A 288,358-nucleotide genomic window follows, 5' to 3' on the forward strand; every position below is an offset into this window, starting at 1 on the left:
CATTACCAACTGAGCCTGAGTTGGGGACCAACAGGCTGCTTTGGAGCCTGCTGTTCACTCATAGCTAGTTTAAATGCCATTAGCTCACAAAAAAGGAATATTTGGAGTCACTGGAACAAAACCTACTGCTATGATTAGTACTGTTACTGCAGTAATATTCAACCACAGTTCTTTTATAGCACTTAAAAGAACTTTGATACAAAGATCTAAAAAAAGCCAAATCATGACCAAAAGGTAAGAGGTAGACAATGAAAAATCAGCTAGCAGTGGGACTACTGTAATTTTATTATTCTTCCAATACACAAACTTAGTTAGACATTTTTTCACTTAAATTAAGCATGTTTATTTTTCCATTCCTGGGGCAATAGAGGAGATAATGATATGAAATGACTGAAGGGTGAAGATGGGTGAAGACAGAAGAGATTTTAGATAACCAGCAAAACTTTGCATGTCAGAGTTAAGTAAGCAATGAGGTTTCTCACAGGTATTTCCATTTTTATACAGCAGGGGCTCTGGTGGAGGCCTGAGAGAACAGGGAGGAGAGGGAGCAGATGAAGCTATAATTTACAGCCTTCATGATATATCTACATTGTTCTTGAATACCAGAAGAGCTGAGAAACTTTCACTGGGCAGCCAAAATCCCTCCTTCAAGCAACTCCCTCTGTTTCCCACTGGTGCTTGGAAACAGGAGGACTTGAGCCCTGGTGCTCTTTGCTAGTCACCGCAGCCTGTGTCTGATCTTTTCCAATTACTTCTGTGTTACAGTTAGTATTGAATTTATTGTGCTAAGAAACTGTTTGGCTACAGATATGAAATTAATAATGAAATGATTAGGAGAGACATTATTTCGTTTCCTTCAAAGTATCCAAAGTATTAGAATGAATGTTAGTTTAGTATTTGAGAAGAAAGGCCACGATTTTATATTAAATGGAGAGTGGCAATTAAAGAACTAGCTGCCACCACTAGCACTACCTGACCTCTACAGTCTTACATGGAGATTGTGAGCTAGCTGGCATCACACCTAGCGAGCTTACATGGTAGAAGAGCTTTGTGACAAAACTGTCATTAGCCCTGCACAAACTCAGGCATGCATATTTTCAAGAATGAGAGTGGTCCAACAACCCCAGCTGTCTCAACATGTCTTCACAGGGGAGATGCTCAAGCCCACTAATCATCTTCATGTCCCTCTGCACTCTTTTCAGTATGTCCACGTCCTTCTTATGATAGGAGTCCCAGAGCGGGATGCAGCACTGCAAGTGGGATCTCATGAGATCAGAGTTATGGAGCAGAATCCCCTCCCTTGACCTGCTGGCCACATTGCTTTTGATGCAGCCCAGGACATGGTTGACTCTCTGGGATGCCAGTGTACATTGCTGGGTCATGTTGAGTTTTTCGTGTACCAACTCCCTCAAGTCCATCTCTACAGGGGGCTGCTCTCAGTCCACTTATTGTCCAGACTGTATCTATGTTTGGAATTGCCTCAACTCAGGTGCAGGACCTTGCACTTGGCCTTATTGAACTTAGTAAGATTCACACAGGCCCACTTCTCAAGGTTGTCAAGGTCCCTCTGGGTGGCATCTATTCTTTCTAGAGTATCCAACAGCTTGGTGTTATCAGCAGACTTGATGAGGGTACGCTCAATCTGACTGTCCATGTTGCTGACAAAGATGTTAAATAATACTCATCGCAGTATGGATCTCTGAGGGTCCCAAGTCATCACTGTTTTCTCCCTGGGCATCAGGTCATTGGCTACAACTCTCTGAGTGCAGCCACTTCTTTATCCACTGAGCATTCCACCCATTAAATCCATGTCTCTCCAGTGTAGGAGATAGTGGTAATGTGGGACAGTATCAAATGCTTTGCACAAGGCAAGAGAGATTATGTCAGTCATTCTTCCCCCATCCATAAATGCTGTAACCCCTTAATAGAAGGCCACCAAACTGGGCAGGCATGATTTGCACTTCACAAAGCCATGTTAGTTGTCACCAATCACCTCCCTGTCCTCCATATGCCCCAGCATAGTTTCCAGGAGGATCTGCTTCACAGTCTTGCCAGGCACCGAGGTGAGAATGACTGGCCTATAGTTCCCCAAGTCTTCATTTTTTATCCTTTTTAAAAATGGGGGTTATGAATGCCTTTTCCAGTCATTGGGAACTTTACCAGTTCAAGTGAAGGAGTATCTCATTTAACCATTACTAATCTCCTTGTTTGGCCTGATAGCACCATCATTTTCTCTTGGGACTGCCAGTTTATTTGTAACTCAGCAAGATCCATCTGTCTTGCGTAAAGAAAGCTAAAGTAGATTGTGGGTTTTTCTCACTCATTAAGTATACCTAGTAAAACTCCTTTCATTGCTGGATACCTAGTATTCTAGAATTGTCCTTGAAGTATTTATAGTGATCTTCAATTCTACTCAAAATTTACAGTATCATAATTATCCAAAGTGTTCACAGCACAACACACCATTAGAGCTGTTATTGCTACTTCATGCAACCATTCCCAAACAATACAAAATATAGGAAAGAATTACCTGTAACAGTAACCCACACTAGATACAGGCATGTCTGAAGAAGTGAGTTTTATAAAGTGCAAAAATACTCAACAGGTATCTAGACAATCGATATTTAAGGCCCAAATAATTCACATGGATTAAGTTTCACATATAAGACGTGATAACACTTCTAAGCTTTGTTACAAGGGACCTAAAGGTAAAGTGATAGTTTTCTTGTGCATTTAATATACTGAGACAGGCACAATTTTTAAAGTATAATCTATAGAATAAGGAATAGTTAAATTTGACACTACTTGCAATCTGTTTGTTTAGCTAAAATCTGTTCTGTCATATCTGTTTATCGTGATTTATTGTTACCTCTTCAAAGAGCAGTGATGAAGATACTGAAACTGTCCACTATTCTAATGGCTAAGTCACCAAAGATACAGTATAGTAAATGAAGACGTGATCTTAGAACATACTCATAGATAACAGGAATTTTAGGAATTTCCATAGCGTTTTGGAGGATGTATGTATAAAAACTACAATCTAAAACTCCTTTGAGAAATTAACTAGTAGCTTTTTCATTAGTGCAAATTATTCCTAACTACGCAATGATTGTAATCTGCTAGATGAAACCTGCTTGGACCTTCATTAAAAGTACTGCATCGCACATACCAGCTGAAATAATTCAAACCTTTCACAGATCATGCTTGCAGTAAGTGGAAAAAATGTACATTTTTATCTGTCTTTTGCACGGGGCATGAAGATTTAGAAAATCAAGGTAAAACACATAAGGACAAATTAAATTCCTGACAAAAATTAATGAATTAATTGCAGGGGAGGGTGAGAAGTATGGCTAAGGTTGTAATACACTATGCTTTCTAGTACGTGTAACTTCAAGCTAAAGGAATTTTCATTAAGAGTAAATGTTATTTTTCCTCTCTGCTATATTTCCTCTTCTTTCTTTCCCCCGCAGTTTATGTTATGATCTCCACTCATGATGATGTTAAAGAAGAGGTAAGAAACTTCTATGGATAGGAAACTCTATCCCTTTACCTGAAGTGATTGTAGTAGCAGTAGTAGTAGTAGTAGTTGTAGTAGTAGTATTAGAAGTAGCAAAACGTTAGTTATAGTGGGATATAAGGAGAAAAAAATTAAGTAAGACATTAGACTTTATATTAATGCAGTTAACGTAGGCAACTAAAATGGAAATCTCATGGGACTGTTGCCTTCTGCCCATCCTTGCTGCTCCCCTGTGATATCAGCATAAAATTTCTCTGAAGTTTTTCAGCTTGATGGTCTTGATTTTACATTACTGCATGATTTTGATCTTATATTCCTATCATATAGAAAATTCTCACAGAAGGAAGGTAAATCAATCTGATATTAAGGAATATCACCCTTGGTTCAGATATTTCTCGTTATGAAATCAAGGCATTTCATTTACACATTTAAAATTGATTTTTGGCAAGGCATCAGTTCTACAGAGGAGTCTTGGCTATTGAACAACAGTGAATAAAGGATTCCACACATTTTCCCATCTGCTTTTCTAATTGTTAAAATAAAAATAACAACTCTGAATGGGAATGAAGTGTTATTTCATACAACAGTGGTCCTTGCAACAAACATTTTTGGTGTTGTTAATTTAAAATTTCTTGATCTGAAATCTCCCTCAGTGCTAATGACATCTTGCAAACTTTATTTTCTTCAGATTGGTCTTCAGTAATAGAGGTGCTAATTGACAGAAGCTTAAACATGTCCTGTGCCTTTGTATTATCACAGTGTAACAGAGGTGATTGGGCCATGTTCCCAGAAGATCCTGTTGTTAGCTGATGAGCAGTGGTACCAGGTCCCTCTTCCTCCTGGCAGAAGAACAAACAGAGATGCAGAATACCCTCTGTGTTCTTCTCCTAAATTGCTGCCAGTGTTTAGATTAACAGCTGCAAGGCCATTACTTCAGGATTCTTAGTTCACAGCAATTACACACTTAACAAATAGCCAAGCAACATCTGGAAATGAAAATAAGTATTATCTACAGGCTATCCAAGTAAATTAAAAATCAACTAAATAAACTGAAGATAGTATGCCAATAGCCTCAAAGCATTGTCTTGACCAGTAACCTTGGCCTCTTGATACTTTTCTAGTAACTAGTAGATGTATCAAGATTAAATGGGTATGAGAAGTTCCTTCTCAAAATTGTGCAACTCTTGGTGTATGCACCAAAATCAAAGCTTTTATCTCCTGGGCTGGAAGGAATGTCAGCTATATAACTACTCATCTTCTTAATGTTCAGTGAAATCAATGCTGGCTGAAAGAGGCAGGTGCCCTGGCTCTGAGGCATTCATAAGAGAAGTTAAAACACAGAATGATTTAAAAAGGTAGTTAAAATAATCTAAAAACAGTGCTCAGTAGCTGTGAGAATGAACATGGAACTGTAGTTCATGAGCATCAATTTTCCTTTCACTGAGGCTGACTATAGGAAAAAGTAAACAAAGCTGTATAGTTTTCATTATTGTCCCCACCTTCTATTCTTAATGAGGCCAGACAGAGATTGGGGATGGGGTGTGTAGTACCTCAAGGTCTTACAGTCAGGTGAACGGCTAAATGGCACTTTGAGGATACATATATCAACTGTGCACCTCCACGGTCCATTAAATACTTGGCTTATTCTCAGAGCTGCTTTCAAGCACCACATATTGTCACCTATTGCTGGGTCCTTATTATAAGTGTCTTTCTTGGTTATTTTAGAAATTACAGAATGAGAAAGGTATCAGGAGACTTGAGCCCAAAGGCACTGCACATGTAACCAGCAGAGTGAAATCAAATACCATTCTGTGCATATTTTTGCTCACCACAACCACAAAAAAAAAATTTCCTTGCATTTTGCCCTTTCCATGGAAAAAGAAGTCTTCAAAGATTTTGTTTGGCTAACTTTGTACAGCATATTACATGGAAATATATGTGCTAATCAGCCTCCCTGAGTTTTTTAGGCATATTGGAGAAAAGACTAGAAATTAGGATTTCTGAAGAAGGCCATATGGATATGTATAAAAGCAGAAGATGATGTATGTTCTGTGTTAACATTCAGAAAAGCTGATTTTACTGTGATATCCATGACTCCCAGGGCAGCACTAACTTTTTACTCACAGCCAAAACTACTTATTTTAATGTTAGTGTTTGGTTTGTGGCCTGCCATGTGAAAAAAATGAACCACAGTTACTCAGCAGAGTCAAACTTGAGGATGACAGTCAGAGAAGCCTCCTTGCTATACTTACTCACGACCTCAGAAATAAAGCAAATAGCAAATTCTTCATATGAAATAAATCACCATTCAGACGTGTCATAAATTTGTGCCATGATTATTCTTCAACTTATATGACTGATTTTTCAGAATTTTTTATACCACATTCATTCTTTCAGTTAATCAGATTCATTAATCTCCCTTTTAAAATAAAGACAATGGATTGATCACAGCCATCATATATGCTGTACAACTTCATGTTGAGAGATGAAGTGGAAGTAATCTCTAGTAATAAATAGATGATCTGCATATTTATTTCATCAGAGCAATAATGAAAGAAAAAACTGTCAACCTGATTGTCATCTGCAAAGATGTACTTCATGTACCTCAGCACTGAAAATTATGAAAATAGACATATTTACATTAGCACTACCTTCAGTCCAAGCATGAATTATAGAGTATTTTACTGTTGTGAACAAGATGCTCTGAAGCAAAGCATAGCTTATTTAAATGGTATCATTTAAAATGATACCATTCATCACAACTGGGGGAAAAAAAAAAGAAATAAACAGCTTGTGCTGACAAACACTGTCAGTTCTGTGTTCTGTCTTCTCCTGCCTTGTGCACTTTGGTAACATGATGTAAAAGCCACATTCTTGCATGTTCATATTTTGTTCAAGTACCATCTGCCAGGAACTGGGAAGAGCTGACTGGGTGCCTGCAAATGCAGCTTCTGCAGAGAAGCTTCTCCATTGACTGCAGGAAAGGCAGCTCCACCTACTGACACTTCTGTCTGTCTGCTTTTTAAAGAGTGGAGGAATTACTCAGTAGCAGCATCTAGTCTCATTTCCCAGTGGAAATACAGTTCCCAAAAAACACTGAGAAGGTATTTCTAAGCTTTAAAGATAGTAGTCCACATTAGGGTATATTTTATCTCTTAAGATGTCTGAGTCATCCTGTAAATTTAGTTTCTTAAAACATGACTTTCTAATAGTACAAGATCTTACAAAACCAGTACATTAGGACATTTAAAATGAGACACCAATTTGACTTTAACTGTGATCTGTCCTGACACAGCATAAGGCTATCTGTTCACTTTTGATCCAGGCATATTTTTCTGTGTTGCAGGTGCTCAAATATTTATTGTTGTAACCTCAATCATATTGTGTCTTTCAAAGGAGTTTTTGAGAAACAGCAACCTTTTGTCACCTTTGTTTCTGATGCAACATTACTGCACTTGGTACATCAGGGGTTTTTTTTCGAGACAATACCTAATGCACACTCAACTCCACTGAAAGAAAATACACTCAACTTGGACAGAATCAGTATCACAACTTGTGAGCAAAACTTGGTCTTGACCTCACAAAGACTGTTTCTGCCTGCTTCAGTGCAAGTCAGAGAAACTGAAAGCACACCTCTCAAGTAGCCACACGTGGAAAGGATGAAAATATCTGTTGTGCCATGAAGAGCCTAGGCTGACTGCTGTAATGAGATGTTTGGGTGGAACTGAGAGTGAATGGAGCTTGATCTGAATGCTAATGTAGTTGTAAGGAGGCCTGACCTGATTTCTACTGATTGAGTGGATGGGAAATGAACTTACACAATCTTTATTCTGCTTTTTCCGGGGATGGTAGGGCAGAGGGATACTGGTATTGATATCAAATACACATCCATCCCCAATTCTTAAAAAAAAAAAAAAAAAAAAAAAAGAATTTTTGTACGACACACTTGTGCCCCCAGATTTCATAGAATTTTGAATAGTTTGACTTAAGTCACTGACTTAAAAAAGGTAAACTTCTAAGTCAAAACAAGCTTGCCTTGCTGATTTTTATTGCCTGTGTACTCCCTTTAACTAATTCAGTCTTTCTTTTCAGAGTTTGATTCAAAGGTGAAAATTGGCTTATCCAGCATTAGTGATAAATCCTATATTGGTCAGTCCTGTAACATATCCAGTAGATGGCTAATTAACCAAAAGCAATTCGTAGTCACATATTGATCACAACTTGAAAGAAAACCTTTGTTGCTACAGTGAAGACCTGCAAAGGCAGAAACAAGAGAGTATCTCAGTGCCAGATATTGTGATGTAAGTATTAGAGTACTTGACTGTAAAAAGTAGTATGGAGTGTTTTCCAATAGGATAGTGCCCAGTTCCATGTAGAAAAAAAGTTTTCAGACTGAATCTATATATAGATATCAAAATTGCAAACTGCTCTATAGCTTGAGGACAGGTGCCTGAGAGCTTCACTAGCAGCAGGAAATGTTACTAAATGAGCATTTTCAGTCAATATCTGAAAAATGACAGAGATATGACACAGAAACTGACATTTCTCAAATATGAAAAAATGCTGATTTGCCTACATGTAGTGTTTCAGTTGAAGTCCTAATTTTAACAGTGAAGAGGTAAATGTGCCCGCACTTCTACCAGAGAGGTATCACAACCATTGTCAGGTTAGCCTGCAAATGGTCCAACTAAGCTGCTATTGAAAGCAAGGTTTGGAAGAGAACTCCTGTTTCTGAACCTCAGAGGCATAGGTTGTTGCCTCTCCAGAGGCACTGAGCTTGAGCTGAAATAAACCAACTCTGCCTCAGAACCTAGGGTCCTAACTACTCTTTAACACAAGACTCCACTCACCATGGCTGATATTTCTTTGCTGAATAGCTTTATGTGCCTTAATTCATTATTATGTTGGAATACAACTCAGTAAGTGCTCAGCACAAGAGGAACTCATTATGGCCCAAGGTCAGAAGTGTTTCAACAATATAAAATTAACGCCTAGTATTTCTCTGTTACCATTTGTTATGCAGATGTAGTTCCATCTCTTTTCAAAGAAAAATTACACATGTTGTAAGTGTAAACCTTTGACAGCTCCCAGAGGCAAAACAATTTGGTCCGTTGTTTGTTAGGTGATTAAACCCAATCACGTTGAAATTCCTCTGTAATGAAGTTGTATCACCATACAATAAATGTATTCAATTGATTAACTGAGTTAAAGCCTCCATTTTCAGAGGAATAAGACAACACTGGCTCTTTTCAATTTTTTAAAACAGTTTCACAGATGCAAGGCTGATGTTCGGAATAATTCCAGAAGGGATTCAAATCAAGAAACAAGGGAATAAATGAGGGTGCTAGAAAGGAAGATTAGACAGACAGATTATGCAAAATGATGTAAAAACATGGAGTTAGAGGTGAAAAAAAATTCACTCCTCCACAGAGAAGTCATCTGTGTAAAATCCGCAAACACTACTGCTCACAACAAAATAAGATTTTTGTGTGTTTTATTAATATTTTTCACCAAGGCTTACCAAATTGTGTCACTAGTTTTTGATCAAAATAGACAACTCTCCTGCAGCTCTCTAAAAATTTCCTATTATGTGAATAAAGGATAGGAATAGTAGCACATGCTTTCTGAGACACACTAATCTGTGAAAAATGAATGCCTTCATATTTCTTTCTTATTCAGTTTCTGCCTCATATCTCTTCCAGTTCTTTATCCCTGTCCTCTCTTGTGCAATCTCACTGTTCTATTTCCTCTTCTGTCTTGTGAACTTGAATTTTGCTGTTGGCTTATGTTCTGTTTTTATTAAATCACAGTATGATATAGCTTTAGTTACTGTAGGTCCACTAAGCCCCAGAAGATACTTGCCCAAAAGAAAATGTGGACTCATTGCTAGGAACTGTAATGAAAATGAGGGCAGTAGTCTATTGTCCACAGCAGTTTGATTTAATAACTTCAAAAAGGCTCAGGAAAGTACAGCATTGCATTAATAATTGTTGAAAAATTTTTGAAATTGTTGGGAATTTTACATGGGAAAATAATGAAGACTAAAAAACTCTTAAGTAAGTTTACCTTGTGTGAGTACCTTGTCAAGAAAAAGAGAGTGTAAAAATTATTTCTGCATAGGTTTGTAAAAATCCATTGTCTTCTGCTCTCTCTTTCTCTCTCCCTTCCAGAAGACATAGGATTTTATGGTTTTAATGTTTACATCTACTTTTCCAGGCCTCAGTTTCTTGAGGATCTTTAAACTACAAACAACATGAAAATAGTTTGTTAGTCTGTAATCATATATGAAATATGTGATAAAGAATCATATTTTAAAGTGTTTAGGCACTCTAAAGTGTGTAGTTTATCACTCGTTAAATTTTTAATTGATTTTGTGTTTTGTTTCCCCATTTTATTTTTTTTCCATTTTGTCATGAACGATTGTTGGTTGTTGCCATGGTAATTCTATTTTTTTTTTTTTTTACTGTTATTGCAGCTTTTCAGAAGAGAAGTCCTTCTTTATACACATTTCAATTCCTGTAGAAAAAAATGACTGCTATTCAGGTCTATAATGTGGCACAATCTTCAACACAGTGTTATGCCTAGATCCCCAAATTCTTGCTGTGACTGACCCTTGTATATACTTTCTGAATGAAATCTGAGATAAGACATTTCTAATCTATCCACACAAGTAAGAAATATCTTTCAGGGCTTGGCACCATCCTAATTTTCAACTCTAATTATGTCAACACTCTTTTATCTCTGGGCAAAGCAAAATGTTTCCACTTACATCTCCTCAGCATGCAAACAGACTTTTACTAAACTGTGCCCTGCCACACTCTGAAAATTTCTCTTTCACCAACCATAAAATATTATTTTCATTTTTATGCTCCTTCCAGTCTTACCTCCCATGTTTTAATTCTTTACCCTCAGGATTTCAGTTCCTTTCTCTAATCTGTCCCTAGCAGTAGTTTTAATTATACATACAAATAAACATTTTCACATACTTTCTTATGCTCAGAAAGAACTTCCAGTAATTATCTAAGTATCTAAGGCTAAATAATCTCCATTGCAAATGTAATGATAAAAGTAAGAACATCTTCAAAAACCTCTGTAGAATTGTTCTTTGTCATTCATGGTTTTAAAAATGAAACTAAATGTGATTATTTATATTTTGGTGTCACTTTAGGCATCAAGTAGCCAAAGGGAAACAACGTCTCATGTTGTGCTGGTGTCCACATTTTGCAATCTATTGTGTTTAGTCAAGCACAAATATTATAGCTTTGTATGATATATACACAAACAAACATACATATGTAGATATTTCTACTAATAATGGTGGGTATAAGTATATATCTAAAATATATGCACTCTCTATATATTTAATTTTTTAAGTTCTAACTTAGGTACATATTGAATCTTTTTTATCCAAGGAGAGGAACAATATAGGAGAAAAGTAATAATTTTTTAAAAACTTTTCTGTAAAACCACAAAGAATAGAGCCGGATTCCCAAACAGAAGAGTCTAGAAGTTTCCTGAAAAGATGTGATAACTGCAGCAGTATATTGCACCAGAGGTTATGCAGATAGCTTTGGCAATAGGCAACATTTTTTTCTTCATTCGTTGTCTCAAGTGGAACAAAACCAGGGGATTCTCAAGACAGCTCCATAGACAGAAGACCAAAGCAACACAGAAACCAGTTCTCTGTTTCTTCATTGAACCACACATTTGCTTGCCTGTAAACCCATCAACAAAGATTTATGTTTGCTTTTCTCCTTATCCTTATCAGACTGGTACAGCTTCATGTCAGAGAACTGCCTACCTGGCTTTCATACTCTCAGTTCTTGCCCTTCATTAGCATTACCTCTCTAGCACCACAGAAACAAAATGGTAGCTCGTGAGCAGCCCGTGAGGGTAAGTGTGGTTAACTTCCCTGCGTGCGTTAGCTCAGTGAGAAAATTCAAGAGTCATTTGTCATTTCCCACTCTGAGAGCACAGAGCATGACAAATCTCTTTTTGAGGCATCTTGAGGTTTTGCTGCACTGTAACTCCTCTAGCCTTGTTATCTTCTATTTGTGCTGCAGAAACACTCTGTGGCCAGTTATTGTATGACTGGTTTAGAATAGGAAATGATGAAGCTTTAACACCATTAGTCCCCTTATTGTTGAATATGTTACAATCATTCTTTTTAAATTCACAAAAGTTAACAAAGGGCTTTTCTAAATAGAGCTTGAATGTCTTAAAAATAAATCTGAGGCTTTAATGGTCTGTAATTATCTTGTCTATTATCTCATCTGCCACTTAATCTTTCATGCTTTTTTCTGATCTTTTAACTATATGGAGGGGTTGCCATTTTTAAAAAACATATATCTTAAAAAAAATTCTGGGTATTTTTGATTTTTATTTTTTTTGCTTCTGAAGCTTCATAAAATTCACTTGAGGGAAATTATTTTGAGTCTTCACACAGAGATCACTGGCTATTTTAAACTTGAAAATGGTACCCAATTTTGTTATTGCATTAGAGTTCCTGAATTTAAGGCAAAAAAATTGTTCAACTTGCCACAAGCACAAAATGATAATTATGTTACTTTCCTGTATTAAGTTGTATACATGAGTTTTCTGCCAAGACATAGCAGCATTAAAGTGACTTTTGAAGACAGTTTTGTAGGGGTGAATTTCTAGATTTTTCTGAGGACTAAAGACATGAACAAGCCCTGAGTTCCACACAGGATGAGATACATTGGTTCAACAATGTTGACTTCGAGCCAACACTCAAAGAGTTGTAATTTGGTTCATTCTCCATTTTAGTGCATTTTTCACCCATATTTTAAAGTAGGTAATCTTAATAAGTGATAACTTCATCACAGCTATTATTAGAAATGTAAGTAGTTGGTTCTTGCCTTATTTTGACAGGTTAACTCTGCACAACCTCATACATAGTGAGGTAGTAGAGGGAAAAATGTTACCTTCTGCTTCTGTTTTCTTCAGGATACTGAAGGCTAGAGATGGCGATTAGATGTATAGACATCTTATTCAACAATTTCCCAGTCTAAGACCATCACCAAAGTAAAAAGTTTTGTCTCATTTTTAAATGGAATTTTGTGCATTTTGCTAGGCTGGGGACAGGGAGGGATCCCTCCCTGGCCTGCTTGGCGGCATTCCCCTTTCAGAGCACCCCAGGAGGCTGTTGGCTTTTTGGCTAACAGGGCACACTGGCAGTGCTGTTTGCATGTTGGTGTCCCCAGGACCTCCAGGTCCTTTCCTGCAGATCTGAGATGGATCCCACAGGAACACGACAAAGGGACCTCTCTGGCTGTGGAGAGCCTCTGCCAGCAGGACTGGGGCGACCCTCGTGGGATGTTGGGCAAGAATCTATGGAGCTGCTCAGACTCTACGAGAGGGGGTTGGTGCAGAGGTTGTGCAAAGGTTCAAGGCTGGTGCTGGTGTGTCTGGGGAAAGGATTAAAAGCAAGGGACTGGGAAGGGCTCAGCAAGAATGGGGGAGACGGGACAGAGTCATGGCAAAAATATGCTTTGTTTGCATTGCAATCTGCTCCTTGACTGGCTCCCGAAGGCCCAGGATGCTCAGGGTTTAGAGCTTTGCTCTCTGACAAAGACCAAGCCGAGGTGTGCAGATCATTCCCTGGCAGTGTCTTCTGTGAAGCCTGTCCCCAGAACACCAGGATAGCTTATCTTGCATTCCTGCCATGGCCATGGGATTTGGGGCTGGAGGAGCCAGGCTGCTGCTGTAGAGAAGTGGCAGAGGAAGGCTCAGAGGGCTGTGAGAGGTGGATGACTGGAGCCATTCAGGTGTAGAGGTACCAGCAGGGAGAGGGCTGTCAGCATGGCCTGTGTCCATGGACCTGGCTTTGCTTCAGGTCAGGTGGCCTGGCTCATGGCCACAGGGCTTGGACAACCATGCTCTGGTGCTTGGAGGGGCAAGGCTGGGAGAGTGTGGGCCAAAGGGGCTCTGTTGCAGCATTTATATTAAAGTAGTTCACGGTACACTCTAGACATTTCCCTCTTTTGTTTTCCTATGCTGTTGAAACACTTCTAAAAAGCACTGCCTGCAGTGGTTTTCTTTGGTTTTGAGAGAAATATGCTCCAGAAAGCTTCTGATCTATATTCAGTGTCCACAAAGTCTATAATCTTCCAGCACCAGCACAACAAATTGGAGAACCTCAGCCAGCAACTAAGTTCCATATAGCTGCTTGCCACCCCCACCCCCCTGGGGAGGAGAATTGGAGAGAAAAGGATAAACCTTGTGGGGTAAGAGAAGAACACTTTAATAATTTTAACAATAACAATAACAATGCTACTATGACTAATAATAAGAACAGCAATTAGTGGATTCATGTGCAGTGTACCAAGTGGTTTTGAAAGATGCACGCTCTGGAAAGATTCTGGATGTTCATTCACGTTGCATGAAGGCCATAAGCTGCGCTCTCAGCAAGTCCAAGTGGATGACAGGTCCATCAGCAGGGCTGGCTTAGCATCCCCCTGCAGTCTATGGGGCAGAGGTGTCGGAGTTCCTTGGAGCCCTCCTTTAGTCCCTCTCTGCCGGCCCCCTTCTCCCAGCAGTGGGATTGTTGTTGGGCCGTGGGCGCAGGTGGTAGCGCCACTGTGGGGATCTGCTGCGCACCCTCTGTCTGGCTGTGGGACTCTGCTGGCGGGAGGATGAGGCAACCACGTACTCCTGGTAGTCGTCGTCCGCTCTCACCGTGTGCAGGATGCGGCTGAAGTGCTGCCGGCAGAGCGGGCACACGGCATGCACGGCAGCCCACTGCTGGATGCAGCTGAAGCAGAAGGTGTGCAGGCAGGGAATGATGTGGGCTGTGTCGTCCATGTTGTCCAGGCAGATGGGGCACAGGCCTTCTGCCGTTGTCTCCCACTGCCTCTGGCTCGTGCCGGCCGTCATGGCTGAGCCGCTCTCCTGCAGAGCCTCTTCTGCTCCGGGTGCCATGTTCTGCCAAGACACGTGCACAGTGCCTGAGCTTCTCTGGCGCTAGGAACGGAACAGCAGAGAAGGCCCCAGAGAGTGGGGAGAGAGGGGAGACAAAGGCCTCCCACAGGGTCTCCTTGCAGGCCCAAAAGTGACCGCCAGCCCCACAGCTGCCTTCCACGTGTGCCTGCCCCTCCGCTGCCCCAGGCACACTGCCCCCCTTCCAGGACAACCCCCCCACTTGGCACTGCCCCCCAGACAGCCAGCTGGACTCAGGCTGGCACAGGGTACCTGCAGGAGGCAGTCAGGGAAGGAGGAGCTGTCTGGGAGCCCTCAGTGGTGCTCTCCTCAAGCTGAGGTGCTGGGACAGCCCCGTGCAGGACCTGCAGCCCCCATACAGGCCACGTCTCTGCACAGCGGCAGCACTGCCAGCGCAGGGCCACAGTCCTGCTGGAGGTCACACACTGCGTGTGGCGCTTGCAGGAGGCCAGGGCCAAATGTGCCGACTGCAGGAGCCTGTGGCACCCCGGCTGTTGCCTAGTGAGGACAGCGAACACCCCAGAGGGGGAAAGCCCCTGTTTCATGGCATGTCGGTCACTTTTGGTGGCCTTAAACCCCCCAGTTTAACCTTAGGCTTGTCAGGCCCTGTGGTGAGAGTCTGGTGCCCCTGCACCTTCTCCAGGCTGAACTGTCTCAGCTCTCACAGCTTTTCCTCATGGGAGAGAGATTCCAGTTCCCTCACCATGTTTGTGGTCCTTCCCTGGGCTCTGTCCAGTAGCTCCTCATCTCTCTTGGACTGGAGAGCCCAGAGCAGGCACAGCGCTCCAGGTGAGGCCTGGTGAGGCCAAGGGCAGGGACACACAGCTGGCCCATGTCCCACCCGGTGTCTCCCAGCCACCCCGGGGCCTTCTCTGCCAGGCCGCTGCCTGCCCAGCTGCCCCACGTGTTGGTGCACGGGGTTATCCCTCCCCAGTTGCAGCGTTCAGCATTTTCTTTTTCTGAACTGTGTGAGGTTCCTTTTTGGCATATTTCTGCAGCCATTTAAATTAAATTATTAAAAGAAAATAGTCGTTTTGGAAAATGCTAGTAATTAGGCAATAGTAAGAATGTCTAGATTAAAAGGTACAATAAGGTGGGGAAATACTATCTTTTCCTTTAAGGGAGACCAGAGAAGAAAAAGAATGGAGAGTTATATTTTCATTCTTCTCAAGGGCAAAATGGTGGTGGGGGATTGGGATCTAGTTGTATTCTCTGCAGGGTAAAACAAAGCAATTGTACTGGTATGTCACTGCTCTCTTTTACACTACTCCTGACTTTGAGAGGCTTTTGCCACCTTACCTTTGGCCTTCAGAAGGTAGAGACATCTCTAAATTGGACACTGGACCTCCTGCACAAGTATCTTTCTTGGACTGCTACTTCTTTTGCTGACCTGAAACAGGAGAACAGTTAATTACAGCCAAGATGCCTTTGGCTCTTTTGTTATGGGATTGACAGAAACTTACTGAGCTCTGCAGTCTTTTAGAAAAAAGAGGCAGGGACGGGATCTTAGTCAGTCACAACATGTATGTTGTACCAGCTGCCTGTTCTAAATATAACATAAATATAACCTAAATATAATATTGATGCTTCAGAGCTTTTTGGACTTTTAACTTCTGTAGATTTTAGAAGTAGTTGTGTAGTGAATGTAGATTTTAATGTAGCTGTTTTATATCCCTTATCCTGTAGCATAATGTTTACAGATAACCAACCCTATTATCCCATTCCATATCAATCCCTCTAAATTCTGTAAGCGTGTTTAGTCTTCTTTTCAAGGTAGAATTGTAGAAAAGCCTGGATCAGAAGATATCACACAGACACAGTGACCTTCAAGACCAGAACTTTGGAGAAGCTCCAAGGACTGTACGTGCCACGAAGAAGATGAAGATGAGGAAGAAGGGGTCCCAAAGACCCCAAACCCAAAGGGGTGTGTTGGGGGGTAGAATTGAGCAGAACCGAGGGTGGACAAATCTGGGATTTGATGGACCTTATCATAAAATCATAGAACCACTGTCTGGGGAGCGCGTGTCATGCCATATTCCTCTGGCCTCAGGCCTAACTAAAGGACCTGCTCTCTTTATCTTATCTTATGTACTAAATTGGCCTGGAGTTTTTTTCTCCATGATCTCTTAAGTCAACAATATAAATAAAACCTGCAGTTTGGATGACATTTGTTTTAAATCCAGTAGTAACTAGCTCTTCAGTAAACAAAACCCAGTTTTGCCCTGTGTTCTGCATGTAAGAGCTAGCACTCCAGACAGACAACTGAGAAGGTATTCTGCAGTGAGGATCACCCTGCTCTAGCTGGGACTGAAAGATGCACATAGGAAGGGCCATGCGTAGGAAAGCTGTTAAGAAAGACAACAAAAATATTTCCGCTTTCAGACTACATTCAGTCAACCCTCATAACAGTAAGTTATCAACTAATATATTTAATATAGATAAATATAGACAAGTATATAGATATTTATAGATAGATACATCAATAAATATATAGATATACTGGTAGTGCAACCTTTGATGAGTGAGACTGTCTTCACTAAGACAATTGTGCATTTTTTGTTAAGAAGCAGCACCAGAATTTGACCATCTAAATGTAAATCCTATTTGAGACAAGGCATTTTTAACCTACTACCTAAATGGTGATAAAAGCAGCCTGTGTCCTGTGTCCTGCAGGACTTTACACTGAGACAGCAAATTTGTATTAGGTCGTTTAAAATTAAAGCACATCTTTTGCAATAAATATTTGATGTTAAGGATGGTAGAACTGCAGGTAGTACACAGCACAACTGTAGCTTGTTGACAATAATAAAAAAAGGGAAGGGTTTGGGTTTTTTTCTCAGAGACATTTACATTTTTCATCAAAGTCTGCAATCTGGAACTTGGGGGTTGGTGGATTGTGGGTTCTTTTCTTTTGTTGCTGTTGTTGTTGGCTGGTTGGCTTGTGGGGTTTTTGTTTGTTTGCTTGTTTTAGGTTTTTTTGTTGGATTGATTTGGGTTGGGTTTTTACCTAAAAGCTAAGCCATGATACTTTTTCACTGATAAAGATTTTTAACGGCAGGTTCAAATAAGATGTTTAGCCCCACCCATCAGATGTACCTTCAATCTTGAGATCCTCCCATTCTTTTATGATTCTTTTGCTTGATACTTTTGCAGCTGCAATTTATACAAATTAATATTGATAAATGCAATGTACATCACTGACAGATTATACCTATAGCATCAGAGTAATTCTGTAGTCTATATCCTGTAGTGGATTCTCAAACTAATCTAACAATCTACCATATATTTTTAGGTTTCAAATTCACGAAAAAAGACCCCTGACTGACAGCAACTGACCTTTTTAAAGCATTGTTATACATACCGGCTTAAGGCTGAACTCAGATCTTTTTCTAAATAATATAATAATAGAATTATAGAATGTTAAGGGTTGGAAGGGACCTTAAAGATCATCTAGTCCCAACCACCCCTTGCCCTGGGCAGGTACAGCTCCCACTACACCAGGTTGCTCAAGGCCTTGTATAACCTACAAAATAAGTATCTATCTGGAATAGTGTTCTGCGTCTCTGGAATGTTTTTGCTTCAGAAAAAAATCTCTTCAAATTTCAATGTTCATTTCTGAAAAACATTGAGATAATGTATAGAAGTCACTGACTTAATATTTGGCATGCATTACATAAGAACACATATTCTATGATCTCTCACTGAAGGATATAATAACAATGTCCTAGAGAACTACAAGACCTACTATTATCTGTATTCTAAGAATGCATGTGAGTATTCAGGTGCCTTCTGCATAAGCAGTGACCTCATAATAGGAAACTGTATTGCTCTGCACATGCAAATGTACTGATCAGTTTGGAATGACTTGCAGCTGACTTTTCATTTTGTCCTGGAGCTGCAAGCAGAATGTTGCAGTTGACAATAAGGCAATCACCTTATCACAGTATCTCAAAATTCATTAAGTTGCACTGGTTGTCTGGTCAAAAACTTGTCATTTAGGCAGTACATAAAAAAATTCCAAATACTTTAAGAAGAGCATGAAAGAGAGCTGGCTTTAAAAAGAGGGATAGAAACGGAAAACCCATGAAGTACTTTTGAGTACTACAAACAGCAACTGAAACACACCACTAATTCTTGTAGTTTTGCAATAGTAATTTCTTATCCTTTTAAAGTAGTCTGTACAAGTTTCAATCAAGAGGGGAAAGTGCAGTCAATAATGAGGGGGAAAAGAGTCGTAAATCAGAATGAAGTATAACACAGTAGTGACAAGGAATCTTTCTCACTTTGTGAGTTTAAAGGATATTCAATGATGCAAGGGGATTAATCATAAATTGTACTTACTGTTTGATATGGTTTGAAGCTGGCTCCCTGCCAAGTCTCCAAACCTTACCACAAGAAGTCCCCTCCCCCAAAAACCTCAGGGAGAAGAGGGAGAAAAAACAACCAAGAAAACCCGAAACGAGAGAGAGACAGCTAAAGTGATAGATATAAATATATTTACACTTATATTACAATTATATACAATTGAAATATATACGATTTCACAAGGGAAAGGGAAGGGGAAAGGGAAAAGGAACAAAACCAAAATAAAATGTATATATATATATATATATATTTATATATATATATATCTCCCAATTAGTAGCCCAATATCTATCCACTAAAAGAGTTAGCAAAGAAATATCTCACTACTCTCCTTGGGACAACCGAGAGTCGCTCTGGAACGATCGCCAGCAACCTCCGCCTCCCAAGGTCAACAAGGCCTCACCAGGCCTTGCTCCCCAACACGGCAGACTCAACACCAGGGAACCTGCACCTCCAAGCCGCCGGAAGGAAAGAGAGCGAAGGCCTCTCCTCCTTTCTTCTTATAGTCTGGCTTCTGGCTTACATAAAAATCATAGGGAATACTGGGTAAATCTGGGCCCTTCCTTGGCTACAAACTGGTCACCAAGGAAGGCCTAGCCCAAACCACCATACTGTTTTAAGATGTTTGAAAAACAGTTTGTAATAGTAGAATGCATTGAAAGTAAACATATTTCTGCTGGGGATTTCAGCTCAAATGCCACAATATTGTATTACTGTATGTAAGACAGCATGTTAAAATAAATGCACACAAAAATGAATCTGCCTGGTCTGCTTTTATTTTTCAAATTGAACAAAAAAGAAAAAGAGCCATCAAAAGTGATTCAAATAAAAGGTATTTTTAATAGAAATTTTTACAAAAGATTTTTAAAAACATGGGTTTTAGTCTGAAAGTGTTCCTTTCAGTTTGTAAGATCAGGCAACGAAACTTCTTATACCTATACCTCCTTAAAAGTATCAGCCCAAATCACACTGCCCTCAATTGTGGCAATTTGTAAGATAATTAGATTTACATTTGCAAAAATAATGTTTTTTCCACTTTTGATTCTCCAGAAGTTTCAGAGAAAGGAATCTTTTATATGATTGAAATATTACATTTTACTTTTTTCACCAAGAAGAGCACACTATAAAAGAAATTGAGACAACACTATTGTTCTTTTCACAGTGGGCTACAGAAAAAAACCTGAAACTGATCTATACAAGTCATATGAAGTGATACAAATAGTTTGTATCTTAGACACATTTAATTCAATAAACCTACTGTCAAGTTGCAACAGAAAAACTATAACTGTAAGAGAGGCCTGGCATCTATTATTGGTAATTGCTGCCTTATTGAGCAATCAGATTATATTAATTCCTGTTGCTAGAAGCATGAAATTGTTTCTCAGAGAAGTTGAAAACAGTATTTAGTGTTTATAAATAATGAACAGTGTGTATAAAAGTCAAATCACAGTGTATTTGGTGCATGAAAAAAATGTATGTGTGGACAGATACAAATATAAAAAATATGTGCTTATTGTTAAAGATTGCCCAGTCTTCAGGGCCTTATTTCATGGCATTGGGCTGCAGTGCTTATCTAATTTAAATGTGGAGAAATATTTTGTGAGGACAGTAATGATGCCTGGTTGGATCTCTCTGTTTTTTTCCTATGTATGTATCTGTAAGTATTTTACGTTTTTCCTATTCGTAGAGAAAACCTGCAAAGATCTGTATCTTCATGGATTTTGTTGTCATCCTCAGGTGACTCAGTACCTATCCATGTAAATTAATTATGCAGACAACATATTCTCAGTGTCCATCTCTATCCTAAACCACCTACCAGATGATAATACAGTTCTAGTGTTTAGACTGAAGAGGTACTTTCCTGAGGCCCTTATTTTCCCCTTTCATTATGTCAGCACCACTGCTAGCTATTAGGTCAGTGCTTTCAGTTGCGTAATGTACTGATTCAGAATGAAAAAAACAACCATTAAATACCACAAGAGGTTTCCTCACCCCCCCCTATTATATTATTGATTTGTTTGGGAGAACATTGGTAGAGTTTCCTTGCAACACTTTTACACATAGGGTTGGATCACATGAAACTATAACCTAAAATGTCAAGTGACAGCCCAAGACATGTATATAACATCAGAGGTTATCTTTGATGTTCCCTCACAGCTGAAGGACACAGCTGAAGGTTAATCAAAGTTGGCAGATTAGCCTGATGGAGAAAAGTTGATTTTGTGTTTGTGGCTGGCTTTACTGTTAATTTTTGGTGTCAATGTTTTCTGAATCTGAAACCATTTTTGTCTAGGATAGAGACAAAAATGCTGTGTTTTAATAAGTTTTGGCAGAAATATGAGATTTTTTGTTCCTGAGAGCTGCCCTCCTTTAACCGGTGAACACCTAGAAGAAAGGTGCAAGGCAAGCCTCACTTCCTCAAGAAATGTGGGAAACTCATGCTTTGACACACCTTTCTACAGTTCAGCAGTTAGAAGGGAATATGCTTTTGCACATCCCTTTCAGGGATGCTCTCTTTCCCAGTTCTGCCTGCATTCCTTCTCCTGAAAAGAGCTGCTGGGTGGGAGATAACAACACCTTCCATGCTTTTTGCAGCATCTGCTGGAGCTGCAAGCGATCCTTCACCTTTCCCAGGTCCTGCTTTCCTAAACAAATTGATTAATTCCATGATTTTCCAATAAAGACTTAGTTTTCTCTAATATTACTGAAATTTCTGGTGAGAAATAAATTTGTCTGGCTTTGTTAGACTGGAATCTAATACAACGGAGAAGAGAGAGACAGGGAATTTAAACCATATATGAAACTCAGAATTGCCTGGAAAGATGCCGTTGACATATTATGAAATTGTTCAGTCCCTTTAACGGTATGAATATTATTGATAAAATATATAACTGGTAAATGAAAATCTTATGTCTAAACTCTGGTGATTGAGTGCTTCCCTTTTTATTCTCTTGCAAAAATAGTCCTTTTCTTCAGCTTTAAGTTTGCAGCTATCTTGTCTCTTCTACATATGTGCTAGATTTCATTGCAAAAAAAACATGAATGGTTGAGAAATGTCTATGTCTGGACTGTATTGTACATAAAATACTTGAGTTTGGGACTCACTGGAAATGAAATATGTTGCTTACCTATAATAAGTTATTTATTTTAGCTGTAAGACAGACATACTTTTTACTTAGGTTAGATGCTTTCAACTTTATATGCATTTCCTTGATGAAATAACAGTTGCATACAATTAATTCTCAGATTTCAGCTTCTTTCTTTAAAATAAACCAAACCAAAAAGTATCATTTCAGTCATAGTTTAAAAAACTCCAAATGGGTACACCTTTCTTTACTACAGCCTATGCAGAACAGTTTGCAAGGCAACAACCTACATCATGCTGTCCTTTTAAAGAGGAGTTTATATTCCATATTTAGTCATTGTAGAAATTGGTATATTTAAGGAAAAAGAGATAAATAATTCTATAACTCTACATCTCGTTTAACTATTGTGCAAGGAATGCACAGTCACTGAACCTGTTTGATGAAGGACTTGCCATCATTAATATATGACTCCAAAAGGAAGAATGTAACACAAGCTTAACACAGAAAGAGCTGGGGTGGACAGGGACAGCAGGAATGTGCTCAGTGCCCTAACCAATATCTCACAGTGTCTGGATTCACAAAGCTCCTTGTGATTGCTGTACTATTTAAAATTCCTCTTCTCTGAGTCATAATAGAAATAGGGTATTTTTACAGTAAAACAATTTTCATCTGATAGCTTGACCCTTTTTTTTTATTTTATTTTTTTTTAACAGGGATGCAGGAAGTTCATTAGCTTAAAGCTGTTTAAGATAGCGTAATATCTTGTATATCTCTCAGGTTTGGTGCTAGTCCAGCTGCAGAAGAGCTGTTTTCTTCGGCATGTCATAAAAGGACGTGTCCTTTTCTTACTGCTTTTTCTTTGTTTTTTCATGATAGTAATAATTGAACTGTTCTTCCAAGTATGTCTTGACTTATAATTTAAATGCAGTGCTTAGTTTATTCACCAGGGGTCATCAAAGGTCTGGATTTTCTTTGTCTGCTGAGGTGAACTGAAAAGATGACATTTCAGCTTCCTTCAGGATTTGACATTTGGAAAAGTTCATGTACCCTCTTACAGCCCTGTTGCTCAGTCTGTGATAACTACAGAATGCATTCTGAAGACTTATTCCAACTATTTAAGACCACGGTGGTTGCTTTGGCAGACAACTTAGTCCAAGAGCAATTTTTTATCACTATTATTTCTCGGTTAGCGAATATTTTAAATGAAACTATTAGCAAATGCAAGAGCCATAACAGCTATTTGTCCCTTGCAGATATTTGTAAAAAAAAATAAATGGGATAAAGTACCAAAACTTGCATTAGGTACAAATCTGGTCTTGCTCTAGGTTCTGAACTGTTTTTACAGCAGAAAAAAATCACTTTTCAGATCTGCCTGCATTATAACCTCTCACAAAGACAGTAGCAATGAAGAAAGCAGATCTGCATTTTCCTAATGAAACACTTCTAGTAACTACTTTTTCAGCATCAGGTGAAATCCATACTGCTGGGGACAAAAGATGCAGTGTAATGTCAGTGTGATTCATGTTATTGGTAGGCTTGGGTCACTAAAGCACTGTATGAAGTACATTTTGTCCTGGACAAAACTCGTTGGTTCTGAATTATCAAATGTACTCTCCATCAACTTCAAAGACTTGGACACAGACTGAAAACAGTTTAACTCGTGTTGCCAGGCACTTTGGGATCTACTTCCTAATCCAAGCTAGGCAAGAGAGTCAGTGAGAGGTAAGTGTTGTGTGGCAGCAGCAGAACCAGAAGCTTCAGTCTGAGTGCTTTTCTGGCCCTATTTCTGCTAGTGAATGATGGCAGCTCCCTACCCCAGGAGTCTATGGTACAGAAAATTATTTCTAAAAGGCTGAGATAGTCAGATAGTATAATTAAAGGATGATATTAGCTTGTCAGGCAGATAAATGATCCTGACAGATCACTGTTCAGACAATAAAAAAAAAATGTCCTGGCATTACTCTGTCATGGCTAAAAGTTGGAGGTAACTTACTAGCTGCTCCAAATTTTGTCATTGCTTCCTGTTGTAAGTGTATATCCTCACTTCCATTAGACTAAATACCAAACCTGTGTCACATGGATTATTCTCTTTCCACAGGACCTCTAAATTCTCTGTAAGGCATACCTTTCTCCTGAGACATCAGCTACCTTCAAAATTTCCCCACACCTAAAGCATTCACAAGCAGTAAATCATTATTTCCTATGGTTTCTGTTTCATGTTGGCATTATTCTGTATCTTGAAACAGATGCACTCATATTAAAATTCATCCTATAAGGAGAATTTTTTTCTATAGAATTTCAGTTTCTAAAGACAAATTGGGTTCATCCTGTCAGTGAATCACTGGAGTACTGATTCATTTTCTCTTCTTTGCCCTATTTTAAGTGCATCTGCAAGAGTTATAATTATTGGTACCTATGTCACATTTGTTTAAAACTGGCCAATGGCATTCAAAAACGTTCAAGTGAGACCTGACTGACAGAAACATTTAAAAATAGCTAAGTTAGAAAAGTAAACCATTACTTTCAGAAACATTCCCCAGGAAGGAGACATCTAACACAGGTACACCATTGCCTGAGAGACAATTTTTACACTTATCTTTTTTGCACTTTTGTGCTCTTATTTGTAACACATTCATAACAATTATCATATAAATGCTTGCCAGCACTTCAGGTTTCTTAGGTCCTTATCTAGCTCTTTATATATATTTTTGTCTACATGTATCACTAAAATCTTCAAATGCTTTTATGATAAGGAGCTTGACAGGAGAAATTATTAAAATAGTAAAGTAAGAGAGCCATGTGCAAAAGCATACTTAAAATACAGAAAAAACCAACAAAAATATTCCTTTTTAACACAGTTTTCATATGTCCTGTATGTTCCATAAGTTCCCTTATGGACTTTTTTAAAGTCTCAAAATGATGACATACTCCTATGTCTGATTTACCAAGATGGTCACAATGGGCTTAAGGTAACCAGACAGAAAACCTACATACTTTGGCTGAGATTAATGGAGCAATATTGATTTAACCAGCTGATTAACCATTCCTATTTCAATAAAGGATTTGTAGGTTTGTTTAATTAATAATATTAAGTGCTTGCTTTTAAAAAGCATCAATTTAATGGGTGAGGCCAAGAGTAAGAGAACTGAAGTAGGATACAGCAGCGAGTGAAATGTCAACACAATACTTGGTACATTTGTTTTTTGAGACCAGTTTCAATACGTTTTGCAATGGATTTTACTTGGTTGGAAAATCAATGAAAGATAATTTAAATTAAAAACTAGAGGTTGTCTGATTATAATTTCATTTGTAATCTTATGAAATAAGTGTGTCATGAAGATATAAGCAGGAAAGCGTTCAGGAAATACAGTCTCTGTGACTGAGTGGCTGTCATGAAATACACTCAATGTGTAAAAGAACATGTTAATAATTTCCAGTTTTTCCCATCTGCTCCGATCTTTACCTATGCAGAATTTCCCTCTTATGCTGTATAAATATATATGTTTATGGCAACTATATATGTGGTAGCAATACAGCCTCTTGTTCCCAAATAGGAAAACACTAATTAAGGTACTTCTAAGGCTTTTAATTGCGCAGAGTTTGTTGTCACCTTCTTTGATGCTGTTGATAGACAATGGCATCTTTGTAAGCTTAAGTGTTTTCCACAGTAACCCTGAGATAAAACTAGTGGAATACTACAAAACCACACCCAGGAAAAAATTGCCAGCAACCTCTTGCCTGGTTTTATCTCACAGATCTCAGAATAGTTACTTGGCAACACTGAGGAAATAGCTCAAGTGGTGTCAATACTCCTTATACACTTGTCAAGCCATTCTACCTCTTGAGGAATAATGGCAGCAAACAGATACCTGAAGACTCTGCCAGTTTAACTTTTTATAAGCAGGCCTTGCTCAGCTCAGCTATGAAAAGTCACTGATTAAGAATATAGGAGTTTTTCAACTTTCACTTGTGAAAGTTGGGGATAAGCAGAAGGCTACAAGCTATTGGTGCATCTGTACTCAGCTCAGATCTCACCCTTCGTCATTTTATACAATAAGAACTTCTACAGATAAGGAGCAGATATAGAGGCATGCCAAGCTGCAGCATCAGGCTCACCAAGTGTCAGTCTCCAGCAAAACCGAAGCTGTATTGCATCGTTTAACAGATATGTCTGTCAAACTTGGGTTATGCTGTCTGACTCCTTCTGTTGGACCTAAGAAAGCTTAAATTAAATTCTTTTGCATACACACTGTGAAAAAACATTTCTAAGAATAAGAAATATAGCGAATGACAAAACCCCCCTCTTTCTCTGAGCCTAGCTACACCATGTTCTTGATAGTAACTTTCAACGAAATATTCCCTTCTCACCTCCTTTTATATTGAGTTCAGTGATGAATGCAGCTAATAGAAAGAAATTTCTTTTGGCAAAGGGAGAATTTCAATTACTCTTTGGAACCATCTTTGAGACAACTAACTTGGAAAAACAAATTCGATCTCTGTCCTAGGACAGACTCAAGGCAACATATAACTATGTATGTATAGACATTTACAAAATATTCCCATTCACAAACACACAGGTAATCTAGGTTTTGGCTGTGGTGGTGGTATGTGTGTGTGTTTGCTATTTTGTTGTGAGGCTTTTTGTTTCCTGACAGGCAAGCAGTTTGTCTTTACTTGTCTTTCATTTGTGAAACTGTAAAAGAGTTGAATGTAGCACACTGGTGCACTATCATGTTATCTGTGAAATTGTAACAATGGAATATGTTGCAGACTCCATTATATCTGGAGTGTAATAATACTTAAGTTGACATTTTGAACTATGAGAAGACTTCTTACAAGTTGAGTAAGGCTTATGTCCTTTCATGAATGTGTGTACTAGTATGTAGTTCTCTGTGCACTCCCCAGAGTAAAAAACATTTCTGTGCTGGAGAAGGGAAGAACAGTGGAAAGAAAATTATGAGAGTAACAGTGAATAATACTTGCTATGATTCTATGACTCCTTCTGATTAAGTAAGTGTTAAACCGTATCTTGCCATGCCTTACAGAAGAGCAATATTACAATTGAAACTGCTCTGCAGAAAGAACAATGCTATTGTTTAGATGCTTTCGTTTATTTGTTCTGTTTAATAAAGATTTCTTAGTTGAAGCTCCATTTAGAAAGCAAACAGTATATTGCTTTTAAGACGTTTTTGTCCTTGATTGTCTTTACAGAACTGGCTTGAAGTTATTGAACTTCACTTTTCATACATGTGTGGGTTTCATTTTTGGTTTTGTGGTGGTTTCTTTTTCTGTTTGTTGGGTTTTTGGTTTCTGTTTGGGGTCTTGTATGTTTTTGTTTGGGGTTTTTGTTCATTGTTCTTGGTTTTGGTTTTCTTTTCTTTAACTGCGGGAAAAAAAAATTACCATAATTTGAAGTAAACAGCATAAACCCAGTCTTTAAATTAATTGCTGCAATTGTGTGCAAATGCATATAAAAAGATGGGGGGGGGGGGGGGTTTCTTTGGACAAGTGTGGAAGCCACATTAAACAAAAGAGTAAGTTTACTTTTTAGAAGTAATTAACTCAGTAGACTATTACCCTGAAAATGGTTGGATTATATGAGGAAAAGATAAATATACCAAAGCCAAACTTTTTGAAATAGTAGGAGGGCAAAACAGATAACATTAATTCTCAGAAGCAAGCAATAGCCCTAGAAAGTACAATAGCACAAAAGAGTGAGTAGTCATCATACTACTTCCCATGCACATTCTTTGCTGACTCTTAAGCAAAAAACCTCTAGGTTTTGGATTGTTTCAGCTTTTTTTCTCCTGTGTTATTTGTAGAAAAACTATAATATTCTCTGAAGTACTTGCGCAAATCTGTAACTTTGGCTTGAGAGTTTCTTCTCAAGTTTTAAAGAAAGAGGCGAGTTTTAAAGAAAGAGGAAGAATGAGAAGATTTTTAGTGTTCTGAATATGGATTCTGCCATCTATTTTTGCATGTCCTTTACTTGAAGTGTATTATAGTTTGCTTCATTAAATGTTACGCAGTACTGGAATTTCTTCAGCCGACTGCTAATACCTGGCTAACATGCAGCAGCATATTTTCACATGTATCATATATCCTTGACATCCCTTCCAAATAGCTTTTAAAATAAGATGTTGAACTCTGACAAATCAAAAGGTTTCAAAATGTTTTTAAAAGTAATTTTCTGAGGCATTTGCTTTCAAAAGCATTTAGACACCTATCTACTTCTTGAGTTAGCTTCCAAGCAGAAATCCGTTTAGAATTGAAGATTAGTAGTTTATTAATTAAGTTGTAATTTAAGATAGTTATTGCAGTTGCTATATTTCCAACTTGTGCTGTTTGCTTTGACTGACAGTTTACTGTTAAGGTATGGCAACTGTATTTCTTTGCTATTTGGTAGCACTTCAATTAGAATCTCCTGGAGTTTCCATTAGATTTGCTTTGGGGTTTTTTTATAAACAATTATCAGTTCTGCTGTTTGCAGCATTTTAGAGTCCTTTGTTATTTGCCTAATAGCTGTTGGAGGCTATATTTTAAAAAATGTTTTTCCTAATTTGCTGTTATTATGCCAAACTCTGTCTCAACAAGTTTTTCATCACAAATCCAATGTCAAAAGTGAGAAGTGAGAGACTGGAAGTTTGATCCCAAAATTACACTAAAGGTCATTGTGCTTCCTTTAAAAGTATTTGCTGCACCTGTATGTAAAGCCCTGACACTGTTAATTCATTTTGACATCATGTAATAACATTTCAAGTTGTTCCAGGGATATGATGCTCAGAAATTTGCCAAAGGCTGTCAAATGCTTTCTTCAAACCCAAATGTCTATGGTGAAAGATTTTTGCTGTTCAGTGCTTTCTGTTATAGATACTGCTAGGATTAAAGTGTTCTGGATAAAAGACTAGCCAGCCACTTCACCTTAGCCACTTCCATTACTCTGCTTTAAAAGGTTTACTTGGTGCTATACTTAACGGAAATGAGTGATTTTCCTGTTCTTCTTGTCAAAAGCTCTCAATGCTTCCCTAATCTCGATCTTCAGCTTCAGCTTCCACAGATTTTAACTTTCTCTTTTTTCTTCTTTGTAACTGGAAGCATTGCACTTGTTTGTTCTGGATGTTTAAATTCTTTTACAAAAGGATCATAGGTTGCTAGGGTGTTTGTTGGTTGGTGGGGTTTTTTTTTGTTTTGGTTTGTTTTGTTGGGGTTTTTTGTTTGTTTGTTTTTTACATTGAGCATTTGCAATTACTTGAAGAATCTGTTTGTTGTTTTCTTGCTTAAGGTTTTTCCAGACTTCCCTGTTGTGGTAAATAGCACAAGCTTGCCCACTAAGAACTTGCTAAGCAGAATTTTACAACTTCATAGGCAAAACTTTCAGTAATCTCTTCAAAACCCTGTGAATATGATGCACTGGTCTATGATACACAAATGTGCCTCCTGGAGACGTTCCATTCAGCAAATAAAGAGGAGAGAAAAGTTAGTAAAAAATTAAAATTTATGTAATTGATGCAATGGAAGAAAAATATTAGAAACTTGAGCCTTTAAAAAATGAGATAAAAGAGGAACACTTTTTAGCTGGTCATCAATTCAAAACCAGGATTCAAGCTTGTAAAGTTGTTCAGTGGAAGGAAGCTGCCCACTTGTCTGGAAATGGTCATACATTTTTATTTCATGGAAGAGGAAGGAGCATCACAGTATGCTCCTTCTGTAATTCACATAAAAAACTGCAACAGGTCCTGTCACCTTTATCAGTGTGTGTTAGCCATATTCTTTGCTTCTCCATCCAGAAGAAATTGCACCTGTGTTTTCTGTCACCACTGCCTGCTTTCAGCTCACCCAACCAGAAAAGTCCCAACTTTGACATCTGTTTCTGATTGCACATCATCTTTCCTGCTGCCTTTTGGGTGTCCTGCAACCCAGAGCACTTCTCAAATCAAATCAAATAAACCAAAGTTTTTATTCTATATTTTAATAACACTATATTTCTAGGATACAGAATTGCAATTAATAATTCTGAATACCTATGCATCTTGAATATGGTCTGATTTGGGGGTCCTGATGAAATCTATCTGCCATGGGTTGTGCATTTCAGGGATTGGGCCAGGGAAGACCTTGAGATGTGGTATCTGCCTGCCACTGGTCACTTGATACCCTGGGGTTGACCCAGGGCCAAGCACAGTTTCAGTGACAGCAAGTAGGTCCACCCTGGACTCTTCTCTGATGGAGTTGTCCAGGGCCCTATCTGAGGTGCTCTGCAGCAGCTGGAAGAACACATTACCAAGAATCACAATGTTTGAAAGGCTTTGGGGGCCTGTTGGAGTTCTGATGATATCAGAGCAAACCTGCACCAAGTGAGCTGGTGGTTCCTTTTTTAAAGGAAAAACTAGACATTTCCCATGTTCAACAAAATGGTAGAAACACCTCTAGCCACACAGCTTTCAGGTAGCTTGTATTCCTCCTGAAGTGCTTCACACACTAAACTGTGATGTACACCACTGTGTTTTGGCATCTAAACCATAGATCAAACCAAGGCATAAAATCATACCAGAAAAACACTTTCAACAAATTGTAAATAAGTCTTGCATGAATTGATGAAGTTTTATTGCTTTCTCATGTTTTTCTTCTTTGTGTAAAGTCAACCACCACAAAAAATGCCAGTATGGGGATTAGTAAACCGCTTCTTGATTAACCACTGATGTACTGTAACCTTCTGGCATCAGGTAAAATAATCTACATATCAAAGACTGAAGAAAAATTTTATTTAATACTTAGATGTATTCCAGTACTAAGTTGTGTAGGGATTTTAAATCTTAGCATTACTGGTTTCTCATTTTGGTTTTTTTTGTGATGTTTCCTCAAAAGTGGGGACTTTGTTGCTTTATAAATGACCTTCTTTTTCTTCCCGAATAAAAATATTGTCCTCTTCCAAAAAGGAAATTGAGCAGTCTGGTATAGTAAGGACAAGTCACAAAGAACAGGTGTTAAAAGGTTTAAGAGAAGAGTGAAAGAACATAGTATAAAAGTATTTGATCCAAAGATCCATTATTGCACAAATTCTCTGTGATTTCAACAGTCTTGTTCTTCTATTGGAAACTGTGAATATGGAAAGGAATTAAGATTTGGCTTTTGCACAAAAACCAAATCAGGAAAAATCAGTTAAGAAAATAGTGAAATGATATAAATAAATTCAAGTGCTTTAAATTACTAAACATTAAAACATCGTAGATAGTGTCAGAAATAAGAGTAGAAAGAAACCATTATTAGTGAAAGGCCATTGCAGTTAAACTAGACCAAGTTTAGGGGAGGATTTAGTCTTGGAGATTAGTCAGCATGAGTTATGCTTACAGATCAATGGTAGTAAAGTACCTCAGAAGTTTCTGTGAGGCTTTTGCAATTTTAATGATATCCTTCATGGTTGAGAAGAATATATTAAGTGTTCTTAGTCAACACTTGCAAAAATGTGCTCATAAATAGTTATAACTGTTCAAACACTACTACAAAGAAGAAAAATAATAGGCTTTATTGTTTTGAGATAATAGGATAAATTAAAAATCCATCATTTCTTGCAAGTCTTTGAGTGGGGTCCGAATGCTTAATGAAAAACTGAAATCTGGACCCAGTTTTACTACAGTTGATTGTGACTCAAAACAGCCAGAAATTCCAAGAAAGAAAACGTAGTTTACCCATCCCTTGTCATACTGGAGATTTTTATCTTTACAGTCTCTTCCACTTGCAGCCATCCTACAAATACATACAGCCAGTTTGCACTGCTTGCAGTATAAACTGTACAAGAATATGGCTGGAACCAAATCTAAACAACACTTAGAAAAAGCAATGCGTTAAATACTACTTCAAGATGCATATTCATCAGCATCTATGGCTCTTTCTAAAGAGATTTTGGCACAATGAGAACTCATCAGATTTGACATCTGCATTTTGAAATACTTTAGTTTACAGTTAATGGATAGTAGACAAAGATGAAAGATGCACAGTGCAAATAGGTTCCCTCAGCATTTCCAAGAGAATTACTTAGACATAATGGCATTACTATCATAAAGTGATCACAAACATGGGATTAACAGTTAACCATGAAGGATATGAGTCATAAAGCTTTCCTCTGGTGCTTATTTCAGAGGCTGTTTTCTATTGGTATAACATTTGAGAAGAAATATAAGGTAAGAGATTTCTATCTAAGGATCTATTAAAAACAAACAAACAAACACAACAATAAAACAACAAAAAAAGTACCAGTAAGAAAGGTCTTTGTTTCTGAGAAGGAATTGTTAAAAGTTTTGCTATGTGTTCTCACCCGAATTTAGGAACACTTCAGTACAGATTTCACTGTAGTTTCACTGTGGAAATAAGATCATTTTATCCACTATCCATCTCACTTTTTAAGACTCCTAAGCAACAAATTTCTCACTTCATTCACTTTTAGGTCACCTTATGCTGCCACATGTCCCTATTTGTCCAGCTTTGCTTTTGGAAAGTAAAGATTGTGACATTGATGACAAATTTCTATGTATCTGCTTGCAAATAGTTTGAAGTTTCTTTATCCCCTATCTTGCTACCCCGAACATCATAGAGAAGATTCTCAGAACAAAATATAACTACTGCCAGCTGTCTTAAAGACTAAAATTCATTTAAATGTTTTTACAGTAGAGTGTTCTTTTGAATCCTTAGAGTCAGGGCTCCAAGCGAGTGGATCTGCACACACTTCCCAGCACAGTCACTTTCTGAGCCTTAATGCTTGATTCTGACATTGCTAACAGTGGTTTCTGTCAAGCTAGTTCCAGGGACTGCAGAGAAACTGCTGTATAATTATAACTGCCTTCATTACACAAGTACGTACATGACCGGTACATCAGCTTCACAAAGAAAGGAAAAAAATCCTGTGAGCTCATCTTAAGATATCTCCTGAAATTTTAAGGTACTTTCCCTTGTATTGAAAACTGATCTTTTGATCTATCAGTACAAATAGGCACCATATTAATTTGCCAAATCTTTTTATAGTGCAACCTTTCAAACATCAGTAAGCACACAACACATTTCTCCAACACATTTCTGCAAGCATTCCACATCTTCCCAATGAAAGCATAAAATAAATTCCATGGAAAGAAAGTGACACCACTTCAAAATTAGAGTAACTTAGCTCAAAACCAGAACTATCAAACACCGAGAAATGAAGTCAAACCATTGTCAAGCAGTAGGACTGAGGACTGAGAAGGTCAGCATATTTAGAAAGATCACATACCAGCTGGATGAGGCACATCAGCAGTCATAGGAGTGGTGGCACAATTTCTTGGAATCCTATGACTCAGCAAGGTTATTTATGTTGGTATAAGATTGTATTTTTTAACAATTTGTATATTTTTACTTGTCTTGTGCTACTGTTGCATGTGTTATCAGGGCTGTTGTGAAACAAAGAGAGGCCTTATCCTCTGTTTTGTTGATGTGCACACAATTTTTCATGGGTTTATGTAAATTAATAAAATCTACATTGAATAGTTGAACAAACAGATGCTTGCAGCTGCTCTGCTGCTGGAAACATGCCTCTTGCTAATTTCACTTTTTGCTTTCAGAATGGTATTAAAGTAACTCAGTGACCAGCATCAACTTACAGGGAACTTTTCTTCTTTGTTATGGATGCTTTAAAGTTGTTTTATAGAACAAAGAGACCCTGGAGTTCAAAAACACCTGAAGAGACTCTTCCTGACATTCTTGAGAGTATTCTAGAAGCCCATGACCGCAAGGGAACAGGCAGGTATGGGGCCTGGATCCCTCAGCAAATGCAGAGCCTAAGCAGAACCCACTGTTATTTTTATCAGTGCTCTCCTCTTGCTGCAGGCACATGCATGGGATAAAGCCTCATGGTTGTTTCACTCAACTATTGCATTTTAGGTAGCAGGTCTTACTGTTTCAACATGTTATTCCATAACAAAATTTACTTACTTTTGCTGAACAGGAGTTATGCTCATCAGCATCCCTGAGTTTTCCTCGGCTTCTAACCTTGTGGTACCACAAGTAAATCACAGAAGATGGCTTTGTTACTTCTAGAGCTGCTTAATGGTGACAACCTTATAGAAAGGCAGTGAGTCCAGAAGGTAATCTGGGCAATGTGTCCTTCCAGTGTATCTTCACTTAGAAAATGCAGACCCACAAAGGGGGTCATCTTTGCTCTGAATCAAGTCTGGGGCATAACTTGATCCTGCTTTTCAATTTTTTTTGCAAGATATGGTATGCATATATCACAATTATACTATGCAAGTAATTCATTAAGAATGCGACCTCTCAGAGAAATGTAGTATCCTTTTTCACTCTTTTGTTGTTTCTGGAGTGTCTTTGCACCCCATTAGATTTTGTTACTGCAAAAGATGCATGTTTGGAATTCCCAGGTACGATTTCCAGGATTAATTACTGGAGGCTGGACGGAGACTCGGCGAAGCAAAGAACCTCTTGATTCTTGCATATAAAATACAACCCTATATCAAGAAGACTTTACACACTTAGGCAGGCTAAATGATGTACAAACAGGTGACACACTTATTAGCTGCCTTTTTTCATCAAGTTTTCCATCACCTTTGTTGAGAAGTAAAAAGCGTATTTCTGGAGTTCATGAAATGTTGTACAGAAAACATATGTTATCCCAGACGTCTGGGTGAACTATTAACATGCCATCATGTCAGGTGCTCTTTGTCCCCTTTTTCTCTCACCCACTTCTGATAATTAGTTGAAACTCAGCATTCAAGAATACTTCCTTTGTTAAATGCCTGTGGAATGAGGCAAGGCTACAGGATTAATTCCAAGATTTTAAAGACCCACACATAGTTTAGAAGAAGCAGCTCTGAGAAGAAGCAGATTTTTTTACTTTTTCTCTCCTTTCCACCAAAAACCAAGTATATGAAATTTAGATGAGCTCTCAGTGTGGCTCTTACTAGGCTTGATTTGGTATTCATGTTCATTACATACTTTCTCACTATAGATTTTAGGAGAATCACTCCTTGTTCACTTCAGTGCAAACAGGGCCTGAATTAATGTTGACATTTCTATGTCACTCTTTTACAGACTTTTCTTCTATACCCCACTCCAACAAAAAACTGGAAGAGAGGATGATGGAGGTTCTTCTTGATTTGGGGTGAGATTTTCTCTACTTTCCATATAGAGTGGCCTTGACAAATGACTCTCAGGGTATTCAGTAACTGCCACAGAAATATCAAGGAAGACTACATACCTGGTATAAAAAAAAAAATGCAGGAGAAATAAAAGAATAGGAACTAGTGAATGCAAAATTCTCCTTTGTGGTATAGTTTGTGCAGTTGGCTATGTCAGAGAAGAGCGGATGTAAGCCAAAACGGTAGTAGATGGCAACTTGCTATTAACAGGTACATATAGTAAAGTGCCATTGAGAACCTGCTCAAGGGTTTACATGGATTTGGAATAAGGCTCTCAAGTGAAGCAAGCATAAAGGTAAGACAAAGTTAGAAGGTAAAACCCCACCACTGGGAGGTTTTCCAGATTATAAGCAACCTAAGTCTTCCAGTAAGTAGTGGTTTCTATTTCTGATGATGTTTGTGATGGCTTGACCTAGACTGAAAATATGTAATTGATAGTCCTACAAGTATTACTGGCAACTACAATTCCAAATTAAGGTTAATGGTGCAGTCTCATCTTGTTTAGGACACAGCCTTGAGATCTTTGAAAGAAAAAAGCTTTTATCAGCTCCTCTGTGTCCCTGCCATGTCTCTGTACATATATACCTCATACAGTTTAGAGGTATACTGTATTATGTTGTACTATAACTGCTCTTATTCTTTCCTTTTCACGTCATGTTTCCTTCAGTGATCTGTTTCCTGAACATATTTCTGACTTCTTTTTTGCTTTTGAACCCAAAATTCAATTAAAATTTAGACTTGAGTATGATTCTCAAGCAAGACATACAACTTAGGGCAACATTCAGTTACCCTACTTACCTTTTTCTGCAAACAAATAGGGGTAAGTTTACCCTCATTTACATTTGAGCAGCCCTAAAATGAGTAAAATGTTTAGTGTTCTTTGTCAGGAAGATTTTCTGAACAACAGAAGAGAAAAGATAGTAAAGAAAAGAGAACAGCAGAAGAGAAAAAGTACTTTCCCCCTCTCCTTTCTTAGTATTGATTCTATAAAAGAATATCCTAAAGCCATGTTAGACTACCCAGTGGGAATTAATTTGATGCAATCTGTTGCATTCATTGGGAAAAAAAACCCAAATACTATGTTTCTGCTTCAGTTTTTCTCTAGTACAAGTGGACAGAATTACATCCAGCACCTTTGGTGTTGTGCAGTAACCAAGCCCAGTGTGAAACGCAGCTGGCCATCCTGCTTGAGGATCCTTCCTGGGGTGGGACTCTCAGGCAGCAAAGAGCCACCAAAGTCACTGATCTTTGCAGAAAGAATGTTTGGGAGATACACAGGCTGTGGTCAGCCCTCGGCCACAGTGGTCTCCAGTTGCTTCAGTAAACCTTTTGCCATCAGAGTGCTCCAGTTTGCATGACCAGCAGACCCAAGAGTGGTGATCCCTTGGTCCAAAGGAGCATGAAGATCACTTTTAGTTACCATTTCCCTTAAGGTTCTTATTTCTCTGCTGACACTGTTCATTGTATTCAATGACTTGACCAGCAGTCTTGCAAAAGGCCATAATTCATACAGTGAAAGTAACAACTACATCAGTAAGGCATGAAAACCTCATCAGACCAAACAGTATGGCTTCAGCTGTTCCTGTATCATAAATGTCCTGTTGGAGGTCACATAGTGACGTAAAAAGAAGGACAACGGGATTGGCATGATCAATTCTTTTAGTCCTTTGAGCCATCGAGCGTAGCCTCATTGATTGTCATGTTGGGGTTAGGGATCAAAGAAGAAAGTTTAAAGTAAAAGTAATGAAGCTACTGTTACATTAGTTCCTTTTAGCTAAATACAAGCAACTGCCTCCACCTTTATTCAAAGTAGGTTTGCTCAGCAAAACCTACTGTGTACAGCAAGCAGTTTCAATGAAGAAGGCCCACCGACATGAAAAGCCCAACAGCCAGCAAAAATTCTGCACCTAACAGTCTCTACAGTGAAACAGGCTCTTGAATAATTGAGACACACAACTGCAAGAAGTAAAAAAAAAGTATAGCAACAAGTAAGAGTACCACAGTGGATTTGAGTGCCATTCTTTCCTTTCCTATTCAACTTTTAAGCAACATTTCCATTAATTAGGTAAACTTACCCTACTATACGCATTGGTTCAGCTTCGGCTTGAGTAATTCTGATTGAGTAAATCTGCACAATTCTGTTTTGTTCAGATTGCATTTTAGCAGGTTCCCTAAAATTAAACATTTGAATACAGTTTCTATTCTGTACATATCTAGTTGACAAAACTGCTACCCTATTCAATGCTTTTGTGGACTGTCCTAACAAAGTCACAAAAGAGAAAACTGGCATTGGAACTCTACAACATTCTCTGGCTTCTACAGAAGGGTTGGCAAAAAATGCGGCCTCCTTAGATTTTAAACTTCCAGAGTAAAAACTTCAATTTTTTGAGAAATATTCTGATTCCTCATTGGTTCGAAAGTCAAATTGATCATGAATAAATGTTTAGTGCAATAATGGTTCCATCTAACACTATTGCCACTTCTTTGATGTATAAGCTGGTCCAGTTAAACTGCTTTAACTTTTCTCACTCAGTACTACTAATTTAACTTCCATTAAAGCAAAGTATCCTTCCTCTTCCTCCAGCCCAAGATAGGTACAGCTTAATTACAACTGTGTGCTATGCTAAGTGATGGGTTAACAGGTGAAATCACAGTGCTGCCAGTCTAGTTGTGATTGTAAATATATCAGCCACAGTTGCAGCAGCAACTTTGGGGTTTGTTTTTCCAACAGATTTAAGCTGGAATTTTCAGGAAATGAGGCCAGGTCACCCTGCTTTTCATGAGCTTAATCAACCTCACTGTGTCCATTCCTGGAATAGCTGAAGCTGTCTGATTTACATGCAGCCAAGCTTGGAATGTGCCCACTGACTGGCAGGTTCAAATACATTTTTGGTCAAAAGGGAAAGATTTATTATATTGAGGAAATGGTTATATTTTCTTCTGTCTACCTAGATTTACTTGTAATGCTTTATTCTGTGCACCTAGTTGCAACCATGCATAAGGTTTGCATTTTCTAGTTATAATTATAACAAAGGCATGTTGGAACTTTTAACTAGACACATAGAAAGGCATTCTTTGTTACAGTTCACTGAATTAACCCATCTCATTCGTGAATCATTAATGATACTGACTGCTGGGTAAATTTACTTTGGTTGTAAATCTATAAATGGCATGGGAAGATGTGCTAGAATGATTTTTCATACTTAGCTTTTAAATGAGAATATTATAGTTTCAAGGAAGGTAGAGAAAAGATACACAGTAACCTTAAAAAGTTAACAGTTTTCATTCTGTAAGATTAATTCTACCATTCTGTTTCTTGTGGTTGTTTATTGCAGCGAGTGAGTATATACAGACCTACAGAAGTCGTCCACTTTAAGACTGTCCATTATGGGAGAGACTTTTTAAAACTGCTTCTTGAGGCAGCTTATTTACAGTGGATAACAGACACAGTTTAAAAATCAGGTAATTCAAAACACATGTGATGTTATTTGGAGTTATAAAGTGATCCAAGGTAGGAAACAGCCAGTCTGAATATGAAGAGGCATTTTCCTGAGAATCACAGCTGAGGAAAATGGACAGTTGTGTTTTCATTTAGACATCCTCACTCTTAACTTCAAATACAAGGTGTCATGTAATTAGTATAATTAGGATATACGAATAGATTAATATTCAGAATGGAATAATTATGTTTATTATTTTCTTCTCTTATTGAAGGACGTAGGTATATATCACGATTTATTGAAATATTTTCCATTAGGACAGAGCTGGTATAAATTCAGGAATACATTGTGGCTTTAGCACAGCTGCACGGGAGAATTCCTCTAACTAAATACATGCAAAAATTTTAATCTTGTGAGACTTTCTTATGTTTCAAAATTTTTTTTCCCCCTAAAATAGGAAATCCCAAACACAAACACTTTATCAAGGAAAAATTCAGACAACCTTCATGCAGAAATTATGTTCTTCAGGGGAATATACCTGTCACATAACTTTTTTACTACATTTCACTCTTTTGCTATAGGATAGTTTGCTGGACATCATGAAAAAGTGGTATACCTCAGGTACACAGAAAAAAGCACATGGTTTTGAAGTATTTTGAACCATGTTACTCTCCATTGCATAGGGAACTTGTAGACTTCTCATTTGAAGGGCTCTCTCTCTCCATCAAAAAACAAAAACAGAATTCTGAAACACTTCAATTCAGCAACTCTCAGTTCTTTATGGTTGCTTGCAGGATTCACTAACAATATTTGCTAAACCATGGGGCAAGTTTCCTACAGGAACTAAGATGCAGTGCAAATAAGATCACACTGGGCAAAGTTTATTTTTAGTAAAGCTCTACAAAGCTCACATGTACACCTGCCAGTGACCGTGGCCTTAACAGTTTTTATCTGCTCATGGTTGACCCAGAGCCAGCCACGCTAATTTCACAGTAAAATCAGCTAGGACCATTATTTTCAAAGGTCTGTTTGCAATGCTAACACAGCATTCCTCTGAGCTTAGTTAATTTATTAATTTGTGTTTTCTCCTTAGATTTCTAGTCCAATTCATGCATATGGTAGAAGGTAACCTCTTATTTCCTAAGCATGTTGGATTCTTAGGATGTGTTTTGGACAATATGGACATAAACATGCATCAACTTCTGTCTCTGTCTTTTGTTTGTATTTTGTCTAATGCAGAGTTTAAAAAAATGTTCTTTTTCATACATTAAATGCTCTGAAATAGTGTAATTGTTTCAGTATGTTAGAAACAATAACCAGACAAAAAAGCAAAATGCCTTTACATGTTTTACTGTTGAACCACATGAAAAAAGAAACCAATTAAAAATCAAAAATGATCACAACACAAAAATGTAATTAAATTTTCTTCTTTTATTTGTGTCTCCACCCAGGCTGTAAACACCCACTGAGGCATTCATTTATCTGTATCTCTATCTCTAGCCTCACTATAACAATAATTAAATCCAGACTTAAAAATCTAACCCAAGAGTTTTTTAGAACAAATCTCTGAGGGTTTTTTCCCCCTGTTTCTGTTTCTAACTATACGAACTATGCAAACACTAGTAGTTTTTTGGTGAAGGACAATGACTGGAGCAGTCTTCTTTAAAGGTATGTCTCAACAAGATATTCTACAGGTAATATAACGGAGTTACAGTTTTCAGATTTTATTTTGTACCATCCACATACACATTTCACTTTACTTTTTACATAAAACAGAACTTTATCAAACAGGACAAAAATAACTTATGATTGTATGAAAAGTAACTGTAAAAAAATCACAAAATTATACATACTAGTAGACCAAAAAGTGTAACTAATTCTTTTGATTTTTTTTTTCATGACATGCAACAGGTATTTCCTTAGAGCAACTATCAGCCAGATATACAGTATGGCAAATTAAGATCATATATGTATGTGTAAGTGTGTATAAATATGTAGATTACTCTGTAAGGTTTAGGAAAAACATAATCCCACTTTCTCTCCTTACCAAAGTGCTTTGTGTAAAAAATATTACACAAGATGCTGCTTTCTGTACAGAATAAAAGGAATTTTTTCTTCTTAAATATAAGCCCCCTCAGCTAATTTTAAATGGTAATTTTCGTTCGCTTTACCTGCTTCTAGAAAATATATATTAGAAAAACCCAAACCAACAAAACAAACCAACAACAAAATTCCATACAAAGAACAAAAAAGTGCTGTTTAAAAAAGTCTGCTATAAAATTACACAAGGAAAACAGGGAATAAACAGTTAAAATATAATTTTTATAGTCATTCACACCTCTTCAAAGAAAGCTGAAAACAAAATACAATATGACAGATTGACAGATGGTTTTAGCACTGCAATACTTCAGCACCTGGTATTATTAAACCATAATGCTTATATGTTTGTGTGTATATATACACAGAAAGGGAGATCCAAATAAACACATACACTCATACACTCCCACATGTACATATGCACTTTCAAACTGTATTTTAAACTCCAGTGTAGATCCATTTCTAATGCAGATATAAATAGATCATTGAGTCTGAAAACAAGTGAATTCTATAAAAGAATTATTGTAAATAATTTCATGCTAATATTGTTTCATGTCCATAGTCTAAAATAACTTCATCTTCTAGATATGAATCCCTTTAGAAAGTTAACAATCCAGCAAGTAGAATAACAACATAAAAATCACTAAGGCACAAGTATTTGAAGATAACTCAGTAACTGGCATTACTTTATTTTCCCAAGCACCTTTTTCATTGTAACATGTGACAAACACAATTCCCTAATTAAATATCTAAAATACTTGAGATAAAATCATTCTTTTTTATACAATTGCCTTCAGTGATTAAGGTGATGCCCTGAAATTCAGACCGGTTTCAAAGAGAATAATGAAATAATTGTGACGAATCCTCTCTGTCTCCGAAGGAGAAGTAAACATAGGCATACCTTTTTACAGACTGGTAGCCCACTCCCGTGTGCTTGATGTAACTATACCCTAATTCCTTCTTTTTAGGATTAAGGTTCATGGAAAGCTGTGAATATATATATATTATATATGTGTGAAATAATGAATTAACAACTTGTAGAAGTTTCCTTTTTTAAATGTAACTGATGAAGCCCCAAATTATTAATGCCCTTTTTGAATTCTGTATCCCCGCTTTTCCTTTGGTCAGGAAGTTTCAAAATGTAAAATCCCCCACTCTGCTGAACAGCTTGTACATTCGGATACTAGAAAAATATTTCAAAAGGTTTAAAAGTCAGGGTATTACAGATTTGAAGACAGCAACAATATTTCAGTTTTGTGCACAGCAATGGACAAATTCTGAACAACAATGTGGTTAAAAGAACCTTGAAGGATTTGTATGTACAAAGTATGTATGTACACATGTATGTACACACATACGTCCACACTGAGCCTGATTCTGCTCTTGCTGACTTTGGTGGAACAAAACACAGTCCCACACATTTGAAATTGAAGTGTTCAGTGTGACTAATTATTCCTGCTGAATCAACTTAAGCTTGTGCAGTGAATGCATAATGGGCTTTAAGACAGCACAAAATTAAAGCTTAATTAAAAAGTGAAACTTGTGGTCAATGCAGTGGGCCAGATCATACACTAATGCAAAAGGACTGTGTATGTATAACTGTAAGGGATGCCTGATGTCATTTAACCAAATACAAACCACATATTATAACATGTGGACCTATTATTGCAAGCTGGAGCAGGGGGACACCTTCACCTGTGATGTGAGAAGCAGAATAAAAGGGGGAAGAACTTAGCACAGAGTTATCTGTATTTTAGTCACACTACTTCTTATTGTACTTCATTTATGTGCATGGTTTATCCATATATTCTACACATTAATTGGATGAAAATCTCTCCATTAAACATTTAAGCACATACGCCTGCACATAAGAATATATTTAATGAATAAAAACCTCAAAAGATTGCCAGTGTTTATAAACATCTGGACATAAATTCATCTATTCAACATAATAGCAAATCATGAATCTGAGCGAAATGCACTGAAAAACTCAAAAAATTTTTGCAGAAAAGAGTTTGTATAAACATTTTTTTTTATGTTCATCTTTCCAGAAGAGTGATTTCAGAAGCATAGTTGTGGTCTAGCCTGTAAGAACAAACTGAATTTCTGTCCTTACTATATCAGGTCATGAGAACGTTAAGATGCACACTACACGGTTAAGAAGTCTACAAAATAGATGAACAGGGACTAATCACCTAAAAACTCAGTTCTGCATAATGTAAGAGTTGTTTACAAGGTATACAGGATCACAGTGATGCCATGTCTTCACTGCAAAATACTGGATTTAACTCATAATCTTGGTACCTCTCATGAAGGGCAACCACATTTGCTTTCATCCAGGACAAAATTCAAGGACTAGAGCCTGACATCGAGTAGAAAAATCAAACCCACCAAACCAGTTCAGGTTTACCTCTAAGTAACCACAGGGAACACAGCACACTTAAGAGTAGTTCTTGCTGAAAATGTGTTATAGAAAATATCAGGGCAATAAAAATTTAATTGAATCAATACAAATTGTTTTTAAAAAAAATCTGTAGAATTTAAGGTAGAATCTTTCCTACACAGTATTTTAAACCTCCCTACAGAACACTATAGCATGTACAGCAATAAAGCTCTACAATATAATTAAAAAGCAACAGAAAGTTAAAATGTACTTATTCTTATCTGGCATCTGTGCTAAATAGAGACAAAGTCTATGTAAATTCTCATGTGTTTAACCCTTCTTATTCATGCTTAAAGCATTGGGTTGGAATGAATATTGGAAAACCAGCAATAGCCATATTGTATGGCTTAAAATACAGAGGGAAGGAAGAGACACATAACTCGAGGCCTATAAGAAATCCAGTGCCAATGATCTTTGACTCCAAAAAGAAGCCACATCACCATGTCCAATGGGGAGTGCAAACTTATATGTCTAATTTCTCTCCCTTCTGGATACTGGTGTGTGTTTAACTTCAGAAGCATCACATGCAAACAGGTTGTGCAAAAAGTTGTATGCCTTTGAAATGGTTTGTAGTATGCTCTAGTTTTACTTCTTTTCCTCTTTTGAAAAACATATTTTCTAAAGCTTTGTTCTTCAGTAAGTGCACCCATTCAGCTTGAAAGGATTGCAGCTAACAAGCAGTTTTCTTATTTGGTCTCTGAATTCCCTTTGAGAAATTGCAAAGAAGAAATAATAAAAAAATAGAGTTGCTGTGCCACAGATGAGAAGAAAAGAAACAACTGCTAAGGTTTTGGCAAAGCCTGCTTTCTCCAAACATTCCCCTTCTCAGTTGGAGCTTGATTAAATGAAGAATGCTCAGTGATTGCTTTTTTCCTCTCCATTATGTATGTATATCCAGTCATATCCCCATACATACGTGGTAGTTTCATGGAGAGAAACATTTTGTGGAGAAATACAAGAAGGGCAAGTTGAAATGGAATGAAGTTCTTGTAACTAGATTTATATTACTTTAGCCTTCAGTGTACACGGAAGAAAGCTGACTAGAACGACGATCCACTGCATTTACTTGTAGGAAACTGCTGTCCTCTGGCATGCTGCAAGCTGAATCACCAAAGATACCTATGGACCCTGCTGGAAAGTCATACACTAGGGAAAACAAAACAAAAACCAGTTAATTAACTAGGATAGCTATATCATGGAATATGCCCTAATACTTATACATAGATCTGGAAATGGTTTTAAATCAAATACACAAACAAAACAAACAAGTCAACATATGTTTGAAATTAATTACATAACTTACTGCTTACCAAGGGAGGAATTTTCAGTTCTGTCAGAATTGAGTCTGATGTATAGCAGATTTCATCACAACTAATGCTTCTCCATATAATGGGTGTTAAAACTGTGATAATTTTAAAAATAAACTTCATGCTTACTTAACAAATTTCATCATACTGAACTCATGATAAAAGACAATAAAATATCGTAGAATAAACTGCTGTAAAGCAGACCCTGGCACAGAAATTACTACCTTCTACAAGTAATGATAGTAAACACGAGAGTAACTGTTTGCATAAAAACTGCCATCTTTTGGATAACAGGTTTACATACTGTGAGATGCCTCTTTGAAATTACAGGTGCATTGGCTTTGCAATGCACTACTGAAGGACCAAGGATGTAAAAGGGATTTCAAAAAACAATAAATGTTAAGTGAATTCATCCTGTGTGGAAGGACAGTAAAAGACTTGGTGCTTAGTTGTGCTTAGGTCTTAAGATTAGGCTCGCTGTCTTGTACTGATCCTTGCACAGAGGGAACTTTCTCCTTTCCAGAGCAGCATACAAGCCCCGGAGGCATTTTTCATCTGGACAGAGACTAAGTGCACACAGAAAGCACACACCCAGGCAGTCCTTGTCATGGAAATGTGAAAAAATTAAATTCAAGACTGATAAAACCCAAACATACACAAAGCAAAATCAGTGGTTTGAATCATCTCAGGTCCCTGCCACAACACATGCAGTGAAGTGGAGTGGCTGCACAAATATCACACAGGGCTCAATGGACTGCATTTCAAAGCAAATACACAAGCTAGAGAGTGTTTGACCCCCACAGGTTAGAACCTTGAGAAGCCCTCAACAGAGTACAGTTTACACACAAGCCAGTTGTTGCTGTCACCTATGGTGACTGCCTGCCTCCCCATGCCAACCACTCCACAAAGGTCTGAAAACCATCTCTTTTTGAGTCAAAGAGTCAAGTCTGTCATGAGACATCCCAGTCACATACACTCACATAGCTCAAGCAGCTCAATGTTCACAAACTGTACACAGTCATCCACGAAGTCACCAGCTGTCATTTACCTGTGATACCAGAATGACCTGAAAAAGTTCGATGGAAAAGGCCCAGCCCTGCCTGGCCCGCTGATGTGGGAGCTAAGCAGTCTTCAAAAGGAGGAACCATATTGGAAGAAACACCATGTTGTACATTCTTCTGAGCATCAGCATGATGTGGAGGGCAGAAAGTCTGAAGCTGACCATAAAAACCTAGAACAAGGAGAAAAAGGCCATCAGTAAAAGACCTGGACAGAGATCCAAAGGATAGTATTTGGAACTGTGGCTGAGAGAATGATAAAAACCTCAACTGCCATAACACCAGGTCTTCAATAATTTTACACGTAGTGTTGATATGAAGCTCCCTAAAACTTCCTCCATTTGCTACCGATTTCAAACACAATCTGATTCATCTTCTGATATCCTGATTCCAAGCATGACTTGTGAGAGGCATTGACTGTCTAGAAGTTGAAATTTTTCAGGAAATTTCTCCCTGTACTCTGCAATCCTGCTGTCTGAACTGGTTCTCTCCAGAGATCACAGTGGGCATCTGCCTGAAAAATCTAAGAAAATGCTTAATTCAAAATAAGGGAAGATTACCCAAGCAAAGTCTGAGTAACACTTGAGAGTCTGTCACTGATGCCAAGACAACCGGCTGATAGTGGGGACATACGCAGAGACTCTGAAGGGCTGCTAGATGATGATGGGGCCTGCTTTTTGCATGTACAGGGTGAGAGCCTAACCCACTCATCAGCAGCAATAAGTCCACAGGGAAGAGAACCAAGACCACTGTGTCACATGGCAGAAAAATCTCCACTAGGGTTTTTTTTCTAAAAGTTTTTTGTTCCTGAAGTGATATTTCAGAGAGGCATATAAGCACTGAGCAAATTCACACTGAAGTCCATGCCAAAGTATGTATTTATATAACAAAAATCACTCTTCTTTGTAGGAGAGGAACACATATGCAGTCTAAGGAGGCACAGACAGATACTCTGCAGTAGGTTGGTCAAAAGATTTTCTCATGGAAGCAAGGTCTTTTCTCCTGCCTAAAGAACTGCTGTCTAAGCTTTGGAGATCTTGTTCAGTCTGAAAGAAGGCTTTTATATGTAGAAGATCATTGGGATGCATTTATTTCTGTTTTCTATACTATGGTCTTAAGAGTAAATGTCAGAAATAAAACCACAAATCAGTATTAGAATATCTGTATTCTTTTCTTGTAAGAAAAACTGTGAATCAAGCTCCTCTCTCCCAGTGCTGTGTCTCCTTGTTCTCACCACTCTCTTTCTCTGCATAAAGGAAAAACACAGATGGTAAAACCATCAAGGTGTTACAAAGAAGTTGTAGGCCTTGACAGTCCAAAAATAGGCCCAGGAGCAATAGACTCTCTGAAGATTTTATTAGCAAACAACTTACTGCCTAAAGGCTGGTGTGCTATTCTCTTGCTATTCTCTTATGTTGAGGTAAGTCATACCTAAAAGCCACTGTCAGAAAAACAGCCCCCTAACTCTGAAAGCTTTTTAAGGAATTTCCTATGACATTACTGTCACCAGAAAAAGCTGTTGTGTACGGCTGTATCCTCTAGCCAGTCTATTTAATCAATATCCATATTACCATGTCATTCCAGATGAAATTCCTTCTGGCATAGAAAGATCAATAAGATGAAATAGCAAAAAAACATTCCCTAACCCATCAACATCAGGGGAAAAAGAAGGAAAAGGGGGGAAAAGAAAACACATTTTAATGCATTTTTTATATAAAAGAAAAAAGAGAAGAGAGGAGAAAGGAGAGAGGAGAGAGAGGAGAGAAGCCCAAAGAAAAATAAAAAGTAGAAGCATGGCTCCTCTTCCACAGCAGGCAAAATATGAAGACTCTTTGTGTGAGACTCTGTGCTCATTCCCAGAGAGGCTGAACACTCACAGATTTCATTGTCTTTTGCAAGAGTTGCCCTAGCTGTAAGATGATGGTTTCAATCCTTTTTTTTTTTCTTTTAAAGTTTAACTACAGCAAAACCGAGTCAGACTGTTGGGAATTTACAAGTCATCAATCCTTAAATATTCAGTCTTGATATTTAAGAATCAACTGTAGTAAAATAATAGAAAATTAAAGAAAAAACAATAGCCATCCAAAACTTAATTTTGAAGCTACATTAGCTACATGAAGCTATTGACAGGTTTTGCCTTCTTTAAACATGTTTTCAAATTAAACTTTTTTTCTCAACCAGCAATAAGATGCAAGGTGCAAGTTTATTGCTGAGTCAGACTAGTTACCAGAAACAACCATTTCAATTTATATGTGAGTGGTCTGAAGTAGCTGGCAAGATGACACATGCTGAAGTGTCCTTTCACATTACTCTGTGCTCATTCTCTATTTATGCCTCTCACAGCATCCTGTTATCAGTGTAGAACAATCTGCCAGTAACTTTGACTGCAAGGTCAAATCTTGCAGAAAAAATACTGACCTTGGCGTTGAACTATTGTTGAGTCACATTCTCTCTATTTGGTCATTTCCTGCTTAAGTAAAAAATATTGTCCAGCAAAGATTTGACCCAGCAGTACATTAAACTCTAAACAGCGGAAAGCACCAGGAAGTGCACAAAGCATTTATATTGGCTAGAAAATTCCCAAAAAAATTTTTATTATGGAAAGAGAGCACAGAAAAGTAATGCAACTTTCCTAGAGACATGTTCTTTTCATAATTCGGTGTCAATTACCCATCTTATAAAACAGAGAGCTATAAACAAGAAAAAAAGTATATGTAGTTCTCCTCTCCTCAGTTATTTAGCACTATTCTAAATGTTTTTGTGTGCATCTACAGTGAATCAAGTGGAAGGGTAGAGGTCTTAGAACTGGAGCCCAACATGAAAGCAAAATCTCCTAACTTGGTGTCAGGAGCTCTTTCCTTTATTCACACAGTGCCATGCCCAAGATAATCTCCAATACAGCTCAGTGTAGGATAACATGAAATCACATGCAATTCAGGCCCTAGACCCTGATCATACTTAGCCCATCATTCAAAATTATCTGCTAGAGAACTACCTGTAGTATAAGTTTTCTGCGTTTTCATGAAGCACTGGAAAAATAAAAAAAAAGGCAAACAGTTTGGCTAATAAAGTTCCAGCAGCTGAACATTTCTTCTCAGTACTGCAACTCTGGATTGTATAAGCTGGTCTCCTATTAAACTGTTTAAAACATACACATGCACAGGGTTATGTCAACTGCGTTTCTTTGAATCAGTTACACTACAGCCAAGATCCATGATGTCAAGATACAGAGCAAACAGTTTTTCTTCTGACATGATGGTGTTATTTCCTTAGGAAAGTGAAGTATTTTTAAATATGATAAAATAGCTGTATGCTGCAAGAATTGCCTCTAAAAGCAAGAAGCTCTTGTTCTTTATCATACAAAGAGCTTTGTCCTGACAGGTGTTGAACATCTGAAAAGTCCAGGTGGAGAGCCCATCTCAAATTCACACCTGAAACTGTGGTCTATATAAGTTTGGGATAGAGTCCTTCTCCCATTGAACTGATGTGGACAAAGATTTCCTTGCAGATACGTAATGAAAGACTGCCACAGTTATCATTTCCATAAGGTAGGAAGTTTCTAATGGATATCCATTCCCTCCTCAGTCATCTCTCTGCCTGGCACAACAGAGTATTTTCGCAAGAAAATCATTACAATTGCCATTAAGAAATATACATCAGGAGTGAGTAGCCACTACTGCTACGGTATGTAAAAATGCCAGGTGTCTTTGGCCTGAAATACTTCAAAATAGTGTTCCTCTGCAGTATATTTTTACATGTTCACCAGGCGAACTACACAATACCAAGTAATCATCTGGTACCATCTGGCTGCTAGGAACAAAAGGAAAAGAGAGTAAGAGAGAGATATGAGTCACATACTGTACTAACAGACTGATTTCCAAATGTGAAAAGCTGTTTCCATTTATTGAAATTTGATTTTTTTTTAATTCAAAGATAACTATTACTAGTAGAACTATCTGTATAGATACACTAGTGTCACTAACTCGTATCAGCTAACATTTTTTTTAAATAAATGGTAACTTTTTTTTAATGAATACCTTGTATGATTTTTTAATTTTTTTCCATTATTCAGCCAGCTCTGAAAATCAGTCTGAAGAGAAAGCTGTAACCCTTTAATAAGATGAATAACAATTACCTAAGGTAAGAATTTTAAGGAAGTCTGAAGCCAGAGTCCTGGAGGCTACTTCCCAGAGTCTTTCAAAAGCAAAGGTGCCTTAAAAATATCAGTGCCAGCCTCTGAAGCACCTAATTTGAAGTCCTGCAACAGTGACAAACAACTAATGTCAGCAATGAAGATTCTTCCTTCTTACCCTGGATGTGGAGGGTATTTGGTTGAAAAAAAGGGCTTTCTGCTGGCTGGTATGTCTTTAGAGGCAGTCCTGCAGGCTGTTGAAGCTGGGGAGGTTGTGGAGTCTGTCTCTGCAACATGGGATGTGGAACAGACATTCTTTGGTGGCTGATGTGGTGAGGAGAAGGAGCTGGAGCAACAAACCTAAGAGTTCAAAACCACAAAACTGTAAAATCTTCAATACATAAGAGCTAAAGATTGTTTCTACTTTATTTAGTTCACTATCATAGTTAGCTATTTGCATAGATACAGACTTGATGTAAGAGTGTACACCCCAAATAAGAGATGATATATTTTTATATCATGACATATCATTAGATTTGACAACTGTGAAATTAACAGGCTAAACTGACCCTTATTATGGGAAACTCCTTTTAATCCACTCCTTCTGTGTCTAAGTCTTAATGGGAGGAGATGCCTCATGGGGGACCTAATTTCTTAGGCATTGCCAGCTGTTCATTTTAAGGTTTTATATCAATCAATTTTATCTATCAATAAGTAGCTGTCCTTCCTGAAGGACAATCTGAAGGCAATATAATGTAAATAGAGACAAGTGTTAAATTGCTTCCAGAGTCTGACCAGATCAAAATGTTGATCTGGATTCAAAGTATAAACTTGAAAGCCTCACAGAGCAGAAGAACTCTTGAAAATAAACCTGGTGGTGGAGCTGCCACATAGGTTCAGTGGTATGTTTTGCACAGCTCTGTCACTACTGGCACTACAAAGATACACACTACTTTCAAAGGTTTTAAACAAGAGTTTTATGGACTTTACTTTTTTCATGGGCTTTTCTTCTACATTTCCTTAAAACTGCATACCTCAAAGTACACTACAGATAGGTGCTATGATAATTTTTGTGGACAGAAAACCACCCACTAAACCAATGGGATCTGATTAGTTAATGAAAGCTCAGCCTGGGCTCAGGAATGGCTCTGGGTCACTTTCTCATCCATGAGAGGAGAGATGGAAAGGCCAACAAAAAGAGCCAGGATATTTCTGCAAGATGGTGAAACTGATGCAGTATTCCTGTCACAGATCAGCCTCTCCACTGCTAAAAGCAAGCTGCAAGTCTGCTGAGAGAGTATCCATCTATCCTTTCCTGTGTGCTCAGCAGCTGCTGGTAGAAGGGATTAGAACTTGCAGTTAACACAGTCTACCAGCATCTTAAAATGTGGATCTGGTCCTTCTTATCCTGAGACTAAACCTCAACACACAATAAGACTTTAAGCTAGCAAAAAAGTATGATTTTCCTGAATAAATATAAGGAAGCTTTTATTACATCCTGAATACAAGAGAAGGTGTAACTGCAGTAGTGGCACTACAAATCACCTCTGGACAGGGTAATTGTATAGGTTATAACTGCATTTAAATCCAAGTCACCTGAGATCTTTTATGCTGCAGCTCAGAATCTGCATCTGCCACACATTATCTGTTTCATTTCAACTTCATCTGAAAGCTATTTACTGTTAGTCCATAATCTGTATGTGGAGTGTACCAAGGGTCAAGATGAACTGTGGATGATTTTCTACCTACTCAGTTTTCTTTGGGAATCACATTTTTATGCATTTTAGATGGCATTTCAATGGTCTTGGTGCTGAGGGGATATTAACTTCATAAACACATGTTCAGATATGCTATACAGATGGAGGAGATAAAGATGTCACTACTGAATTCGAGTCTTTAATGTGTCAAGTATTTAATTGTTCCAGATAACTGATGCAGAGCAGACTTAAAGACAATACTAAGGAGGAAGGGAACAAAGCATGCATGTGTTTCACCATCACACTAGAGAATAACTTTTTTAAAAAGAGAAATCAGTAGTGATATTGTGATAATAAGATCAGAGACTTAAAAAGCACTGCAACTACCTGGTTATATGTCTCCTGAGTAATGACTGTAGTTAGTCTTTTGTATAGCACTCACAGAGAAAGACTGTTAGCTGCTGCTAGAGATGAAAAGCAATGCACAGACAGTCTTTAATACTATTAATTATTTTAAAAATCTTGGTATATAATCCTCTGTGTTTTCAAAATTAATCTGTGAAAATTAATATCTGAAAAATGGTTTTAACTAGCACCCACCAACAGGGCAAAAATCCTTTTCAAAACTCAAAGGGAAAAGTACAGTTTAAGAGATTTCACATTTGATTTAACATTCAAAAGAACCCTCCCAATAATAATGAACTATATTGTATAGTCAGACAGGGCTCCATTTTAATAGACATTAGTAGTCTCTATAATGATCTATGTATCATTTCATGAATCCCAGGCTTACTCATATGCATGTCCATACTTATCTACCTTTTCTTTCCTTCTGCTTAACAAAAGAAAAACTTGTATTTGTCTCAGTTCAGTATGTTACTGGGGGAACTGCAAATTTAATTCTGTTCCTGAGGCAATCAGGACCAACTTGTAACCACTTGGAAATTACTATCAAGAACTGTGGCCAAGCCTAGGAGTCGATGCACTCAGGAACCAGCCATATTTGCAGAAAGTTGCCCTTCCCCGTGCTTGATGGGTATGAAATCAGAGCAGGAATATTTCTGGAGCCATTAAGAAGCCTCTTCCTTTCCAATAGTAGCTGGGAAAAGGTGTCCTCCTGGGGAATGACTAGATTTAGTAGTAAGCAAGATAGATGACAAAGTTACCAAAGCTTACCTCTTTTGACGAGATTAGTTAAAATGACACAAATAAAAGGGATTTTTTAATGACCAGTACTCATTGTGGGTACATGAAAAAAAAAAAAGATTTTACTACATTTTTTTTACTGGATCTGGCCCAATGATATCTCTACTCTTTAGCATTAGTCACTTATATGTGCCATTTGCTCTCTAACAAAAAAAATTTGCTTGTCTTAGCAGACAATCCTCTGAGGTGTCCCATGCCTGGAAAGAAGCTACTGTGCCTATTTCAAAACCATATTGTTAAGGTCCTTAACCAAAGACTTTCTTTGAAGCAGCCCCTTGTATGCCACATACAAAGGACTTTTTAATATCTGAAGGTTGGATGCCTCAGCTCCTTGGTTAGAACTACTCAGAGGCTTTTGCTTCTGGAAGTCTGGCTTGGAGCTAGTTGCAGAACTTATTATAGCATTACAGTGCTGCTAAACTGAACAGTTCAGCCCTAAGATCTTCTTTTTGGCCTTACACAGTCTCTAGAAATTCCTGTGAAGCCAGGATGCACCACACTTTAGGGACACACTGCTAGCCCTGGTAAAAATAATCTGGAACACCAAGTCCCTGAAAAATTTTGTTCTGGTCTCACATCAGTAAACAGGTTACTTCTTGCTCAAAAGAAAGATGCATATATTGAACAATTCAATAAATAATAGAAAAATAATGTAAAAATAATAATTTCAAGCATTTAATACCATCAACTTTGGGCACTGAGCTGCACGTGTTAACTATGCCATATAAACCCATTATTTTTTATTTGAGTTCTAATGAGATTTCAGCTTTCTTGTATGCTTATGTCTTCTTATATTACAAAAATGAATGAAAAGGAAGTGAAGTACATGTTCTCTTCTTCTTCATTTAATAAATGAAGTTATTTCTTGGATCCAAACTCTCTGACTTGCATTCTGTGTACACAAAGTTTCGTACACAGAATGAATGCAGTGTACGATGTGTCCCATATTTCATTCACTTTCTCACATTAATAAGGCTTAATCAAGTCCACACTCTCTCTCCTACCACCTAGGAGAGAAAGGTACAAATGAAATCCTCCAATTATTTCTCTATCCCATGGTACCCAGGGAGGTAGGGAAAGTGTGTATCTCCTTCCACTTCTGTCCAAAAAGTGGCACATGACTGACCCCCAGGGTCATCAAAGCACCAGGGCAGTTTGGGTTGGCTTCAGTCCAACAAATACAGCCTTCTGCCAGGGCAAGTGCTGGTCAGCCAGTCCTAGCTCTGGAGTGACCCCAGACATGCCACAGTGTCAGGAACCACACAGTGGAATAGTTTGAAGCTGGAAGCACAGAAGAATAGTTTGGGTTGGAAGGGACCTTCAAAGCATGTGGGGGAACAAATCCCTTATTTGCCCCCCTAAATCCTGCAGTCCTCTCAACAAAGAAATGGGAATAAACAGAGTGATTTACACCTTTCAAAGACACCATCTCCAGCACTTTCTATATGGAAGGTTTGTTCAGTTCACATTTTCACAGCTGTTGTTACATTCATGAAGCAGTGTAAACGACAACCTACTCGCAGGCCCCCTAGGAGAGTGTACTGTATTAGATTAGAGATGCAGGTTCTGAATTTGTATTTAAGCACTGCCCCTAATTTGTACTATATATTCTGAAACCAAACTAACACTGCTATAATACTTTTTCTTTTCTCAATTTAAATTGCCAATTGTCACACTACCTCAATGAAGACATTGGCACCTTTTTTCTTAAACCAAAGTAACTTCACATATGGGAGTTAGCCTTTTTAGAGAAACTGTATACAGTTAGCACATGAGACAGGAGTGTATCATGCTGGCTTTTAACTGTTCTGTAGAGTACTGTATTATCTTGAGGTCTGTAATGCATTCAATGAATTGAATCAATGAAGTCACACTTTAAATGCGTCTGCTATGGTTCTACACCAGTAGAACCTCGGAAATGGGCTGACGACAAGATCACTGTCTTTCATAATGACATTTATACCTGTAATAGTAAAACACTGATCTGTCCCTGTCACCTTGTGCTCTAGCAGTTGTTGGGTACAGATGTTGGACAGGTCATGCACTGGAGAGGAAACTGTACTGGGAAAGCAAAGCCTCTGTGTCAGGAGACAGAGCATGGGCAGCCTCAGAGGGTCTGCACAGAGGTTAAGAGCCAGGGCAAGGCAAAAAGACCAGGACCATGTGGTCAAGAGTGGAGAAGAAGGACTAAACTAGTAGCTGAGCTCCAGTGATCATGAGGCAGCAAGTTTTATGTCTGACTGATGTACAAAAAGCTCAACAACTTCCAGCCACTCCCAAACTGGCTGAATTCATGTGAAGTCTGAAATAGAAGAGTACTTTCACCTGCTGTCAATTCCCTGAGCCATCATGTTCTTCCACCTTCCTGACACAAGGCAGAGTGAGTACTGCTTTCATCCAAAAAAATTATGCTCATTTACTGGTAATTGAAACCTAGTGAATGTTCTTTTCAGGTTTATAATTAGAGACTGTACTCTTCAAATTACTGGCATTTCTGTCACTCAAGGAAATTAAAGACTTTGAAATACAGTAATGAAATACAGCAATTTATCATTTAGAGAACTGAAAAATAAGGATATTTACAAAATAATGTTTAAGTATCCATAAACATATGGTAAGAACTCAGTATTATGTGTGATGGTGTTATCTTCCTGACTTTTCCACTGAAAACTTATTTCCTTAGGCCTCTTCAATCTTGTGATCTGCTCAACTTGTGTTTCAATGAACTACAGATTTCCACATCAGTAATACCATACACTACCTAGATAATTGGCAAGATTGCTGAAAATAATTTAGGGGATGTCTAAACATGAAATCAAAACACTTCCAAGCAATCTGCTTTTATACCACTGCAGTATCTAAAATCATGGAAACAGCAATACCTGAGCAGCATATAATAAAACATACATAACTAGAATAAAATAAATCCTGGCTATAAATCAAACTCTTAAACTAGTGAAATAAAAATTCGTTCATTAGCTATTTGTCTTAATAAAACACCAATTAAAAAAAAAAGCCAAATTCCTGAAGGAATACTTATACTGAGAGAATATTGACAGAATATGACTTTCCTCCCACAGGTAAACAGAAACATGGGGTCCCCATTCTGTAAGGTATGGTTGGGGTCCTCTGAGATTCAGTGTCCCAGTCACTATCACTTTCCTTGCTTGGGCCATCTGTGACGATCCAGAGGGGACTGGAGGAAGTCTCTGAAATGGAGATGGATGGAAAGCCTCCCTGCCCAGGCTAGAATAACATTGCCCCTTTTATCTCTCCTTCCCTGATAAACCCACACCCTCAGCAGTTGTTAGGTGGGGGCTGCCACCAGTGACTCTGTACACCAGTAATTCAGTTTCCGCCCCTCCTGGAAGCTCTGAAGGCACTCCTGCCTCAGGCTCAGTATTGGAAAAACTGGGACTGGTCTTACCTCTCTGAGACCGCAGCTGAGAGAAGAGGTATCTGGGGGGGAGGATGGAGAGGACTACCCTGTGCATTATGTCCTGGGGAGTGGTGGCTGCTGGGTTGGGACAAGGACACTGCCCCAGTTGCAGTAGCACTTGGATTGGTCTGTGTGCTGGAGATCTGGGCTGCTGAAAGTAAAAGGAGAGAAATAACCCTCATCATGCAGGCAATAATACTGATAACTGAGCAAACACCAACAGGTAAGAGCTCCTGTAAAGCTGCAGTGACAATTCTTAGCAACTAACTGTTCTTTCTCAAGCGTTGTTTTCTGTTCAAAGGGAAGAAGAAAAACCCACATGAAAATAATATTCTTTGCTGCTTCCAAATGACACTTTCATACACCCAGGCATGTCATAATTGTGTTCCTGGTCTTGGAATTTTCATCTAAGTAAGGCTGCAAGTCTTCTATATATTCCTGTTGCAGAAGAGGTGTCAAATGCTTCCTAAAATATGTATTTTTAGAGCTGGTGAGTAGAAAGCACAGTTTCCGAAAATGTGAAATACTTTCTACATTATCCTCTCCGCTGTAAAAATCCTAAATTTCTTGAAGAGTAATATTGCTATTATCGCCCCAGACTCCTCAGTATTACATACAAAAATTTCAAACCATCATTAACAGTTTAATAATTTTCTATAAGGTTTTCTTGTACACTTTCTAATAAAGAAAGTTTCTAGATGACTAAACAAAAAGCAATACAGGACTTTGTTCAAATGTCCTAGGTAGTTGGTCCCTCATTCTTTAATCTTGTTTTCAGAAGTTGTTTAAATCAGAAAAATTTAAATCTCTGCATATCTGAAAACCCAGTTACCCAACTATTTTTACTGACATCTGTGTCAGGTAGCTCATGCTGAATGGCAGCCAAATACATGATCTTGAATATTTTATGAACCCAGAGAACGAATTAGATATGCTGTCTACAAGATAAAAATGATCTCTCACTGTTTGGCTGTCGTATCTTCCAGTCTCTTGCAAAAAAAGTATTGTTTAGGTTTAGTTTACAGAATAAAATTCTACTATAAAAATTACATTATGTTAGTGAATATATTGGAGCTAATGATTCAAATTTTTTGACAAAATCCTAGAATTTAAACCAGTTCCCCGAGGGTGCTGTCACTGGTAAAACATCTTTCTAGGCTAAAATATCTGCATACATGCTGCAATCCTAGCAGAAGAAACACTACTTTAGGAGTAACCCCACCACACACCAGTCTTGAAGAAAATTATTTTGTAGGTCACAATTTTGAATTTTGCTACATAAGATCAAAAGGTCAAAAAGTTCACCTCATCATCCAAGTCCTCAGCCTATTTTTGGAAAGGCTCTATTAGTCCTTACAAGCCTGCCTTTGTGACACACTGGTTATTCACCAGGCTAAGGCAAAGTTAAGGAAAGGCTCAGGAGCCTATGCTGTAGCCTTATTAATGAGCAGTCCCAGACACATTTCAGCTGGTAGAAATGACAGATGGTGTACGATGACACACAGGAAATCACTTTGTGAGTAAAAACATCTGCAGAGGTAATGCCAAAGTTTAGGTCATGAGAAGTTGTCATGAGCCACATTTGCAGGCAAAGCTGGTGGAGTGGAGGCTGACCTTGGCACTAGCCTCTACTGTTTGCTACTTTGTATACAGACCAGACCATCCTAATCACAACTTAAGTGACAACAGACATCTGACAGTAGAACCTTAACTGAGGTACAGAGGATGCAGATCCCACAGGAGATGAGACACGACCTCAGACAACAGAGTAACTCACAAAGATCCAGCTGAGGAAGAACCTCCCCACTAAAATAGGAGAATGTGTTTTTGCCACTTTTGCTCATGCACCCCAAAAGCCACTTTCTTCATGCCCGTCTCTCACAGGAACATCAAGACAAATGCAGAGGGAAAAACAGAGGAATGAACTTTCAAATTTCTTATTTTATGTTTACATGCAGCACAGAAGAAAATACTGAAAAACCAAATATGCATTCTGACAGAGTAAGCAGAGAGAATATTTAACATATCAGTAGACCACAAAGGAAGATCCTTGACTGTCAAAATAAAAACAGAGACTACTTAAATTATTCCTTGCAAAAATAGGGTAACTTGCATTTTACCATGAGAAAAACTTATTAAACTCTGTGAGAATATACAATGACTTAGTTTCACAGTACTGTAATTATATCTTTAGATCACATCCCGGCCTTTTAATGCATTTTCTTCTCTTTCAGTGGATAGCTCTTTCTAAAGTTTTGTCTCATCATGATGAAAGGAACTATAAACGGTGCAAAAAGCTGTCTTGCTTACACATTAATCCATCAGTAAATGTTCTCTTCTTTACAATGTGAACCCAAACATTGCATGGATTTTTGGAGAAGCTCTAAGATGTCTCAAAATGGAAATTATAAACTCAGAAGTAAAACTGGTGAATAAAACGACAAGTCTAAGGGGAAATAAGCTATCCTTCTTAAACTCAGATAGATAATAATATTAACACTATTCAACTCCTTGTAATGTGTGTATGATCCTATCTGGGACTACAGCACATTCACCAGGAGTTCTAGATACTTACACAATACTTAAATTCACCCCAAAGGGTGACAACAGAGATCCTCTTTGTTGTTGGTAACCCTACATCACTGCCTCTTTTGCATCCATTCCCTATGCATCAAATACAATTTCATTTTTCATGGTTAGGACCATTCATGTGTCTGTTCTTCCTTTTAATTCCTTTTGATTTTTCTTACGGTAATGAGCTGTAGCTACTTTCCAAGGCTGTCAGCCTCCCCAAACAGACTGCCTTTTTTCTCAGACATCTCTTAGGGAGCTCACTCACTGGGACAATTGTTTTAATAAAATTCTTTTATTTTTCCTGTACGTGTCCTCTATCCTTTACCTGCCTGTTGTACCTACCTACTTTCTTAGATACATACTCCATAGGAATCAGATGTTTTCTTATTATGTGCACAGAGCACCTAGCTTAGTACTATTACAGTGGGGAAAAAAAACCACAAAGAAAAGTATTACTTAAGCAAAGCACAACTTACATCATAGGCATAAAAGTAGCTGGGTCAAAGTTTCACAATACAGCATAAGACATTATTTAAAAAACAGAATTCAAGTAAGTTCTGTAACTTTACAGATGCAACTTTTAAATTCCAACTTGCAAAGAAAGTCATGCACTTGCCAAACTTAAGTAATATAATTTGCTTGGTCTTGAGCAGAGCTGAGTATGACATTCAGTAACTATTCATATATGAATTACACATTCTGGTTTATGCTTAAATATGAAATGGTCAAGTTTTAAACAAACAGCACAGTAAAAGTATTTTTTTGTACTTATGATTGTTTCAGCTTTACGGATTTTAGATTGCTCTATAAACAGTAAGTTCATACGATTACACAGTAGAAAAAACTATCATCCATCTGTTCTTATTATGAATTAATTGCTCACATCTTCATTCTGTGAACTGAATAAGCCCAGAAGCCTATGTATTTCTGAAAATTAAAACCCAGATGCTATCACTTTATTTAGCCTTACAAGAGTCTATATGCTTGCTTTAGATCTTTAAATACAATCTTGTGTTAGTTTTAAGCAAAGGATCTGTCATGCTATATCACTGTATTAGTAAGATTATACCTTAGTAAGTTCAGATATCTTTTAAGACTACAAGATAAGAAAAAATATTTATGGAGAGTTAACTCTAAGTAACTTAGTAATTGTAAGTAATTGTAACTAAGTAATTGTTGCATTTCATTTAAATGTAGCTGTGTTTGTAGATTTTGTACTTCAAGATTACTGAAACTGTACAGTTGTCACTGCAGGCACTGTACTATGTAAGTAAAAAGGGACTTGCTTCCAAATGTCTACTTTTGACATTTCTTACATATTTCTAATAGTTTGCTTTCAAACATTTATTCTGTAGACTTCTTCAGAAAGGAAAAGAAACCTCATACCTTTGCCTTAAATGTGCATCAATGATAAACAAAGTCCCCTTCAAGTCAGAAAAGTTTGATTTGACATCACTGGAAGAATGGAAATCTGTTCCTGTTTCCACTTGAAAAGTAGCAGAGACACATTTCAGATAATATGCTGTCTCAAACAGTATCCAGTAAAATTTACATATCTTATTTTTCAGAAGTCTCAAAGTTTTTTGTTATATTTTGTTATACACAAAAAAAAATTGTTTTCAGAGAATTTTGAAGGGTAGCTTCTGTAAGGCAGCACACTTAAGCTTTTCTATATTTTACTTTCCTCTCCTTGGGTCATGAATAATTTTCATGTTGCCATTTCAATTAAATAATTCCCTGCCTGGTGGAATTATCTCATTTATTCACAGAGTATATTATTATGTAGCAGCCCTGATGAGTAGTTAATGAAACAACTCATTTCAATGGATTGGATGGTTGTCAAAATGGAGTGACATGTATTCACCTATACCTGACATTATACCTACCCTCAGTTAACTGATGTGAAACAACACAAGTGAATAAAACTACAAGAAATTTCCAAGTTATAGATAGCTGTGAACACAAGTAAGGGAAAGCAGATTACTACTTACACAGAAATTCATGCTGATAAGAATAAGTTGATTAATACTATAAAAATTGCCACACAATAGGAAGCAGTGCCAAGTAAGAAAGGAGTAAAATAAATTATTATATCAAACAATGTCCATAGTTAGTAGTGCTGTAAACATCAAGTACATAAGACAAGGCAGGAATGAGACTACAAAATGTAATGTCACAGTCTCAGAAGCTGCCTGTGGGACATCACGACTGCAGACAACTGCCAGCTAAGGGCTGGCTGGAGGCAGCAGCTTAATTCAGCTTGTAACGAGCAGCAGTTTGTTCAAGCTTAGATTTGGATTGACCAAGCTGCTGGAGTTTGACATTCAATCAGAGTCTGGAAGCTAGACTGGTAAAAGAAATGAGTGCTCAACAGGTTGCTGTGGAAATCTCCTGTGAGAATGTCCTCAGTTTCCGAAAATCTGGTCTCGGCTCATGTGACACAATGTCCCATCCCACCTTCTATTCTGTCTAGGGACTTGAAAGGAAAAGGAAAAGCTGAGTCTTTATTATCTCTCAGTTTTGCACATTACCCTGGGCAATGCCATTAAACAATTTTCTTAAATCTCAACATTCCTCACTACCCAACCCCCTCTCAACATACAACATAACTATAACTACAACCAACAACATATTCCCAGAAATTTCCTGGCCAAAATTGCATCTCTAAAATCTGAAATTTCTTTACGCTTTCAAGTAACAGATGCCACACTCACCTCATACTCTGAATAAGGCATTTAAAAGTTAACAATGTACAAGTAATGCCAACTATTTAATAAATTAGAATACAGTCACAGCTTTAAATTTCCTAATTTTTGTCATATAAACCTGCATCATCACCAGCCAGTGTGTAACTCACAACAGCCTTGACAAAAACATAAAATAGAATGGATAGCTTTACAAGCCTCTCAATAAAATAAAGCTATTTATTGAAGTGGCCACTTCATATAATGGAATTTTCATCATTGCACATAACATTAATGCAGCCAATTCATTCACTTCCTGCATCTGGTTCTCACTTTCAAGTTGGACTGATATAAGATGTAATGCATTCTGTCTGCAAGTTAAAAACAGATGTCTTCACGACTACTAAAATACTCCATTAAAATGTTAACACCCTGTCCATGCTGTCTTGAGCTTTGAGTTTTTTATTACTCATAGTTTACCAACTGTTTCATATTTAGTTGAAATGTGAACAACAATTGTACATTCAGGCAGGTGTGACAAAGTTAGTTATTTTAATATGGAAATCTCAGATATTTAACTGAAACAATAAAATAGGACTACATTTATAGTATAAATGTGTTTATTGGCATATTTATAGTCATTAATATGTAAGCTCATAACACAGCATTTAAGTTCATTAATGTAAATCAATTGGAAAACTGATATGTGATCTATGAATAAGGAAGAGGGAAAATATTGTAATTTTAAATGAAGCTTAACATGTTCTTGATGTCTACAAGAAAGAGAGCAGTAAATTGGTAGCAGAAGTCAAATATCGCTCTGCGTTGCAGTAGGTCTTTTCATGGATATGATTTGGCCTGCCTCCCTCCAAAAATCATATAAAAATATGTTCAAAATCTATATTTTTATATTACTTTGCAGATTCTATTCTTCTTATGAGACAGATATGGATTTCAGAGTACATCCTACTCTGCAAAATCATCCTTAATCTTAAGGGAGCAATTATATAGCAGCTTTTCATATGTCTTTTTCTATACCTGGGTAAATATTATGAACAGGCCCTGTGGAGTATCCCATGGAATTATCTGCAGCATCATGCGGTGATAGGGCTGGCTGGAGGGTCTGGATCGCAAGGCAGTCATTCAGGATGTCCTGGCCAAGCTCTGAGCTTGACTGCAACTGAAACATAAGAGATAAAAAACCCAGAAATTATAACATAGGCAAAAACCAGGAAATAATCATAAAAATCCTCAAGACAGTGAAAAATCATAATGAAGAAATGTTGAGAGATTAGAGAAAGAACCACAATCAGAAATCTTCTCTTTTAAATCCTGATTAACATCATCCCTTATTATAGCAGGCATTTTTTGAATCTGAGGAAGAAAATACTTCCAGATGCTTAACAAAACTGTACTCAGGACAAGGGCTATAAAAAATATTTACATGCTCATTTAATGCCCTGGCTTACTGCAGGACCAGAAAAGCAAAGGTGCTCATGGCACTGGAAACGAAGGACTGGGAATGAGCAGCCAGGAGGGCTAATATTCAAGACAGTCAGGATGAAAGTGGGACGGACCACTTTATATGGACCAAAGTTGTCTGAGACACCATTGTTAAACTGACTAGGACTATATTTGTTTTACGTTACAGCTGAACTGATCTGACCACGAGTGCTGTGTCACTGCCACTAATCCCAGCTGCATGCATGGCCACTTGCCTGGTACCTGTTCCATCAACAGCAAGTCTGTTTATCTGGCTGATCCAGCAGAAAATTCACTCTGAAAACAATTAATAAACAAGTTCATAAGAAGAATTTTCCTTTGGATGAAACTGGATGAACAGTCTCACTCCAAGGCTACAATAAAATACAGTAAAAAAAATAAAAATTCACCAAACTAAAATAAGAAAAGGGAGGAAGCCTGCTGCAGCACCCTAACTCAAGGCTGTCTTAGCTGTAATGCCAAACTGCATGTTGAGGTTTATGGCAGATGGATGCTGCTCCAGGCTGCTGGCACTGATGCAGGTCCCAGCTTCATTCCTGATGTTACTGTTTTATATAACAAAAATTTGCCTGTTCATTACAGCCATCATGGGTCACAGACTGGTGTATTCACTTAAAAGCATCAATAAAGGAGGGTGTGAGCTTATATGCATGTTGGACACTGCAGTGGCTGAGATGCCCATAAATATCCTGTCCTGTCCCCCATGCTGGTGCAGAGAAAGTTCATGCAGCATGACAGACAGAAACCTGACCTGGTGCAGTAAGATTTGCTGCACTTGTGTATCAGAGTCCCAAGAAGCTAATGTCACAGATGCAATTGTGTTGTTGCCATGAGAGATGAGCAGGTAACAGTAACTAGAACATAACCTAGAACCTCTAAAAAACTCCTAGGGTGGGCAAGAGGAACAAGAAAGAGAAATTTCTGTCCATCCTATACTCAGAAATTAATCACAGAATGGTTTGAGTTGGAAGGCACCTTAAAGATCATCTCATTCCACCCTCTCTGCCACAGGCAGGGACACCTTCCACTAGACCAGGTTTCTTGGAGTCCCATCCAACCTGGCCTTGAACACTTCCAGGGATGGGACAGATTAAGACATGGGATTATTCTGAATACAACTGTAAAAAGACCCATTACTGTGCCACAAGATGCTGATAAACATTGAAATTACTTTTGATAATATGCACTAGTATAAAACTGTTGCAACAGAGCAGAGAGTTGGTCTTACCCATCATAAGCACCTGATACAAGGTAACTGTAGGTAAGAGATATTACACAGCCTGTGATACTAATGCACAGACTATGCATGTTGTAGATTATTCCTTCTCCTAAAAATTTAGTGAGTCATTATTAAGCCCCAAGGTACACTACCTTTGTGAGGTATATCTGTATTCTAGAACTGTATTGAGGAGAGCAGGGCGAGGAAGAGGGAGAAAAGGAGAAATACCCTGAAAAAAAGCTTTTTCTTTATTATCCGTATTTACAAACTGCTATAAGTAGGAATGGTTCTTCCGGTGCAGCATGTATCATTGTCTGGTATCACACACTAATTATGCTGGGTTTGCTGCTCTCACTAGTAACATGGCTTTTTCATAAAATTAAATGGTTGTGAAATTAAATGTCAAATACCTCCTAATTCAAATTCTTATCAGTTACATTATTAATAAACATTATGTGACCTTAAATGTCCACAGAATTTAATATGAAAATAATGATGAAAAAATTTGACTTCTATAGAAATCGCATAGAATACAAATTCACAGAGGTTGCCTGTATAAAGTTGTTTATTTGTGCACTTTTTTTGCAAAAAACGGATCGATTTTCTGTATCAGATAGCACACTCATATGGATAAAACAGTGCACAAAACAGGGAGAGCTAACTATTTAAATATTAGCTACAAGAATTAAGTAATTCTTGTACAATAAAATAGGCAAACACCTATTTTACTAATTTTTCTATTTTACACTGTTCGGGAGTTTTGTTTTGCATTCACAAATCCTTTGATATTTAGAACAAATCTATCACGAGAACCTGATAGATTTTCTGGCTTGACAAATTTTCTGGCTTGACCAATAGGGAATGCTTATAAAGACAAAGAAATGCCAGGATTATCAACAGAAAAACAAAAACAAAGAAAGAAACACTATGAGACAGCTGTGACCTGATTTCTGAAGACAGTTCTTATTTCATGTATCGGCTATTGTTGATTGATAATTACAACCATAAGGGCTAGAAATATGTATTTTATAATTTAACATATGCACAAAGAATATAAGTGTATGTATTACAATATCTAAGGTTATGCTATTTTCTATGGCACCATATCTGCCAGAGACAGATGGGCTTCATCTATCTTGCAAGGGCAGAAGGACTCTAGCCTGTAAGCTGTCGGGGCTGACCAGGAGGGCTCTAAACTAGGTTTGAAGGGGGAAGCGGTTGAAACCAGGCTCTCCAGAGATGAGCCTGAGGGTGGAAAGCCAGAGTTAGAAGTGAAATGAGCAGCACAGCTGAAGTGCATGTACACCGATGCATGCAGCATGGGTAACAAACAAGAGGAGCTGTAAGCCATAGTGCAGCAGAAAAGCTACAATGTAGTTGCCATCACAGAAACATGGTGGGAGAGGTGGAGGGGTGGCTCTATGTGTTAGAGCTGCTGGAAGGCAGGAGGGTTCTGCAGAGGGACCTGGACAAGCTGGAGAGATGATCTGATTCCAAAGGGATGAGGTTCAACAAGGCCAGGTGCTGGGTCTTGCTCTTTGGCCACAACAACCCCCTGCAGCCCTACAGGCTGGGCACAGAGTGGCTGGAGAGCAGCCAGGCAGAAAGGGACCTGGGAGTTTGGATTGCCAAGAAGCTGAACATGAGCCAGCAGTGTGCCCAAGTGGCCAAGAAGGCCAATGGCATCCTGGCCTGGATCAGGAACAGTGTGGCCAGCAGGACCAGGGAAGTGATTCTTGCCCTGTACTCAGCGCTGGTGAGGCCACACCTTGAGTACTGTGTCCAGTTCTGGGCCTCTCAGTTCAGGAAGGATATTGAGCTGCTGGAGCAGGTCCAGAGAAGAGCAACCAGGTTGGTGAAGGGACTCAAGCAGAAGTCCTATGAGGAGAGGCTGAGGGAGCTGGGGTTGTTTAGCCTGGAGAAGAGGAGGCTCAGGGGAGACCTCATCACTCTCTACAACTCCCTGAAAGGAGGTTGTAGCCAGGTGGAGGTCAGTCTCTTTTCCCAGGCAACCAGCAGCAGGACAAGAGGGTACGGCCTAAAGCTCTGCCAGGGGAAGTTTAGGTTGGATTTTAGGAAGAAATGTTTTACAGAGATAGTAATCAGACCTTGGAATGGGCTGCCCAGGGAGGTGGTGGATTCACTGTCCTTGGACATTTTTAAGATAAGACTGGATGTGGCACTTAGTGCACTAATAACCATGGAGGCTGGATCAAGGGTTAGTCTTGATGATCTCGCAGGTCTTTTCCATCTCAGTTCATTCTATGATTCGATGATTCTATATATATATAATATGTAACTTTAGAATGACAAGATACGTATTTAACTTACATACGATGAAATCTCCTGAGCAAGAGGTGGGTATTACATTGACTTGTGCAACTGCTAATTCAAATTGCCACTAAAAATACTACCACGGACGTTCTATAAGCCCTATCCAGGTAAGAGATGCTGGGAATAACTTTACTGTTCCCTACTGTAGAGTATGCATATGAGTAGCTCTTTAAGAGTAATTACTGTCATACCACTGGAAAAAGCAGAAAGCAAGAGAAGAGCCATTCTCTACTGCTTAGTAGGGCAGGACCAGAAACGGGTAAGCTTCCTTTAGCAGAACCAACCATTAAATTACAGCTGCTTCCCAAACTAGGCACAACTTCTGGAAAACTCCATTTCCCACCTCCATTTCCCACCTCCATTTCCCTGTTTTGTCTTGATAGAGACAGTAACCATGCTTTGGTTGCTGCGTCCTGTTTCCTCTGCCATTTAAAGCTCATCCTCTGCCCAATGTTCTTCCGGATTTTTCCTCTGTACTATTAACAGGGGTGTCATAAGCTGTGGCCTTTTTGGAACAAAACAGATGGCAAAACACAGACTCTGGTTCAAATAGATCTGATCAAGGCATTTATTTTTCCTGTAAAGACATTCAGGGTAAAAAACCACTCTCAGTCAAATATTTTTTCATATTTCACAAAAGCGTTTTAACTGAAGCCAATGTTTTGCATTTTGACAAATGCAGGGAAATCAGTGTAATGTGAAGAAAACACTGAATAGACAATGAAGAGATAGATGATTTTACAAATAAGCAAAACCCATTCACTGCAATCACAGAATTTTATCTTCAGTTAAAAAAGTTATGAAGGAGAAATAATAATTGACCAGATCTAACTGATGCAGTCTGTTTCTTGCTTTAACACCAATGCATTTTTTTTCCAAACTAGACTGTAGACTTATCATCCAACTGCAAAAGACCGATGATGCTCTGACTTCTGCATACATCACATCCCAGCACAAATCTCCTGCCATTGCAGCTGCAATATCTCATAGCTCCATGATCACCTTGCTTCCCTCACGATCACTGAGCCAAGCACCAGCTACAAGCATGCTGGGACTGAAAACCTGGCAATCCGTTTTTAAGAACTGTGAGGTTAGAGAGTTACCTTGCTGAATGGTGAAATCAATAAGTGACAATTTTGCCATGCTGAGTGCAGACATTTTTTGTGTGCTGTAATGTAGCCTAAATTTATGGCTGACCAAAGTGCACATTAACAATCAACTGCTCAGCTAACTTAAAACTTCCCTGTATGAAATATGGGTTCTAAGTAACAGATTTTCAATTTTAATAGCTCAGTTTTACGGTAAACTTGTGAAGATTTGTATTTCTATGCTGGAAATAAAAAGAGACATTTCCACTATCACAATGTGGCAGTTTTTTCTAATAAACAAAACAAATCACTGTCAGCCATGGTTTACAACTGTTTTATTTCTTTGACAACCAACTAATGTTTATCACCTTTCAGAACAATGGATGGAAATTCTACTCCTTTAAGTTTTACATATGAATAAATAATTACCCAAGATTAAACAAAATAAGCAGAAGTAATTAGAAGGAAGTAAGATTATACAGTCTTCGGTTTTCAAACCTTTTTGACAGCAGACAATTAAACAGAGTTAATAAAAAGTGTCCCAATTCTTGCCTCTGGAAACTACAGACATTTTGGGGCAAAGAACCAATGCAGACAGAAGAGATTCCTTGATAACTATTGTTTTCAGGGAGTCATCTGTGCAGGATTTCTAGACAGAAATGTTAAGTGTCTACCACAGCTTTCAGACATGTGTGTGCTATTTTTCTCTGCTTTTACATTCTGTCTCAATTAAATGTTTGGCCAGGAAAACACAATAAAAATCAAATTAGACTACCCTACATGAACAGTAGGGCTGTTACGTTCTACGCAAGAATAGTTATTTTGCTCCTCATAAAGTTTTATTAACAACATTTGAGTTCAATACAAAAATGGCTTCTATCTTCAAGTCTCAGCACAGATCAGGATAACACACCAAAAGTGTTTTTCAGCATCTTGCATTAAAAATCAAAAGGATCTGGAAGCTAGACAATCAGCTAACTTTGGCAAATTTCAAGACAAGAAGAAATTTTGATTTTGAAGCAATACTACAAAAGGAAAACACTGTTACATTAAGATTGATAACACTAAAATTAATTCTACTTTTATTATATATAGAACCGGTAGTTTTCTTTTGATTGGTATTATTCTAATTTGAGTACTTTTTTGGGTTATATCATCACTAAAATGATACAGGACACCAAGAACATTACTTTAACAGGAAAAATTCCAGGTGGGACAGATCTTAAAGGAAACCTTGAATAAAAAAATCAAACTGAGAATCTTACTTTAAAGAAGGAAAGTATAGTTTGAGTGAGATGTATTGTAAGTTGTCCTTTTCTGAGATAAAAAAAGTTAGTTTGGTCATAGTTTTGTTGAAAATTGATTATAATTTTGCTCTACTTGATTATAATTTTGCTCTACAGAACTAGAAAGCATCCATACAGATGTTTGCATGATCACACACACACACACGCACACACACCACCCCACACACCACCTCTCTTCCTGTCCCATATCAGATTGTATCAAATCTGAAAATACTCAACTATCTTAACAGAAATATTATCTGCATTACACCTAGGATCCTTTCTATTTCATAATTATTTTTTTTCGCAGTTCCGAAGAGGCTTGTAGCTGGTTTTGGTGTGAACAGCAACCTAATAGCTGAGTTGTGCCATTCAAAAACCAGGAAAAAAATCACTCTTTTGTGACAGACTGATCTGGGGATATAGCTAGTATATGATACTGCTAAACATCAGTTTTCCCAGGTAAATGCAGCCTGACAAAGAAACGACTTGTACTGAATAACTTGCTTTCACTTTCTGAAAATACATCTGTTTGGCAAATTTTCACTTCTTGAGCAGAAAAATGTGTAAAATAAACATGTACTTATCCAACTGGAGCTTCATTTAGCACAAATGTAGTTTTCTCCCTGTCATGGATTACAAAAAAATTGCTAAGTAAACTTGTCGATAATATCAGCAATTGTTACAGAAACAACGATTTTCAGATTTCACATTTATTTTTTTTTAAATTCTGCAGCATCCTTTGTATAATACTGGCCTTGACTTTAAATATTTGATTTTGTGTCTATCACACTGAAATTTTATTTCATGCATGTACCAGCTCATACGTGAAAATACTCCTCCATTCAAAATACCTTGATTAGAGCCTAAGATTAAAAGTGGAAAAACACTACAGCTCCCCTAATAAGAGATCAAAATTATTAGCCTTCAGGCATAGGATTTTTACCCTTGCAAAGATTCCTCAGGTCATCCCTGTACGTTTTCATTCACTGTCTTTGAGTTCTGTGCTTAGTGTGCTTCAATGGCAGGATGATGATGCGAAGTGTTGGCTAGGCTGGCACTACTAACTTTCAGTTTCTACTGCCTTCTATTTATTGTGGGGCATTTCTGTGTCAGGCTGGATTTTTTTTTGTTGTTGTTAAAGCCATAATTCAGCTTACAGAGCAGTCTCACAAACAGTTGTGCCAGCAGATGGGGCAGAGCTCTGCAGCACAGGGAGGAAACAAATGGGCAGATGAAGGCCCTCATCATATGGGCCAGTACATCATTGCTTCAGGAGTGAGACTGAGGACTCCACAATCAGTATCTACCAATGCAGCTGCCAACACCTGTCTCCAGCAGTGTGAAATCTGCATAGCAACAACACATGGAGAGAAGATCCCAGCTTGGAACAGGAATACTCAATGAGGACAGTATTAAAGACTTGGGAAGGGTATCTGTGCTGCTATTAGGGTGGTTAACTGCAACCTCTTAGGCATCCTGTACAGAGCTGCAATCTTGCTTGCTCACACACTGATGATGCTTGAGTAGCATAATGGACATTTAAAGCCCAGACTGAAGTGTGACATGGTAATGAGAATCACGGAGTTATAGAATCATAGAATCATTTAGATTGGAAAACACCAGTAAGATCATCAAGTCCCAGTGTAAACCCAGTACTGCCAAGTCCAACACTACACCATGACCCTAAGCACATATGCGGGTCTTTTAAATCCCTTGTTACTCAACCACTTCCCTGGGCAGCCTGTTTCAATGCCTGACCACCCTTTCAGCAAAGAGATTTGTCCTAATATCGAACCTCAACTTGCCATGGTGAAACTTGAGGCCATTTCCTGTCATCCTGTCACTTTTCACTTGGGAGAACAGACCAACCTCCACGTAGCTATAACTGGCTTTCAGGTAGGAGGCCTCCTTTTCATCCTCCTTTTCTCCAGGCTAAACAATCCCAGCTAATTCAGATGTTCCTCACAGGACTTACTTTCCAGACCCTTCACCAGGTACGTTGCCCTTCTCTGGACACTCTCCTGGAGTGAGTGGCCCAGAACTGGACACAGGATTTGAAGTACAACCTCAGCAGTGCCGAGTACAGAGTCACAATTACTGCCCTGGCCCTGTTGGCCACACTATTGCTTATCCAGGCCAGCATGTCACTGGCCTTCTTGGCCACCTGAGCACACTGCTGAATCATGTTCAGCTGCTGTGAACCAGCGCCCCCAGGTCCTTTTACATCGGGCAGCTTTCTAGCCACTCAGCACTTGACCTTGTTGAACCTCACACCACTGGCCTTGGCCCATCAATCCAGCCTGCACAGATCCCTCTGCAGAGTATTCTTACCCTTCAGCCAACCAACACTCCCACTAACTTGGTGTCATCTGTAAACTGAGGATGCACTCAAGCCCCTTGTCCAGACAATTGATAAAGATACTAAGTAGAGCTGGCCATAGTGAGCCCTGGGGAACACTACTGGGTGTTCCATTCACTGCCACTCTCTGGGCCTGGCCATACAGCCAGTTTTTTACCCAGGGAACAATGTGCCCATCTGAGCCATGAGTAGCCAATTTCTCCAGGAGAGTGCTGTGGGAAACAGTGTCAAGGGGTTTACTAAAGTCCAGGCAGACATCATCCACAGCTTTTCCTTCATCCAGTAACCAGGTCACCCTGTCATAGAAGGAGATCAAGTTGGTCAAGCAGGCCTTTCACTAAACCCTAGTGGCTGGGCCTGATTCCCTGTTCGTCCTGTACATGCTATATGATAGCATTCAGGATGACCTGCTCCCTGATCTTCCCCAGCACCCAAGCTCAGGCTGATAGTCCTATAGTTCCCTGGATCCTCCTTCCAGCCTTTCTTACACATGGGAGTCACATTTGCCAATTTCTATTCAACTGGGACCTCCCTGGTTAGCCAGGACTGCCAGTAAATGATGTAAAGTTGCTTGCTGGACTCTTTTGTCAGCTGCCTCAGTATCCCCAGGGAGATCTCATCTGTTCCTATAGACTTGTGAGTCTCTAAGTGGTGCAGCATGTCAGTGACCATTTCCCCCTGGATTGTGGAGGCTTCATTCTGCTCCCCATCCCTGTCTTCCTGCTCAGGGTGCTGGGCTCTCACAGAACAACTGGTCTGACAGTGAAAGACTGAGGCAAAGGCAGCATTAAGCACCTCAGCCTTTTCCTTACCTTTTGTCACTGTGTTTCTCCCTGGCATTCAATAAAGATTGGAGAGTCTCCTTAGCCCTCCATTTGTTACTAATGTCTTTATAAAAACATCTTTCATTATCTTTTATGGCAGTGGTCAGATTAAGTTCTAGTTGGGCTTTGGCCCTTCTAATTTTCACGCTGCATAACCTCACAATATCCTTGTAGTCTTCCTGCGTTGTCTATCCCTACTTCCAAAGGCCAGAAACTCCCATTTATTTCCCAAGTTCCAGACAAAGCTCTTTGTTCAGCCAGGATGGTCTTCTTCTCCACTCTCTCCTCATTCATCACATGGGGATGGTGTGCTCCTGTGGCTTTAGGATTTCCTTCCTGAAGAATGTCCAGCCTTCCTGGAGCCCTTTTCACTTCAGGACCGCCTCCCAAGTGACTTTCTCAACCAGGCTTCTAAAGAAAGAAAGATTCTTGCTCTCTCAACCCATGTTCATGGTAGGGAAGTGAAGACACAGAAACAGAGAAAAGGATATTGTTTAATATTAGAAAAGGACCTGAAGAATATGAAATGCTATGATCATGCACTGACAGCTGTTTACAGAATTTTGAGACAATTCAGACTTTTTTTTTTTTTTGCCATATGTGTACATGTAAGCAGGGTGACAGCATGTATGCCTTCTGGTGCACGTTTCAACACATCACCCTGCCAAAGCTCACAGGAGTATGAGCCCAAGACAGAAAGCAAGTGCAGAGAGGAATTGGGGTATGAAACAGCAAATGTTTTTTACCAGTAAGTAAAATGCACTAACAATCTCCTTGCTGTAACAACTGCCACAGCTGTCAGAGCACCATGAAAACCATTGCAGGTTTTTGATGTTTCCTTCTCCCTGGCGAAGAGTTCTAAATGTGGTGATGGTAAAGCATATCCCCCACGATGGAGCTTGAGGGGCCTGCCTTGTGCATCCCATCACAGTGCACATCACTGCCATTGCAGCAGCTGCCAGGGGACAGGGGGTGTCAGCTACATCCAGTCCTCCATTGTTTTCATGGTCTGTTTTCCTGTTTCTCACAGGCCACACTCAAAAGAACTGGTCATTCCTAGTCTCAAAAGTTTTCCAACAAATTGTATGATTAAATTCCTTAAACACTACTGCCCATTCCTAATCCCTTTTTGCCAACATCCCTTTCACAAAAAATTGATGAACGCCATGGTGGCTGATTTATATTTCATTCTGAAAACAGGAAAGGATTAAAGTTGGGGATTAAAACACTTACCCTTTACTGCATTTTTTTCTGCAGAATATTTTCTTAGTTGCCATAGGCACTGCTCACTGACCCTTAGCCCCTGAATCCACTTCTTTTTGTATTAATGACATCTCTCAAGTGGACTCCATAGAGAACAAATGAAGGAAAATATCCTTATTTTCAACTGCTCTCAAAGCAAGAAAATAAGATTTGCTTCTCTTTCAACCCATTCTCTCCCTCTTGCAGTTTAAATAGTGAACTATGTGTTTGAGTAAGAGCAAGGAAAAACTGGAAGAGGCAGAAGCAACTGAGTTCATACTGTAGGCTATTTGCTCACCATGAGGCAGATGCTCTCAAACAGAGCAGTTTCTCCAGATTAATACAGTCACATAATAGACAATGTTACTGGTAACTAGCTTAAACGCCTGAATAACCTGCTGAAACACCAATGATGTAATGCGCTAACCCGCCTTGGCTCCCTCTTTCCTCATCAATTAAATACTGAGTTAGAAAAAAAAAAATTCTTTCCTGTAAGAAACATAATAAGCATCGTGTCACAAAAAAAGTCTAGTTCAAATACTATGAAAGAAAGTAAATGAAAGGAAAAACTGGAAATACATTGTGAAACTACATAAACCAATGATACTAGCTAAAAAAAAAATCCCCAGACATTGTTTTCTATTCATGTTGTTCACTAAATCTAAAGGCTGGTGTAAAATTTTGTTTTTTCCAAACTCTTTAAACAGATAGCTTCATCAACTGTGTGGTAAAATCAACATGTAGTCACAATAAAAAGTCTCTATTGTAGAACTGTAAAGCAATGTAAACAATGAGCAATCAAGATGTGTGCAGTAGATGTATGTAAGAAGCAAAATCTCTGTATTATTTTGCCAGGGGAATAATATATTTGCTGACATAGTCCACAAAACAGAAAGGCAGACAATCTCTCAAAACTTTATAGAAAATTCCATGGTAACCTGTAATGAAAACACTTGTATGTCTGAGTTCCAGAGAATACTGTTCAACAGAGCAATATCACGTCTTTAAGGACTTATGGTTTTTCCAGTTTCTTTTTTTCATTGTAAGATGGACAGGTTTATATATCACACCTACAGGCTAGGCAGAGAAGTGATTGAGAGCAACCCCGAGGAGGAGTTGGTGATGGTTGATGAAAAACTCAGCATGAGTCAGCAATGTGTGCTCACAGCCCAGAAAGCCAGAAATCCTGGGCTACATCAAAAGGAGCATGGCCTTTTGCTCCTTCAAAAGGAGGGGATTCTCCCTCTCTGCCCTTGTGAGACCCTGCCTGGAGTACTGCATACAGTTCTGGTGCCCCCAACAGTAGAAGGACATGGAACTGTTGGATCAAGTCCAGAGGAGGATCACGAAGTTCACCTCCACTATCAAGACAGGCAGAGACAGTTGGAGCTGTTCACCCTGGAAAAGAGAAGGTTGCATGGAAGCCTCATAGCAGCCTTCAGGGAAGCCAGAGAGGGACTCTTCATCAGGAACTGTAGTGATAGGACAAGGGGGACTCATTTCAAACTGAAAGAGTATAGGTTTAAATTAGCTGTTAGGAATAAATTCTTTACTGTGAGGGTGGTAGAGGCACTAAAACAGACTGCCCAGAGAAGTTGTGGATGCTCCAACCCTGGCAGTGTTCAAGGCCAGGCTGGTAGGGGCTTTGAGGAGCCTAGATGTTCTAGATGAGGTCTAGATGTTCTTTAAGGTCTCTTCCAACCCAAAACACTTTGTGATTCTACGATTCCATATAAAGTTGTCATAGTTTGACTTGTCCAGCACCCCCCAGGGGCTGGAAATGGTTAATCCCAAGTGAGTTTCTGATGCAGAGCCAAAGCTGCAATACACCTCTGCAAAATTAGCATATTACACAAATCGGAAAAGAAGACTGGATTACGCAGCTGGAAGGAGAGGCAGCCATGCCCTAAAAGGTCACATGTTAGAGAGTAGGGCCGGGGGCCTTTGCCCCCTGGTCCTTGCTGGGGGGCCAGGAGCAGCACAGCAGCTGAGTGGAGCCCCCTCTGAGGCTGGTGATTGAGGGGAACTCTGAAAGAATCGGGAAGACCCCTGCATTACATCTTTTTCCCCCTCGCAGTGAGGGAGGGGGGAAAAGAGCTCAGCAGAGACAGTTTTGGGGTAAGACTAAATTAAATCCCCAGAATTCTTTGACCTCCTTGGGAAGGAGGGGTGGACTTCCAAACTTGAAGGGAGTCCCGAAATGCAGCAGCAGCTAGAGAGAGAGAGATGAGAGCCTGGAGGCATCCTGCGAGCAGGAGGGACAGACCGAGGAATGCGGGGGAAGTGTGTGTGTGTCCCCCCCCCCACTGCCATGTTTACAGTCAAAACAGAGCAGAAGAGATCTGCTAGAACGTTTTCAGGGTAAGAACTGAACTGAAAGCCCCTAAAGCGTTCTGACCTGGGGAACTTGATCCCCCCAGAGAAAGGGACTTTCATGGAGTGCCTGCACTCTGTGATAAAACCGTGGTGAGGTGAGCTTGTCCCTGCCCACAGTCCATGGGTGAGACCTTCGGTTGGAACCAAAGGGCAAAGTAGGGGTGAGAGAGAGACCCCTGCATTCTAATGAAGAGAGAGAAATATTTTCCAGCTATGATGAATTGGAACTGCTGCCTTGAAGAGGAGAGAATGTGCTGCCCTGAAAGTGAAAAAGACTTCTCCTTCTTTCCTTCTGGACTTCTACTGGGGGGAAAGGAGGGATGATCGACATAAATACATTGTTTTACCATAGGAGAGATAGTTAGGATTGTTGTATATATATGTATTATAGTATTTATTGTGGTAGTAATCAATTTTGATATAATTCCCCCATGCTGGTAGTTGTGCATGTCTGAAAACTTCTCTCACTCTGGAGAAAAATTATGGGAGGCTTGAAAATTGGGGGCTTTTTGGGAGTCAAACTACGTCAACATTATACAAAACAGGGCTTTATGAGAGAATAAGTGAACTGTTAGAAAAGAAATATAAAATTACTAGGCTTCAGAAGAAATCAGTTATTGAAATCTGCCTCTAAAGGTGGAGATTTCATATCTCCTTTTTGATAATATAGGGATTGCACAGTGGGAGAAGAGCAATGCCTGTAGGATCTTTACTAGCAAGGTGGCTTCTTGTAAAGCCCTCTCAGTTCAGGTGGGAACCCTTGTCAAAGTCAGCACAGGCCACTCTGCAAGGCAATGACAGGAATGGTTTTGGCCAGATGGTCTATATCCTTATCCCATTATTTTCAACATGCTCCACACCTAGTGTGGACTGCTCTGCTCTACAACTAGCATCTCCTAATCAGAAGTGGGAGTGGATATGGCTGAGGTGTCATACTGCCTGCTTCATTTCAGCAGTACAGTCTATCAGTGTTTTTCTCATTGTAATCAGGAAAAGTATTCTGAAAACCTCCTGCCATTGCTAGATGATTTGTTTTTGAAAGAGCAATATATGCAATGTGGAAGAAATCATGCACAAATACCACTAGGATTAGAGAAATCCTGGTTGCCTTCTGTCCTTTATTCCCCAACAGCAACACCTGAAAAAACCTCTTTCCAGCCAGATATCACAGGAACAAATATTAGAAGGATTTCTTCAAATATTGGAATCTGTCTTCATTGGGATAAGGTTATAACAACTCCCCAGAAGTGACTTGTTCAGCCATCATTTTACAATTGACCAATCTGTATCAAAAAGGAAGATTATTAGGCAGAAATAAATCTCAAAGTCTGTGCACATATCCCTTATCTCCTGAGGTCTCACAATCCCCTTCATTCCTCAGTGATTTGGTAGATGTACCACATAAATTACAATTAAAAAACCTCCATCAAATCTAGACAACTTTCAGAAACATTCTATGGACTGACTTTTCCGAAGTTATGCATCCATGATATTTGCTTTCTGGCAGAGACAGTACAAAGATTTTATCCCAGAAAAATAGACACAATTGCTGTGTTAGAGTAAGACTAAGTACTGACCTAGGAGTATTACTGATGATGTTATGCATCTGCTGAGGCGTTAAGCCATTTGGACAGATGAATCCCTGCATGGTTTCCTAAAGACCCATTTGAATGAGCTAAGATAATGCAGGTTTCCAGGACAGAGAGCTTTCAGATGGAATCGTCAGGTAATCATTCAACATCTCAAAACTTGTCTCAAATCTTGTTGTTCAAATTAGTTATGGATAAGACATATTACATGGTTATTCATAACTAATTTAAACAATAAGATCAAAGATACGGTCTGGTCACTATTAAAACTGCTAAAGAATCAAAGGCTGATCAGCTGAAGGAGGAAATTATTTGGTATAAACTATCCTTCAATACAAGGTCCAGACTAAGACTTTTGCAATCCCTTTAGCTGGTATTGTTCACCTGAACTGCTGAAATTATCTTTTCCTTTTTTTTTTTTATAAAGATGCACCTAACTGGTTGTATCCTTATCTATTACACTTTAATTAAATGGAAACAATCTTTAAGTCTTCATGTTTGTTTTTTTTTGCAGGATGCTCTGTCTTAAAGAACTATTAGACATGACAACAGTTGTTCACTATTATAATTATGGATAAAATTTAAACTCTGTCTAAAAGTATAGACATTGCATTGTTCAGATCATAGGTCAATATTACTGAACTGACCTTGTCCTCACCAAACAGTTGTACTAAAACTGAGCAATCTTTTGTCCTTTCTGTATTATCTCTCACCTGTTTGAAAATGCACTTTTTTAAAAGAAAAAACCTTTAAAAAATGCATTAGACATTTCAGATATTCATGATAAGATCTACACAAAGCCAGCGGAGAACCCATTCCATTCTATTCACTGTGGGACTTGCACTGCAATACTTGAAAGTGAACTAAATATTTTCTTTAGATTTACAAATACGAACTTCTTCAGCATGACTGCTAGAGAAATAGCAAATTATTTTCATGGTATACCTGTACAGAAAAGAGAATGTTCTTATAGAAGGCTAAGTGCTAGCTCACACAAAAACGGATCTTCAAGAAGAGCATAATGGTGGTATTCACTTTCTGTACTGATTTCAAGTCACTGGATCTCTCTTACAAAAAAGGCTGAGAGAGCTTGGTCTGTTCAGCCTTGAGAAGAGACAACTGAGAGGGGACATCAACAATGCCTATAAATATCTCAAGAGAAGGTGTCAAGAGGATGTAGTCAGGCTCTTCTTAGTAGTGCCAGGCAATAGGACAAAAGGCAGTGAGCAGAAAGTGGTGCACAGGAAGTTCCACCTGAATGTGAGGAAGAGCTTATTTACTGCGTGGGTGACTGAGCACTACAATAGATTGCCCAGAGAGGTTGTGGAGTCTCCCTCCCTCAAAATATTCCAGAACCATCTGGACAGAAACCTGCACAATGTGGTCTAGGATGACCCTGCTAAAGAAGGGAGGTTGGACCAGATTATCCACTTTGGTCCCTTTCAACCTGACCCATCCTGTGATTCTGTGATATCTAGAAGTGCGGGCTCCAGATTTTGTTGATATATTTTATAATTTCATTTTCACTGACTTCAGTAAAAAGGCTTACAAACTAAAAGAGCTACGGATTCTTATTTTTGTGTACAGTATCATCAGTTCACAGATGAAAGACATTTGCTGTTTACTGAAAACAAAGAGTGTAACCAACTGAAAATAAGCTTACTTGTTTAGTCAACTTACAAAAAAATCTTGTAAGTTTGTTGTCCTTTCAAAGTTTAAATGAGGACAAGATTAGGAAGAGAACAGGTTTCAGAAGTAATTGTAGTCCAGGGACATGTTGTACATTAGCATTCTTCTCAGCATCACTTTAAGCTCTCATTTTGGGTAGTATCCAGTTTTCTGTCAGTGACTTCCCTGATTAGAAGGAGCTCCATCCATCTTCCTCATGGGAAGATGAAATACTGGCAGAACCAGCAATTTTTCCTTTTTAAATTAAGATAATAAGCACTGCTTTTTACCCCACCGAAATATTTTAAAAGTACAGACTGAATATTATGATGCATAGAGATTATACCTAAAATGTATAAAAAACCATTTTCAGCATGTTCCCAGGTATTTGCATAATATTTGTGTACATGTTTGCCCTCATCTTTATGAAGAATTTTGCAAATTGGACAAAGACGATTAAAGCAGACATGGCTGTCTTTACTCACTCATGGCTCTGTTTTCCTCTGAAGAGTAAAAGAAAGTTTATTGTACTATCGACTAAAATGTTTTCATTAAGTATATTTGTGCTGTGATCTTCTTGTTCGACAGAATTTCATGCCAATACCTGGAGAGATGCACAGTTAAATGTATTTAATGTATGGTTGGAGGCTGGGAGTCGGGAGGAGAAGGGAAACAGCGGCTGCATTACAGGATTTGCAGAAAAGGTATTTTGCCTTATTTGGTAAATCATAGATACATATCAACAAATGTTTCTTAAAATAATTCAGAGATGGAAATTTACCTATATTCCATGGCATAATCTGGCTCCATTTTAGAGAGCCAAGGAAAGGGTCAAAGGACAGATCTAAAAAATCTGGGACGAAGACTCAATTAAAACATTAGCACAGTAAGTAGCTGATTCCACTGTTATGAACATACTTCATCCTGCTCTTTAAGACTATGTAACATCAAAGACACATTTGCAGGTACAGTCTTGGAGAGCCAGTAACTTAAGACGCCACAATATTGTCACCTGGTATGTAGGGGGAGGTTAAAAGGAGGATTAAAAGCAGTCAGGCACAATATATTAAAGGAAGCCATGACTAATGGGGTGTGACAGCAAAGGATTTCATTCTTTTCAACAGAACAGATCCCTAGGGCTGGAAGTATTAGTCTACTGTGCCTTTAACACCTTGAAATTTTTATGGTTATTTTTGATGAATTCAGATTTTTGTAAATACCTTTTTGACACTAAACCAATTTTCACATTTAATTAAATCCACACGTAACCTTAATTCTGCATTAAGAGGTTTGTTGTTCTTATTTTTTATTATTATTACCACCAGGAAATATTTCAAATACCAAAGCATAATGTTAGTAATTATAACCTCTCGAAGGTCCAGAAACTAGCTAGGTTGTACCTTGCTAACATTATGCAAACTTTGTCTGTGCTTTAAGTATCTTGCTTGACAGATGCCACAATTTTTCTTTTCTTTTTGTGGAGGTTTGGCTTATTTCCCCTTCCATATTAGCTCAGGTCATCAATAAGCATAAACAAATCCTTATCAAAGAGGGATGAAAAAATGGGGGATAAGTTTAGAATGAGCCCACAGAGAGTCAAGTGAGGAGTAAAAAGGGTCAAGTTTAAACTGTCTGGCACATAGAGGGAAAGAAAACCTAGCAAAATCAAATAGTGAATGAAATGCAAGAAGGAAAATCTGACACAGGAGTGAAATATAGCAAAATGAGAGAGGGGATAACACATTATTTTGCCTTCAATGACAGTAACGATACAGTGGAGTTAAATACCTGAATTCAGGTCCATTATGCCAGTTTTAGTTGAGGCATCACACAAATTTCTCAGAATGAATTGAGCTGATTAGCATTTAATTTACAAGCTTTTAAAAGATGGTGTCTGGGTGGCTGAGTTGCCCTCTGGGACAGGCAGAACAAGGCTTGCAAATCTCCTTTGGCAGACCAGCCTCCAGGCAGCATGCACAGGAACAAGGGAGCCAAAGAACTACTCATTAAGGTGAAAATGAACGCTTATTTACTTCATCTCTGATACAGGTGTGGGCATTCATAAGTTTAAAGGAAATTTCTCATGAATACTACAGGTCAGCTCCTCAGACACTGACATGTTGCTTCAACAAACCACTGAATCAAAACTTACTCTTCCTATTTGCATACTGCAGCTTTAAATACTGCCACTCAGTGCTTCCAGTGCTGTGTGAAGCACTTTTCTGGCTACTTACTACGAATGGCTGTCCAATTAATTCTAAAACTTCTAAATTATAACTTGTTCAACATAGTGTTGACATTTCAAAGGTGTATCTATCCCTAAATCAGTTCATGCATGTTGCCCTTTTATCAGGACCAGGTTCCTTTAAACAAAAAGCTTAGACTTTTACGTTTAATGATCTAAACAATCCAATGAAATAGTGCCAGTAATTAACTGGAGCTAAAATGAAAAATGCTCAAAAAAAGAAAATCATTCCCTTAGGTCACAACTTAGCTTTTCAGAGATATACTTAAACATGTAAACAGTTCTTGATTCATGGACTTGATATCCACAGGGAACTGATATTGTGAAATGGCTTGGTATTGCAAGTGTCTGGCATATGAAAATAAAATTCAGAGTTTAATCTCACGTACTGCCTCAAAATCCATCCTTCCATCTGAGACTGGTCAGTATTTTTTAATACTGTGTATTTATCGAGTGACAGAATTTAAAACCGAAAATTTCTGTTTGCAAAAATTACTTTTATTTGCCTCGTTATGCATGGCTAGTGATTAACCATCACATCAGAAAACATAAAGCATTAGAACAGGTGGACTCATTAAGTCAAAGATGAAATCAGCTGTATACAAACTGAGTCTACTACTTCCTATTAACATTTTTCCTAATGAACAGCCTGAAATCAGCACAAGTACTTGAAGACACATTGAAACATCTAATGTTATAACAGTGACTTTTCCATGTAAGCTCTACACCAGTTAAGACAGTAGGAAATTTACCTTTTTCCTGACTTGCTGATCTTTAGAAGAATGGGCTTTCACATGCTTTCTCAGGGAACTTGGATCTGTGTATCGCTTAGTACATCCTGGAATCTGACACGCATAAGGTTTCTAAGTCAAAAAGAAAAAGGACAAAGCCCCTGTTAAATCACAGATTATTTTAACACAAGGGAATCCCTTTTGAGCCTTGGGATGCTGCAAACCGCATTACTACAGAACACAAACGTACATTATTACAAGCAGAATGCTTAGTAATTTGTTAGAAAGGGAAAGCATGAAATTAAGGCTTTTAAGGCAGACAAACCAAAGGAAAGCTTTCATTATGGCACCTTTCATTGTTACCTTTTTTTTTTTTTGTAATCAGTACAATGAATATTGCTAGATATACTCACAATTCTTCCACCCTCAGAGCAATCTTTGACTTAATCAGAAATTACAGTCTTTAGTGAACCAGGAAAAGAAACTGAAGTAAATGCCCAGAAAGACTTTTTAGGATTACAGAAGGATCTGCTTTAGAAAAAGAGAACAAGAAAAAGTGTTAGTTTGCTATATTAGAAAGAAAGCAAGCAAAAACCAAACCAAGCATTGAATACTGTAGTTTCAAAAGTATTAAATACACAAAAATACACATTCTAATGGGAAGTACAAGACCAACTCCTTCAGCTCACATTTTCTAATATGTCACCTTAGAAAATCAGGTCCAACTGTTTCCTGAAATTAGCTATTTTGCAATTTAGTAATTTATGTTTCACAAAGCATTTCCAAAACCACTTTGTATAAATGATTAACTTGGCAGCCATAGTATTGACTATTCAAAATGGATAATTTATTTTTTAACAGGCGTTTAAGGGCATTCAAATCGCATTGTTGTAATTCTATTTCTGGACTCCTGCCCCCTGGGAAAAGGCTTGTCTCTGACAAAACATGATCTTTTGTTATGAAACAAAAGGTTTTAAACAAATCTCAGCTGTGACTCAAATTTACAAGCAACAATTTGTTGGCATAAAAATTTTTAGATTTGCAAAATTACTTTTCCTCTCTTGACTTTCTGGTACATGCACCAGTCTTAGCTTTTTGTCAAAGAAGAGCAGTTATTATCGCAGATTGTTTCAATTTCCCTAAAGATCAGCTAAGTGGGAGAAAGTTACTGCCTCTACCTGCAGCAAAGACCACAGACCTGTAGCCTTTTTATCAACTAGTTTGACCCATCTTCTTCCACACTTACATTACTGGATCACTTCTGAAACAGCTTCAACAGCCTCATTAGACACTCCACCCTCCTGTCTCTAAGGTTATGGGCTACCTGCTCTCACCAAGCTCTAGGAAAGGACCACATGGTCTAATGCACAGGGGACTGCAAGGGGAATGCTGTATCCTTACAGTCTCCAAGTGTGTCCTTTGGTGCTTGGCACGGTCACTGGAGTTGCTGAACGCTTTCTGGCAGCCAGGGTGTTGGCAAAGGTACGGCTTTTCACCTGTATGGCTCCTTAAGTGAATCTTGAGATTTTCTAGTCTGGAAAAGGCTTTCTTGCAACCCTTAAACTAGAAAAGAGAAAGAAATTATTTCAACGGAAGGCACACACAGCAAACACCAAACAGGAGCGTGAAAGGACATGCAGAGACCTCCAGCCTGCCACAGCTGGGTACCTCTCAAGAGCTGAGGAAAGCCTGGCTTCTCAGAGTGGCTGTTGTTGCAGTGTTCAAACTACTTAGGTTGTAAGAATGCATGTATCCTCCCTGCACACGGCTGAATTAGGGAAGCACGTCCTACATTTTACAGATGGGACATTGAGACCCAAAGAGACCAGTCAGCTGAGAGCACAGCTCCTATTTGGGAAACACAGAGCCAGTTGATTCTCCTTCTCATAGCTCACAGAAAGCAAAGGAGCCATCATGAGGTTCCCAAGTCCTCTACTAACTAATCTTATCTTAGCTCTGGGCTTCTTTAGATACTAGCAACTAAGCCAAAAGAGGTATCTCTCAGTACCAACCCCACCTTTGCAACAGCAAAGACACACTACACACAGATTTCACAGATTATTCTGAGTTGGAAGGGTGCAACACAGATTATCAAGTCCAACTCTTAAGTGAAAGGTCCATACGGGGATGAAACCCACAACCTTGGTGTTATTAGCACCATACTCTGACCACCTGAGCTAATCTCAGGGTCACATGCAGAAAAATGTCAGTCTGCTCTGCCTTGCTAATGACGATGTAAAAAGTAAAATGATTTCTGAAATATGTCTTTACCTTTCTGCCATGAGTAAATGTATGAGGTACTAAAAATAATGTAAGCCCGTCAAAATAAGATGTAAACCTTATGGGTAACCAATAACCACGTGGCACAGTACTTCTATACCTAATCAAGTACTGCACCTGTGGAGAAATCTAAGTTTATAGGAACAGAAAACCAGTTCTTCATCTATCATGTTCCCAATAGTATATTTTATCCTAAGGGAAACTAAAAAACATCGTTCTATTTAACACCAGCATTTTTATACACACTTGATTTCAATTATATTTAAATATTTATGAATATCAGAGGTATAGGCTTCCTAAAATTCTATCAGTCAGGATCAGTTAATCTTATTAGTTTCAGCTGCTGCATATTCTACTGTGAAACACCTAAAGCATCTGCTGCATGACATGCTAGACTGAGGTTCTTGTATACTTGCAAAATCAATAATGCAGTACAGAGATGTCAAAATTTCTAAAGCTAAGAAATTATCAATTTCCATCATTTCACTACACATTAACTTCACTCACTGAAAAGAAACAGACTGTTTTAATGTCAGAATAACACAAATAAATTTACATTATAAGTTTATAATATATTATTCAGTGTGTAAGTTTACAAAAGCAGAGGTAGGAAAACACTGACATAATTCTGATCATAAGTAATAGCACGGCTTTCTTATAAATCTGTAACATACTTTAAAAAAGGAAAAAAAGGATATAAAGTTTTTATCCTTTAATTTTAAGCACATCTGTATTTTGATCAATGCAAGACAGAGTTACAAGTTTAAAGAATAAAGTATAAACCACATTACCTATAAAATAGCAATATTAAAATTGAGCTTAAGTAATTAAAGCTTGAGAAATAGGATAAACCACCCCTGCTCTACCATAATTGCAAATTATCTTTCCCACACATCCATTTCAGAAAATGCATCAACCTAGGAAGCTTTTTATTTATATTCCATCCCTATATCCAAAGCAAACCTACCATACTTTTCAGATTATCCAATTTTGATCACTGAACATCAATTTATGCTTGTACAAACAGTGTTGCCCTTATGTTTATGAAGCTTTAGCATGCATACATAAAATTGTTGCAAGTGTAAAAATATTTTTAATTTTAGTGATATATTATTAGAAAATGTTCCAGGATAAATAAAATAAAAAATATAGATATCTCTTACAATTGCCTGGATCAAAATACCACATTTTTCTAGGAAAAAGTAAGGAGTTGATGGAGAAAGCATAAAAGCATGAGAGCTAAAAACTGATATAACAAATGAATCATAAGATCATGGAATCATAGAATGGTTTGGGTCAGAAGAGACCTTAAATAGAATCTATTTTCAACTCCCCTGCCATGGGCAGGAATACCTTCTACTAGTCTAGGTTGCTCAGAGCCCCATCTAGCATCTCCTTGAACGCTTCCAGACACAGTTGTGGGGAAGCCACAACTCCTCTGGGCAACCTGCTCCAATGCCTCACTACTCTTTCAGTTTTAAACTTTCAAAAAGCAAAATAATTCAAGACCACTTATGTTAAAATTAGAAAGAAACCTACTGATTAGCCTATCTTATGGAGACAAGTTATTATTTTGTAATAACTTCATAAAAGAACAACCTTCCATTCTAATGACTGTAACTATGCTGTATATAAGTATGAGACAAACTGTAGGATCTCAAGCAACCATGAATTTCAATTTCAGACCAATGAAAATGATTTGTTTATTTCACAGGTTATTAAACTCCGAATCTTCAAGTACGCAAACAAACTTAAACAGGTGTAAATGATTGTTTATGAGATGGTAAAATTAGTATTGATTTTTAAGGGGCAAAAACGTTTAACTAAGCAGAACTGGGGAATGTTACAAATTTAAGAATTGTTATTTCTAAACACTCCTGCATTGCTGAGCATAACCCGGAAGGAGAAAAGAAACTCGGAAGTTCTCTCTTCTCTCCACAGCCCTTAACTAATGTGTAGCATATTTACAAGGCTATATATAGTTGTGTACTGTTGAAAAGGTCGTTGTAGCTAAACACAGACTCTGCAAGCCTGTATTATTAGAAAGACCATCTTTACTCAACAGTTAACAAATGTTTACTCTATAAACTAAATTTCTTGAGGCCTTGGAATCTCCAATGCTTAAGATAAAAGGAATGAAAAGATACTCTTTTCAACAACACAGAATATACATTCTGTCCCAATAAACAGATTTCAATGAAAGTATTCCAGACAAGACACAACTACTCAAGAGGGAAAAAGGTCAGGTAGTTGGTAGTTGTATTTTGAAATGAAACTCATCACAGTTTTCTAAGTTATTAACTGCTGTTGAAGAGGAGGATGTAACACCTTTATTACAGCTAGTCTCTTAAGTATATGGCATACATTTAGCATTCTGAATCTGTTTAACACTCCTAAATATATCCCAGACTAGAACAGATTTTTTGCAAGTATTATGTGTAATGTTTTCCTAAACTGCAATACAGAAATCAAGTCACTGAGCTATTACTTTTACTGCTGCATGCAAATTGAAACCATTAAGTAGCTCATATATAAAATTTCCTCTCTGTACTTCCTAAACTTGGGATCTCTTTTTATAAAGATAATTGTCAAAAGTAAGAAATAATATATTTACAGTGATAGGTAAAGCATGTCAACAGAAAGCAAAAGCAGTGCTATGACTTTAAAACACTAATTTTCTCATTAATGTCCTGTTCATCTTTGTATACACAGAGATAGTGTTCATCATACCAGGCAATCCATCCTGTAAAATGACAATTACATAGGTTTATAGAAAATAACCTGTGCAACATGCAAAGTCCTACTGGATGCACCATGACTTCTGAGCCCTGCCTGGAATTAGACAGCAACCTTCTCTATGAAATACATTTAGACCCTTACAGTGCATGAACAGCTTGGTAATACCTGTGTGAATACTTTATCATTAGTAGCAGATATTCAGCGGCCAAGTGATTAAGAAATTAGCTAGTTTTCACTGTAAAAGGTTGATCACCAGTGTAATTAGGACTGAAAACCTTGTTCTGGGAAACAACATCTGTCTGAGCTCTTATCCATTCACTGAAAAGTATCTAGTCTTGATTCTAAAAGTCAATGACAGGCAGCTTAGCTTGTTCTTAATCTAACTATAGCTTATGATATTAAAAATCTTCACATATTCCTACCTACATCTGTTTTGCTTCAGCACCCAAAAAGTGTATTTTCTTTTGTCATTTTTCTGGTATATTAATGTGATAAGTAATCTAAAGGTAACTTCTGATTCTAGGTATTTGCTGTTATCAAGTCATTTAACTTTCTCCCAAATAATTTATACATACCAAAATTGTTTGCTTTCTCACTATAAACAGTGCCTTCTCAGACCTACTTCGAAATTGGTTTCAAAACCAAAAGAAATAGAATTAGATACTCTTAGAAATATTAACAACTGAGCACTATTTGGTTTTATCTTCATGTTTAATCCAATATACAGCATAATGTTACTATCCTCAAGTTTAGGTTTTTAATATCTTTTTTTATCTGAATCAGTTATACACAGTGATCCTCAAATATTTTTAAGAATCACTGCATGTGGGAAAGGATCATAGTTTATTTTTTTAAGTGTGAATGATAAGCATTTCCCTACTCCATTGTCATGTGTGGGGAAATATTTATGGGATATTATGATAAATACATTTCATTACGTGTTCCTCACCTGGTCTCTCTCTCGACTTACTGGGAGAGGGGTGTATTTTTCCTTTCTGAATTTGACTTTGCTAAATATTAGCCTGCCTATAACTGTTAAATTGCATCAGCTGGCGTTCTCTATAACAAGAGCTAGCAAGTGACCACAAAAAATTTCAATAACAAACCTATATACAGTGACAAAATAATGTCAGTGACAAAATACATTTTTGGCTCTTTAATACAACTGAATACATGCCTCAGGTAAGAAGCAGAAGAGAATGAGAGCCCCTTCAAAGGCTGTGAATAGGGAAATGAATGCATGAGCTTAATCCGAATGATCTCCTGAAGTCACCTGTGACATATGCTTGATTGAAAGGTGAAGAACTCTCCAAATCTTTCCCAATCTGGCCTGAGGAAATCATCCTAACACTCTGTACACATAGACAACATACTAACCACGTGCTCCAGATACGTTCCCATACAGCTGCAAAATACCAGTTTGTTTGCCTTAGTAACCTGTTCAGCCATGGTGAACATTTGATGATGCAAAAAGAGAAGAAAAAGGTGCAGCAGAAAATGAGATACATTTTAAAGGGAGAAATTCCTCACTGATTTTAAAAGGTCAACAAGATAAGAAAATTCACCCTAGCAAAAATTTTTCCATGAAAAATTATCACAATAATCAACTTCTCTACCTCCCATGCTTCTACTTCATTAAGTACAATGAATGCCACTGCTGGTCCAAGGACACATGGCACCATAAGAGTGTGGGACTAGGGGCTTTCCACATTACATCCACACAGGTAGGAAACCCAGTAGTTTCACAGATATATAGTTCAAATCAGACCTGGCTCTTTCTTTGCCATCTAACCTATGGCCAACCCGCACTAATCCATGATTGGTTGCACATGACCATGTAGATGCATACTCTAAAAACTCCTCACACAACATACTTTGGTCCCCTTCTGACTAATTCTACACATACCTGGGATACAAAATACCTGATCAATATTTCAGTAGTAGTCTTCTCAATGTTAGGCATTCAGGTAACATGAATCAAACTCTCTTTTTCACTAATTCCAAGATCCTGTTAGTCTTGTTTAAGTCATAGCATTTTACAGAGGGTTTTCATTACAGTTGCTAATATTAAATTCCCATTCATACTCACTTTTTTCCAGGCAGAATTTTTTATATTGCAACTATACGCTATATGTTTTCATTCCTGCTTGCATTGCTTCACATTTGGCTGACTTACAGTCCACCTTTTTATAATGCGACAATCCAGCAAAGTCCAACAGATCGTCTGTATCAGTGGGATATTCTCAGTATTTGTAGCCCTACTAGTCCCCGTTAAATGTACAAAGGTTACCTACTTAGGACCACTATTCTGAGAAAAAGTGAAGCACTCTTGAGCCTTAAAATAATAGAACTATGGAATTGTTTAGGTTGGAAAAGATCCTTCAGATCAAGTCTAATCGTTAATGCAGCAATGCCAAGTCCATCACTAAACCAAGTCACCCAGTGCCACATTTTCCAGGTCCAAGGATGGTGACTGACACTTCCCTGAGCAGCCTGTTCCAAGCTTGGCTGTGAAGAAATTTTTCCTAATATCCAATCTAATCTTTTCCTGGCACAACTTGAAGCTGTTTTTTGTTTTGTCCTATCACTTTTTACTTGGAAGAAGTGATGGACCCTTACCCCAGATAGTGTCTGGACGTTGACCCGACCCCATTTATAACAGCAAATTACTGTCTGAGATTGGCTTGACAAGCTGCTTGACTTGCTTACTTTCGTAATATTCATAAACTGACCACAAGCAGGGCAAATAAAAGTTTTAAATCCTAGAATTTAAAGGAAGTTATCTCAATAAAAATATCAGCCATTTCTAGATTTTAGGGAATGCTGTCATATACGAATGCATATATGCAAATGGAAGGAATGGTATCCTTAAAAATGAATAGGGAAAAATAAATCTGGGGTAACATATGCATAAAGCCCCAAACAAATCCTTGAATTGTTCAGTAATCATGTAGCATTTTCTAAGATTTATTAGCAAATCAAGGGCAAATTAATTATTTAACAATGTTTTATGTCTATCTGTCAGTAAATTTTGAATGCTTTGACATGCTGACGAGGTATGTTCTACTGTGTCAGCACCAAGGCAGGTGGTATGACAAGGACAAAGTGTCTTTCCCCAGCTTTGTATTTATCACACTAACAGATATAAAAGCTGTTCCTGATATGGCTTTCAAACAAGAGCAATGCATTTCAAGCATTAATTAATAGGTTTTAAAGTATTTTCCTTTCTCAACAGTATTACGAAGGTGCTGCTCTGCAAGAGATGTAAGTGCTTTCAAAAAATTGAGAGTAAGACCTCATATGAAAATCTTTCAAATAGTTTTTATTCCCTCAGGTTTTCCTGCCTGGCAATCTTGTGAATGGCACATAATTAGTGTCAGACACCATTCAAACTGCTGACATCAGGTGCTCCCCTACAAGGAGGCTGCATGCCACAGCTGAGATTTAAAAGCACAGGTTCATTTATGGTAAAGTAAGTGCTGTGCTTTTAACCCTTTAAGTGTTTAAATGGGAGAAAATGTAGCATTCAGAGCAGCACTTCATTATAGCATCGATCTGAACAGAACACATTTTCTAATGTGGTGGCTGAATGCTTTAGCGAATGCACTGAGCTTACATAAGGCTACATATTTTCCTCAAAACTATGCAAAGGCTGACATTTATTTTTGCTTTTATAGTTAATCTTATGAAATGATACAAAGTCTTGGAATTCGTTGTTCTAGTAAACAATGACATGCTATGTTTATATGTGTTGCACAGATTACAGTAGATGCCTGTTTGTCCAGTCTTTCAACGGCAATTAGGTCCAGAGCTTGCTGAAGTCAACAAGTAATTAGTCAGGTTGTTTTTCCTCTTAAAAAAGAAGGCTCCCTCCACTGCAATATCCTCACTTCATGTTTTTTCTGGTAGATTCCTTAAAATTTTATGATCCAGCAAGCGTAAGTACAAATGCAAACAAAAGATAATCACAGACCATGACAAAATCTAAAGGAGATTGTTATTTATCTTCTTTGTACTCCCTACTTTAAAAGGCTTATTATACTCAATAGATGTAAAAGAAAGTTCATATTATTAGTCAGATTAAGACTTATGGGACTAGTCAGTGTTGACAGCTGTAAGGCTCATATTTTAAGACTTTTGACTAAGCAGCACATAATGCTTTTTTGTATGTGTCTGTAGGGATAGAACAAGATTAATAAACTATACCCTAGTCTGACTTCAGTTTTCCAGTACATCCATTTCTTTGGGTATTTTTTTAAGTAAGGAGATCTACATGCTGCTACTATAATTCTAAAGGCAATGAAATAAATGGAAAAAGAGGATAGTAAAGACAGTAAAGACCTACACATTGGTTCATATGGGAAATTGAATCAGGCTACTTTTTCACACAGATGCACATGAGAGCCTAGGTTTTTGCATTCTCTATGAACAAAATCTCACTTTACTGGTCACACTGTACACACTTGGCTGAGTATGCAGACAGATTACTTGACTGTATAAATAAAATTCAATTTTAATCTCCTTTCTAAGGGGATCCAAATTCACAGAGAACATTCTGGTGTCAGTTTTGATAGGACAGTGGATTAAGGATGCCACCAAATCGCAGTAAAAGTAGAAGAGGAAAGTGGATAAGCAACTTCCTCCACCCATAACACTCTTCTGTTTTGAGAACTCTTTTTACAGACAGCTCTTTTATTTCTGTGTTTTTGATAAATGTAGCTTGCTTTTTTCTCCTTTTCATCTAACATCCCCAGAGATCTTCATACTTCTCACATTCTAGAGATCTGCAGCACACAGTAACGTTTTATTTTCTAGATAACATCATGCCTAAGGACACAAATACCTCACTTGAAATTAAGCACAGTGCATTGAACGCTATTTATCCCCTGAAATAATGGTGTCAAGAGATTCATTCACCATGGAAATGCCTCTTGTTTTTGTCAGTCCTAGTAAGCATGGCCATTTCAGCCTCAGAAGCTATTTCTGTTGCTGTAGAGAAGGTAAATATTATGACAAGTCCTTTCAAAAGGAACTATTACTGAAAACATCAGCTGCTAGCGATTCAAAAAGCATATGGTACAGAAACCATTAGAGAAAAAATTAACATTTTGGGAATTCTTTCATTGCTTCCTTTTGGAAGACTGTGATGCTGTTTTGGTTTTTTTTTTTTTTTTTTTTCCTGGTTTTACTCCTTTCTTTCTCTTCCTCTTTGGTTTTTCAAAAAGGTTGTCTTTGACCCTCTTGTATCTGAGGTCATTATCTGCATTCATTCAGCTTTCTCTATTAAAAGTTGTTCACTGTTAAAGCAGATACTGTTACTGTTAAGCCCCAGAGAAGTCATACAGCTTTGAATACTTATTCCTTCTTGTAGATGTGCAAGAATGAAACAACCTTTTGTCAAGCAAAGAACCAGTTATTTCCTTGCAGATATTTTAAAAAATATATGCAGGAACACTGTCATCCCCTCCAATACAAATTCAAACGTGCATTTCTGTATTGCAGTTCTCTACAGGATTTCACGCCAGAGGTACACGATAAATTGAGACCACAGGCTTTCAAAGTAGTGTACTGTAAATCACATTAGCACTGGGAAGATTCTCTTGTTTTAGGGTATTTTGCTCTTTGTACATTTCACAAAGGACTAAAATTTGATTCTGTCCTGTCCTGTCCTATCTTATCCTGTCTATAAACATGCACACTGGGACTGAAAAATACAAACAAACTTGCATGATGTTCTACAAAAGTATTTTTTTTCTTACAGTTATTTGAAAATATTAACACTTGATTGCCATTTTTCACAGATATAAGGATATTACAGCCAGGAAAGCACTAAGATGATCCTCTAGAGTATTAGTAAACTCTCACTTAATGGTACATCGCTCAGAGCTCATACTGTAAAACTTCTAGCAGAGTGTTTTAGAGACCTGGATATGAGGGGTTTTTTACCTTCAGCAAATGTACACAAGGCCAGCTGCTATCTGGCATAGGCTCTCTGGGTAAACTCCATTTATTGTTTACACAGTAAAAACTCACTTTTCTTACAGTTTGGTGGGTTTGGGTTTTTTTTAATTAAAAAAGCCATACAGATCACTGTCAAGAGCAAAATGGGCAGTGAGAGGTGCATTTGATAGTTCCTGAGTGCAGCATTTGCCTAGAGAAAACATGCCAGGATACAGTACAAATGCTAACTTTGTGTCCAAAGAAACTATGTACTTAAGTTATTCTGGGAAAAAAAGTTTGAAAGGCTCCAATTTTAACAAACTGACACTGCAGTTACTTAAAGGGCCTGGTTAAAGAGGTTTTAATAAATCAAAAGCATAAGGTATAATTTAATGGATTGCGTATGTAGACCCTGTTCATCTTAAAGTGCCTGAGGACACTTTAAGCACAATGCATACAGCAAGAGGCATCATTAGGAGAAAGAAATACGCTTGGCCAACCCTTGACTGGAATTCAGAAGTTTGAGTTTCACTTCAAAAATGCACCAAATAATATACTAAAAAGGTAAATATCTCAATTTTAATACAATATTTACATACCTGCTGTACTATTTTTTCTGCCAAATTGGATCAATCATATGTAACCTCTAGCATAAACACTACTTTAATTTACAAATATAAGCACAGTATTTCATCATGAAAATAACTGTTCCAGTGTATAATGGTTTTAGGATTGTGTTTTTCAAAGCATGCTTTTTCAGAGGGATATACAGAGGCATATTGTTTGATTTCAAGGACCAAAAATTCTTATATTCTCCATTAAGTAACAACAACCTCATCGGGAACAGAATTTTTTGCAAATTTCATATGACAGAATTTATTTGACATGTTTCCATCAGGGAGGTAATGTTTCTTGAATGTCTATTGTGGAATTAATAAGTTCCAGCTATTCAATCCATGGTGTATTCAGGGTCCACTCAGTTCATAATGTAGAAAGGACTGTTTTTGTTACACTCTGCCAGAATCTCTGCCATATTTATAAAAAATCTGCAGTGGTGACGAGAAAATGATAGGTATTGTCGTCCCAAGATAAATTCACTTCAAATAAACTATTTCAAAGTTTTTTTTCTTGCACTGTTTTTTAGCAGGTTTTGGTTTGGGTTGGGTTTTTTGAGAAGTTTTGGGGTTGGGATTTTTTTTTTTTTCAATAAAATGTGTGCATCTTTATAGCTATGGTCATCTACTATACCTGGATACATGGCTATAAGAATTACTTGTTTATTCCCTAACTACATTACTAACTTCAAATTTTCAACCATTTGGGAAACAGACATGACACATAATGATTTTTTCTACCTCTCTTTCATAAAGACTTACTCTCTACAGTGATAATGACATCTCAGTGATATTCATGAGAAATTTCAATCCTGATAATTATACATAAAAGGCAAACAAGGGTATATTACCTTGTGATACTTCTAACTATTTGGACGCATGTAAAGCATACAGAAGGTACAGTCAGGGCCACAGACATCAGTAAATATTCAGCATTTTCTGACACTTCAAGTAATTAATTTGAGGTTACAGTTTTATCACATTCCCTTGAATGGTCTGAAGGGTCCAAAACACAACCTGTGGCATTTAAATTTCAACCCACATACCCTAAAATGTAACTAGAAAGTATAAAAAGATCATATTTTAATGATCATTTTATGAGTTTCGGAACTTCTAAAAAGTACTAAATTAAAAACACACCACTTCTAAATCAGATTAATAGATGCTTTATTGAAAAGTATTCAGATTAGTATCTATGGCTACTGAAAAAAAAACTGGAAGAGAAAGCTCCCTATAAGCTACTATTCAGCAAAAATATAAGCAAATTAAATTGAGGCAAATGAGAATTCTTAAATAATCTTAGCATGGCTGTATTACTGCAAGCCCATACTATAACAGTTCTGTCATAAAAACCAGGTCCCAATTCTGCATTACCTGGATATACACCACTTTCACTGAAGTCAGTGAGAATTCTGGATATGCAAGGAATGTAGAATTAGTTTATTAAGCCTTAGGTACCAAGCCAAGATAATTATAATATCTCAGCTCATAATGTTGCTGGCTGAACAGTTCTGCAGCTCCTTTTAGGGCATTAACAGTGGGATTCTGCTGTATTAGTCTAAAAATCATACCAGAAACTTGCCTCTGTACTCTTATTTGCAATAGGTAATTTAAACTAAGTATCCAAAAGATTAGAGTGAAATGCATTTTGAGCTGTTTAGCAACGTAGCCTTACATCTTCTTCCCCCTTTGTCCCCTGCTAAAGGGGAAATCAGTAATACAATTCCATTTTAAACCCTCACTTTCTCTTGCTCTGAGCAGAGCTACTTACACAGCTCTCTTTTCATGGCACAGCACAGAACACTCACCTCACAACTGCAGAGAGAGATTGCAGAAAAGAACAGTTATGGAAAAAAGGCAAAATTGCTTGCATTGTAATCAGTGGGAGTCCATCAGAATAGCAAAGAGGCAGAGGAGGATTCTTTCTTACCCCACAAGTAAACCACATGAAAACCTTCAGCAACATTCAAAATGCACTTCCCAGCTTAGTAACTGTTTTCTATTCTTGACTGTTGAGCACTCTCAGCTTTTCTTCTTTTTCAATTAGATACTGTTTGTTTAGCTTAATAAAAAAAAAAAAAAGAAGAAGAAAAAAAAATCTTTACAGAAAGGATTAAGCCCTGTATTTTATGGAGAAATAACAGAAATCAGAAATTCTTTTCAAATCTAGAGTGTGTATTCTTTAATCTTTTGCCGTGTTGGGGAAGTGTAACAAGAATAAAGGCAGAAGGAAGCTTTTTTTGCTTCATTTAATTTGTTCAGCTGAAGATACAGTTTTTACTATCTGCAACTAAATCTCAAAATTTATGACAACTCAGACAATATTCCCACATGTTATAAGCCTTAAAAAGAGAGCTAGAAAAGCTTACAGAAACCCACCTGGTGAGCAAGCTCTCCAGATTCAAAAGGGCAAGACCGAAGGCCATGTGGATGTGAGGCAAGCAAGCCATAACTGTGAGAAGATGTGCTGGCAATGCAGTTCTTCAGTGTGGCGTGGCCTCAGAAGGAAAAAGATTTTCAAAACAACCTGGTCTGACTGATGGGTATGAGTTACCCAGGGATAAAAAATCAACAGAAGAGGCCAAAAGCTGGAAAAGGTAAAGTATTGGTTACTGTTTACTATTTCTTTGCAGTAGCGTTTATTGAAATATAATCATGCTTTGAATTTAAAATGAAAATTAAGATAATTTGATGAAAAAGACACAAGTCAAAAGTAATGCTAAAAGCAGAAACAGGCATAATCCTCCTTGGGGGACAGTAAATCCCCTTTCCTGTATGTGCCTTGTCAAACTGTGAAAAATTTTTGCTGTGATTTCATGACAGTAAAAACAACAGCAAGACAAACTTTTAGAAGTTATTTTCCTCCTTTTGGTCCAGTGTACCCAAGTGCAAAAGACCAATATGTACAAACACATACAACAAGAAAGAAAACAAGGCTGCTGTTCCTCCCCTTCCTCCTCTCTCTCAACATCAGAAAAAAACATAGTAAGGAAGCAGTGTGAACTTCAGGTTAGGGTTTACAGCTTTCTGACATCCTATTTAATGCCAGCAAAGCTCATTCCTCCATTCCAACAAACTGAGTACATACTGCATCACCTGCAAATCAATTTACAGGCACCAGAATATCTTGCCTCTTGCAGACATGTCTCACAGCAGATAGCAGAAAACATTTGGTGTCAGCAGAAATCACATGGTGAAGGTGGTCAGGGCTGTATTTCAGGTCATTTACTCGTGGTCAGAGTAGGACCAGGAGCCTGGGCTGGGCCATGGCTGCAGTCAGGACATACAGCAGTCACCTCACTCAGGCTGCCCCTAGTGAGTTAAAGCTGACGTCTGAGATAACAATGTGATGCCAAATCTGAGAGCACAAATGTTTAGGCTAGACCTTGCTTTGGAAGGAGGTAAGGCCTCATCTAAATCAACAGATGTGGCTGGGTACCAGGGACAGGGTATGAGGTTCAAGCACAAGGCTAAGCACACAGTACACCACCTGAAGCACCAGGCGAGGATTGGAGCTGGACTGTACCCTGTAGAGCTGCTGGCACACACTGGTTGTAAAACTGTGGTTGGGGTACATACATTTCTTTTTAAATAGCTCAGAAGCCAACAGTTTCTGGCTCTGGGCAATGCCAATGACGGTGTTTTCTGACTCACTATAGGGTCGTTATTCCTTCTGCCACATAGACTGTACCAAAAGGTTCCAGTTTCCAAACCCAGAAGGTAATGCAAAACCTATGTGGATGGATCCCTACACTCATTTAAGTCACACATACAGGGACTTTTTGTCCTATCTACTGAGATGCTGCCTTATGTAACCAAAATCCTTGTGACGAAAGGCCTGTGGTGAAGGGACTGTGAGGGATTAATGCAAAGCAGTTCCCTCGGGTAAGTCAAAAAAGCTCCTTCACTCTGAAAAATTTGATAGAGGAAAAGTTGAGAAATTTGCTAACAAAGACACTGTGGTGTTGATTATTTTTTATTTTCCATTTTTCTAATAAAGTTAAATCATTCTTACAACATTTACATCCCACAACCAACCTTTAAAATAATGAAGACCCCGACAGGGCTTAATAATGCAAGCATGTACTGATTTCATGTCAGGCACATCTTACATTTGTGCTGAACCCTTTTCTTTCCTGGAACTCCTAAGAAAAGTGGCATGGTAGTGACTCAGAAAGAAAATTCCTATGTAATTTAGGATTAGACCAGTTTCTTTGCTCTATAGCACAGATCTTCCAAAGCATCTAGGAATGCATTTCTTCCCCTCAGTAGATGAGTGTTTTACACATCCTACACAGAAGTGGTTCTCACCATGCAACTGGGACTTAATCTATGACAAATTTTAAGTGATCATTACAGAGCCAAAGGCAAGAAAGAATAAACAGAGGAATTTAGTAATAAATGTAGAGTGTTAATGGAATAATCCCAAGCCTTGATTAATCTTATTATTTTGTTCTTACCATGCAACAGATGCCATTTTTGAGGAAAGTCTTGAAGGGTTTACAGACTTTAAAGAAGCAGAACATTTTGGGAATAAATCCCATGCAGGGCCAGGCAGAAGAATGAGATGCATAAAATAGGGACAGGAAGAAAAATAAGATCAGTAAGCATGGCATATTACTAAAGATATGCCCATTCCTCAAGTGAAGTGTTCACTGAGTGAGTTACAAGACTTTATTTAAGTGGTACGTCTGGCACCCCAACTGATTGTGGAATACCTAGAGAACATTCTAGATAATAGCAGATCAAAATTAGCTGTACTAATTTTTATTGCTCATGGGGACAGCCAAAGAGAACAAAACCTCTAGATGCCTGAAGGTTCACAAGGACAAATAGAGGATGAGCTGTGCAATTTTCTGAGGGCAAGGACAAAAATCTTTGAATTTCACCAAAGGAAAATAAAAGGATGACTCAGCAAATCACTACCCTTAGAACATAACACCAGTGTGTGAAATTAAGAACTGTATTGTCTCCTCTTTTTGGCGGACATTGCATTCTTCTTAGTATGTGTTTCCCTTTGGCAACTTAACATTTACCTCATTCCCCATGAATCATTACAGCATTCAATAGACTCTGAATTTAATCTTTTCCCACTGTGAAAAGATGTCTTAGAGCTAAGTTACAACAGATATTAAAGCTGGCTTTGCACTGTTGGACAAAACCATTGTGCTTGGTTTTTTTTAACTGATAATACAAGCTTTATTTGCTATTTTAATGGTTTGTACCATTAACACAAAGCCAGATGACAAAAATACAGATAAGTGCACAACACAAAGACTAACCGAGAATGAACAGCAGATGAAGCTTACATTAGCTAATGGAAACAGAAGAGTAACTGAACTTGGATTATGCCCACTTCCTAATCAAGAGAAATGCTAAAAGTGTACGTTGATGTGCACCACAAAACCAGATGAAAACAGAGTAGAATAGTGCTTTTTAGCACTTGACCTATTTGGAGTTTCTCTTTCAAAATAACTATGTTTACACTCTACTGAAAAGGTCATCACATTTCTAGACAGATGTTCAAATGTAGGCTGAGAAAATTTGATACCTATATTTTAAATATCATATATTAAGCAGATTTATACATCTGCTAAGCATTTGTAATTAATAGCTTCATAGGTGGAGCGGCCTGGTTATTTTCAAGTAACAAACACAAAAGTATAGTGTTGGAGAAGGAAGGAATGATGAGTGAGGAGAAAACCAGCATGGATTCAAAGATCAAGAAGAATCAAGAAACTGAACTGAATGGGCAATCTCAGGATGGATCATGCTGGACTAGGTACCTACTGACTCCAGTCATACCAGCAGCACTGTGAAAAACATATACGATATCTGTATTCTATTCTTCCCTTTCCATCCAATGTACCAATAGACCATTCAAACCAGAATGGTTTATCTTTGAAGATCACTCAAGTTTCAGATGTCAGACATAACTCAAGGAAGGCTCAGTGGAAATTCTGGGTGTACTTCACCAGCAATTTTCATTTCCTGTAGAAAACTGACCATTTGAGGAAAAAGTGAGGGTTTAATTTATTTATTTTGATCATTACTCAGAGTGGGAATCAGAGTCCAGCAATGAAGAAGAATGATGGTAATTATAATACTGCTGGTAAGAAGACAGTGACACAGATATTTTTTTCCTCCATTACTGTTTTCTTGTAAGTAGGTCCCACATTTAACTGCCTTTGATAGCTCTGCTAGCAGTGACCTTTTGATGCTTATTTACAGCATATGCTTTATTTCCAAACCCAACATACATTATGGGATGCTGATGGTAAGGCTACATCCCAGTAGTGGATGTATTCTCTTTACAAAAGCTATGTTTAGATCAAACATTAAACACTCTCCACTAAGTGCATGCCAGCTGTTAATCCACTACTTATATTACTTTATTGCTTGACTTTGGTTGCTTTGTCCTATAATCTGAAAACCTGGGAAAAACCTGAATAAGTCTTTCATTTAGCTAGTTCAACATACATACATACATATATATACACACACACATACTTATCTAAATCATTGTGAGACATTATTGTCTATAGAGGTCTAAAGGGCTCTTATGAAGATTTCTCTTTGATTTCTACTTCAATTTATTGTATGAACACCATTTGAAAGGCTCAGTTGTTTCCTTTGGCCTCCTGCTATCCCACCAAACAAAACTGAATTGATTGAAATACAGCCCATTGATGCTTTTGTATCACTTTAGAAGCTAATGGTAACCTTCCACCTTTTCTGCTGAATGGTGTAATTGGCCTGCCAGAGAGGATCTGGGATTTTACCATGTTTCTTGTTTGGCTGAGCTAACCAATTATTCTGCTGTTGCTAACAAGGCTGCAGACTTTTCTTCACTAGGGTCATTAAGCTTGTCAAAACTAATTTGTCACCACAACTACTGACCCTCACTGCCTCTGACAGCAGTACAAGTGTCAAACTAAACCGGTCTTTGCACTGCAAGAAAGTAAATGACTGATCAGAGCCCACCAAGCATCCTGTGCGTATGCCACAGCCTGCCCTTCTGACACCAGCAGAGGTGGAAACAGTACCAACTAAATTACATGGGGTCACCAAATGACACCACTAATCCCTCTGCAGAACAAGTAAAGAAAACCTCAAACAGCTAAAGGGAAGGAACACTTGAAGGTAGTATGTGACCTGCAAGGATGATACTAAAGTATTGGGTTGTTTTCTTTTTAGTTAAAGAGATGATGCAAGTCACTTACTCTGAAACAAATCTCTATGAAAGAAGTTACCAGATGACTTAGACTACATTTTTGGAAAGTTGGTTAGACACAGCAGCTGGCAGTGGAGCACTCTGAGCCCAATCCAGCAGATCATTACTGGATAATCCTCTGTATATTCTTGGCCACACAAGTGACATCTGAATCAGGCCAGTGGCAGGCTTTTTATCTTATGTAATACTAGCCACAAAGTACTTCGTATCAGTCCATATTTACTACAGTGGGGTAAAATTTGTCCCAAAAACTTCTACATATACCTACAATTTGCTTTACCCCAAGTTCAAGTGTATGAGTTTTATAATGGAGTTAATCCCTTCTAATTATCCTTATCACTTAAATTATTTTGGTGGCAAATAATTCATAACCTGATTTCAATCTTTCCTTCACTTTTGCAATTCTATTCAATTTAATGGGGTAACTGTCCTCAGTTCCTATAGGGTATTTGACAGGAAAATAAACTTGCAAAAATAAGGGAAAAGTTTCAGAGGAATATTTTCTCTCAAGACATTCCTAACTATTCAAGGCATCAATTCCAGAAGGGCCTTTATTCCCAATACTCTGAAACGTCCTACTTGGTTGAATTGAGATTACTTATACTGCCACAAGCTCATCACATAAATAAATCTTTGCAGTGTCAGGACTGTCACCTTTATGCTACCCTGCAGTACAAGAAAAGTTCTGCAAATACAGTGACAGCAAGATATCTTTGGTTTCCCCCCTAGAAGCCTTGAAATTCCATCACCTTTCCTCTGTGCTTTTCATAAAGCAGTTTTTTTTCTAAGCTCTTGGAAAGATACCTTTTTAAAGAAAAAAGGCACATTCAGTGTACCTCAGCAAAACAGGATCCAGTCTTTACATACGAGTGTTGGTGGATTTTATGTCTGTATGAAATACATTTATTTAAACAATGCTGAGTGACTTAATGGCTCATCAGCAATGTAATGACTTTGAACACCCTGTTCCCATTTAAGAAAGAAAAACTAAAGAACAGGAAAAGGGACAAAGAAGAAAGAAATTGAGAGAAGTGCTGCACAGGATCTCAGGATTTTGTTGAGTCCTAATGATGTAATTCAGTATTTAATCTCTGGTGACAAGAAGGCTTTTTGCCCCTCCTTTCAGCAAGAAAGCAAATTCAACATTAACAAAGCCCTGTATTTGAAGCCAAGATTGAATGTGAATCTTAAGTTGTTCCTAGCCTTCTCTATCCCTTCCCCTTGGACATGAAGAGCAGCCACAACTAAAAAATTAAGCTTAAAAAAGCCATGTAATTATTTTGAGTTTATTTTTAATTTATATTTGGGATATGGTTGTACAAAAAGACTATTACATTCATAGGCAAAAAAAATAAATTATGGCAACGGTCATTGTTGAGGAAATGACAAATACTGCAACTTGCCAAAAGACAAAAGTTTTAAAAAATACGCACATTCTTTGGCTAGCATGTTCTGTTGTTAAAATCAGGCATGAATGAATCAGTCTGAACAGGGAGGAGGGAAAGTAAGACTAGAGAAAGAAATGGGTATGACAATCTTCATATTTCCTAACTGCTGATCACTTCCAGAGTGAGATACTTCTCATTGAAAACAAATTGCATAATTTCTTGATGCTTTTATTTCATGGAACAGCATTCATGAAAAAGAGGAAAAAGATTTTTTCCCCTTATTTTTTAACTTAGTGGTTAGCATACACAGGCAGCTGGATGAACTCTTACTCTCATATGCTGTACATAAAAATCTTAGAGAGTCAATGTGTTTGAATGGGCCCACTAAATATCCAAAACCAGTATCCTTAATTTACATCAGGGAAGCTTAATTCCGAATTTTCTATGATTGTTCATTAGCAATCTCAAGCAGACAAAGTTCAAGGCAAAAATAATGTCTAAGGGCATATGAACTTTTTCACAAAGGTTCCAAGTTGGCAAAGTTGCAAAGTTGCCCTTTTTTTTTTTTTTTTTTTTCTTTTTTTTTTTTTTTTTAAGGATTGCCATAGGAAGGAATAGAAAAATAAAACTATTACTAAATTTTTTTACTCTCTGAAAAATAAAGAACTATGCCTATCAAATGCAGATTCTTACCATACTAAGTGTAGTGCACCTTATGTCACCAACAGGTGTCAGGGAATGACAACAGGTGCCAGAAAGAAAAGGAATAGATGCACCATGCAAAAGGTGAGCAATAAACCACCCACATGGCAATAATCTTCCATCATCTTGTTATAACTCCCCTAATGCGCCTGGAACTGCTCCAGAATCCAACAGCAAGAAATCAGAGTTGTTCAGACTACTGTCATAATTTCAACCAGAAATCTGTGATCCATAACTCCTGAAGGCGTAGTGAGAGAAGGAAAGCAGCAATGAAAAAAACTACATCTTGATAGCAGTTTTTCAGATCAGTCACTCATCACAGAACCAGACTTATCAAGTTAAAATTCGAGGTCAGGTTGCTGTACCTAATTAACCTTCTGCAATGTAGAATTCACTCTTGTTTTCTATTCATGAGGATAAAGAACATTTTTCAGTGCTAGAGATTCCTACAAAATCATCCCTTTAAATGGTATACGGATCTGGCTACTATTAGAAATCATGCTTTATAAATACCAGAATGGACAGAAGCTGACTAAACCTGCAGAGTTGTGAAAGACAGCACAGTACAGCTACATGTAAAGACTGGCAGTTAGATTTCAAAGGATTATTTCTAGTCAAGTTTAAAAAACACATCTATTCAGCCTGAACATTCTGCAAATCAACATATTTTAGCACAAAGATTTATAAAAACGTGATTTCAAATTACATGCATGACTATCCAACAAACTTTTAGTATATTTCTGAATAATCATTCTGTTTATACAAAAAAATGAATAATTTTAAGTAATAAACCACAGTTTGTGTATCATCAGAATATAAAAATTATTTAGATAAAAGGGTTCAAAAAAAAAAAAGCTTAGGATCAGAGTGCAGACATAACTTAAGAATTGTGAGTCACTGCTGCTCTCTTTTATGCAGAGAATTTCACAAGTGAGAAATTAACATGAATAAGCTAAAAAAGTATCTACAAAAGAAGTGGTATTTTGCATTTGTTTTAATTGCATAAAAATATCTACAGAAGTGCAGGAACACCAATAATCAAACCTGAAGAAATATTACCCAATATCCATTATTACAAAATACATCTGAGACTGCAATGTGCTATAGCAATGTACTGTTCTGTGAATAGGAAAAACCAGATGTATTTACAAGCTATTCCATACTTAGTCCTCGCTATATAAGAAAAACTGTATCTAGAGCTTCATATTTTAGATTATCAAATTATTTAGTAGTGACCTGTAGTGGAAAATGGTTAAAGGTCTTGGTGAAAAATTTGTCATTAAAGAGACACAGCTCCAGGTCACGTAGTGATAGGACAAAGGGGAATGGTTTTAAACTGAGAGGGGATAGGTTTAGATTAGATATGAGGAAGAAGCCCTTTACTGTGAGGGTGCATTGTTCTCACTTGATTGACATACATGGATCAATTCAGTAAGATAAGGCAGCTGATGCATATTGGTACCAGCAAAAGATGACTCCAACTTAGTTATAACTGCTCAGTGCTGCCAACTGCCATTTGCTAATTGCTCCACCAACGCTGCTGATGGATGTGATTATTGTGTGATTGCAGCGTTCCCTCATCCACAAAGTCAGGTAGGTTAGTTTATATTATCATTTAAGGAAGAGGCCTTAACAAACATGCACACGGGTAGGGGAAATGTACGCTATTACATGACTTCTGAAGCCAGCAAAACAGAGGGAGAGTAAATGCCAGCGAAAAGCAGCTAGTGGGAAAAGCTTTGTATTGTGCCATGCCATCAGTCCACTGTCCGCAAAACATAGTATTTATGATTGTGCCTCAGCAATCTGGACTTTTTACAGTGGTATCAATTTTTTCAACTTGTTAGTACTTGTATTACAAAGGAGTACAAATTCCTTCCTCAGTATTTTGTAGTTAGGCTTTTCAATAATTTGTCAGCTTATAACAATCTCAGTGGAGCTTTCTGAAGCAAATGACAAGGTCAGAAGAGCCCTTCATCAACTTTTTTGTGGCTGTGAATTTACAGCTTCATCCACAGAAATATTAGAATTTCAGGTATCTTTCCACAGATGATGACAAAGGAGCAAAAAATGAGGGAGGATGAGACATCTGCAGATTGTCCTTCCAGGGAAATTGTAAGATTCATCCTCAGATTTCAGTGTAAGTTATTAAGCTTTCACTCTTCCAAATATAAAATAGAATTTCTCAAAAAACAAACAAACAAAAAACCAAACCAAACCAGACAAAACCAAAAAAAAAAAAAAAAGACAGCAGAGAAATTTCAACTCACTCAAAATCGGACCCTGGCATCAGAAGTGAAGTGAAATGTCTGCAAGGATCCTCTTCTCTAAACCTCCTACCTAGCCACAGACAGTGATGGTTCTAGGTTTTCTTGTTGTTCCTGCTGTGTAAACATCTGTATGTAAGTTTTTGTGACTTAACAATGTTTTCTGTCAAAGCTCAGTTAAACTTTTGACTAATTGTTGGCTTGTTTGTGGCCTGTGCTTTGCCATCACAAAACCATTCTGCACTGAGTTATACAAATAGCCTATACAAACAAATTAGTTGGTGACTGGCAGCTGTACACTTTGAGGTCTTGACAAGAGACACAAGCATCACTGAGTTTTGAAAAGCAGTTCTTCAGTACTTAAGGCTGAGCAAAAACAAGAGTGATGAAGTCCAATTTAGGAGTTCTTTGAATATTTCTGCTTACCGGACATCCTAGTTTCGTAATGTAATTTCTCCACACAGCAGTGGAAGAAGTGACAAGTCTGATGTCCAGGCCACAGTGGAGAAGCACTGCCTGTTACTCCTGCAGAGTTAGGATACAACCCCAGTCTTCTCACTCAGTCCAACAGCTGCAGGACCCACTAATCTCCACTGTTCCAGTAATCCTTCCTTCCTAAACATAACATGCATGAGGTAGCCTAATGCATTTCTAACCCACATAAACAGAAATTATTGTACTAATATTAATTTTTACTAGTTTTCCAATCATGTCTTACAGTATCCACATCTTATTATTTTCCACTTTAATTGCATATCTTACCACTTTAATCTTAAATTTTTTTGATAGTGATCAACTATATTAAGATTTATCAGACTGCCACTATGTGTTGAAATTCTATGCTTTTACCACAGTTTTTTTGTGTTTGTTTATTAGCCTTTCCTTCTCTTACTTGCTTTAGCAGCCAGCAAGTCTTAATTTTGATTTTCTTCTACTTTAAACATAAGGAGAATGCTGTTAAGGTAACTTAAAAACATTCCACTAAGAGATTAAACACAACTGTTGCTCTGGCACTAAAGAGCAGAAATAAACGGGTAAAAAAGATCCCAAAGGAAGTTTCTTGAAAGAAGTGTAGAAAGAGAAACAAATCAATTTGAATCACAGTTTGGGCTACCTGGAATATATTTCATCCACCTGTGATAGAAGACAAAGTTTAAAACAATTCAGAGAATTTATGACAAGATTGTTATAAGGCTTCAAAGAACCAGATTTTTTTTTTTTCATATATGGAAAGCTAGGGTGCAGACTGCAGGGGAATGAGTTCTTGGAATCTCAGCTTATGGGACTTTAATATATCTGATGTAATAAAACCCAAGAACATAAATAACAAAAGAATCTAATTTACTAAAAGAATTTCACCTTGCCTAAGGAAAATTAATTGCAGTTTCTTTACTTGCAAAATGACATGCATATTTTTCCAGTCTTTTCAATGTCAAAAGACAGCTGGGAAATCATTACTGAAACAAGCAACATGAACTTCTCAAAAACAGGGTTATAATAACTTACCTTGTTTTCCTTAGTTTACACTTTGTCATAAATAAGAGAACAAACAGTCAGAAGAATTTTCTGATTATGGCTATCTAGACCACAGATTTGGATTGCAAATCGCTGTTTTCTCCCTCCAATGAGAAAGCAATGTAGTATTTCCTTGTAGCAAGGCTCCCACTAACAGGACCACTCTTGATCAGGTGTATTTCACCTCTTAAAGGCACTACCTTAAAGATGGCTCTACATGGAAAAAACCATAGCACTTTGCAGACAAAACTGGGCTATAACTCAAAAAGCTAGTGCTGATGATGGAAGACACGTAATCTTATCTCTCCAAATAATGCTCTCAGTTTTCCTTGTCCACCCCTACCTTTGTGATCTCCTATAGATACTATTTAAGAGCTTGTTTCCGAAAATAGCTTCTTCCAAGGTCTATGGCTGTGCATACTTACATTAAGGTCATTGACAGATGGATGAGTTTTGTAAAATCTGCCTCACTTTTCAGCCTGATCTAGCTGGACAATCTCTAGAAAAGCAGAATATCTTTAAAAAAGAACCAAAAAATCTCTCATTACATTTTGTAGTGCTGCTGAAAAAAACAAGTGGCATTCCTGTTAGTTGCTGCAAAATATGCCATGTGAAGAAGGTTATTTAAAAATAGAAAATGGGAGCAATAATTTATAGTCAATACTTATTAGCAACAGGTATAGCCAGCCAGAGAATGTCCTGCTATCCTTTCAGACTCAATGTAGCAGTAAGAAGTGCAACACTTAGAACAACAGAAAAAGGTCTCCTCTCCAGTTTCCTCTAAGCAGTCTGGTGAAACATGGACAGTGACAGGTATGAATACAGCTTACATCAACACAGAATGTACTCCTCTTTCTAAACTACTTTGGAGGCAAAATTTTCTTTCTTTTTTCCCATGCTGGCATAGCCCATAGTAGGATTTCACCTGGTTTATTTAAATAAATTTGACTGCCTTTTTTGTTCAAGCAATGATCGATTTCTACCAAAATTCTCAAATGTCAAGAGTGTTCGTGTATTTTTGGGAAAGGTAATAAAAAGACTAAAGAAACTTCTCCTGCAATTAAAGCCATGGAAATTAGTGCCACATCCAATAGTTTCTTGAACACTTCCAAGGACGGCACCTCCACCACCTCTCTGGGCAGCCAATTCCAATGCTTAACAACCCTTTCCATGAAGAAATCCCGAGCTCGAGGATACAGCTCGAGGCTATATCCTCTAGTCTTTTTGCTTGTTATCTGCGAGAAGAGATTGAACTCTACCTCGCTAAAATCTCCTTTCGGGAATTCGTAGAGAGCAAGAAGAACCCCCCAAGCCTCCTTTTCTCTAGGTTAAAAGGCCCCCTCGCTCAGCTGCTCCTCACAAGATTTGTGCTCCAGACACTTCATCAGCTCTGTTGCCCTTCTCTGAACACACTCCAGCACCTCAATGCCTTTCTTGGAGTGAGAAGAACACAGGATTTGAGGTGCAGCCTCACCAGTGTCAAGTACAGGAGGATAATCACTGCCCTGTACTGCTGGATACACTATTGCTGATACAGGCCAGGATGCCATTGGCATTCTTGGCCACCTGGGCACTCTGCTGGATCATGTTCAGTTGCTGTTGAGCAGCCACCCTCAGGTCTTTTTCTGCCAGGCAACTGCTTTCCAGCTACTCTGCTCCCAGCCTGTAGCGCTGCCTGGGGTTGCTGTGACCCAAGGACAGGACCTGGCACTTGGCCTTGTTGAACCCCATACCACTGGCCTCGACCTATTGATCCAGCCTGTCCAGATTCCTCTTCACAGCCTTCCTACCCTCCACAAGATCAAAAATGCTGCTCAACTTAGTGTCATCCACAAATTTACCGAGGATATGCTCGACCCCCCCATCCAGATCATCAATAAACATATTAAACAGAACTGGCCCCAAAAATGAGCCCTGGGGAACCCTGCTATTAACCAGTCACCAACTGGATATGGCACCTTCACCATCACTCTTCAGGCCCAGTCACGCAGCCAGTTTTTAACCCCAGAGTGCCCCCAGCTGTCCAAGCTGGGGGCTGCTAGTTTTTCCAGGAGAATGTCATGGAAAACATAGCTCTGCTGAAGTCCAAGTAGACTACATCCACAGCCTTTCCCTCATCCACTAAGTGGGTCTTCTAGGATCTTCAAGATCTTGTAGGAGCTTTACAGATACAAGAGTCTGTGGGATGGAGCTAAACTGAAATCAGTCTAGCCTATTCAACAACATCATGATGCAAAATTTTTTCAAGTTATCAGTTATATAAGAGAACATAATCTTGCAAGCTAAATGCTTAAATTTTATAACAGAATGCTTCCAACGCAAGAAGTTTTTGACTTCTAGCATATATTATGCACGTAAGCCTAGGGAAATGAATAGGGATATCTTAGTCAACAGCAGTTTAACTCTCACCTGAGCCATCAGTGAAAAATGAGGGTCAACTGTTTTAACAGTATAGAATAACAGTGTTATTTAGACCCATGATCATAACATGATTTCTACTTGATATCAGAAAATAGAAAGGTTCTGTAAAAGACTGTGGGGTGTGTGTGCATCAGTTCAAGAAGAAATATTTCTTAATTCATATTCTGTAATCAAGTCTATTGAAAATAGGCTCATGGAAAAAGTACTACTGACCCTATCTTCTGTCTGAATCAGTACAGACTGTCTGGCTCTTTTGTTCTCCTGTTTCTTGCTTGCTTTCTTTCAGAATTTTATTCTCACTTCCCTGTAACTGGTTTCCAGCAACTCAGCTAATTAAATACCACAGTGGTGACAGTGAATTTCAATGAGTACTATGTGATTACCCTGTGGACTCTTGCCAGCTTCCTAGTCAACAGCTGAAACAAGTTCATCATATTTCTCCATATACTGCCCGTTGACCCAGTAAAAGATGGGTTGACATTATACTACATCCTGTACAAGCAGAGTAGCTAATTCTCCTTGCAATTACTTGCAATAAAAAAAAATAAAGGAAAGCCTATGGCACATGGAATGAAAAATACCACCACTGCAAAGACATCAATGTAATGATTTTCATTTAATGAAAAAACTTCAGTGAAGGAATAAGATAAAGACAAAGAAAAGTGAAGAATGTAAAGGAGCAAAAATGTAGGTATAAAGCACAGAAGACTGGAGGAAACTTGATTTATGTAGGGCAGAGAAACCCCAGGGAAAATTCTCTGTGAAAAGATTCTTTCTTTTAGATGTTCCAGTAGATGCTTCTAAGAGGTTGAGCATCTGAATGCAACTTCTTCCTCAAACAGATTTGTTTAAGTTATTTTCTAAACTGAATTTGGAGAAAAGCTGTTACCCAACTTTGTGTCCCTGAAGTGTTGATATATATCTACTGAAGGAGGTGGGTTTTGATGAAAAAACTGAGGCAAAGACAAACTTGTCTGAGCCATGGTTTATTCCCAATGATTCACACTGAGGTGGAAAACCTAGGGAAGACTTACCTGGAAACCCTGCAGCCCTCCAATATCAAATTTCTAAGTTTCAAACCCTGGGACGTCTTCACATCTGAGGCCTTTAGTACTTCACAGTACCCAATGAGACATGTTGCCCACAGTTTTGAGTGTGACCTGGTGTTCAACAGTACTATTTGGGAATACATCCACAAATCTTTAAAACACCAGAAAAACAGGAATTCAAGGAGATAGAATATGCAAGACAAAAAAAACATCCCACTTCCAGTTTCTTGTCAAATTTCTTAGGCATATTTATGCAGCTTAAAACCACAAAAAACCAAACAAAACCTACTACAATTAAGGATAAATTATGCTCAAGTTTCTCATAAATTTATATATGACCTTATGCCATTAGGAGGATTATATGTATATGTAGGGAATAACCACAACTTTAAAATTCACAGACTAGAATGCTGTCAGGAAAGTACACATGCCATTCCAGCATTCATACTATAACACTTTTTACTAAGGTCTAGATACAAGTAATTTTGGAGCCCACCAAATGAGATCTTAATCCCTAAAATTCTTTCTTCTTCTTTTCAATACAACTAAACAATGCCCCTCTGATTTTCTCTTGAACAGCTTCCCTAAATAAATACCTGAGGAGTTACAGGATGAATTCGTCTACATGCTCTGCTTGTGAGCGTTTTGTAATAGAGATTCTGTGTAATCCTTTAAATTACTGTTCAAAAAAAGCTCCCATGCTCCTGAACAGTCAGGATTAGTGCTCTTAATTCCTGCCATGAAACACTCACTCGTGTGACTGTCACAGTTTTAAAAGCACCTTGCTAAGTTGCAGCTTTTCTTTCTAACATTCTGCACATGAAAGAAACAGGTTTATTAACACTGTGCTGTCCAAAGTACACAACAGATAGCAAAAGCAGTTTATCATGCAGGCCTTATCAAATCACAGTAATGTTCTCACTGTAAATTCTCCAAAATAATTTCTTAGGATGTTTTGGATAAACTTGATATAAAGATACATGGTTATTGTTTTATATCAGTATTATTTGTCAGTATGAGTTCTTTGAGAAAAAGAGGTTTTTTCACCCTTTGGTCAGGAAATATAGACTCCTTGAGGGGATAAATACAACTAGGTTCTGCAGTCATGCTCAGTTAAAAAAAAGCTTCACAGGCTTCCAGTGTTTTTCTTGTGTTGTTAGTATGATAGGAAAAGGAGTTCATACATCATGGATGGTTTTTCATTTTAACAGAATTCTGAGTATAACTGAGACAGAGTGAAAGAGAAACACTGTGGTTTTATTTTTGGCATATTTATGAAGCACTCGTGGAAAAAGAGGGTCAATATAAACCAAACTTAGGGTGCAAACAGTCCACATGAATGGAGTACTGTCTTCATGGATGGAAAAAGTCAGTGATACAGGTCTAACTTTGGTACAAACATGCTACACTCGGACATTGTGATTAGCAGAATCAGCCCTGAAATAATTACAAGAACAGACTCCACATTTAGTCATTCTCAAAATACCATGTGTGAGAACAGCTTTCCATTTGGTATCCATGAAGGATCAGCATTTAAACATTTTAGGAGTTTGTTCCAGTACCCTGCTGTTCTAAATCAGTGATACTAGACTCATGTAAAAATCTGAATCTTTATTTCAACTGCAATATAACTGGGTTTTCTCATGTTGTTCTCTTTTTTTTAAGTTACTCTGAATTTTCCTCTGTGCTTTCATTACTACTTTATAGAACAGCACACTTTAATTCCTTTGTTTTTTTGCAGAACTATTGTATTTACTTAGAGAGAAGAATACAACATTCCAAAATGCACTTTTTCCCATGATTTATTCTGCCTCTAGCAGCATGTGGTAAGACTACTCTGAATTTTAAAACAATAAATAACAAAAATAACATAAATAACAAAATAAGAATGTTTACTGTACTATCTGGATGAATTAAAAAAAAGGAAGAAAAGGCTAGCATATGAATTACAGACCACTTCCAGAAGCATCTCACTTTTCCATTTGTTCTTGCTGTGAAATTTTTAAACCTTTGCAAGCTGACATGTTCTTTCACACTATTCAGATTTACTGAATTCTTCTTTTTCAGTGTCCCTTTACAGAATAATCTTTCCTTTTGTCTCTGTGGGCCTCTCCTTCTACTTATAGTACAAAACTCATTATGGAAAAAAAAAAGTGCTCAACAGAAAGGTCGAAGCAACTGAGGAATTTTGTTTCTTGATAGACTTTGCTGATGGTACATTATATGTGTACGTTTGAAGTACTGTAAGCATCAGGCTTGGATTCACAATACCATTAGCATCTCAAAAATCTCTCCAGTTGCTACCTAAAACACAGCTAAGAATACTTCAGTCCAAACACTAATCTCCTTCAGTGCCAACAGCTGAAACGCATGGCATTTCCTTCCAACTCTTACGCTAAGGGTGCCCTTGTGTTTCATATTTTTAATGTCCATAAAATTTAAAAATACAACTGCATTCTTCAGCTTAATTTTATTCATTCTACAAACACACAAATAAGAACTTCATCATAAAAAAGATTTTATTTATAAAATGACATCACAATGTCTAGTCTTTTTGATTAAAAAGTGTAATTGGTCTGCAACTACCAGACGTGTAAGTGTGCAACTCCATGCTTAAAAGTAAAAAGCATTTCAATTAGGAGCACAGTTTGTAATCTAAAGTGAATAATGCAATAAATTTATATAGTTAAGGTTAGTGCTAAAGTATCTGTGGTCATATTTCAGCCTAGAATTATGATTTTATATAATTTTACCATCAATCCATAGGTTGTTTTAGCTCATAAATTTGAGGAAAACTATTTCATGGGAAAAAGGAGTAATTCTTCATGGCCTTGCAATAATTTAAGCAAGAGACATTAGAATAGCTATTGTGCTAAAAACAAGTGTCTAGTTTGAGTACAGGAGTATAGGATGTGGAGTGAATAGCACAGCAGAAAAAATTTATTGCCCATACAGGATGATCAATAGAGTGCTTTCTTAAGTGTCCTCATTTGCCAAGATGTTCTACCCAGATTTTATTTCTTTTTCCCTCACCTCCTCTCAGTACTTCAGGTATTACTTCATGTGCCTGTGATCACCGTGGCCTCCCCTCCTATCTACCCTGTCTCACCTCTTGAGCCCTTTCTACAACTCCAGCTCTCTCCTGGCACCTGCCCCTTGCCACTGCTGGAACAAATAGCAACCTATGGCACAGCAAGACTGGAATGAAGTGCATTGACTGGACAGGGTGTTTCCACTAGTCTGAACGAAAGCCTTATAACTTACAGGAGCCTTAATGATTTGGGCTCCTAATGTATCCAGTCACCAATTTTCACACAAGTTACAAGAACTTCAGGTGTGATTCAGGACAGACCCTACCCTCTCTGGTTCTTCTCTTTATGGACAGAAACTGCAATAGTGAAGCTTTTTTCCTACTGAAGAGGGGAGAGAAAGAAAAAAAAGAAATATTGAGACAGAGAGAGGATCAAATGTTCAGTTTACTCTCAGATTCCTGGAACTTCATACATGTATCAGAAATTTCACTTTGTATTTGTATTGGATCTCTGTTCTCCTATACTTAGGCTGCATACATGTTACAACCATTTGTGCTATCTGCAGTTCTATAGATCTGTATCCTGTGTATCAAAACCACTATAAACTGAAACAGGCATAACTTTAATGGAGCTATCCAATTGTGGTTTAAAATCTCTTTATTTCTTGGAAGTTACAATGTTCAGTGGTAAAGTATTTCGTCCCATCTTCATCCTCATAGTCACATTAATGACTACATGAATGACTACATAATTTAGGGTTAGCTTCCATAGGTTCAGCTTACCTAAATGAAGTTCTTACTTTGTCAGCTAAATTTTGCTTGCTGAATAATGCCAAATATTTATTCATATGGGTATCTGCAGGATGTGATCTTGCAACATTTTAATGTTCTCTCCAGATGTGGTCTTTCAATCTCCCTTCTCTTTGTGAAAGTCACATTCTCTGCCTCATTCTCTCCTCTGCAAGGAATGTTTTCAGAAATGTGTACAGTATTTCACAAGCATTTTCTTTCATGCCATGTTCAGGTCCTACATCATTATAATGAGTGGCATATTACATTTCTCCAGCCAGGGTTGGCCTGGAAAAGCTACTCTGTATTCATGAGGGACTGAACAAGAACACTTCTTCAGTACTCCATTCCTTAGTTAACACAATCCTTGCATATAGTCTGGGTTGTTTTCTAAATCTCTGATCACTTGCCTTCCTGGACTCCAGGGGTGAGGCTTTTCAACTGGTTCATGTGTACTTGAACTGCAGTGTTAAACTGGAGAAGATCATCACTGGACCAAGAATAAGTCATGGATGGTATCCCATGTTTTACAGACAGTACTTCAACCTACAAGTCCCTGTGTCCTAAAAGTTTCATTTGCAGCAGAACAAAATGATACATAGCTAATGATATGCAAAAATCTGTTATTTGGCCAAATGTTACCAGGCTCCTTCATGGTTCATTATTACTGCCTAAGTACAATCCCTTATATTTACTCTTACTGATTCCAACTGAAAAAAAAAAATCAACATAGCTTTGTATTCTGATCTTGATTACTCAAGTACTGACTACATTTCTCCAAAGCTTATGTGTCACATGTACAATCACGAAAGCTTTCATAAAGAAGAGTCTCAAGATCTATTCACTCATAAGTGTCCTCTCATAAGGGATACTGGGCTTAGGAAAAAAAGACAAAACCAGCACAACAAGCAACTGCTCTTTAGAATGAAACCATGCATTTAATAATAGAGCAGATATTTGAGAACAAGGATGATGTCATGGACATGTCTTTGCTCAGTTAAAGAATCCAAATTATTTCTTCAGTTGTCTGGCTGCAGTCCATATTTACACACACTGACTCACAGAAAAAGGAATTTGTGGAAGGAGGAATCACTTGAATCATGCAGCCGGACCAGGCATCATCCACAGAACTGCTCACTGTATTTTCCTAAGTCTCAGCTCAATTGTATTTACATGTCTCTGGTGATAACCTCTACTGCCCCCTTGTCTGTCTAGTCTGCTACCACATTATTCATGCTGTCAGAATTTTTTCCTACCTCAACATCTAATGACTGACTAAATACAGAGTGACCAAGTATATGAGTCGAGTTCTCTATTTTCATTTGGTGTTGAAGATTACCTACACAGTGTCAAATTACTAGCCTGGTTTTGGAGTCCACACATTTTCAGTGAATTTTTCTTTTGTTTTTAAGAAAGAATTTTTAAAATTAAAAACTCAAGTGCTCAACGACAACTGGAAATACCAAACACAATATACCTGGGACTCTTACAGAATCATAGAATGGTTTGGATTGGAAGGGACATTAAAGATCACCTAGTTTCAATGCCCCTGCCACAGGCAGGGATACCTTCCACTAGACCAGGCTGCTGAGAGCCCCTTCCAACCTGGCCTTGAACACCTTCAGGGATGGGGCATCCACAACTTCTCTAAGCAATCTGGTCCCAGTGCCTCAGAACCCTCACATTCAAGAATTTCTTCCTAATATCCAATCTAAAGCTACTCTCTTTCAGTTTAAAACCATTCCCCCTTGTCCTGTCACTAAATGCTCTGGTAAAAAGTCTTTCTCCATCTTTCTTGTTCTTCAGGAACTGGAAGGCCACAATTAGGTCCCCCAAAGTCACCTCTTTTCCAGGCTGAACAATCCCAATTTTCTCAACCTTTCCTCATAGAAGACGTGCTCCATCCTTCTGATGAACTCAGAGTCCTCCTCTGAACTCGCTCCAACAGCTGGGTGTCATTCCTGTGCTCGGGACCCCAGAACTGGATACAGTGCTCCAGGTGAGGTCTGACCAGAGCAGAGTAGAGGGGCAGAATCCTCTCCCTAGACCTGTTGGGCACACTGCTTTTGATGCAGCCTGGGATACAACTGGTTTTCTGGGCTGCAAGCACATCTTGATGGATAATGTCCAGCCTCTCATCCACCAGCACCCTCAAGTCCTTCTCCTCAGGTCTGCTCTCAGTCTTTTCATCCCCCAACCCATGCGCAATTCCTTGCACTTGGTCTTATTAAACCTCATGAAATTCCCATGGGCCCACTTCTCAAGCTTGTCCAGGTCCCTCTGGATGGCACCTTCAGGTGTGTCAACTGCACCCCTTGGCTTGGTGTCATCTGCAAACTTGCTGAGGATGCACTTGACTCCTTCACCTATGTCATTAATGAAGATATTAAATTAACACTGGGCCCAATACAGACCCCTGAGGGACACAACTTGTCACTGATTTCCATCAGTGACCATCCAACTGAGCTGTTGACCCCTACCCTCTGAATGCTAGTGTCCAATCACATTCATATCCATCTAACAGTCCACCCATGAAATCCATCTCTTTCCAATTTAAAGAGAAGGATTTTGTGGGTGACCATTCCAAAGGCTTTACAGAAGTCCAGAAAAATGATGTAGCCCATCCGTTGTCTAGTGATGAAGCCACCCCATCACAAAAGACGACTAGGTTGGTTAAGGTAGGACCTGCCCTTGGTGAAGCCGTGCTGAGTGTTCCAAATCACCTCTCCATTTGCCATTTGCCTCAGCAGAGCCTCTAGGAGGATCTGTTCCATGATCTTCCCAGGCACAGAAGGAAGGTTGGCAGGTGAGTAGTTCCCTTAATCGAAGAAAACTTTCTGTAGACAGAAAAATGTCAACTAAGATTTCTGTGGTAGATATGTCCACATCTATTGCCTCTGACAGGACCTTACAATGGTATGCGAGACTAGAGTGGATGTCCCTTGTGTTTCAGCATAAGAGAATGTGATGATGCATAGTTTTAAACCTGAAATCATTTATGTAAAGTGGGGTTTTTTGGTTCAGCTGGTGTTTGTGGGTTGGTGGGGGGTTTTGAGGGGTTTTCTTGGGGAGGAGGGTGTTGGGGTTTTTTAAATTTTACCCAAGTTCCATAAGCACAAAGACTGAAAGTGTAAAAGCTTAATTTTTTTCATCTTCCTCCTTGTTGCTCCTTGGTCAAACACAGGTGCCACCCACAAGCCCTGCCCCAAGAGTGTCTCCAGCTGAAGTCCAGCACTGACAATGACACTGTTGAGATTAAACTGCAAGGTTTAAAGTCCCATATTCTACACTGCAGTTCCCATACAAAGTAATATCTTGTTCCTGACTACTTCATGAGTGTGGCTAAAACTGTGCTACTAGAGGCTTGACTCAGGTACTTTTTACATATTATATTACCTTGTGAATCACACCATGAGAAGTAAAAAGATGCTGAACCTGAAGCTGACTGCTGCTAAGTAGCATCTATCATTTATGGTAAACAGCTTACAGCTGAAATCAGTATATCATGGTTCAGCGAGGTAAGAGTCCATATATATATCCAACAGCCCTAAACACAATCCTCTGCAAACCATGGACACACACAGCTCAGGAGACAACTTATCTCATGTATAAGAGGAGAACCTCCACCTGTGAGGTTCAACTAACCTAAAATTTTTATGTACTCAAATATCAAGAGGCCCACATATTAAACATTAGAACCTCAAATATATTACAATGGTAATTCAAAGCTCAAGAAGCTGTAATTTTCTAGAGAATTAAATAATTATTTGCTCCAATGTAAACTGAACAGGAGTCCAGCCTCAGTACAGCATTTCTCAAAGGTTAAAGAAAAATGTCAGTGGAAATCAGAATCACAGCAGATCATGGATTAAAGAAAGAACTGCAGATCTTCAAGACAGTCTTATCAGACTAGTCCAGACATAAAGGCATACATGGAAAAGAGCTTATAGCGAATGCTAATAAAGTTAGTTTAGAAAACTGACAGGACTAGAACAAAGCTTATTTAAAAAAAAAAAAAAGTCCAAGAATGACTGAAGCAGCCATTCAGCCATAATACTGTAATTCTTCACCTGGGAAAGAGACATGGAACACAATTAGCATGAATATACAAAGGGAAAAAAATAACCAAGGTGTGAGGATGTGGTGACAGGGCTCCAGGAGGGGACCCAGCCTCTTGTGATCCCTGGGGTGCTGCCTCAGCCTGTGACTACAAGCTTGATATCCCCCCTTCAGCAACCCTGTGAGCAAAGCAGAGGAGCACTGGTTTCCCTGAAGTGAATCAGATGTTCAAAATATCTAAGTTCTATTTTCCACTGTTTGGATGTTTTTGTCTTTTTAAAAAATCAAATCTCAAATGCGACTGTGAAGGACAAAGACATATCTGAGTCCTCTAAAATGATGAGAAGCCATGGGGCACTCCAGGAGCAGCTCAGATTGCCCCAGCTGCAATGGGGAGGCTGCACGACACTGCCTCTCTCAGCTTCATCTCTGAACCATGCTTCCCTGCAGGAACCTGAATATAGCCTTCAAGTCCAGGCATGGGCTAACTACAGTCATTTGGTTACTACTACATTTTGGTTTAAAAAAACCACTGATGGGAGAATAGAAAAGGCTATTTCAGAAAGGATGTGTTTCAGCCATGTATGCTGAACATATTTTGAACATTGGCCCTGTATCTCACGCTTCAACCAGGCTGCTCAGAAACATTACAGAAAAAAACAGTCAGGTAAGGCCAGCTAGCCCAAACAAATTTTTCACAAGAATAAGCAGGTCTGACTACATGCTTATGTGGAACCCCCTTTTTTCTCCCAGTTGTATGTACACTGTTTCCAGTATTTTTCCACTTTTAGTTTGAAACTATTCTCTACAAAGTTATTATACCTGTGAGAAAAAAAAAAAATGTTTAACACTTTAAAAACATTTAAATTTACTGAATTTTAGGTGTTTCATCTAAGCTCGAGGTGCAGCTGTTCAGCAAAACTGTATAATCCACAGTGATCTGATATAGACCATAAGGGGGTTTGTACTGAATTGCTTCTGTAAAGAATATGTACTCTTGGCTTTTAAGTTACATTTCTGGGTCTAGTTACACTGGCTACAGTGTACACTGGCTACAAGCTCTGTCATCTCAGCCACAAATTGTGAGTAGGTTAATCATAGCAACTGTGCTGCTGTAGGTTATGTCTGGCAGTGAACATGACTAAGAAGATAGTTCTGGCCTGGAAACCTTGGAAGTCAACAGGAGGGATCAAACAGCAGACAGACAGCCCCCATCCCTGACTTAAGTACAGGCCCTTACCCCGATATAGGTATGGACCAAAACACTAGTTTAACCACTGACTATATTTGGCAAAGATGTAGATGTAAGAAACACTCTCCGATTCAGATTTCCCTGCCTAAATCTAGTTTCCAGGAGGAGTGATCTGGAGAGGTTGCATGGCTCTGCTGTGCCCAGACTCACAGCATTTTTTTCCACCTGTGCAAGCTTCGCTAAGGAAAAGCAAATGTCAGGATCCCAGAGCTTAGAAGCACTGTGATGACTTACTGGACCGCAAAATAGGTTAAATAGTAGGTCCTATAGAAATTGCAATCAAGCACTGAAAAAGTAAGTATTCGCTAAGTTTTGCATGATGCTGGTTTATCCTACATGAAAAGAACACCAACAAAAACCTATAAGAGAAGCCTTAAGAAGCTGCTGTCTTGATGAGGAAACAAATTCCACATAAAAAAGGGAATGCACTGCTACATGTCGCTGTTACACCACCACAGTTCTCTCCAACTCTGGCATTAAGTCTGAACCTGAATATTTCATTACTCTGTTTACTTGTGGGACAGAGATGTACTTATGAGGCTCATGATCCATGAAGACTTTTTAGATTCCTGATAGACATAAGGAAATACTCAACCTCTAGAACCCATAGTTCTAAAACAAACGTAAGAGTAATTTTCCAGAATCCTAGACAGGGCGCGAGGGATAAAGTTAATGCACTATGCTCACAATTTATAAATGTGCTGAAGAAGTCAAGTTTTGGGTTAGTTTGCAATTTCAACAGCATCCAATAAGGCACACTTTGTGACTAGTCTTCACCAGTTTATCTTGATTTTAATGAACATCCCTGCTATTAAATATCTAATGCTCAACTCCTTGCGTGTAGGTAGCAAATTACTGATCTGTACTTTTTGCTAAGGTGTACAGTTCAGCACATATTAGATAACAAATTAAGTCAAACAAGATGTGTTTGTAGAGCTAACTAGAAAACGAAAATCACTCCCCACCCCATAAATAGCTGAATACAGGCCTCAGCTCAAGTTATGTTCCATCCAGGTATTGCTTTCAACCACCTCTTCCTGTTTCACGGGAAAACCCCAGGTGCACTTGGGAGAAATATTCTGGGATCAATGTTCTAGGATCATATTCAATTTTTCGCTGGGAACAAGGATAATTTCCCATTTAACTACTGCCTAAAATGGAAGAAAAGAACTTTCTGGACAATATTAATATAGATTAGATAGTAGTCTTTAATTAAAGTGCTTTAAGGTACACTACAAACAAAATGTGTACAATAGTGTACAATACAGTATTGGGCTTTCACAATTTTATAGCTCCAATTAATTATTCTATCTAATGGATGTGTCCAATCCAAAAGTTATCCGCCCCCTAGAACCTCCCAAAGGTCCACCCCTCGGCACACCCTTCTGGAATTTAGTCGGAGGTCTCAGGACCCCTTTCCTCCTCATCTTCACCATCCTCACGTCATGCACGTCTCATCCCTTCTTTGGAGCTTCTCCAAGGTCTATGGGCCTTCTAGGTTGCTTTGTCTACAATGATGTTTTTCTAGGTAAATGTCCCAAACAACATACTCGCTAAGGCCTTTTCCCTGGAGCAGACATGAAACCAAACTGGAATAATTTCAGGAATTTGATACGGAGCATGAGAAAGGAGTTTCAATTAACTGCCTTTCCCAAGTGTTAGAAACTATACAGATAGACTAACAATCTATATGCTACAAACTTTAAGAATTCTAATGCATCATTACCTAAAGGGCACAGCTGTGCAGCCATCAAACTGCAGTTTTGCTCAGCCAAGGTGCACCAGCATCTGTGCTCACTACTGTGTTTACTTGCACTGATCTCAGCCCATCCTATGGCATCTCTGTCCACAGCAGGAGACTCCCAGAGATGATTGCTCTAGCATCTTCTTCCTCGTGTCTTGCTAGGAAGGATTCCCTTCCTCCTTCCCCTCCCATTATCACCTGGCCCACTGCTACCTGCTGCTTGGCCTCTCTCCTCTCACAATGGCCAGAATATAATTAAGTCAGAAGCATGCATTTGTGCTTCTGTGATGCTGTTCACAGGTTAAATCCCCAGGAACAGGTACTCTGTTAGCAGATCTGTGAGTAACTGTTAACCCTGAGACTCAGGAAATTAATTTTCTAATTAGCATGTCATTCTACCCTTCCGTACAAAATATATAAGGTAAAGGTCTCTTGTTGTGTCTTGTTTTTTCAGTGCTCAAGGGACTGAACAGAGGGGAGTTGGATGATCAAAATAAGCCTTGCTAAATAAATCAGTGCTTACGTATTCTGTAAAGAGACAGCAAAATGCAGGGAGAAGATTACAATGTGGGCTTGCACATTATACTGCAGCCCCCAATTTAAGCGCAGACCATCCTTTCTGAGGCATGTGGTTCTGTCCATACTTTAAAACTCCCGCAAAAGGCTGTGCTAAATCACTCTCTTCTTACTAAGTGAAACACTGGAGAATACTGCCACTCATTATTTGTCATGTTCCTTGAGGTTTTTGATGACTACATCATTGTTCAAAGCCATTAAAATCCCATCGCCAGATGGCAGATGGTCACATAACACAACCACCACTCAGAAACACTTGAACACTGGAAGGATTGATTTCTTTCTCTGTGGTGAACAATGAAGCTCAGGACATTTTCTGATGTATCATCTGCAGCTACATTTCTCAACAAGCAATATTTCTATTGTTGAAGAAATAGCAAGATGAAGATACAGATGAGAGCTTTTCCTCACTCTTCAGGAAATACACTGCCATTCAAACAGTGTTTCTCTGAGCGTTTCAAAGTCACATAATCTCTTAGTAGGACTATGTGCATCTGACAGAAATACCTTAGCCTAGGCAATAAAGAATCATGCTATCTTTGAATAGCTGTTTTTCATGCATTTTACTTGCAACAATTTGACCATCTGTCATAAAGACCGTAAATCAGACAGACTAGTGCATTTAATCAATTAAAAATAATCAGATCTCAGATCTTCTGTAGCATTTTTTTTCCTTAGCAGAAATAGTCCTTAGCTGAATCCGAACAGTTTGTCAGAGACAACATGATTGGATATTGAGATCACAGGTCAAAAGTCAAAATCTCATCAACTCTAGCCTCACAAATAAAACATTACCGGAGACCGAGGAAGTCATTTAGTACTAAATTCAATCAGGGACATAAATATCTTAACAATTACATTGCTAAATTTTGTTGGAGACTGAGGAAGTCACTTAGTACTAAATTCAATCAGGGACATAAATACCTTAACAATTACATTGCTAAATTCTGGACTTCTTGTGTTGCATGCACTGCACAGGGAAATGAAGTAAGCCAAAGCAGCCTCTACCATCATGTTTTCCATCAGACTCTTACGCAGATATGATTGGTATTACCAAAAATGCCAGCTTGGTTGAGCCCTCAAGGAACAGACAGAAGGACAACTATTTTATGGACCTGACTGGAATTCAAGAATGAAAACTAGGCTGAGTCACACAGCTCTGTCAACACCAAATATCTGCACATCCACAAGCAGAAATGCAGGTGTCTATGGGACTTCAAGAAACTGTATGCTTATGGATCTGCCCAAAGCCAGGTAGTAGTTTACCAAGGATTTTGAGGACCCTGATGCCAATAGGGTTTCTTCTTCCGGTTCTGGACCATTTGTGTCTGACCCTCTGTCTGTAATAGATAAAGACCTGCCTTCTAACAGTGGTCTGTGACTCTTGAGTAAATACCTCATAGCTGCACCGAAAGGTGACACAGCATTTCCAATCCATAAAAGAGAAGCACCTTCCCTCCTACCGTTTCCTCCATTGCATTACTTAAAGTTGACATTTCAGGAGTCAGGCTTAGGAGTTAACTCTCTGGTTATTTAATTACACAGTAACAGACAGAAAATAAACCCAGTCCTGTGAATGAGGTACTAATTACCACTGCAATAAAAATGAAGAAGCTATGTTTAAATTAAACTGCAAATATTTACCACACAAAGCAAGACAGGTCTAGAGATGTATAAAAACCAGAAAACTTTCGTATGTTGACTAGTTTGCATGGACCAATAGTCAAAGATTAAAATATGTTTAGACAAAGTGATACCAAGAATAGCATAACTGGGCTGTTTCCCCACCTACAAGCAACAGAACTCTTAGGTATTTCTACCCAAAGTAAAAATTCCCAGTTCTACAAAAAATTATCTTCCACACGTGTCCTTCCATGTCAATATGTACCTTCACCTGAGCTAAAAATGCAGGTGGACACCAAAAAGTACACAAAGATATGAGACTACAGAAGTTGTTTAAGCTAATAATCATCTCCCTCAACTCAGAAGGAATTGCAATTGCACAAAATACCTTACACACAGTTTTTAACAGAGATTTTGATGTCTTCATGTAGAGAAAACTTTTTACATCTGAACTGAGTATAGTGATTAAAAACTCTGTTACAGTTAACTTACCAGAAATGACCCTGGAAAAATCCTAAACTAAACCCATAAGCCTCCAAACACACCCACCCACACACCCACGCATCCACACACTTGCAAAAAGTATATACATTAAACAATGAAATTATACCTGAAAAATGGCAATTTATAACCAACTTATCAGAAAATTTTTAAGAGGGGAAAATTACCTTTAAAATACTGATTGGACAGTTGGAAACTATTAATTTTTTTTTTCTGAATTACTTAAAGTTCAAAAAAAACCTATCTGGTTTCAGCATTTATTTAATTATAGAAAATCTTTCTTGGATATAAAAATCTTAATTTTCTCTATTTCAAGATTTTGATCTCAAACTTTTAACTTCCAGCTTTAACTTTTAACTTTTTAGGACTAATGTAAGTTAATCTTCCTTTTCATCTCAATTCTTATTTCACATTTTAACTTAATTTTTCTTCTTCCACATTTCTAAGACAGGAAATACAATTCAAGTCAGAAACCTTCTTATAAAACAAGCCAAAGTATTCTGTGACTCTCTGCAGTTATTGATCCCTTTTCTGCACTATAAAGGATATGGGACTGTCAAGCCCTTAGTTCGAGGAGCTGGATGTTTACCCAGTTCTGCAGGAGTTCATGCCTTTTAATGAGGCAAGTCCCCATTCAGTTACCACTAAGAAGTATAAAACCAACTGGTCAGTACGGGTTGTATGTCCCCTTTGTGACCCTCTCCACAGAGCAAGTCCAAATCACAGAATAAGCCTTGGGATGAGCTGTAAAGCCTCACATTATGCTGCAGCTTTCCCCGGATCGGCCCTTGTTGCAAGTGACGGCAGACATCACAAAAGCATAAATGCTGGTCTGAGCTTTCCAGCACTCTAAATCTGATGTTCTAATTAGTATGAAACAAGTTTTACGAGCTGGCAGCAGCCACAAAGTAGTAATGGCTGCATCACACTATCCATTAACAAGGATCAAGAAAAGATGGGAGAGAAAATCCATGTGTGAGTGTTTTTATCTCAGCTTGGATGGGAACTCTGTTAGATGAGCAAGGGTCTAGAATAGAAAAAGCACATGTTAAGGACTCTCTTCCCCTTAGCTGTTCTGTTCCTGTGCTAGAAGACTGACCCATTAGTAGCAAGATTAAGAGGTTACAAGAGTCTGTGGGCAGAGTAAGAGCAGTGTCCTGTGAATAAATATTTTTGTATCATGATCACACAAAACTATAGCAACAGGCAACCTTAAAAAGTTAACAGTTAATGGCAGTCAGCATCGCCTCTACCCACCTTTTGATGGAAAAAGTTAGCAGAGACACTGCAGAAAGCTCAAGATGTCCCAGCCAGTGACTGGTTTCGGATCAGATGAATCGCCCCCTCAGAAATGTTTGTGTCTGCCTGTGTGTCTCCCTCCACTGAATTTGGAGAGCCTAAACAACTTGCTGAGGAGAGACAATCTCCACCCATACAGTGCAGAAATTCAACAGGGCAAGAACAAATGCAAAGACCTGTATGACAGAGCCCACATCCTCATGGCAGGTTTCATCAGCACCTGTGTAATACAAGAGCTCTGGTTTCTAACAACTGCAAATTTGAAGTTACATAGGCAAATAAAAATGATAAACAGGTTTGAAAGGAAAGATTCATCTACTAACAGTGATCCAAAAGGACCTTCAAGAATCATTCACTGTACTTTTTTACTTGCTTTGGAGAAAGGTCAAAGCGTACATCTTTATTTAGCTTAGGAATACTATCACTATTGTTTTTATTTACACATGATGTTGCTGTTCAGAACATATTTTTAGGGGTATATTTTAAATTTATTTGAAATTTGACTGATACATTATAAATATATTCAAATTTGAGACAGTGTTCAAAATTTAAATAAACCAATAAGAAAAGTCTAATATGGTAGAAGGATCTGTGGATTACTTTCAAATCACACTGAGAAACAAACGCATAGTCCTCTCATGTTTACAGCCTTCTGACCCCTCCTTTCACTCTTTAAAATGTAATATAATTTTGGTAATACAGACTTCAGTGAAAATTAGAAAAAGCAATTCTTCAAATACAATTCAGGCACGAGCAAGGGTATACAGACAAATTTTGCTTATATAACAACTGAGCGCCCCTGCTGAGACACAGACTTCTGTGCAGATATCCCTAACTTACTCCTGAGAAAATGGAAATCAGGCTTTGGAGATTTTACATCCCAAGCCATACACAGAGTGACTTGATTTTTACAAACTTTAGTATAGTTTCTATTATTGCTGACAGGCTGGTACATTGCTGTGTGCACTTGAAAATAGAAAAAATTCTGCTTCACTTTAAATGGAAATACAGAATATTAATTTACCAGGAGCCTGGGCACTCACTCATTCAGACTCGCAGCACTCACCCAGACTGATTACCACACAATTCAGCCCAAAAGCTAACTGGTTCCCTCCTAAATCCAGTCTGCTTTCCAGCTACACTAACCATGTTTTATGGAGTCTGGGGAAGTGGAAGCCTAAAACTGCTGGTGCTAAGATCCCTGGGTAAAAACAACAGCAACTGGAGCATTATTAGTAACTACAGGACTGTGGGGATAGACAAAAGCCTTGAAAACTATTCTTGGCTATCCAAATCTGAAAGTGAGATTTAATAAATCATGTAGATTAAGAGATGTCTCATAATGTAATTATGGGCAAGATTATTTTCTGTTGAGGTGATTAATATGGTCATCTTCCATTTTGACATTCCACAAATATTATTCCTTCAGTGATTGTTTCTTCTGAAGTTCAAAAGAGCTTGTTACCAAGTAATAAAGATTACTTTTGTCAACACTCATGGAAACCTCTAATTACATGAGTCAGTAGAGGTTTACAACTAAATAAACAGTTAGGAAAACTGGAAAAAGTTGTTACGGAAGAGATAATGTCTGATGAAGTGAGATGCTTAGCCATTTACTCATGTCTTACATGAAGCATCTATTTACAAAGGAAATAATGATGAAAAGTAAAAGCGATTAGATCCTATTAGAATAATTTTTGGGATACATTCATCAAGGTAATAGCACTGTATTGAACAGACTTTAAAAAAAAGTTTTTTTAAAAAAAGGCATCCCTTGAATTTTTTACAAAAAAAAAAAAGGCATATTCTGATCAGAAAGCCCCATTTTTTACACACAAATCTGTATTTGGCTACTCCATGAGCTGGAGTAGCTGTATTTTGCTGTATTTTGTATTTTGGTTTTACTGTTTTGCTTTTACTGCTCTTGTGAGACCTCACTTGGAGTACTGTATTCAGCTCTGGGGCCACCAACACAAGAAAGATGTTGGCCTGTTGGAGTGAATCCAGAGGAGGGTCACTAAGTTGAGCAGGAGTCTGGAGCACCTCTGCTATAAGGACAAGCTGAGACACTTGGGACTGTTTAGCCTGGAGAAGAAAAGGCTCCAGGGAGACCTTATAGCACCTTCCAGTACCTGAAGGGAGCCTACAGGAAGGCTGGAGACAAACTTTTTACAAGGGTATGTAGGGACAGGACAAGAAAGAATGGCCTTAAACTGAAGCAGGGAATGTTTAGACACTAGGAAGAAATTCTTTGCTGTGAGAATGGTTGGGCACTGGAACAGGCTACCCAGAGAGGCTGTGGACTTCCCATCCCCAGAAGTGTTCATGACCAGGCTGGATGGGGCTCTGAATACTGTGGTGTAGTGGAAACTTCCCTGCCCATGGAAAAGGATTTGAAATTAGATGATCTTTAAGATCATCTTTGAGAACCAGATATGGCATTTAGCTTCTATAAAAAGTTTACTTTAATGGCAGAAATAACTCAAGAAATATTTCCTGACAACTCTCTGATGTTACTTTTTGAAGAACCAGACCCTCTTCCTCATTCAGGGAACAGAATAACCATTTATTTTATTAAAAAAAAAAATCCATACAGAAAGCAGAAATCTCATTGTGGAAAATAAGAAACAGACACTGTAAAATACTGTATTTCCCACAATACTAGGTATATTCCAATCACCGATGAATTTTATCATATTTATTTTACTGTCTCCTCATGCTTGAACTAGCTTCCTTTAGGAGGAAAGAGAGTCATTCCTTCTCTGACATATTCATTATTCATTTCTTTCAGACGTGACTGTAAAACTGTTTCATCTGATCAATCCAAAGACTACACTGGTTTCCTAGAGGGCTTTGAGTCAGGAAAGCTCAGTTACCTTCAGAAAACCTTATCTTTTTATTGATTAAATCATATTCTCTCACCCTTTTTGACTCCTTTGGCTTCTACTTTTCTCTTTCCAGCAGGGAAAAAGACTCCATTTCTTCTAGATACAGTAGAGAGTTATAAATTCTCATCAACAGCTGCATTTCTGTAGTACCAAACCCTATCGGCACATCTGCAGGTATGTACGTAAATGAACAACTGAAGCTGAAAGTTTTCTGTGTGTTTTTTTTAATGAAAATGTTCCCTGAAAAATACACTGTAGGTGTATCAGTATCAGGTGATAACTGATGTCTACAGTATATCAATCATTTTTGCAACACCAACAATTTTGCCAAGCAGTGGGTCCTACCACAGAAGTAAAAGTATGTCTGTAATTAGTGCCTTACGTGTTATCAGGGCAGCCTGGAAATTAACCAGCTCAGAAGAAGTTTTTATCTATGGTTGTGCACAGTTAAAGATGCGATTTGTATGATGTGTAGCAAACCATTCCCATACATAATACTGGAAAACTATGCTCTGACTTCTCCAAATGACAAATTTTATGCACGAGCCACAATCACTTCCATGTGCTAGCAGAGACCAATATTCTAAAAATAATTACAGGATATATTCTCAAATATCCATAAATAGTTCAGAAACTGCACAAATGAAGTCAAAATCTTCTCAAACCTAAAAAAAACCACCACCCGAATCCCATCTGAATCCTCTTCTACAGAATGTGTTTTCGCTCACCTGTATCAGCCAGAAGAAGCTGGGGAAGCATTATGGACACCAGAATCAGCTGTAGATAGGAAAAAGAGACTGATGTGGCCTGCAAAAATTTGAGTACATCTCTCAGAGTATCCTGTTACCACATTTTAGGAAGAAATAGAATACAACTGATGCTCCATACTTTTAAATGTTCTTTCTGCATTCACTAGGCCTGTGTCATTCTGGGATTACAGGTGTGTTGGTCTTTTAGACAGGGTTTGCATAAAACAGCAGGGCATTCATGCTCTTCCCCTACAAAATCACACACCACACAGGGGTCAGGGACAAACTGGTTAGGAAACTTGTTAGCCTTTTCCGGAATGACAGTATAAATAATGTGAAATTTTGTTTATTTTTTTTTTTTAGTATTTGCTCAACTGTGTGCAATATCAGCAGGTCTATGACATATATTGATTACTTGTATTAACATTACTTCCCCATTCAATGAGATAACGTTGAAGCAAGGTACTTTCACACAAACAAAATAGTAATTTCATTAGAGGACAGTTTGAAAAATTCTCTAGATGGGAAAAAGCTAAAACATCTCCCAGTTTACTTCTAACAGTAGCAGTAATGAATTCAAATTTGATGGACAAATCTAACAAAGAAAAAAAATTTATATCTGATGTTTAAGAAATTAACATTTTCACTACACAGACCTGATCATACATCCTACAAAAGTACACCTGAACAACAGTAACGTGTCTTCAGCTTCCTGGGAGGCAGCCAGGAGCCACTTTGAAAACTAAGAACTGGGGGGTGGCAGCATGCACATACACACGTGCACAAAACCACACACACCTGATACAGTGGAGCACAAAAAGAGATAGGGAAAGAAACCTAGCTGCTTCGTTAACCTCTTCTGAACAGTCACTGACAGCTGATTGTATTTGTTTTACTAAAGAAATGTATATTTATTAAGAAGTTAAAAAATCTTATACTTTGTCCAGCAAGTAGAAATAGCTACTTACCAGTATCACACAATTTAACTCAGGTGAACAGGAGAAGATCATCGTAAGTATGGTCTTTGCTGGCTGGGAAGAGAATGCAAGATTGGAGTATGCTTAAAAAACGTGGCTCTTTGGGAGTCTATTTCCCAGTCTCTGTATTTTGGAAGTGTGTATGGGAGTTCAGGTAGCTGTGGATGTGACACAGTGCTACACACAACTAAGAAAATGTTTGGCTTTCTCTGGGAATCTGCATCTATCTTCTGAGGACCAGAAGTAATCTGCAGCAGTATGAAGTTTGCAGCCGCAAGGAGCACACCATTCTGCAGTGGTCCAACGTGGACAGCATGGCTGGTGCACAGACCATCACAGAGCCCAAGGACAGAAATGCAGTTCACCATCAACACTGGCACAGTGTCGCAAGTGCAAAGCATCACAGCCCCTCGAATTTGAGAACCGGAGTTTATTAGAGTGATCTTTTTCCTGAACCAGTGTGGCAAAACTGGTGGGGTGTGTGTCAGTTTACTGCACACGTTAGAAATACCAAGCAGTGGTCCAAGCTGAAATCTCAGCTCTGTGGAATCAATGGCTAAACACCTGATCTGAGAACTTAAGAGGCTCTATAAAAGTGCCTGTTCATTCATTCACAATTACGCTTCTCAGTTTGTTGACATGTATGGCAGTGGTCTTCGTATTTATTGTTACTGAATACTTTGATATGCAGTAATGTTAAACCTCTCCTTTCCTTGTGCTGCCAGTACTTTCCAATATGTATAAGGAAACAAACTAAAGATGTACAATTATAAAACACTTCGGTGTTCAGTGTAGACATTTTAGAGTATCCAAAATATGGCTGAGGTTTATATCTGGTAAAAATACACATGGGGATAAACTTTCAAATATTAGACCTTGAATGTTAATTTTCTGACCCTGACAACTTCTCTCATGTATGTGAGAATAGAATAAGGAAACGCTAATGTTTAAAAAGTTCACAGCACCACCTGAACACCAGTTGAGCAAGTCCTGGTTTTTAAAGCATAATGGGTCCACCACCTGCATTTAGACTGGCATCCTGAAAAACACAATACACAATTAGTGATTTCTTGAGTATAGGGAATTATTAATGCTGATTTTCTAAGTAAATTATATGTAGTCCATTAACTTATAATTTAAGTAAAAAATACGTCTGCAAAATACATTCAATGTCAGTGTTGTAGTTAGAAATCAAAGGGGAAATGAATCTAAATAATCTTATAAATAAATAATTTTTCCCTTTGATTTCCAAATTCACTTTAGAAGCGAAAGCATACATTATACTTTTTAAAAAAGTATAATTCCTCATGGCATATTTTTTGTTCTATTTGCTACCTAACACTGACTCACAACAGTGAATAAGTGCCACAGCAAAGATGTGAAAGGGTCAAGGCTCACTTTCCCACAGAAGGGTTTGTTGATGTTACTTTTACCATCTTTGCACTAAGCACTGAAAAATGCCCCTGCCCTGCCCTTTAGGTACCCTGGTACCCAAAGAATGTGGCTGTAAATTCTGTTCTCACAATCCAAGAGGATATAAAAAGGAACAGAATGATACACCTGCTTTCTGCTTCATGATATCAGTTATACAGAAGGAGTTTAAAATGAGTGAATACCAGTCACATCACTGGGTCAAACACATTCACAGTGCTTATGGATGCAAGTACCACGGCAGCCGCAGATAAACTAGCTGGCAAGTGAAAAGGTAGCGAAGGAGAATACAAGTAGAGCACTACAATTTAGTGCTCAATGGATACAGTATACATCTTTAGAAACATACTGGGACTGATACAGGGAAAGTCATCAAGAAACCCTGAAGGTAACTAGGGCCTGTGCTGATCTAGGCAACTCACAGGCAGCCTGCCTTGGCAAGACTTGTACAGAAACTAACCTAACACCACTAACAGGATGCTAAAGGAAAGCAGACAAGGACCCTGTCCTTCCGATAAATCCCATCTCCTGTCATGGTACAGCACCAACCTTCTACAAGAAGTGAATGAGTTCAACAGGAGCATTTAGAGCTTGCTTCTATGCTGTCAAAAACGTAAACAGTCTGAAGGAAAACAGCCCCCAATAGCTGTCAGTAACACAGTCTGTGGCATCTTTGACACATTTACCAAGTACATCTCAGGATCATCTAGCTTTTTCTTGAACATTCAAAATTTATTTTATTGTTTCAGAGGCCAAAGTATTTTAAAGTTATCAGATTTTAACTTTATCTTTTAGGTAATGATAAAACATTGTTAAACCATGCTTAAAAGATGATATTTAGACAGGTGTTATATTTTCAGAAGAATACTACTGTAAGTAAAGAGAATCAGACATTAATGTCTGTGGTGACTGAACACAGAAAACTGAAACACTCCTTTTAATAACAGACTGTATCCCACATATTTAATTATTTTATATCTCCATTTGAGCAAGCATGAAAAGTATTCTTCTACAGTTACATCATACAGGACTAGTAACACAATGCTTACTGTTTGGTCTTATATTCTTAGAACTTTTTACTTATTATTTAAAGGACACCTGATTTAGTACTTAATTGATTGATCTAGTAAAAAAACCATTAACCAACTAATCAAAAGCTGAAACTATACAAATAAAAATTAGAAAAAGGACACATCTTTTAAGATGTAAGTTTAATTAACCATGCAAATGAGTTACCAGCATAACTACTGATTCCTCCTTCCTGAGGTTTTCAAGATTAAATAACTTTCTGTAAGGGATATTTCAATTATTCATAAATTATTGGTTCAAAGTTTAACTACATAAAATATAAAAGTCCCCATGATATGGTTGATTATGTAACAGACTGTTTTTACTTCACCCTGTCTTAAAACTAAGTCCCTCTCACCAAAAAAAGAGATACGTCTCTTTTGTCCTGTGGTCCTTAAAATACTTTGTTTACTCATTCAAGAGTCTGCTGCATTGCTTCACACCTGTGAATCATGCCTGTATCACAGAGACAGTGCTTACTCAGAACTCAACACATCAGCTGCACGTCAGCTGAACTCTTGATCTCACTAAAAATCCTTGTTAACCATTTTCACTTTGAATGTTAACAGTAAGAGGTCTGTTCACAACATGGTAAAAACTTATGCACTTAAGGAGAGTAAAAATTTTAAATCCTGGAGATGTATAAAGACAAGGCTTAACTTCCACAGCCTTCTATGCTTTAAGATTGTCATGCTCTTTTGCCTTCAGATGTTAAAGTGCGGTTTTTTAGACCATTAGAGCATACAACACACTCAGCATTCTGGAAATGTAACTCAGTTTGTTCCCTTTAAAAAAAAAAAAAAAAGACATGTTAGTCATTAAGGAATGCAATTCAACAGTCTTCTTTTTGCTGCTTTCAGGCATTTCTAGCTTCTCTCTACTTTACAGTACAATTGCAGACATTAATCTTGATGCTGCTGCCAACTTAACTAAGACCTTCTGAAGCCAATAGGTACATTTGCTGGCCACATTAGCAAAAAAAAAATATGCTAAAAGCACACAGGTTCTCAGTTTATCTGTTTTTAATTTCATGTTGTGGCTTCATTCACATTGCAAATTTTCCAGTTTATTATCTTAGAAGCATGTGATTACATATGCATCTCTACTGATGTATCCTACCAGAGTAAAGTGTTTGTTCCGTAGCTTCCTCCTCATATACCTAATACATCACTTAACCAGGTATCAGCAGAAGTAAAGGACAGAATACTTTAGCAAAAAAAGCAGCTTTTGTTTTGTGTTGTTTTAGGTAGCTCCAGGTTTTTTTAATAGCAGTTGTCAGTTGATACTGTTCAAGATCCCTCCTACAGTGGAGAATCCCATGGTCCTCTTATCATGTCTAAAAAACTGCCTTCAAGCCGAGAAAATCGACTCAAAAGCACTTCATGAGACTAAATAGAGAAAGAGGTTTGAGGATCTAGTCCATGTTATTTTATTAACATAACAGAAAACGCCCTCCTATACAAGACTAAAAAAAAATAAATCATGTTAAAATATAGCATAGTCTCAAAAATAGCATAGGGTTATATGAAATGTCACCAGATGGCACTATTAACATTGTCTTCAAGCTCTTTCAAGCACGTGAGCAAGTTTTCACCTTGAAGACAACATACCTTGGTTGTTGTTGTTTTGGTAGTGAGGTACACAAAAAAAGTCTTTGCAGAGAGTAGACTTGTTACAGTCTGCAGGACAAAACCACTCCCAGAAACTTAAGTAGTACCAAAGAGACAGATTATGACTTCTGGGTGCAAATTTTGTACTGTTTACAGCTCATTCAAGGCAGCTGCACTTGCAAGACTTCCCTGAGTTTACCAAGGACCACAGACCTCTTTTCTGAGTCTTTTTTTCCACAGAGAAGACTGCTGCCTTCAGAGTTTAAGGAGCAGCTGTGACAGCAGGACTGAACTATTTTGTATGTAGTGGAGCTGTAGTGTCATTGGTTTTGCCCACATGAATAAAACTTCAAAGTTTTATTTGAAAGACTTTCTTTCCCCATGTCTCCTAGGAGAGATCGTACTCTATATTCACTTGGAATATAAAATTCTAACAGTGACGGAGAAGTTGGTGTATGCTAAAAACTCATCTAATTTTACCCAACTTTTGCAGTGATATGAGGCAAATCTTCCCTTGAAGTGACATAATCTGGTGCTGCTTGGTGTTTGGCCAATTCCTGTACTTAAAAATCTGGAAGAGATTTTGAAAAATTATATATCCTGTTCTTTGCATCACTTGCATATTGAGCCCTAAATTATTCCATTTATGCAGATGGCAAATTATGGAAGTAAACATGTGCAACTGAATGGTGTACTGACAATACTTCAGAGACGTCAGATTTATGTCTTAAGCAATGTTCGTCCCTGTCTTAATATTTCATAACACTGACTCAGAAACACTGAGGAGGAAAACAGTAATGAATACTGGCTACTTCTCCTTGCCTCTTAAATACCTTTGCACAATGTACTCCACAGAAAGATACTCCTCAGATACCAAGGTTTGAACATATTTTTTTTTTAAAGCTAGACTACTACACACAGTAATGAAGATACCCCATATCTCTATGGAACATTAGCCTGAAAACTAAATTAGTCTGAAAAAAAAACCAGGCTACCACCTGTGACTGGTGGTTATTCTACGTGCTTCAGGTTTATTAAAGAAATTCCAAATCTTCTGACAAATCTCTCAAAGAATGTGCTGAGGAGTATAATGAATAACTCTTTGCATTAGAAAGATTCACAGAACTTTGATCACTGTCCCAGGAACCATCAGGTCACAATGAATTGTACAAGCTGATTAGGGTCAACCATCATCATTCTACATGCAAGCACTGCTGTTGTCAATTGCCCAGTCAACCACAGCAAAATACACTCGGTAATAACCATTCATATCTGATGCACTAACTAGAAGTTTAGCTACTTAATTTGTATTGAAGTAACTGTGAGATTTTTCATCTATCAATCTAATTCCATAGAAAATTAAATCAAGCCATAGTATCTTGCTAAAAGAGACTGCAATGACTCGCATGCTAGTGGTTCATTTTATTGATGATTTCGTAGGAAAAGCTCAGAACTCACAGCTCAAACTAACGGGAAAAATTTTTGTATTTTAAAAATCTGATCAACAGCCATGTGCATTTTAAATTTAAGGACACAGTACTTCTACTTTGCAATCTTTCTTTTCCATTCCATAGTCAGCCTAGGAGTTTAATTACTGAGAATTAAACAAATGAAATGTTAAAGAATCCTGGACCTACCCATCTTATCCTTCTCCCTCCATTAAAATGGTCCAGTATTTTTATTATGTTCAGTATTATACTTACAGCATGTTACTGTATACATCATACAGAATGCACAAATGTGTACATACCATTCCGAGAAACAGGTCAGGCAAATTACCTGTAGAGTTCCTTCACTCTCCCCAAACTAGGCACTTAAGAGATGGCAAACCACTGCAGCAAAGCCCAATTCTCAGACATGCTGAGAAACTGAGGCCAAGGTGACAGCTTTGCCAGAAAACTTAAGAGCCTCTCAGGAAGTTCTTTTCTCCGTCAGCACTTTATCTGTCTCAGTCAGACAATCAATTACACAATGCCACATGTCAGTGTTTCTTTTTTGATCAAGAAGAATTCAACTTAAATAAAATAATCAAGATACACCTGGCAACTTCTGTGCTTCCATAAATCAATATTCCAGGATATTAAGGGCAAGCCTGTAAAGCTGGCAGAGTAGCCTGGAACAACCAGGACAGTCCCCCTAAGATACAGCTGAGATCATCTTTCACTGTTCAGTCCTAATGCCTGTTTGCCCTGCACCAGTCTTTATCCTGTATTGGTAGGAATCTCTGGTCCTTAGTGCTCTGTTCTAGTCATTGCTTTTTAACTATTTATTCATGGACTACTTAGGTTTCCAGTCTAGCCCTGATCAAATATGCAGTCTAGGTTCCTCAGACTGCAGGTTTGAACCAAGGGATGCCAGATGCTCTTGACAAGGTTTTTGAAAGAGTGCATTTCTTGGCCTCTTTGATTTGGACCACACCTGATCATGGCAATCAACTCTACCCTTGATCATTACCTAGGTCTGGCCATTAGAACTGACTATGTTTATTGCCAACAGATGCTTCTCAGACACTTATTTTAAATTTAGGGACAACATGAAAGGTACACTTCCATTTTTTTAACTGGAAAAATGTCTTTTTGTCTTGTTGTGCCTGTATTTAAAAACATCTGAGTTAATTCTGATCAAATATGAATAAACAGTGACTATAAGCATAAATGATAAATGTTCTTGATGTATCTACTTGGGATGTATGAAAAAAGATTCTGTTTCCTGCTGTATTCTGCTTTCCTCTGTATTCTGACATTTTTTATTAGATGCACCTGACGTCTGTGTAGATAAGCACCACTGCAAAAGACCTCTGAAGTGCAAAATAAAGTCAATTATGTTACAGAAGAAAATGGCAGTCTGATTTATAAGATATGTGGATGTCAGTTCAGTAAAACATAGAGTACAAAAAGAAAGGGAGATCACTAAAAATGGGAGCTGCCTCTCATTGCAAACAGAATTCTTACGTGGGTTGCATCATCCAGCTGCAGAAAGATCTAAGATTTTGAAGCAAAAACACATACCCTGACAAAATTATAAGATGGTTTTCAACACATGGAAACTTCTGAGGTAAAAGAGTGCAGGCTGTTTATGCCTTTCCTTAAGAACTGGACTTCTAACCTGACAGATGGACCTCAATTTTTTGCCTCCTGTGGAGTGCTTAGAACTATTTAATACTTCACTGTTCGCAATGGACAAGTCACTCTGTTGTTAACAGACACCTCTCCTTTAGGGTACCAGATGTCTCACACCTACCACTAGTGTAATACAGCTTTTCAACTGGGATAACACAGGGATAACTAACTCCATTTTTAATCTGTTTAAAATAAGACAGCTAAAAAATGCAACTTATGGCCAACCCTTGGGGTGCTCAGTTCTGTTTCAAGTCAAGGGCTTTTTGAATTTAGCTGCTGTTTACTGGAGCAAAGGAATACAGTCTTCAATCAGCATCTTACTGCAAGGACCTAAGCATTGCATGGCACATAGTTTGAGATTTCAGATTGTTCATTTACCTAACTGAGAATTCCTATTTGTGAGTCAGAACTGTTCAGCTTGAAAGCCACTGTAATTAAGCTGACATGCCATTCAGTGACCTTGGCATAATCCTAACGAGATCTAAGTCACAGACGACAATTACTGAAAAAATAGAGGTACAGTTCAAACAAAGGAGAAAGTACTAACATTTTCCATGAGCAAGATCAATGTACTTTACAGCAGAGAGACATAATAAATTCCTTTATGAATTAAGTCTCTTTATCCACTACAAAAAGTGGCTTGTACCTGGATAGCGCATCTGGCAACAGAATCAGGCAAACAAATTACTCTAGGAGATTAATTGACTGCAAACTAAGGCCTTTATAGCATTTCTTTCAACAGACAAAACACAATGCATGCATGCCTTTTAAAAAAGTCATCAATCAATACTACTCCAAAGTCAGCCAAGTTTTGTAGTTACCATTCTACACTGGCAGGAGAGGAGAAGCCACTTCTCCATTCTGCTGTCATTCCCATCGATGGTCTCCTGCTCAAAGTGAGAAATCAGTTTTGTTCTCTCTTTGAATGGTTATCAGCCCTTGAAACACAGAGGCATTTCATTCTACTTACAACTAACTGAAAAATGCATTTTAAAAGCAGGTTAGCATTTGATGGGCTTGTACAGCAGTGCTGGAAAAGCATCCATGTTTAAGAGCACTATTGTATCACTGATGACAGACTTTAGATTAAGGAAAAGGAAAATATATGTTTAATATCCTAATAAAATGAAGAGTGTTCAGCAGATACTCTGAAATTAGTATAAAAATAAATTATGTTAAGCAGTAACAGCAGTTTTTATCAGAAAAAGTGAAATTACAAGATAGCATATGCTTCTCTGTTATTTTGCTTTATTTAAAATGTATGTATCCCGTTGCCAGTTGGAATTTCAATGCAAGTTTAGCCAGTTTAGCTGTTGTTTACAGCTCTAGCAGAGTCGGCTTTAGCTATTCTTGCACAGTATGGTGATGCTTGTGTTTTGATTTCTGTTCAAATATTTCTGAATCATCCAAGTTTCTTGAAAGAAATCTGTTATTTCTTTGAAAGAATTAGTCTTGCAACTTAGCTGTTTGTAGTGGCCCAAACCTGCATTATTTTGCAATACACCTCTAGCAATCTAACTCATGGTCTGCCATCCAATTGTACTGTATGTCAGATAGTACAATTATGCAAAAGATGAGAGAAAAACTTGTGATCCTTTCTGACCTGTGAATATTCTGAAACATCACACTAAGGCTATCATATTTTTATTACCACAAACCATGTAAACCATAAACTTATCAAGTAGCTGAGACTGAGATATTTTGTTTGCTGTTCTAACAGGCAGCAAAATAGACCCAGCATGTTTTGCACTAGAAGTAATTTATGAAGAGCTATTTATAACAAACAAAAATTGAGCCATCAGAAAATGCAGTTCTCAAAAATCAAACGTGTGTTTATATATGTCGTTTCATACATGATAGGACACAAAACTAATCAAAACAGGTCTCAAACAGCTTCTTTACATAAGCATGTGATTTGCAACTAGCTCTGGACTCTTCTACATGTGCACTTGTAGGACTAACTCCACATTTCCTAGGATGGATCCCCTGGGAGACAGATGTATGGGCCATGTACTATACCCATGCACGCTTGTCAAGATGCATCTCACTAACTCTCCTAGAATAATGAAACAATGGCATGCTAAAATCCACCTGACCTCCTGAATATATCACCTGGAAGTTGTTCCAGATGCTAACGACATTTTTCCAAGGAGGCCATCTTCAAAGACAGTAGGACAGGTATTTCTCTGTGAAGTGCTCAATGCCCCACAGAAAATACAGCAAAAACACCCTGAGTATCTTTGATGCAAGGACAGTGATCAAGCTCTTTGTTGCTTTCCTACCCTTGCATCTCATTTCTCAGCTTGGTTGCAAAGCTCTTACACATAATCAAACAGTTGATTTATAGCAAGATTAAGTTTCTGGACCATAGGAACCAATGTATAAATTTAATGGAATTCAGGTCACAACTAACTAGTTAAAAATATACCCAGTTTTTGACAATTGGTTTTTTCTATCAATTATAATACACTCCAGAAGTGTCTGAAGGCGGGGTGCCAAGAGGACAGAGCCAGGCTCTTCTCAGTGGTACGAAGCAATAGGTCAAGAGGGAAAAGGTAGAAATTGATACACAGGAAGTTCCGCTTGAACATGATGAAGAACTTCTTTACTCTATGGGTGACTGAGCACTGGAACAGATTGTCCAGAGAAGTTGTGGAGTCTCCCTCATTGGAGATATTCAAGAACTGTCCGGACACAATCCTGTGCCATGTGCTCTGGGATGATCCTGCCTGGGCAGGGAGGCTGAACCAGATGACCAGCCAGGGTCCCTTTCAACCTGACCCATCCTGTGATTCTGTGATCCACAAACATCACCAAATATATTAAAGATCAGGCCTATTCAAATCCACACAGGATGTTTTACAGTTCTGACAGTTCCTTCTTATACACAGTCAATAGGTACACTTGAAAGCCATCAAGGTACCAACACTTCACAAGTTACTACTTATTAGTTGAGTTGTTGTGTACCATATGTACATAACCAGCCTACTCCAAATGCAAAATAAAATGCATGTCTGAACTGAGGAGCTCTAGCAGACTAAGTGTTTAGAAATTACGATTTACTGTGGTTTTGTGGGAGGCCAGTAACATGCAAATCTCCAGTAATACAATCATTTGAAATTTAATGCTGTGGATTAGCTCATCTTCTCACACTACAAAATCTTGTAAATGAAGAAAACTACAATATTTTTTCTAACTTAAGAATCTGTTCTTCTGGTATTCATATCAATAACTCAGATGATCAAAAGTTGCTAGCAGATCTGGTATGACTAGAATCAGAAGACAGAACCTCAGAACAGAGCATTTTATCTTATCCTGCAGGCTAATATAAATGAGAACACTAAAAAAAGAAAAAAAGGCGAAAAGAAAAAGTGCCTGCTCTTTTCTACACAGGTTGAATACTTCACAACTTCCTGTGTAACTTGAAATAACACACTTAAATTATTTTCTCCCTCTGCATTGGTTTTGGAAGTGGTGGCTGGGGAGGAGAATGTGACAGCAAGCACACAATGTTATATCACATCATGACATTGAAAACATGAAATTACTGTGAATTTACAGAATGGACAACTATTTTTCTGGAACTCAAGTAAAAGTATTTTTTAAAAGAAAAGCCTATCTGTTAGTCAAATAGGTCCCCATTTCATTATTAGAAATTGTATTTTGTCTACGCTTATAATTTCACAAGTAAAAACATGCGGTTTCTAGAAAGTCTACTGGCCAAGCAAGTCAAAATACTCTATGAGTTAATGCGAAGAACCATAAGTACCATTCAAAAATTGAAACAGTTCAAGCTATTTAACTCAGCCTACTCTTCCTACACAAAGGGATTTTTAAAGATAGTTTGGGTTTTTTTAAAAGAAAAGGCTTTCAGTAAAAATGAAAACTCATGGAATACATAGCACCATAGGGTATATATACAAAATCCACAGCGCAGCAATGAGTCAGATTCTAGAACATCAACAGGAGATTTCTGGTATCTTTCCCAGAGTCACTCTAAAGGTAAAAGAGTATACCTGTGTTTTTTATTTCCTTCAGAACTTTATAGATTACCTTGCTGTTTGTATGGCTCATGTCACTAGTTCATCGAGGTAGGCTCTGAGGATCACTAACATTCTATCTGTGCAACCTTAAACAGACAGAAGTGAGTTGACTCTGCCTAAACTCTGAGCTTTCTAGATACATGCCAGAATAGATTCAAATAAGACATATCCATGATTAGTGTTGTGGACTGCTCCCCCCACACAGAATTTCACAAAAACTGAATAAAAATATTCATCACTCATAAAAAAGTGATTGAATCCTGTCTATAAAGGTTAAAAATTGAGAAAAAAAATGCAACTTCTAAGTGTGCATAAAATAAGAATGCCCAAAACCTGTGTAATGTCTTCATCACATATGATATAAAGCCTGGTAGCCTAATATTTTTCCTTTCCATGTGACAACATATCAAAGTTATACTACTCAACGATGTCCTTCCATCCATCTTCTAGTGAAAAAAGTAGCAGCAGCAAGAAATAAAACATTCAGGCAGCAGCTTGTCTAAGACACACCACAGTATTTGTTTCCAGTCTCTGTCACCAGCACAGTCTGTTACAGAATGTTCAATATCCCTACACTGCTAGACATGCTCTCTGTATCCACATCTGAGACATGATTCCCCCATTACCTCTACAAGGAACATGCAGCTGCCTCAGTCTGCTGCAACCTTGCCTTGTGTGCTCTGAGCCACAAAAGGCCTCACGCTTCTCAGTTATATTACATACTATTGAAGGAAAAACCATTATCTCAAGGCCTGAGAGATGGACGACCCACTCTTTTTTCTCATTTACTGGGACTACAAACAGAGCACCATTTGTCTCACCCTCCTTCCTTTATAAAGACTGTATTTTCACTGCAACAATTTATCGTGGTTATTCATCCTTACCAAAGCAGTTCATTTCCACCTTTTCTTCTTCTTCAACTACTCCTAATATCTTTGACATAAAATTGCATCAGAACTTCACTGCCATGTTCATCCAGGGGCTGGATGAACACAGTCCTCCTTCCCTGTGAGTAATCCTGAGATTAACTCAGTTGGTTAGAGTCTAGTTCTAATAACAGCGAGATTGTGCCTTCAATCCTTCTATGAGCCATTCACTTAAAAGTTGTGGGTCCGTTCCAACTCAGAACACTCTGTGATTCTGTGAATCTAGAATTCTCTATATTCAGCTACCTGCAGTCTTCTCTGTCTCCCTCAGGTTCAAAGACTGGTCAGGATACCATTTCCTTGCTGACCAGCAAATATACCATATACCAAAAAATACCACTTTTGCTTGATGGCATTGGAGGGTTTGTCATACCAGCAAAATACAGCATAAAACAGTAGGATGTTAATATTTTACCCTTACTTCAGCTGCAAAAGTCATGATGATGGATTCAGTAATCCATCTCTCCTTTCATAATGGGGGGAAAAAAAGCACCCACATACTACTATGATGAAAGCAGTGTAAGAACTAATACTAGGAAACAGAACCTGCTATGATGAGCTTATTTCTGCTCTCTAAAACATATGACCACTATGCATCTTGCTCTGATAAGCATAGAAGAAAGGAAAAAATTTACTCCAAAGCTTTTCAACGTGGATAACTGAAGGAAGATGGGAGATGAGGATCCAAAGAAGTCACCACCATTTCTCAAGATGTGTGATGATTCAGACTGAGTATTCAAGGTTAGTGTTGCATTCAGTGGCCCTTCAGCTACTATCGACAACCAAAACTAGAAGCAGCAGACCTCTGCCTTCAGAGGGAATGTCAGCTCTCACAAATCCGCATGACAGATTTTTGAGAACATTCTCACAATTAAAGCAGATGAGCAATCTTGCAGATGGCTTGCTTTTAATTTGGAACTAAACTCTCCGTTGATTCACTGAAACATCATGTTGCCAACCCAGGCTTTATACAGATTCATTTAACTGACTTTAACACTCTGAGTTTAAAAGGGGAGATGTTGCATATTTCCAGTCGCTGTGCCTGCAGAGCTATCAGTTATAATGATTTCTACAGTATTTGCTCAATCTGTATGTCTTCTTGACAAGTTATGTGATACTGGACCTGCTTCACCGGTGCAGACATAAAATGAGTGTCACAACTCACATTGGTAATTTATACAATGGATTCAGACCACATTTATCCAGGCATTCAAAACCCTAGAGTCCTTGTGCCCCAGTCAGAACTGAGCAATCTTGTTTCTCAACAGTAGCTCACTTTTAAAAATGGGCGCTCAATAATTTCAGCAGTCTCAACATAAACATTCGTTAACTCGGTTTACCCATACCCCATTCCTTTAGACAAACAAAGTAGACCTCACGCTCATGCCATGTACCAACTTCTGCAACAGATTACCATCAAATAACTTAAACAAAGTTGGACACATATGTCTGAGTCATTTGGAAACTGTAAGATCACAGGAATGAAGCTTTGTCATACCAATTATGTAAAGTCACTGGAAAGAAATCCACGCATTTTTGCAAGCAGGCAAAGTAGGCTTTTTATGGAACAAAAGGTGCATTGTCTTTTTCTGTTATGTGACAACTCCTAATTAGAATCAATGATTTTTTATAGTTGGCCCAGATAAGCTTGTTTGCATAGCTGCAATTTCTTAAAACAGAAATCTGACCATTACTAGGAAAAGACACCTACTGGCAGTAGGACAGACCTTGAAGAAAAGGGGTATTGCTTGATGTTAACACCTGATTAACCTTGGAGGTAATTCTGCAAATGTTAAACAGTAAAAAAATATAATAAAGAGCCAAAGAAATTTAACTTTGTTTGAAAGTATTTATAGAAATGGACCAAAAAGGCATGCTGTCATCTTTTCCTTGAGCTTGTGCCACTTGATGACCAATAGGAAGCAATCAAAGAGGGGGAAAAGAGACAGTGGGAAATTATTTATAACCACTCTTTGAATCAAGAACACTGCTTCATGGAACATTACATTTCAAGATTCATGCAGAAACAGCTCTCGAAAAAATTTCCTACCACAGTGACATCTTTAAAATGATTCACTTATGATCCTGAACTTCATAATTACGAGTGTTAATTCTCAAGAGCTGAGTATTCATAAAGCTGCCATATAGCCCGAAAAACAATGTTAAGAAAATATCAAACCCAAATTGAAACAGTCTTTAATTGACAGAAAAAATAAGCACTCTGAGTTGATAAAAGTGATACCAGAAAATAATCACCATGTGGTTATACCAACATCTAGCAAAACATGATGCATTGACCAGAACTGAGTCCCACAGCAGTTCTAGACAAAACAGTCACAGCATCCTCACTAGCTCCTCTTTCTGAATTTCCTTTCTTTAGTTCAGCACAGACACAGAGACAGACCTTCACAGTGACTATCTCTAAAAAGACCACCCTGTTTCCATGCAGATTGGTCATAAAGGTTTGTTCACCAGTTATTCAAACACTGTTAACACATGAACAGCAACTGCATTTCTGGAAGAGAGAGCTCCATTGCACTGGCTCTGTTTGGTAATATCCTTGGTACAAGATGTCTATTTCAACCACTTACATGAAGAGTCTGCTATAACCATGTTCTGAACAGTGCTTAATCTTTATACTGTTCAAGTTCTTTGGAAACCTACCCTGCAAGTATCTGTGTATAAAAGTACACAAGCTTTTCGCATCTGCTAAATGCCTCCACACCTAATTGGGACTATAATGACTATAAAATAGAATTGCTCAGGGATCAGAGTAAATCAAGATGATTCTTGTGTTCTCAGCGTTTGGACTACCATGCTTGAGGCTCAGGGGAGACCTTATTGCTCTCTACAACTACCCAAAAGGTTGTAGTGAAGTGGGGGTCAGTTTCTTCTCCCAAGGCCTGGGTTAACATTTGGACTCTGTGATGTTAAAGGTCTTTTCCAACACAAATGATTCTATGACTCTATGCAAACCTGTGTTCAAGACATGTCATAGAAATCAATGGAATCACTGAATTGTGCGTCATAGACTTCAAGACTCTGCCTGGAGGAATCTCTCTAATGTCTACCAGACTATTGCTTTGCAACTTACCCTTTAAAAGTTCACAGGACCAGTTCGTTCTCTTGAGTCCTTTAAACATTAGGTCAGTAAAAATATCTGAAATAAGATCTGAATGCTGAAGAAATGTCAAAGAACACCTTAGTATGTCCAAATGCTTCAGAATATATTTGCATTCATTTTGCAACATATTTAACTAGTGCAGAAAGGTATGTGGCATTTTTCCACTTCCTAATCACTCAGTACAAATAATCCAATGATTGTTCTATGCAGCTTAATTCTCAACACTTGTTTTTAACGCCTATGTTCACAGATAAACCATAAGACTCAGATGTCTGGGAAGTTTTCCAGAACACCAGAAGCATTAATTAAATCTCTAATCCTTAGGAAATCAGTGTCAATCACCTGAATAAAGCCGACAGTATGTTTACTTTTACTTAAAACTGTATTTCCTTTCTGAAGAAGTAACACTGCAATGCACAGCACAATCAATTAACTAGTTCCCTCTACTTCTCTCTTCTTCCCTTTAAAACAGAATAATGTTTTCTGGGAAAGGTCCCTGTCTGTTTCTGTTGTACCGGTATCATAACTTGCATTTTCTGTTTTCCCACCAGATATTGTCAGACTTTTCTACCACTGAATGCTTCAAAGTTTACTCTCTCTGTTCCTGACGCACACTGAGTCATCAACCAAGCAAGGATGCTGAAAATGTAAAGTAAAATTGACAGAAAAGAGTAGAAGTTATTTAAAAAGATTTTATGGCTTGGAGAGTAATCCAATTTCCAAATACGTAACACAAATGTGCTCCAAAACCACAACATTAGCATTAGTCTCCTAGCCTCCATCACCCCCCCAGCTTTGAATTCAAATAATTTTCTAGTCTTAATTTCAAGTTTAAAAAACAAACAAACAAAACAGAAAATCAAAACCAATGAATCAAACAAAAACCAAACTCCAGAATACCCTCTAAACTTCTTCCAGGTGAAATTTTGGCAGATGCAAAGTTTGTTTTAGGATTCCATACTTCAAGTAGATGAAACTACAGAGTGCTTCATTTTTTAAGTTTATCATTTATTTGTAGTTTGCTACAGCAATGAAAAATATCTAAAATATATTCTATTAAAAATGATGCTACAGGGAAATAAAAGTAAGTAAAATATAATCTTTGTGCTTATCCACAAGCACAGAGAGGTAATAAATAAGAAACCTTTCCATACAAACAGAAATATTTGTGCAATTTGGAATGTTCATTGCTATTTTTGGATGCTTCACAGTCATGTTCTGGATTACAGTGAAAGTAAAAACATGCCTGCTTGCAAAATTTCATTAAAGTTCTGTTTTAACTTTTCAATTATCTAAGCCAAAAGGTAAGAAAAGCTGGTTGAAGTATTTAATATCAAAATTAAATTATTCATTAGAAGAACAAGAATAAAATTAGATGTTCCGTAAATTTTTTATTCTGTAACATGAAATACAGCTCTTTGACTATCATTTTTCACTAGCATGAGTTCTACATCTGCATGTAGAAAGGAGCTTGCTTTGCATTTTTTAATGCATAAAGAGATGTTTTGATATTTAGGGTCAGTACTTTGGGTTCCATAAGCCTTCATGTGCTCGCTGAACTCCAGTGGAAGCTGTGCATCTTCAGCGACCAAAGAAAAAGCACCTATCATTACGTTTTGAATTATGGACACATTATGTATTTCATACTGAAAGAATAATATTAAAAGAGCATTATTACCACTGCTGAGAGGTAAGTTTTATTAGCTTGGGCTACATGCCATCTGATGTGATCACATGAGTTTGAACTGTTTGTGAAGGCACACCCAGAATTCATAATTTGTTTTTTCTTTAAACAGCTCAGACATCATAACCAAAAACAGTAGGTTACTACGACTGCACAAACTTGTGAGAGTTAGGAAGTCTTAGCTTTATGATTGCAAATTAAAACTCAATTTTGCTCTATCTATACACCATGATATTGTTTAATTAGTCACATATCTCTGCCTTTTCCATGTTATTTCTGTTTCAGTTTGTTTACTGAGTTAGTGAAAAAAATCAGCAACAGGTAACTACAAACTCGGTATTTTCTAATTTTCAGCAACTTGACAATTAAATTACTGTTCCTTTGACACTGTTTATGACAAAGTGCTCAAATGCTACTTTAGCATAGTGAAAAGTTCTTTTGCAAGCATGTAAGCAAAAACAAATTCGAAAATTTTATATTGTTTCTATTTTGTCAAGATTTCAGTACAATCTAGGATGTGATATGGTCTTCTCTTATCAAAAATCAGCGGCATGTACTGTACATAAAATATTTGCACATGCCAGATACAATACACCATATGAAGACACACTGCTAAAGCCTGGAGATGGAAAAAAAATTCCCAATCATATTTACAGGATGCATTTCTGGTTTTAAACAAAACTTCATCTTGAACACCATTTTTCAATCATATGGTCTTCAAATAGCACACACACAAATCCATTTAAATACTCATGCTCACCCAAAGAAGTTTTCTTGTGTCTCAAAAAAAAAAAAAGTTATACAACTGTTTTAAGTTTCACATTCTTTTTTTTTTTTTCACTATAGCTTCTGTTTTAGGTGCTTCATAAACTGATGTATTGTGGGATAATTTCAGATATTTAGCAGATATTAAATGGATGTTGCTTCAAATTTGACAGGAATACGAGCAATTTCATCGGTTTAAATCACATCAAGCAGTTATGCTAAAAAAAAGTTACCATGTAACACCTTCCATAATAATACTAGTGGCATTGTGCTGAAACACAATTCAGAACTTACAGAAAACAACAAAGACTGAATTCAGTTTCAAAAGCAGAAGCATTCTTAGTGTATCTGAATGAAACTGTAAAAAGATAGTTGGAATTTATCTCTTAACTACCTGCTGTTGCTGCTTTCACTAGAATAAATATATAAGCTTAATGTTTGCACAGCATGACAATAAGGCTAATTAAATACCTCTTGTTGCAGCTGAACTTAAAAAGTAAAAATGCTCATTTAGAAGAAGGGAATCTGAGCAGAAAATGAGTTCACAGGTAGAGACAAAGAGAGCAAAAGGTCAGCATTTGCCAATTGCCACTGTGAAGTTTCCACAGCTACTGGGAATTCTACTTTTTTCTAATCCAAAGGAAATCTGCAGAAGCCTCAAATGCCACTGTGTGGTAACTGCTGGCAAATGTTACAGATTATATATATCTCAGCCACTGGTGTACTTACTGCTTGTATTTCAACATTATTTTTTCATTCACATTTTTCTTCTTTAACTTATTCCTACAAAGTTCAAGCTAATGTACAGATTAATGGATAAACACATTTGAACATGCCATACCTACCTCATATACAGAAGTTTAGGAATAGGCACTAAATATGTATTACCATGTCATAAATAATTTTTTAGGCATTAAAGCAGGTCACTGAAAAGAAGAATGTTTTCCAGGTAAAATAAGTTGGAATAGAACCTGAAAGATGTTTTAAAGAACAGTAAGGGAACCCAATGTATTTTAACAGTTATTTAATGAATTCCTATTCCAAATGAATCAATTTCTTGCATGCATCTACTCTTCAGCTTCACAGATTTCCACCTAATAAAGCAAGGCCAAGTACAGTCACTGTCATGGTTTGAGATAGCCCCAAAATCCAATTCCCTAGCTCCATCCCCCCTCCCACATCTCAACCTAATGTGAGATGGGTTTTTTTCCAGACAAAACACAACCAGACTCAGAATGGGGGAAAGGGAATATATTACAATGACTGTACAAATAAATACTATAACACATTATACACACGATCACAACTATCTCTACCATGACATATAGTATTTACAAAGGATCAGATCTCTTCTCCCCTCCAAATAAAAGTCCAGGAGGGAAAAAAGGACAGATCCCTTCCAGTCTCTCAGGAATCTCTTCTAAGGCAGCAGGTCTCCTCATCTCATGCATGCAGCAGTAACTGGATTGTTGTAGCTGGATCTCTGTTCAGTACACACAAGGGGGTCTCCAAGCCCCTCGGCTCTCCTTCGGTCCAAGCGAAGGCCTCACCTGTGGGCTGCCAGCAGGGACCAGACTCGCGTCACCACAGGTATATCACGAAATGCAGGGGCATCTTCGTGAAAGTCCCTTCCTCAGGGGATTCAAATTCCCCTTTGCAGAGCTCCGTGCTCTGTCTCAAGGCTGCTAGCTTAGCAGCAGCAGCGAGGGGGGCCAAGGTCAACCCCCCCGCATTCCTTCTCCGTCCCGGTCCAGCTTCAGGACGCCTTTGAGCTTCTCAGCTCCTCTCTGCAAGTGCTGTAGCACTCCAAGGCTCTTTTCAAGCAAGAGTCTATCATCTTCCTCCTTCCAGGAGGTCTCAAGGAGTTTGGGGTTTTGGTACAGTTCCTACCCCCAGAACTCTGAAGTTCTGCTGCGGGCTCTCTCTTCTGCTGCTTCCTCCGGTTCAGTTCTTATCTGTCCTGGCTCTTATCCAGAGTCTCTGGACACTGCCGCCGCTTCTGCTCTGTCTCTGTAGCCCCCAGCTGGAGCTGGGGGGGGGCCAGAGGCCCCAAGGGGCTCCGGGCCCCTTTCCTCGTGGTCTCACAACATGGCAACTTCTTCTACTCAACCAAACTACAACCCCTTCTCTTCCGGTGCTTGTGATATGTTTACATTTCTGCAGGAGCGCTAATTGGGCAGAACTTCAAAACTTCCAGGGGTCTCCACCCCTGGGGGTTACCACTTTTTCAGCCTCTGGGGGAAAACAAGGTTCAAACCACTACAGTCACCTACACTGGTAAAAGAAAATGCAGGACTCCATAATATTAATGTTTTTTAAAATCAAAGGGGTTTTATGTTATTGTTCAGAACAAGAACGAGTCTTCTGAAAATGGACATGAATGAAAAATACACTATTATTTTTCCTTACACAGAGATATTATATTGAAACAAATTGATGAGACCTAATCAGCAGCAAATTCAGTTAAAGATGGAAAAAAAGAGCCCAACTCAAAAACAACAGGTTGAAACAAATCTATCAGGATTGGTATGCAATTATTTTCCACTTCATGCCAGTTACCTTTGCACTGAAGGAACAAATATGTTCGGGGATTGACCTTAAAAGTGCTTATCTTTAACTTTGGATCTGATTATCCTGATCATTACATGTTTTGGTGTGCTGCTATCCAATTACTACTCACCCTTCAACAGTTTTATCTTTCAGAATCAAAGATGACTGCTCACCCAGAACAAGCAGGAACTAATGACTAGAGTATTGCTTGTAGCTGTAGTTTATGACTCCAAATATTTCTTACATAGATAAACAGATACTAGTTCAGATGTGCAAAACAGATGCTGAGGTCATAGGGATATCCTACTTGGCTCTGATTTTAACTATAAGCATATCAAATACTGCAGTCCTAGCTGTTCCTCAAGTCTCTTAACTATATGATTTCATCATCACAGAACGATAATACAGAAGAATAAAGTGAATTTATGAAGTTCATCTTATGAAGTTCACTCGCGTATCTGATTTCACATTACCTCTACTAGCGCTACAACAACACAATTTGGAAGTAACCCTGAACTTTTACCACCGAAACCTTGTAAAGCTTGCTGATATAAAGCTCACTAACTATCACAGCAATGCACTGGGTTATGCAGCACAGTGCATAATAATATTCTTTCAATACATAGCTGTGCAGAGAGAAATAATACTGACAAATAAATATAATGGCATGATAAATATACTGACTAGCACCTATTGCAATATATGTTTAATGAGAAGATTGTCTCTTGCAAAATGCTAGGAACCATCAACACATGCAATGCTTACATAATGATTAGTGTGTGATGGCACTAGGGTGACTGCTGTAACGGCCTGCCTTTGATTACAGGATGCCTTGATATACATTAAGAGAGTTCCTCCTAATATCTGATTACTTCTGCTATATTCGCTGTAGTAAATCTGGTTAGTTCACATAATAGCTATGTATTTGACATTTTTTTCTTCCCTTTTTCTGCTAGGTCTACTAGACTGCCTGTTATTAGTCTGCGAACTGCAGTGGATGTAGACTATTACTTCATAATAATTTTAGAGAAAGAGGTATCCTACACGTAGAACCAGAAAATAAATTATAGAAAACCCCTGGGTAGACAAATAAAGATTACAAATTGATTGCTTTCATTTTACATTTAAAAGCATAAATTCATACAGGTTTGGTGAAAAGTTTCAGATTTCTTTTGCATAATTTTTCATGAATTACAGAAATCATACTTCATTATCATCTTGCTCAAAATGTTCTCCCAATATCTCACCTGGAATCTCTGTTTAAGAGCTTAAATTGTATTGATATGATTGCAAATTTTACTGCTTGGTGAAAAGGTATGATGTTTGGCTGAAGTACAGTTTCCTAAATACATCAAAAGACCATGGCCCCTGAGCAACAGAAAGCCAAATACATTTTTCTAAATTCATACCATTTGTGAGATGGTAAAGAAAGAAAGGAGCAAGCTGTTTCACTGACACGCTGATAAAGAATGCCATTGGTGCATGCCCACATTATGAGGGTTATAATACCACCCTGAATATTTCTATATTTCATCACAATTCTAAACATGAAAGCAAGTTAAATATTTGGCTGCTCCTTCTGATGTGCAAACTTCTTGGTGCTATCCAGCAGTACTTGCTTAAGTTCAGTAAAATTAATCTCAACTTTTAATGTTTAAAAAGCAATCACTCTTTGGGAAGCTAATACAGATAATAGCTCTCATTTCTGGTGACTTGGCATGAACTTGGCATGAACTTTAGTTTCAGTTTAGTAATTTCAAAAACTTCATCATATGAAGTACTTTATCCATTATTAATCATCAGTGATTGATAATTCCTTCAAAGCTACAGAATCCTCAAGGAGGAATTACAATCATGAGAAGGTCAGCAAGTACCCTTTCTAAACAGGTAGGGCAAGAAGTATAGACTGCTACCAAAACAATGCTTTCCTCAGTCTTACAGGATCCCTTATCATAATTCTCTGACTAGAAAGACCCTAGGTGCTTAGATTTCAGTGCTCTTTCACCATTCCCGTCCTCTTTCTTCACACTGTTGTCTGTCCTCACTCATCTGTGAGTTTTCGTGATGCCTGGTTTAGTACCTTTAATTCCATGTGATATTCCCTTGAAAAATTACTTTCTTGACTCACAATAATTCTTTTTTTTCCTCATTCTCTCTCTCCCTGCAAAGTTGACGAGAAATCCTTGAGGAGGAACTAAAATTAACAGTCTGATCCAATATATCTGAAGAGCATAAAAAGAATATTACAGAATTTAAAAAAATATTCAGAGACCAGGGAGCCTGAGTTAAAGCTCTGGTGTGACAAAAGGGAAGGATAAAGAGCCTTTCTAATGTCAGGACACAATCTCTACCAGGTCCTTTAAATTCATGAGAGAAATCTGGGAAGATAACCACTCTTCCTGAAGGTGATTGACTGAAGAAACAAAAGTGAAAGAAATAAACTTTCTCTATGTACTGTACAAGCAAACATCTACATCATTGTTAAAAAATTATTCGACAAGGCACACACTGAAATAGACTCCAAGCACCAATTTATATTTCACCAAATGAAAACATATATGTTTTTCTCAAGTGAGTAATAATCAGCACTTATGCCTAGAAATTATATCTTTATCATTTTGTTAGTTTATGCTGAGGACTCAAAACAGCACTGGTGAGGTTGCTTTCTGCTGATACGAAATAAACACACAGTAAGTGTAAGCTTACTGTCATTCAAAATACAGACCATATGTAAGGTAAATCAAGAATCTGAATTACATATATTATAGATGGTGCACTGGAGACTATGCATAAACTGATTCTTAACAGATAGATTATTACCCCATGTGACTATCTATGTGTGAGACTGACTTGCAGTGACCCTAAGAAAAACAGCAAGAAAAACATGACTTTAGGGGTTGAATGCTCACTGCTAGTATTTGAGAACAGAAAAATTATTATGTGCTTTGTTCCTACTATATTCATGGAAACAGGGCTGTGGGTCTGGGTTTTTTTAGCAATAAAACAAACAACTGCCTTAAAAAATGCCCAGCTCTTCTCAGTTTCTCATGGTATCATTACACAGGATCCTGAAAATTCCTCATATCAAAGAGGTGTAACATGATGCAAGAATATGTCAGGACAAATTGCAACATTTATTCTGCAGCACCTTTCCTGCATGTATCCTTCATGGAAGTATTTAGTTTTTGCTTTATGAAGGTCCACCATGTCACTGTTTGCAGTCTACAGTAAAAGTTTATAAATTTAGAAAATAACATTTTGTCTAATCCTATCTGTAGGTATGCATCGAATTAAAGAATACTTTTCCCTTCTATCTAGGTGGAAAGACAGAAACATTCATTCTCACAGACTAATTTAGAAAGTACACTATTAAATAGGGGGGAAAAAAGGCAGAATTACAACTTCTCCATACTTTCATAAGTAATGGAGAGACTTCAATTGGTAAGAAAGAAAGAACTCAGACTTACTGTGCATTTGTTTGGCTTCTCTCCTGAATGGACTCTCATGTGAATCAGCAGTTTATAACGGGCATTAAATGGCTTGTACCTTCGAGGGCACCCTGCCCAGAAGCAAGTGAAATCCTCTCCCTTCCTCTGGTCTATGTGAATCTTCTCTATGTGCTGCACGAGTTCCTCTTGCTGGTCATACAGCTTACCACAGTCAACCCAGAGACAGCCATGTTTGCTGCTGAGATCATCTAGCTCACCCTCTTCATCCAGCAGGGAGCCTGGGGCAGGAGGAGGCACATGCAGTGGGTGAATACGGCTGGGCAGGCTGTGTGGATGCTGGTGCTGATGTGCGTGGTATGGTGGGGGCGGCCCTTGTGGAGGAGGTGGTGGTGGCTGCAGGGGTGGAGGAGGCATGTCCACGATAGGGCCTGAGAAGTCATCCAGTTGTTCATTTTTCAGGATTCCCACTGCCTGGCTCTCCATGGGCAGCATGCCCTGCTGGATCACCATGTTACCTGTGGCAGTCATCTGCAAGCTGGCTTGCTCCAGGTGCTGCATCCGCTGGTACTCACTGGCTCCATTCTCAGCATACCCTGGGAAGGTGACATTGCCATTCGCCATGAGGAGGCCTTTCTGTGCAGTTGGAATAGAGCAGTTTTGGGGTATGCAACTTCCTCGCACTCCCAAAAAATGTCCATAGACCTCAGGCTGTGGGGAGATGTTTGCTGGCGACGTTCTGGAGCTGTTGATGTAGGCCACCAGAGAGGTTGGGGATGTACGGATGATTGTATTGAAATTGACCCCAATGCCGTCAGACAGAGGAGACACAGACAGTGCTCTCTTTTTGGAGCGGACTGGCTGAGATGGGGTTGAGGAATGGTGAGGACTAGAGTAAAGGGAATGCTTATTTTCCATGTCATATAAGTAGGACAGTAATGAGTTAGAGATGCAGTTACTGGACATATATGTTTCAGATGAAAAATTTACTAGATCCCCCAGCTCAGTGCCATTTTGTAAACCATGGTCAGGAGGGAGAGAAGGAAGTGTCCTGTACCCATGTGACCACTCTTGTTTAACACCCAAAGTGGACTGATGTTCTGAGAAGCTTAATGTTGTAGATGTCAGACACTCATGTGACAAGTGAGACCTGAAATAAAGGCATGAAAAAGTAAATAAGCAGTTAGACAATTCAGCAGTGGTTCTTTCACTCCATGCACACATTAAAATTAAGAATACATGTGAGAAAAGTTGTCCCTAATTTTAGGTACTCAACTTTAGCACACTCAGTTAAGGTACCACTAGAGGCAAAAAGGTCATATGCATACATATGCAAAAAGGTCACTCAGAAACCCATTTTAAAACTTCAAGATTTTGAAGAAAAATTGCTGTAAAGATTCTTGATACACCACTGCAGAAATCAACGTAACTCTTTTCACCAGTTGTGGTGTAAATAGGTTTGGACTTCTGAAGCTAAAGCATTATGTTCTTGTCTTATAGGAAACTCATACTAATTTGAGTCATCTATTATTTTTGCTTGAAAATAATGGGAAAAAACTGATTTATAGAGAATAAATATTTAACCTGAGTGATTTTGCCAACTGTAATGCAAATACTTCCCTAGAGAAGTTTTATATATCAAGTTTATAAATATAGATAATATCTAACTTTACAAAACAAACAAAATAAATGAGTAAGGTAGAAGAACTGGTTGAAGGGGTTTATTTAGTTTTGATTTGACGATGTATCTGTATCCAAGTCAGCAATTAAAATTTTTCACAAAAGTGTAATGTTGTTGTTATCAGTGGTTTTTCATAGGGATATTATGGAACTTCTTTATGCTGCAAATATTCTACAGGTAACTTAAAAACCCTAACTCATAAGCTCTTAAAAAACATTGCTTTCTATGGAAAGGTACAAAAAGAAAATACAAGGACATCAGAGTCCCTGATTTATGGCTGCAAATGCTGGGTAGAGATCAAGTGGATGTATGTCTTTATTTTTCCAGTTTATACTCTGGCAGACTTGGATTTCCTACCAGCCAGTAGTGGCTGGTAGGAAATTTTTAAGGGGCTCTAACAATAGGAAGAATCAGGTATGTATCTAGATAAACACAGCAATCTCAGAGACACAAGATGCCTCTACATCTTATCTTTTGAGGCTTAATTCTTCATTCTATTATTTTTACAATACAGTTTTGAAGAAGCACAGAATTTTAGTGATGGATCAAGGACACAGGAGGGGAAGCTTGGCACATGCTGAAGGACAAAGGAAGCAGTTTGCAGGTGCTATGTCTGTACACTGAGATAGCTCACAGAGAAAATGAAGCTTTAAAGAACACCAAGCCTTGCTGTTGTGACCAGTGGGGGTAACAGGTAAATGCTCCTTTGTGCAAGGTATCTGCTTTGTAATGGATGGTTAATTTGCTGTATAAGAATAAGAAACATCCTGCTTGGACTGAATAACAGTGCAGCATATTGTTATGGAGCTTATGTTACTCCGTATCAGTTTAAATGGCACTTTCAAAACAGACCACTGATAAAAAGCACAATTAACGAACATGCTGAGTACAATTTGCATTGAGAGAAATGAGAAAAATGAGATTGCTCTATCAGGTCAATCTTGTGTACCATTTAGATCTAAAAGGATAATTATTTGTGAAAAAGTTGATTTAGGCTGTTGGGTATCTGTTATCAATGAGCACAGCTCATGATAGGGCAGTTAAATCATGTTAGTATACTGTGACCCCAGATCCACAGTTTTCAACAGAGCAAGAAAGTAAGGTTTGATTTCCTCATGCTAGGCTATGTATGTTTATACCTAGAGAATATAAGGGGAGACTGGGGGTGTTTTGTCACTTTGTTTATTTAAATGTTTATTTTCTATGAGTAGAGGAAAAGAAGTCATGCATCAATGATCTAGTACAAGTCTACTTTTGTACTGACAAGAATTTTAATCAGATGCACAGTAGGACCAGTGTCATTCAAAAAGCTACTAATGCCTAACACAAACGGACTTAGCCGTCACTGAATTTGAAGAAAAAATATGTTTAAAAGTCTCAGAACAGGACAAAAATAAAAAGTTGGTCCAGAATTTCAAGTATACAGTAAGTAAGATAATCTGAAGAAGCTTGGTCCCCACTTCAGCATTTAAATTCAAAAGTAATAAAGATTCCAGCTCCAAAAAAACCCCAAAGATTTATTTAAAACTCAGCTCACACTGTGACTAAGTAGTTTTCTCCCAGGAAATAAATGTACCTAATATGAAAATGAAGGGCCAGTTCTACCAGAGTGCCAGATTCTCAGACAGTATTAACTGGCCTATCTGCTTACTGTCATTTAAACAGGTTTGAGTTTGGACCAGATCTTTCATTAACATTTATAAGACATTACTTGCAATTACTTTCTATTCTCCCTGTGTGTACAGAGGCCACAGTGCCAAAATATAACCCAGAATCTTAAACATAAACATCGAAGAGCAAAAACTATGTTTTCCTCTCTTTTCATAGCCTTCTATTTTACTAGCCAAGAACCCTTTGGTCTTTCTTAGGTCCTTTTCTGACTTGCATCAAAGTAAATGGCAGTATTACATCTGGTTTCAAGTAGCACAACTGAACACTCTGAAAAAGTTTTGCAGAAATTCAAAGACACAGGGAAGGCTTTATCCCTCCTGGTCTATACACCAGAATCTGATGCTATCTGTAGCAGAACTCCAATTTTGCCAACTTTTTTCTTTCTTCCATCCACAAAAATCAATACTATTCACTTTGGTTTCGGTCAATTCAGTAAATAATCTGGTTTAGATGGAGTTGCTGGAACACAGCTCATGGTACGTGAAACATAAAATCCAGAAAAGGCACTCTGCCCTGGAAGGATCATGGAGTCAACTTAGTTTAGCCAAAAGCAGTGTACAGTTGAAGGAATTTAACCAAAAAAACAAAACAAAAACTCAAAAACCCCCCAAACCAAAACCAAACACAAAACCAAAACCAAACAAAAAACAAGAACACCAAATCAACCAAACAAAAAAAAAAACACACACACCAAAAAAAAAAGCAACGAAAACAACACATTACAAATGAACAAAAAGCCCCAAATTGTTTCAACAATCTGTGAATTAAAATCTGACTTTAAATTTGTTTTGCCCTACAAAATAGTCAGTTTGAGGTCAAAACTGTTGAAATTTACTTTTTTTGTGTGACAAACTTACTTTATAACACCTTCACTGATAAATCATTAAAAGATACTCTAGGGACACTAGAGCCTTGATTCTGACAGAGTTTCAACTTTACTTTGCCCTTAGTAAATGTTTCTTTGCAATAAAACCAAAAATGTGTAACTCAGTACTCGCATAGTACATCCAACCACACATCAGTGTTTGGAACCATGCAGGTACACTAAAACTTATTAAGCAAGTAACAACTACTTAATTATATTTTTCTAGCATCGGTTTTGTTCCATCTCAAAGACATGTCTTTGGATTTGTCATTTGGCATCATCTTAGCACTGAATGGCTTTTACTGACATGTTTACCTAAGAAGCATAATTAATTCTGTAAATTTTCCCAGGGGACTAAATCTTCACAACTGAAGTGACAGAAATGTTAAAAATTATCTTAGAGTAAAGCAAGGTTTACTTTCAATTATATAATACCAATTTTAATTATTTCAAGAATGTTCCTTAGTTTGTAATAAAGCAATACAGTAAAATGTAAACTGTTTTGAGAATAAAGACTCTTGTGGTCTTTTGTAAATATGAAGCTACATTTCAACTCGGTAAGCAATGGCGAACGCAGTTTCAGAAATAACATATCAGAATGTTTTCTCACTCTGTGTTTAACTAACATCCACAGGACATGCCTAATGTATTTGTATGAAGGTTGTCAAATAACTGTTTTCCTTTCATTCTTGTTTGTTGACAATACTCATAGTCGTTATTTCAAAATTTAAGCATTTAAAATTAATGAATAAATATTTATCGGGGGGGTTGTGACATAAAAAGGCAACATTTACAGGAAGAGGTCATAGTTTTCACTAAACTACTCACCAGAACTAGGAAAATTAACAAGTTTTCAGGGCCAATTGACGTGATTAACTTAATTATATAAACAAATCATTTGAAAGGAAAGGTATTTGATGAGGAGAGAGGAACATAAGCAGAGCATTTATCCCATTTTTTGTTGGACCTTAGTGAATTACTTGACAGACACCAACATAGCACAAAAATCTAGTTACATGACTATAAAAAGGTCTTTATCTAACAAAAAAGTCCTACCAACCATAGACTTCGCATGGCCAAATTTAACCCATTATTTGAATGATCCAAACAGTATGATTTTAGCTGAATAGCTACAATATCACTGCGAATTAAAATGCATGGAATTCAACTTTCCATAGCATAAAAGAGCATGATTTTCTGATTTTAATAATCAGAAAGTCTGTATTTTAATTACGAAACAATTAAAACCTCCTCTTTTTAAAGTCTGAATACAAAGAAGCAACTCAGGACCTTGTATCTGACAGAGGAGCAGTCAGGCTGGAAGCATCCATAGACCTCTGTAAGCTAGGGCTGATCTGGCTGCATGCTGTTGAAACCTGATGAGCAGAAGGTGGAAGAGGTCCCAGCTGTTGAACTGTCATGGGAATGCTGGTGACTATTGCATTGTTGTAGCTGCCTTTTCCAATGGACTTGCACTCATGTCCGTAACCAAGACCTCCTAAAAATAAACACAGCAGGTTTTAGGACTCATCTCTCATGAACCCATGAGAGACCACAGAACTCACATCACTTTGCAAAGTCAGGAAAGTGATGAGAATCCTCAGATGAGGACAAACCGGGAACCAAACAAGAATTTTGCAATCTTCTCCAAATACTACAAGCAATGTTTTACAAGGGAATTAATAAATTTTGCACGTGTAAAATGTGCTAAAATACATAAACTAAAGACCAGGCATCAGCGGGTAGTAGAGCAGCCCTCACCTGGGGGGCCAGGCCTGGTCTTAAGCACAGCTCTCTCTGAAGAAGGCAGGAACAGAGAACCCAAGGACGCTGATGGAAAACCACCATGCCCTGAAAACCCCATAGCTTTAGGCAGCCCTTCCATTATTCCTACACCAGCCATCCAAAAAGTAAGAGGACCATCGATATGCACACAAACTACAATGCTGACTGAGTAGTTTTACTGGTAGGAGAGGGTAACAGCCAGAACCCAGCTTCCCTCAGAGATCTAGGGAAAGGAATCTGAGCTGAATCAAAGAGAGACACATGCTGGACTTTCTTTGAAGGCCACAGATTACGCATACTGGATTTTCTTTGAAGGCCACAATCTGTTCTTAATCACTGCTGCCATGACTCAAACTGATACAGGGACACACCTACAAAATGCTCTGTGTACTTTATGTTGTGATGCAGGTCACAGATGGTCATTTACAAGATTCTCTTCCTTAAAATGCATTGAGATGAGAAAGTTAAAATGTAGGTCATAGTATGGAAGTTGTTGGATATCTACCAAATTCTCATCAGAGCTAGAAATTAATAATTACGCAATTCACATTTCTAGCTGCTTCCCTGTGTTCAGAATACTGCACAAAGCAGGATAGCAAAATCAGGACTAATAGTGGAAAGTACTTCAATGCAAACCATTCTTTTAAATTAAATCTACTTTTGATGTGGTTGCACAACTCATGCAAGTTTTTCTCCAGGTTGCTCAAATGGGTTGTGAACTGCAGAAAGAAGTTCATTAAGGCATTTATGACACTCTCAGTACCTCAGGGATGAAGAGAGTGGTTAAGAGAATTTGTTATGTTAGGGTAAGGATGATGGCCAAAGATGGTCTGGTCACTAGTCACTGAAAGGAAACAATGAGAAATGGAGTACTTTGGAGAGATTGTACTACTGGAATGATAGACAAAAGCAAGGCAAGACTCTAGTCCTTATAAACACTTGCCTGGGCATTTCTCTAAGGTCGAAATGGAAGGAAAAGGTTTTTTTTCTTTTTACCACTGACAAACATTTGCTGTTATCAGGAAAAATACCAATTCTTCCACTTAAAAGTGCGTGGGGTAGATTACCATGAATGAATAAATAAAGCATCAGTTCCCACCAGAGACTGCAAAGTAAAAGACTGATGCTTTGCAAAACACAGCCATAACATTTTATCTACTGCTTCATAAAAGCAGTGTCAGAAGACCATCATTAATACCTCATCTGTACCCTGCAAGTCACTAAACAGTATTAGTTTGATCTGAATCAGGCAGGAGCATACAATCCCACATATGCTAAGTCTGAGCACAAGATGGGAAGCTTACGCTGACTTAATGCCAGCTACAAAAGTACAGACCACATCTGATCTTGCATAAAGCCAAAGGGGTGCAACATGGACATCTGACCTGACACCAGCCTGCTGCTAAAAGGCAAGCTGTCAGAAAGTGTGTTCAAAAGCACTGGATAAATCTGAACTGTCAGAATGACTATATCCTACATCAGCATTTGGAATCATATACCCACAGCGCCAGAGGAGCCCTCACAACAGGTCTCCTGTATTATTGACCCAAAGGCTGAAAATTTCAGGACAGTGAAAGGACAATCATAAATTTCTTAATGCCCTGAATCCACATCAGCTGATAAATGGGAAACTCTTGCGAGGACATCAGTGAGTTTTAAATGATGCTGTAGATTCTAAGAAAAATATGTGAAACTAATATTTTAAATGAGCAAGAGAAGTAATTTTTTTTTTATACTAAGATATAAATCAGGAGGCAGTCCAACAAAGGCAACAATAACTGAGGAGATGGAATCAGTCCTGAGGTGGCTCACAGGAAGAGTTACAGCTGATTAGCAAGTCCTTTATTCCAAATAAATATATTACACATAAATCAAAGCCGCTCTTTATCAATAAATAACAGTAATAGCCAATAAGTATAAACAGGAAAAATATTTAATGGAAATATTTTAATCCACTCACTTCCTCATTCATTAGCTTGCCTTTTTTCCCTCTTTATTCTCTGTAGTTGATTAATAGCTAAGCTTCACTCAACTTTGAAATGAAAAAATATTTTACTGCAATCTTCTGAAGACATTTAAAGAATTCACAAAAATACAGCTACTTTAATTTAGAAACACAGAATTTTAGATGAGATTAATTTATATAATTCTTATACTTTTTAAAGAAAGAGTCCATTACGAAATTAGTTCAATTTAAACACATTTTCTTTTATCAGATATTAATTGAAAACCAACCAATTCCTTTATTTACTTCTCCATGTCAAGAATAGTAACTTGTTAATTCTGATCAGTAGCTCCAGTTAAAAAAATGAAACTGCTTCACCAAAGCTTTGAAATGATAATCTATGCTTCCCATTTATAAATCATAGTCAACAAAAACCAGTTTTAATTATTTGGTATTCTGAAACACATAACATACATACCAAATACATAACATCAGATAAAATTCTAACATCTCTTAGGTTAATAAATTTTGCAGGTACTGAACTAATCATTATGAAAGTTATTGAAAATATCTTAAAACTTGTCCTTTGTTATTGTTAGAGTAACAGCTAGGAATAAAAGAATTGCAATAAAGGAGCAAAAGTTAATTTCCCTAGAGGGTTTTCTGTGTTGATGTACCCAGAAAATGTACACATTATGAGCTTTGGAAATGCTTGGTTTTAATGTTTCCCTTATTATTGTTTTCCAGTCTTGTTTGTGTGGACTCTATTCAGCAAAATGTGGAGAAAAGGGCACAATAAAAAAGCACATTGTATGACAATAAATAATATACAAAGAGGACAGAGACCAAGCAGTAAGCAAGACTGTGTTAATGTATTCTTCACACAGATTAGCTGTAAGTCAGCAAGGCCTTTTCAAACCAAATTTGATCTTTTTTCACAACACCATTAATCTTCTGGATGTTGCAGTCGCCAGCTACCACACACGTCTTTTCTGTGTGTCACTGTATCTGCAGGGTTATTATCACCCTAGCTGGAGGGGTTTCGCAGTAGCTGCTGACTGAACAAACTCAAATAATTGCATCGAAGACTTGTTTCCTCACAGTAATATCCCAATCCCTCTCACCTTGAGCCTGCCAAACTTTTCAGATTTCCCCTGCAGCAATTTTAGTTGTACTACCAATGACTGCCAGAGAGCTAGACTTGTCTCTTTGTCCTCTCACTAAATGGTCGCCTTTCTATTGTTTCTACAGTCATCTAAGAGGCAGATTGCACTACACCCATGTAGACAGAGACACTAGCCACAGGGCAGTGGATATCAGACCCCTTGAAACCCTCTTTAAGTGTGTTAAACTCGACCTTCTAAGTAGAAAAAATTAAAAAACAAAGACAGAATAGGGGGAATATTGTCATTTGCCTCTATGAGCACATGATCAGACGAAATCTTTGCCTGATTGGAAATCTGCGCTTTTTCAAATTGGTATCACACCCTGAGCCCAAATCCTTTTGGGAGACCTTGATATTTCTAGGTGAACTACACAAAAATTCAATCACAATTACACTAGGTATGAGCAGTTTTTTATGGCATGCAATCTGGAATCTTTCATTGTACAAGTAAATTATTAAACTATGACTCAAAAAGTTGTTAAATTATCATTTTTATTGCAAGTCTTACAAAATATTGTAGTTTCTCAACTCCGCTACACCACACAGACAGTACATGCTAATGAAACAGTGATTCTTAGCATTTATTTTCTTTCAAAAATAAAACAAAATAAAAAATCAAGGATTTGTAGTTCAAGAGAAAATTCTGAAATAAAGATCCTAATGGTTATGATAGTAGCTTATGGTTTTCTTAACACTTAAAATTAGCAATGCCTTGCTAGTAACAAGTCCTCTAAATCCTCTGGCAGTATCCACTCTGAACACCAAGTTAGACAGACCTGACTAGTATTGGCAATTCTCATGTTCTTAACTATTTGCAGAGACTTAATTTTTACAATCAGTAAAAATAATCTCAAGAAAATACACTAAACAGAACATTCTATGATAACATGTTATTATGAGAAAATACTGTGTATGCACTTGAAGGTTCTCCATGTTTTGAGTCTTGGAAAGGCAGTTTTTTCACTATCAGAGTGTACTTGATAAATTAGGTTCCACTAATTTCCAATGCTATGTGCCATTCATTGTATGAAGTAATCAAGCATGTACTTTCAGCAACTCTACCGTGAGACAAAAGAAACTGACAAAGCACAATGAAAAACAATGTCTGCCTTCAACTGGAACCAAGGTAAAAAATTATCCAGAACTGACCAGTGAAAACAATACCTCACAGGTGATTAACTTTGCTGGTTTAGAGCAGACAGCAATGAGATCACCTACTTCAATGGCACACTTTAACCACTAAATTTAAACAAATGAAAACAGTGGTCTTGTAATGACTAAACTAAGAATATATTATGAAACAGTCAGGTTCAGGAAACTTCCAGGAGAAAACACATACACAGTAAAACAAAAATTTTCAATTAGATCTACAGACATCCATAATACCTCATACTAATTTTTAATCAGATTTATATCAGGAAGACCTTTCACTTAATAAAACACTATTTTGAAAGCTACTTTGTTTTCTTATTTTGCATAAGAGTAAGAAGTTATCAGTTAACTAGTGCACAGAGAAGTTAATGTTTAACTGAACTAAAATATAAATGTTTTAGCTGCAATGGGTAACTCCCTATTTGTTATCAGTGACATTAGATGACTTCTGCTTTTGTCCTTGTTAGGATAATATGGTATGTGCTCTTCTATTACAGGAAACATACAGCTTTACACCTTTGGTTTATGCTACCGCTTCTCTATAGTATTAGTTACTCATACCAGTTTCTATTTACAAAACTTAGCTTGACCATTTAGTTTGTATTTCTGAAATATTAATACACTGTGCAAGCCTCATACTCAAATAATTGGTATTAATCAAGAGAAACTCCACTAGCAATGTAATTTATTAATCTGCTGCTATATGAATCTAATGGTGAATAGTATCAGATGAAAAAAACCAACAAATTTCATGTTTTAAGTGTCAGTATTGGCCATCTTCTTAAAGTATCATTACTGTACAAACTGAGAGAAAATTATTATTATTACTATCAAAATGGAAATATACACATATTTGAAAGAACAGAAGAAAATTGTACTGGAATTACAGATAACACATTCCAGTTCCGGTGCCACTGGGCAATTACTGCCTGAATCTGACCTAAATTAAAGCAGAGCATGTATCTGTATGAGTGTGAGAGCACAGACTGTAATTTCACTTACAAGTAGCGTTGCTTGAGAAACAAACCAAAAAATAATATTGCTAAAACTTCCTCATATATTATGAACTAAGACTCAAATGAAATCAATAGGGAAACATTTTGCCCATTAAACACTGTTGCAGTCATCTGCAAAATAAGTGGATCAATTCCAGCCGTTTTGTTGGAATACTTCTTTGCTGATATGATCTGATTGCAATGCAGGCAACTATGGAGAAGCAATAATAAAACGCTTTAGAAAAAACAACTCTCTGGACTCCATAACACTTGATCTCCTACAACTTCTAGCACTGTTCAACCTTCACTGCACATTTGTGCTTTTCTTCATGTTCGAAATACATTCTTGGCATATTTTCCATTAATTCCTGAAATTTTTGTTCCTCAATTTTAATTAAAAGAGGCTCAGATAATTTCTGTTATCTGAACGTTCTTAGTGTTTTTGAAAATACCATGCAGGAACTTCACTATCTGTAACTATGGGCACACGTAGATCCATTACTTTCAAGACATTATCATTCCACGTCTCAAAGCAAGTCAGCACAGAAATGTATCCCGTTTGCACAGCAATTTCTGATTTCTTGATGTGTTTACTGGACTGCTATCTAACACGGGGACAGTCTTCCCTGTGCACACCTTTCCTGTGCTTTTCCTGCCAGCCTGACTGCCTGGGCAGTGAGTAATGGGAAGAAAGAAGCAGACCCCTTTCTTCCTTCAGGCCTCAGGCAAGGGGAAGATCTTCTGTCTCCTTTACCCACTTAGATACAGGGATGCAACAGAGCATCAAGAGTAAGGGGACTGACCCTCAGCAGGTTAAGGTGGCCTTAACTCCAACACTGTATGACAACATCCCCCTAGTAAAACCTGCCATCTACAGCGCAGGAGTCCTGAGCAGAGGAGAAAGAAGCAAGGAGGTTTCACGGGCCAGGTCTCAGTCTTTGCCCCATAACACATCACTGTCAGACCACGCTGCATGCCATGATCCAGCAACAGATACTGGTTCAGCAAAAAGAGCATGCAATAAAGTCTTTGTTTAATGTTAAACTGTAATCCCATGTGAGACTCTCTTTCTAAATCTTTACATATAACTTAAGGTATTTGACCACTGTTTCTCAGAAAAGCATCTTTCCTCCTTTAAGAGACCAAAATATACAAGCAGGAGAGAAAAAAAAAAAAAGCAAACTCGTTGAATAGTGATACCAATTTAGAACAGGTGACAAATGTTAACATGCAAAGAGCTGCAGAAACTGGCTCTTGCAGTATGGAAGCAGGAGTCTAAGTAACTTGCAATCACACTTAGTACATCTACATTTCCCAGATAAAGGCAATTGTTCAAGGACACCACAAGGTAATTTTTGAAACAGCATTGTCCCTGACTTTCTGAGCAGTACAAACGTGTTTTTCTTTTTCCTAGCATTAAAAACAAGATGCTATTCAACGTTGTTTCTCCTAAAGGTGAGAGAATGTTATCCTAGTTGTCAGTTTAACGAGGCAGAAATAACAACCACACAACCCACATAACATATGTATTCTAAGAGGCTTTATATTCAGTTAATTAGTTTAACTATTGGTTTCATGGTTCATTTAAAAGTCTCATGCTTCATTAAATATCAATATCCTTTATCATCTCAAAAACTTCTCAGTAAAAATACAATTGCCTTTTCAAATGACAATCTTATTAACTAACATATACATTTCAAGCATGTCTATGAGACACTAGCCAAGTCTGAATTGCTACAGTAGCACTATATCAAACCATTATGCAAATTTCATTCCACATAAAATGGAAAGATTTTTTTTTCCTTAAACAAAAGTACTTTGTCAAGAAAATAGTTTTGACACATGTTATTTTCATAATTAAAAATGTTCCCACACTAATGCCTTGTGGTTCCACCTTCACAGCAATCAGCTCAAACATACCCTGGATTCAGTAGTTGTAACTGTTCTGTCATAAAGTCAGAATGTCATGTCCTTAAGGAAGCATAAAGATCAATGAAACTAATAGTTAAAAATATACAGAGGCCAAAAGCCAAGTGCAACTCATAAAAGAAACTCCTGTGGTTAAGAGAACATTTTTCCTACAAGAAAGGTCTACTTACTTATGTGGAATATGCATTTTCTCAATTCAGGATATAAGAATACCTCAGAGCTGTTTAGATCAACATTTTCTAGGCTGAGAAATTACTTCTTAAAATTCACCTGCATATATACCACAGCTTCTCTGGAAATTTCTATGAAATGCATGGCCAGCAAGGTACATTACAATAATAAAATGACAGTAGTTTTTACTGTTTAAACTGACTTTTGGAGGAGGCCACTATCAGTATTCCTCATGTTGTTACCTACTTAAATTCCTTAAAAGCTGAAACATTATTACATCATGGTCCAAACAAAACCTTCTACTTGTCTTTCCAACTTAGCTTTTCATGTCAATGAGAGGCAAACCCTGGGAAAATTACACAAACAGCCACAAATATTTAAAATCTTTATTGGCAATACATGCTTCCACTCTTCTCAAAGCCTCAGACATTTTTCTTTCAATTTTATTTTTTATTCTTTATTCCTTTCATCAGCCCAAGGCATAGTAATTAGTCAGAATTTCCTAAGTCTTTTGTGGTTGTGACCAAAAAGAAAAGACCAAAAAGAAAGCTCATTTCATCTTGTTAAAGTGAATCCATCTACCTTCCACAAAGCCAAGCTAATAAGAGGGAAGATTAAGGCTAATTGAATGGCTTAGGCCCCAAAGACAAGTCCAGCTCCTGCCCTTAAGCTGTCATACTTGCCAAAATTGGTTTACGGAGAATGACGTCTTAACCACAGCTATTACTTTGCAAAGAGGAGGCTGCTGTGCTGGCAGGGTTTGGCAGCCAAAGTTGGCTACTGACTAAGGTCTGAGGTAAAGACACAGGAAACCACACTGGCATCCCTAAGCAATAGTGTCTGCAAGGGCGCAGTGAACAGCGGAAAGAAGTGTTCACAGACAAAGACATAAAAAAGGCAAATGTTTGCATGCTCTGCTTAGCTGAAGTACCTTTGTAAAAGGGTGGAAACCCACACAAATGTCCTGATGGGATACTGAAATCTTTTTAAGAAGCTGGTCATCCCAGCTGTGTATCGCTCCTCCACACCCTTAAAAAAAAAATCAAGTGGCACCCATCTTTACATTAGTTTGACAGAGAGAATGTGCAAATAGGTAAGAGTAAAATGTTCAAAACAGATCATGTAATTTTTGAGGCTATCATCCTATTGAGTTTCAGTGAAGTTAAATCCCAAGTACACTAGCAATTTTTCACAAAAAGAACCCAGCCTTATGAGCTGCTTAGGTAATTTACCCAACTTCTGTCATATGCAAGTGTTCATGTATTCTTCACACAATTTAACGTGTATTTTTTTAGTATTCTGGTGTGATTTTCAATAAAGCGCAGGGATATGATTCCCTTCAACTCAGGGATTGCATTTCCCTGAAGTTAATGTGAACGGAATATAAATCAGCACCTGCTACAATCAGCTGTCATTGTATTTCAGTATCACTGAAACTCACACTCTATTCTACACTTTGTGAAAGTTCACATTAAAACCAGTGCTTTTGAAGCACTTATTAAGCATACTGCATGCTAAAAATGCAAAGCTCATTCCACCTCCAAAAGGCTCCAGAAGACTAAATGGGCCAACAGAGAAGACTTAAAGTGCTTACAATTGAAGAAAAGACAATAACCAGAATAATGGTTATAGTATTTTTCCTTCTTAATGACTAGCTTCTCTTTCTCATGCAAGATTCAAGAATCAAGTGTCCATGGGCAGGCTGAGTGAAGAAAGAGTATGTATTGGCAGTCTGGGTTTGGGAGAGTTTTCATTGCCCAGATCTTGTCGGTTGACCTTAGCTGGCTCACAGATGGCCATCCAGCTGCCCCCACAATAGCACAGATAGCATAGGGGAAGAAAATAAGACGGAAAAGCTCCTGGGTCAAGAGAAGGACAGTTTTATAAAAAAAAAAAAACAACCCTTGTGCAGAGGCAAAGCAAAATACAAAATGTACTCACTACATCAGCAGGCAGGTGTCTAGCCACTTCCTGGGCAGCAGGTTCTCAGTATGTGTAGCAGTCACTCAGAAAGATAAATGCCACCACCACAAATGGCCCTACATCTTCCTCCTTTCCCTCAGCTTTCACTGCTGAGCACATCATACAGTACAGACTATCCTTTTGGTCGTTGGGGTCAGCTGTTCGTGCTGTGTCCCCTCCCAATCTCTTGCTCATCATCTTTCTAGTGGCTTTTTTTTTTTGTGGGGTGATGAAGAGAGAGCCTTGACACTGTGCAAGCACTGCTTACCGAGAGCCAAAACACTGGTATGTTATCACTGCTTTGTTATCAACACTGTCTAGTCAGAAATGCAAAGCACAGTGTAGCACATATATGCTGCTACGAAGGAAATTAACTGACTCCAGACAGATCCAGTATACTACATATGGAAAATACCCAAAGGAAATGTCAGAAAACTGCTCTGGGAAAGACAATGATGAAGGGAACCAGCTGAGTGGGGTAGGGAGGACAAGCACTTCCCAGTGAATGTCCAGACTTCAGGCATCACTCCAGAATTCAAATTTACATCTAAAACCATCATCAGAGTCCATTTTGAAAAGAGGGATGTTTTCCCATTGTGATTTTGGTTTAAAATATCTGAGGAAAAGGAAAATTAAATATTGAACAGATATTAAACACTCGGTTTTCTATTAAAACGATGTAGCTGTAGGATTTCACAAGGCTTGCATTTTCAGGAAATAAAGTCACTGTTTTTAAAACCATGGATGTCTTATCCGTTTCAGGCAACAGCAACTTTGAATAAGAGTACTTTCACTCTATTCACCCTGAATAATTGAAAGCCAATTTCTGCTTTCATTACACAAAGGTTGTTGCTCTTTTAATCAGCAGATGTCCTTTCTAAAGGATGTTTCTGCCTGAGAAACCCAAGCAACGAGGAATCCTGAAGGCTCAGCCAAAATTGCAAACTGAGTCAAGAGTTGCTGGCACTCCAGAGGTGATCCTGTTTCCTCATGCACACCCTTTCCAGAAATTATATTGACTAAAGCACTACAATTCCTTCCACTGCTCTTTTCAGGCCAATATGACTTGGCTGTACAGGAGGAGTTAAGGAGTTATTTAGCCAAGATGCCCTGACACAGATGGGCAGAGGGGACAGTAGTTCCTCTTTGCAGAATCAGGGCAGTGGGCCAGTGCAGCAGTGGGATAAAATATTGCTCGCCCCTCAGGGCTAAGAGGAGGACTCCAACCACAGCCTGTCCTCTCACTTGCTCCAGGAGGACTTGAGCTCTGCACCATGGATACAGCCACAGGCTTTAAGCTGACAATTTCTCTCATACAATTTACTAAGAATGGTAAAAGCTAGGATGTAAGGCACTCCTAGAGTAACAACTATCTCATAACAATATGAATGTTCACAGGGAAATGTAAGCCAGTAAGTATATTTTACATAAAACTTTCAACAACTGCTCAAAGACTCTCTCTTTAGATCTGCCTTTACTTCCATATAAATGCATGAAAGCACTAGACACCTACACCAGCTAGGTATCCCCCCTTTTGGTAGCTCTTTCTGACTGTCCTCAGGATCAGAAAAGAAACTTAACAACTGAGACTGACCTGTTCTTTCTGTCTAACATGCAAGGCAACCGGTACTTAGTTTCCTAGGTGTAAAGGCCAAAAGCATATATCCTGAGACAGTTTCAATGGACCTAATATCTGTAGGAGACATTCCAAATATGTCAGCTAAAGCAAGGTTGCAAACCTATTTACAATTCTTATTAAGTCAGGTGTTGAAAAGTGGATATTGGCAGCATTTTCTGCAATGCCAAATAAATATATCTTAAACCTTACCCACACACATTACAGTATGAATTTTTGCTCCTAAGTCTAACCAATTACCTACTCAATGGTCCATTTGATTTCTAGTCCAAAATAAGTCTAGTCAGTTTCATCTTTAATTTTTGCCTAAAAGTTGTAATGAAATGATCTTTGAAAACATGTTCTTGGGTCATTTTTCTTAAATCTCACAGCAGATGACAAGTAGAAATGCAATACAATCATAGCCTCGCATAACAAATACCTGCTATAGTAATGATGTCATTCTTTCTCTTTAGCTATTATAGCTGGGTACTACTAAGAATCCACAAGAAACAAAATCATATTTTATTTAATCATAGATAAGCATGTTTCCCCACCTAATGCATATATATACAGGGCAAAATACAGCTACCCACATCTTTGACTTTGACTGTTCTTAAATTAACAATTCATCAACAGGCATCTATAAAGTCTGAAGTTTTCATCACTACATTTTTATCTCCTCCATGTCTTCTACTCTCTTCTGATAACAAGGAATAACATTGACAGGAATACGCACTTCCATCAGGTCAATGGGTGGCTCCAAGTTTGGTGTAAGCAGAAAAATTTTGGGTCTTTTGACTATGGAGTGATCTACTGACACCTGACAGGGTTCACCTATTTCAGAGGGGAAAAAGAGTTCTAGCACAGGAGCCTGTGGCCCTGTTTAGTCTAGAGAAGACTGAGAGGAGATCTCATCAATACATGTCTCAAAGGCAGGTGCCAAGGGGATGGTGCCAGACTGTTCAGTGGAGCCCAGTGACAGGATGACAATGGCCATAAACTAAAACACAAGAAGTTCCACTTCCACATGAAGAACAACCTTGTTATATTGAGGGTGGCAGAGCACTGGAACTAGCTGCCCAGGGAGGTCGCAGCGTCTCCCCTCTGGAGACAGCCAAAACCCACCTGGATGTCTTACTATATGTATCTTCCTCTAGGTGACCCTGCCTTGGCAGGGGTGGTTGAATTGGATGATCTCCAGAAGTCCCTTACAACCCTAATGATTCCATGATCTTTGTGATATTAGTCTGAAAAAGTACAATGTGATTAATCAAATGAATGAACAACCAACAACCTGACCAGGTACAGCTACATAAATCCTTGGGAATAGGCTATCTCACATCAGTACAGGTGTGTAAATTCCTAAATATTTACGGGACTGGATCAGAGCTATGATCAGAATAAACATATACATTTTATTAACGTAATCAACTAAATCTTATAAATCTCAACAGCCACACCCAGATTTTCTGTTTCAAAGAAACAATAAAGGACACTTTATTGGGAGCATGTTTGTTAGGACCATAAAAACCCCTAGTTTCTTGTTTGCAACTCTTTAAAAAATATTTCTTTCCCCATACATTTTTTAAATAGCTTAGTTAATCTATAACATGCTGCGTAGTCGCAAAGGAAAAAATGAGATTATTATAATTATGTTCAAGGTTCAAACCCCTTGCAAAAGATTCCAGTATCTAATTTAAAAGACTCATTTTAGAGGTCTGTGGGTAAAGAACTATTCAAACCATTCAGTTTGAGCCCTAATGAACTTATATGTTAGTATACGGTGAAGGAATTCACAAGAGCAATTATGTGGAAAGAAACTGCTCATGCCTGCTATTTGTTCTGTTTTGCAGAACTTTTTTCTTTCAGTCCAATCAATGTGAAATGGTGTTTTCTGGTTTAACATACTGCAGAGTTTTTTCAGTGTCCTCAGAGACTGAGGAATTGACAATCTTTCTTGAATCGGAATTCCTAAAACTGAATATACAAAGAAATGCACAATGAAAGACTAACAATGATTTTTTTTGTTGTTATTTGCACAGAATCCATTTTCTAATGTTCATTGTATGACTGTAGAAAAGTACGTTAATTGCTGGAGCACTTGAAAGAGCATTTTTATTAGTCAAGAATAGGAATACATTTTTCTTGTATTCTTCAATACTCCCAATTCTATTTATACATCAACACCTCCCTAAAAAAGACAAATTTATTTTTATAAAAATTAACTGTGAGGAAAAAAGTTAAAGATCACACAAAACATTTTTTACCACAATAAAACGTGAGTAATAAACATATCTTTCTCCTAAAAATAGATACACCCTATTTTTTCTTGATGATTCTGCTGAGTTACTCATTACATATAAAAGGAGTGTTAGAAGGCACTGAATGCCTAAAATGGTATCAGTGATTTGACATTCATCAACATTTTTCAACCACAGAGTTATCTGTAAATGTACTCGTGCATTTTCTTGTCACAGTCAAACAAGAGGGACTGGCAAGGGTATTGAGAAGACCCTGCTTGTCCTCCACCCTCAACACTGAGCACGTCGAGCTCATGTTTGTCAGCTGGCAATGTAAGAATACCAAGATCAGGGGATTTCAGCTACCCTCTGCAGTGCAAGAACTCAACTAAATGTGACCACTGGAGATACACAATGTCTGCAACAGCAGGGAACTTGCTCAGTCCAGGTCCCTACCTACAGCCACTCTCAGCAGCACTTCTGTGCAAACTTGTCTTACACCTGCACAGCACTCAGTCCCAGCCTCTACTTCGGTAAACATAAAGTGAGATTTTCAAAAAGCGCCAGTAAACTTTTCAATTCACCTCCACTATATTAAGATCTCAAGATCAGACAAAGTGAAACCATTTCTGAAGGTTTTAAAAACAAGCAGTACCAGATTAACACAGCTGTGCCCCTCTCAGTGGCCAGCAACAGGACAACACACACTCCAAGACTTACACTAGTGCTGGTCTTGAAAAAGGCAGACAATAGTGTAGTAAAAGAAGTAAAAAAAAAAAGTAAATCAAAACTGTATCTGCCTAGTGAAACCTGTGAACTCTGAGGCACAATGCTTCCCAGGTCTCTCCTTCAGGAAGAACAGCTTTGCAAAACTTCTCAAGTAACCTGAATGCCATTCACACAGATTTGGTCCTTGGTGTTCCACTTGGCTTGTAGCAGGGCAATTAGCAGCATATTCCCTTTGTCCAGCTGGCACAATTATACTGTGGTTAAGTAAACATGGGGCACGTACACTTTCTTTGTCCTCTTCCTCCCATAGGTATCTGTTCACACACTTTCAGCTCTAACACACAAGCAATTTCAATCAGTATTGGTCTTACCAGAAGTCAAAGTACTAAAAGAAATCTGCATGAACAAAACCTATTACCTTCTTGTGCAAGAACACTTCAGTCATTCACATCGTAGATACTTCACAGTGCAGCTCTCTGTGTCTTTCAGTAGCTGTATATAAAGTGTGCATTTTTAACATTAGAACATTGTTGCTTATCATGAGTGTTGTCACAGTAGCTCTTCATCAAGAAACTGGAGACTGAGAAAGGATTTCAATCATGCTTTGAAAAGTCTAAAAATAAAAGGTAGCAATGATGGGGAAATAATTAGAGCACAACGAGGATGATAGAAAGATGGACTGGAAACAAAACTACGATCACTGAGAGGTGCAAAGCAAGAGTTACACTTATCACTGACTCCACCTTATTTGACTTCATTCTATCTCTTAAAGGACCACTTCCCCAAAGCTGCTTCTGACAGGTACTACCTGTTTGGGGAAATGACAAGTACTAACCTGTGTCTTTACTGAGTTATCATGCTGGTCACAAGTGCTAATTTAGAGGTGCTGCTACTCATCCCTGCCAGGAATTCACCCTCCACATGTTACAGCTTAAGGCAAAGAATCAAGTTGTAAAATTTTGAATAAGACTCAGCAGTGTGTTAAAAATGTTTATTAATATTCATAGACCAAGTCCATTTCAGGTAAAAAGACACATATGTAAGGCATATGAAAGGTAATTGAGAGGTATGACCACAGGCACTGTGCAGAAATTAAGACATCTGTAATTTGCAGTTGTACATTTTTTGTACAGCAACAGCCACAGATTTTGGCAGAGAGAATATCAGAAACAACTCAGAGCACCTTGAACAGGAATTGCTGGTGAGAAAGCAAAAAAACTGGAGATCAGGGGAAAAAAACAGTAGTTTTCCACAAGAGCTAACAGACATGATTACAATACAGATATGTAATTTCATGTGAGGTAGGCTGGGGTTTTTCCAATATAAGAGGGGAAATATGGCATCATGTCCTACTGCAATACAAAAAAGCAGCTCATGTGATTTTTTGGTACGGTGATGAGAGTATTATCACAAGCACACAGCAGTAATAAGTGGCCACTATTTTCTGGTCACAAGTTAGACAGCCACACTATCTGACTCACTTGTTCATAGGAATAAAGCAGGTTTACATCCTGTATTTTGAATTTGTGCTGAATTAATCACGAGCATGTAAATTTAGGATATGTGCATATATTACTATGTAAATAGATAATAAGCAGAAATACTGAAAACAATTAAGACTATTCACCAGGAAAATGGATGAGAATAGAGTCTAAGAATCAAACCCTAAATCTTATACTGCAGCAATTCACTAATTTGAATGAAGTCACCTGAACTTCAGACTGCACCCTTCAGAACCAAGTGTTAGGTATGAATGACTGAAAATACCGATGATAAGTTTGTTCTTTCAGTAATTCAAAACATTTAAAAAAATGTTTGCAGTTGGAAAATCAGATGCTTTGCCAGCCTTAAACTTTATTATTTCTTTAGCAGCTTGTTTTTCCTGTTCCAAAACAATCCAGGGCTTTTGAAAAGTTTACAAAAGACAACTAGGCCAAAAAAATCTTATCTTTCAAAGATAAATACCCATGGCAGAAGTTTCCCACTTCTCTTATGAACACACACGATGTATTTAAAAATAAATGGCTTTTCACATGGAAATAAGATGTGTAACCGTATTTCATACCAATGAAGGGAAGTAGCTGAGGAAGTATATTCAAGATGGGAAAGATACGGACACAGCAAGAAAATACAGAAAGCACTTCAGGTGGTACAGCAAAGCTAGCAGGAATCTGAGTACAGTTTAAGTGGGCAAAACCCACCATCCTTGCACCTCTCTGGACAAAGAAAGGTCTGGGCAGCAGCATTAACTATCCCACTGCCCATGGGTTGGACAGAAAGGGGACAGAGGATACAAAAAGAAATCTTCCATCTTGCAGTCCCGAAATGAACAGCATTTCTCTTACATTACAGAAGATTTTTTAAACATTTCCTCCTATTTGAAAGCCAACTAATTTTCTAGTTACATGCTTGTGCAAATAAATAACCAAGCAGTCCTCTCTTAGTGCCAAAAGCATCAAAATATTCACAAGAAACAGTCTGGATTGTGTTAGAAGATACATTTCACTAATTAATTGACATCAGTGCTGGGTCAGTAGTTTTTTTAAGAAGAACATTTATTTGTGAATACTGATTGACAGACCAATTATGGTTTGGTTAGCTGGAACCTGAAAGCCAACTGCAGGTTTATTAACAGATGTTCAAACAGTGGTATACAACAAATGTAAGTTCAATCTAGGTCAAATATGCTACAACTGAACTGAGCTCTGAAAAAAAAACCACTGAAAATGTCTCAGGACAGAACAAAGATGTTAAAGTGCATGTTACACAATTAAAAGCTATATTTAGCTGCCAAAGTGATATGTCAGCAATGATGAAAACTGCCTGTCATACTATACTGGTATTTGAATAAAGCCTGAATTATAAATTTATTTTGGGTTTTCTCAAGTGCCTTTTAGTAAAACTATCTATTTTTTTTTAACTAAGTGAAAATTACTAAACTGTATGTAGAGATTTTTTTTTTCTTCAAACTTTGCGCTCAATACACTTATTTAGGATGTTTTCAAAACATCCATGGTAAAACTCTTGATAACGCCAAATGCTAACCAGTGGCCAAATCTCACTCAGGTCTCAGAAACAGACAGACTGAGACAAACTGTACCGCTCCACTGTAAAGTAAGGCTAAATTTTTCAACACTAGTTAAAAACACTCCACTTAGACTCCTCACTCAAGTAATATTAAAGAAAAGAAGCAAAAGAAAGAAAAGAGACATTCAGGTGAAATACAGGGAAATATTTTTCATCAAAACCCCAGATTTGAAGATACTGAAAAGCAAAAACCTTTTAATTGCTGTATCTCCATCTTCAATCTAATCAGTAGTAAATACCACCCACACAGAATAACCTGTACAATTTCATTGCAGCTCATATAAAATCATCACTCTTGGTGTTCAAAATCAACAAAACCTGATTACATTATAATGTTAATAAAACATAATCTAGCCTAAAAATTCCCCCTCTGAAGAGGAATTCAAAACCCTTCATGAATTAACCCATTCATGAAGGGTTTGAATGGAATACCTTTTTGGAAATTACATATTAGTATTTCTTCTTCCTCGGCACTCCTAAAGTGGTTTGAAGGCCGCCTAACCCACAGCTCCTGAAAATGCAAGGAATCTGAGACAGCTTGACTTGGGCAGTTTGCTCCTGGTTGCATGCACTAGCTGTTAGAAGGGGTACACCATTCTCCATAACTTCTGGAGAACAGAGGAGCTGCTGGGCAGCTTTTGGAAGCTGCTGGGCTAGTGGCAGGAGGGAGGGCTGGAGAGACTGAAGGGTACAGTGTCAGGATGGAGAAGAAGGATGGTGGTGGATAGGAAGAAAGTCACATCTCAGAGGGAATAGACACAAAGATTTTGCAAAGGACTGGAGAGGACCAGGCTGGTCTTTTCACTACACCTAAAATCAAACTGGTTGTCAGCAAGGACTATATAGAGTAGGGGACCCTACTCTATTATAGATTATAGGGCATCTATGAATAAAGATTTTGATTTCTCAGTTCTTTCACTTTTTAGGCTAGCTCTACTTGGTACTCTATTTTTTATAACAGGATAATTTAGAAAACTTTCTTAAGGTTTGGTATGTCTATTGTAGAAAGGTCAACCAGCATTCTCTGTCAGCATTAACAGCTGTTACCCTCATGAACAACTGGAGAACTGAATCAGAAATTGCATGGAGATGGTGTTCCCAAAACCTTCTTAGTACTATTAAGCAGAGCTAAATCTCTTATGGATCGCAGATTCAAAAAGCACATCTGTCAAATTTAATTACTTACGTTTTTAGTGTTATCTTTGACCAACAGGAAAAGCAAAGAACATTTCGGGGGAGAAGTGATTTTAAAGCTTGCCATTTCCCATTTTGCCATTTCCAATGTGCAAGTTCTTACTACTTGTCAGTGTTTTTTTAGCCACATTGCAGATTTAATCAACTGGTGTTTTTCAATCTATTAGTTTTAAACTACTACTTAATATTTTAGTAATTAATTCTTCAAATCTCAATTCTCTAAAGGATTTTTACTAAAGGAAAGGTAGGAATCAGCCTAAATATATTTGTAAAAGTGGAAGACTCTGGATTCTTCTGCAGATGAAACAATACCAGTTCCATGAGACTGCAGGGAAAGAGCACTGCTCTGTTGGAGACCCAAATATGGCTTCTTTACTAGGAGAGAGATTTCAGTCTGATGGAGCTTATTTACCTGAGGATGAGATACAGACCAGATAGCAATGGTCAAGCATTTCCAATACCTTCTCTCTTTTTTATTTTCACAGAATATGCCAAGTTGGAAGGGACCCACAAGGATCATTGAGTTCAACTCTTACCCCTGCACAGGACCATCCTCAAGAGTCACACCAGGTGCCTGAGAATATCATCCCAACGTTTCTTAAAATCTGTCAGGCTTGGTGCTGCGACCACTTCTCTAGGGAGCCTGTTCCAGTGCCCAACCACCCTCTGGCAGAAGAACCTTTTTCTAATATCCAATCTAAACCTCCCCTGACACAACTTCAGGCCACTTCCTTGGGTCACTACAGAGAAGAGATCAGTGCCTGCCCCTCCTCTGCCCCTCACAAGGAAGTTGCAGACTGTCACGAGGTCTCCCCTCAGTCTCCTCTTCTCCAGGCTGAACACACCAAGTGACCTCAGCTGCTCCTCATAAGGCTTCCCCTCAAGGCTCTTCATCATCTTTGTTGCTCTCCTTTGGATGCTCTCTAATACTTCAATATCTTTCTTCTGTGGTGTCCCAAACTGCACACAATATTCAAGGTGAGGCCGCCCCAGTGCAGAGCAGAGCGGGACAATCCCCTCTCAACCGGCTGGTGATGCTTTGCCTGATTCACCCCAGGACAGGGTTGGCCCTCCTGGCTGCCAGGGCACTGCTGACTCAGATTCAAGTTGCCATTGACCAGGACCCCCAGGTCCCTTTCCACAGCACTGCTTTCCAGCCTCTCATTCCCCAGTTTGTATTTTCTTTTTGTTTGTTTGTTTATTTTTAGGGAAAAAAAGGAGCAGACACCAAAAGGTAGTGAAAATGGAGAAGAATGTACTTAACAAGTACTGCACCCACTCACAATTGTTTAAATGTATTTTCTTCTTCATATTAATCTCAATTTCATTAAAAAATAAATATTACTAAGACAGAGTCTGTCAAAGCAACCTCTGCTGAACACAAAGGAATGCCTTCTGAAATAGCATTTTACCCTACCAAGCTTCCCGCAAAGCAGTAGGAAGCTCTGCAAAATATTCCTGAAAATGCAGATGAGTTACATCAATGTGCAAAGAAATCTCTCACCAGAGCTGAAATATGAAGTTCTGGGTACACCACTGATTTCAACAGAAATTGGGCTGGAACAAGGTTTGGTGTCATTTCAGGGGACTAAATTCATTAGGCATTTAGACACATTTGCAAAGGGAAAGAGCAGTGGGAAAAGCAGAAGTTTCCTCACCATTGCACATAGCTACCATGGGTCAGCCAGGACACCAGTAACTTCTCACTGGCTGAAGTTCACCCACTCCAAGGAGTAACAGAAGACGCATGCCCTGGAGATGTTCCTTGGACACTATTTGCCTTACATATGAACACCTGCAGGGTAACCTCTCATGTCAAAATTCTTTCCAGAGCTTTTGCAAGGGAAATGTTATACAGCAACTGCTTTGTTATAATAACTAAAGCTGGGGAAGGCATATGTCTTCTACTGACCTCTCAACTTGGAACTATCCTCAGACAAAAATGTCAAACTTATTGTTAAATTGACAAACCTGAGGAGATGGTCGTCTCTGCTCATTAAAGCATAATAATCCACTGTAAACAGGCTTTTTTTCTCATTATCATTTGAAACCTCTTACACAGTGTCATGGTTTAACCCCAGCCAGTAACTAAACCCCCACACAGACACCACACTATTAACGTGTTAAACGGTTAGACTTTTTTTCTCTAAAAAGCCCAGAGAAAAACACTTAAATCCACTGATTTTATCAACCACATAGTATCTGTAGAACTGACTATATAAAAGCCCAATGAAATGAGATTTTTATCAGAAGTTCCATTTCATGTATTGGAGAATATTGCCCTAACATGTTTCGTTTGGTTTTGGGTTTCGGGTTTTTTTCCCAAGAGGGCCTATGTATAAGCTGCATCCTGTGTCACAAGACTGAGGGAAAGGGTTCAGAGAAGGAAAAAACTCATTCTCTGCTCCTGCTCCTGCTCCAGGCCTTCCTGCCTTCCATGATGTGAGACCTGTTCCTTATACCCCCTTCTGAGGGAACTTCTGGTCCCCCACATTCTGGGGGACCAAGGAGCTGACTTCCAATTTCTTAAAAAAATTCAAGAGTTACTCAGCTTCAGTAGCACATGTACCCTTGTGACACCTAAATCTCAGTGACACTTAAATCTTTCTAGAACCCCTGGCTACAAAATAGCTGAAGGCCACGCTCATCACGTGCGGAATTTCACAAACATTGGCATAACATGGCAATACTGGACTTACCCCCATAAATATGACAGTTACATGGAGACAACAAACTTCTCTAGGTGTTCACCCAGTCTCAAAAAATGTTCCCCCTTTAAGAATAACCTAGATATTTATTTTAAGATGATGTTTATTGGTTTTGCAAGATCAAATTTTTAAGATAAAATTAAGAGATCAAAGTTCCATTTAGAGCTACCAGAACTGAAGATGTTTCTTTGTTGAAATACAGAAGTAATACCATTTTATCATCAAGCAAGTTTCACTGGTAAAGCCACAGCATTTAATATGACTATTTTGCTTTTTACACAATGAGTTTATCAGGGGAGCAATAAGATTAAAAAACACACCTGGCTTTTGCAGTTCATATTAATACAGTTTAAAAGCCTACAGCAAGCATTTCATTGCAGTATATTTATTTTGGCACCTTACAATTAATGCCACAGTTAAATTTGTTTCTTTATTTGAGAGAGAATAATCTCCCCATTTACTTATTCCCTCTAGACACATCACACCCATTGTTATGTATTATATTTTCATCGTCACTGCGACTTGCATTGCAGTAGCGGTTGTGCCTGTCGCTGGGCAAACGTAAATACCTCTTCCCTCTGAATCCAAGCAAAGAGAGACAAATGGCAAGAGAGGACAACAGGAGGACCTACAGCTAAAATGGGACATCATAGTCCAAGAAGCTCCAGCAGCAAATACCACCACAGAGACCTGAATAAAATGCAGCCATGTTGATGCGAATACAACAAACATCAATTGAGCCATTTTCATCACTGTATTCCCTGCCTAGTGCCCCATCTGCTGCACTCAATAGATATTGAGCTGGTATATCAAGTCTCTGAAAAAATGATGTGCACTCTTACAACCAGCAGTGAAAGACATGCTCCACTAATTGAAGTATAAGGTAACATGCCTGCAAACACCTCACTGAGGTCTGAGATGAAATTTAGCCTGGAAGAGATAAGAGGAACAGAAATATAGACAAAGGGACATGTGCAGGCTACTTATAACCCACTTAGGGATCAGTTCAGTACATGTTAAGACATTTATTGTCCAAGCCAAACCAAAGTTCAAACAAGCAAAAATGGTCCTTTAAAAAGGTTGCATTATTTCCCCCAGCTTCCTTGAAATCTGAGAGAGAACTAATTACAAAATTCAGCTTTGGAAAGACCATGTTTAAGTAAAATAGAAAAGAAAAAGATATCATTGGTGCAGACAATTCTTCATTTATTCAGACAGTTCCCACTTTTATTCTGTAATTCGGAGGAATTACAGAATCATAGAATCACAGCATACCCCAAGTTGGAAGGGACTTATAAGGATTGCTGACATCAACTCCCTGCTCCTTGCAGGAGTATCCCACACAATTACAGTTGTGCAAGAATCCTGAAAGTAAACAGAAGATAATTTTGCACTTTATGTACAAAATACATGTCAGAAGAACAGCTTCTCTTCTCATTGTTTTCCTAGGGTGAGTGGTAAGAGAGAGCAGCTGAAGTAAAGCAAGCAGCTGGTTTGCTTCCTGTTCACCATCATCTAACAGGTCTGCAGCAGCGGGGACCAAAGAACATTACCATGGTGAAGATCATGTTATAGCACTGCTAGGAAAGGCTATATACTTCTAGAAGAACACAATGGCAACAGGCCAAAACACCACATCCAACTGCAAAACTCAGTATTCAGACACATCTATGCTTCATTGTGCACTGGGCAGCTTTTTGTTTTGCCTGCTCCTCTATGCAAATGCATAGACAGCCTGCTTCCTCTCTGGAGGTGCACATGCAGGTCTGAATTTTGTATTTCACATCAATAAACTGCACTTCAGGTGGAGATCTCAAACCACTTAATTTTTACATTTATAACTTTTCAAAAAGTTGCCAATGAAAAGAATAGAGGGACAGTAAATTTATGTGACCTAGCCATATTCATACCAAAATATCAAAACCTTGCAGAACTTTCATATTTCAACTAGATTTTTATTCCAAATTTCCCCTATAAAAAAGTGGCTGAAACATACATCTCTCTGTATGAGAACAGATTTTGTTAGTGCCACCTCCTGGTGATCAAATAAAACTGAAAAATCATACACTAAGCTGAAAATTCTCAAAAAAGGGAAAAGATAATAGTTTGGCCTGTTTTGGTTTTCTTGTTTTTAATGACTTGACCTGAGGCATAGAATTTTCCTCTCTGCAGACCTGGAAGATATAAAATTCATCAACTATTTTTAGGACGCTAAAAATAAGCATCCTTTAATCAGTGACAACAGAGGGAGAAAAGGAAATGCTGCATTGCTGGAAGAGTCACCATCTCAGGGAGGTACATCTGCCCTGATTTTATCCTTTCAGACTTTTACTGAAGTGGACATTCAAAGCCACACTGAGATTTCCACCAGAGGCTGCCCATGGGTTCGTAAGTTTGGTGAAGCCTCCCCATCCAGCTTACCTATCCTTTCTTCACAGCCTTGCAGCTAGAGAGACTCTTTGAATGCTAATGACAACAACAAGCTGTCATCATAGGGAAAACAGGTGTCATAAATTTATTGATAAATACAACCCATCACCTCCAATGGGTTTGCCCCAGTCTAATAGAATAATACTTGCTCTATGGAAATTTTAAAAAATACGAGCTTTACTTAAATCTACCCTTTCTCTATACTGTATTTTGAATGGCTCAAAGTAATTTTAAAGCTCACTGTCCAGGCGCACAAAGAATAAAGAGTATAAAGTCAGGTATGAGAGAAGTTAAAATGTACTCTTAACACAGCATGGATAAGTGTTGGCAATACACCTAATACCCTTGAGGGGTTTTACAGTTCTTGTGTAAAGTACATCCTTTTTGGCATTAAGCCTAACACTCTTCAGGGAATTTTTGTAAGTTGCCTGGGGCCTTTATAACACATAGTCCAACATGCATTTTGGCATCACCAGCTTTTTTAATTTTCTTAAACATTTTGTTCTTAAACATAATTCTGAATGTTTAAGAGAAAGACAGTAAAAGTATATAGTCAATGTAAATCACTGCCTTCCATCATTTCTTTTTAAGGTTGCCTGAACATCATTTATGTTCAGAAGTTGAACCATGCCTGAAACATGACAGATAGCAGGAAAAAGGAATTAACTTGAAATAAGCACTCCAAAGGAGTGTCTTGCAACTGGAATCTATACACTACCTTTCACATAAAAACAAAGTAAATCTCTTACACATTCTAGGAAAGGCATACCAAGAGCAACAGTGACCCTTCTCAAGCCTCACCAGAACTGCTGATCATCCAGTCCCTAAAACTAATTGCAGGTTTAAACTCAAGGAGTCTCATGTTCCCACCTGTGCCCTTTCAGGAAGTTCTAGACCAAAGAAAAGAATCCACCAAGACCAATCCTCACCATCCTCAGAATGGATTTCCCCAAACAACTGCCAGAGCCGCAAGGATTTATTTCCTTGCCTTGATGGATCCTGTGTTGTTTTTTTCAAGTATATCAAGGCCACTGAAAGATATGCAAAGCTGAAAAATGTGTCACGATGGATAAAACTAAGATCATTATCGCTTACTTTGCTATACTTAAACATCATCAATAACTAGGCTTTAAAACTGCTGTCAATTCATTATAGAGATCAACTGAAAAAGAAAGTAAGTCATGAGTCAGGCTTTCTGCATAAGGAACTGCACAGAATACTGATGAACATCTTTTTTTCAGACTGCGCCAACTGACACATAAAAAACAACAGTACTAGAGAGCAAACTAAGTATGTTAAAGAGATTTCAAGTGTGATTCAAGCTGCTTACTGATTAACACTTCAGCATATAACACTCCTCATAGACCTGTGTGGTTATTGTTCGAAAGGGAAACAAGCCTCTTTTAGCAACAGGAGACAAATTAATCTCCCTGACCAGTTCTCACACAGCTTAGCAGCACTGGAACCACTTCTTCTTCCAGAGTTTCTGGTGTGAAAATAAAATGAAATCCCAAGATTTGATGCCTCTCAACTATTTCCAAGATATGGAAGAGCCTTACAGAAAACATACTCATCTTACACATGAACATTAGCTAACTGACTCATTTTATCAGAAAAAAAAAATTACAGTCACATTTGCAAGAAAATGGAAAATAAAATATATAATGCTCTTTCATGTCAAGGAACAAACTTAACACTGCAGGAACCTCAGAAATGGAAGATGATAGCTGTATTTTCAACAGCCTTGGAAAAGGAGAACAAAAGGAGTCCATGCCTATCTGCACAACTTTCTGCATTTCTTACTGGACCGTCCTATCTGGGGGCAAATGTCCAGATTTGCTTCTTCAAGCCAAGCCTTCACAACTATAACACAGTCTTCATTAGATACCCACATGCTGACTACACTGGTTTTAGTTACAAGAGTCAAGGCAGAATAAAAGGCCAGACTGGTTTTAAGGCTTGAACTCCCCATGCATGTAGCGTCACCTGCTGCCAGGGAGAACTGGAGACATATGGAGATGGCTACAGCCCTCATGACTGATGAGAGCTGCTCTCTATTGTTGAAAATCCTGCCAGATATACCAGTTCAAGTCACAATCATAGTAAGACCAAAAACCAGGTTGACAGGCTGCCTATCCCTGCCCCATGTCCATGCTGGACCTCTCCATCAGGTGATGGAGGTACACAGTGGCTGGAGGTGCAGGAGCTGCATCAATGACACTAACAGCACCTCAGCACAGCCTTTGGTCACAGTAGAAATTCTCCATCAGTCAAATCCAGGCTGCTTTAAGACTACAATATATTGTATTACCACTCATAAACTTTGAATGAATGGTCCATAAGCATGTTAAGTATGATCTCAGTGATTCAGATCAAAGATCCAACTCCCCCAGCAGGATCCTCCCTCCTGTAGCATTCACCAATAATGCTGAAGGCAAAATAGAAGGTGACCTCCCTAACAAGAAGGCACAATCTTAAGCTCTGCCAGGGGAAGTTCAGGTTAGACAGTAGGAAGAAATTTTTACAGAGAGTAATCAGACATTGGAATGGGCTGCCCAGGGAGGTGGTGGAGTCACCGTCCCTGGAGGTTTTCAAGATGAGACTGGATGTGGCACTTAATGCCATGGTCCAGCAACCACAGCGGTGTTGGATCAAGGCTTGGACTTGATGATCTCAGAAGTCTTTTCCAACCCAGTTGATTCTATGATTGTATTCTATGATTCTATGATTCAATGAACTATTCCCACAGCCACCTTCTGCAACTACCTACAACAGCAGAGACATGTTTAATACCTCTTGATGAACTTCGAAAACATGTTTTCATCAACTGAGTATGAGAAAACAGTAGGAGTGTTAAAGATATTGGTCCTTTCAGAAAATGTGTTGTTTTCGAAAAGACTTGGGATTTTTATTACTACGTGAGATGAGAACACTCAGGGTATGTTTGAACGTGGCCTAGCTCACACTCGCAAGTCCACTGTCTGAACATAGGAATGAATGAGAAAAGCAGTAAGAATAGCTACTAGGTTTTCTAGAAAACAAAAATACTATTCAGATGTGCATAAAGTGCAGATATGCTGGTACTAAATCCTTGAGTATGTAACTTTTGGACATCAGTACACTTAGATCACAGTTCTAATTTGAGCTCATTGAAATTTACATACCTTAAAAAGTTACCTTTTCATAGACCATTCAATAAAAAGCTGGCTTTTAAAAATTATATTATTTTTCATTAGGATAGTTCTGTTAAAAGATTTGCATTGATGAGTTCTGTGTTGAAGACCAGTGCGGGCCTGGTCATCGTCTTGTGCCTCCCTTTACCGTTCTCATCCTTTCCCTCATTTTGCTCATTCCTGTTTGATGTCTCTCTAGCTCACTTTCAACTCAGCAGATGTTGTCAGTAAAGATATCTTTCTAGGCCTGAATAAATCTAAAAAGTGTGAAACCAATTATTCACAAAAAGTGGCCACATGCCAACATCAAACAAAATGAAAGACCACAGATTTCAAATTACAAACACATGTAGTATTATGCCTGCATTTTGCACCTAATTTCTATGTGAAAATATCTAATATGGGTACACAAAAGTCCACACACCTAGCAAAAAAAAAAAAAAAATTTAAAAATCACTGTCCTACCATATTTTTCCGTACTGGAAAAAAAATCCGTTATTATACTATTTACTTTTTCACTGTATTATAAAGCATATTATACCATCACTACCACACAGGAGATAAAGTAACTGAAGTCAGAGATGTACACCATCACATATTCACACTCACTTTTCTTTCTCCATACACAGAAACATAACAGTTTATCTAACTGTGACATAGGTGGCATCCTCTCTTAAAAAACCATCTCCTTTCAAAGCTTTGTAACATTATAAAAGATAAAGAAAGTCTTCAAGCAAAGTAAAGACTCTGGGCCTGTTGTGGTTACTGTAGATTACTGTTCTCTTGTGCACTCAGCATCACCTCTGTAAAAAACAAAGTACACAGCTGGATTGTCCCAAAATATTCTGTTCTTCTCTCTATCCCAAACGGAAGCGCCTGTTTGTTTTGTTGTGTTTTGTTTTTTTTTTTAACTGTTTTATCCATTATAGAAAGAATGCAGAGAAACTATTCCAAACCACCAATTTACCAATTTTGGGGTGTATCTTGGTGCTTTTACTATGCCTTGTGTTTTAAAGTAAAAACAACCAAAAAAGCAACCAACCCCCAAAAACAACCAAGCCCCAAAAAATCAAAACAACAAAAACCAACTCTGAATACTGCAAACCTCTGTAACTCATACTGAGATAACTGTAAAACTGTTGTCTTCTTGGGATGAATGTTTAACAATAAGTACTTATAAAAAAGAATTTCCCTCCATGTGCCAACCACTAGAAAAGGAGAAAATACAAAAAATGTGCACAAGCATAAACTACATGAGTAGTTTTAGAAGGTTTACAGTCTTATTTACATGCATGCTATAATTTATACAGCATAGCAAGGTTCAAAGTCTTAGAAAATTAACTGGACATGACCAAGTAAGACTTAGTTCTTCCATAGTGGATATGTTCCCAGCCTGCATAATCTTCAACTTTGTAAGTGGTCCTGCTACTAATAATCTTGAAGCATGAGGAATTAATAACCTAAATACATAGAAACACGGAATCAGACATCCATCATTTCTGAAGTCCGCAGTATCTTACCTAATCAGCGCTGTTTATACATAGCTTACCAGCCAGCCCTTAATGCCAGCCCTTCAGCTACCTCACAAAACAGCAGACTGCTTTACATATGTGTGGGCTACTCAGGCCAAGAAGGAAAGACAGAAATGACAGCATCTAGAAACAGATCAATCAGGCAAAGCAGATCAAAATCCCAGATCAAAATTCCCAAACCAGAATCACAGAATATGCCTAGTTGGAAGGGACCCATAAGGATCCCTAAGTTCAACACCTGGCCCTGCACAGGACAATCCCCAAGTCACCTTGTCATAGATCACTGAACTAGCTGATGCTCTCTTCACCTTCTCATGCTGCTCTGCAACACATACTGTATGTGGATTAGCTGTTATATAAGGCTACTTTAGAGATCTCAGCATGGATTTGCAGTTTTTAAGCATGTAATTTTCAAGACAGCAGGAATCAGGCTCTACCTGTAGTAAAAGAGAGACAGAAAAGTTCCTCTGAAACTGTCATGTGAAGATCTACCTCTTTTCATGTATATGCTGTGAATTACATGCCACTGCCCCCACTTTGAGCAACACATCAGTGATCTCAGAGGTCATTCGATGAATATGCATTACCATTGGTCTGACTCAGCAGAGTACTCAACCATGAAGTTAACTTTCAACTTGTTCTGAAATGGTACTGGTTTCATGCCTGCAAGCCTCGCTGAAGTGGGATGGACTTCCTAAGTCGTCAAAGGCAAGTAGTGAAGAAAAACAGAAAATGGAGAGAAGCAATACATTTGGAGTAAAATGGAAAATATCTGTCTCCTTTTCTCCACTTTCACTTGGATATCAACAAAAGTGTTTGGGGGTTTTTAGTATTTTAAACCGTTTCATTCTATTCTATACATTACATTCTCATGTATATACAGATTCAGTTTTGAAATGATGATACCAAAACTCCTCCAAAGGAATATCCCCATCTCCAGAATAACCAGAGTCAAGAAGTATTGTAAGCTTAAATGTTCCATTTTGACTTCTAAGACCCAAGAGCAGACAGTCAGTACCTTCTCATCTGATGCACAAGCACTCACTCACAGAGAACCACAGAACCTCCAAATTTTGTGAGGGTTATGCATCACTGATTTCTACAGCATGAACAGTGGTTCCAAAAAATGAATTGCAAATGGTCAGGACATACTCAAAAGTGTTCTACAGCTTGTCCAGCCTAGACACACTAAAAACCCACGACTATTGCTGCTTTTATCAGTAAGAAGCTCTTAGGCACCAGTGGAAAGCTGTATTGATGCATCCAAGGGGTATTCCTGACGGGACTCACAAAATTCTTGTGCTGCAAAACGTAAAATTACTCCCTGGATTTGTTGAATCAAAAGGTTAGGTTACCAAAGCAAAGACAAACTACACTGTTTATAAGGAACCTTAGGGCAACTCAGCAATTCTGAGCAACTGCTTTGTAATAAAAAGTCCCTGGGCATAATCAAATGATGAATTACTTTTGTGGAAAATAACAAAACATCTTGTTGGAGTGTTTCTTCTTTTGTAGGAAAGAGTGGTAAAGAAGAGGATTCCATCTACTTAAACTAACACCACCTGGGGATGTGCTACTGGAAAAAAATTGCTATTACTGATGGCAATAGAAAAATGAGTTTTACCTTCACCTCTGCATGGGGAAAAAGTATCTCCAAATTCTTGCTGTTTTGGCTTCAAAAAACAGGCTGAAGTCCTGGGGGCTGTGGGACTTGTAATAAGGGCTTCTCATTTGTAACCACTTGTTTCTTGGGACTTAGGGCAGGAAAGTAAACAGTATTGTCGAAGTTGCTCTCAGGAGCAACCTTGGAGGTGCCCTCCTCCCAGGGGCACCTTTAAGTGCAGGCTGGCAGACAAGTTTCCAATAGCTGGGCTTTCAGTGCTGCTGTTTGAAGACAAGCAGGGTGTTCCTGCATGAATTCCGACAGGTGAGTTCCGCTGTCCACATGGATCATCCTAGGTCCATGAGGAATACCTGTTGTCCAATGGCTCATACTATATGACCTCCCATTCCTTTTTAAGAAGTTAATGTAATCAAAGTGTGTTTTTACAGACCCTCAGCTATGATTAATATCAATCCAAATTCAGTAAGAAATCCACTGTGTATTACACTTGCTTAAAAAATACATAAATAAAAATAAATTATATTACAGTAATAGATGAAAGAGGACTGCACGTGACTGTTCACTTCATGACTTTACGGGTTACAAGAAACAAAGTACAAGCTCTATATGGTCTGCTGGGGAGAAAGAGCAAAGCCAAGCAATGACTTAGAGTTCTAACACAGAGAAAACCTGCCTCATCAAAAGCTGAAGTTTGCAATAAGGTCAACTGCCTCCACATTAGCTAAATCAGCCATGAAATTAGGTGCATGCTGACCAAGTACAAGGAGGCAGCTGGGACTGGAAGGACTCTCTGACAGGGAGTTGTCATTAGGATGAGCACAGCTGCCTCTTTTTCTGCCCTCTCCCCAGTCCATGCTGAAAAGCACATGCAGTAGAGTAGGGAAGCACCATGCAGATACTGGCAAAACAGGAAAAACAGCAGTTCACATTCTAAAGAATATGAAGAGGAAAGAGCAAAAGCACTGAAGAAGCACAAAACAAAAGACTCTGTGGTCCCTCAAACTCTGGGGCACTTCACAACTATTGCAAGAAAGCATAGCACAGAAGCATTCATAAACACAACTGCAATCATTTCAAAAGTGGACTATTATTATAAGCCTATAGATATACCATATCTATATGGTATAGGTGAAATGTAATCATATAGTGGCAGATTTTCAAGGACATCTTTTAAAATATACCAAAAATTTTCAAACCCTGACTTTTCATCACTTATGTTTTCCTACTATTTAAATCTTAGAAGACAAGACTGTAAGGGGTTCAAGAAATCATCTCAGTCACAACCTACCCCAAGGCAGAATCAACTAGATCTAAACATTTCCTGACATAAAAAAAGATTTGTAGGCAAAAGCTGCACTTGTCAGCCTAAATTGCTGGGCTAAGATATCATGCAGTTGGGGTAACTTCAGCCCTAATTCAGCTGAACAGCTCGTGCCCAATTTTCATCACCAGTTGCATCTGTTTAACATTAAGCACATGTTTAAGTAGTTTGTTCAATCATACACTCAGTGCCTAATTAACTTGTTCAGACAAACAAGCTGACAGAAACAAAACCGAAGTATGGCATCAGTTATGTTTTTCATTCATCTCTATATTAAGGTTTTAATTATGATCTTGCTGCAGTAAAATGCTGAACCATAACTTTTACACTCAGCACATGAGATTTTCAACACTGAAGCCAGTAAGATTCCAACCAGCATATTCATGATTGAATTTAATGTAAAACCCTCATATTAACTCTTTGCTTACTATCACTCTGAAACGTCTCAATTTTTTTCCATCTGTGCACTTTCAAAAACCTCAAACAAAACATCCCTGTTTATTTCAAAAACCTGTATTCATAGCACACTTCCAGATTAAAAGCCATCTAAGTGTCTCCAGTGGCATCTATGCACAGATATTCACACACACTTTCCAGTTAAGAACTCACTAAAAATGGAAGGCCTAACCACGTTATCTTCGAAGGCAAAAGCAAACTCTATACCGATATAAATGAGATATGCCTTAACCACACTTAAATGGTCATAAAAGATTTAGTCTACATACTATTTTTATTGTTACATTTTTATATTGTGGGAATAAAAATTGTAAAGCACATCAATAAAAAGAAATATTATTTTTCTTCATGCCTGGCTGAAGTATAAATCACTCTCTCCAATTCAAGCAAGGAAAAGGAGAGCTGAATTCTCAGAGTTTATTTTAAAAGCAGAATGTACCATGCCTTAACACAGGTGACTAAATCCTTAGAAAAGGACATATTAGAAAAAGGCAATTGTTCTGCTGGCAAGGGTATACACCATGTCACTATAAATTGTCCACAAATAAAAATCATTCTTGCCTGTAATTCTTATCTGCAATTTTAACTACATTAGCAAAGTGAGAATATAATCAAGAAAAGAATATAACATGACAAATGCATTAGCTTTACTCAACAAAAGCTCCTTTAGTTTAAACAATGGAAGAATTTTTCTACATAGGTTACACAGACCCACTAGACCTATAAAATCCATGTCAATATACAACTCGGGTTGTTAGTGTTGGTCTCCTTCACTATTCTTCTCCAGTAATATTATATCTTACAAGCAATGGTAGTGTTCTATGCTATCATTGTCTCAGTTTTATCATTAGCTCGTGCTGTGTTTTTTACACTTGACGAAAGGCCTCTGAGCCCATAATTTCTTTCCTCATCCTAGTAAACTGTATTTTGAACCAACTGACCTGCAAGTACAAACAAACCAAACTTTTTTATGAAAGTAGAAACGTTAAATAATTCCTCTATATTTTCTTCCTCTAGTCTCCTTCCTCATTCTACTGTGAAAATGCATAACATTACATTATGATGCAAATGAGTGCTTTTTTTCTTTATAACACTAGAGCACCTTGGAGAACAGAAGTTTCTGCATTTTAAAAATAATTATTTTGTGGCATTTTCAATATTATTTACTATTATTAAGTGGCTTTTCATTAGTTAAATTTCCTTAGCATCAATTTTCAACATGATGCCAGGACCTTCTCACATCAGTGGCCAAGGTGCTTCAAACCAAAACATCAGATTACTGAGAGATGCATTAAAGCACATACAACTAATCAATTCTCAATTGGACATGAATTATATTCTAAAAGTATAACTTTTCCATCAGATCCATAAATAGTTATCAATTACAGCTAACTATAATAATGATACATTTCTAGTCCAAGTGATCTTGGAAATGGTGGGAATACAGCACCAAATACAGCTTAACTTAGAAATAAGCTTAGCAATCCTGAATAGGATTGCAGCTTGATGTACTAAGTTCAAACGCACACAAAACCCCCAACTAAAAAAAAACCCAAGAAAGAATACTATCCTGAGACTGAATGGCTGTACAGACAAATTCTTTTGTTCTACCAAAGAAAGAAAAGTACTTGCCGCCTTTTAATGAAATATTTCTGTCCATCAGTAGATACTTTAGTGGCCTTTTCGTGCTCCCACAGATATTAAAAGATCACTTAAGAACACTTATGTCCACTGCTCCTAAAGTCTCTTTTTTTTCAAGCTGACATTACTCAAAGCTCTATGACTCTGCATCAATAACAGGATGACAACGTAAGTACTCAAAATCCATGGCAATGATTCATAAACTCACTTTCAGAGAGCCATGTCATAACATTTAAATTCAAGCTGAACTGAAGGCTTAAAAATCTGAACACCAATTCTTCAGAAAGCAAAACAAAAGAATAATTCACAAATCTGTGCCTGTAGCACAGTAATCCATATACTCTACTATATATGCAGTTTTGAAAAGTAATCAGAGTTGGCTTACTACTTCACCTGCTGAAATAAGAGGTAAAACACTTTTCAATTTCAATAAAAGCTGAATTACTCTGCTGCAGAGATCAGTTTAAAGAACTGTAATAAATCCAGCTCAGGAGATGCTTTCACAAAAGTAGTTATCAGACACTGGCACTATGCATATAGAGTAGCAAGCACTATCCCAAACCAAAGGAGAAGACTGAAAGACAATGCACCAAAGAGTCCTTCCTTCCTATTCTTTCACTGGAGACACCTCACCTCTTCAACAGCTACCAGGCAACACAGAAAGCAAAACATGAACAATAACCCTCTTCTTTGGGACTGTGCACTCCAAAACTGTGCCTTCCCTCATCTCTATCATGATGAGGGACAGCCAAGCCTTTCAACATGTTCTCCCCCACAATTTCCTTGGCACAATTCCAGGAAAAAATTTACTTACTATCAGGTCTGAGTAACTACCAGGCCACCCAAAGGCTACTTACATTTAAGCTCTGTTCTTCCCTGCCAGCCTTTCCCTCTTTGCATGGCCATGGTATTTGGAGCATCACCTGCCAGTGGTATCATGATGAAACACTCAGAAGCCACTCCCTACCCTGACATCCCACTCCTGATGAGTCAGTCTGGGTGGAAAAGAGTGTGATGGAGAGGGGAAGGGACAGGTACAAAAACCTAGAGGGATGCTTCACCTCAGCCTCACTGACTCCTGAGGTTTTTGTGTCTCACAGCTGTTTGTGAGAAGGACACACTCTAACACAGTAGTAAGCCATCAACATAACAACTCATTTTCTAAATAGAGCACAAACGCATAGGAAGTGCTGGTGTTACAGTTTTTGTAGTTATCTGGATTTAGTTCACAGACCAAAGTGGTCTGTGGTGATTTATGGTAATGAATTCTCCTTGGAAAAGAAAACCACACAGAGATTTAACCAGGAAATAATAACCAAGAACTTGAAATTAGTCCTGGAAAAACAGATACATTAAGAATCCCAGTTGCAATAAAGGAAGACAATGTGCTTTCAAAACTAAAAATAAAAAATAAACTTTTCGCTCAATTTATAGAGAATCTCTTCCCCTCCATGTCTGCCAGCATCTCAGAACTCATGCACTATTGAGAATAATAAATATCTCACATTTGCATCCATTGTTTTGGTAATTTGTATCTATTTCTTGACAATTTATTCTTGGACACAAGGCTTTACTCCAAACTGCAATACTCTGATAATATCACATCCTCCTAGGGCCCAGGTGGTCAACCAAGGAAAAACAGAAAAGGGTCACACAATCTCAAAGTTTCTAGTTCTCAAGGATCGTTATGCCCTCTTGATACAGCACAAACAAGCAACACAAATGATAGGTAAAGGAGGTCCTCCACAGCACTTGAGACAACCAGCCCCCAAACATGATTGAGTTTCTCAGAGTTAGTACAATGAAATCTACTAATTACTTATTACTTGCATCACTATAATTCCTAGGAAGATTAGTCACAGAAAGGAATGCCTTTGTGTGAGGGACTGTATAAACACAGAGGAGAGCACAATCACTGATACTGCTACAACTGCCATCAAAAAGACAGCCGTTATCAGTGGACAGGATGATGTATATTCTAGTGTAGCTAGGACCGAACATTTTTACCATACTGCCAGAGAAACCTTCTCAAGTTTATTATGTTAATTAAGATCTCCTCAGATTCTTCTCTATTATGACCTTAAGCATCAAAGCTGTGCTACTGCAACTGGTTGCTGTAACAGAACAGCAGCTTTCCAGGAGGAACGTTATTCTCATTAGGGCTAGCTACAAACTTCAGACAAGCTGCTTGAAAAAACCCAATACAAATCTGGCAGCACTCACTACCAGAGTCTGAGGCACACTTTCTTACATGCTGTCAATCGCGACAGCATCCCTGCCCAGTAGCAAAAGGCTCCTGCAAACCCTGATCCACGGCACCTTTTACTCACAATGCTACCCTGTTCTCTTTGCTTATAATAACTTCGGACTTTACAGGAGTGCAGCCACAATTGCTAACACTGCAGTGTCGGCAATGATGAGACCTTCAGTGCATGCAGGACATGAGAAAACACCAACAGTGTCTCCGTGCGAGCTGGCGGCAATGCGAAGGCAGAGGCACGGAGGCACGGACACCTGCCCTGCTCTGGTGCCCTCGATGTGACCGCCACTCGCGGGGCAGTGCGGGCGGCCACCACACGCTGCCCGGTCAACGGCCCGGGGGCACCTACCGCCACCCTTCACCCCACAGACCTCGCAGCTAAAGCATGAGCAGCTTCAACCGGGGCCAAAAGCGAACCAGAGAAGGAGAACACAGCTGAAAGCCATGACTTTCAAGCCTATTAAGAGGCTGAAGTTGCTAGCAACATACAGGCCAGCAGATGAACATAGCAGTCACCTCACCACGTCTGGTTTCGTGCCAACGGGGCCACTGCCTGAATGACGGGAAGACCCGGGCGGGACACTCCTCGGCATCGGGGCCACGGACCTCGGTGGGGCAGACCCGCATCACTCTGGCCGGCACTCCCGGCCGACCTCGGCTTCCCGCCCGCACCGCTCCCGCCCCCCTTCACCGCTCCCCTCCGCTCCCGCCGCCAGAGGGGCGGCCGGCGGGCAGGCTCTCCGCTCCATAACCTCCCTCCGTGGGTACCTATCTCCGGTTATTCACGAGCGGGATGACAAATCTCCGGGACGGGTGTCTGTCCCGTCCTCCCAGACAGCGCTGCGTCCTCATCTCGACGGCGGACCGGCCGGCGAGGTGAGTAACCGCGAAATGACTGCACCACAAGAGCGTTTGTTTTGCTTTCCCTTCTTCTCCGCCCTCCGCGCTCTGGCACGGAGGCCGTGAGCCGCCGACTCACCCTGTCCCCGCCCGGGCGGGCGGCGCGGGGCTCGGGGCAGCTCCGGCCAGCGCACGCCCCCACCCGCGGGCAGCCGGCGGGGCGCGGAGCCGCCGCTCGCCCCGGGCCACTCACCTCCCGGCGGCAGCGCCGCTCCCGCGCAGCCCGGGCGGCCGTGCCCGTGGCTGTCATGTGCCCGCCGGCCCCGGTTAACCCTTGCCGCGGCGCTGCCTCCGCCAGCGCCCCCCTCCGTACCGCCTTGCACCGCGGAGACGCGGTGGTTTGCGGACGGGGCACGGCTTTCCAGAGGCGGCGGGGGGCTGGGGGTCGCGCACGGGGGGCTTGACGAGTTGGCTCTGTAGGGGCTGGAAGATGCCTAGGGGGAAGCTGGGTGGGGCTGCAAAGGCGCTGGGGGGAATGGGGGTCGGAAGGGCGCCCAGAGGCTGGAGGTGTTTGGAGTAGAGGACGCCGTAAGGGCGCTTAGGGGAGTGCGTCTGTCTGTGTGCGTATGTGGGTCTCTGCGTGCGTGTCTGTGACGGGACTGGGGCAGCAGCGGGGCCGCACGGAGGCTGCAGGGGGATGTTTAGGAGCTCTTTAGGGGCTGCAGCCTAGCTGGAAGGTGCTCTGGGGGCTCCACACGGGCTTTAAAGCGACTGCGTGGGGGATTGCAGGGAAACTACGAGGGGACCTGAATGGGACCTCTGTCTGTAGAGTGTAGGAGAAAACGTAGGACAGCGTAGAGGTGCAGGGGAACAAGGGGAACAGAACCTCGGAAGTGGAAAGGGGATGAAGGGGTTGTATGCCTACTGGCACTTCCCTGAGCACATCTTAGAAAACTGTGGTGTAAATGCAGGAGATTTTCTCGATTATAAGGAGATTTGTATATACCAGAGGACTATCAAATGTGATAAAGCTGGAAAGAAAATATTTGGACAGATCTGCTGCCGCCATCCACTCACCCAGAAAGGCACAGGAACATATTGGCCTCAGGCTGATGATGAGCCTCTTGCAGAAACAATTGCAGTCAAGAGGTACATGCCACAAAGAGCACCCATTTCGCTGGAGGAGACTCCTACACACTCAGGGCATGGCCCAGCAGTTGAAACATACTGGTTGTTTCAGTTTGGGTCAGTTTTATTCTACTCCGCTGTAACCGGGGAATTGAGAGTGTAAATGAGGTGACGATGAAGGTGAATAAAGCAGGTGAAAAGCCAGGCTAAGAGCAGCAAATTGCCCTATTCCTCTACCAGTATGACCGTGCAGACTTCATGGCAGGGCACCCCGTCAGCAGGGAAGTCTCCAACCAAGGGAGCCTACTAGTATGCATGGGCACTCAAAGACTGCAAGAGTGAGGCAGGTTCAGGCCTTTCGTGGCAAGCATGATCAGCCCGGCATTTAAAAAAAGTTGTTAATCCCAGTTGTCCAAGAATGAGAATGGCACTGTGGCTGTTCTCCATGCTTCTTGCAAGGTGAAGGGGAGCCTGTATCCTTGCTGTGCTACAACAGCTGTTAGGAGGAGGGTTGAGGACTGGGGAGAGCCTCTTGGTATGCCCAGATCACTGTGCTCCTCAAGGCCAGCCTCGATCCTTAGACGAGCTATAGCCGATCTTCTGAGCTGTAGCTCCTTTGCCATTCACTCATATTACATCAAATAAGTGTGATTGTGAAGTTCATAAGAAGCCGATATTGTATGTTCTTTACATACCCAGAAAACAGCAGAGATGTTGAGGCTTCAGGCTTTTTTGTAAGGTTACATTGCTTTCCAGTCTTTTTCTTTGTAAGTACGTTTAGGCAGTGAGTCACTTGTAAATAAATTTACTATGTATAGCACATTTAAAACAGAAGTAAGCACACTTAAAACAGAAGTATTTGTAAGCTGTGTCTCACTTAAAAATCATATTAAGAGAACTGACAACTGAAGTGATCTTTACCACATGTAAGCACAGAATTTACTTGAGAGCCCAATGGGTTTTTTGTTTACAGTCTCTTTATTGGTATCATAGGCCAGAATTTTCTATGCAATTATAATTTAATCAGAACTCATCAATAAAAGTTCAAGGACTCTGCCTGGACTGACATGATAGACATGGTAATTGAAAATGAGTAATACAGTTTCAGGAAACAAAAAGGTGCATATATTGTCAAAGTACTCTTTGTAATTCAAATCTACCAAATAAATGAGTCTGCTTTAAAGAAATTGCTTTCAATAAATACCAGTGCTATCAGAAACGAAATCTTACAGCCATTAAAAAAATCTGTTTGCTTTATTTTGTCATTTTTATGTGTGGGAAGTAAATTGCCTTAGTTTTTCAACTGAAAAAGTGATGGATCCTAGCAATGTACCACCTTGGGAAACACATGACCTAAAACACAGGGTAAAGGCAACTTTTACACACAGAGTAAGTTTTTGCTGTCATGGGTGCCTGCTGAGCAGTCTTGAGCAGGAAGCAAAGAGCACAATCATATTAACAAAGTTAACATTAGACACTGCAACTCATATCTAAAGATAATTCTTAGTTTTTGATGTGCTGAAGAAGCAATCGAAGTTTATGCAAAATATGCCAGGATATGTATTAATAATCAAAATATTAAAAGTATCGAAAATAAGTACATCCAAAGTTTTCTTGGTAGGTAACACCACTGCATGTCCATATCTGTCATACACCATTGCATGTTCATACCCATACTCATTTCTCACACAAAACACTCATCCTGATTCAAAAAAGGCTATGCCTTAGTCCTTTTGAAAAGGATGTATCTAATGGAAGTAGTGGACTCGGGAAACTTCAGTAAAGTTCACTGTGTCAGAATCCATGGCAACATCTGTGCTCTTATTCTGTCATACGTCCAAGCCCTGAGTGTAAAAATTTATTTTTGTAACCTCAGTCCCAGTTCAATTTTCTTAGTTCAGTAAAAACTTATAGTTACCTCTCAAGGAAATGTATAGTTACACCCTATATGAGGCTACAGTGAACCTTTAAATTAAGCCTTCAGTTTACAAACTGTCAAACTCAGAAGCATTTTCCCACCTTTTTTTTTTTAGTAAAAGGTGTGCTCTTTTTCGTCTTTTTCTCTGTCCCAAAGTCTGTTGCAATAACACTGTGTCCATCAGTTCTTGTGAAGTGTCTTCCTAGCCTGATTCTGGTTGTATTATGCCATTAGCTTTGTTGTCCTAAGGCATGCAGGAAAAGACACTTGCTCATATAAATATTCATCTCCTTTGTCCTAGAGAAAGATCATTTTTATGAGGGAGCCCTGACAGGAGATGGTCAGTGGCTAAAGCTGTCTGAAAAGGGCTCATTCAATGGGGAGAAATAAATTGCCTGAAGAGGAGACTATTTATTTTTGTTTGCTGGTATTTTTGGAGACTTTTTTGAGTAAGGGAATGTCATGGTTTAACCCCAGCCAGCAACCAAGCCCCAAACAGCCGCTCACTCGCTTCCCCACCTGCAGGATCGGGGAGGAGGCAGGGGGGGAGAACTGGAAGGGTAAAAGCTAGAGAACTTGTGGGTGGATACACATACAGTTTAATAGGGAAGGCAAAAGCTGCCCATACAAGCAGAGCAAAACATGGAATTAATTCACAGCTTCCTACGGGCACACAAGTGTTCAGCCATCTCCAGGAGAGCAGGGCCTTATCACATGTAACGGTTACTTGCGAAGACAAACACCATCACTCCAAACCTCCTCCTTCCTCCTTCTTCCCCCCAGCTTTTTATGCTGACCATGATGTCATTGGTCTGGAATATCCCTTCAGTCAATTTCGGTCATCTGTCCCAGCTTTGTCTCCTCCCAACTTCCCATGCATCCCCAAATCCCTCACCAGTGTGGCAGTAGGGAAAGGCCTTGGCTCTGTGCAATCACTCCTCAGCAATAACAAAAACATCTCTGAATTATCATTTGTGTTCAACACAAATCCAAAACATAGCCTCATACTAGCCACTGTAAAAAAAATTAACAAGGAATGTGACAATCTGAGGATATAGCTGGTTTAAGTTTCCTTCATCTCTTTCTTCTGTATACCAGTAACAGCAGAACTGAGTTTTTAGGAGACAAAACTAGGTAGAAAGACTGTAAGACAAATTATTTTTGTTGCATTTCTGTAGCAAAACTGAAAATATATTTTGACCCTAACACCTTGGCAACAGTGGCAGTCAATTTAACTGGAGGACATAGAATCTCAAGAGTACCTGGAATACAATGATACTTGGTTAGAGAACACTAAAAGACCTAGAAGGGATTGTCTCTAGATGCCTCAGACATACTGACTAGAATGGAACCCAAGTCTGAACATTCACTTCTCAGATGCAAACAGATATGCAGAAGCTTTTTCAAAATATTTTTTTGTGGCAACTGATTAAAAAAAAAAATCTTGTTAACTGAGCATTTTGGTCTAATTCTTTAATTTTTCCTCAGATCTTCCATTTCATATCTATTCTATTTTCCTAGTTACTGTGTAACTCAGAACAATATTTTTGGTAGTTAGGGTCATAAGACAAAAATAAAAGTAATCACTGGAATTCCATCTTGAATAACATAATGTATAACAGGTATCTTTTACTGACACCAATATATTCGAATATCATAGAATTAGATTTTCCTGGTTTAGCAGCAAAAGCAAGTCTTGCATCTCTCCCATCTCAGCTTAGACTGACTCCTTGGCAAGAAGGAGCTCTGCAAGGGTGTGATCCCATCATCCATGGCCCAGCATCTCAGGGCTGATACCTCTTTCTGTTTAGTAGAACAAATTGGGTATTATGGCATGAATTCTGGGGCCAGATCCTTTTTTTTTCATCTTTCCAATGACAGGTCACAGGTTGCATTTACCTGCTCATCATATGAGATCGAGAAGGACTGTCTGATATTATCATGTCACATCAGGGCCACAGAGCTTTGTTTTCTGTGTAATTCAATTTCTCATTTATATATCCAGATTTCAAGAACAATACTTTTGTAGTGCATTGTACTTGCTACATGGGAGATAAGACAATATATTTCTTGTCTTCATTGCAATAAACTAACACTATGAAAACCATATTGCTAAGATCTCCAAAACTCCTAGTAGCATCTAGACATCCTTAAACAAATCGTTTCCTCTCCTTATAGCTCCAGCGATTCACCCTGCACGCTGAAGTGATGTATAAAGGCTGTTCCATTCACACTCTTTAATGTAAGCTCTCAGGTGGAGAGAAAGCTGTCGGTGGAATAAATATGAAGAAAATATAGGCATTCTACTTACCTCGTCAAATAAATTGAGTTTTATTCTCCACTATTCTTATACAAACAAAACAAGATTTGTTTAATTAAAATGTAGACCAGTTTTATATGGTATGAATATAAATGCAGAACTGTTACAAAAGAATGCAGTCACTTTCTATAACAGTACAATACCATGTATCTGTAAGGTCAGAAACTAAAATTATTAGATGAAAATTATTGCAGGGAAGTTCTGTGTTCCTACAATACACCCGAAGAAACTGAAACTGAGACCGATGAGTAGAATAAGTTTTCCAACTCTCATAAAAATGTAATCAGTGAGAAGACAATATCAGCAATCCAGTTTAGCTAACACAGTCACATATTGATAGTTAATACTTAACTGACGCTTTTTGCTAGTTACTTCATATCTAGCCTGGAGTTCATGCCACAATGTGTGAACATCACATATATCAACAAACAGGTGAAGAGAACAGGGGGATCACATTTGCTTGGGAACCTCTGTCTTCATGCTTGAACAGAATTTGAAGTCAAATTGAGTTTGATATGAACCAAAGTATACTGAACTAAACATGTCTAATTTCCACGCAGAGACTATAAGAGATTTCAGGCTACCATAATGTCCATTCCATTCCCAAGTGTCCACTGATGACTGATACTACTAGAAATAGCATTATAGCTAGGATGCTAACTGAGGGTGAAGCAAGAAGAAAAGAAGGAAATTTCCCACAGTCCACTTAGAAACCTTAGAAGAAAATGCTGTGATAAAGTAGAACTACTGTTTGTCCTACAGTAAGATCTTCTGATATTAATAATTATTTCTTTGTAAGCCCCAGCAATTTAAGATTGAACAACAGATAAGTACAATGTTGAAACTCACTTTTCTTGTTTGTGAGAGTAAGCATTTTATTAATCACTTCTGTGGTATGCACATACCACTGCTATTTTTCTCCCACTCTTGTTTCTGTACTTACTCCCTTTAACACTTACTTTTAATGTCAAATTTTACTTCATACCCCGTAATAAATACCTACTTGTATGTAGTTAGCTTTCTTCATTATAGTACCTTAGGATTTCTACCCAAGAAACAAATTTAGTTCAGAAAATACTGGTGGAAAACACACTAAAAAGTAGGTCCTTGATCAGTCAGATATTGAACAGTTCACCCTAAAACATGGCTATCTGCTATTGCTGTGGGAAGCCCATTACCTGGAAAGAGGCAATAATTCTCCCCATAAAGCCCAAGTAAAAGGTATGTTGACGTTGTACTTTGTACTATGTACCCAGACTCCCTTCTTTTCATTGTTTTAGCATATTGCCACTATGGGAAGATGTGCAATTTAAAAATAACCTGTAAGTAATGTGATGCTACTCTTTTTTTGTTCAATTAAATGCAATTCCTTCTCATGGAAGTCTTAACTTTTTCCCAGGTTCATGTATTTCACTGTCAGAATTTGTTTCTCATGTTTTCTGCTTCTGCACCATTGAATATGCTTCCTAAAACAGTATTTCTCTACTTGCAGTTAGACAAAACTCCTATAGTCTCTACTTAAGTTAAATCAAGTGTCATACGTGCTAAAACTGTTCTTTTTTTTCCTGACAACTCTGACAACATAAAATGTTGGATAGCCTGGAGATACATAAATTGTGGAAAAACTTGACCACCAAGAAACAGGAAAATTAAATACAGTCTTTAAAAAACATTGTGCCATAATTTTCTTTCCTATTGGCACCCAAGAGCTTTGTCACCAGCTGTTTCTTTCAAAAAGAGATACTGTATTTCTAGAGAGAATATTTGTACACATGTATGCACTCAAGAATCCAATCAAAAGTAATCATATCGATGTCTAATGCAAGCCTATACCCATTAATGCAAGTCTACACCCATTAAAATAAAACAATATTGCCAGAATATTGCCAAAAATATGCCAGAAGCAACTGTCAGTACTTCTGAACATTTTTGTTCATTGCTCATGTATTTTTTTTTCTGGAATTTTCACAGCATTGCATGTTGCTACAACAGGGAAGCATTTCCAGGACTTGAAAAAGTAATTGAATTGGTTTGATTTCAATAGAAAAATTTAAAAATATTTAAAATTAAGCAAGTTTTAAATGTTTAGCAGAGTGCAGCCATGGGTTTCGGTACCTCATAAGGTAGAGACGCTAGAAAAGAAGGAAAATACAAAAAGAAATGCTGTCTAGCGATTTTTCAGAGCATATACCTTTGTGAACTGCTACAAATCAAAACCTGACCTCTAAAGTAGATGTTTATTAACTTTAATTGCTGCGCCATGAACACATTCATAGGTGCTTCTTGGTTTGCTGTTACAGTGTCTGGGAGAGGGAGAACTGCCAACTGCCTCTTCAGCCAGCCTCTCTGCTTTGCCAGTTGTATTTGTACTGTTTTGAGTTACTGCCTCCATAAAATATATTTGCCCAACCAGGACTGTCCTACAGGATCTGATAGTATTGTGAAAGAATGATGATAAGAAAAGGACACCCAACCATGAGAATGAGGCACTGGGTCTTATTTACTGAGAACTTGGCATCACAGTTTTTTAATCAGGTCTTACTGGAGCTCCTCAAAATCTGTACCTTGAAAGACCACAACCACTTCAGGGCTTAACAGAATGAAATTTTATTCTCCTTTCTGCTCTGGATGAGGTTTTTGGATGTTGGCCAACTATTAAAGTTCAATAGTGAATTTTTTTTAAATTGCAGGCTAAATAAATAAATCAGTAATATAAACTCCATGGAAAAAAACCCAGCCACCTGTGTCTTTAATTGCCATGTTATAATCACAGTTCCTAAGACCATTTCTGTTACAGGGCATAGTAAGATCATTAAGTGATTTCTTAGGTTCCTATGATTATTCAGCTCAAGACAGAGCGGGTGTTATAGCTTCTTTCTGAGATTAGTCTGCTTCTTACTACATACCCTTTACTGTTTTGCCAAAAGAGGATGCTTATAGCTCAAATAACAGTCATAAAATCCATGGATTTATTTTTGCCTGATATTTAAGCATGGCTGATTCCCAGATCATCTCTCTTTATTATAAAGATCATAACAACATTTTTGTCAAGAGTCTGCATTTCACTATACATTCAGGGCTTTTTACATACTTTAAAGCAAATAAAAAAAAACAACTGGTGTTTATAACCTACAAAAATAGAATCATAGATGAATTTGGTTGGAGGGGACCTTTAAAGATCATATCTTCCAAGGTCCTTGCCATGGGCAGGGACATCTTTCACTGGATCAGGGTGTGAAACCTTGCCTCGGACACTACCAGTGATGGGGTATCCACAATTTCTCTGAGCAACCTGTTTCAGCGTCTCACCACCCACATTGTAAAAGGTTTTATCCTTATACCCAAGCTAAGTCTGCCCTATTTCAGTTTAAAACCATGTCCTATCACTATAGGCCCTGGTAAAATGGCTCTCTCAATTTTTCTAAGAAGGCTCCTTTATATATTGAAAAGCCCCAATGAGGTCTCCCTGGAGCCTTCTCTTCTCCAGGCTGAACATGCCCAACTCTCTCAGCCTGTCTAGACTGCAAGTGCACAGTGACATGTCATGTCCAATTTTTCACCCACCTCTATGCCCACACCTTTTCGGCATGGCTGCTCTCAATCCACTCACCCACAGCCTGTATCCATGTCTGGGATTGCCCCGTCTCAGGTGCAGAATCTTGCACTGGCCTTGTTGAGCTTCATGATGTTCACACAGGCCCATCTTTCAAGCCTGTTCAGGTCCCTCTGGATGGCATCCCTGCCCTCAAGTAGATAATTAAACAACTCAGTTCCTTAACACATTTTACTTTACATTACAGAAAGCGTGGATTTCATCCCAGACTGAGGTCTGTGGCATCTTCAGAGGGCCAGAATAAAAAAGAAATCACATCCAGAAGGAAGCAGAAACAACCAAGGGGGCAACTTCACATTTTTTGACTATTCTTGAGCAGGCCTCTGAAACTTCATGCCTCACATCCCCGCAAGGAAATCAGAGTGCCATGGTTCAACTTCTCTGTCTAGACTCTAGGCTCTTTGAGGCAGGACTACGTTTTACCACATCTAGACTTCGAGCAGGGTCACTCTGAGAGGTGGTGAAGTTCTAATCCCAGGACTGGGGACTGTAAAATCTAAGCCCATGGGAAAACACTGTGCACACAGTCTCTCCAAGCACTGGCTGCAGAACTCCACTACAGCCAAAGCTGGGACTTCATCAGTTCATGAATTAAGGTCTAAATCGAACACTGGGAGGTCCTAATCCAGCTGTGAGCCTGCTTGTGCTCCTTTAGTGTAAATTTAAAAAAGACTAATGTGGGATGTAGACAGAAGCATGAACTGAACTTTTTCCTTATTTCACTGATTTGGAAACCCCGTTCCTAAAACAGTGTCAGGAGAAAAGAATCACCATCTCTTCTTTCACCCCTTGCACTCCAGCACTGCAGATAAACACTTAAACAGTAATCCAAAAAATAAACCTATTATTAAATATAATCACATTGCCATTAAGTGAAGCATCTGACAGAACTTTTCACTAAAATGCAATCTGAAGTTCAATCCAAATGTTGAAACTGGTTTTTCAAAGGTACTATTAGCATTTTTCTAATTTAAAACACATTATTTCACCACTCTTTAGTATTAACAAACAATAAAAAACTTTCACTAAAAATCACAGAAACAATGTCACAGACATCTGTGAAATTGCAGACCCACTTAAGGTAGGAGAAAATCAGATATTCAACACTGCAAGTGTTATTCTAACTTAGAGTTCAGAGTCCATCTTTGAAAAACAGAATGAGCTGGAGTCCTAATTATTACTTTTTCCTGCCTCAGAGAAGTTAAGTCAGAACACAATGTTTGCTAATGTCTTGCTCTTAGTTATATTGAATCTGTCTGTGAAGGAGACGTGACATTTTTATTTGTCACTGTGCAAACAGGTACAACGTATAAATAAGCACTGTTTATAGACAGAGAGACTTAAGCCTGCATTCAGTGTTAGTGTGATGATATCACAAAACAGCATTGCAGTTGTCTCAGAAGTGGGTTTGCAGTGACCTCTGTAGGACAGACCTGAGACAGGGTCCATTCACGCTCCAGATTCATTTTGTGGGAAGTCATAATCATACTGGACACTGCTGCAGCTTCTCCAGCATTCTCCGTGCTAAGATAAGAAACCACTGGCCTTCAGTCCATGATATCTGGAGTGCCTGAAAGTTCTGCTATGTCAGTGTGGTAGAGACCTCCCCACTGGTCCCTGTAGCCTTCAAACATGTCAGTATCTTTTGTAAATATGATTAGGTTTCTGAAAGGTAATTTCTATGAAACCACCTGTTTTACTAGTTTTCAAGGTTTACAGCATGCAGAGATCCCCTAGAAACCAGAATCTGGCTCATCTATTACAGAGAGATACAACCACGAACCACAGAACGTTCATTTCATTGTGGATATTGGGATTATTTCTTTAATAACTGTGCTGCAAGACAGACATTGTTTGTGCAGGATAAAGAATATTTTGATCTCTGGCCTCTTGAACATTTTTAATGGAGCAACATTGTCTACCTGTTCCTTCAAATAAAAGCAAAAGGTGAAAAAGCAAAAGGTGAAAAAGTAAAAGGTGAAAACATCAAGTTATGGCTTCGCAGACTTTCAATCCCAGTCCCAGTTTCTGAATCAAACAGACAAAATTAATTCCAGCTGTGTTCCTAAGTAAAATCTCTGACTAGTTCAAGATTTGTTCTCCTCACTGATCCAGAAAAGCTGCAGTAAATTATTACTTTTCATGACTACCCATGACTGACTACAGCAGTACAGCCTTAGGACCAATCAGCAGCATGTGCAGGACAATCAAGGGATCAGGCCCAGCCAGCAGGGGTTTTTGAGAGGCAGGTCCTGCTTCACCAATCTTGATTGTCTTCTATGACCAGGTGACAACCTTAGTAGATGAGGGAAAGGCCATGGATGTTTCTACCTGGAAAGGCTTTGACACCATTTTCCGCAGCATTCTCCTAGAGAAACTGGCTGCTCATGGCTTGGATGGCTGCACTGCTTACTGGGTAAAAAACTGGCTGTATGACCAGGCCCAGAGAGTGGTGGCGAATAGAAATACATTCCACTGCCCAGTTGGTGGGCAGACAGTCACCAGGGGTGTTCCCCAGGTCTCAGTAGTGGGGCCAGTTCTGTTTAATATTTTTATTGATGATCTGGACAAGGGGATTGAGGACACCCTCAGTCAGTATATAGATAACACTAAGTTGTGCAGAAGTGTTCATCTTCTGGGGATAGGAAGGCTCTGCTGAGGGATCTAGATGGGCTGGATCAATGGGCCAAGGCCAATGGTGTGAGGTTCAACAAGGCCAAGTGCCAGATCCTGCCTGTAGGTTACAACAACCCCAGGCAGCACTACAGGCTGGGGGCAGAGTGGCTGGAAAGCTGCCCAGCAGAAAAGGACCTGGCAGTGCTGGTTGACAGCAGTTGAATATGAGCCAGCAGTGTGTCCAGGTGGCCAAGAAGGCCAGTGGCATCCTGGCTTGTACCAGCAATAGTGTGGCCAGCAGGACTAGGGAAGAAGGGATCACCCCCCTGTACTTGGCACTGGTGGGGACATACCTTGAATCCTGTGTTCAGTTTTGGGCTGCTCACTCCAAGAAGGCTCAATCCAAGAGCTGAAGGATCTGGAGTACAAGTCCTGTGAGGAGCAGGTGAGGGAGCTGTAGTTGTTTAGCTTGGAGGAAAGGAGGCTCAGTGGGGACCTTACCATTCTCTACAATTACCTGAGGGCAGCTTGTGGCAAACTGTGGGTCAGTCTCTTCCCCCAGGAAGGAGAAGTGGCCTCAAGTTGTGCCAAGGGAGGTTCAGATTGGATATTAGGAAAACTCTTCACTGATAGAGTGGTTAAGCATTGGAACAGGCTGCCCAGGGAAGTGGTAGAGTCACCATCCCTAGAAGTGTTCAGAAACTGAGCAGACATGGCACTTCACGCTATGGTTTAATAGGCATGGTGGTATTTAGTCAAAGCTTGGATTTGATGATCTTGGAGGCCTTTTCCAACCTTAATGATTCTATGATCAGTATTGCAGTATTGCAGCAAAGAAGCCTGGCCGCATGCTTGGCTGTAGTAGCAAGGACAGAGACAGCAGATCCAGGGAAGTTATCCTTTCCATGTTATTCATTCCAAAAATGCCCTAGCCATACCTTGACCATATTTATATAGTGCATCTGTAGTTGTTTCAAAACAGTGTTTTCACAGAAGGTGGTTCTCTGCTACTTCAAGCTACCTGTGAGACAGCAGTAAAGCCTTCTCTAAATGCTGATGACTTTTCTTCAGCATCATTCTGGACTTTCCCCAGAACGTCTTGGTCTTAGGTCTTAGGTGTTAGGGACACCAGATAAGGATGTAGCACTCCGGGTGGGGCCTGGTGATAGTGGAGCAGAGGGGCAGAATCATCTCCCTTGACCTGCTGGCCACCCTGTTTTTGATGCAGCCCAGGATACAGTTGGCTTTCTAGACTGTGAGTGCACACTGGCATGCCATGTCCAATTTTCCACCCACTTCTTTGCCAGAGACAGTCTTACACCTAATGGTCATTTTCCCAGCAGATCTGTATGAAAATCTTCGTAACTTGTCAAACATTTAAAATAAAAAAGTTTCTATAACTTACTTTTTGTTTTCAGCTGCTATGACACTGGAAACATCTTGGGGTAAATCCAGAAGTTCTTCATACATGGCACAGGTGATTGAGTTACTGGCATTTCTTTCCTTTGGTATGGCTCAGAGTGAGTCACTGCTATGGTATCTATTGGTGTAAGAGAAATCCTTAGATCTGAACATGGACACATGAACACATACTATTTATTTTTCTCAGTGTTACATCTTTCTAGAGATTCAGATGTCATGGGCAGCCAGCTCCAGATGACCCTGCTGGAGCAGGGGGTTAGACCAGATAACCTGCTGAAGTCCCTTCTGTGATTCTGTGTTCCATAAGGCCTATCAGTCATACATCTCACTAACAGAAATGACAAATAACTTCCTTTTTTTTTTCAAACTTAGCTCTTATATAGTGACAAATTGCCTAATGCTCATGCTGTAAGTGTCTCTAGAGTAGTGAAGTACTCGTAGTAACCAGGGTAAAGCTTTTTAGCCAATTTGAAGTGCTATATGAGAGAGCAGAATTAGACCAGTTAGCGATCCTTATCAGAGTTTTTGCCATTGCTTTCAACAGGGTTAGTATTTTAGATAAGCATCTCTGAGACCTTATTTTGTAATTTACTTCTGCTATCAGACCTAGACCAGATCGTACAAAACATGGGTAGTTCAGACAGTTAGTTTCTACACATAGACTCTAGTATATGAAATCCATGATTTTTCTTTTTTTTTTCCTTGTGATCATGTAAAAGATTTTATGCAAATGTGTATCAGTCTTTCTGGTATTCCCAGAGTCGGTGACGTGCTTGCTCATCATATTTTTTCCATATATCAAAGTCCTCTTACTAAAAAGGCTGTAGTATTTCAGCCTTGAATGCACCAATGCTTTTTTCAGTGTTATAATGCTACTGGTACCAGGGAAGACTGCTAATTCACAGCAGTAGTGATCTCTTGCATTGGTTCTGCGGTGGGTGCTTTGGCTGTGACTTGCAAGGGGAATCTCCCACGTCCTCATTAAAATTTCAGCACCTAACCGAAATCCAAGACTACATTGATGTTGCAGGTATTACAGTTCATGTATTGCTAAGCATAATGCATATGCGGGACTCTTAAAAACCCTTCTCAAAACCACATTGTTTGTCTTTGTATTAAGCAATTCACAGGGTCAGATTTCCTTGTCTGTTTCTGGGAGGGGTACCTTACTACCTGTTTTCATTCCTAGCCCTGCAGCATAGCTCTCTCCTTAAACAAACCACAGAGAATGCCAGGGAAAATTGTCTAGAACAACATAAAAAGCTTAATCACATTTTCTACAAGGGCCAGATAAAGCTGTCCATGTCACTATGACCATGCTAGGCAGCTGCAAAGTTATTTCACTTGACAATCTGGCCTACTCACTCGCTTATTTACAGTGACACTTCCTTCCTTGTTGGTGATTTTGGTTTTAAAAGGCAAAGATTTTTACAGGATTCACCAGCTGATTGGTTTGTACTGCACTAATGCTAATAGTTCTTGTTTAACAGTGGACTTTCACTGTAACTTTGGGGATGACAAAATATCCAAGTCATATTATTGTAGTCAGAACATAGACAAGAGAGGAGGGTTAGGAGTGTGACATTTGCAGTCCCCTTGATCCGAGAGTTACATATATACTTCTCCATCTATCCCACATCTTCATTAACCAGCCAATTTCAGCAAGAAGAATTTAGCTTTCCAGATGTGAATCATGAACCTTCTGGTACAAACTAGTTAAAATTATAATTGGTTTGCCTTTTTTTTATTCCTTTCTGTGTCTAGAGCGAGATTTCTTTCGACACTTAACTTACTCGAGTTTAATTTTATTAAAATATGTAGTATCTTGTTAGTGTGAAGTTACACACTACACTTTTTATCAATAGCATAATTCCATCACACAGCAATAAGCTTGTCTGTGAGATCAAGGACAGCAAAAGCAACAGATGCTATTTACTGTGACATAACTTACCACAAGATGTCACCAATGTCAAATATAAGAAAGCACAAAAGCGACTTCAGAGGCTTATTATTCAGGAAGTGTTTGCAAAGCTGATTTACAAATACACATCCTGTAAAAATCATTACCATTGTAAAAATTTGTCCAGCTAATGCGAGAATTTTTATAATGCATACAAGTGATTGGTAACAAGGTGATTGGTGGTACAACAATTTTTTTTCTTGGTTTAAACAAAGTTTTAGTTTGCAGCTATTGTTTGCATCTAAACCAGTTTCTTGGGTTTGTTTTTAACCTTTTAATACTTTTTAAAATATGGCTTCAAGATGAAATATTGAATATTGACGTAGCGCTTCTTAGAGTAGCCAGTATTCTTTCTGAATGTTGTGTGCTTTTCCAGTGAATTAATTTCCTAGCATTGGCTATGTAGAAGATTCTAAGATCAAGTAGGAGGATTTCCGAAGTAATTTCATAGTTGGAAAGACTTCCTTTTTTCTGTAATTTCTTCAGGGGTTTGGGGAGGTGGGTGTTTTTTTGATTGGTTTTTGGAGTTGTTTTAAGTGATCTATGCTGTGTTTGGAGACACTGCTTGACATCTTGCATTTTAGTAGCTTTCATCAGCAGAATTTAATACATAATCCCTCTAATGTGCCAGTGTTTTACATCTACGTTGTGTTAGTAAAAGGAAGAAGAAATAATGAAGACATAAGGTTGTGGTAACTTAAGATGTTAGCTCAAAATTGTACCCATTTGTTTCAACTATAGGGTTGTTAGTTACGAAGTGTCATCATCACAGTCATTTTAGTGACAGATTTATCTTTGTTCTCATACAAAAGCAAGGAAAATAGGGTAACTTGATCGTAGATGGATAGAAACTGGACCCTATCTGCAGAACTGATTCATCAAATGATTTGAAGGGGGGGGTTCCTATTCTACCAGCACCTTCAATAGGCAAAACCAACAAAGTTGCCAGGAATGCAAATATTGCACTTCTACATTGACTCCAAACTCTTTCTTTTCATTCACACTTTAACTATATCCAATCACATTCATCTCAATACGCCTCAGTCTTTCCAAACCCCTCCCTCTGGAGTGTTTTAGTTCTTACTGTTCTCCTTGGAAAGCACTTTGGAAAGCAACTTCTGATGGAGCTGTGCACTTCTTTCCATGAATACTGTTCTCTAAAGGCCCTTGAACACTGGAACTCAAATAGAGGTTCAGCCACACAGATTTTTGACACCACGAAGGGTGTCCCAGCCCTCCTATTTGCATGGCATGCTGTTATAATGAGTTGTCTTCGTATGATTGTGTTGATCCTCAAATGTAATGGTTAAGACTTGAGATATTTGTCTGAATTTTAGAGCCATGTGAAGCACTTAGAGAAAGTGATCAAAGGGCCAAAAGCCAGAGAAGCTTCACTGAAATTAAACATCTGAAAAAATCAGGAGCCTACAGTACCAGCAATCTTCATATCTACCTGAAGATCCTGCAGTACACGACTGGCAAGAAGAGGTAATACAGATTATGGATGTGTGGACTGTGAGCTTCAGCATGAGGGAGAGGCACTGGAGTGCCCATGAGGCCCTTCCAGTTGTCCACTTTTGAAGCTCAGGGAGTTCTTGAGACGCTCACTGCACACAGATCCCACCTGGCTCCAGAGCTGGTACACTTCTGCTGTCCTTTCGCCTTGCTTTCCTAATCTTCCTTTGAATGCAACAGTCAAGTTAATAATCAAGTTCAGGTGCACAGTTAATTTTCATCAGGTTATTTCACATTTTAGGGTGAGGAAGTTTGTGGGCTATTGTCCTCTGTTGGCTGGGAAGTGGGACCACGTTGGTGCAAACATCATGCCCTATGTAAGTCTCTGTCTGAAATGGTTAGAAGAAAAGCATCTGCTCACCTGTCTGCAAGAGGACAGCTGTAAGCTAAGAATTATAGAGTGAGGGCTCAGTCATCCTCACAGTAAAAAAGTGTTTCCTCATGTTCAGAGGGAACCTCCTGTAATTCAGTATGTGAAAGAAGCACAAGCAGGGAGGCAGGCTAGTGGTGCCAACTGCTCTTTGCAGCAGTGCCAATGGACATCCAACAGCCATGTTGCTGTGGCTCCTTCTTTGCTTTCTGGGAAAAAGATATGTGATAGAGGGAGAAACAAGCTATTCCCAGCTGTCCCGCAACTTGCAGCAACTCTAGAACCAGGAAGCAGTCTCATACATTGGGTTGGCTGGTTGCTGCAGGCTTCACAAACAAAATGGGGTTAGTTGTGACACTAGGGCTACAACGAATCAAAAATGCAGTGAATGAAAAGTACTTTCTGAGTGTGACACACTTTCTTCCTTCAATTTCTATCATGACACCATGGCAGCACAAATATAAAAGTCTCTTCCTCTCTCCCTTTCCCAGTCAATTTCCCAAGCAGGGAGGAATCAGGGGGTTTGAGTCTGGTTGACTTCTGCTATTTTAATTGATAATGTACGTGTCTTTAAATGGGAGGGTAAAAGTCACCTGCAGCAATCCCGTCTACCTCATATCAGCATCCCATTTTGCTTCAAAGATGTGCTCTATAATAACTACTTGTGACAGGGAGTACAAATTCTCTAACTGATAGCACACTCTCTTCCAAAGGTGCCTCTTATGTGTAATTCTTGAAAAAAACCACAATATTTCTTCACCAGTTGCATGCTAAGTAAAGGAATTAAGGCACTTGTCTAATCATACTGCTTGCAGATGTCTGGCAATAGCATATTAAAACTAGTCATTTGCAGATGTGAGTCCCTGCCTCAAATGGCTAAACCAGATTGTACCTCACCCAGAGACCTGCAGCAAATTGCAGAGGTTCAGTGTAAATATTTCCTGTCTTCCCAGATGTAATATTAGATTTCTTAGCAATAAAAGATGTGAAAAGTGTGATATGGAAGGGCCAAGAATCCCTTTTATACGTGTACATTACAAACAGTGTTTGTTTCAAGTGCTCCTGTTGTGATTCAGAGTATGTCAGGTTATACAGGAGAAACAGGAAGAGAGACCCATATTGTCAAAAGCAGATGAAAGGAAAACAAACAAACAAAATGACTGAGTAACATTGTCACCTTCCCTGTTCAGCAGTGCAGTACTGTGTATACCTGCCTGAACAGAAATGTAGGCTGGACTACATAGTAGTAGTTCCTTCTGGGGACATCTCCTGAGACCACTGGACTGGTGATCCAGTACCAAGACTGGATTCATCTCTTCATGCACTTATTCTGGGTTAAGAGTACAAGAAGTGCTTGAAAAATATCTCAGTTATTCCTGCACCAAACATTTTTTAGTCAGTGACCAGCTTTTCCTAATGAGGCTGTTTACACTTTCCATCTTCAGCTGTGTATTGTGGCAGGCAACTGTTGCACTACCTTGTGGGCAACACCCAGTCAGCCCCTGCAATTTACTATGTGCATGGTAATACGGTTTTCAAAACCTGCTGTCTCAGGAGAGCTTAAAATGTTGATTTCTATATGAAGATCATTCTTCAGTTCTTTTTCTTTTGTGCACCATGAAAGGTGGTCATGTTCATAAAGGTCACCATCAACCTCACTGCAGTGAGTAAGAAATGCTGCGTTGCCTTCAGAGACAGCACAACACAGGGTTGATGCTGCAACTTTGCAACAAACTCTGGGACTAGGCAAGTGGCTTTGAAGTCACACTTCCGGAACAAAATAATAGGAGTGAGCTCTAGGCAAGGTGCAAATAATCTCCACAAACTCTGAGGGTCCCAAGTGATAGTAGTACCTCTCAGTGTCTTATACCAAAGCTATTACTCTGTCTTTCCATCAGCTGGACAGGAAAGGCAGAGGAATGCTGCTGAGAGACAATAAGCTCTACAGTGCAAGCAGACCAGAATTAGGCATCTTATGTACTACCTACAGTCCACAAGTGAATTCCTAGGCCATGCCTGACCTTTCATCCCACTCCTTTCATTTCAGAAATTACACCTCACTTATTTCACATTCGATGAAGACTCTATAAATATAGGGATTCCTTGAGGCAATGAAATTAAGATAGTGTACTAGTCTTTGAGATTGTATACCATTGAATGACAGTACAGCATTTTATTATAATAATTTGAGAAAGCACATTTTTCTTATGGGCATCAAGCTTTTTTTAAATTTTACTTAAGAGACCAGTTGTACAACAAAACTTTTCAAAGAAACAAATGTCAGAACAAGAACTGGCTTTTTTTCCCAGCCTTCAGGCACCATTTTGAAGTGGCATGACATTACACACACAGCTATAAAAAAACAAAGTATGGTAGGTCATTGAGTCAAGCCTTCAAAAGTCAGGAAATAACTAAGTTCAGGCTGGTAGCACTGTCAGGCATTTCTGGAAAACAGAAAAGTTGATACCAGGTGCTTCATTGATGCCAGGCTGCTTGAATACAGCTTCCCACAGTAATGAGTAACTTTGCACTGAGCTGAACAGACTTGTCACCTGCTCTGACTGTCTTTCCTATCATACACTGCTTACATGCACAGTTAAATGTTAATGATTTTTTTTTTATAATACATGAGAAAATATGGCAGTATTGTAATTTGGAGGGTTATATTTTGCAACATGGATTATGAATACTGTGGATTAAAAGTCCTCAGGTACAGAATACATGACTAAGGGCTTTGCTATTGCTCTGCTTTTGTGCTAATCAACACAAAGATAAAGAATTTAGTTAACTGTCATGTTCCAGACAGTTTTGTACTACAGTTAGTGATAAAGGCAGAACTTCAAATGTATTGACAGCAAATAGTTGAAAGCAGTGTTAGAGTGACACAGTGCAGCATGTTGCTATTCTGTACGGTGTTAAAAGTTGGACTCCATGATCTTTGTCCCTTCCAATGCAGCATATTCTGTGATTCTGTTTTGTCTCTAAAGATGGTTTCCACATGTCTTTTTGTAGAAACATGCTGGACCAGTTCAGCAACAGAATGCTGTAATATAGAAAACACAACAAAACCCTACATCAAAAGAGTTTTGAGGTATTAATCTTAAGCCTTCAGAAGTCAAGAAATGCCCTGATTTTAGTTACCTATATGGTTCCCTTTGCTGTGGATGTCCACACTAACAAAAAGCACTCTATCTACACTGTGACTGAAAGTACAAAAATACCCAGCCTTTTTTTCATCTGGCTCCAGCCTCCTTTCAAAGCCCACATACTCTTCCAAGAATGTGGGTGTGGAAGTGGCCCAACGTGCCAAATATGTTATGCATTTTTCTGTGCACTGCGTGCAATGATCCACAATGAGCCACTTAAACAAATAAGCAAACTTTGACAGTGTCACCTTTCTCTTATTTTTCCATTAGCTTTGTAGATATTCTGATAGTTGTCACTATAATATATTAACAGTTACTCAGTGTTTAAAATCACAGTATACCATTGGCTTTGAGGCTCCCTGTGAAAATAAATTTTAGTTTTTGCTGAATTTTGTGGACTATTTAATTGCATTCATTCCCACTGAACAGCACACAAAACATCCTAGTGTTAAAAAGTCTCCAAACCCATGCATAGCTTTAGTTCAAAACATTGAAAAAATAATTAACCCTCATGCTGTTTTCTGTTCCCAGAATTGACAATCATACATGGGAAAGTCTTTTCAGTTCTCTTCAGCAATCATATCTCTTCCTATTTTTGTATCTGGTTTGGAATTCAGTGCAGGAGGGGCAAAGTAGCCAAAGCTAACACTATATGGCAAATGTCATCTTCATACAAACCCTCATTCACAGCCATCTCAAGAGAACTGCAATACTATCTAATTTGGACTTTGCAGTCCCAAACTGTAATGGAAGGCTACTTTGCAATGAATATTGTGTCAGCAGGAAGTCTCACCAACACTATATACAAGTGGAGTTTGCTTTCAAATAATAATACTGCTTGATTGTTGTCTGCTGCAGAAGAAATCAGGAAGAGCTAGGCAGGATTCCTGACATCCCTGTGCCTTCTAAGTGCAGTGCATCTGGTGTGGTGGTGGGACAGACCACAGGGCTGACAGGGAGCTCAGATGGTCATACAGTTCCTCTCTTCCTGCCCAAAGACAGGCTCAGGAATGCCTAAACCACAGATGCCTATCTTGAAATTCTTCATAATAGATTCAAAAATGAGTTGTTAGAAAGGAGTGATGGGCTAGCTGCCAGACCCTCACTGGTACTAATTTGGAAGCTTGCATGTTTCCTCACAACATGCAGCTAAAACTCACAGGGTATGGAGTAAATGTTGACTGAGAGCCTACCCTCTGACAAGAACAGAGAGACCAGGGTGCACAACACTGCAAGGAGAGTGACACTGCACTTGGAATTAGTTCACAGCCCTACTGTGACTGAATGTATAGCTTTATCTAGTCTCATTCAGCATGTTACTATAACTTAAACAGCCAGCTGAGAAGAGCCAAGCACTTACTGAACCTTGCACAGTGTAGCACAGACTTTCTTATATGCTGTTCTGGCTTTTGGGCTTTTCATGGAATTTGTATCACAAATTCAGTGCTTACTCATCTTAGTGGATTCTAAATATAGAAAAAGGCTGCTAACTTTATTCCCAATATCTGGTATTACTTTCTTTCCTGTTATATTCTCACAGTATCCATCTTGTACACAGCACTTCATTTGTTTCGTTCCCTTATACAGTCCTATCACCACGCATTATTACTTAATCACCCACAGCCCTACAGCCTAGCTGTTTGTCAGCACAAACTCTCACTTAACAGCAAACCATTCTTCTGCTCTCATTGCATTGGGATGTTATGCTGTCATCTCTCCACTTAAGAATAAAACAGGTTTTCCTTCCTTCTCTTCACAGTTCTCCTGATGTTGCATCGAAAGTTATATTCTGCTCATGTCACACCAAGTTATCCAGTCTGTACTTACAAAAATCCCCACCTAAACAGCTTTGCATGAAACTAGTAATGTCTCCTGCCTCTCTGGCCTGCATTTCCCCCTTTGCAGAAGGGTGCAGTGCAGCAATCTTCCTGAAATAGGACTTAGAGGGTTAATGTCACGGACAAGCCTGGTGTGCCAGCTCTGCCTGGACAAAAGGGACAAAAACCAAAAAAGTTGGTTCTGGTTCTGAGCCATGAGTAAGAGCATGATATATATCTGCACTCAGAGAAACCCCACCAGAAGACTCACTCCTAAGGTCTAGCCTAGTTTCAAGGCACAAATTCAATCACCAATTTTGTCATACTAGTCTGTATCATTAGTGGTTGTTATCTTTCTCTCTTAGGAGTGGAAGCTGTATGGGCCAGTGATGGGTGGTAGCATCTCCTCTGAGCAGCAGACAGTCCTTCCAATCTCGGAGAGTAAACTCAACTTCTAGGAAATAAAATTAAAATATAGGTAAGAACATTTGATTGACAACACCCTTAAAAAACCCAATGAAATTCCCACACATGTACACACAACAGGAAAAATCCTGTCCGTAAGCTAATTAGAAAGAAGGATTTCTAAAGTGACCTTAACTGCAGGTGCATTTCTTTCCATGTCTGCAATATGGTTTAGAAATGTCAATTATTTAATCTTATTTAAATTATGTTAGCATGACTTATAATGAACATTTCATACGTGAAAGCAAATTTATGAAACAAAATATTTTGCAAGGTAGGACAGATTCAACATAGCATGAAGCAAAACTCTGCAGACCAACACTTTTGCAGACTACTTAAAGAACTCTGTTTACTTCATTGGAATAATTTTTAAATATGAAAATACATACAAATGAGGGTTGTACATGTTTATGTTGAAAAAGGGCTTTTGAATGTCTAAGCAGTTTGAGCTGATCATTTCAGTCAAAACAATTGTCACTTCACAAAAAAGAGGAGAAGCCATATGAGGAGTGGCTGAGGTCGCTTGGTCTGTTCAGCCTGGAGGAGAGGAGACTGAGGGGAAGAGAAGGGGCAGGCACTGATCTCTCTTCTGTGGCGACCAGTGACAGAACCTAAGGGAATGGCCTGAGGTTGTGTCAGGGGAGGTTTAGGTTGAATACTGGGAAAAAGTTCTTCCCCCAGAGGGTGGTTGGGCACAGGAACAGGCTCCCCAGGAAGTGGTCAGAGCACCAAGCCTGCCAGAGTTCAAGGAGCATTTGGACAATACAAGCAGGCACATGGTCTGATTCTTTGGGGTTGTCCTGTGTAGGGCCAGGAGTTGGACTCATATGATCCTTTTGGGTCCCTTCCAGCTCACTATGATTCTATGAAAAAAAATCATGCCAAAATCAAGGAAAATGCTTAAGGTCCTTGAAGGAAAAAATGAACCCAACTTCAGAATTGTATTAATAACCCTCTTCAAGGGTAAACCACTAAGGTGATGCCACATACCAAGGACACTCCTCTTAATAAAGTCATTAACTTTTCTAACCTGATTTGGTTAAAAACTAGTCCACTTGTCATCTGATACCTGTTTAGTAGCCTCCAGCCCATTCCTAATGAATGGTGACCCGCAATAGGTATCCTATTAACAATAATGGCACAGAAAACAGAACATTAATGCAGTGAAAACTCAGCTCCTCTTTGCCCCAACACATCAGGCAGCACAGAATTGCTTACAGTGATGTATGTATGTGGGTTTTTTGTTGTAGGTAGAGAGCTTCAGTTTCCACACCCATCTGCCTTCTCTCTTTCATGAGAACTGATGCACAATATAAGAAAAGCTTGCATTTGTTGTTGAGCAAAATGAACTGCTCACCATCTAAATGGTATCTGCAGAGAAGCAGATAGAAAGAATCAACAGCAACATATGAGCAGCAAAGGGAGAAAAGATGTTCCTGCTACCATTCTTTTTCCTCTTCTACCCTTTTCATTAGCACTACATAGTATGTCAGAATAAAGTCTTGTCGTTGCACTGCTCTGGTACCCCTAGGAAGTTCCTGTGGCCACAGACATACCATATAAGTGCTTTTAAAGCTGCACTTCTAAAAAAACAGCTGTTCTAGACAGAACATTACATTCTTATTTAGACTGCCTCAGTATCTCTGCTTCCATCTGTCTTCTCACTTTCTTATCATCAACACCAGCAGACCATTGCTAACAGAAGTGCACTTACCTTATTTATTTTTGAAGACCAACATGTATCATAGCAAAACTCCACTTCTCTCTGATTTTGCTACTGAGAAACCAGGTAATTATCAGAATGTGCTGTTATGGCCAAAACTAAATTAGGATTAAAAACAAACAAACAAAAACAAAACCCCACCAAATACAAACAAACAAAAAAAACCCCAAACCAAACCAACAGCAACGAAAACTCACAGAAAGAAAGCAAGGAACCAACCAAACCAAAAGCAATACCAAAACCAGAAAAGATGACAAGTTAAAAAGAAAAGAAGCGAGAGACTGGAAGGTAAAGCAACTACATGCTTCAGGGCAGGAGAGAACTCACAGCAATGGGAGGCAAACACTTGTTCATTTTGATGATGCTTCTGGTACTGACCATTACTAGAGAGAGGATACAAGCCTAAATGGAGCTCAGCTCTGACCCAGAATGGTAGTTCCTGTGTCTTAACACAACCACTGACAGATGGATGCAGGGAAGTATTCATTTTTATCTAAGGAATTAAAGAACACACAGCAAGATTACTCACTAAACCATTACCAGGAGGTGATCACTATAATGGAGAATTTACAAGAACAAGAAGGCAAACAACATCAGCCCTAAAGAATATGTATGGCCTGCCAACTACCTGGTAACAGAGCATTAATTTTTCCACCTATGAGATCCCTTACAAAATCTTGACAAGAGGACAGCTGCTGAGTAAAGAAGTAACCAATGTGTGCAAGCATCAAGCTTTTATACAGGTAAGAGAGAAAAATAATTTGTACCTTTTGAGACACAAAAGCCATAGCTAACTAGTACATTAAAAGCTCATCAGGAAAATCTGTGGAATCATTATACACATTAGATGTGTGTTCTTGCTTCAGGCACATCGATGGGAATTTTGCTACAAGATGAAACTTTTTAATGTTCTGCCATTTAATGGCTGAAAGAAAAATGTTCATTTAATTTACTCGTTCTCTAGATGAGAAAAGTCCTAAGCACAGCAGCCTGTATTCTCAGCTACATCAGAAAAAAAAAACCTCACATGGTACAGGTCCTAAGAGTAAAAGTAATTTCTGCGTTCAGCTAATAACAGACCACTCTAAACCAAGCCAGAGGTGTATGCAAATTTTGACAGAGGCCATCAAGCACAAAATTTCAGCAGAAAGCAGTAACTGGCCCTCCCATACTCTCCAAAAATCAGAATGGAGATTGGCATGTGATCTGCTAAATCTCTCTCACAACAAATGATCTCTGTACATTAGGAGATCCTCCTTTAGTTGAGTTCAAGATCAGAATGTGCTTTGAAGGCAGAATAATTGGCCACAACAGACTTCTCTTCTGATAATGTTATAAATTCCGTTAAATAAACTGATAGTTAAATATCATATTTATAGTATTTGCATATGACTGTGCACTTGGCATTACTGGAGATTTTTTACCAACAAATTAGATAGACATGCCAATAGTGATGACAGCTGTAACTAGAAAAGGGAAATGGACTAAATGATTTCTTAAAGTCTCTGCTATCACTAATATATCCTGTTCTGTGAACTTCTTGAAACCACTCCATTCTGTTCCCACTGGAATTGTATTTTTCATGCTCTAGTGCTCGGATAATAACAAATACATTCTAGTATTAACTTAATTAGCTAAATTTGTTCCAAGTTACTCCGAGCACCCTGTGGTAAATGAACATACTTCTAGGCTTTGAGTGTGCAAGAAATTTGCCACATAAACGACTTGACCAATTTGCTACATCAATATTTACTATTATTCAGTGAGCAGGAGCCAGAGGTTGTGGTTTCAGATGTATGCTTACAACCCTCAGGGCAATGGGATTACAGCAAAGAAAAGAACTTGATGCAGGGAATTATGTGCTTTTGAACTTTTACTGAATTTCTGTACACAGTAACAGGGATGATACCGTAAAACAAACATTTGTTCTGAACATTATGTTAAAAGACTTTGTTATAACAGGTTGGAGAGATGGGCAGACAAGGACTGTCTGAAAATCAACAAAGGCAAATTCAAGGTCCTGCATCTGGGGAAGACTAACCCCAGGCACCAGTACAGACTGGGGGCTGACCTGCTGGAAAGCAGCTCTGCAGAGAAGGACCTGGGGTCCTGATGGGCAGCAAGCTGTCCATGAGCCAGCAGTGTGTCCTTGTGGCCAAGAAGGCCGATGGTATTCTGGGATACATTAGGAAGAGCATTGACAGCAGGTTGAGGGAGGTGATCCTGTCCCTCTACTCAGCCCTGGTGAGCCCTCACCTTCAGTGCTGTGTCCAGTTCTAGGCTCCTCAGAGCAAGAGACATGGTGCTTCTGGAGCAGGTCCAGTGGAGGGCGACAAAGATGATTAAGAGACTGGAACATCTCTCTTACAAAGGCTGAGGAAGCTGGGCCTGCTCAGCTTCAAGAAGAAACAACTGAGAGGAGATGTCATCAATGCCTGTAAGTATCTGAAGGAGGGCTGCCAAGGAGTCAGGCTCTTCTCAGTGGTACGAATCGATAAGGCAAGAGGCAATGGGCAGAAAGTGATGCACAGGAAGTTCTGTCTGAATATGAGGACACAATCCTGTACCATGTGCTCCAGGATGACCTTGCTTGAGGAGGGAGGTTGGACCAGATGATTCACTGTGGTCCCTTCCAGCCTTACCCATTTTGTTATTCTGTGAGATATTATGGCACCCAAAACTGCACACAGGAGTTGAGGCAAGGCTGCACCATTGCAGAGCAGGACAGTCGCTTCCCTCAACCAGCTGGCAATGCTTTGCCTGATGCCCCCCAGGACACGGTCGGCCATCCTGGCTGGCAGGGTGTTGCTGACTCATATTCAGCTTGGCAACCAGGACCCCCAGGTCCCTTTCTGTGGCACTTCTTTCCAGCATCTCATTCCCCAGTCTGTATGAACATCTGGGGTTGCCCCATCCCAAGTGCAGAATCAGCACTTGCCCTTGTTATACTTGATACAGTTGGTGACTGCCCGGCCCTGTAATTTGTCAAGATTTCTGCCCTCAAGGGAATCAACAGCTCCTCCCAATTTAATGTCATCAACAAACTTGCTTAGAATACCTTCCAGTCTTACATCCAAGTAATATATGAAGATGCTGAAGAGCACAGGGCCTAAGATGGAGCCCTGTGGAACTCCGCTAGTGGCAGGTTGCCAGTCTGATGTACTCCATTTACTGTAAGCCTTTGTGCCTGGCCCCTGAGCCAGTTGCTTACCCATTGCATGACAGGTTTATACAGTTGTGTGTTGGACATTTTGTCCAGAAGGATACTGTAAAAGACAATATCAAAAGCTTTACTGAAATCTAAACAGGTTACATCAGCTGTCTTCCCTTTTTCTAATAGGTGGGTAACAACATTGTAAAAGGAAATTAATTTTTTAAGCAGGACTTTCCCCTCATGAGCCTGTGCTGACTGTGACCAATGTTTTTCAATAACTCCCAGAATAATCTTATCCAAGATTTTACCAAAACAAACATCCTTCCTCCTTGCTTCCTCTTCTCTATTTCAAGCAGCACTAAAGTACCTTGAACACTGAATCACTTGGTCTGCTATGTTGACAACAAAGATTTTCTGTCCTCAGACTGAGTATAATTGCAGAGTCTGGCCCCACAGCAAACAAGCACGCTGATGTTTGCTACATGATCTAAGCACAGGATGTATTTGCTCCTGCTGAGCATACCCATCTCAGGAGTTTAAACTTATTAAGCAAACATTTTTGCACACTCTTCTGCATTGGGAAAGGGTAAGTTTATTGTTATGTTGAAATTGTTTGAATATTTTGATCTGGAATTTAAAACCTCTGAAATAATTCACATTTAAATGAAGGTCTAAATATTCGCAATATTGTTTCTTCCCATACAGATGACCAACTTAACGTAATGAATTAGATATTAAAGAGCTCTTGCTGGTCTTATATTCTCCAGAGGGAATTTTATTTAATGGAAACATCAAAAGAATCTTCATGGGATATCTGAACTGGTTTTCACGGAAAGTTGACTAAAAAATACCTTATTTGTGATACCCTAAAGAAGCAGGAAAGAGGATGATGCATATATTGGCAGAAGAGAGGAGCAACCAGTGGAAAACTTCCTTTCCAAGACTTGTGGTTTCCGTGCTGAAAATACTGGCTCTCTGTCTATGCATTCAATTTCTTCTCAGAACATGTGAACCAGCAACAGGCAGGAGAATATATTTGTCACTCCTCAGTTGAACACAGATACTCTTTGCTTCTTTTTTTCCTTCACCTGAAGCACAGAGACATTTAAAGTCCAGAGATTAGTAGTCCTCATTCAGCTGATTTGGTTACAGAAAGCCCAAGATGAAATACAGGAAGTGGCAGACAAAGAATAAGTACTTAGGTCTGGTTTACGACAGTAAAGGTAAGATTACTTAATTGCGCATTATGTACCCTTCCTGCTGTTTCCTCTTTGACATCCTCCCAAAGCAATCATATTTACAAATAAAAGATTGAGACCCCTTTGTACTTTGATGTTATCATTTACCTGGATTGAGAGGATGAGAAAATCCAGCTAGGGCACCTCCCTCATCACATAATTAAATGACAGCCTTCAGACAAAGCAGCATACTGGAAAGTGATACCTTCTCCTAAATGCTCCAGTGCAGAATAAGCCTGCCCACCCCTGCTGAGCCATTATAGATGGCAGGTAACAGCTAACACAGTTCTGCATTGACTTTTTGGGATCCACACAAAAGCAGCTGAGGGACGCAGAAAGGATGCTTTAGACACTGTTGCTTCCACACAACACACCTACCTGTGGCTTAGAAACAAACAGACTGAAGTTTACCAAATACTGACCTTTCCTCTTGCTTTCCCATCCATGGAATTTTGGCCAGTGTCTGTAAATATAAGAAAAGTTTGCCTCAAATAAATGCCTCTGTAGTTGAAAAGCAATAATAATTTATGTCAGCCTGAGCCAAAGTCAGCCATGCACACCATCTCTGGTACAGTATTTTCTTATGAGATTAAGAGTACTTGGCATAGAGAACTGAGCAGACTACTGCAATGCCAGGGAAAAAGGTGGATGTACATCCTCTAACCTTAGAAAATACCTTAGTGAAGACCAGTACCTCTGGCTAGAGCTTTATTTAAGCAGCTTTGTGTTATTTGTATTATTTTCTGCCAAATCATCAGCTCCTTTAAATGGCTCTGACCTGCTACTCCTTGTACTTAAAGCATTTTACAATTAAACTAGTAAGTTCATTCTTGCTACAAGCTTGTTGCATAAAATACATTTTTTTTAAATGCCATAAAGACATTAAGATAAATAACAGTGGTCAAATTTAGCAAGTGCTAAATTGGCATGCATTTTTCCATTCCGATGACATGTCTTTCAGCTTTCTAGTTTTATTTAATCACCCAAGCTGAAGCTGTATATACCAGCTGCCTAGTAAGGACTGATAATTGCACCTAATCTTAATGACAAAATTTTGTTGGAAGTGTTCTGTTATTTTTGAGAACACGACTAGAGAATACATTTCTTTGCTGAAGTTAAAAAATGCTAGCAACTCATCCATGAGGAACTTTAAAGACCCCCTTAAAGTGGGTAGAAAATTAGCATGTTGTGGGGAGAAGGGCATCAGAAGAGAGGGCAAATCACAAAAAACCAACTGTGACTGACTGTATCAGTCTGTTTTCCAGTCCTGATGACTCACAGTAATGAGGCAAGAATTTCTCACATCCTCACATCTGCTGCTGAAGAGCTTAACAAAGCTGTAGGCACAGCTATTAGACTGATACTCCAGCAGGGAAAGTAACCTTTCCCACTTCAGTCAGTCTCAATAGGTTCTTCTTCCACTCTGGGAGACAGGTAATGCTCTCTTCACACAGAAGATGGACAACAAAAAGTACAGGAAATAAATACATCTAATAAAATTAAAGCTTTTCTTGATACACACCAGTGCTTCCATGATACTCTTTCTACTTTTTATGAATCATAACTGCAAATTCAGAAAAAGCAAAAGGTGGCTGTTGGTTTGGAACAGCCCAGTGCTTGTAATGCATATATGAATGTTTAACTGAAAGTGCAGAGATAGTATCACATAATTTCCTGTGTCTCTTCAGGTCTGTTTATTTCTGCAAAATCAGTGCTCTGATCCTGTGTAAGAAAATATCACATCATTGTAATTAAAAACTATGTAAAAATATAGATGTAGAAAAGAAAATAATCAAAGTCCAGTGGAAACTAATCCTGGAAGCTATTGGCATTTGAAGTTTGATTAAGCAACTCTAATTACTTGTCGAGTTTCATTAAATAGTTATAATTGTAAATTTCGGAAGTACAGTATTTGTTACATTTGAAGATACATATACAAAATGCTCTATTGTGGTAACTGAATCTGTAAACACTGATTTTTCTTGATAGTGATACGCATACACATTTCCTTCATTAGTCACCTTAAACACTTCAATAGCAATACAAACAGATCGTTTATCTCAGGTCCACCCTTGAAATCCACACGCTTTGCAACACAGTGGTCTTTCAATTAATTGTCATTTCCTTGCCTTATGTACTCAGAGTCTGAATTAATCCCTGCATAAGACTATTGCACTACATCCTGTTTGTGAGGTATCCGCACCATGAAACGCAGCTGTTTAATGGTGTCCTACAAGATTTGGATTTGTGGATTTCTGTCTGCATCCTAATTACTTGCTAAACACTGCTTACAAATACAGTTTTGTTTCCATAGCAGAGAAATTCCTTACTAGATCACATCACCCAGATAAATGATTAATTGGAAGTTACAGTTAATTGAGAGTTTATATGTTTTGATTCCTTCAGTTGCATCTGATTAGCAATATGTTTTGGTGCTATTTAACAACCAATTTATTATGTACAGAGCTGGTGAAGGGTCTTGTGGGGGGAGATGGCAGGCCCATGGAACCCCTGGGCCCCCTGGAAGCAGAAGAGCGGGAGGCATTGAGGGGAGTAAGACCGTTCCCCTGAGAAAGGTGGAGGCGGCTCCCTATTCCCATGGAAGCGGCCCTGAGAGTTGGACAGCACAATGTGGGGGGAAGTTACAGCCCCACAACTGAAGTCTGAGGACTTTGGAGTATTGTGGAGTGTTAGGCCGTTTTTCATGGGAGCAGTGAAGCCAACCAGATAATCCCCATGGACACAGCCTTGAGCTGTGTGCAGGTGCACATTCCTTAGTATTTGTGTAGAAAGATGTTTGTGTTATGTGTGAGAAAGTAGAGGCAGAAAAACCTAATAAAAGACTGCCTGCTGCTCTGAGCAGGCAGACATCCCTTTGTCTCACCATCCTCGTGTGTGTTGTGTGTCTTCTTCCCCCCTTGGACCGGGACCCCTTCGACAGATACCCAGCGACAGTTGGTGCCCCGTGTGGACCAGACGAACAGAGAAAAGACTGTCGACTATTGCCTGGGTCGTAGGGGTATCGCGGCCGGAGGCAGGTGAGCTGCAGGGCAAGGTGCAGCGGGGGCTCGGTACTCAGGAGCTGTATAGCAGCGGGGTGCGCTGCAGGACCCGGGTCCGATTTTCTCTACACCTGCATACGAGTGTTTCTGCCGCACTTCGAAGGCACAAGTTGCCTGGGAGGCCTGGGTGCATTTGGCACTTGTCAGGCGCAGGTGGGCTCCTGAGCATTCTTCTAAGTCACCATGGGGCAGACCATGAGTGCAAACGAAAGGCGTGCGTTTATCGCCTGGAAAGCTTTGTTACGGCGTTTTGGTGTTAGACCGACGAAGCTAAGTTATGTCGCTTGTTGCTTTTGTGTCTTCGGACTGAGAGGAAGGCTGCTTTGCCTGGGAGTACATTAGAGTACTAAAGAAGAGGGGCCGGGCGGAGCCGAAGGGAGCCAAAGCGGGACCGGAGATTGCAGAGCGGGGCCGGGGGCAGCCAAGCGGCCCTGCCGAAATGGACGCACTGCTAGAGACTCGGCAGCACTTGTCCAAGATGATCAAGGACAGCTACGGCATGGATGTGCTGCTGATGGCCCGGGAGACGATTTTATGACCATAGTGGCTGGATTTCATCTTAAGGAGCTTTCTACGTCTCCTCCGGACGGTACCGCGCCTGTGTACCCGGCGCCGGGTGCCTGCGCAGCCGGGTCTGGCCCGCCCGCTGTGGGTGCCTGCGGAGCGGCGCCGGGTCCGGTTTTAGCGCTGCCGAGTCCATCTGTGCCCGCGCGGGCAGCGGCAGCCGTGCTGCGGCCCCAGCGGCCGCGGCCCTGGGTGCCAGCAGACTGGTAACAGCTGCGGTTCCAGGTGCCGGCTCTGGCCAGAGCGGCCCCGGACCCGGTTCTGAGCGGTACAACCACACATGCACCGGCGGCGGCCGTTCGGCCGCGGGCCGCGGCGCGGCAGACGGCGGGGGGGGTCTGTTTTCCCCCGCGCTGCCGACAGCCATGGTCCCGAGCGGTGTTACGGAGGGGTAGCGGGCTGGCAGCGGCGGCCGCGGTGTCAGGCGGTGCAGTGGGGGGGCTGTCTGTGTTCTCCCCTGTTCTACAGTTCCCCCCCCCTCCTCCCCGGAACGTGTCCAGCTGCAGCTGTTCCTTCCCTCCTATGTATCGTTCTTTCTCAGCGGACCATGTAGCTAGCTTGCGACATGAGGAGAGCAAAGGCAATTTGACTTTTCTTTCTGATTTTTTCTCCGAATGAACTCTATTCCCCCTCCTCCCTCTCCCTCCCTCCCTCTCCCCCGTCCTCCGACAACTGCTAGTGAAAGCTCCCTTAACGAAGCAATACTTGCTTCCAGGGGGGCCGAGTGCTCAAGAGAAACAGCAGACGCAGGGTGGGGGGCAGGGGGCGGGAGGAGGTGAAGGGAAAACTAAATGCAGAAGTGGTTCTGTTATGACAAATAGAGTGTCCTTGCTCTATGAGAAAGGTTGAAAATTTTCAAGGTAACATCCTGTCCGTTCCCGTCGTATTTGTCTTTTGCATGGAGAGTTGTACAAGATTTACAAGTTAATATTAGCAAATATGCCATAAATACCCTTTAAGTTGTGAGACTGATGAGAACTACACAGCCAATAACAACTTATGATGTGTGTGTGAATGATGAATGACTGAGGTGGCCACCTGAATACATGAGTGGAAAAAGATTGTGTGAAAGAGAGAAGCTACATGAATGTGTAACTGTGTAAACTTACAAATACTTTCTGCCGGTGTCAAGATTTTACAGGGATGTGTAACATGATTCTGTTGAACCATAGTGACTCCTTATTCTGAATGGTATATGAATTCTTCAGGTTCCCATCATGAGTAATTCCACTCTTATGAAAACTGGGTAAGGTTTTAGATATTTCAAGACTAGCCCTGTCTGGCTAGGCATATGATCTGGACTGAAGTTAAATAAGAGGTTCTTACACAAATTTGGTGTTCTATTTCAGCCTTGTTTCAAAGGTTTATAGTGGTTAAATCTCAGGTGGAGACTTTCCCCTGGTGCTGTTCTTTTTTCATGTGTCATGCTGTCCATGGGCTGTAGCTGTGTGGGCTGTGCAGAAGGCAGAGTCCTTTGGCCTTTTCTGTGTTTTCGAGGGTTTAAATCAAGGTTTGTTGATGTTGCTACCCTGCTTGATCAGCCTGTTGCGGGGGGGCCCTGCAGACTGTCAGGGCCATCCTGCGTCCTTTCTCAGAAGCATCAACAGCACTACAGATAGTGTGTCTCTAGGGCTCCTGATTGGAGACCAGAGTACACCAGTTATGTTGATCAGTGTGGCCAGGGCTGCGATGTCGTTTCAGGGAGTCCTTGTGTCTTCTTTTCGGGGCTTCTTTCATACGGCAGCTAGTGGCAATATTCATCGTGAAACATCTAGTCCTTCATCCTTGGGATGTGCCCTGCCTGTGGCAGCTGTGTTTTCAGAAAAATGTCCTCAATGCTTGTGACTGCTGCTTGTTCTGTACCAGATGTATTGATCACATAATCTGGCTGGTGGATGTTTAGCATTTTACGAAGGCAGCGTGGGTTAAGTGCCTTGTTAATCAGCCATTCTAGTAACACAATTGTGAGATTTTGGGATTTTTGTTCATGTTGCAGTCATTGATGCTAACTATGCGAGGCAGATTTGTGCTATGGTCTCCACACCTTATCCTCCACTGACAATTCCTCAAGGGACACGAATAGCTCAATTTGTATCTTTTCTGAGTTGTGTTCCCCAAGCAGAGCCTCATGAGCATCGGGATGGAGGATTTGGTTCTACTAATGCACCACAAGTCTTTTGGTCAGTGCCAATCTCTGCAAGACGTCCACAGCTGCCCTGCACTCTCTACCATACTTGAAGCTTGCTGTCCGTTGTCCAAGCGGACGAACTCCTGCATTTGGGACCTGACGTAACTATCATTGCATGGACATCCTGGCCGGCCTCCTGGCCTGTGGACACGCCAGGGGTTTGGGTTGTGAGACTAGGAGGTACTGCTCAGAATTTTCTTTTAGAATATATAGATCCTGTGTGATTTCAGCAGTGGCTCATACCTACAGAACAGCTGTTGGCTCTGCAACAGTTTGATGTTGATCACATTGAACCATCTCAGAATCCTTTAATCACCCCTGTCTTTGTGATAAAGAAAAAATCTGTGAAATGAAGACTGTTGTATGATCTCAGACGTGTGGGGCGGTCATGGTTACCGTGTCAGCATTGGTTTATTGACCCATTCTATGCTTCCTGCTGTATAACCCATTGTTATTATTAATTTGACAGGTTGTTTTTTCACAATCCAGTTAGACCCCAGTTATAGAGAAGAAAAAAATCGCATTTTCAGTTCCATCTATTAACTGTGCAGAACCTTACAGGTGTTATACATAGAAAACCCTCTCCCAGGAAATGAAAATATTCTTACAATTTGTCGGTGGTTTATGATTCCAGCATTATCCCCTGTAATTTTCTGGCTGTCTTTTGTTGTCATTATATAGGTAATATTTTTGCTGTCTGTGGCCACTGAGGATCAGTTGGGTGTGTTGGAAGCTGAAACCAAAAAGAGTCTACAATCCTTTGGCCCAGTAGTTGCTCCTGAGAAGGTGCAGCGAGAGGAACCCTGGAAGTATTTAGGGTTCAAAATTACACGGAAAGCAGTTATTCCTCAGCCAGTTCAATTGGATATTGATGTCAAAACTCTCACTGACGTACAAAAACTATTAGGGTCTTTGAATTGGATCAGGTCCTATTTGTAAATGGCAAACACCCAGCTGGCACCTCTATTTGACCGGCTCAAACATTCTGACAATCCTCAGGAACCAAGGGGAACTGACTAAAAGAGCAGTTCAAACCATCCAGCGAGTAGAGCAGGCTTTACATTCTAAATTTTTTTTTGTGAATTGATCATTGTTAAATTGTCTAATTTTTTATTTTTGCAGATCACAGTGTTCCTTTTGGGGCATTGGTACAGTGGTTTGACCATTGGTCTGATCTACTGCACATCATAGAGTGGCTATTTTTTGCCTTATCGGGCTCAAAAACTGCTCCTGGATTGTTTGAGCTCATAGCTCAAATCATCATTGAGGTTAGAAAAAGGTGTGTAGAGTGTTCCGGCAGAAATCCAGCGCGCATTGTTGTACCTGTACAATTTTGCTACTTTGAGTGGTGCCTTGAAAACAAATGTGAATTGCAAGCTGCTTTAGCTGGGTTCCACAGCCAAATTTCTTATCATTTATCTTCACATTCCCTTCTTAAGATTTTTTTTAGGAAAATTCCAATTGGACAAAAACACTACGCAGCACAGAGCCCCTTGATGGCCTTACAGTCTTTGCAGACAACTCGAGGAAGACAAGTGAAGCTGCGGTAGCGTGGAAAGCAGAATGTGGATGACAACATCAAATTGTTCATCAAGAGGGTTCTCAAATTATGGGATGTCGAGCTGTAACTCTTGCTTTTCAGTTATTTCCTATTCGGTCTTTAAATGTTATTACTGATTGTGCATATGTTGTTAATTTATTACAGCAACTCTATCAGGTGGTGTTGCGTTGTCCATCTCCAGGTCTTATTTTTCAAGTTTTGTTCGAGCTCTAGAGAACTCTTTTGCAGAGACCTGTTCCTTATTTTGTGCTACATGTTCGTAGTCATACCTCTCTGGCAGGATTCTTCACAGAGGGTAATGCCCGGGCAGATGCTCTTGTTTCTGCTGGTGCTTTGGGACCTGTTCCTAACATTCACCAGCAAGCTGTCTTGTCTCATCAGTTTTTTCATCAAGGTGCAGAAGCCTTGAGACGTCAATTTGGTCTAACTCACTCTGTTGCTCGCTCAATTATTGCTTCCTGTCCAGACTGTCATAATGCCTATATTCCTGTCTATTTTGGTACTAACCCTCGAGGCCTTAAGGCCTTACAGATTTGGCAATCAGATGTCACTCATGTCAATGAGTTTGGCAATTTAAAGCATGTCCATGTGTCCACTGACATGTTTTCCCATGTGGTGGTTGCTAATGCACATACTAGACAAAAAAGTCATGATGTCATTCAGCACTTCCATTGTGCTTTTGCTACATCTGGAGCACCTGCTCAAGTGTGGATGAACAATAAGCTGTCTTATGTATGTAAATCTGTCCAAATTTTCTTTGCTTTGTAGAGGGTCACTCATGTTATGGCTATTTCACATTCTTCTACAGGACACGTTGTGATGGAGAGAGTGTATGGTGCCCTGAAGCACTTGCTTAAAAATAGAAAGGGGGAATGAGGGGACAACCCCCTCAGTCTAGGCTAGACAAAGCTGTGTATGTCTTAAACTTTCTGACCTTCTCTGGCGGCTGTCCTTATTCACCTTCTTTTCGGCATTTCTCCTCTCTTTTGTCAACTCAGCCACTGTCTGGCAAAGCTCCTGTGCAGATACGGGATCTTATCTCGGATCAGTGGTCTGGTCCACATGAGTTGATAACTTGGGGAAGGGGATATGCTTGTGTCTCAACAGGTGATGGCCCCCGCTGGGTACCCGCGCGGTGTGTGCGTCCTGCTGTTGGCTCTGGAGGTCGTCAGTGTGGTTCCTGATCTGTCAAAGTTCACTCCGTGGAACAAGCGAAATGTCTGGGTGACACTAATGAAGGAACTGAACCAGACGACCTTTTGTGCATCGATGGTGTATCCAGAGCAGCCGTTTCACACCTGCCTTGTTGGTATCCCCCTGAACGACACAGAAGCATCTCTCCTGGTGCAAGATGTCATCCAGCAGCGTGGCTTCTTGAAACAGGACTGTAATAATATACACAAATGTCTAGAACATATTGATAGTTGGACTGATGTGTTACCTGTTAGTGCTCCATTTCAAAAATTAGACATTTTAGGGTCACTATTTGCAGAGGGTTGTGTGTATTTTAATTATCGTAAGGGTTATAAAATAGAGCAGACACGTGGTGAATCTATAGTACAGGATCTATCCCCTGAATCGTCTTTCTATAAAATAGTTCCTTTTGGTGTCAGTATTTAGGTAGAAATCGGACTTGGAGTGCTCCAGCAGTGAGTGCACCTCGTCGACTCCCTACAGGAATGTTTCTTTTGTGTGGAGATAGAGCATGGCCAGGAACCCCTGCACAGCTGATAGGGGGACCTTGTACATTTGGCAGATGGGGAATACCTAGCTGGTTGGCTTCACTTTTCAAAACGGGATGCTTGATAGTGTTGATGGTTGTGGTTGTGTTACTAATGCTACCGTGTTTAGTATCGCTCCTGCAAAGGGCCCTGCAGGATACGATGCGGGCAGTCTTTGTAGCACAATTACAGACAGGGGGAATTGTGGGGGGAGATGGCAGGCCCATGGAACCCCTGGGCCCCCTGGAAGCAGAAGAGCTGGAGGCATTGAGGGGAGTAAGACCGTTCCCCTGAGAAAGGTGGAGGCGGCTCCCTATTCCCATGGAAGCGGCCCTGAGAGTTGGACAGCACAATGTGGAGGGAAGTTACAGCCCCACAACTTTGGAGTATTGTGGAGTGTTAGGCCGTTTTTCATGGGAGCAGTGAAGCCAACCAGATAATCCCCATGGACACAGCCTTGAGCTGTGTGCAGGTGCACATTCCTTAGTATTTGTATAGAAAGATGTTTGTGTTATGTGTGAGAAAGTAGAGGCAGAAAAACCTAATAAAAGGCTGCCTGCTGCTCTGAGCAGGCAGACATCCCTTTGTCTCACCATCCTCGTGTGTGTTGTGTGTCTTCTTCCCCCCTTGGACCGGGACCCCTTCGACAGATACCCAGCAACAGGGTCTAAAGCAAAAATCCTATGAGGAGCAGCTGGGGGAGCTGGGGGTGTTTGGCCTGAAGAAAAGGAGGCTCATGGAAGACCTTATTGCTGTCTACAGCTACCTGAAAGGAGGTTGGGTCCAGGTGGTGTCAGCCTCTTCTCCCAGATAAAAGCAACGAGAGGAAATGGCCTCAAATTGTGCCAGAGGAGACTTAGATTAGATATTAAAAAAAATTTCTTCACCAAAAGTGCTGCCAATCACTGGAACAGGCTGCCCAGGGAACTATTTGAGTTACCATACTTGGAGGTTTTTAAAATACCTGTAGATGTGGCACTTGGTGACACGGTTTAGTGGTGGACTAGGTTAATGGTTAGACTCAATGTTCTAAATGATTCTATGAATCATAAAATAGGAATAATTATCACTTGTTTTCAGCATAAGGAAAGCAGTTAAGAGCACTACTAATTAAATTGCCAATAAACAGTTCCTTTTCTCCACAACAGCCATTTGATGCAGTCAGAAAATGACACAGATTACAGTTCAATTGTGTTAATAGGAAGCATGAAGAAAACTCTGTCAAAAGCTCCATTACTAAGCGATTGTTCCGTTCTCTTTCCTTTCCCATCATCTTTACTAAATAACATAGTCCAGTTGCTTTAAAATCTGTCAGTTTTTATTTATTCTATGCCAAAAACAAAACAGAATACACACTGAATAAAGACAACTCTGTTTATCATAATCTACCTTTCATTACACACTTGTTTTGAGAGTATGTGTTGAATTCTCTAGTAACAAATAGCAAGTCTTAGATTTTTTTTTTCAAACCTGTAAAACCAGTTAGTGAAAATGTACTCAGGAGCTTGTAATAACTTTTTTTTCTTGTCTACTTGGATTTCAGCAAAGGGTCATTGATATAAAAATGTAGATGTGCAGTGTTTTGTCTAAGCCATGGGAGGGAATTTGTGAGTAGGCTGATAAAAACAACAACAAAATTCTTTTTACTTCTTTTTCAAGGCTTTGCAAGGCTGTGTTGGATGCACATACATAAGAAATAGCCTTCTTTTCAGGGAAATTGCCTAGAATTCCATCGAAGTTTGAAGAGCAGTGACTGCCTACCTGCTCACAACCTACACCTTACTCTTCACACACATCATGTTATCTGGGCACACCTTCAGGATCACTCTCTCTGAACAGAGTTTCAGGGGAAAATATGATTCAGGGCAGCATAGGATAACTTGCACTTACTTGGAAAATAGCCAGCTTGGGCTGAACCTGATGTTTTCTCACTGTGTGGAGGAATCTAAGAAGGAAAACCTGGATGAGACAAAAAGCATTTTTTTTCCTTTCTTAGGTGCAGACCATGTGTTTCTACAAGGAATCTATTTTGGAAATCTGGGAAGATTCCCATACACTGAAAATATTGATGCATGTTTCTTATGGATGGTATATAGGAGATTGTGCAATGAGCTCAGTTGAAATACATACAGATTACAGATACAGAAATGACTTTGCAGTTAATGTCAGCCTGATCGCCAGGGTCTTGTGATAAGCTTGACAGTTCATATATCTGACAACAGTAGCACAACTGTCTCATCAGTCACAACAATATTCCTTCTTATTTATTCTCCTCTCTCAAGTCTGGAGCACGTACAAAGGACACCATATCTTCTACCAAAATCAGAACCCACAGATAATGCACAGATTCTCTCTCATTCTACAACATGGATCAAAAATAAATAAAAAGAGGGAAGAAAACATCATTCTGTGAAAATAAAGTTATTTGTAATTCAGTTTCTCTGTAATGTTCCTATCAAATGTAAGGTACCCAATATCACGTTAAATAAATTTAAAATTGTTTATAATACAGAGGAATAGCAGAGATCCTTCTTGAGTCTCTCTGAATAAAGAATTGTACACTATAGGCACTGAAGACTTTCTAGACTTTTGAAACATTACGTCTTTTGCTCAGGCACAAAAAAAAAATGAGAGTAATAGTAATAGTAACAGCACAGCATAATCCAGCTTGCTGAAGTCAGAGACTTCAGAGAGTCCATAGCAAAATTAAAAGTAGGGCTGACTTATTTCAAAGACATTTGGAGGAAAATATCTCTTTTTAAAGATGAATGCCTCAGCAATTATTTCTTAGAACAGCATTAGTATTATGATTGCTTGTGTAAGCTCTCTTGCAGTGCAGCGAAGTGAAACGAGTGCCTGTTGGTACAAGGACACTTCTACTGAGCACAAAGAGAGAGTGTGACAGACAAATCCATCATGCTTAGCCTGCAGATCAAAGTGCACAAAGCAAAGCATGCTGGAAAACTACCACACATGCAAATAAAACAACAAATTAAAGCACAAAGGACATGCATGAGTGGATGAAATGAGGAAAACACAGCATTAAAAATTATCTTTACTGCTTTCAGGAAAGAATCAAGACACAACAATCAGACTGCCATTTTCAAAGTGCGAAGTGATGTGGGGCATCCAGCTGGAGATACTGAAGCTGAGTTTTCAAAGTGCTGAAGATGGACAAATCAAAGGCAGACACAGAATGACAAAAACCAAACTAATCTATCTATTTGTGCTGAGAGCATAAAACCTAAGCAATTTTGAACTATTTCCAGTCAAGTCCCTATTTGCCAACAACTGAATTTTTGAAGTCCCATGCAGCATTAAGGAGTATATTAAATTATATGGAGTAAGGTAAGCAATCAGAAGCAGTCATCTTATTTTAATATGACAGCTCCTAAAAAAAGGATGATACAAATCTTATAAAAGCACTGGAATTATTTTACTAGTTATGATGATGATGTTTATTCAGCAAAATAAATTATACAAACGAAAGTATGCTAGAGAAATAACAAGCGATGAATTAGTGTAGAAAAACCTAACTATTTAAGAGCTTTTCTTATTGCTACTGTAGTCCTCTGTTGTCTAGACTTAAATTTGAACAATAACAAAAAAAGTGACCTAATATGCATACAAATTATATTTTATTTCATATAATATCATAGAAGTTTCTCTAGCGTAATTCCAATAACCCCACTGACCACAATGAGATCAGTTCTGTGATAAAACAAAAAATGAGGTGAATAAGACTGGTCCTTAAGCACACACAAACAAAATCTAAGAAAATAGAACAAAGTACGTATTAATATATATTAGTACACCGCTTATAATAATAAATTATAATAATGCCAAATAATTGATATTACTAACTGGGCACAAATTCAGTAAGTCTGTCCTCTTATCAAGAAAACAACGAAGGACAAAGTAATTCCAGTTTCCCTGCAGTGAGGGAGTCAAGGGAAAATATTTTTCTGTCTTCTAGTCTTATTTAAGCTTTGTATTAGTTTTCTCTTCTTTGCCAAATTACCTATCAGCTTTTACTGACAAATTGTTAGGGATCACATAGCTTTACTGTAGCCTATTAGATGCATGAAAAGGGCAAATGGGAAAAAGACATTGAGATCTTGATATATGCAGGCCGGCTGAATCCACAAACTAGAAAAACAGAAGGGCTGACAACTTACAGGCACTATACCGATAGCTATACGCAGCCACAACTCTGAAACTGATTTGTCAGTCTGCAGTAGACCTGTAATGTTCATAAAACATTTACAGATAAGGGTGCGTGCAGATAGCCCAGCTAAGAACTTCCTGCCAGCACTATTGCTATTACCCAGATGGCATCTTCAAACAAAAAATTTGTATTCAATTACACACAACAGTTTTGCAAGAAAAATAGTGACCCTGGCATTTTCAGATTTTAGATCTGCTACACCGGGCCATCCAAAGCATTTCCTCATTAGCAGAAAATACAAAACTTCAAAGAAGAGAAAAGTCATGCTTTACGTGTAAATGCCATGATGACCTTGCAAAGCTGAAGAAGGCTTTGTTTTTTCTAATTAGTTTGTAAGGGAAATGGGCTGCCCAGGAAGGTGATGGAGTCGCCATCCCTGGAGGTGTTTATGGGAAGACTGTACATGGTGCTTAGTGCCATGGTCTAGTTAACATGATGATGTTCAGTCAAAGGTTGAACTTGATGATCTCAGAGGTCTTTTTCAACCTAATTGATTCTGTGATTTTATATTTCTCAGCACAAACACTCAGAACTCCCATGTTCTGCGATTTTGTGCCTTGTTCTATCTAGCTTGAATTCTTTGCTGTTTCCTGCAGCTTGGAAACACCTGTGCATTGGATCTGAAAAGCTAAGTGACCAACCCACCATTGCAAGTCATTTCACCAGACAAATATCTCGCCATATGTATGTCCTTACCTTCTTGTAAAGGTGACTCAACAAGCTAGTACAAAGGATTATCAGCCCCAAATTATCTACACACTCTTTCACCACAAAGTAAGAAAATTTTAGATCGTTATTTTCAACATACAGCCTCTACCAAAAAAACTTACATTATTCATTGTCTTGTCCTTGGGATTGTGTAGCAGTACAGTCAACTACTATTGACCTTCACATTCACAAAATTTGAGAGTAGGCAAATCAGTGCTACAACAGACTATCCCTGATACTAAATTTTCGTTTTCAATGCAGAATGTACTTTTATTTTCAAGAAAACATGTGGTCGCAATCCAAAATAACAGCATTTAGGATTAACCAGGATTTCTTTAGGCTGCAAATGATGCAACTGGAATACCGCACAGGCACATTAGATGAAAAGGAGTTCCCCAATATCAGCAGACCTTGTGAGGATGATACAGCATGATTCTTGTGATGCGACTCCTGCTTTGACAAAGAACATTTGACTCCTTCCTGCTGTTGATTGCTTGGGAATATGAGACACTACTGTCATGTTCATATCTTTATGGGGTCTCCAGATCTAAAGAACCTGGAGAACTGGCAACACCTCTGTGAAAATTCTGAAGTTAACCTGCAATTGAATCTATTAGCTTGAAATACAGTACTCTGCTACACACTTGGTCCCCGATCCTCTATGTTCTTTAGCGGGTGAAAAGAGGACAGAAGTAGGGGGATGTGCACATGCATACACACCCACACTGATCCATCTGAATTTATGTACAAATAAAGGAAGAAATGCAAAGAGCTTCTTGAATACTTTCAGCTGCTGCCTTCTGCAGGCTTTTGAGCTTGCTGAGCTGACACTGAGCAGCAGTGTAGGGTCACTTTCAAGCAGTACTTTTGCCAGCATGGGACAAAATAAGCTGCTCACTTGTTAGAATACTTTTGTATTTCAGTCAGTTGAAACCCTTACCGTGCAAATTTTCTGTACTGCAGTTAAGTCCTGATGCATGGAGGGACTTTATGTCCTCTTGGATGACAAAGAGTTTCCTCCGCTGGTTCTCAGAAGTGTTTTACCTCTCTAAAGGCTATTTTCAGAAAGATTTGTTTGTTCTCACAGGACATTTCTGTCAGAGCAGTTAAAATATGCTTAAATTACCATGCATAAACTTCATTATAAAGCTTGCTAAAAGCACAGTTTGAAGTCCTGCTTGCTGCTGGTGACTACAAATTTCTGTCTGGCTGGAAAAGTCAGATACTTCAAGTCCAGCAACATTTCCATGACAACACTGTGCTAAAAACCCTCATTTTAACACATCAAAAAAATTAAAAGGCATTTCTTGTGTTTTTCATTCTATTTCTTACTATGCAGTTTACTGATCTCTAGATAAAGGATTTCTAAGAAGCTAATTACCAGGTTGAGTAAAGCGCTGAGGCAAAGCCTGAAGTCTTCTCCTTTGGCTACTGTAACTAATAAACTACAAATCCTTACCTCCTCTACAGCACTGTTCCCTTACTAGTGTTAGATTCACCCTTGCTGAGAAGCAAGCGTGATCATCCTCATTTCACAGGCCAAAAAAAATGAAGCACTGTAACGCATAAACATGACTAAAATAGTTAAAATGTAGAAAAGAAGATACTTAGAGTGTCAGTAATTGCCATGTGTCCTGTGAACTAGTATCAACAACATCCCTCATATGACATAGTAAAACAATGCCCATAGAACTGTACAAACTGCTTGCATAATTTGTAGTAAAATGTAGTCTCTTGTTAATTAACAGCTGTATAAAAGATTTACTTATCACACTGACTGAGCATTCACCTGGCTCCTCTGCACTGCACTGCTTTCATTTCCCCTCCTTTTTCCTAGCAGGCTATTACTGAGACAGGTGCTTGACTGTCTGAGGCTTTCCTACAATCATGCAAATTTGGCCTATGACTTCCAGTGCAGCTTGAACCAAAGCCCAGTGGCTAAGCTTCAAGTCTCAAAATAATATTGCCTCCAAACCATATGCATTTTTCAAATATCATATATTTCCTTGCAGCTACAGCTACTGGCATTCATTTAATTGCAGTTCAGAGAGGGCTGTGATTTGTCAGCCATAGAGACATGGTAACACATGGCGGTCACCCTCTTCTTCCTTGATGGCTTTACTATCCCAGCTCTTGCAGAAATTCTTTCTCACAAGTTTCAAAGCATGGAGAAAGGATGGGCAAAATGAAAGCTCTAAGGTTCAGGTTTATCTTGAGGTAAATCTGATGAGATACACCCATGTGTCCTGAGGGAACTGGCAGAGAAAGTGGCTAAGTCACTACCCATCGTATTTGAGAAGTCCAGTGAAGTTCTCACTGACAGGAAAAGAGGAACTATAACCCCCATTTTTAAAAAGTGAAATAAGGAAGATCTGGGGAACTACTGGCAAATCAGTCTCATCTTGGTGCCTAGCAAGGTCATGGAGCAGATCCTCCTGGAAACTATGCTGAGGCACATCAAGGACAGGAAGGTGATTGGTGACAGACAACATGGCTTCCCTACGGGCAAATTGTGCCTGACAAGTCTGGTGGCCTTTTATGAGAGTTGGTGGATGAGGGAAAAAAACCTGATGTCATTTGCACTTGGACTTGTGCAAAGCTTTTTCACAGTGTCCTGCCTGACAACCTTGTCTATAAACTGGAGAGACATGGATTTGGTGGAACATGCAGTGGGTAGGGAATTGGTTGGATGGCTGTACTCAAAAAGTTGTGATCAACAGCTCAATGTCCAAGTGGAGACCAGTGATGAGTGGCATTCCTCTGGGATTGGTATTGGAACTGGCGCTGTTTAACATCTCTGCCAGCAACATGGACAGAGGGAGCACCCTCAGCAAGTTTGCTGATGCTACCAAGCTATGTGGTGCAGTCAACACACTGAAGGGCACGAATACCATCCAGAGGAACCTGGACAGGCTAGAGAGGGAGACCTGTGTGAACCTCATGAAGTTCAACAAGGCCAGATACAAGGGCCTACATCTGGGTCAGGTCAATCCCAAACATGGATACAGGCTGAGTAATGAGTGGATGGAGAGCAGCCCTGACGAGAAGGACTTCAGGATGCTTATTGATAAAAAGCTTGATATGACTCAGCAATGTACTCTTGCAGCCCAGAAAGCCTACCATGTCCTGGGCTGAAGGGTGAAGGCTGAAGGGTGACCAGCAGGTCAAGGGAGGTGATTCTACCCCTGTACTCTGCTCTGTGAGACCTCACCTTGAGTACTGCTTCCAGCTTTGGGATCCCCAACATAAGAAGGACATGGACCTCCCTGTTGTGAGGAGGGCCGTAAAGATGATCGGAGAGCTGGAGAACCTCTCCTCCGATGAAGACAGGTTGAGAGTACTGGGGTTGTTCATCCTGGAAATGAGAAGGCTCCAGGGAGACCTTCTAGCAGCCTTCCAGTGCATAATGGGGATCTACAAGAAAGCCAGACGAGCTTACAAGGGCATGTTGTGATAGGACAAGGAGGAATGGTTGAAAGAAAGTAGATTTAAAATCATAGAATCAGAGAAGGATTTGGGTTGGAACAGACCTTAAAGTTCCAAACCTCCTGCCATGCACAGGGGTGCCTTCCACTAGACAAGGTTGCTCAGAGCTCCATGCAGCCTGACCTTGAACACTTCCAGGGATGGGTTATCCCCAACTTCTCTGAGCAACCTGTTCAAATGCCTCACTGCTCTCACAGTAAAGAATCCTAATATCTAACCTAAGTCTACTCTCTTTTAGCTTGAATCCATTTCCCTTTTTCCTGTCACTAAATGCTCTTGGAAATACTTCTCTTTCTTGTAGGCTTCCTTCAAGCACTGGAAGAAAGGTTAGTTACTGGATAGCATGAGATTTTTAAAAATTTTAAAAGATGAATTCTTTCCTTCAGACCATTTATAGTGCATTACCATTATATTTTTCAACTTTTTCTTCACATTCTTTTGGAGTAGAGTCTTAGTTTACAATTGTATGTTATTATTCTAATACGTTCAGGCAGCTAAAAAATATGAGGTTTAGACATAGAGCGCTAATGTGCCAAATCTTGTGATAAAGCTTCTAGGGATTAATTGGGAATACGCTGATTGTTTAGCTCAGCCTAGAAAGGATGTCAAGGACACAGAACATTTTCAAGTTTTTGAAAGTGCCAGAAGGTCAGAACATGTGCCTGTAACTCATTTTTGAGAGTTGTGTAGCCAATAACTCTGAATGCCTTTCTCAACTTCACCCTTCAGATCTTTGGCTATCTAAGTTAACCTATTTCCTCAAACTTGCTGAATGTTCTTTAAAACAGTGTTCACCCACTCATCTATTTCAATGTGCTACCAAGAGATTTGAGTTCTAAAATAATTTTGTCATTTGCTATCATTATCTTCTTTCAAGAAAGTGTTCTGCTTCATTATGTCTTCATTAAAATAAATCTCCAAGTGGCGTGCGGGTGAACAGAGACCTTCAATTTCATTTATATCATTTGTGAAGAGCGGTAAAGAGCATCTATCTGCAAGAATCAATAATTTTATAATTACATACATATTAGCATGGTTACTTGTATGATAGATCACATAACGGGGCATTCTGCCTGGTTGCTGGAGCAGCAGTAGAATATTACCCTATAATTTTCCCTTTCTTCACCATCACCATATAGTAATGCATATGCATTTTGTGCAACATAAAACAATGTTACTCCAACATGGCAAGACAATATCATCATCTTCATTTTGGGAACAAATTAATTTACACTAATGAAATGGTATATGTTTAGCATATACCTCTTAGTATATAAAATGTAACCTTGTATTAACCTTTAGTATATTAAATATAACCTTTTATCTCTTATAATCTTTTTCAAGATTATAAGTGGTGATTGCCATTACAGTGAGGATGCAGCCTTTTCACATGGTATTGGAGGTCAGATGCCACTGCTACTGTGAAGTAAGCTTGCTCTGAAGTGGAATTACCTTGTAGATATTGGTGAGTCAAAGAACAATAATAAATACCTTTCTTCTTTTGCAACAGCCAATATGAAGTCACACCAGCAAACAATAATGCCTGATCCAGAGCACAAAAACCTTGAAAATATGTTGTCAGGTCCAGTTCAAATTCCTCTCAGTCATTTGCCTTAAGCAGTGTCCATTTCTGAGTCAGCAGGTGGCAAGCTATTACAGAAATCAAAAGGTGAGCCACCACTCCAGATTGTAGATGTATTTATCTTCTCTATGAACATTTAAAAATTGGTTACTGACTACAAGTTTGCCCATGAAGAGATCATCCTTCAACACAAACCTCATCCTTGCTATGCTGATATTCTCTGACATTTTTAAATGCTTTGCAGAAACTCAGACTTTTTTAATCATCATGAAAAATTAATTTATTTTTTATTACTACCAAAACTCCTTCTTACATGAGGCTAAAGAAGAGTCTCATGTAGGAAATATATGCTGCTCATACTCATCCTTGACATTTTGTGTAATGTTGGTCTAGCTCTTTTCATGGACTCCCAATTAGTTGAATAATTAAGAAAAGGAAGAACTGTTTTTAAAATCATAACCACAGTATGCACCTGGATTTACACAGCTGCTGGCTCATGATCACTTCACAGATATGCTGCCATACTTTCTTGGCAAATGAGAACTGCTGGACTTTGTAAAACTTTATCTGCCCCTGATGACTTTCAGAGCTTGCCTTTCCTTCAGTCTTCGGTGAATAGCCCATAGCTATCAATTAAATTTGTGAAACACATTTTATGCCACCTTCTCACTCTGCTTACTTACCTTCTTGAACATTAAATGTCTGCAACCAGAAAAAACATAGAAGTATTGTATGAAATGTGATCTAGAATGTTGTGTTCCAGATCCAAGGTTTTAAAAGTATAACAAGTGAGCCATTATCACAGAATTCTGTTTTTGTCATTACTCTTTTATTTTAGTTCAATACAGATGAGTTCTGATCTCAACAATGAAAAATGGCTAATAAAAAACATTTAGTTGACATGGAACAAAACTGGGTTTTGGTAGAAAAAAAGCATATTCAGCATTAGGGGGCCATAAACTAGCAAACACAAACACATCTTATGATCCCATTGACTCCAGCAAGGTTAAAAATCCCATTGATCTGGCACAGGATTTCATTTAATAAAAAAGCCAACCAACCAACCAGAACCACAAAACCCTCTTCTTGTTGATTTTAGGCCAAATCCAGACCATTTTACCTACAAGTAATATATTTTAACCCATAATTCAACTATTCTGAAAAAGCTCAGTTGAGGAGAACATGGAGAAGAATGACTAATTTGATAGGGTTTAGAGTGTCTTAGTTAAGACAGTAGAAAAAACATGCAAATAGGTGATAAAGCACCTACTGGCAATCTTACTGAAGTTCTAAGTAGATGGGAAGAATCTCTCTAGAGCTACTAGAATAGAAATAGATATGCCTTTAAAAATATAAAAGTGGGTTGGATTAATTAAATATACCAGTAAGGGTTCTGTTTCTAGAGCTAACCTACACTGGATTAAACAGCATCTCCAAGTAAAAAGACATTACTGCCATGAAGCAAGTATCCTGCCCCCCAAAATAAAAACCAGTACCCCATTAGATCTGCCCCTGAGGATATTGAGAGCATCTGTCAAAGAAGTCATGTTTATTTATTTTACAAGTCAGTTCATCAAAGGAATTTTATATTGTTTTCTTATCTGGCTATATTGCACAGTGTATATTAGATTTTGAGGTCAGATGTCAGGAAGCAGAGGTTCCATGTTATAGGAAAAAGTCTGCAATTTTGGGTACCTAGTAACATTAATTTACACACATAAGATACAGCCATGTGCATTTCCTTGTGCCTCCTTTGGCTCTTCACTGAACTTAGAAATACTACACTTTCTATTGGATTCTTTTCTCATTAGGATGAGAGATCTTAGACAGGAATTGATTACTTTGTGTTTTGAAATTTTGTATTTACTCCTTGGCTTTATGGTGTTGAAAAATAGCTGCAAAGTTCCCATCTGGTGGCCTCAAATGAAAAAAAAAAAGGCACATTCAAGTACCCTACCTGTATTTTAGGTAGATTATTAGCACCTGTTTTTTGAAATCTTTGCTAAATATTGTTGTTTTATCAAAGCATTTTAAAAAACACAATACTCACAATTTTGTCAATTCCGTGTGATGCAATTTCTTACCTATGGTCACCATAAACTATGAGGAAAAGGCACTTTGTTAGTTTTCTATGGATCAAATCCACTGTTCACCAAAGCTTACATAAATGATAATAATAGGGTGACCTAGGTAGAAAAAATTGAAAGTCTAGATAAGTTAAACTGAATTGCTTTTTTCTCTGAACTACAATCTCTGATGATCTTTTTTAAGGATTCTGAAGAGGCAAGCTTCCAGTTTCTACCCTCTGCGCTACATGGTACTGTACGTGTTCTGGTAGGACTGCTCTGCCTCTCCCAACACTGAAACACTGAAATGCCTCAAAATTGAGGCATTGAAAATATTCCTAGCCTGTGAAGTTACTTGCTATGTTCTTAAGTAATTGACTTAAAATATTGTTAGAAGGGTTCTACAGATTGGAAATGAATGTTCGAAAAAAGGGATACATAAGTATTAGGTCACTATGCGGCAACAACTTGTCAAAAGAATAGTTACTTATGTATTTATGTATTATCCTAGGTCTACAACAAAGTAATCTGGATTATTTTAGCCTTCAGGGAAAAAAATACATGTCAGTGCATGTCACTGTTTCCCAGGCAAGTGTTCAGATTTTCAGGGCTGATTCCTCTGTATGTTAATATTAACATTAAAAAAAATTAAACCCAAAAAATCAAACCCATTTTGTCACGCATACAATCTTGACCATGATCTCCTCTGAGAAGTCCATAACAGTGATCAATATAGCTAAAGAATGTACTCTTATCATCTTTACAAATAAAGTGTATTGACATTTTTTCACACATGCATTCTGTTAATTCCATAGTGACTCCAGGATCTCTCAAAATCAGAAAAAGATAAAAATGGTTTAAACAGAATTTAGATTTTTGTTTGCTCAGCAGCTGTGCTTGGTGGCTTTACAGGCAACTAGTCTTCCAAAGTATTATGTCTTTTGATCTTTTTCCATAGCTGAGTTAATTTTTAAAATAACTTCAACATTTCCGGAATGATCCATGGGCTTGGACTACCTTTCTTTTCCATTTTATTTGGATAGTTTTATTATAGAGTTGGGGGGTTTTATATAGCTCTGCATACAGAAGGTGCCAGCTTGACTCCATATACAGGATCAAAGCCAATTTCTGTCATTCTATAACAGGAAGATGAAATTAAAACCAGCTTGCTCATCAGGATGCTTGAAACATCTTTATTTCACCTATCTAATTTTTTTTAAACACTTCTTTAACTTTCCATGGATCCTGTGCTATCAACTTTTTTTTTTCCCAAGGTCATGTCCATAGAATTACATTTGATGAAGTGAAAAAAAAGAAAGACAAACTATTAAGATAAAAAAGCCTAGAATTTTGGCATACTTTTTTTCCGTAATATTTTTAGGGACTAAACACTAGCAGAAAAGAACAGGAACATTGTACTTTAATAGGAAACAAAATGTATGCAGAGGTCTTCAATACTATTCAATATATTTTGTCTTACTGTTGCAGAATATGAAAATAAGATATGTCTCTAATCTTAAGAAGTTGTACAGCATAATTATATTATGTTTTTTCTAAGGTTGCACAACTCCTTTAAGATATTGCAAGCTCCAGGAAGGCTTATATCAGCTACAATCACATTGCTTTATACCTGTAGGAGAGCATTTTTCTGTGCTGAGTATGCTGCAGAGAATTCTAGCTCTCCCAAGAAGGCACTATGAAATCCTTAATGTGAAAAAAAGGATACTTAAAGTATTAAGAGAAACACAAAAATCATAGAAACTCCATAGAGTTTAATTTTAGTTTAATTTTATCTGGTCTTTAGGAACGATTGAATTGTAGTTATATCCCCTAGTTCACCAAAACAGCTACCAAAAAAAAAAAAAAAAAAAAAAGGCAGGGGTACATGAGAAAGTGAATAGAGAGAAAATTAAATGAAGGCCTAAATTCTGAAGTTGTCTTGCAACTGATTTTTTTCCTGCTATCTAGAAAGGCACCACCTTGGTGCCTGCTGGGACAAATCAGACCTTTTGCTTATTGAAAGCAACATCTAAGACTCACAGTAAATGTGGGAGAAAATAAAAAAAAAAAAGATTAAAAATTACATTCAGTGGCAATGAGAACCAAAGTCAGAGCTCTTCTGCACAGAATACACCTGATCCTGCCCACCCTTGAACCTCATAAGCCTTTTTCTTCATATAGCTCTTCAGTGCCACTCATACTTTGCCACATTTCCATACCCAACTCTGAATGCAGTCATGGTCTTTCTTACCATTTCTTTGCATTAGTTACTTTTGGTTTGCTTTGGTCTGGCTTATAACATGGTAGTATGCCAGCTTTCCTTTTAAGTGGTCTAGAACCTTTTATAATTTAATTACACTAATATAATACTTACTCATCTGCTTCCTTTCTACAACTAGGCTTCCTTGCATTTTTTCAATTCAATTTTCCTGATGGTGACAGATGTAGACAAATTATTGCAGTTGTTCTACACATTTCAAAATTATGGCCACTTTTTATGTGTCTTTATATAAATTTATGCAGCTGGGTCCAGGTTTTAACACTTGGGATAGATGATGGCACTTGCTTCTCATCCAGGTGGATTTCAGCACTCTTTCCTGACTCAGCAAGATACATACTTGTCTCTTTACCCAAACTGTCACTCAGAACAACCAGATCCATGTGAAGAGCAAATGTAACAAGGTTTCAGTTACAGTTTTTGCTGATCTACTCCAGGCCTTAGTTACCCAGCCACCACAGAAAGAAATTGGGCAAACCTCACTAGTGTATGTTTTGAAATGGATGGTGTCAACTGTAATTAAATAAGATAAATTAAACTTTCATTCTTCACAGTCCTTCATGTCATTCAGCAAGACAACAGCAGTTGTCCTTTTTACATTTATCAATTGACCTCTAGCCTTGAAAGTCATAATTAACGAGTTTATAAACATACTGAAAACCCTACGGTACGCCCACAGGCAATCGGGTCCCAGTATTAAGCACGCTTATGGGTGGCGAGGGAGAAGGAAACCACTTCAAGGAGTTGCACAGAGAAATAAACCCTTCGTCGCTCTTTTGGTAAATCTACCAGCATAAAGCCCCGCGGGGAGATCCTACGGATATTGGCGTGGGCCGGGACCCCCATTTTCGCAACGGGCGCCGGGGTGGGCTGGGCGGCAGGTGGGCAGGCCGGCCGAGGGGCGGGCGGGGGCCGGGCTCTCCCTCCCGTTGCCAGGTGAAGCGCAACGTCTCCGCCTCCTCGCGGTAGGCGCGCAGCCCCGCGGAGCGCACGCAGGCGGCTCGGCTTGGTCGGCTAAGCTCGGCTCGGCTCCACACGGCTTCGCGGGGCGGCCAGCGCCCCAGCCCCGCCGCCCCCCGCCATGGCGCAGAGTATCAAGAGGGGAATCCTCTGTCCGAGCTTCGTGAGGAGGAACTGGCTGCTGCTGAGCACGGTGGCCGCCGTGCTGGCGGGTGAGCGCGGGGGGCCGGCAAGGGAGCGCGGCGCCGCCGCCCCTCGCCCGGCCTTGCCGGCACGACACGGCCTCGCCCGGCCGCAGAGCGGAGCCTGCGGCGGGGCGAGGGGCGCTCGGCGGCCGCAGGGCCGGGCGGCGCGGGGCGATGCTAACGACGCACCCGAACGGCGGGCGAGGCGGGCCGGCCGCCCTTCCCCGGCACCGCCGCGGGGAGCGGCTCCGCAGCGTTGCGGTGTCGCCGCGGCCGCGCGGGAGCGGCGCTGGGCGCGGGGGACGCGGCGCCCGTACCCGAGAGCGGCCGGGTCGGCAGCGGGGCCCGGGGCTCCTCTTGGCCGGGCGGCTCCTGTCCCGCCGGCCCGTGTGGCAAAGGTCGGTGATCGGCGGCGTGAACCTGCGCCGTGGAGGACGGACGCGGGGTCTGTGAGCCCTCGGTTCTGCGGGTCCCCAGGGCGGGCTATGCCCCAGGCGGCGTCCGCAGCCCCGGGGGGACCGCGGCGCCTTCCTTTCGTGAGTCTGCGGGGGCAGCATTGGTGGTGGCTTTGGAGAGCTTCTGATGGCCCAAGCGAGCTTTGCAAGTGGAAGAGCTTGCGGTGCCACTCGTCTTTCAGTGGGGTTTTGGGGAACTGAGGAGTTTGGCAGTGCCACCCATTTTTCAGAGGAGCTTTCAGGGTGAAAAGTTTCTCAATGCCGCCCAGCTTTCAGAGGGATTTTCAGGGGCTTCATTGTAAAGATACGAAGATTTCTCCCCTGCATGTCAACAAGTTTCTGAAGGGGAGATGAGTTGAACGCCATCTTACTAAGGATAGGTGGGCAGAGAGGGCAAAGAAAATGCATCAAAGGACTTGGACAAAGAGTCTTTTCCATAGGACATAATTTTGGCCCTAGTCACACACGTTTTATTCATTTTTTTTCCTGGTGATTATTTGGAGAGCTTCCTTTGCATTATTGCTACTGCAGAGAAGTGCTGCTTTAAATACTTCATTAACTTGCTATCTGATGGTTCTCTTTCAGATGACTTTTCTGCAAATTTGCATTTTGGCTGGAACATACCTATTTCAGTGCAAATTTGTTCAGGAGAGAATTATTATTTTGGAATTCTACCCAGCTATTTATAAGCTGTGATCAGAGCTATGCTTACGTATGCACATGCAATTTTTTTGACATATTCAGTATTTGAAAGATATCCATTCTTTTTCACCTCTTTTGTAAGTGGAAAGGTTCTTGTGAGTTCTGTATACCAAGTGCTAAGGGCTTGCTTTGAAAATGTGACCATACAACTGGAGGAGTATCTATATGCTCCTGTGTTTGTGTGTGTACAGTTACGTTTTCACATACTCCTGTCGGGTACCCTTCTATGAGCTGACATACTTCCTTCCCAGTTACAGAAGTGGTTAAGAAAAATTCCCCTTGCATTATCTTCAGTGACTGTAGTTTGAACTGAAGTGTGTGATATGATTCTATAGGTGGATCATTCTGAAATTAAATTTCTCTGGGAGCCACAAAGTCTGGCAGTACGGGAACTGTGGGGACAGTAATGACCCCAATCCCCCTAATACCCAATGGGAATTCACAGTGAGAGAGTGGCAAGCACACAGATGCCTCCTGTGTCCTTGGGCTTCTGGTACACTGTAATTAACAGTCCAGAACTCAGGGGAGCTCTCAAATACTGGGAAAGAGAGCCTTAAGAATTCCATGAGCTTTGAACCAAATTACGTTTTACATGTAGCTATCTATCTGCTGCATTTTTAGTATTTCTTTGAGGTGAAGTAAGGTATGCAAGAACAGTGAAACCCTTGTAAAGATGGAGTTGAATCATATGTTATGGTTTTACTACAGCTTGAGGAAAGTTCGTAGTATACCTAGAGTCCACAAACCCTTCATAATTAAATTTGCATATTCATTTTTATATACTCTGGGAAATTGTACTGAGGGTTATTAATCTAGTTAGTTTGGAGGAACAATCTACCATTTATGAGCAGAAGAGTAGCGCATGATTTTGAAAGAAGTACATACCTTTAGGTTTTTCAGAAAAGTGTGATGAATGAGGAGTGGAAATAACAAATGCAGCAAGCTGTGAAAATATGCTATGTAAGCTGTCCAGCTGTGCTGTAAAGTATCTGATATTCCTACACTGTCATAAGGAATCATGATTTTTGCTCATCGTTATCAAGCCATGTTCAACATCCAATTGAAATATGCTTATCTTTGCTAGTACTCTTACTAAGCTCAAAAGTTTTCCCAATTACTTCTGGTGTGCATCTCTGACAAGAGACAGAAACAGGAAAAAAAACCTCCTTCAAGAGTAATGATTCTATGTTATCTTTTAAGCTTTCAACTCTTTGCCTGTGGTTTACGTTCTCAAAAACATGGGAATTTCTTTTATAGCAGTGGGGGGGAGGGGATAATTTAAAATTTATACACAAGGCATCTTGGGTGTCACATTTTTTTTGTGAAAACACCTGAATGCAGTTTTCAAAGAAAACAAAACTCAAGGCTGAAGAGGTTATTTTCCTTACCTTAGCAGACATTCTGTTTCAGACCACCAAACTGATGTGGAGAGATCTGTGACTATGAGAGTAGCAGCCTCACGCAGATACCTACAAGAGGGGACATATTTTGCATCTTTTTACTCTACTGGCCTTACTGAGCCCAAAGCAGCTGAGCTGACTAAAGCAGTTTAAAAGTCAACCTACCTCAAGTGCTTCTTCAGCCTTTCATATAGAAAGTTACATTGCTTCCAATTTCTACAATCAAGTCAAAATAAACCAGAAATGTCCCTGAAATTTACTCACCCTGAAACCCATGTCCAAAGGGCAATTGGATATGGAGAGTTTAAGTCACACTTCACAGGATTCTCATGGAGCATCTATTTTTTGTCATTGACTTGTCTCCAAGAGGTCACTGCTGCAATACAGCCAAACCAGTCATGAAAGTAAAAGGCTGATTATGTATAAATACTTGTTCATTCATTAGTCTGTGTGTCATCGCCTAATAGCTTGTAATGCTGGGCAATTCTTCAGCAGAACAGATTTTTTCTTACAGTGGAAACTAAAGGGTAGGTGATTTGCCTACATATGATCTGAGGCATTGAGTTGCAGTGGCACACTGTCCTAGAGCAGAGATCTTTTGATGTTCTCAGAAATTATACACAAAAAGGTTGGTTAATACTTATTTTGAAAATTATTAGACCATTATCTTTTTTTTGTAGCAGTTCTGTGGTGGGGGAACACGATTCTGAGGTATTCAGTTTGCCTAAATTTACAGGTTACTTCCTCCCCCAATAGACTATCTGAAGTGGGCTTTCTTCAGCAGTACATGTGCACTGAAATTCTTCAGGTAGTCACAAGGAAGATGCGAGAAATGCAATATTTAGGTAGATACAGCCACCAGTCACAGGAGACTGTGAATTGCAGGCGTCCTTCCTTCCGCCTGGCATAGGTCGTGTTCGTCGGAGGTATTTCAGTGCGAGGCAGTGATGACCACTTGTGTGCTCTGCCATTAGCTTCCTCCTCCATTCTGTTCTTCGCTTATGGACGTGTTGCTCATGCAGTTCACCTCAGAAAGGGACCCTGGGTGCCATGGCCATGCAGGCGGGAGCGGCGCAGGGGCGGCGGGAGCTGTCCGAGGTGGCTCAGGGGCAGCCCGCGGACCGGGCAAACAGAGAACTGGCAAAACGCGGAGCTGCAGCAAGTGGGGGTGTGAGGCAGGAGTGAAGTGACTGAAAAAGGGTGGAGGTCAGGTGTTCAGGCTGGAGCATGCCTGAATACTGACTTTTCCACTTCTGAAATGAAGTTTATTCAGTTTCTGCAGTGTCAGACCCTTTGCTTGTGTAGTTCCCATGTTGAAAGATTGAGGCTGGCATCAGACCTCCTTTTCTCCCCGCATTTGAGAGTGGGATTAAAATATGCATTGTTCCTGTTGTAACACCAGCATTGAAGAAACTTTGAGTATTGTGACTATAGCTTTTTGCCAGGATTTGATGAGTGCAGCAGCCATTGGATCTTCTGGTTTGTGCTTTATGATACCACCCTAGCAGTTCATATGCCAAAAATTTATTCTCTTTAATGTTAATGAAAGTTATTATTTTATATTGTAATATTAAGTAGTAATATCTCCCTATAGGAATATTTTTTTTGTTCCCATGTAAGTCAGGTGTATTCACACCTGCTAAATGAAATGCTCCCTCTGTAATCAGACACAAGGAGATTTGACAGCTACTTTTAAAAGCGGTAGTTCCACATTACCTGGAAGCCCATCAGTGCGTTCTTACAAGAATTAATGTCTCACAGGGTGAAGACAACAACAGAACATTTAGTAACTTATCACTGTGTTGATGGCCTTTCACCATGCAAAAAGCCAGTCTGAATCGAGGGAGCTCACGGTTCTCCTGAGTTTCTTTTGTAAATGTAGCCTGCAAGCCCATACACCCCATAAACTTATAAAGTCTTTCTGTTTCTCATGGTGAGTTGCTTCTGTCTCTGGCAAACATAATTTAAAAATCAGAAGCCCATTCTGGATATGAAGTAAGGTTTCACTGTTTTTCATTTCCACCTCCTTCTGCCTTTACCAAGAAGTGGCCTGTTAGCTTAGTTTAGGCTGTCTTCAGTACCATTTCTCGTTTCTTGCACAGTACGGTGGGAAGGTTACAAACAATGAAACAGATCAATCATCTCTTACACTAGAAAATACACTAGCAAAAACATCAGGAAATAAATTCAGAGGGATATAATAAAGCAAGAGAATTATTACTTCATGAGTTTATCACAAGTATAGTTGTAAAGCAAGCATCTGATTCCTTTCTTAAATTCTGAAGCATAACATTGTACTAATTTAGAATTTATAACAAATGAAGTCCAGACATCTTGAATCAATTGTGGTAGCATGGAAATTTGACAGAGGATTCTGGTTTCTTCTTGGTGTACCTTAGAACAGAATAGATGACACATGACTTTCTATGCCCCTCTAGGCGTTGCGGTGTTTACCTCTCTGTGCTTCTCTGCTGCACTTGCACACAGTTCGATATAGAATGGGATCTGTTCAGAAATGTGTGAAACCCAGCAATTCTGAGAAAATGTCTGAATTTAATTTCAAAGACAGAAAGTATAAGTGCAGAAGGGCTAACAGTGTCATCTGAGAGCTTCACATACTACTGAGGATCAAAAACGCTCTGAGCCAGAAAGTCATCCAGTGAAAGAATCCAAAGGAAGTTAAGCATGATGCCTCATTTGCTCTTGAGCTGTTTTAAAGCAAAGAAACCCCATCTTTTATTTGTTCTTCTGTCATGCAAAGTGTTTTCCTATTTTATTATTTGTTTTAACATAAAACTTCAATTTCACTTTATGAGAGTGAAGTGAAACTATCACTAGAGCTGAACTTTTAAATGAAAGGAACTTTGGAAAGGGCGAGCCTAAGGCCAACTTACACTCTAGAAAGCCCTAAAACTACCAAAGTCAATGCATTATTTTTTTCCACTTGAAACAATAACACCAATACTAATACCAGAAAAATATTATTGTGTCCAATTTACCAATATTATTTAAGGGAAAATATGACAATCACAAAAATTTTTTTTCTTTTCTGTTTACATCTTAGAAACAAAGCATAAAGACACTTTCATCCTATATACCCCAGCAAATAGATAATGTTCAGGTTGAGACTACTCACAAACAATGCTTGTGTTGTTTGCAAATTTTTGATTATTTTTTGTTTCCACAGAAGCCTCATAGGATTTGAGCAAGGCAGTTGTACTTACAGTCCCACAACATTATCTTGTTCTGTGAGATCACATCTGTATCATGTATTATGCTGAAGTTAAGGGCTGTACTGGAGGGAGTGCTCCAAATTTTGTGGTCCTTTCATGCTTTTGGAATGGGAAACAACCTGGCCTTGCTTAATCTGAGCTAATTTTCTAGGTCATGTATCTGATTTCTCAAAGCTTTGATGTCTTTATTAGTCTCAGAATAATGATGTTTCTACATGTTACTATCTGTCTATCTTTAGTGTCCACTAAATTGCCTTTCCAGCTGCTTATCTGAGTCGCAATCATTCCATTGCCCTTTCAGCAGTGGGATAGCTAGAACAGTATGTCCTGTTTACTGTCCTTTTCTCTCATCAAAGAAACTGTTACAAGGGTCAGAATCTGACAGATATTTCATTATTAGCGTTTCGCCTTTTTTATATCATTGGCAGCCTATTAGTTTCTTTTGTGTTCCGGGGGTCTTAAATGAAAATGTGTTTTTCCCGATCTGCTCTATTGAGCTAATATCTCTTGGGCTATCCAGGATGTACAAAAGTGCTCATATAGCTTTGGGATAGCAATCAAATGATGTGGAAAGAGAACAGAAGGTCAGTGGGCTCTTACAGGAAAGGGTGGGAAGTTCTTAATTTTTTTGGAGTGGCATTGTAATGGTGCCAATGGTGTTGTAGTGTGTTAGACTATATAAGCAAAATGTTAGATGCTAGGACTGGAGACATGACAGTGTCTGAAATGAGTGATAAAAGTGGTCCAGACAAAGCACTGTTTTGTAAAATAACTGAATTTGGAGACATGAAGGAGGCAGTAAGACTTGTACATGTCTGGATGACTGCAGAGGAGAGAGGTCATAGTTAAAGAAGGGTCACGTTATAGGTGGGTTGGGAGAATTGTAATGGTTTTGGAAATGTCAACTGAAAGGGGTTGTAGGGAAGGTCTGCAAAAGAAGGAAAATTACTGTTTTCAAGTTACATTTCAATCTTACTGTAAAACACAGGAATATGAGATAGAAAGATACCTCCTGAGTTATCACATCTAGTCTACTGCTGCTTCAGATTACAACATTTTAGGTAAAATTCTGTAAGATATCATGCTCCATCTTAAAGCTGGATAGGCTTCTTGGTGTTGCGCCTCCTCCTAGTATCACTCTGATTTTTGAAAGCCTTAAAATTTCCAGTCTAAAGGTATTAAATTTCACTATGCATCCATTAGCTAAAATATTGCTCGTTCTCTGCTATTCAGCCATTTTCTGTATTCCTACCTCACTCATCCCTGTTGGACAAACCAAGCTCTTTAATCTCCTTTCAAAAGGTGGGCTCCTTGTTCTTTTTATCACTCTACAAGTCCTTCTTTGCACGTGCTTCAGTTTGAGTTCACTCTTCCCGAAACCTTAATGAGTTTCATACAGTATTCCCCAAAAGAACAGGTGCTTTCATCAGAACACATCCAAATTCATGAAGAAATGTAGTTTGTATGGCTGCAGGGAAAGAACTGTCATTTCCCTCAGATTACTTAAGTTATGATATAATCTTGGTAATGTGCTGTTTATTATGTTAAGGTTATAAGTACAGTACCTCACACATCTAGTAAGTCAACAAGTTTGTTGAAAAACTGAAAGAAACACATTATATCTCTGATACAACTTAGTTTATTTTAACAGAGTTATGGACTAACCGAGGAATGAATTCTTCACACTGCCTCTCTGTTTTTCGTGGTATGGGCTTTATGTTCCTCTAGGTAGGTTCTCTACAGCAGTTCTAGCTAGATGAAGCACAATCATAAAGTTTTTTCCCACAGCTGTATATTTTTATCTTGGCTTTCTCAGGTAGAAATTACATCTGCATATGGAAAAATTTGAAAGATATGTACACGTGAAATTCATCTACAGCATGTTTAGATAAGTGAGAGGAAAATGAGAATCTAGTAGGAGACATTGTTAAATAATCAGACTGGTTAGCCATCTGCACGTGGATGTTCTGGGCCAGCACTGGTTCAGTGTTCAGGGGAAGTGTGGTAACACATAGTCACAGGAGAATGGCCACAATTTCTCTTTTCTTGACTGAGTGAACTAACTGCCCCTGATTTGACTAAGGGTGAGGTAGGTCCTGTGCAGGGCTGCATAGCACAGCACAGCACTGTGTTATCAGTGACTGCTACAGGCTCTTGAGGCACACAAAGTAGCAAGAGTTAGGTGGGTTTGCTGGTTGCAGTAGCCTTCACACCTGCTCTGAGTAAAGGGGGTATGCCTACACTGGAGAAGCTGGTTTTTCTTCCCTCTGGCCAGCACTCCACCTTGCCTTCATTCCTGAAGGTCCATCACAGGGAGTCACTGTCTACCTGAACTTTCCTCACACTCCAGTCAGATGACAGTGTTATTTATGTGAAGGAATTTACAACTACTGCGCCCCTCAGCAGGTTATTCAGAGAGAGGGTCAGGGGTCTCACCATGGCAGAGGAATGGCAGATCTTCCTCTAGTACATTTCTGCTAAATATTCTTCAGTAGACCAAGATCTGACTTGGGAACTTTCTTCTGCTGAGAGAACTTTTCTTCACAGGTCTTTGTAAGCAAGCTGGTAGTCTGGGCAAGCAGTATCCAGCATCCAGAGATAGTTGCCATGCAGTTATACCCCTGAGACTCTAAATCCTACCTCAGTAGTTGTCTGCGGTTTTCTAAGAATCTTTTTTTTTTTTCAATCAACATTAGTATATTTATTTGGAGGTACATTGTCAAGTAGAGTGTAAAACAGTAAAATGCATAACAGTATTAAAAATAATGCAAAGAGAGCTGAATTAATAAGCTGAAAGACTAAGTTTATAAGTATTACTATAAGTAATATATTCTTCTACACCCTCTCTTTTAGTGTTCTGTAGTTGACACTGTGTATCTCTTTGTAGCTAAGAGACAGCCAGTGATAACAGAAACTCTTGTGGAGAGAACAGAAACAAAATGGATTTATAGAATATTACTAAAAGACTCAGAATGTATCAGGGGCTCCAAAAATCTTGCCTGCCTGTGCTGCAATTTGATATGTTTATATTGAATGTTTTGTATTGTGTTTCAAATCAAGCCAGTGAACTGTGTTTGCCTTTTCAGTTCCATGAATTATCTACTGTAAAGTTAATCCAATTGAGACCCACCAATATGATAAGAGTAATTGTGTTTTAGCATGTGTACAGCAAATCATGTGAAATTATGAAGAGCTTAATCACTTAGTTAATAGCACAGTCCACATTGCTACAGTACAGTTAAATAATACCAGGTTTGAACCATGCGACATTTCTTCTTTCCATGGTGCATCAAAGCAAAATCCCTATATTTCCCCCAGTGTCTATCAGTATCAGCCAGAGTCACTAACTTCTCCAGTGAAAGGAAGTTTTCGCATTCTGGAATCATGAGAAAACAGGAAAAATAAATAGCACAATTCTTTTTTTCAAAGATCTACATGGTGTACTTCAAAAAAGATAACTTTGCAAAACACATTATTTGTTCTGCAGAAATATATGATGGATTTCTTTTCTCATTGTCTTTATGGTTCCTTCATAAGGATTGTTCCCATAATGAAGTCAGTGGGAGTTGAAGGTGATTTGCTGTTTTTTCAATGTTGTGCACACTGATGGAGTGAGAACTCCCTACCTCTTAACAGTATGCATCCCAGACCACTCTCATCCATGGGTGCAAATAATATGTTAGGGAATCCTATCTGTTAGATACCAATTTTATCTGATTTATATTCACTTTCAGGGAGAAGTAGGAGCAGGCATGTCTATGCATGGACTTCATTTATTAGTTTGTAAATTGTGAGTTATTTTACCTATGAGTGAAGGTAAAGAATGTAAAGGAGCATACTATCATGTTGTCTTATTACCAAAGGTGTAATCAAGTTTTGAAGAGCAATTAATCCACAATGGCAATGATGGTAAGCAAGTAAGTACAGTCATGACATATTGCATGTCCTTAACTGATTCAGGTACTGAGGCGTTCTGAGTTTTCAAATTCAAGATCTGAATTGTGTTATTATAATATATATATAATTATATAAAAAAGACTTCAGGATTTAGCCATCACTTCCTGAAAAATTGTAAATGGTCTTTACGTTTGGTTGCTCAGGTGGCTGCTGAGCAGCCAGCACATTCTTCCAAGCTTACAATAGCTGTAGGACAATATATGACACTCCCCATTGTGTGTAGCTGAGCCCAGAGATTGTGCAATTTGTTTGAACAGAATGTGTGGCTTTTTTCTCACTCATTTCCAAATCTGTGTCATGAACTGCAACACAGTATTGGAAGAAAGATGTACCAGCCCTATAGTTGTTCCCAAACAAATAATTTACCTTTTTACTTAGACAGCATTTTGGGAAGAACAGCAGTATGCAAAAAGACACTCTAGATTAAGGGCAGACTGTCATAAATGACTGTTCACCAGATACCCAAATGTCACAAAAGTAACTTTGCAAATATGCAGCATATATATATAGCATGCACAGTTGCAAGGATATATTTGCCTTAGAAAATTAAATTAAAGACATGGGATTGTGCAGCTTGTTCCGCCATCATTCTTCACAGAGAAATCTGGACCTTAAGCAGTATGTGTCATTTAGCTCTAAGTAGAGGATTGCTCTTGTGGTAAAAATCATAACCCAACTTAGCCATGTATGTCAAGAAGGAAAAGCATGGAGGGGGGGTAGAAAATAAATTAAAACAATTTATCATGGACAAGAGGAAAGGTGAAGTGGTTGAAACTGAGGAAAGATGAAGAGGGCAAGCAGGAAAGTGATGTTTTTCTCTTCAAAAAATTAGTAGTAAACTATTCCATAAACAAAAAAAAAGATAAAAGAAAGGAAGAATCCTAATATATAGAAAAGATTTTACCTACTGTAATGTGTTTTGTGGTTGTTGGAAGCAAGCACATTTTCATTTCAGAAATGGTGATGTATCAGTAGCATTCATGTAGAGAAACTGAGATTTTGTAAGACTTTCGTCTATACTTACTTGGGGCTACTATAATCAATGTGATGCTAAAAGCAGTGGTGACCACGTGAAATATGTTTACTCTGGGCTGCACTTTCTGTGTGTTATAATTCCGAGGAAGAAATTTCCAGTTGAACTTGGCTATTGAGATGAGGATCAAAAAGTTTTATCCCATTTCAAGTACATAACCAATTTTATTCTGCTAAGTTTCTAGCCTTCTCTTGTTACTGTTACAAAGTAAAATTTCTTATATTCTCATGATAAATTCAAGCAGCGTATGCTAGATGCTAGCATATAAGTGCTCTGTCTGGTAAAGAAATTGCATGAACAAGAAATTGAGAGCAATAACGTAATTTCAGGAGATTTTTGGAGTGAGGAACTCTGTTCTCAGTGATACCTTAAGCCCCTAATGGTTTTTTTATTTTTCTAATATTGGTAAGCCTTGTAAGTTTTATAGGTAGACTCTAAAAGCAGCATCCCTTGTCCCTATCCCTTTCCCTGTAGCACCCTTGTTTACACATTTCTTAACCCTCTTACCCCATTCTATGCTCCCTATATCAGCCCTACTCCTGAACACAGCAGAAATGTTTAGTCTTTTGTCAAGGCAAAGCCTAGATTGTTGGCAGAACAGCATATCAGGGCCTGAACAACAAAATGAAGTCAAAAACTGGGTAACTGTGTACCCTTTGTGCTCTGATGATGATGAAGATGGGATGAACAGGGGGTCCCGAAATGCACCCCAGACCCATTTCTCAGGGGGTGGACCCGGGGCAGTCCAGAGCAAAGGCCACAGGGTGGATACATCTGGGATTGGATGGATGATGTTATAAAATGTAACCTCTCGGGCACAGGGGTGCGCGTCTTGTAACATCTACTGCCTTGGCAAATAAACCCTTTCTTATCTCACCCCTAATTAACTGCTCCAGAGATTTTTTCAGCACCATAAATCCCACGGCAACATCAGCTATTGCCACTACATAAATAATAACCAAAAAACAAAACAAAACACAAAAAAACCAAAGCAGATAAAAATATGTGCATGGAAAAGCTTAAGGAAGCCCTGCTAAAATCTGGAGAGCATGTAGGAAGTTTTTGTAGTGAAATCTAACAAACTGGAAAAGAGCATGCAATGCATGAATGAAAATGAGGGTGAATCTTTGTACCTGCTAGCAATCCTGCTGAATATAGAATGATCCAACTTCCAGCTGGTCAAATATGAGTCATCACCTAGAATGAAAGGCAGATGGGTTAGAACGTGTCCTAGTCACACCTGCTCAGAATAAAGTGGCATTATACAAATTTCCATAAACATGCAGTCTAGTCTTGCTGTAATTTAAGCAAATGCCTACACTAAATTGTGTGAATTTTCTGAAGACATGGAGATAAACTGTATGGTTAGATTTAGCTATTTATCTGGTACTTCCAGGATCAAAGTAACTTGAATATATGTAACCATTTTACAGATGGAATTTTATCTCGCTTGGGCTTATCTTAAAGTCCAGAGTAATTATTTTCAACACATCTAATTCCGTCAATAGATTAGAAATAGAGATCATTGTGTCATCATTCACTGATCGAGGCCATTTGCATAATATTGCAAATATCTTCAAGGTTGTTAAGATCCGAGATTGTTACAAGGAATTTAAACCGTACATGTTCACGGGCACAGATTACACCTAAATCAGAAATCTTAATAGTTGCTTAAAGCAGCTCATTTACTTGGAAGCTTAACTTGTTCGTTTTCCGTCTGTTTATTAACAGGAAAGACCTGGTAGGAGTTTATAATCTGCCCAAATTTTCTTTTTTAGCTTGATCTTGCAGGTGCAGATGGAGCACAGAAAAGATGGTTCGTTAACCTTTTGTCCTCTTAGAGGCGAGGTCTTAAAGTTAACTAGTAGTTGCATCAACTAACAACCAAATAGGGTGTGAACTACCACAAACCACAGCCATGATGAATCTTTAGGAAGGTTTTTTGCAAAATTCCTCACTTCCTAGAAGAGAATGTAAGAGAGTTTCATATTGACTAGAGAATTGGATATGAGATCCCTGTTTGTTTCCTTCAGTATCAACACTACAGACCAGTTTTCCATGGATTTGCCTAAATTTGTTTTTGAACCTGCTGGTATTGTCTGTCTCCACAACATCAATCAGCTAAAATAACAAATGGTATTTATAAGCCTGTGTAAGCAACCCATACACCAACTTCTTCGGCAGTATCTAACTTAGATGCCTTGTATACCATCAAAAATATAGCTGGGGAAGAGGTGCATTTGGCTTGGGCACTAGCAGCTTTCCTGAGCCGCTGTAAGTTTACCTGAGCCACTGAGGCTGGTAATGGTAGACTGGTAGCACCTTCTGCTGTTGTAACAATTCTGCTGCAAAATATCCATCCAAAATAACGAGGGGTGTAAATAATTCCATTAGCCTTATTAATACAAATAAGACCTTCCAGCACTCAGTGGGTAATGAAGGGTTCTAACTTTTCTGACTTGCTGTTTCACTGGATCCAGTTAGAAACTGAATCTCTTGATACTCAGTTTATTCAAGACTAAAGCATTACAAAGTTCCTGTGTGAAGCAACAGTTCTTAGTCCTTTCTAAATGCTGATGAACACATTTCCTATACCAGTGATTTTAATCTGAAAATCATGTTGAAATGGAAAATAAAGGTATTGCCTGTCAAACTGAAGAATTATGTCTTTTGGCCTTTATTTTCTTTTGGTAGAACTCTTATCTTTTATTTGTCACAGTAGCTAGAACTATCTGATAATTCATTTAATCCAAAGATAAAGTGCCTTGTGCCATGACTCAATCATTGATTGAACTTACAGTCTGGTATTGTAGGTTGGTTGTGTAGTGGAATGAGTGTGAAATATATGGAGTGTATTTTTGTTGATGAATTTCCTGGAAGTTATTAAATTAATTTAATGATTACAGTCACACTCTTTTCTAATTACATAGAGCAGCAATTACTGAAACTGTAGCTGCTGGGTAGCCTTTTTTTCACCAATACAAATCATCTAAAGTGTTTTTATCACTGTCTTTCTTTAATGTTTGGTAGCGTTTATATATTCTGTTTATTTTTTTTTTAATATTAGTCAGGAGTTTTCTAGAACTAGAGAAGGCAGGTAAAAAATCACTACTGGACTGGGCTGGTAATCAGAGGACATGATCAGATTTTTCCAAAGACATACCTGGAGACATCCTTCAAATTCACAATTATATGTGTTATTACTTTGTTTATCATTAACACATAGAACCGAAAAGGAAACGTCTCTTCTCTGGTTTGCTTTAGAAGTTCCACCATAGATGTAAAAATATGTCTGCTGCTTGTTCTTTTTGTTTTACTGTTCTACTATTTTTCCTCCTTGTTCCCTATGTCTCTACTGTAAATTACATCTAATTTGCCTCACATTTTTTATGTCCCTTTTAGGTATTGGAGTGGGCGTGCTGGTACGGGAATATGGCAAATTGTCTAACTTGGATAAAGTCTACTTTTCCTTTCCTGGGGAACTGCTGATGAGAATGCTCAAACTCATCATTCTGCCATTAATCATATCAAGTATGATCACAGGTATGTCTGGAAATATACTGTTAGCTGGTGAGGTTATCGTTGTGGATTAGCTTTCTTTCTAAAAGAAATAATCTCTGAAAACAGTTTGATGGAACTCTATAATGAGAAATTCAGATTTCATAGATTTAGATTAAATTTTTCTATATAATGAGAATGGATTTGGAAGTATTAGTACTGTTATCTGGTAAGTACTTTATAAAGAGCTGTGACGTAATAACTTTAGGTGTTTTTAGATTCTTGTATCTCTCTCTGCCTGTTTTCAGGAGTGCGTTAAACAGCTGCAACTGCATGTTCTGAGGTAAAGAGTTAACTGTTTTAAGTAGTCTCGTGTTACCATTTCACAAGAAAGGCAGGACTGATCTCATAGCTTACTGTCATAAAGAAAATATTCCTGACCTACACTTCTCATGAAGTACCTTACATGAGCTCTGGCATTTGCTGAATCATTCTATAAGTCCATTAAATTCACTGACCTGACAGAAATAAATTACAGGGGAAAAAACCACTTGGTTCAAAGGAGTTTTGAGTTTTGGGGAACTGCAAGTGTGGAGAGAGACTGTATGGCCAGGAAGAGGTTATGGAAAGAAAAGAAAAGCTTCCATCTCTTGGGAAAAGCAAGCAAGCCGTTGGCTAGAACCTTGCCATGGCATGCTAGAATTTGCTAACAGCTCACCCAGTAGAAAAGATTTGGAAAGATTTGGTGGAGACTGCTTAAAGCAAAGAGACTGAACTGAATGTCAAATACCCTTTAAAAATAGTAAATAAATTTTAAAAAGGGAAGGAAAGCCAAGCAAACTTATCTTTATTTTGTAAACCTTTGATGAAGGTACAAGGACTGTGACTTTTCTTTTAGCTTACTACTGTGAATCAAGGCATATTGGTCACTATATTGTCCCTTTTCATCTCCACAAAGCCTCTGTTTTGGGAATGTACTTGTGCCCAGGTGTTTACTGATTGATTGATTGATTAATGAAAATGGATCAGACATCAGACTACAGAAAAGGAGAGCACGTTGTGATCAGAAAATGAAAGGGGTCAATTTCGGTCATGCTATGAAAGTGCTTTTGAGAATTGGATATTGAATACAAACTTTCAAGCTCCTCAAAATTCATGGTCAAAAATATCACTGATTTCACAGGAGCATACCCCAAAGTGGGCCTATGACAGAAGCACCCTGAGGGAAGCTGCCAAGGCCTTTCAAGCATATCTGTAATGCAGAGTGACAGGAACCGAGTGTTAGAATTGAAATGGAGAATGTCAAGAGCTGCAAGATCCAGAAGGGAAAGCTGCCAAAGGCATAGTGAGAAATGATGGCACAAACAGTCAAGAGCTGTGTCCAAAGGAACGGAGATGAAACAGTTGTTAGTATGTAAAGGAGAGGAGATCTTTACTCTGTGGCAGGAGATCCAGGAAAAGTTGCCAAGATAAGATTAATACATTTCTTTTCTTGAACAAGCTTTTATTTTTGAGTTAAACCGGGCCCATGTCTTCAGAAATAATTTATATCATTAGGATAACCATGAGATGAATTATTTATTAAATGTATTCCTGTCCAGCACTTGCTAGGGGAAATAACAATCATTCTGTTTAAAACATTAGGCTCTTACTTATGTTTAATGTTCCAGTATGAGTAAACTGCATTTGTAGTTACTAACACATGCTTGGATTTTAAAGATTGCAGATTACAGGAGTTGAATTCAATATAAAGAGATGAGAATCAGATGCTCTGATTCTGACCTTGGCATGTCCCATTTCCATAAAAGTAAGGGCATGTTTTTTCTACACTTCTATGTTAGGTTTTTAGCAAAGAAAAAGGAAACAAGGCTGATAGAGAACAGAAGCTACTTAATTAGAACATGTAGGGCTTTGCTGCATTGAAAACAAAAGCACTAGCTGTCTGTATGCAGGTAATGCTGAAATGCGTGTCAAGCAAATGAACCACTCGTTTTTGTGCATGATGGTTTTCACTGTTCACCTGCATCCATCCTCAGGATGTTGATGAAATATTTTGCCTCTTTTGAAAGAGATACGTTAACCTTCCAAGCATCAGAAATGCAAATTTGAATTGAATAAGTAGACCTGTGTATAATCATGAAGCACATTAGTAATTTTTCCTCTTTCATACAGAATGGAAGGGACCTCTTGAAACCCTCTAGTCCAATCCTTCTCCTCAAACAAGGTCAGCTAGACCAGGTTACCCTAGACCATGTCCAGGCACGTTTTGGAAGCCTTCAAGCACGAGGACTCCACAGTTTCTCAAGGCAATGTTTGACCAGCCTCACAGAAAACAGTGTTTTCCTGTTCAGACGAAATGTCATGGGTTTTTTTGATTTTTGCCTATTGTCTGTTGTCTTGTCTTTGGGCACCACTGTGAAGAGCCTGGCTCTGTACTCATTCACACCCATCAGCAATTTTTGCACATGAAAAAGATCCCTCTGAGCCTTCTCTTCTCCAGAATAAACAGTCCTTGCTCTCTCAGCCTATCATCATGTGAGAGATGCTCCAATCCCTTCATCATGTTTGTGGCCCTTCATTGGAGTCACTGTAGTAAGTCCATCTCTTTCTTGTACTGGGGAACCCAGAACAAGACACAGTACTCTGGGTTTGGCCTCACAGGTGTTGTGTTTGGAGAGATCACCTCCCTCCACATGCTGGCAGTGCTTGTCAGAGTGCTGCCCAGGAGGCTGTTGGCCACCTTTGCTGTGAGATGTTGCTGTCTTATGGTCAGCTCGTTGCCTGTCAGGACCTTCAGGTCCTTCTCTGCAGAGCTGTTCTGCAGCCACTCAGCCACCAGCATGTACTGGTGCCTTGCATTATTCCTCCCCAGATGCAGAGCTCTGCATTTCTTCTTGCTGAACTTAAGATACTTCTCTCAGACAAATCCACCAGTCCATCCAGGTATCTCTGAGTGATGTATAACCATCTCACGTATCAGCCACTCCTCCCAGTTTTTAATCATAGAATGGTTTGGGTTGGAAGCGACCTTAAAGATCATCTAGTTCCAAACCCCCTGTCATGGACAGGAACACCTTCTAGACCAGGTGGCTCCAAGCCCCATCCGACCTGGCTCTGGACACTTCAGGGATGGGGCAAACACAACTTCCTGGGACAACCTGTTCCAGTGTCTCACCACCTTCGAAGTAAAGAATTTCTTTCCAATATCTAATCTAAACTTACTCATTTGCAGTTTAAAGCCATTCCCACTTTTCCTAGAATTAGATGCCTTTGTAAAAAGTCCCTCTTTAGCTCTTTTGTCGGCCCTTTCAGGTACTGATAACGACATCTCTCAGTAACCTTCTCCAGACAGAAAAATCCTATGAACTTGCTGAGGGACCACTCTGTTTCAACATCGGCTCCATCACTGGGTCATTGATAAATTGTTAAACAGTATTGGTCCTAGTATTGACCTCTGGGGTACATCATTACTGACTTGCCTTCAACCAGACTTGTGCTGGTGATTGCAACATTCTGGGCATGCCCATTCAGCCAGGTTTCAATTCACCTCACTGTGCAATTGTCTAACCTGTATTTTGTCAGTTGTTCCATGGGGTTGTTATGGATGACAGTGTCATTTGGATGAGGAACACACTTCCTGCTTCTATTTAGAGTTCTTAATTAGAGCAAGAACACTTTTCCCCCTGTCTATTTTCAGATTCAAAAGGCAAAATCCTCCTTCTCGTTAAATGGAGGGCTTTGTAGAATCTGGTTTTTGTTCACGAACCCTGTTCCTTGGAGTGTAAAAGAGAAAAGGCATTGTTTACATACTTATACAGTGTACAGGTTTCAATCTGTGGAATTTTTGCACTAACCTGCCTGGAAGTTGAACTGTAGACCAGTAAAAAATGGACATAAGTACTAAGCATTTTTTTTAAATTGTAAAATGTGGTTAATAGGTTCTTCCTTTGGGGACGGAATGCTCTGAGCAGTGTGATGCTCTTTTAAATTATTCTTAGTCTGCCCCAGAGCCAAATTTTAATTGTTCTCCTCATAATCATTTTAATGGGTGCAAATGTAAATTTATTTACTCTGACCTAAAAGCCCACCACTGATAATTCTGTTCAAAATATGAGAGCTGTTTGCATCTCCAGATTTCTGTCCCTCAGATTAGCTAAAAGTACACTAATGAATCATTCATTTGAAGGAATTATTTGTATTTTCTTGCTCCTGCTGTAGTGACATGGGAAAATTGAAAATAAAAATCAAAAGCCTAGAGTGTTGCTCAAGATCATTGCTATGACATCAGAACTACAGCTCTACTGAATATAATACTCCACACAGCAAATCCACTTCTTTTGAAGTAATGCTGTAATAGAAGAAATTATTAGACAAATTTAAAAAATGCTATTTTTAGATGCTATTTTAGATGTGGGGAGAAAGAATTGAGAGGAATCTCTTGTGTGCTTCATGAGAGTTTTGGGACTTATATCTAATGATTTTAGGAGTACTTAAAATAAAATGTCTTTGAAAGTTCTGGAAATTCACAGCTCTGATTTCACTCAGAGAATCAAAATTCTCTGGAACTGTGCAGTATATTTCATCATGGGTGCATACTCGGCAGACTCCCTTTAGTCACTTTTAGCCTTATTTCTCATGGAGTGAGTTTCACACGATATGCAATGGCAGTAAATGTTTGCAAATCTGTTTTCTATTAGGATCACAGCAGAACTTAAGCTGGAAATAACTGTCAAGTTTCCTGAACAGGAACCTGACTTGTTCCCCTGTCTTGGGCACAAGCTGGAGAAACTTCCATGCCCAGCCTGAAGCTAGTTAATTCACACAAGGTGTCTGGACTTATTTCCTGCACCTGACTTCCTTGTTAGTAACTAGCATCAGATCTGGATCTTAACTTAACATCCTGATATTACAGGAATGCCATGGCTCTGCTCCCTGTCTCTCTTCAATAAGTCTTTCTCACATGGGGTTATTTCATGCTGGCTGTCTCACTGATTTTCAAACTACAAGCCATGGATCTCGGTGTGAGGTCTTTCTTCAGGGCTAGAATGTGTTCTGTCAAAAACTTCACCAAAAAGCTGGTATAACATATCTAATAAATGACCTTCCTTTTAAAATTTCCAGAAATTTTAGCTTTGGATTAAAAGATCTAACACATATCACATGTCTCAGATCTCAATATTGATAACATGATTTTATTAGCTATTCAAAGTCTGTTTTAAGTTCTACAATAATTTCTCTTGTTTCTTACATTTTCTCCCTGACAAAATAAGCTTTTCTTAAGTTTCTGACCTTCCTTGTAATTCCAGCCTTCAGAGGCAGCTTCAAAGACACTAGAACGGATGTGTGGGAGTTTCCTGGGTTGTGAGTTTGTGCAGAATCAGCTATGGGGGACACCAGAATTCCTTAAAGCAATTGCAGAGGTGTTTGCAGCTACACACAGCATGCCTCAGGAAGAGCGGAAAAAAAAGTAGCAATTACCTTTCTGAGGGCAGCTGTATGTGAGCTATAAATACAATGTCTGCCATGCTCTGGGTCTGGCAAAACTGCTAGGTTTCCATGACTATAGAAGTAAACTCTTGCTTTACTGCAGGGCCTGCTTTGATTACTCTTCTGGTGCTGTCTGAAGCATCATGCCAGTTCTACCTTTCCCAATACCAACAATACACTCTTTTACTTGCCCTTCTTACTCACGGTACAAAGGTAATAATTCCACCACAAATCTGACTTATTCTGACAACTGCTTGAGAGAGAAAAATATTCCAGTGAAGTACCTGGACCGGTGACTTTTCCCATTTGCAGAGACCATTGTTTGCCCTGTGTAAAGAGTACGTTATCTTATGCGTGCTGGATGGGTATGCTGAATAGGTTATTTGTCCTTTTCAGTTGTCAAAATTAAAGTGTGACACTTCACACCTTGTATCTATGTTTGGCAAGGTACTAGTTTGGCAAGGTACTAGTTTCAGTGCAACAGAATTTAGTGAATGAAGACAAAAAGCACAAAATGGGAGACAAAAGAGCTACAATGCAATGAGAAAAAAAAATGGAAATAGAGTATAATCAGATTATTCTAATTTATCATGTTTATTTTTGAAAATCAGAACATATTTGAAGAACTATTTACTTATTTATTTACTTTGCCCACTGTATATGTAATTTAAGTTGGAACACAATGAGACTGTGCCTGTGCCCAGAAATAGACCTGCTAGTTCCATTGTATGTCAAACATATACAGTTTTACAGTACTGTAAAGGAGCACAGATAAGGAAATGGTGGGAGAGCAAATCTGTTTTGTTTCCTATAACCCAGGGCTTCCAAATCAATGTTCCTTTGGTATCACTGTTCCTGGGGTCGCAGCTGGCTCAGCATTTTCCATTTCTGCAAGTCCAAGAAGTGCAACTATTCAGAGATGGTCTATTACTGAGACATCCTTAACGGGCCCTGTGCATTGCCAGCGCAGTCCTTGCACTAGACCTCTGGTCTAGCTTAACATACTCAAGGACTGTCTTTCAAATACTTGCATGTTCTTTGCATGCTTTGCTGTATTTCTTAAGCCAAAAGACACCCTCCAAGAAAATCAGGTTCATTATGTAATATTAGTAAACTAGTTAGGGCTCAGGCAGGAAACTCACCTTGTCCCTTTGCACCATGTACATTGTTTGAAGGATAGGAAATGTTACATTACTGTTAATGAGTTTTGGCTTCAGTTGTACTGAGGGATGCTGGAGGTCCTGTCTCTGCTGTCCATGTGCAGTCATTCAAGCAGGCAAGACTGCAGAGTCATGGGCTATTAATGGACAAGTCTTTGTGCCCATCCTCTTCAGATTACTTCCATCACAGTCTACTACTCCTTTCCCATCAATATCAATTGACCTTATTCAACTGAGACAACCCCAACATTACTTAAGGTTTTAAATTACAGTAATAAAACTTTAAAGTGCAATTCTGGTTCATGGAGCGTGATTACCACCAGCTCTCAAGGGCAAAGAGCCCCTACCCAACAGCCATCAGCTGCTACTGCCTCCTGTCCCAGGCATATCACTGGGGGGACTGCTGGTGGTACTATTGTGGATGGGTATGAAGTCAGTTGCTGTCTTCTACTCTTCTGTTGTGGAGCTCAGGACATAAAGAACAGTTCCACTATATAAACCAGACTACATTCACTTTTTTAAGGTATTTCCCTGTGTGTCAGTATTACAATCAATTGAAAATGTAGTGTCATGTTAAAGTTTTCTTTTTAAAAGCTTGGAAGCTAAACCTTGTCCATCTATACATTTTACCATCAATAATTTTGAGGGAATTCAAGTATTTTCAGTACTATAGGTTTTCTGTATTCAGTCCATACATGTTTCACTGGCCACAGTGCAGAGGGTATATATTTATCCTACATCCATGAACCGAATCTGATTTCTGTTATGAATCTTTTTAGCCTGTCCACTTTAGCAGATGGATGTATCATCTTCCCTTCTTATAAGTTTTTACTATATTCCAACCAAGGAGCATCATCTCTCCTGAAAAGGCATTAACTACAGATTATATAACCTCTAGAGTTTTCTGGAGGAAAAATTAAAATTGTCCTACAGGTTTGCAAAAAAGATACATGGAAGGCAGTACTAATGCCTTCCTTCTCTTCATGACTCCAGTAAGCTCTCTAGGAAAAGATCATAATACAATGCTGCAATGCTTATTGTGCCAACTGCCTTGAAGGCAGCACAACAGTCTCTTAGCAAACTGATATCCAGGATCAGATTTTTTTTTTTTTTACATCTTAGCTGAAATTCCTTCCATTTTATAATTATTTCATCCCTTTCATTGCCATAAACTATTTGTCTTCTATTTATTCCCCTCTTTCTACCTGGCATTTAGAAAGGTTCATTACAATTACTTTTTCAACCCCATCCTAAATGATCCAGGATATCTTTCAGTATTTGGACTGTTCTTTGTAACTATTTTTGCATTCCATACTTTTGTCCATTGTTTGGAGTTTTTTTAATTTATTTTTTTCAGTGCCTCTTCAGAGTTAGAAGACTAATGTTTGACGTGCTAATCCAATGTTAGTCTCACTAGATCATGTAAGTAGGAATTGCAGATTTTCTGATTTAAATTTCTTCAGTGGTATTTAAAGAGCATGAACAGATGCTTATGCATTACCTGCATGCATCTATCTCTCTTTCCTATCTCTCCCTCCCACTGTCCCCTCACCATGTGCTATTTTTTTTCATTTCATTTGTAAAACATTATTCTGTTGCATTAACACAAGCATACTAGTGGAATAACAATCGTTTGTTCCAATATCAAGTCTACTGAAAACATAATTGCCACAAGCTGCCGTAGAAATCCTTTTTCTGAACAGTAATTAACAATGAAATTTGAGTAGATAGGAGAACTGCTGTTATAGAAGGACTGATAGAATAGAAACAGATGTTCATACAGACTGAGGAATGAGAGGCTGAAAAGCTGTGCTGTGGAAAGGGACCTGGGGGTCCTGGTCGATGGCAAGTTGAATCTGAGTCAGCAGTGCCCTGGCAGCCAGGAGGGTCAACCATGTCCTGGGGGGCATCAGGTAAAGCATCACCAGCCGGTCGAGGGAGGGGATTGTCCCGCTCTGCTCTGCACTGGGGCGGCCTCACCTTGAATATTGTGTGTAGTTTGGGGGACGACAATATAAAAAAGCCATTAGAGAGTGTCCAAAGGAGGACAACAAAGATGATGAAGGGCCTTGAGGGGAAGCTGTATGACAAGTGGCTGAGGTCACTTGGTGTGTTCAGCCTGGAGAAGAGGAGACTGAGGGGACACCTCGTTGCAGTCTACAACTACCTCATGAGGGAAAGAGAGGGGGCAGGCACTGATCTCTTTTCTGTGGTGACCAATGACAGGACCCAAAGGAAGGGCCTGAAGTTGCATCAGGGCAGGTTTAGGTTGGATATTAGGCAAATATTCTTCCCCCAGAGGGTGGTTGGGACACTGGAACAGTCTCCCCAGGGCAGTGGTCACAGCACCAAGCGTGACAGAGTTCAAGAAGCATTTGGACAATGTTCTCAGGCACCTGGTGTGACTCTTGAGGATGGTCCTGTGCAGGGCTAAGGGTTGGACTCAATGATCCTTGTGTGTCCCTTCCAACTCGGCATATTTTGTGATTCTGTGACTTCTAGTAACAAACATTAAAGACAGTGAGTCACCAAAAATCTCATTTGAGAGACTGCATACCACAGTGTATTTGGGGCTTCCATTTGCTGTAGCTTTTTCATTACTTGATCTTCTCAGCCAACATCTGACTCCTGATGAGACTTAGCTATAGAGGTAATTCAGTTAGCTAGTGGAAGACTAGACACAAAAGATCGTTCAGAGCCTCATGACACAGCAAACAGGAGGAATTATAAAATTATGAGATGCATATCAAGTGGAAGATGTTTGAGAATGATCTAAAAGTAATAACAGCAGCATCAGAATCTGTTGTCTCATGAATAGTGAAGTTGTGCATAACATCATGCTGTCTGTAGTCCTGAATAGGGGTGGTATTTCAGAGAGCAGTTGTGAATGACTTCTTTGGTCCTGACACTCTTGTTCATACACAAGGAGTGTGGTATTGCATTTCCTGGAGAGTTCCACAGAATAGCAGAAAAAGAGCAAAAGATTCACCATTCAGCTCTTGGAAGGAAGCAACAGTAATTCCTGTTGAACCTGATTTGGAAACTTAGATTTCAGGGAGAATATGAAGAAAGTGAGCTTTCAGGAGATTAATCACAGTCAGGGTAGACTTTTACTACAAGATCATGCAAGTAAAAGAAGCATAGGCTCTGAAATCACCAGTGTTATGGTGATTCCCCTCCCACACTTAATGTCTGAACTGTATACAAAAGGGTTTTCTCTTCGAAAAATGAGCATAGGCAAAGATCAAAAAGGATAAAGGAAAACTGGCTTTGATATCCTTCCTTTTCAGAAGCTCTGAGAGAAACATTCTTCTGAATTCATGTTTGAATTGTCCCAAGTTCATAGACAGCAGATAGGACCTTTCCCTGCAGTGAAGAGGAAACTTTCCTGTATGTATCTGTCACCCAACTATCAAACAATGGCAAAATTTACATGGAAAAATAATGAAATCTAGTCTTATATGTGTGAGATAACATTCCTGTCTTGGCAGTAGCTGATTAGAGTTGGTATAGCTCATGGAACAAGAATGCAAATTTGGATTCTCTTAGATACACAAAGTAATAAGAAAATAAGCAATAAACTTGCTACACACAGGAGCTAGAATTTGGTGTTCACTCCTCAAGTAAAAATCATGTCTCTGTTCTGAAGATACAGGCCAAATACTGTTTTAGTATTGGTAGTGTTTCCGATTGCAAGTAGAAGAAAAGTATGACAATAAATTCAAAATTTTCACCTTCCTCTAAGAAAGATCTCTTTTATTACTTGACCAACAGCTCTTTGATGATCAGCGGATTAAATGAGAACACTCAGTAAGAGGTAAATGACATTCCAAAACCACATTGGAACAGGGAGGTCATGCCACAGTTAGATGCAGCTGAAATTTTGATATTGCTCATGTCTTAAATTAGAAACACTCCCAGCTCCATTTTTTAAAGCCAAGGAACTTCATGCATTTCAGGCAGCTCTCCATTTATCAAGGGTACTGTGTCAGCACTGCTTTGTTCTTTCTTTTTTCCCTAGCATTTTTTAAAGAGTAAATCTTACCTTTTTGCAACAACACATGGTGCCATGTACCCTGGCAATAGCACTATTTTTACATAAAACAATGTGGTCCCCTTAGAAGGATTACCCACTAAAATTCTCTATATGCATTTTAAAATTCTCATATGTTTTTCTATTTTCATATGTCTGTTGCAAAATTCAGTAAAAAATTTTTACTTTGTCTATGACCTAATGACTGCATATTGCAGCTAGAAGAGCCAAAATGAAAGCGAAGAATTAAAATGTCTACACCTGGGAGAAGTAGAGAATTATTTCATGATTCCTCCAGTGTCCCCAGAAATTCAACAGTTAAAGCACTAAGGCTGATGGCACTTGGAGCAGTTTCAGAACTGCATTTTGCCCTTGAATCAACATCATGGTCATAGATTAGAAGGTATAAAAGCCATACTGTTCTAATCTTCAGGAACTTTTGTTGTTATATTTTTGTTACAATAGGGAATTAGGTAAGGAATTAGATATCAGAACCCTGAGAGAGTTGTGTACAGTTTATGTGCACCACACTTGAGTAATTTCTCCTTAGAAATGCAGTTAGCTCCTAAAACTAATCGAGAAACACACCATGGCTGGCAATCATGTGAACTTGGAAGGCCCTTGAGCCAGACTGTTCCCTCTGGCTCTGAGTCACACTTAAGAACAACCTGCTATCAGTGCTAGGAGCTGGCTAAGTGGCATCAATCTTTGTACAGACAAAAAATTCACATCTTGATCATCAAGTGTAGCGGTGTTGGCAAAAGGAATTTTACTGATTATACATAATGATCAGTATGTCATGCAGATGAAGTGATGAGATGGTGGAAGAAACAGATCCTGTCAGCTTCCACCAATCTTCAGAAACTTTGAGAACAGCTAAGTAGTACTGCAGGAGATGCACTTGATGTTGACACTGAAATTTGTAGAGCAGCAGAAAAAAGTGCCAAGGTGTTTAGGTGTGATTGTTGCTGCTGAAAAGAGTCAACCACAGCACCAAATTGTAGATGTAGTCTCTCATAACATGTTGAAAAAGAGCACCTGTAAGCAAAATTCTGTGTGCACAGTTGCACATATTCCACTCTGTAGAATGGTATAACAAATGCTAAGGATGTAGGTATTATGCCATAGAGGACTAATAAAATGATAAGCACTGGAATTCAGAAGGTCCCTGTGATTGTTTCCAGTCTGTAATTGAACCATTTTCACTCCTACATCTCACAGGACCATAGGATTGGTCTCACAAGAGCATAGCGAAGAACTCTAGAATTACAGTGTGTTACACCTTGAGCCAAAGTCATTTGGCCGTTGGTACATGTGCATTTTTACAGGCCTCTAAAGTGAACACACTTCATGTTTAGTGGCTACTGGTAAAAAATTCCTGAACACCACGTTTCATATTTAGGTTTTCATACTTACTTTTGTTTAAACCAGACTATTCCCTTAGGTAAAGTATCTTTATACAGTAGTAGTTCAGGGAAGCAGTTTTTAAAATATAGAACAAAAAAATATAAGGAAGGAAATTTTAGAGGAATTTCAAAAGTTGCGGATGAATAATGTTGCTATATTTCAGTCTTAACAGGACTCTTGGTTTTGATGCACTTAACCAAGTAGACAGGGGTTCTAAAGTGAAAGTTGGAGAAGCTGTGTCTTCAACTTTGGTAATACAACATATTCCACATGCTAAAATCAGTAGTTGAACACAACAAGGGATTAAATCAGTCCATTGTAATCATTCAATTTTTCCACTTCTGATTTTTTGCAAGTTTCACAGTACTGTCCTGCATTGTGGTTATTTTTTAAAGAAGAAAGTCCTAGGAATACTCTGGTAATTGATCAAAAATAACAGCTATAGAAATAGAAGGAAATTAAATGTGTAGGCTTTATGGTTATACCAACAAGAAGTTTCAAGTAAAAAAAAGTATTACAACATTAGGAACAGCTGGATAGTGTTTCTTTTTTCCCCCCCAGCATTTAATGTGGGATGTCTGTGTGTCTTACCTGAAAGTATGTGTCTTCTCTTGAAGTCCCTGTACCATCCTCATTTTGATGCCTTTTAATATTCTGTCAAACAAAATTATTAACTCCAGTTTATCATCCTCTTGTCCTTTCTTCAAAAAAAAAATTTTTCAAAAAGAGAAGAGGATAATAAGAACTTCAGTTTGGATCATAACATAAAAAGTATGGAAGGTGAATTGCAGAGGACTAGCTAATTGATTCCAAAATTTGACTTCAGTTATTGAAACCTTAACTCTGTTCTGCTAAAATGATATGGGCAGAGAGGTATATAGATTAACAGATTTTAACACCAGTTGGTGTCTCTTGTGATCATTCCACTTTTTGTATCACAGCCACAAAATTGCATTCCATGTTTCAGGGGCTGGGCTGTAGCTGAATTAGAATATCTCTTATAAGGAAATTTAAGAAACTAATCTGAAATACTGCAGTTTTAAAATGCCCAGGGATAGAGGAGAATCCATCATGCCTGTTTAAACTCCGTACAGTAGACTATATTAACAGTTTATCTACTCAAACCTGTGTAAATTTCAAACTTGAGGATAGGCTGAGGGAAGGAAAGAACAAATTAATTAGTTATAAAAGTTTAGTGGTAATCCACAGTAGATAGTTCAAACTTAATTAGACTGCTTTTGTGATCTAATCTGCAATTACGACACTGTAGGCTTTCCTTTTTGAGTAGCGTGTTTATTATCTAAGTTCGAGAAATAAGTTTTCTTATGAACTAAAATCATTGTTAGTTGGGTGCTTTGTTTAATACATCTTCCATTAACTCTTTCAGTTATGTCAAAAAAAATTGCAAAGCCATGATGTTATTTCAAAGGGAAACTTAATTTTCATTTGACTTGAGAAGAAAGGCAGTAGTTATCCATTACACTATCAGTTGCTCAGTAATGACAGTAAGATATATCTGAAGGGAAATGTATTTTTATATATCACATTTTCCCGTGTGTAACAAGCTAACACGAAAAAAAGAGCTTAGCAGCATAAAACACCCAGTGCAAGCCCGTGTCTGTGGCACTTGTAGCAAATGCTACTTCAGTCTCTAAATGGAAGCATCATTCTGAATGTTGTTTTGTTTCACAGTACAGCAGCTTACAGAAAAGCCCGAAACCCCAAATCTGTCACATACAGGTCATACTTAAATAGTCATGCCTGCCTGACTGATTTGTGTGTTTGTATGGTTACTAGCAAAGCAGCAGCAACATGACAGTAGAAGCGCAAGCTGGATCCTAGCACAGCTTGCTCACCAAGGGGGTCATTACCCAGTTTAAAAAGACAGGGGCAGAGTTTTCCCTTAATTATACCTCTGTAACTCCAATGAGCATAACAGTCTGCAAATGGTTTTCATTGGGAGCCAGAAGAACTGTCTGTCGCGGGAACTTCCTGTTATATTAACTGTAGAATCTTTATAACTGAGTACTCCAGGGAAATAACCTTGCGTGATTATTAGGCTCTTGACTGAATCAGCAAGACAGTCAGGCAAAAAAAAAAAAATCTTAAGGCACAAGTTCTAGAATAAAATTCCATGATTTCTAGTTTTTATGAATGTTTCTTTAAAAGATATGGAACTGGGGCTGTACCAGTTTGCTCTCTTTTAAAAACATAATGTGAAGTCTTCCAAGTTAATATATCAGCTGTGGAAGTTTCAATATTGACAGCCTTTGAAACCAGGTCTGCTGCTGTCTACAGAAAACATTATTTATTACTCTCCATTCCCAAGAGTTCTCACTGCCATGATTTCTACAGCCAAGCCCACAGCAATGCAAAAGCTCTCCTTTCTACCTGTTTTTTTCACAGTTCCCAAGGTGAGAAATATAAATGATGGTCCACAACCCCAAAATAATCAAATAGATTATGAAATAAAATAACCTTCATTCTCACCTCCCAGTACTGTTTGAATTTCAAATAACAATTAACAGAACTAGTAAAGCATTATATGAATATTCTAGGCACAAGTTGTCACTGCTGTTAATATTCTTTGTTAAAGGGACATCAGTACATAGTTAAAGTATGCTTGCTAAGATCCCTTTTGAGCTCAAAGATCAGTAAGTTATATTTGTAACTTGATTTTTCTTCCTTTTCAAACTATTTTTTCCCTGCAAAATTATGCTATTCTGAGGTTAAATATCCTCCTGGTATTTTTGCTTTCCTATACAAGGCAATCTGGCCAGTCTTTGATAAACTGACTCAATAAATATAAAAATATAAATGGATCACAAATGTATAATAAAGAGATAGCAGTGAATTATTAACTAATGTTGTTATAAACAGGCAAGTTTTGCAGTCACAATGCTCATTTTTCCCTGGTTACTGAATCCTATTTGTACAGATATAACTGTAAATCTTTTAAACAATTAAAAAATACTTCACTAGAAGTTTGATGTAATATTGTTGCCAAAAGCTAAGTTGACCTCAGTATAATACCTGCCTCAGCACTTTCCCTACCTTCATTGACAAAACTGCCCTCTGCTCTTGACATATACAGGCAGAGAAGTGTGAACAACCCAGTCTTCATAAAAGCTTTAGTCAAAAAGAAAAAAAAGTAAACCCACTAATAAAGGCAAAACCACCAGGAATCATCCTTACTTGCCTGATGTGCCTTTGGGCAACCCAGGGTAACAGTCCTGAGCAACTCCCCATGGCTTTTAGTTTTAAAGCCAAAAGTTACAAATCTGAAAAAAGTGAAACTGTTATTTAAGTGGAAATGGAAATAAGTTGTAACATACTCTGATAAGCCAAAGAAGTCTAATTCATTCACAAACATCAAGGAATCAGGAAAGCTCAATTATCTTTTCTCTAGAAATATCCAAGGAAACCAGCTTTTTGCAAAGAAGCAGAAGCAAATATGTTATTCTGCTACAGGTGTTTTTCAAAAGTGCAACTGGCAATTAGGTATTTAGAAATATCTTGAATAAGGAAGAATTTCCTACATAGAAATAAGAGACAATAATTAGTTGTCTCTACAAAAATAACAACTTTCTTATAAGACTTTTTTATTGTACTGTTTTTGTGCCTATTTTTTGCAGGTGTTGCTGCTTTGGATTCCAGCATTTCTGGGAAGATTGGTTTGCGAGCAGTCGTATATTATCTCTGCACTACAGTCATTGCTGTAATATTAGGTACTCCGTGATTCTGTAACTTTTAAAATCATCAGCATTGCCTAATTACAAATGTACATCACTGTGACATTACTAATTCACCAAGACAGGATGGGGAGAGGAGACAGGGAATCATACCAGGCAACTTAACGTTACTTGTGGCCAGATACAGAGAGAAGTTAGTCCTGCTGTTCATGATTGGGGTGTGTTCATACCCAATATGAAGCCACAGGCAATATCACCATATATTTCAGCTCAGGGAAGATTAGGAGCTGTCTGATGAGATAAACAGTGACCAGCAGTGGGAAAGCTGAGTGAACATCAAAGGCCAACCTCAGCTACAAAGTGAATTTCCTCAATAGAAAAGTGCTGGATTGTTCCTGATTCTCACATGCAAGAATATATAATGTGTCACACCTGAAAGAATTACATAAAATACTGCTTCCTTTGTCATCTCATCTCCTTCCTTAAAGGATTTTGCCCACTCTGTCACTGTCAGGCTCCACTCTTAACTCTCTGAATTCTCCATCTCCTCTTGCAAGAAGTTCATTCCCTACAAACAACCTTGAAATGTTTCATTTTTGCTTAAAGAAGCATCTTCAGTCAGCCTTCTTAGATAAGAAACAAAATAAAACTGTCTATCTCATATGCCTGGGAAATTTCTGTGAATACAGAATAGGGAGGAAAATTAATAAAGACTAACATTATTATGTATCTAAGTTTGAAGTTGTCCCAAGTCTTAGTGGTGTGTTAAACCAGACACTCTCCAAAGGTTCCTGCTATTCTAAGCTGTTCCATGCTGTTATGGCATTACTTATTTCATAGTGCAGAGCTACACAAATGCAGTCCTGCTTCTATTCACAGCTAATCTTTAGAAAGACCTGTTCCTGGCTGGTTAAAGGGTCATCCAAATGCCTCTTTGTCCCTTCACTGAGATTTAGTAGTTTCATTTGCTTTAGGTTTGTATGGCTTTTATGGGGGGGGGGGGGGGGGGGGGGGGAAGAAGAGAAAAAATGTTATGCCTTTGGAAAAGCCTAGTATTTCATATAATAAAAAAAATGCCTAAAATGAAGCTACTAAAGTAAATGAAAAATTTGTTCTTGATTTCAGTATTTACAAGGTCAAATCTAGTATTTCTTAAACCAAAATTTTTTTTTTCTTTTTCTGAAGCCCTTCTCTTACATAACTTTATTGATAACTAACTTTACCAAAACATCCTGTGACTTTGGGGTCACAGGACAATGCATTTGTGTTCCTATCTGAAAGCTAGTAACAAGAAGAGCTACATAAGGGGCAAGCAATTAAAAATATTCACTATGCAAAAGTTGAAGAGTAGTACTCTTCAACTGAAGAGTACTTAGCTTCAACTCTTCGTCTGAAGCCCAGCTAAAGTAATTTGCCCTCTTGGCGAATAGTAGTGATTTAGTACCATACATACAAAACCAAAGCTGAAGTGCCCAAGTCCAGTGGCCAGCCTGCAAGTAGCTCCAGTATTGGGGGAACTCACACATTTACTGACACCACCTTACCTGCATGAGCACCCAGGGAAAGCATTTGTTGAGCTCATGAAGAATTTGGCTACACAGGATACACTGAAGAAGAATGCACCAATGCCTCTGCTTGCACTCTTGCTTCTCCTTTGCAGGAATTGTCTTAGTTGTGACCATTAAACCTGGAGTGACTCAGAGAGCAAGTGAAATCGACAGGGTGGGCAGTACCCCGGAAGTCAGTACTGTTGATGCCATGCTCGATCTGATCAGGTGAGGCTTTAATTTTTAGTTCCCATATTCCTTTTGTAGAAGTCCAAGCAAGCACAGATAAAGTTGGGATATGTAATACAATAAGATGCTTTCTAATGTTGTTTGGATGAATAAGAGGAGAATAACTTGTATTACAACAGATTAGATATTTAAAAATACAGCATATTTACAAAATACAGATATTTAAAAAAGCAGCTTGTTTAACACCACAGACTTTAGTTAATAAGCCAATGGTGAAAAATCCCTCCTTCACAGCAATTGATATGCAAGATTTATCTACTATGAAGAAAAGATCCATAAAGGATTGAATGGTGGATTGCTAACTGGCAGCTTCTGTGTCATCCAGCATAGACAACCACCTGAAATTGTAGTGCTGTATTCCCCTCCTCAAGGCAGGATGCAGAGTAACAGATGCAGTATGTAAAGGGTTCTAAGAGTTCCACCATCAACAAGTTTGCTGCATCACCAGTATCTAAGGCAACCTTATAAAGAGTCTTTCCCTATCAGGATCCTGGAAAAGTATAGATACTTTGAAGTGGTTAGAAGGAGGAAACCCATAGAAAAGTCTGCAGAAGATGTGTGCAGATTTTCAGAGCTAATGTGTTTAAGAAATTAGAAGAAAAATTCACAAAAAGGGCTGCATTTCCAGTAGTGGCTAGGTAGTTCCCTCAATAATGTTTCTGTGGTTTTTTTTTCTCCAGCTGCAATGAGTCTCTGTTCTGTGTCACTATTCCTGCCCACCATTTTCTTTTTGTAGAATTTTTACTTAATCTGTCATGTAAGAATCAACTAGCACATATCTAAAATTGGATTTCTTAGCATTTTTTTATTTTAGGAAATATGAATGGCATTTGCAGATGCAACTCCAGATGGCCACTATCCTATATAATATCAAATGTCTGATGTCATTTGGGGCAACTCTGCCCCAACCCAGGTTAAGATAAACTTCTTTGAAAATAATTCAGTTTCTCTGAGGTTTGTATATCCCAAAGCCCCATGTCCAGTAATTCACAGCTCTTCCCAGCCTCTGTCCCCTCCTGCCTACGAATGACCACAATGACAGCTTCTCGGATAGCTCATCTCATTCCTCATGGTCACTTACCCAAGAATCGATGAGAGGAACTGTGTATTCATCTTTATTATAAAACCTAATGCAGCCACTCTGTTACCAGTAACTTCCACATGAACATTTCCACACGTATTCATAGGGCTGATGTAGTTCTATGCACAAAAAGTCTTCCTGTAGCAAAAAGTGGTGTGAATTGTAATTAGTAGTAGTTTGGGGGTTTACTATAGTTTACAGCTCAACTTCCTGCAAACAAATTTAAGACTGTAATTAGGAGTTAGAGATCTGAAATTCTGTTTTAAAGGAATTAATTTTCTTACATATTTACATTCATCAGATTTAAGATTCAAATCCAGACAGTCTTGTACAAAAGATAAAGGAAAACCCCAGGCTTGTACAAACTGCTCTTGGTTTTGAATAGACTTTGCTTTAAGAATTTGAGAACAAAAAGCAGAAGTTCGTGAACATTCCGTGAGGTAGATGAAAACTTGTGCTTCACTGTATAAAATGGCTTTTTCCGCACTGGACTGGATATTCACTAAATATGTAATTAATGCTTCTCTTTTTTTGCAATCATTTGAATCTGAAATTGGCTGTTGGAAAGGAGGCACAGAAATGGATTGCACTAAATTTCCTAATTTTTCAGTGTGTGAAAATGGTTCTGGACCCTGAAATAACACAATGGAATCTTCCATTAGCCAAGATTAATTTCTGAATTCAAAACTACAATAGAAGGCACCAAATATCTGATTCTTCCAGCACAGCCTTTATAAGAAGTTTTTTTTCTTTTCTGCCTATATCTGACAAATCCTATAGAAATGGTGTGTCCTGTACTCCTCATATAAGTAATGGAGATGATGTAGCAGAAAAAAAATACATTGGGTTTAGTATACCAATAGAAATACCAAATACTGAAAAATAAGCCCAAAAATTCAACAGTAGGAAAATGGTCAACTGATCATTGTGACTCTTAAACCCTTTATTTCTTTGGACTCTATATCCAATGATGCCAAATATACTGCTTTCTGATTAAAGGAAATGTGATCTGCTTTTTAAGCAGCAAATTTGTCATTTTGTTTATACAAACAACTTTTTCTTAGTATGCTAAAATGTTGAAATGCTTCTATGCTTTCTAACAGGAATATGTTCCCAGAGAACCTTGTTCAGGCCTGTTTTCAACAGGTAAGTTTGAACATTCCTCTTTAATTTTCATTGTTAACTACAAATTATTCTTTTATGTCCCAAAAAAAAAATCTACGTAAGGCAAGACTATTTCTGGAAAGTCCAGGAGTATCTTAATCTCCTATAGAAAGGTGAGGTTTTAAGGCATCTTGGTTTCATTTCCATTATGATAAACACTCAGTTACCAGCTATTAAGTCCTTAATATTATGTTGCAAAAAGACTGTTCAGGAGCTGGATGCAGAAAGTGTATAAGACAGGATTTTTCCTTTGGGGACAAGATTTAGAAAAAAGCTCTTATGAGGATCTGTTTCCTTGTTCTTAAGGTCCCTCAGTGTCTGATGAAATCTGCATAATTTATCCCTCACCCTGATGTGTCTCACATCTAATGTCCATTGCTAGACTAAATAATCCACATAAAGGAAAAGGCAAAGTCTGTTTGAAACATCTTTCAGGAAAAGTGAGAGTTGCAAGATGAAAGAGGAAACTCTTGTCTATATATTAGGTTTCTTTCAGTGACCTTTATCTGTAAATATATCAACTCTTTTTTCTGTGATGCTCTTGACTTTTCTTTTGTTTTTCCCAGCAGCTGCCTACCAGTTTATCTAAAGTTTGTATGTAAGGTAGTTAACCTTTCCCAGGAAGTGATGTCTGATGTGCTGCTGTGCATGACTCAGTGTATTTCCCCTTTATAAAACTTCTCCATGTAGTATTTCTCATGTATTAATTACTGTCACCCAACAGTAAGGGGACAGACAGGTTCTTTTAGGGGTCCTTGGCAGAATGATGGTGGCACTAAATCATAGTTACTGTTAAAGTTTTATTTTCATAACAGGATATTAGTATAGCATAGAATTTATAATCAGAATAGCACAGGATTTCTATGAGCAGAATCAGTGTAGTCCGATTTTATTATAGTACCACTTAGCTTATGTTTTCTAATCACTGGACCCTCTGCAGATTTGGCCAGACCTTAATATTTGGTTTGCTCTATCAACATAACAACCATAATGGAGATTTGAAAAACTTATAAAATAATATGGATTGGTCACTCAGTCCCCAGAAGAATCAGACAATGGTGGAGGCATGCCTGACCACCAGGTCTCACTGTCAAGCAGCAGCTCTGGTCCAAGTTACCCCTTAGGACTAGTACCTGCTTAGTTTTATGAACAGTGCTCTTGGTGCTGTTACTTCTTTATGTTCTGTGACTTGAGTCATCACCACCACTTGTCTGGCTCGGTGCCTGGAACCTTTAAGGCCAATAAGGAGAGCAGTGGTCAGCATAGTGCCCAGGAATCTGGAGGCCAGTGGGGAGAGGAAGAATAAGGCTATCTGGTTTATCTACTTGGTGCTTGAACTTTGAGGACCTGATAATCAGGGGAAAGGGAACAATTATGTGACCCATTCTGCCACAAAGGATAGCTGTTTGCCTTGCATAATGGCATTAGTTATGCTGACCACAGTATATGGGGTGGGAGGGCGCTCGGCTTGTTGTATCAGGTGCATCTGCTCCACAGGTGGGGTGGCTGTAAGCAATTCTCTCCAGACTGTCTCAGCAAAAAGTCTCCTTGCCATTGTCAGGAGCTCTATCTCATGCCCCCCAAGACTGCAGCAGCTCCATGCAGAATTCATAACATATCTGTGAATCACTTGTTGAATCTATAGCTTCTGAGTTACAGAACCCTAATGGCTCAAATGAATTGGGAAATAACATCTTTGAATGTGTTTGCTACCTTCCAGTCAGATTGTTTCATTTTTCTCTTATTTTTACTGGGCAGAGGCTGTGCCTTTGTCTGTTCTTCAGTTTCCTCATGTTTCTAAATAAGTTCTTCTGTTTTTTTTTAAAAACTTTTCCAGTATAAAACCAAACGTGAAAAAGTTAAAGCTACAGTTGCTGTGGATAAAAACAGCTCCACATTTCCTGACGAACCTGTTACAACTGCTACAACAGCAGAGGCTTCAGAGGTGCGACCTTCATCATTGTATTCCTTCATATTATATGAAGTGGGGAGAAAGAACACATTTGATTTAGTTCATGCTGTTAGTGATGAAGAAAAGGCAGAAAATGGCACATAGAGGATTTTACAAGAGCACAAAAGTTAATAAGTAAGTGCTAGAGATCACTGTAAGGATCTTCTAGTAAGTTTAAGAGCATCAGAGGAGTCCACAGGTAATTAAGCAATCCAAAGACAATACATGAAGATTGATTAAATTTATATGCTTATGAATTTTCATTTTGCTGAGAAATTAAAACAGTCACTGTAGAAAGACTAGGTGTATATCAGCACAACATGATCGAGCAGCAGTGACATAGTTGTAAACACAAAAGAAGAAAAGGAGTCAAAAACCATAATTTTTTTTAACGGAAAGCAAGACAATATAAGGCATTTGTTAATTAAAAGTTTGTTAATCAGAAAAAAGAATGTAGAGAGACAAAAGTGAAGAAGTTTATCAAGCCTCTCATGAGAGGTGTGGAAGGCTTGTAGGTGTTGACGGTTTATAAAGCCTAGACTTACACTGGAGGAGAGGGAGAAAGGAATTCAATAGAATGTGAACACAGAACTACAAACATTACCAAATCAATATACATTTTATTATACTACTTCCAAATTTCATCTCGTTCCAAAATTCATGAAGAGCCATGAATTAAATCCTGAAGCAGGATGTAGCGAAGAATTGCACCCTTTCCTTCGTATGTTGATACTGCACAAGCTCAGAGGAATGCAAGAATACTTACCTATTCATCCCATTCTGCTCTAAATTATGGAATTTCACTGGTGTCCTAATTGTTACTCAATGGTTAACTTATCTTAAATCCAGACACAAACCCTTGAGTTGCTCAGAAATAACCACAAGGATTCTACATCTGTGTTTTTTTCTTCACAGGAGAGGAGTAAATCGAGTGTAGGGAAGTAAATCTTGATGCATGACAGTGCATACCTTGCTGTCATTCATGTCAGAAGTCTATAGAAAGGACCCCATCCCAACTTCTGTGTATTCTGTAACACCAAGTTATACAGTTACTTATTAGACTATGCATAGAGTTACATTTATTCTGATTTTCTAATCTTTTTTTTCATCACCTCTGTTGTAGTCTTGCTGCAAGTGAATAAAGTCAGTTGTATAACAGAATATAAAAAAAAAAAATCTGCAAAATACAAATTAAGGGGTGCTTTACTCCCTGCTAGGATTTGATCAGATCCTTGCATGGCTTTAAAATACAAAGTGTTCAAGTTCAGTTTAGTTCTGACTTCATTCCTGAACTTGCCCACTTGGCACTTTCAAAAAGGGAATAGAGTGATTGGGGAAGAGCTCCATGTCTTTAGAAAAATCTAAGTGTGTTTTCATTTTAAAAAATCTTTAAAGTAAATTCACTGTTTTAAGATTGTACTTTTTTTCTCTTTATTCTAATCTGTAGAACAAAACCCAAGAATACAAAATTGTGGGCATGTATTCCAATGGCATCAATGCACTGGGGTTGATTGTCTTTTGTCTTGTTTTTGGAATGGTTATTGGGAAAATGGGAGAGAAAGGACAAGTGCTGTTGGATTTCTTCAATGCACTGAACGAAGCTACAATGAGAATAGTTCAGATAATTATGTGGTAAGTCCAAGGTTATACTGGCATTTTCTAACAACTTCTTTAAGTAAATTTTGTCCTTGAAAAGGTGGGACCACACTCGGACTTCATGTCTGCTTTTGTATAGTGCTTTACAGCAAGCAACTTTCGAAGAATGGTTGGTAAAAAGTTTCCTTTCTACAGAATTTTTTCTTTTGAAGAAACTGGAGACAGAGCTCTCACTTTCTATATAGTAAAGAAGCAGTCCCATTAATGTACAAGAAACCTGAGGTTTTCAGACACTCTTACTAGAGGTTTATATAAAACCAGTTCAACTGCAGTTGAGGACTTTGAGGACTGTAGAATCATAATCATCCATATGCCCTTGTCAGTCTTGAATATTATTCCCTGACAGTGATTATGTTCACAGGATCCCTTTAGAAATACGAATTAATATACAAGCTACATCACAGGGCAAAATCCAGAATGGTATGCAAAATACAACTTAGCATCATTTACCTCCTGCTAATAGGTTTTGAGAGACAACATTCTAATAATATTCTCAGACAGGAAAAACAATTTAAAAATGTGGCAACTCACCTGTTAATGTTTGGTTGGACTTCACAGCTATTCACAGAGCTCTTGTCCATGCAGATCACAATTACAGTATCAGTACTATAAGCATACACAATCCTTTCAAGAGTTTGGCCTTGTATGTGGAATGCCTTGTCCCGTTTACTACAATACTGTGCTCATTTTTGTGAAACTCCATGTTTCACACGAACAGTAGCTTATCAGATCTGCCCCTTCCATGGGTTTTCCTTACATCTCAGCACACTGTGATGCCTGTAAAACAGTGAACCTGTCCAGTGTTTATCTTGCTGCCTTAAAGAAAGGTAGATTAATTTCTGCAGTTGGTCCTGTGCTACACAGCTAGTTCAGTCCCCAGCTGAGTTAAAACTCCATGAAGTAGGCTGTCTCACTCAGCAGAAAATTACCAATAGTGAGACCTGAGAGTTAGCACATGTCCTCCAGGATCTTACTCATAAACTGACTATCCATTTCCTTGCTTGTGCATGAAACTGTGGCTACAGGCTCCCCATGTTTCTACAGATTTGGGAGCTCTTGTTTGAAATAGGGTAGAGTTTGATGCTGGAAGTGTGAGGAATTAGTTCTGCTTTCATCATGTTCAGGGCTTAGAGGAACTAAGTGTCCCTGCTTTCTACAGGGATAAGGTATGATTTTGTTTGTGAGATGGCATGCATACATTTTATAAATTTATAACTGATATTTTAAAATGGATACACTTTATATATTCACAAATTTATAAATTAATTTATACTATTCAAAGCTCTGAAGTAGTAACTTGTCTCTGTGACAGCCTGGTCTCTGGGACCAGAAGGAACACAGTGGAGCTGCTGCTAACATAATTCCTGATTTTTTACTTGAATTTTCTGTAGGCAGTAGCCTGTGCAGCTTTTCATGTCTGTAAGGTGTGGCCTTGTGTAAGTTTACTGGCAGATAGGGACCCCTCCATCAGGCAACACACTGATGAGCATACTATCTCATCAAGCTAAAATCACTCTATTTGGTGCAGGTGACACAGATACAGACCCCCATGTTGGAGGGCAGCTCCTGTAAGTACAGGAGACCTTTCCTATTTGTGTGATTGCAGAATACACAGAAATAGGTCTCAGCTCTGCATACTTCCACCTCCAAGGAAGTTTATGTCTATACATAAACATATGCTGCCATGGGGTATATGCCCACGCCCCATCCCCACTTCTGTGTATTCTGTAACACCAGGTTATACAGTTAATTATTAGACTATACGTAGAGTTACATTTATTCTGATTTTCTAATCTTTTTTTCATCACCTCTGTTGTAGTCTTGCTGCAAGTGAATAAAGTCAGTTGTATAACAGAATATAAAAAAAAACCCCTGCAGTTGTGTAATAGACAATCAAAATATATTTTCCATCTGTTTTAAGAAGGCATAGTGGGAGAGAAATTATTTCATGGTGAGCATGCAGTATTTCTGAGAATGCATTTTTGATTGCTTTATTTTTGCTTTCTAGGTACATGCCAATTGGTATCGTGTTTTTAATTGCTGGGAAGATAGTAGAAGTTGAGGACTGGGAAATCTTTCGTAAATTGGGTCTTTATATGGCTACAGTAATAAGTGGGTATGTACTTTCTTAAAGATGAAATTGTATGTGTTCAGTTTTTAGCACTCAGTTGATTACCGCTTAGTTATCCATAACACCTACTCTTCTAGGTCAGAGACAAAAATTCTTATCCGTGAAAATTATGTGAGGATCTGTGAGGATGAATTGAATGCATGTTTAGCCAAATGTATGTTTTGTTTTAAAAAGTCACTGCCTTGCATTCTAAAAAAGAAACCAGAACCCAAACACAAATACTTTTCTTGTATTCATTGTTTCATCTTCTTAGCTTGGTGTTGAAACAAATAATATTGTATTTTGGAGAGTAGTAAGGCTTCTGTTAG

The 288,358-nt window shown here is 38.8% G+C and overlaps 2 protein-coding genes and 3 long non-coding RNA genes across 12 annotated transcripts in view; 3 read left to right on the plus strand and 2 right to left on the minus strand.

Moving 5' to 3' along the window:
* Window positions 1–14,357: 14,357 nt before the first annotated feature.
* Window positions 14,358–195,543, minus strand: GLIS3 (GLIS family zinc finger 3). 6 transcript variants are annotated; one of them, XR_003526237.1, is made up of 11 exons: window positions 195,149–195,366; window positions 158,554–158,761; window positions 153,068–154,196; window positions 83,045–83,206; window positions 81,665–81,775; window positions 62,215–62,356; window positions 55,907–56,069; window positions 49,755–49,936; window positions 45,435–45,617; window positions 15,776–15,866; window positions 14,358–14,461 (listed from the first exon to the last, which is right to left on the minus strand). XR_003526237.1 is itself a non-coding variant. In XM_027634714.1 (10 exons), the coding sequence occupies exons 2-10, from the start codon at window positions 158,682–158,684 to the stop codon at window positions 44,089–44,091; spliced, it is 2,340 nt and encodes a 779-aa protein (XP_027490515.1). In that variant the 5' UTR covers window positions 158,685–158,761; window positions 195,474–195,543; the 3' UTR covers window positions 39,951–44,088. The 6 variants fall into 6 exon arrangements, 5 of the variants coding, with proteins under 5 accessions (XP_027490515.1, XP_027490511.1, XP_027490510.1 ...); XM_027634714.1 differs by lacking the exons at window positions 14,358–14,461; window positions 15,776–15,866; window positions 195,149–195,366 and adding exons at window positions 39,951–44,225; window positions 195,474–195,543; XM_027634710.1 differs by lacking the exons at window positions 14,358–14,461; window positions 15,776–15,866 and adding an exon at window positions 39,951–44,225 and having other exon boundaries at window positions 55,907–56,066; window positions 195,149–195,364.
* Window positions 144,524–150,669, plus strand: LOC113943226. Of its 2 annotated transcripts, XR_003526240.1 has the most exons (4): window positions 144,524–144,747; window positions 145,153–145,248; window positions 149,464–149,576; window positions 150,557–150,669. It is a non-coding gene; the product is annotated as an uncharacterized LOC113943226 (long non-coding RNA). The 2 variants fall into 2 exon arrangements; XR_003526241.1 differs by lacking the exons at window positions 149,464–149,576; window positions 150,557–150,669 and adding an exon at window positions 146,118–146,496.
* A 23,203-nt stretch (window positions 195,544–218,746) lies between the features above and the next one.
* On the minus strand, window positions 218,747–247,971 carry LOC113943225. Of its 2 annotated transcripts, XR_003526239.1 has the most exons (4): window positions 247,736–247,971; window positions 224,048–224,088; window positions 223,239–223,475; window positions 218,747–218,881 (listed from the first exon to the last, which is right to left on the minus strand). It is a non-coding gene; the product is annotated as an uncharacterized LOC113943225 (long non-coding RNA). The 2 variants fall into 2 exon arrangements; XR_003526238.1 differs by lacking the exon at window positions 218,747–218,881 and having other exon boundaries at window positions 222,980–223,475.
* A 92-nt stretch (window positions 247,972–248,063) lies between these two features.
* SLC1A1 (solute carrier family 1 member 1) overlaps window positions 248,064–288,358 on the plus strand; it is a 52,804-nt gene continuing 12,509 nt past the window's right edge. The window contains exons 1-8 of the mRNA XM_027634722.1: window positions 248,064–248,241; window positions 262,397–262,537; window positions 278,215–278,307; window positions 279,932–280,046; window positions 282,252–282,294; window positions 284,150–284,257; window positions 285,711–285,895; window positions 287,928–288,035. Of these exons, the coding sequence (XP_027490523.1) occupies window positions 248,151–248,241; window positions 262,397–262,537; window positions 278,215–278,307; window positions 279,932–280,046; window positions 282,252–282,294; window positions 284,150–284,257; window positions 285,711–285,895; window positions 287,928–288,035 (884 nt within the window). The 5' untranslated portion in view covers window positions 248,064–248,150. The remainder of the gene's footprint in view (window positions 248,242–262,396; window positions 262,538–278,214; window positions 278,308–279,931; window positions 280,047–282,251; window positions 282,295–284,149; window positions 284,258–285,710; window positions 285,896–287,927; window positions 288,036–288,358) is intronic.
* LOC113943227 lies at window positions 248,532–251,191 on the plus strand. Its single transcript, XR_003526242.1, has 2 exons — window positions 248,532–248,612; window positions 250,782–251,191. It is a non-coding gene; the product is annotated as an uncharacterized LOC113943227 (long non-coding RNA).

Source organism: Corapipo altera, unplaced genomic scaffold (assembly GCF_003945725.1).
Source record: "Corapipo altera isolate COAL_440 unplaced genomic scaffold, ASM394572v1 61411, whole genome shotgun sequence".
Classification (NCBI taxonomy): domain Eukaryota; kingdom Metazoa; phylum Chordata; class Aves; order Passeriformes; family Pipridae; genus Corapipo; species Corapipo altera.

Excerpts from the sequence above, each read along its gene's own strand:
- GLIS3 (XM_027634714.1), bottom strand. The coding sequence starts at position 158,684 with ATGACAGTTCAACAGCTGGGACCTCTTCCACCTTCTGCTCATCAGGTT. Across the intron at positions 56,070-62,214 it reads TGTTCATAATATTTACCCAG|CAGCCCAGATCTCCAGCACA; the intron begins GTATAGAAAAAG and ends TTTTACTTTCAG. Across the intron at positions 45,618-49,754 it reads AAATACCCTCCACATCCAGG|GTTTTTATGGTCAGCTTCAG; the intron begins GTAAGAAGGAAG and ends TCCTTGTTCTAG.